Source organism: Neofelis nebulosa, chromosome 4, assembly GCF_028018385.1.
Source record: "Neofelis nebulosa isolate mNeoNeb1 chromosome 4, mNeoNeb1.pri, whole genome shotgun sequence".
NCBI classification, from domain to species: domain Eukaryota; kingdom Metazoa; phylum Chordata; class Mammalia; order Carnivora; family Felidae; genus Neofelis; species Neofelis nebulosa.
In genome coordinates, this window is record NC_080785.1 from 65,377,921 (window position 1) to 65,666,278 (window position 288,358).

General features: G+C 35.1%; 2 protein-coding genes, 2 long non-coding RNA genes and 1 pseudogene across 10 annotated transcripts; 1 reads left to right on the forward strand and 4 right to left on the reverse strand.

Annotated features, from left to right (window-relative positions):
• Positions 1-9,850: 9,850 nt before the first annotated feature.
• On the reverse strand, positions 9,851-224,650 carry PHF14 (PHD finger protein 14). Of its 6 annotated transcripts, XR_009260448.1 has the most exons (19): positions 224,167-224,648; positions 223,564-223,674; positions 215,112-215,908; positions 208,101-208,245; positions 187,011-187,170; positions 181,458-181,569; positions 178,144-178,281; positions 173,533-173,679; positions 172,627-172,897; positions 171,963-172,069; positions 170,740-170,835; positions 168,801-168,904; positions 166,626-166,757; positions 152,265-152,433; positions 124,357-124,407; positions 124,104-124,225; positions 71,113-71,230; positions 45,323-45,404; positions 9,851-10,052 (listed from the first exon to the last, which is right to left on the reverse strand). XR_009260448.1 is itself a non-coding variant. In XM_058724983.1 (18 exons), coding segments are annotated over exons 1-18 (2,856 nt in total). In that variant the 5' UTR covers positions 224,168-224,648; the 3' UTR covers positions 9,851-9,977. The 6 variants fall into 6 exon arrangements, 5 of the variants coding, with proteins under 5 accessions (XP_058580966.1, XP_058580968.1, XP_058580967.1 ...); XM_058724983.1 differs by lacking the exon at positions 45,323-45,404; XM_058724984.1 differs by lacking the exons at positions 9,851-10,052; positions 45,323-45,404 and adding an exon at positions 51,217-51,255.
• On the reverse strand, positions 107,743-110,901 carry LOC131509353 (uncharacterized). Its single transcript, XR_009260449.1, has 2 exons — positions 109,280-110,901; positions 107,743-109,011 (listed from the first exon to the last, which is right to left on the reverse strand). It is a non-coding gene; the product is annotated as an uncharacterized LOC131509353 (long non-coding RNA).
• Positions 224,651-227,027: 2,377 nt separating the features above from the next.
• On the reverse strand, positions 227,028-227,915 carry LOC131508415 (small ribosomal subunit protein uS3-like; annotated as a pseudogene).
• Positions 227,916-233,803: 5,888 nt separating this feature from the next.
• LOC131509355 (uncharacterized) lies at positions 233,804-257,496 on the reverse strand. 2 transcript variants are annotated; one of them, XR_009260451.1, is made up of 3 exons: positions 257,380-257,496; positions 250,140-250,246; positions 233,804-234,398 (listed from the first exon to the last, which is right to left on the reverse strand). It is a non-coding gene; the product is annotated as an uncharacterized LOC131509355 (long non-coding RNA). The 2 variants fall into 2 exon arrangements; XR_009260450.1 differs by lacking the exon at positions 233,804-234,398 and adding an exon at positions 249,056-249,280.
• A 291-nt stretch (positions 257,497-257,787) lies between these two features.
• On the forward strand, positions 257,788-263,996 carry NDUFA4 (NDUFA4 mitochondrial complex associated). Its single transcript, XM_058724988.1, has 4 exons — positions 257,788-257,951; positions 259,049-259,137; positions 260,014-260,074; positions 263,780-263,996. The coding sequence occupies exons 1-4, from the start codon at positions 257,910-257,912 to the stop codon at positions 263,834-263,836; spliced, it is 249 nt and encodes an 82-aa protein (XP_058580971.1). The 5' UTR covers positions 257,788-257,909; the 3' UTR covers positions 263,837-263,996.
• The last annotated feature ends 24,362 nt before the right edge of the window (positions 263,997-288,358 follow it).

Sequence of the window (288,358 nt, forward strand, 5' to 3'; positions counted from 1 at the left end):
GCCCCTCCCCTCATTCTCTCTCTCTCTCTCTCTCTCTCTCTCTCTCTCAAAAATAAACATTAAAAAAATTACAGTGTACAATTAAATTTCTTTTAGTATATCCCATTATTGATTTTTAAAATGTGTGTTATATATATAATAAAATTTGCCATTTTATTTTTTATACATTTTTTAAATATCTTATTTTTAAGTAATCTACACACCTAACATGGGGCTCAAACTCACAACCCCAATGGCTTAGTATGTTGAGCATCTGACTCTTGATTTTGACTCAGGTCATGATCCCAGCATCATGGGATCGAGCCCAGCACTGGGCTCCACACTCAGTGTGGAGCCTGCTTGAGATTCTGTCTCTTTGTCCCTTTGCCCCCCTCTCCTGCTCATGTGTGTGCTCTCTTTCTAAAATAAATAAAAATAAAAATAAATCAAAATAAAACCCCACAATGCTAAGATCAAGAGTCACATGCTCTACCAACTGGGCCAGCCAGGTACACCCACACTTTGCTATTTTAAAGTGTATAATTCAGTGTCATTAATTACATTCACATTGTTGTACAGCCATCACCATGGTTTCCTTATCCCTATTTGATTTCAATAAATGTCCAATTCTGCAGAACTAAATCCAAGCACATTAGGAAAGTCCCAAAACCTTTCATAAGAATACCTCATCATATCTTCCTAGATGCAGCTCCTATCACTTCCTGCCCTGTCTTCTCTTGGATCCAGACAGCCTGAATCATCTTTAACCTTTGAAAATTCATTATCTTCGCATATTCCTATTAAATCTCTCTGAAACATCATTCCCACTACTACTTCTGATAAAGTCCCATGCCCTCCCACTACTACTTCAGATAAAGCCAGACTGAAGTATTATTTTTATGGAATATTTTTCCACTTCTGGGCTTCTTTATCTGCTCCCCTCTGTGAACTCTGGCACACTTTATCAACCTCTGTTGGGACACTTAACCATGACAATTTTTTATGTCTCCTCCACCAGATTCCCTCTGTCTCTGTCTCTGTCTCTCTCTCTCGCTCCCTCTCTTATGGTGAAGCTGCAGTATGAACATAAAAATCCATGAGGCTGTCTTGAAGAACTGGTAAAAAGAGTCACAGACGATATGAGTGAGAAGTAAACTTTTGTTGGTTTAAGGCACTGAGATTTCAGGGACTATTTGTTTCCACAGCAAAGCCCAGTCTACCCTGACTAATACACCCATGAGGAATTCATTCATCATATTCACCAGCAGTTCTCTTGTAATATAACTAAATGGAGAATGTGGAACTCCATGGTGGGAAAGAGGTCCTGGGTTTGAGGGCAAGTAGGAGAGCTTGATTTTAGAGGAGTCTAGGCAAGTTACAAGTTTAAAGGAAAGGTCTTGAGCAGAAATGGTTCCCCTGGGAAGATAGACTTGGGCTACTGGGTTGAAGGAAGAAGGAACTCACATACTGGTTGTATCTAAGGGGACTGAAAGCAAACAGCCTATTAAAACCTTTTACATAGACTGCTCCCGACTTCTAGAATTAGACATAACCAAATGTAAAATTTCAAATCCCAAATAAATACTTGGCAGAAAGATACAGTGTAAAAAAGAGAGAAAGAATCTTAACCCTGAACAGATGTTCCATTTGTTAATTTGATTTTTACTAACAAGATACATTTTTGAAGGCACTGCTGAATGTACCAGTTTTGTCCCTTGTTAGTATAATCAGAAACATGTCTTGGTTCAACAGTGCTCTGGAGGTTGAAACGTGTTCTCCTTTATGATTTGCAACTCTGATTAGTTCTATTTTTCTGCCTACGCCACAAAAATGCAAATGTGAATTGAGATTCAGTGTAATTTCTGCTTCTTACATCATCACCATTTAAAAAAATTCAGACCAAATAGATATCTTCCTTTGAATCTCACTAAATATGTGGCCTGAGGTGCACAAGGCAGAATATAGTTTTCCAATCGTCCATAATCATATGAACCTACTGTCTCACATTATTAAAAAACAAAACAAAATGGACACCTGTCATAGAGAAACATGTATGAATAAACATACCAATCAGAAGTAAATTGTTGAAAGGAGAAGAGTATATGTTAAGGAAGTATTATAATCTAGGATCTGCTTTAAAATCAATAGACAAAAGATGGGGCACCTGGGTGGCTCAGTCGGTTAAGTGTCCAACTTTGGCTCAGGTCTTGAAGTCACAGTTTGTGAGTTTGAGCCCCGTGTGGGTCTCTGTGCTGACAGCTCAGAGCCTGGAACCTACTTGGGATTCTGTGTCTCCTTCTCACTCTGTCCCTCCCCCACTCGTGCTCTGTTTCTCTCTTTTAAAAATAAATAAAAACATTAAAAAAATTAAAATCATCAGACAAAAGAGAGATAAAGAGGAAAAATATGTATATCAAGCAAGCATTGCAAAATCTCAAGAAGTATTGAATCTCAGTTATGAGTAGATAGGGATTTATGGTACCCTTGTCTCCACTTTTGTGTATGTCTGATATTGCTGATGATAATAATAGAGGGATCATAAACTTACAGATAAAATACCTTCAAACATTTGGACAAATTGAAGGACACAACGTACAGAATTAGGTTCCTCAATCACAGAATTACATTGTGTTATATAAAAAATAATAAGGATAGGGGCGCCTGGGTGGCGCAGTCGGTTAAGCGTCCGACTTCAGCCAGGTCACGATCTCGCGGTCCGTGAGTTCGAGCCCCGCGTCAGGCTCTGGGCTGATGGCTCGGAGCCTGGAGCCTGTTTCCAATTCTGTGTCTCCCTCTCTCTCTGCCCCTCCCCCGTTCATGCTCTGTCTCTCTCTGTCCCAAAAATAAAAATTAAAAAACGTTGAAAAAAAATTAAAAAAAAAATAATAATAAAAAAAAATAAGGATATTTTGCAAACAATAGGCTTGATTCTTTCTTCAGAGCTCTTTCACATATGTCATTTTCACCATGGAGCATAGAATGGCAGATTTCTGCAGTGATTATTACCTCTTTTGATGCTGTTTAATAAGCTGCCTTTGTCACTGCCCTGAAATCTGAATACCCTGAAAGGGTTCATCTGTCGTTAAAAGCAACAATGATCTTGCCTCACCTTTGGAATTAGACTCACTGTTAAAAATGATAGTTGGAACTGGCATGCATGAGGGAAATCCACATTTTCATCTCCTTATGTATCAACAAGGAAGATAATCATCTTCAAACTTATACATACAACATCTGATTTAATTGTCTATTGTTTTCTAGAAACTGTATCTATTGTTTGTGGCTTGAAATATGTATTTGAAAATGGTGATTTTTTTTTTTTTCTCTGTTGACAGTATCAATAAAGGTAGAGTATATCTTAATGTCTGGAGAGATATTTAGCATGCTGTAGGTGTAAATGAAAGACATAAACTAAGAGACAAAAGCTAACCTTTCAAACATTAATGTGATGTTGGCTGTGTTATTATGAGCCTAATGATATCAAGTGCACACAAGAACACATAGGTGTCATGCTGGGAAACCAATGATCTAGCTTTCATCTTGACTGCAGGCAAAGAATATCTCATTAAAGCTATAAATTTCATGAGTCTGTTCCCAAATTTAAAACCTTTAAGGAAAATGGCTTTCATGGTTCAACAGTTTTAAAGGGTTGTACTTACTTGGCTTCGTAACAAGGAAATTAATAGTTTTTCTAAAACAAATCAGAATTATGCCATAGTTGCATGTGTTTTCATGCTGTTGCCGTTAGCACTTAACTTCCTCTCTAGATAACAAAACCACGGACTTCACATTGAATTCGCCACAGGGAGGCATTTATTACCTGCTCTGTTTGTTCAGGATAGTCTGGGATGGGGATGAAATTTGCTCATTCATGGCAATGTAAAAATTGTTTTGTGGAGGTAATGTGAAATGGAGTAGGTTTCTAATCAACCTTCACTATTCAGAGTGAATCTTACTTAGTCTACTATCAGGAGGAGTTAAGTTGTTCCAGTCCCACGCAGTGTTGGCAACCAACCAATCCAAATGCATGCAGGCCTCAGGGACCCAAGGCTTTGAGAAATGTCAGTGCGATTAACTGAACCTATTTCTTCTTTCTCAATGGACTTTTAAAATAAATGTTAGGTAGCCATGTGAGAGATGCATTTGTAAGAAACATACTCCCGTTTTTTGTTTTATATACTTTTAACTTAAAGAATAATCATTTGTCCTATCCGAGAAAAACATGACAACTTGTAACGGATGTAGGAGAGTATAAACGTGTGAAATGCCTCTAGTGGTTAAGGCTTAAAGGAAAGACATTAGTGATTTACACACAGGATATACAAAACAAAATGAGCAGTAAGAATGTAATTATCATTTTCAAAAAAGTGTTGGAGAGGCAAAACTACCTAGACTCACCTCATTTCATCTGGATGATCAGAAAGTTACAAATGAAAACTAGTATACCCTGAAAAGAGCATATCCTGTTTGGTATGTGTGGAAATAAAACTCAAAGTTCATAGACACTTGAAACTCAAAGCAGTTCATTTACACTTACAGTTGGAGCACCTGGGTGCACATCTGGGTTCTCCCCTCACTCAAGCTTTCTAGTCCCAAGGGGAAAGGATAGACTTTATCCAGAAGATACAGTGATTTAAAAATTTTAGATTGTGTATAAATATACTTTGAACTGCAAAGGTCATTCAAAACAAATCATTAAAAGCGAACATGCAGTCATTAAAAAGCTTTAGCTACATTAAATGTTTTCAAATAAGGCATTCTACTGTTTTTTGAATGCTGAATTTTTTGTATGTTGTTTAATTTCTTTTTAAATTTTCATCAGCATCTTTTGTAGGTAGTGATTACTGCTAACCTTCACACACTGATGTTACAAATCTGCACAATACATGCAATTTCCCAAAAAGAAAATCGATTTTGTGAATCATACCCCACAGCTTAGTGTGACAAATAGTTTTTGAAAATAATAACCATTATGAAATATAATTTTTACTTAAAAAGAAAAAAATGCCTCCAGTTTCTGGCTTATTATGAATATTATGAATAAGATTATTTAAAATATTCATGTAACAAATGTAATTCATGTAACTACATGTAATCCATGTAATTTACATGTAATGACATGTAATTCATGTAAATAAAACTGTGGGCATATATTTTCATTTCTCTCATGTAAAACTCTGTAGTGGAGTGACTGGGTCATATTAAGAGTATGTTTACCCTCATCCAAAACTTCCAAAATCTTTCAAAATGTACCATTTTATATTTGCACTGATAATCAGGAAGACACAATGACAGTTTCTTTAGCTGTCAGCCTCGTTCCATGGCTACATCGTTACTTTTTCAGTAGGCTTGTAAATGGCCATCCTGCAGGGATGGAGCTATGAATGGACACAGCATTAGTGTGCACTCCTGAGAGGAGATTTGGTTACCATTGCTGAATGCCTGACTTGCCAAGAGTAGCAGCCTGTCCTCAACTGCTTATGCGATGCATTCTATAGCTGCATGACAATTACCACAAATTTAGCAGCTTACGACAACGCATGTTTATTATTTCACAGTTTCTGTGGAATGTGCGTCTGAAGTAAATGGGTTAGTTGAGTCCTTTGTATAAGTTCCAGTTGCTTCACCAGCATTTCATTATCAGACTTTATAGCCCAGGTCTGTCCAGTGGAAATACAGTGGGAACCACATAGATAGCTATGTTACAAAAGTGAAAATTGTTGAAGTTTATTTTAATAATATATTTAGCCAAATCCATTTAAATATATTATCATTTCAGCATGCAGTCACAATAAAATTAATGAGATACTTTATTCTTCTTTCATACTAAGTCACCCAAATCTAGCATGTATTCTTAGAGCACAACTTAGTTCAGACTGGTCATATTCCAAGTGCTTAATAGCCACATGTGGCTAGTGGTTGCTGTATTGGACAACATAGAGATCTTTTAGTGGATATGCAGTGGTAATTGTGGTTTTAGTTTGCATTTTCTCGATAACAATGATTCTGAGCATGTTTTCATGTACTCCTTGGCCATTTGTATATCTTCTTCTGTATAATAGCTCTTCAAATGTCCAGCACCAGGTGAATGGATCTACAAATTGTGGTATACCATACAATGAAAAAGTACTCAGCAATAAAAAGGAAGAAAACTACTGATTCATGCAATAATCTGGACGACTCTCAAAATATTATGCTGAGTGAAGATAGCCAGACACAAAAGAATACATATGACATGACTCCACTTGTCTGAAACTTTAGAACAGGCAAACGAGTCAAGAAAGAAAGCAGATTGGTAGTTATAATAGGGGTGCATGAATTACTGCAGAACTGCATGAGAAAGCTTTTTAGAGTGAAGGAAATGTTTTATATCGTGATTAGAGTGGTGATTATGGGATGTAAAACTTATTGAACTGCATATCTATTATATGTAAACTATACTCAATACAATTGATTTAAAGAGTAAAATCAGTACATGTTAGTACCTGCTATGTACTTTCCAGGCCCAGTGCAGAGTAAAACTGTGGGGGCCCTTATTTTAAAAGTATTAAGAATTTCAAGACCGTGACAGCAGAGGGAGTTTGTCTGTTATTGAATTCCCGGTAATACACAGTGCATGGCATATACAGAAAGTTCCAGTAAAGTTCTATGGGATGAAATTTTAGAACTGGGGCATCTTAGTGCTCAGCAATTTCCACTTGAGAACAGCTTCACACCTCTTCCTACTTCTGCTGTTTATTTCATAGATCTGAGGAAAGAGTAGAATTCTGAATACAGTTTAAAAAATAATGCTGGTCATAAGTATGATAGAGAAAAGTACTGATTAAAGTTGCTTTATTTTTAAATTTTCTAAAGATGTGAAGAAATATAGCCCAATCACTAACATGAAGAGTACAATTCAGTTGAGCAGGTGGAGATTATACAGGCATTTTGTCTTTTAAATATTCTCTATTGTTGGTCACAGGTTGACTTACAGTGGCAGTGTTACATCTGAGTCAGGAAATGAGCTGAGTAATGGGAATATATAAGAGAGAAAATGGGTACATATAATTTTGCAGTGGTCTGTCTTCTTTAGAAATCAATTTTTAGGTCGTATTCAAATGATTAACATTTCTATTATTTTCTTCCACTCATGTTTTGGAGCAGGTGGAATACTAGTTATATATAATCCCTACTGTCACAGACAGTTTCACTGGGACTTGGCTCTAGTGCTTCTCAACAACTAGAATAGTTATTCACGGAGAGAGGCACTTGGACTTACTTAAATGTGTTACAGACTGAATGTGGCCCCTCAACCCCTCATATTCGTATGTTGAAGCCCTAACCCCTCAGTAATGGCTACCTTTGGAGTGAGGAACTAATTAAGGTTAGATTAGGTCATAGGGTTAGATTCCTGATGGTAGGATTAGTGTTCTCTTAAGAAGAGACCAGAGAGCTTGCCTGCTCTCTTGCCTCACATGCGCCCCAAGGAAAGACCGTGTGAGGATGCAGTGAGTCCACGACCTGTAAGCCAGGAATATCCCTCACCAGAAACTAAAACTGGGGGCTTCCAGCCTCCAGAACTGAAAACAGATCAATTTCTGTTATTTAAGCTACCCAGCCTGGGGTCTTTTGTTATGGCAGCCTGAGCTAATACAAAATGTAATACTCTACAAAATATTAAAAAAATATAAAATATGCATAATCTGACTCAAACAAAGTGACCAATTTAATGAGTTACATAATATGGGTAACCTATTTGGGTTACAACGGGATTTATAGGTATGTCTTGATGGCATGAATGTATGGACCCTAAAAAGTGGAGAAATTCATACGGCAAATTATCCCTAAAGAAAATTCACTGTGATTCTACTTTATCACTCGCTGTCCTAAACCAAGGAGTGTGTTTTTTTGAAAAAAAATTTTTTTTAAAAAGGGCAACTGGGGTTTTAAATAGTCAAAGGTATCACTTAAATATTTCTATTTAAAATGCCCATCCAGCGGCTCAGGGTCACTGTGCCTCTCATATTACTCAGTAACTTCTTTTAGAAATGAAACTAATTAAGAGACCAGATGGCAGTGCACTCACAATGTACCGAAGGAAAAAAGGCCAGAAAGTTACTGAAAAACCATAGAGAAGCAGTAAGCTGCTCTTATACTTCTTTCATCATAACTTAATCTACAAAAGATAAAGCAGGATTCTTGTGTTTTGGAGCAGGTGAAATGGTAGTTAAAATTGTTTCACTTATTTCACTGAAGCCAAAGTCTTCAAACTAAATTAAGCATGGCTAAGAAGGTGGGGAAGAGGAATAACTAAAGAAGTAGCAGGTGATGAATGAGGTGCTAATAAGCAAGACTGTACATTTTAGGGGAAGATAGTGGATGGAAAGAGGTACGGTATTAACAGGTGTTTCCACAGTAATTACATGTGATATTCTTGAGTGAGACTGCTTGGGTTTGAAGTGTTGCTCTGCCAGTTACAAGCTACATAACGTTTGTTACCTATTTCCTCTTATTTCCCGTCTAAACCTCGGATTGATCACTGGAAAATGGGAAAAAATAACAGTAACCATCTTATGTCTTAACAGGGATGGTTAGTGGCATAATGTACACTAAGCATTTAGTATAGTACCTGCAACATCAAAATAAATGCTATGAATCATGTATTATTGCTTCTTTTTAAAAGTGACACTAGTAGTGTAATTCCAATCTATGTGAATAGGGTATTTTGAAATACACTGATGTCTCACTCAAAAACAGAAAAAAATGGGGGGAAATGTCAAATTAATTTGTATAGTTGCTTGTTGCAAAGGCCTGCTTTAGACTCTAACCTGCCTTCTCAGCCATTTGCCTCAAAATCTTTGTTCCAAAATTCATCCAAGGACTCTAGTATATGGGATAGAGCTGTTTTCCTGATACCCACGGTTACGTTACTTGAGGCTATGTATCAGTGAATTTAATGTCTTGCCTGCTTGTAGTTTTTCCCATTTCGGCTCACTGTATCATAACTGTCAGCATGTCCCACTGCCACACCTTTATTGAACTTGTCAGATGCATGTGGTCAAACTGTGGCTCCAGGGCAAGTACGCAGATTCCACTCTCACAGGGAAGAACTTGTATGCTGACATTCTCTTACAAGCCTTCCCAAGTTATGCTTCTCTTTTTAAAAAAACTCTGCCTTAAATCCTCAAAGACATCTGCTAAAAACATCTGACTCTGCAAACAGCAAGTCGATTCATTGTTCCTGCTATAGTTGGTAAATGATAGCTAAAAAATCAGAACCAGGGGAAGTAAAATGGCTGGTTATGAAAATCCTGATAAAGATAGGTACCAAAGGAATTTTAGAAAATTCTAAGCTAAAGAAATACAGATGGGAAAGTGTTCTTGAAATATCCAGGAAAGTGTGCAGGGCACAGCAAATAGTAGGTCCTTAGTATTTTGTGAAGTAAAAGTCATGGTACTACTTCGGCTGCAGAGAATGTTAAATTATTTCTTTTTAACCCTTACTTGCCATGCTAGAGTAGTATGTCATACATGAGTTGATGAAATCCCAAAATGATATTTCACCTGGTGGCACTGTTTGGTTTTAAGTGTTTTCACATGCATGTGTTTGCTGTTGATTTTTGAACCATGGTGTCTTTTCTTTATATTCATAATTGGAATTCTGTTAATGCCCCTGAAGAAGACAATAGAGCCCAGTAAGGGGAAAAATGACTGTGAGAGATTTTTTGTTGAGGTCATTCAGATGTATTAATACTTAACAGATTATAGGTTACGGATTAGAGAAAATTCTGTCTCCATTCTCAGATTTCATTTTAGTATTTTTAGAAGGTCCTTTATTAAAAGTTTAAATTGCTTTAGAAAACATATAGATTCCAAGAACAAGGTCCTATTTCATTTTCAATGACTTTATTGAGAACATTTTGCAAATTAGATTTTACAATTTAACATTTTACAATTAGAAATTTTATCTGCTACTACATAAATGGCAAACTTTTCAAAACACTACAGAAAATCCTTTATTTCTTTGGATTCTTCTGTTCCATGCTGAGCTCCTGAGATAAATTTTTTCTTTCAGCTTCATTTTCATCTTCCTGCGAAATAAATTTTAGAAAACATTAAAATATAAACTTTAGGGCATTTTATCAGCTATAATTAATACATTTTAATTCTATTTCTCTGAAGAATTAACTGCTGTGATTGTGGCAATCCTAGAAAAGAGGCTAGAAACAAAACGGTAAAATTATGTAACATTCAAATATTTATAGTGGGTGCTCATTTGCACTACACGTGGACTAAACTTTTCTGTATGTTCTTAAAAGCAACTTATTTTATTAATGACCTCAAATTACTTTTGAAAACACCTGCCCATAAAAAGTATCCATTTTAGGGGGGTGAATCAGGTATTTTTACTTCACTGTTTGATAAAAGTAAATTTAACTTCTGAGACACTTTATGTGCTCCATCCAGCATGGCATTTTTGTCTCCTCTAACGTGCTTTCTTGACAGGCCTGCCAATTTTCCAATTACTTGCACCACCATATGTTATCTGAAGATCAGTCAGCTCTAAAATAGGAAACATGGGCATGTCAGTCTATCGAATGCTTACAGTCTTCTACAGTTTCAATTCTAAGTGTGGCTTCATAATTCATAGCAGGGTCCTGTGGAACACGGTGAATAAATGAAGTGACTTCGTAATGTCTGTCTCCATAGGAATGAAGTGCATCTTGTGTTCAATATTAAATGGCGACCTCCAAAGTATAAATAATGAGAGTCTGGAAAAATATTTCACCTTACAATCTGTAACCCATTTCATCATCTATGTTCCTTCAACAATGCCAGGTACAAAGCAGTCTTGCTTTCCTAATGTTTCTAATAATTATCAAGTGAGAACTTTCATTTTTATTAACTGAAATTAAAAAGCATTGTCTACTGAGTTAAGCATAGGTAGGAATTTCTTAAGTATCTCTAGACAACAGTAATATTATCAGTGTCACCAAATACATCACTCTTTATCTCAGAATCTTATAAAACCAAATTCAATCATTGTTGAGCTCTTAGTAAACTGACTTTATTAAATAAATGAAATTCAAGTATAATTTTTTTTCCCATGAAAAACCACATCCTTGCCTATAAATATTAAGGTGGAGAAGGCTTCCTTTATATACTTTGTCTCTAGGTTCGACAGCATCTGTGAGTTAGACTTTGTCAACATTAGAAAAGTAGAGAAATTACCAATATTATAAACCAATCTGAATCATTTATAAATATGTTGCATACAAGGGATGGGGCTTTGAATGTCATTTTGGCAATGTAGTTTTAATATAGTGTTCAAACCATAATAGTCACTGTATGTTGTTTTAATTTTTTTTTCCCAATTTATCTCTACTGAACAGAGATACTATGTTTGATTGACTCTTGAACAGGTATTTTCCACTTTTGGGCAAGAGTTTCTAGAGATTACATTTTGATTAGATCTTAACAGAAGCAAATTTTGCTCTATGCTTTCCGCTGTCTTCTTCATGTGAGACACTGACAGAAGGTGTTAATTTAGCAGGTAAAGGTGGCAAGACATTTTTTGCTAGGTAGCACTGAATTTATGTATTTAAACAGATTTTTTTCAATAAATATAGTACAGTTCTATACATGTATTTTCTCTTCCGTCTGATTTTCTCAACATCTTCTCTTTTCTAACTTACTTTATTATAAGAATACAGTATATAATATACATAACAAAATATGTGTTAATTAACTATGTTATCAGTAAGGCTTTTCTGGTCAATGATAAGCTCTATTGGTTAATCTGGGGGTAGTCAAAAGTCACATGCAGTTGTTGGAACACCTAGCCCTCTCATGTTATTCAAAGGTCAACCATAGTTTATAAATGCATGTCTCTTCTAATATTGCCTCCTGCTCAGGACAGGTGAAGAATTGTTCCACATTGTTCTTTATGCTGAGGACATGTCTTACATGATCTTGCCTTTATGTGCCTTTAAACCGTTTCCATAGGTAACAAGATCCTATCTCCTTTTTCCTAGGTACAAAGATAACTGTGATTTGGATGAAGAAAAGGATTATGAAGGGGAGGAAAAGGCATTTAACCCTAACTGCTAAAGTATAACACACTGTAATTGCTATAGTAGAACATCACCAAAATAATGAAAATAGCAATAAAAGCTTTTATTTATTTTTTTACTTAGAGAGAGGGGGGGGGGACAGGGGAGAGGGGCAGAGGAAGAGAGAGAATCTTAAGCAAGCTCCATGCTCAGCACGGAGCCTGACATGGGGCTCAATCTCATGGGATCATGAGATTAGCCAAAATCAAGAGTCACATGCTCAACCAACTGAGCCACCCAAGCATTCCAACAGGTTTTATCATTATAAATAAAAACAGTAGATTTAGACACAATAAACCTCCATAAAGGATTTTAGAGGTTGGTTTATTTTTGTTTGTTTGTTTACAAGTGCTAATTTGTGTAAGAACTTTATAAGCAATTCAAGATTAATAAAAGCATTGAAATAGCTCAGGCAGCAAATCAAATATCATTGACTAATGATTGCATAATGAATGAAACTGCAAATATAGAAGCTTCTTACCAAAAAGTATTTCTTCACTACTGAATATTAATGGCAGTAAAAAATTTCTTCTGATAAATGGCATGTTTTTGTTTACTCTTTGCTGAGTTAAGACATCTGTTTGTTTCCCAGCAAAAGAAGACCCTTACTACACGGATCATTTTCTTAGTGACAGTCCTGACAATTTTGACATTTGTTTCACAAAGTGTTCTGAAACAGCCAGCAAGAAAATGTACCCTTTGGGGCCACTGGAAAGTGTAGACAGGTTTACCTCTTAACACTGAAGCTTGCTAAATCATACTCCAGAAAACATGTTGATTGTAACCACCCTGCAGATCTGCTAGTTACATGTGGAATTTCAATACCCACTCACATAACAACAACCCATAATGCCAAATGACTGACGACGGTTCTTTAGCCTTCTTGCTCTTTTTACACTGACAGCATTGTTGTAGTAATGAGAATGAGAATGTCTAGGCATACACGGTCCGTGGGATTACGGTCTAATGCTCCTGGTGGTAACATAAGACTGAGGGAGTTATTCTAACAGAGAACAGCAAAAACATTCTTACCTAAACTAAGTATTCTAACAGTAAAAACACTGCCATTCTTACCTAAACTAAATCTCTCTTACCAATGAATAAAACTTGCAAGGTTTTGTTTAAATGCTATTAAAGCTTCCACTATCAATTGGAACAGAGGCACCCTCAATTTTCCTTATTTACAAAACTGTCTTAGTTTTCATAATAGTTCAAAGAATTGATGCCAATTAATAAAACCAATCCATCCTGCTTTTTCTTTCTCTTCGGAGATAACCAACTCCAAAAAAAGGGCAGTTATTTTAGCAGCTAGAATTTCTACTGCTCAGGTAATATTTGGACTCAAATTAGTCTATTAACCCTATAGACAGCCAAATTGTAAGTGATTTCTCTTTAAGTAGTATTATACAAAGGGACAACTTTCCCCATTGTTTGTTTTTATCTTTAAAGAAGAATGTATAAATACTTTATAATGCAGATACCTGTCAAATACCACCATACCCAAGTGATTAAGGTTAATATCACCAGTAATACTTATTCACAGTAATTAACCCTTCGCTATGATGCACTAAAAAGGGCACATCAGGTCTGTGGTATCCTTCCTAATAATGCATAATTTCAATCTAATCATGAGAAATCATCAGATAAACATTATATAAAATAATTAAACAGTAGTCTTCAAAACTGTCAAGGTCATCAAAGACCATACAAAGTTTGGACTGTCACAGATGGGAGAAGACTAAGGGAACATGATGATTAAAAACTGATGGGATCCTGGACCACGAAAAGGGTATTAGTGGGAAAACTGGCAAAATTTAAATATGGTCTATGCAGTAGTTAATAGTATTGTCTTGATGTTAATTCCTGGTTTCAGTTATCTACTTTAGTTATAAAAATCGATAACACTTCAGCAAGCTGGATAAAGGGCAAATGGGAATTACCTGTACTATTTTTGCATTTTTCTTAAATCTAAAATTATTTCAAAAAGCAATTTAATAAATGGTGACTCAATGAAAGGTTTTCTGCATTCAAAGTAAGTATCACGTATATATATTTTATGTGGAAAAAAATTCAAGGCACCTATAGATGCTCACATTGAAAATACACAGCCAAAACAGTTTGCTTTCCATTGTTCTACTTAAAATTCCTTTCGTAAGTATCTCAAATGTTCATAATGGTGATGTTCTTAATTTTTATTTCCTTGTTTATGCTTTCATATATTTTCTTTTCTACTTATGGATTACTTTTACCAACAGAAAACATAAGATTTTTTTAAAATAAATCCCTTTATAATCTCACCCTTTGAACTATTTCCAGAAATAAGCATAGTGGAGGTCAATGTTTACAAAGAGAATTTCAGTTGTTTTCACTTTACTGAATTTCTTACTTATAGCAGACAGATACATGGTAGTACAGCAGTAAAATGAAGTGAGGAGGTGCAGCTAAGCACTAACTTAACCTATTTCTATTTTCTTGTATTATCTTTAGATTTTAAATATTCCTTTGGCTAATCCGAGAGTTATTGTAGTTGGATTCAAATTAATAGTCAAAATTATCTTTATGCTTTAACAATGGTCTTTTTAAAAATGTTAGTGAATATATATGTGTATATATATTTATGGCTTTTGACAAAAAAAAGATATACACTTAATCTGTTATATTAGTTATAGAATAGGTATCAAAAAGCAATATATACTCTTCCAATCTATGGTCAAAAACTGCTGTCTTTTATTTACTTAAAGTATGTTCCAGATATAATTCTCAACAGCATTTAAGATTATGCTTTTAATACAGAAAATGTGCTGGTGCTGCACAATGAAGAAAAAATTTATCTTAATAACTGGAAAAATACTGATGATAATGAAAATGTTTTAGGCAAAATGAGCACGCTGCATGCTTCAGACTAAAATTAATTAGAGTTTTTAATGTTTTACAATTCCACCATAATTCTTTAAATGGTGCATTTCCTTCATAGTAATAAACACTTGGATCATTAAGTAAAGTGCAAGATGTGTGTGATGTGCTACATTTAACAACCTTTGGCTCTTTTTTCTGTACTTCTGCATTCAGTTTTCCAATGCACTGAATAAGCAACTGAAGACCACAATTAAATTTCCTGACTTTGCATATTTGAGATTCTTATTTCATTTAATACAAAAGGTAATTAATCTACCATTTTATAACTGAATCCAACTTTAGTGGGCCATGATAGATACTGAAATGAACTTACAAGAAATGCTTAATTAAATATAGTGTAAAAAGCTAAGATGGTTTTTTTTTTTCCTTATGACAGAAGTTGCATATTTAATTAGAAAGTCTAGGGCTATATTATACAATTAAAGTAACTGGGGAGGTTCTTAGTAAACCTAGCTCAAATACTTACGTCTTGTAAGTAAATTTCTACCTTTTTTTCTACTTAGTGGTTCAGAAAAGAAATAACCAAGGAAATTTCCCTTAATTTAATATTATAAAATCATATCCTTTATTTTAATAGCAAGTAAAACAGATAAAAGGGCAGAAATGAATATCCGATTTCATGTATGAGAATACATGAACAATTCTGTTTCATTTGTTAAGCAATCACTTATCTCCGATTTGTGATTGTGGAACAAATTTAATGGACTAGGTTTGCTTTTCTGAGTCTTTAGTTCCTCTTGTCATGTTTTACTTTGTGGTGGCTTTTGGTAGCATGGAAATGGGGAAGTTAGAAATAAAACACTGGGTTTTCCAGTGTTTCCCAGAGCCAGAAAGACCCTCAGGACTAGCACAACCATCTGGAGAGGGTATATTTATATTAAAGGAAATGAAGATCAGTGAGTGAAAGGTGAGAGTCAGGCAAAATAGCTAGCAGAAAGGAAAGAAAGGAAATGAATGACGGATGGTAAGTGTGAGCGAGAGTAGGCTCTTAATGAACATAAACCCTATTCTATAAGTTTATATCCTTATATCTTCCCATAAACATGAATAAAAAGCACAATTTCTGTAACATTAATTTTTAGATATTTCAGGTACGTTTAAGATATGAACCTTCTAGGGCTAAAAATACCACTATCCTCTTCATATGGAGCTTATGGTCTTAAAGATTAGAAAAAATCTTCTTATAGAAGTCTAATATCTGAGAAATAAGCATAGAAGTATATGCTAGATTCTGCATGAGATGCCCCTACCTTGATAACTCACCTTCATTTGTAACATTTTTGCTTTAAAAGATATTTACTTGGTTTGAAGTATTCAGTTTTGTAAGTTGGTATGCAGTCAGCACTGATTACAGAAAAACAAAACAAAAATATCTCAAATTCTTTAATGGTCCAACATAAATATATTTTCAAGTGAGGATAGCAAAAGTTTTATATGTTTTTTCATGTAGTACCTTATTTATGTTTTTATTTACTTATTAATTTTAATTAAGCATGGTTGACATAATGTTATATTAGTTTCAGGTGTACAACATGCTGATTGACAACTATATATATATTACTCAGTGCTCACCACAGTAAGTATAGTTCCCATCTGTCACCATACAAAGTTACTAAAATATGGACTATATTCCCTATTCAGTACTTTTCATCCCCATGACTTATTTTATAACTAACTGAAACTTTGTATCTCTTTGTCCCCTTCACCTATGTTTCCATTCCCCACACCCCTCCCCTCTGGCACTTATGTTTATTCTATTCAGGAGTGTTTCTGCTTCACTGTTTTTAGTTCCACATATAAGTGATATCATACTGTATTTGTCTTTGTCTTACTTTACTCAGCATAATATTCTCTAGGTCCATCTATGCTGTTACATATTCTACCGTAATTTCTTTATCCACCACAATTTCTTTATGCGTTCAGCTACCCACCGACAGATTGCTTCCAAATCTTGGCTATGATAAATAATGCTGCAATAAACATAGGAGTACATGTATCTTTTGAATTACTATTGTTTTTTTCTTTGAGTAAATACCCACAAGTAAAATTACTGTGTTGTATGGTTTTTCTATTTTTAACTTTTGGAGGAAACTCCATGCTGTTTTCCATAGTGGCTGCACCAATTTACATTCCCACCAACAGTGTTTTAGGGTTCCTTTTTCTCCACATCCTTGCCAAATCTTGCTATTTCTTGTCTTTTTTTCCCCACTAGGTTATTTAGTTTTGAGAAGGAGTGCAGGTGGGGTAGTGGCAGAGAGAGAAGGAGATAGAGAATCCCAAACAGGCTCTGTGTTGTCAGCGCTAAGCCCAGCAAGAGGCTTGATCTCACGAATCATGAGATCATGACCTGAGCTGAAATCAAGAGTTGGTTGCTTAACCGAATGGGCCACCTAGGCACCCCATTTCTTGTCTTTTTGATACTAAGTGGTCTTTGTGGTTTTGATTTGCATTTCCCTGACGATCAGTGATGTTGAACATCTTTTCATGTATCTGTTGGCCATCTGTATACCTTCTTTGAAAAAAATGTCTCTTCAGATCCTCTGCCCATTTCTTTTTTTTTTTTTATTATATTTATCATTTTATTTTTTAATTTACATCCAAATTAGTTAGCAAATAATGCAACAATTATTTCAGGAGTAGGTTCCTTAGCCCCTTACCCATTTAGCCCATCCCTCCTCCCACAACCCCTCCGGTAACCCTCAGTTTGTTCTCCATATTTATGAGTCTCTTCTGTTTTGTCCCCCTCCCTGTTTTTATATTATTTTTGTTTCCCTTCCCTTGTGTTCATCTGTTTTGTCTCTTAAAGTCCTCATATGAGTGAAGTCATATGATTTTTGTCTTTCTCTGACTAATTTCACTTAGCATAATACCCTCTAGTTCCACCCATGTAGTTGCAAATGGCAAGATTTTTTTTTGATTGCCGAGTAATACTCCATTGTGTATACAAGCCACATCTTCTTTATCCATTCATCCATCAATGGACATTTGTGCTCTTTCCATACTTTGGCTATTGTTGATAGTGTTGCTATAAACATGGGGGTGCATGGGTCCCTTCGAAACAGCACACCTGTATCCCTTGGATAAATACCTAGTAGTGCAATTGCTGGGCCGTAGGGTAGTTTGATTTTTAATTTTTTGAGGAACCTCCAGACTTTTTTCCAGAGTGGTTGCACCAGCTTGCATTCCCACCAACAGTGTAAAAGAGATCCTCTTTCTCTGTATCCTCGCCAACATCTGTTGTTGCCTGAGTTGTTAATGTTAGCCATCCTGACAGGTGTAAGGTGGTATTTCATGGTGGTTTTGATTTTTATTTCCCTGATGATGAGTGATGTTGAGCATTTCTTCATGTGTCTGTTTGCCATCTGGATGTCTTCTTTGGAGAAGTGTCTATTCATGTCTTTTGCCCATTTCTTCACTAGATTATTTGTTTTTGGGGTGTTGAATTTGATAAGTTCTGTATAGATTTTGGATACTAACCCTTTATCTGATATGTCATTTGCAAAGATCTTCTCCCATTCTGTCAGTTGCCTTTTGGTTTTGCTGATCGTTTCCTTTGCTGTGCAGAAGCTTTTAATTTTGATGAGGTCCCAGTAGTTCATTTTTGCTTTTGTTTCCCTTGCTACTGGAGATGTGTTGAGTAAGAAGTTGCCGCCACCAAGATCAAAGAGGTTTTTGCCTGCTTTCTCCTCAAGGATTTTGATGGCTTCCTCTCTTACATTTACGTCTTTCATCCATTTTGAGCTTATTTTTGGGTATGGTGTAAGAAAGTGGTCCAGGTTCATTCTTCTGCATGTCACTGTCCAGTTTTCCCAGCACCTCTTGCTGAAGACTGTCTTTATTCCACTGAATATTCTTTCATGCTTTGTCAAAGGTTAGTTGGCCATATGTTTCTGGGTCCATTTCTGGGTTCTCTATTCTGTTCCATTGATCTAAGTGTCTGTTCTTGTGCCAGCACCATACTGTCTTGATGATTACAGCTTTGTAGTGTAGCTTGAGGTCTCGGATTGTGATGCCTCCTGCTTTGGTTTTCGTTTTCAAGATTGCTTTGGCTATTCGGGGTCTTTTCTGGTTCCGTACACATTTTAGAATTGTTTATTCTAGCTCTGTGAAGAATACTGGTGTTATTTTAATGGGTATTGCATTGAATAGGTAGATTGCTTTGGATAGTATCGACATTTTAACAATATTTGTTCTTCCTATCCAGGAGCATGGAATCTCTTTCCATTTTTTTGTGTCTTCTTCAATTTCTTTCATAAGCTTTCTATAGTTTTCAGTGTATAGCTTTTTCACCTCTTTGGTTAGATTTATTCCTAGGTATTTTATAGTTTTTGGTGCAATTGTAAAGGAGATCAATTGCTTGATTTCTCTGTTGCTTCATTGTTGGTGTATAGGAATGCAACTGATTTCTGTGCATTGATTTTATATCCTGCAACTTTGCTGAATTCATGAATCAGTTCTAGCATTTTTTTAGTGGAATCTTTTGGGTTTTCCATGTAGAATATCACGTCATCTGTGAAGAGTGAAAGTCTGACCTCCTCCTGGCTGATTTGGATGCTTTTCTTTCTTTGTGTTGTCTGACTGCAGAGGCTAATTAAGACTTCCAATACTATGTTGAATAACAGTGGCGAGAGTGTACATCCCTCTCCTGTTCCTGACCTTAGGGGGAAAGCTCTCAGTTTTTCCCCATTGAGGATGATATTAGCGTTGGGTTGTTCATATATGGCTTTTATAATCTCAAGGTATGATCCTTCTATCCCTCCCTTCTTGAAGGTTTTTATCAAGAAAGGATGCTGTCTTTTGTCAAATGCTTTCTCTGCATCTATTGATAGGATCATATGGTTCTTGTCCTTTTCTTGCATTGATGTGATGAATCACGTTGAGTGTGGATATTGAACCTGTCCTGCATCCCAGGTGTAAATCCCACTTGGTCGTGGTAAATAATTTTTTCAATGTATTGTTGAATCTGGCTGGCTAATATCTTGTTGAGGATTTTTGCATTCATGTTCATCAGGGAAATTGGTCTATAGTTCTCCTTTTTCATGGGGTCTCTGTCTGGTTTTGGAATCAAGGTAATGCTGACCTCATAGAAAGAGTTTGGAACTTTTCCTTCCATTTCTATATTTTGGAACAGCTTTAAGAGAACAGGTGTTAACTCTTCCTTAAATGTTTGGTAGAATTTCCCCTGGAAAGCCATCTGGCTCCGGACTTTTGTTTTTTGGCAGATTTTTGATTACTAATTTGATTTCTTTACTGGTTATGGGTCTGTTCAAATTTTCTGTTTCTTCCTGTTTCAGTTTTGGAAGTGTGTATGTTTCTAGGAATTTGTCCATGTCTTCTAGATTGTCCATTTTATTGGTGTATAGTTGTTCATAATATCCTCTTATTATTGTTTTTGTTTCTGCTGTGTTGATTGTAATCTCTCCTCTTTCATTCTTGATTTTATTTTTTTATCGGTTTTTTTTTTTTTTTTTGAGACAGGGAGAGACAGAGCATGAACAGGGGAGGGTCAGAGAGAGGGAGACACAGAATTTGAAACAGGCTCCAGGCTCTGAGCTGTCAGCACAGAGCCCGACGCGGGGTTCCAACTCACGGACCGCGAGATCAGGACCTGAGCCGAAGTCGGCCACTTAACCGACTGAGCCACCCAGGCGCCCCTTGTTCTTGATTTTATTATGTGGGTCCTTTCCTTTTTTTGATCAAAGTGGCTAGTTGTTTATCAATTTTGTTAATTCTTTCAAAGAACCAGCTTCTGGTTTCATTGATCTGTTCTACTGTTTTTTGTTATTGTTGTTGTTTTGATAGCATTAATTTCTGCTCTAATCTTTATTACTTCCTGTCTTCTGCTGATTTTTGGTTTTATTTGCTTTTATTTTCCAGCTCTTTAAGGGGTAAGGTTAAGTTGTGTATCTGAGGTCTTTGTTCCTTCTTTAGGAAGGCCTAGATTGCTATAGACTTTCATCTTATGACCGCCTTTGCTGCGTCCCAGAGGTTTTGGGCTGTGGTGTTATTTTCATTGGTTTCCATGTACTTTTTAATTTCCTCTTTAACTTCTTGGTTAGCCCATTAATTCTTTAGTAGGATGTTCTTCAGTCTCCAAGTATTTGTTACCTTCCCAAATTTTTTCTTGTGGTTGATTTTGAGTTTCATAGCGTTGTGGTCTGAAAATATGCACAGTATGATCTCGATCTTTTTGTAGTTGTTGAGGGCTGATTTGTGTCCCAGTATGTGGCCTATTGTGGAGAACATTCCATGTGCACTGGAGAAGAATGTGTGTACTGCTGCTTTAGGATGAAATGTTCTGAATATATCTGTTAAGTCCATCTGGTCCAGTGTGTCATTCAAAGCCATTGTTTCCTTGTTGATTTTTTGACTACATGATCTGTCCATTGCTGTGAGCAGGGTGTTGAAGTCTGGTATTACTATCGATGAGTTTCTTTATGTTTGTGATTAATTGATTTATATGTTGGGTGCTTCCACAATTGGTGCATAAATGTTTACAAATGTTAGGTCTTCTTGATGGATAGACCCCTGAATTATGATATAATGCCCTTCTCCATCTCTTGATACAGTCTTTATTTTAAAGTCTTGATTGTCTGATACAAGTATGGCTACTCTGGCTTTCTTTTGTTGACCATTAGCATGATAGATGGTTCTCTATCCCCTTACTTTCAATCTGAAGGTGTCTTTAGGTCTAAAGTGGGTCTCTTGTAAACAACATATAGATGGATCTTGTTTTCTTATCCATTCTGCTACCCTATGTCTTTTGATTGGAGCATTGAGTCCATTGACGTTTAGAGTGAGTACTGAAAGAGGAATTTCTTGCCATTACATTGCTTGTAGAGTTGGAGTTTCTGGTGGTGTTCTTTGGTTCTTTCTAAACTTTGTTGCTTTTGGCCTTTCTCTCCTCTCTCTCTCTTTCTTTTTATTTTCATCTTTTCTCCCCTCACAGAGTCCCCCTTAAAATTTCTTGCAGGGCTGGTTTAGTGGTCACAAACTCCTTTAATTTTTGTTTGTCTGGGAAACTTTTTATCTCTCTTTCTGTTTTGAATGACAGCCTTGCTGGGTAGAGAATTCTTGGCCGCATATTTTTCTGATTCAGCACATTGAATATATCCTGCCACTCCTTTCTGACCTGCCAAGTTTTTGTGGATAGCTCTGCTGGGAACCTGATCTGTCTTCCCTTGTAGGTTAAGGACTTTTTTTCCCTTGCTGCTTTCATGATTCTTTCCTTGCCTGAGTATTTTGTGAATTTGACTATGATATGCCTTGTTTGATGGTCATTTTTTTGTTGAATTTAATGGGAGTCCTCTATGCTTCCTGGATTTTGATGTCTGTGTCTTTCCCCTGGTTAGGAAAGTTTTCCGCTATGATTGGCTCATATAACCCTTCTACCCCTATTTCTCCCTCTTCTGGGACCCATATGATTCTGATGTTGTTCCTTTTTAATGAGTCACAAATCATCTACTATTCACTAAATGTAACATTTCAAAAATCTCAAATGTGCTAATATTTAGAGACAGTACATATAAACTTCTACTTTCCCTACAGACACTCAAGGAGAAGAAATATTTCTAAATTTATGCTGTTTTATTTTTTTACCCTAAATATACACATACAGGTTTAAATTCCCAGGGATTTAAAAAAATTCTACCAAATTAAAATGAAGTAAAAATAAGGTCTAAAAATGTCTGAAATATGCAAGATCTGAGATAGGGCGATCACCAAAGTATAGTACTCAAAAGACTTCCAAGTTGGATTTCAAAAATCAGAGATTGGCTCATTAAAGTTTTCAGATATATATACACTGTTTACTATGACTAGAATTTATTGAGCAATAACAGTTATAAAAGCTGGAAAATACTTGTATGTAGCATATTTATTTATTCATTAACATAAGCAATAACCATGATATTGGGATTGGCCACTAGAAGACTGCCATCTTTTTCTTAAATTTTTTTTAACATTTATTCATTTTTGAGATACAGAGAGAGAGAGAGGGAGACACAGAATCTGAAGAAGGCTCCAGGCTCTGAGCTATCAGCACAGAGCCTGACAGACAGCAAAACATTACCTGAGCTGAGGTCAGATGCTTAACCAGTTGAGCCACCCAGGCACCCCAAGAGTGCCATCGTTAGTAGGATGTGACAACATTTTGTTTATACTTCAAAATACAACAAGGAGTTTGATGCAGCACAGATTAAAAAGACACTATATATTTTAAGAGAAAAAAAATTTTTTTTTTACTTAGTAAGGCCCTAAGGTTAATTTTTACCAAAATTAACTTCTATACTGCCGTTAGAAAAATCATAATCTTTGGCCATTTTAACTGAAACCACAATTTTAAAAAAAAGAGAAAGATAAAATACATTTTATATTTCCTTTGCTGAGTTTTGATATTCTAAATAAAGGATAGTTATAGCTCATGTGTCAAATTACTGTCAAAGAAACAAACAGAATTTACATAAATGGTAATGGTACATTCAACCTTAATATTACTTTAGAGAATGGGTAGAAGACACTCAACAAGTAAAAAATACCATAAACTCCCTTAATGAAAATTATATTAACTTTTTTTACATAACAACTTCACTGAATGAAACTTATCAAAGTGAAAACCAGAATTTGTATTAAGATAAAAAGCTGACAGAATATTTCAGTAATTAAAATTCTTCTATTGTTATGGTTTCTGAGGCCAGATAAACTGTAAATGTTTTAAACTGACAAATTGCAGACTAAGAAATAACTTCAAATATACGTAATAAAATATCTAGATAGATTTTCATTAGGAACTTATAAACTGTCTCAATTTAAGTTATTTTCAATATATAATGCCCTTTTTAAGCAGGAAGTTGTCAACGTATTTATCTCCAAAGCCACATCAAAATCAAAGAAGGACTTGAGGCTAATTTGCAAACAACTAGGATATGTATGGAACATCTCTTAACTCGCTTACAGTTCTCAGAGTAATTAAGTCACAGAATATTAAAGTTGAAAGATTCCTATCAGATCTTATCTAATCCTGCACATTATATATGAAAATACTGAGCACTAAATAGACAAAAATACGAAACCACTTTCTTTACTAGGTTATCTAGGGACATAAAACAACTCCCCAAACTGTCTTCCAAACTCAAATGATTTAAAACTATACTGCTAAAAGAAAAATGATAACTTTACAGTGGAGAAACCTGACAAACACTAACTTAACTTGACTGAGCATGGTTAACATAACTAGAAATACATATTGACATGCTATTTCCCCTCATATGATGTACTGAGAAGGGACATCACCTCTAGTCTGTGGTAGCCTCAATCTAAGCATGAGGAAATACCAGACAAACCCAAATTGAAGGATAGTCTATAAAATAAATGAATAATACTCTTCAAAAGTGTCAAGGTTTGAAAGGCAAGAAAAGGGTGATAATTGCCACCATCCAGAATACCCATGAATGGGGATTCTGGGCCAGAAAAAGGACATTAGTGACAAAACCGGTAAAATTCAAACAAATTCTATAGTTTACTTAGAAGTATTACAATATTAAGATTTGCGTTTGATCATTGTTCTGTGTTTATATAAGATGTTAACATAAGGAGAAGGTGGGTACTCTCCATAAAATTTTTGCAACTCTTAAAATCTAAACTTGTCTCAACACAAAAAGTAAAAACAGACAAGCAAATAAAAAAATCTTTGTTAGGATGATTTAGAAATAAATATGCTTTGGTTTTAAATACTATAAAGTTTCTCACCAAAGTAGTATGCAGAGGTAATCAGAGTTATACATAAAGAGGTTTTGGCATTTCCATAATATGAACAACTCATTACAGACTCTATAAAGTAGTGCCTTTAGTAAAAAAATGCTAGTAAAATCATACATTCAGTGATGTTTCACACGTGAAGTTCACTGTCATGTTTTTCTGATTCATGAAGTTTAACAACCATTAGAACAATATTCAACTGTAATACAGTAAAATATATGATTTGTTTTTATTATTTCATTTGGTCGTATTTTGGGTAGTAGATGTTCTTATTAATACTAACATGTTATTTTCATACCTTTAATCAGTGCCTTCAAAAATTATGTCTGACTGTTATCTAGAGGAAAAGAGGTATTCTTGCTTAACAAAGAAAATTTCTCCAAAGAAGTTACCATTTGACCTAAGACTGACTTAATAGGGTACAGATGTCAAACCAAAGCAAAAATGTTAGTAAGTCAAAACCTAAAGATCAATCAATTGATCTATTCATTTTTGGTAACCCAATGACAGACCTGATTGTATTGATCAAATAATCTTTACATTTTAGAAGAGTCTGGAATATAGTTTGTTCATTGACTCATATTAAACATTATCTTACAGAGAGGGAGGCAAACCATAAGAGACTCTTAAACACAGAGAACAGACAGGGTTGCTGGAGGAGGGGGTGGGAGTGGGGAATGGACTGGATGGGTGATGGGCACTGAGGAGGGCATTTGTTGGGATGAGCACTGGGTGTGTATGTAAGTGATGAATCATTGGGTTCTACCCCCCACAATCAAAACTACACTGTATATTAACTAACTTCAGTTTAATAAACCTAAAACAAAAACATTATCTTATAAAGATGGTTTTAACTCTTGAAGTAAATTATATTCCTAGAATAAATTCTCTTCCTAGAATCTTCTTCCCTTTTTACTCTTACAAAAATTTAATGAGGGGGGCCTGGGTGGCTCAGTTGGTTGAGTGTCCGACTCTTGATTTTGGCTTAGGAAGTGATCTTATCGTTCTTAGGAATGAACTCCATGTCAGGCTCTCTGCTGTCATACAGCCTGCTTGGGATTCTCTCTCTCCTTCTCTCTCTGTCCCTACCTTGCTTGTATGTGTGCACGTGTACTCTGTCTCAAAATAAACAAATAAACGTAAAAAAATTTAATGAACAGTGACTGTGAGTTGGACATTAGGCAAGGTATTGGAAATAACAAAGATGGATAAAAGTTCTTGCTGCCTAGAGCAGTCCATGTTCCAATTTGATAGACAGGCATGCATATAATTACAATGCAATGGAGAAAGTACATCAGGCATATAAATGTGAAGAGAAGAAAACTGACCATGATAATACATAGAAGAGTTTGCCTTTTTTTAATGATTAATATTCTAGAGAGGTGGGCTATGTCATCAAAATAACAAACCTTTCCTCATGCCCAAAGATTAGTATTGTGAATCTTTAAAACAAATACTTCTCACTGTAACTTACACTATCCTTGTATTAAGGTAAATTCAACATCAAGGGCATCTTTCAGAAATAAAACTATGTTTAGAAAGTGAATCTTAAAAACTTTACTCCCAAGTGAACAGATTAAGTTGCCTCAAATATCTCTATTTCAAGTTGAATACTATTTTCCCCAGAGTGAACCCATTAGTCTTCATAGTTTTATTGAAAATTAACAGCTCATTAGATGTCCAGTAACACATCTTCTATGGCACATTAATTTTTCATGGATTAAAAACTGATTTTGCTTCAAGAAAAATTAAAAATATTATTTTAGAAAATTCCACACACAAAAATGCTCTAACAGTGGTTTTTCACAATCAGTGTCAAAAATAACAGCCACATTTCCATATCTAGAACTTGTAGATTACTGCTTAGCCACTGTTTTGCTTTTTTTAAGAAAAAGATTTCTAGACAAATGGCACCTTTTACTCTGATTTTGTATGCTTAGTTTACTTCTGTCATAAAGGTGTCAGTCAGTGAGGAGTCCTCTGAATTTATGCACAGAACTTGCTATTCCTCAGCACTCAGATTGTTCTCCATAACATGTATTACAATGAAAGGATCATTTACTTATTTACATATCATGTGTCTTCTTTCACTAGGCTGTAAGCTCCATGATAGAAGATTTTTCCCTGTCTTGCTTATTACCACAGTATCCTAAGGAATTAGTACTATTCCTATCCTACTTTGGCTTCTTAATGAATATTTCTTGACTACATGAATAAATTTACTACTATACAGATGCACAGGAAACAAATAAATAATACTTTTGACTTTTTGTATACATATCAAATACCAAGTATTTACATACATTATATGTAATCTTCACAAATGCCAGGAAAGAATAAGTATTTTTAATATTTTCATTCCCATTTCTCATTGAGAAAATTGAGGATTGGAGACATTAAGGAACGGCTCTTAGTCACACACTTAAAAATATGACAACCTAGGATTCAAATTCAGCTCTGACTCCAAAGAGTCCTCTTTCCATATACCAAAGGGACAATTACAATTGCCTGTGATCAATACATTTTAAAAGCATCCCATACATTCTGAAAAATAACTCAATTTTGCTCACTGGCTACTGACCACATTAATTATTCAGTTTAACAAAAAGATTCTAAGTCTATCTCACAGAAGTGACTGAAAAACAACCTTTAAATCCAAAACAGTTCTACAATTCTGCTCCCTAAAGATAATCTGTAGAAATCTTGATAAATATACTGATTGCCTTTTCACTTTTTCAAATATTATGATAGTATTTAGGATTTATTGTATGATATTTCCTAAATCTCATGAGGAAATAGAAATAGTTGAGGACAAAAAGGGTATTGGTAAAATGTCACAAGAATCAATTTTTGAGCAACACACAATTCTGCACTACTTTGGGATGACTGCTCTTATGTCTTCAAATAAACTCATGTAAAGATAATTTATTATCAAGGTCCATGGCTTTCCCAATTTTTTACTAATTACTAACACAAAAGCTTACTTTTTGAGAAAATAAAAATAGCCTCTATTTGTAAGAAGAATCATAAGCCTCTAGAGGTAGGACTCCTCTGGGCTCTTGGGAATGCTGAGAGTTCAAACTCAAGGGTCTCAAAAGAAAATCTGAGTACAATATTAAATTGACTCTGACAAAACCCAATGATTAATGAAAAATGAAGTTATACAGTTGAAAATATAAAAATGACAAAAGTTAATGATCTCATAGCCACATTATGTGGCAGTCATACTGTTCAATCAAAAATCCATTAAACATTTAAAAGTTCTAATTTTCATAATACAGATGGTTCAGTCATTACCCAGGGAATTTAAATTTATAATTATCCGTTGCAATGAGAGGGTTTTTAAAGAATTATTTTATTTTGCTTATTTTAAAATTACTGTATTTTATCACAGACAGAAAATACATAAATAGAATGCAGCTCCTTTTTTTTCCCATTTTCTTTTAAAATAGAAAATAAAGTATATGGTCTGTAATTCACCACAGATTGAAATGTTTTATTGATAAATTCAATTTCAAAAGAATTGTAAAACAGGAATATAACTGAGTAATAGTAGGCATTTGAAACTGTGACACCATTGTGTCCCATCTGACTGTAGGTAGCCTGAAGCAGGGCTTTATTCTGCTGATACAAAGGTAGTAAACCCCAAAATTAATTTGTGTTACATGTTTCACATCACAAGCAGCACAATAATATGTAATATTATGTTGACTTCTGAAAAGCCATATGGAAAACTTGGTAACATTGTTTTTTTAGAAAAATTGTAGGCTTCTAATATACAAAATAAATCTACATGACTTATTTAAACTAAGCTTTACTTAAAATAAAAAGTTAATGATGTGTTTCCTTCTTTCTTTCCTTTAGTTTTTCATTCAGTAATTATTTAATGAATACCTATTACGTGCAATATGTTTAGGGTAGAGAGGACAGCAAACACAGCTGATCCCGGTGATCAGGAAATTTATACACTTGAAAGGTAAAGTGTCTTCAATTCAGACCTATGTTCTTTATACCAGACACCTCCAGGTTTCTTCAGGGTATCAAATTATTTTTGTTATAAATGTTGCAAACGTAACAGTAATCATAACCGTAACTTATAACACTTAACCTTTCAGTATTCCTTCTCCATCCTTTTCCCCTTTCTTTCCAATACATTGAGTTGGATATTACTTATTCCCTGGTATGTTTTTATATTTTAACATTTTATATGAATGGCATCATATTATATATCTTCTACAGTTTGCAGTTTCTTTTCTTTTTTTTAATTTTATTTAAACCCAAGTTTGTTAACATATAGTGTAATAATGGTTTCAGGAGTAGAATTTAGGGATTTGTCACTTACATATAACACCCAGTGCTCAACACAAGTGCCCTCCTTAATACCCATCGCCCATTTAGCCCATCCCCCACACACACCCCCCCGCCCCAGCAACCCTTAGTTTGTTCTCTATATTAAGACTCTTATGGTTTGCCTCCCTGCAGTTTGTTTTCAACATTACATTTTATCAATTTATTTACATTAAACTTTCTTAATATAAATGTTTTTAACTCAAACACTAACTTCATACACTTGAAACATTCCAACTAAGGTCAAGGTGATAACACGCATACCACTATTATTTAATCTTGTTTTGGAGATATTAGCCAACACTATTAGACCAGAGAAAGACAAAGTATAAAGTTGTAAAAGAGGAAGTAAAACCAACCGTATTTGTGTATACCTAGAAATGTCCAGGGAATCAACTGAAACACCCTTACAAACAATAAGAGAATACAGTGAGGACCTCTATTGATAATATGAGGAAAATCAACAATAGGTTAAAAAAAACCCAACAGATTATTCAAGACAACTCTAAATTCTATATCTGCGTTCTTCTAGTTACATCCCTAAATTTCGAGAGGAGAGTGATCAAAACAAGAAAACTGTCCACTATGTGTATTTCCAAGAGGAAATCGATACATAAGCAAGTCACATTTAGAGATAAATCAGGTATGGAGATAAGTTACAACAGATTTCTATGTTTTTTTTTTTTTTCAGAGCACTCTTCTCTACTAAGAGCTGTTAAGATTTTAGAGATAGGAGGTACCTTAGAGGATGGATCATTTGATCTATTCTTTTTTATAATGCTGATAGAAAAGCCATTCTTAGAGTACATAACTGACTTCCCCAGGGTCCCATAGCTAATTAATAGTAAAGTTGGATTCAGAATTCATGTCTCCTAGGTTGCTGTCTGGAACTGTCTTTCATGACGGATTAATATTGACTGTAATGAAGCAATATGATTTTAAATCAATTGTTGGCAAAAATAGAGATTATACAAAAACACAACAAAAAATGTTGGTGACATTGTGTGTGTGTGTGTGTGTGTGTGTGTGTACACGTAATCCATGGGTTGAATTTATCTTACACTGAAAAACAAGTATGTGATGTTCTTCCCCAAAACATCTACATGAGTACATGTCTAGGCTTTGTTGTCAGACAAACCTATTTGAATCCTGCTTTGGAACTTACTGTTGATGTGACCTTGGGAAAGGCACATGACCTCTTAGTTTTGGCTTCCTTATCTGTAAAATGTAAAAAAATAAAAACCTAGCCTCAAAACCTAACCAGAACAAAAATTATAAGTTTTGTAGGGGGGCCTGGGTGGCTCAGTTAATTAAGCATCCAACTCTTGGTTTTGGCTCAGGTCATGATCTCACAGGTTCATAAGTTTGAGCCCCACATTGGGCTCAGTGCTGACAGAGCAGAGCCTGCTTGGGATTCTCTCTCTATCCCCCTCCCCTGCTTGTGCTCTCTCAAAATAAATAAATACTTAAAAAGGGTAAGTTTTGCTTTCTTTTCTATCTACAATCCTAATTTTTCAATACAAATGATAATTGTTAAGAATTAAATTTACAATATAGAATGTTTTCTATTTGTTGGTTATCTACGAATATGTATCTATTATGTGCCAGCTTCTGTTCTAGGAGATGGAGAAACAGCATTACTGTCCTCATGGATCTTAAATTCCAACAGGGAAAGACATAATAATCTGCTAACAAGTTTCAAATTTTGATGTAGCAGAAAGAACACAGGAAAGGGATACAAACTGTGGGAGCACACCTTTTCTTAGACAAAGTAATCAGGAAAATACCTCTACTAAAGAGGTGACATTCAGGCTGAGACCTGAATGATATGAAGGAGCCACTCATATACTCATCTGTGAGAAGATGATGTCCAGACCTACAGAAGACGGGCAAGGACTTTAGAGTACAAATGAGTTCAGCATGCACATGCACCAGAAAAGTCAGCATATTTGGCACGATATTAAATGTTAGGTACAACTATGTGGGCCATATTGGATATTCTGTTTGCAATGAGAAGCCATTGGAGGGTTTAAAATTTTAAGTAATATGATTTGATTTTGAATTCGATGCTTGTTTTGGTTGCAATTTAGAGAAAATAGAGGATAGGTAAGAATGAAAATAGGAACATAGGGCAAAAGGCTACTGCAATAGTCCGTATCAGGAATGAGAGTGTCTTAAAGTATTGTAGTAGTAGTAGGAGTAGAAAGTATAATATGGTTCAGAGTATGTTATAGTTTAGAGTAAGGGCAGGCTGATAGGTAGATATGGAAATCAACAACAACAACAAAAAAGTAATTAGGGATGATTCCTCTGTTGTTGGCACCCAAAAATGGATAAGTTGGTAAAGACTATGGGAGACATAGTTGTGATGGGAGTGATGAAGAATGAGGAAATAAGAATTCTATTTTGGCAGTATTGAGCTTAAGACAGTCTTTAGATATTCAATGCCAATGTCAGCAAATATTTGGGCAGATGAATTTAGATCTTGGAAGAAGAATTAAGGGCTGGTATTAGAAGTTTTGAAGTCCTCAACGTATAGTTATTATAAGACTATTTGCAATCATCTAGGGAACAATACGTAAATAGAGAAGAAAAAGGCCCCAAGGACTAATAAGCCATGTTAATACAACTTAGGTAGAGGTGAAGAATTTAGCTAACAGGACTGAGGAGTTGCCAGTTTTGTATGAAGAAAATTAGGGGACAATATGGGCCACAGAAACCAAGATAAGAACATTTTCAAGAAAGAGGAAATGGCCAATTGATTGCCAAAAGATATTAAGAAGTCAGATAAGATTCAAGCAGAGGCATGACTACTTTGACAAGAAAGACACTGTAAGTGACCTTACAAGAATCATTTCAGTAGAATGGTAGAGATCAAAGCCCAGTTGAAATAATTTAAAGAGGGGCCAGGACATGTCATTTTGCATTTCATCCTTCTTGTTTAATTTTAAGACTGGAGCTATAGCAGCAATCTTTGAACCATGGTAGAAAGACCAAAAGACTCATGGTAAAATTACTCCTGATAGCTTGGGCTTCTAGCAATACTATTTCTGGGCTTTTAGTCAAGCATTATATTTTATATCTTCCATATATTAATCAAACCTTTCCTGCAGCATAAAAATCTACCTCCTCTATAAACAATATATGGTATATATATCTCTGTCCTGGTCCCCTAGACTTTCAGCTTGAATAAGAAACAAAAAACAAAAACAAAAACAAAAACTGCAGCACTGGTTTGCAGAGTCCACTGCATTTACTGTCCATAAGAACATCTTTCACCATCTCCTTTTAAGTCTGTATGTCCTAGTCTCAAAATGACCATATGAAGCTGAATATATGTATGAAAGGGAAACTTTCACAAAGCAGAGATCTAGAACTCCTTTAAAAAAATATGCATATATGTTGCTTTATACACCCAACCATAAACAGTCATTTCAGAATGATTTTCTCAACTTCAGTTTAGTGTTCTGAGAATTGACACTACATGACTGTAATCAGGAGGTAGTAACTGGAGAAAGGATGAGGTCAAAGTTAGGGTCTCTGAAAGACTGGGAGATATTAAAACATGTTTGTCAAAGAAAATTTAAACAAATGAAGAAATTCTTTTTCAAGGAACTAAAATATTTTCTATCTGATATTTCTCTGGCATTAGTGTCTCAAATGAAGTTTTTGATTATAACAAAATTTTCTTTCAAAATTAATTTTATAATATTTAAATAAATATAGGAATCCTCATGTTTTCATTATAAAGCACTAGAAACTGTCATAAAACATACTGTCCTAAGTCTAGATTTTCCAATAAAACATTTTAAGATAATAGAATTAATTTAATACAGTTAATTAATGATGAAGAATTTAGGCTCAACATATTCAAGAGCTTATTTGCCACTATTAAAATTTTTAAATATGAAATATGATTTTATATTTTCCTAAATTTGCTAATATAACCAGTTTAAAATATGGTAATGTAAAACATACAGAATAGAATAAAAATAGAAAACCAAAAACTTAAAAGGTTTATAACATTATATGACAATAATTTACTGTTTTTAATCAAATAGGATTATAGTACTGTTCATATATCTAATACATGTTATTTTTCAAATTCATTAGCATATTTCATAATGGTAAAAACAAAGCATGTAATTATTAGAAAAACTGTCTTTAAATAGTTTGATTAAATTAAGTATATTGCTATAAAATATTATTGCAAAATTGATATGTAACTGTGCTAATTGCTTTAAGACAATAGCAGTGTTAAAGCTGGATGAAATACTTCCATAAATTATAACAAGTGAATCAGCAACTTTATATTATCATAAAAATAATTTGGAAATGCTAAATTCTTTTCTGCCCATAATGAAATTGCCTAAGAGACATTTTGGAGATTTGCTCATTTTCAGTCTATTTAAGTTTATAGCAGTGATAATGATACCATAGTGGTTCTTAAAATAATGTGAATTTTTCAGATATGAAGGTTTATGCACACAAGAACTTTTATTTTCTTCTAGATCCTCAGTGAAACAGCCAGTGGAAATTTTAAAATATAAGAGAGGGAGAGAAAGAGGGAAAGAAGAAGTGAGAACATATACCTACAGAGAGAGAGCGAGAGAGAGTAGAGAGAGGGAGAGGGAGAGAGGGAAAGAACAAGTGAGAACATACGCCTATTATGATACTGGCATCACAGAACACTCCTACCACATTCTAAAAATATCAAGAATATTTGCTGGGACCCAACAAACCAGGTTAGTTCTCTTGCTACTGGCTTTAACAGTACCTTCAGTTATTTTTCCATAGCTTCCTTCTCATTTGTCTATATTCTCTGATAGACTATAAGCAAGCATCAAGAAGACAGGAGCTGTATCCTGTCATGGATGCCATGGTACTAAGCAACTATTATGGGGCCTTATACTTATAAAATGCTCAGTAAATATTTGTTAAATGAAGGCAAGATAAAAAGGTAGAAAGAGATACACTAATATCCTAACAGTGGTTACCTGAGAGGTAGGTTAGGAGTTTTGTTTTCTTTATTCTTTTTTTTTTTTTTTGCATTTTTTGAATGATCTTAGTAAACATATATTACTTGTATAAGAATATAATAATACATTTAAAAATGCAGCTATTAATCTGTCACTTAATTCCTTACTAAACATACCACAGATAAACAGTAATATGAAAAAAGTAGTAATTAAAATGATGCATAGTTATTTATAAAAAATTATGCTAAATGAAGCTTATGTATTTTATTTATTTACAAATTACTGTAGTATACCATCTTCAAAAATTAATTAAGGGCATATTAATTAGTATAGAGACTATTGTTCAATAAAATTTTATTTTTCATTGTTGGAGAAGTGAAGAAATGTAAAGTAAATCTGGATTCTCAAAGCCTGTCAAATATTTCTAACATACGTAAAGTCTGTTACTAACAGACTTACGTTATAGAAGTAATTATGTATAGAAGTATACATACGTATACTTCTAATTTTTTAAAAAGTTTATTTGAGAGAGAGCGAGCAAACGAACAGGGCAGAGAGAGAGGGAATCCCAAGCAGGCTCTTCCCTGTCAGCGAAGAGACCCATGTGGAGCTTGAATCTGTGAACTGTGAGGTCACGACCTGAGCTGAAATTAAGAGTTGGAGCCCAACACCCTGAGCGACCCAGGTGCCCCTATTTCTAATTTTTAAGTAATGCAACCAAGTAGTGTATAGCTTGTTCCTATCCTAGACAAATACTTAACTACAAAAAGATGAAGCAGTAAATTACAGGGCTACATTTTGTATGAGCAGAAAATACTAGATTTTTCAAACTGGTAACTTTTATGACATTAGCCAACTAGCCATTAAATCATTAATGTCATTTTAATACTGTATGTTTATATAGGATAATGATTTGACTTTGAGAACTTAAAGTATTGTGCTATTAACATAAGAACTACTTTTTTTTTTGCATTGTTTTTTGGTGGTTTTGTATAGTGAACATGTGACTAAAAGAAAATCTTACTATTTTTCTCCCTATCAAACATAGTAAGATTTTCTTTAAGCTAGATTTGTGATAATGATAGGTTAAACTTGTCATACTATTTTTAATAAAATACAGCATCCTTACTTTAATATATGGAAGATACATTTTCAAGAAGGAAAATGCTGATGTTATCTTGGTTATAAGCTGGCTGCTGAAATGATTTAGATAGTTTTCTCTTCCATACAGTATCAGTGTAAGGCCTTTCTTTTCAATGAGTTATAGTGGATAGTTCAAACCTATTTTATGTGTATCTCTCAGTTCAGAAAAATGGGAAAACATAAATATTTACTCTATATAGACAGAAAAGACACAAGATATAGATAAAAAATGATCCATTATAGAGCAGTGAATAATTACAATGTGTATCACTGTAAGAATGGAAAAGGGCGTCAAGTATTTCCACCAGCTTTAAATTTGAGGATATTTAAGGTTACTGAGAAAATTTTAAATCTGTAATTTTGTGTGTTTGGGATATGTGTTTTTGGTTCACAAATCTACACTGATAATAAATTTAACATTGTTGTCTATAGCACACTTAGCCAAAAAGAGTAAAACTTTGGCTTTAATTGAAACGCATTTCTAAAAAAACATGCCTAAAAAATCCTAATATAAAAATAAAAAATAATAATCAGTGGTGCTTGTTTTAAGTAAATTCTTCCTTTTACCTCTGATATTTAGATATTTCAAAGGTAGCTACGTAAGTTTTTGTGGACAAAAAATTCTCATAGTTTGATAATTTAAGGAAAATATGCTATTTTTTTTCTTTCATGATGCAGTATTTTTTAAATTTTGGAAGACTACACAGTAAGGAGAAGGAAGTATCAATTAGGAACAGCAATATCACTAATAAAGCGATCAGTATAAAATTGATAGGTACTAGAAACAGTTTCAAACTACATTTAAAAATGAGACACAAAAATACCTGTTATCAGTCACATACTACATTGATGCAAAATGCTGTTAATTTCAAATAAAATCTGTACACAGATTAAACCTTTTTGTAGGAACCATATATCCAATTAAGCTCTTGATGATCAAGACTATTATATACCACAATGCAAGAAAAAATTTTAAATAAGTTATTTTATATCAAAATGGGAAAATATTTGTCTACATATGCCAAACAATAAGCCCAATTAGATAATCATGGAAATGATACAATATTTGGGAAATATATAGACACTGTAAGAGATTTAGTCACAAATGTACACAATGGAACACTGAATATCAGTACTATATATGGCAAAGACCAATGGACTTGGAGACATAAAGTCTAAAGTCCTGAGCTGGGCCCTGCTATTTATTATGGGTCTTTTTTTTTAATATTTATTTATTATTTTTGAGAGAGAGAGAGAGAGAGAGAGAGAGAGACAAGGGGGCACATAGAGGATCAAAAGCTGGCTCTGTGCTGACAGCACAGAGCCTGACACTGGGCTTGAACTCAAGAACTACGAGATCATGACCTGAGCCCAAGTTGGATATTCAACTGACTGAGCCACTCCACCTGCCCCAATTACGGGTCTCTGACAATTCATTCACAAATCTTCTTGGAACTCCAGATTCTTAAATACAGAGATAACCTTGAGGGGGATGAGGTCTAAGAACATTTGAGCAGTTGATCTGCAAAGTGAATTCTAGATTTAAATTCAAAGATTCACCTATTCTAAATGAATAAGAAGTATATTATGAATAGAACTCCTCATGAAACTGCTATTTTCCTCAAATAACCTTGAGGAACCATTTCTTTCCCTGGGTAAATGCTTTATAATTCTAACCAACTAAATTTTTAAGGCAGACATTACTTATTTGGAGCACATTTATAGTATCTATTGACCTGCTACTAGCAATAATTCAGTATCATATGAAATGTAAGAATAATAGCTTAAATTAAAACTTGAGATGCTTCAAAAATATAGTATTCATGTGATCCTTTGTTGAAAATATGAAATAGTACTATGCTGTAATTCTATATTAATCCAGAAAAAAAGAGCCTATAACCAGATTTATATATGATACCATTGTTCTCAAAGAATCTTTTTGACAGTAACAATTATATAAAAAGCTACTGTAAGTTTTTTGGCATTCTATCCTTTGAGTTATGAAAAATCAAACATGAAACAAAATAGCTTGGCTATGCTCACCAATCAGGATAAACATAAGATTAGCAACAAAAGTATTAACTATATATCATCATGATTATTATTACTATAATTGTATTAGTACATTACATCATATCCTATGGAAAATTTTACTCAACTCCCATCAATTCTAGAAACACTTACTATACCTTTTGTATACCTACTATAGCTTTTTGTATTAATAATTATCACGATGATGTGTATTACCATTTATAGAGGATTTAATGGGCCAAGAATTGTGCTATGCATGCTACATAGGCTATTCTCTGATCTTCAAAACAAGCTTATACAGTATTATCTTTAAGTTATCAATGATGACATTGAAACTCAGAAGGGTTAAGGAATTTTCCCAGAGCATCACAACTACCAAATGGAGGAGGAGATATTCAAATCCAGGTATGACTGCCATAAACCTGATGTTCCTCAGGCATGTTTCACTTAATTTCAATCTTACAGAAATAGACATATAAAGAAAGAGGTTACCTTACGGATAATAAAGATAACACAAAACATACTGGCTTTTGACATTGACATGAAAAGACTGACCATACATCAAAGATGTTTCCCAGGAATTAAACATTTCTTCCTTTTATTTTTTTTTTTATTTTTTTTTAGGAATTAAACATTTCTTAATGTCAGTAAGTAGTTGGGAACAATTTCAGATAAGGCCAAACTTTGCAACCTACTGCCATTCTATTGGCATGAAGCCAATCATTAAATCATAAAGGATAGAAATTTCAATCCTAAAACTCTTTCAAATCCTATCATTTGAAGCTTTTTGCCTGAACTTCTAGTTTCTTTAAATATTTCTATGTAAGATATTCTGCAGTTTATCATATGGTGAGAAAAAAATTTATAAATTTATAGCTCATCACTGCTGAACAATGAGAACATGAAAGCTTTAAAGAAATGTTATACAAAATTTGGATTGTAAGTAAAATCTTACTTCCACCTAGCTTATATTTGCTTCACCTGTATTCATATGCCTAGACATGTAACAAAAAAATACTGACCTATGTATCAGTCCAAATGTGCTAGAACAGCAAGCATGTTCTAGTCTACACAAAATATGGATTTAGTGACTTCTGAACAATTTGGCTTTAACAGTAAAATTTAATAGAAAAGAATAAGATAGGGTATATCATATATAATAAGGACAAGAAAGGCAAGTTTTGACTGTCGAGTGTATACATACATAGAGGGTGTGTGTACAAAGGGTCTTGGAAAAGGCTCTGCAAGGGCTCAGTGTGTAGGGATATGTGTAGAATGTGTCAGAATGCCTGTAAGGATGTATATAGGGGTATAAAAAGGTTGGTGTACAGAGACATGTGCAGAATCACATATAAAAAATGTGTGTAGGGACTTACACAGGGATTTGTGTAGAATAATATGTAGAAATGGGTAAAGACTTGTGGCTCTGCAAATAACTGGCATCAGAAGCCAGCTCATCCCCACACTCTGACAGGAATCCAGAAGTCAATGCCTTATTATATGAACTTGATTATAATGATGTCTTAGTACATTATTTATAAGAGTACATCATATCCTATGGAAAATTTTACTTAACTCTCATCAATTCTAAGAACATTTACTATATTTTGTATTCCTACTATAACTTTTGGTACCTTAAAAGATACACCAAAAGTTACTATTCGACTTTTTCATTTTTTGTAATTTATTTTTCATTTCTTTCAGAAACAAAGCTAAATGCTTGGTATACTCCATACATTTGCCTTTTAACATTTTATATCACTTATACTTTAGGGTTAATGTAAAATACATTCTTCATTTAAACATAATAAAACTTTGTAAAATGCTTTATTTCAAATTAAAGGCTGATGATTTCTGTTTGTCTACTTTCCTCTCAATATGAAGTTCATAAGAATGGACAATTAGTTAACTTGATCATGCTTTTACCTAGGTCAATACATAAAGCTACTCAAATAGAGAACAGAGTTTCTAAAATGAATCTTCCTATATGCAAATGCTACTAAGTCGTGTTAATACCCTCCAAATGTTAGAAGAACCAAGTATACATTGAAATAAACACAATGACTCTGAAGGTTAAATATAGATAAATGTCTTATTTTTAATAACAGACAATATACAAATTAAATGTTTTCTCTTAATAGGTCACTTGTAAATAAATCTGTAAATTTTTAAATTAGTTCTGTGCTAGGCATAATTTTTGCTTAAAATTACTTTGAAACCAACTTCTTTTTATTGTTAAATTTCAGTGGGACTAGAAGAACATATCTAAAAAGCAGTCTGCTTATAAAACAAAATGTTCTTACATAAATGTTGTAAATATGAAAATAGTTGTTTTTTGTGTTTTTTTTTTTTTTTTTTTTTGCAGGCAGTTCTAGTCCCTGAGATTTCTGTGGTGAGAATATCTCCAAAGTCTTTGTTTTAATAGATTGTAAGAACTCATACAGGGAAAAAATAAAATATTTGCTCTAAAAAGAACATCCTTCTAGAGCTATAAAAATGAGAAAAATATAACAACCATATGTTTCCATTTGGTTACATTATTTGGGTTTCAAAATCACCTGTTACAAAGGCTCCAAATTCACTTAAAAATTTGGAATGCTATTTTTAAAAATAAATTTGTATATTATATGGTTGAAGTCAAGGAGTTTTAAAATTTAGTGACTTTGAACCAAGTAAGAATGGAGGTAAATAAATAAAAAAGAAATATGTCTTCAAGCCATACACAATAACAATAAAAAATATACAATTCTCAGTCTTAGTGTGCTTGTCTCCTAGAATCTGTTTTGCTGAAAATAATTATTGGAAATATAGACATGAGGTAAGTTTTAGAAATTAAAATATTATTAGTGTAAAATATATATGATTTATATGGTAAAACGTTTGTCATTGTTGTACTTCATTCTGCCAAGTATTTGCTTGCTTGGCTCCATGAAACAATAGTATCATATACCTTGGACTTTATTTTTATTTTTTAATTTTTTCATATACCTGGGACTTTTAAAGGAGAGTAATAGGTCTTTAGTCTTTCAATTTACATGCCTGTTTCCCAATGAGATAGAATTACTCAGAGGAAGAATTCTATTTGGCTACCATTTTTAAGTAATTATTAGACAAAATGTCTTACTCGTTTTTAAATCTTCATAGTATAGTAGTGGCCAGGGTAAAGGCATTAATGTGTGTGAATAAGTAGACTCATAAATCAAACCCTAGAATTATAGAAGACAAAAATATGCATACAAACCACAAGGGCCACAGTAAAACAAAGGTCAGATCATTTGAAAGACTTCAAATAGTAACACACAAAAAATGTTACAAAGGAATCCTACTGAAACTTAGATTTATTAAGACTTATGTTTCACTCTCTACATGGATATTTACAATTCTGTCTCCAACAATCACAAAGTGATCTAGTACTTTATGGATATTTAAGGATTATGATCTCAAAATATGTTTCAAATAAAACTGATTATAATGACTGATGTCACAAATAGATCTATTTACTTCTTAATTTAGCAACATACACCGTGTGTAGGTCACAAAACTGACTTTATGAAAAAATAATTTTTTTTAAATATTTATTTATTTTGAGAGAGAGAGAGAGAGAGAGAGAGAGAGAGAGAGAGAGGGAGGGAGGGAGGGAGGGAGAGACAGCGCAGGGAAGGGCAGAGACAGAGAATCCCAAGCAAGCTCCTATGCTGTCAGCACAGAGCCCCATGCTAGGCTCTGTCTCGTTAACTGTGACATCATGACCTAAGCCGAGATCCGTAGTCTGACACTTAGGGGTGCCTCGGTGGCTCAGCTGGTTAAGTGTCAGACTCTGGATTTCAGCTCAGGTCATGATCTTGCCCCACGTCTGTCCAGCTCCATGCTGAGCCATGGAACCTGCTTGGGATTCTGTCTTTCTCCCTCTCTCTATGCCTCCCCTCTTGCTTGCTCTCAAAATAAGTAAGTAAACATTAAAAAAAAAAAACTTTATTAAAAAAAAAGGTTTGACACTTAACCAACTGGAACACTCAGCTACCCCTTAATGCTAATTATGGAATATTAAGGAAAAGAGCAATGTAAAAGTTGTTTATGCTAGTGTTTCTCAACCCTTTTTTATTAGCATCCCCCAAAGAGTTTTCTTAGAAATTTTTTCGTAAGTAGGGGCGCCTGGGTGGCTCAGTCGGTTAAGTATCTGACTTCGGCTCAGGTCAAGATCTCATGGTCTGCGAGTTTGAGTCCCATGTTGGGCTCTGTGCTGTCAGTTCAGAGCCTAGAGCCTGCATCAGATTCTGTGTCTCCCTCTCTCTCTGCCCCTCCCCCCTCTTTGTCCCTCCCCCACTCATGCTATGTCTGTCTCTCAAAAAATGAATAAATGTTAAAAAAAATTTTTTTAAGAAATTTTTTTCATAAGTGCCTCCCATGAAATTTTAATGCCACAGATATATTGTATATCTGTGTATGTGCTGTTTGTATAGCTGTACTTTATATAATAAAAAGGAGTTAAGCTTTATGCTTAAAAAGAGCTTAACTCTTTATCTAAGGTTATGAATAAATATAAATTTTTATAAATTTATAATTTAACAAATTTAAAATTAAAAGCTATTAATATGTAACTTAACTGTGTAACTACAATTGCTGAGTAATCTTAATTTATATAAATTAGGTCAAAATAATCCAATTAAAAAATGGGCAGAGGACCTGATTAGACATTTTTCCGAAGAAGACTTAACAGATGACCAACAGATTCATGAAAGATTCTCAACATCACTGATCATTAGAGAAATGCAAATCAAAATCACAATGAGATATCACCTTATACCTGTCAGAATGGTTAAAATCAAAAAGACAAGTGTTGACAAAGATAAGGAGAAAATTGAATCCTAGTGTGCTGTTGGTATGAATGTAAATTGGTATAGTCACTGTGGAAAACAGTTTGGAAGTTCCTCAAAAAACTAAAACCAGAATTTTTAAATTTACCCAAAGAAAATAAAAACACTAATAAACTATGTTTACTGCAGCATTATTTACAATAGCCAAGATATGGAAGCAACTTAGGTGTCCATCCACAGATGAATGGATATGGAAGATGTGATATGCACACATACCCAAAATGGAATTTTACTAGCAATAAAAGAGGAGGAGATCTTGCCATTTGCAACAACAGGGATAGAGCAGAGAGTACAATGCTAAGTGAAATAAGTCAGACCTAGAAAGACAAATACCATATAATTTCACTCATGTGGAATCTAAAAAACACAAATGAATAAACAAGAAGCAGAACCAGACCTATAAATACTGAAAAAAACTGATGGTTGCCAGAGGGGAGGAGAATTGGGGGATGAGCAAAATGGGCAAAAGGGAGTAAGAGATACAGGCTTCCTCTGTAATGTATAAATTACAGGAATAAAAGGCACAGCATAAGGAATACTGTCAATGATACTGTTATAGAATTGTGTGGTGCCAGAGGCAGCTACACCTATGGTGAACAACATGTAAACTATACTGTTGTCCAATCATGATGTACACCTGAAACTAATGTACCACTGTGTGTCTACTATACTTAAATCATAAAGTAACATTACAAAATTTAAAAATTATGTCGTTACATGTAACATAAACATGTAAGAATAACAGTGCAAAACTTAAATCATTCAAACTATTACATTTCTAGTAAAAGTAACTGAAAAATTAAGTAAGTCTTAAAATTTTAGTGAACTTTAGGTTTTGCTTGATAAGAGAAAATAGCTGCTAAATAATCATTCATATATTGTCAGTATTTTCTAATTTCAGGAACTGAAATAATTAATGATGGATTAAATAATGTTTATAATAGTAAATAATAAATCTTTTTATTCTTAAAGCCTAAGTTATAAACAGCATCCACAAGATGGTCAATAACAGCCAGCAGGCAAATGTGAAATAACTTCAAGATAAAGCAATTGATGAAATGTCATATGATCACAACCATTTGTTTGTCACTGTTTTATAGCACTGATCATTATACATTTTTGTGTATTCTTCGTGATCTCAATGATAGTACTTCTTGTGCGACACCCAAGAAAACCGGAGACAAATTAAATACTAAAAATAAGATTTTATCAGAAAAGGTTCAGCGATAGAGGTCACAAACCCTCTTTGGTTTTTATTCCTGTGAGAACCAATTTTTGTCCCTTGGAGCAACTCTGCCCTCAGAATGCATGGCATATGTTACGTTATGTTAAGATCTTTAAAAATACACATAGAAAAAAATAACAATGCTAGCAATGGCTATTCCCTAACTGGTTTCTATTTTCATATTTATATATTATTCCGTAATAAGCATGTACCTCTCTGTAATTTTCAAAAGAGTAATTAAATAATTATGGCCATGCTTACTATGGGCATAATTAGATTAACCACAATCTTTTTTGTCTTAATACCTCACAAAATAGCTAGACAAGTTGCACTGGAGAAATTACAGGGGCGCCTGAGTAGCTTAGTTAGTTGAGCTTACAACTTCAGCTAAGGTCCTGATCTCGTGGTTCCGTGGGATCCAGCCCTGCGCTGGACTCTGTGCTGTTAGTACAGAACCTGCTTGGGATTTTCTGTCTGCCTCTCTCTGCCCATTCCCTGTGTGCTGCTACTCACGATCTCTTTCTCTCAAAATAAACAAACATTAAAAAAAAAATTACAGAATATGAAAATACGGTCTCATATATGTAAATTATGTTTATATATGTTTATTGATATTTTTAGCTGAGATATCCAAAACATTTGCAATGGACTAAGTTGATACACGGGGTTAAGGATGGTAAATGCCCTTCTCAGTTTCAACATTTTCTAGGATCCTATAATAATAGCGTATGGCAAAAAATATGCCCATCCTCCAATGTCTTTTTTTTTTTTTTAACACAAAAAAGCTGTAACTGATGTGGGGAACAAAGGCAGAGAAATGTAGATAAAATTAAGTTTTGATATAACGTGCAGCCCACTGACAAATACTTGAGGCCGGCAGAGTGTAACACTCCTCCAGGAACTTGCAACTGTCTTAATGTTAATGCTTTACTAGAGGCAAAAACAACTTTAGCGTGACAGTAGCTGGGCCTCCAAGGTTCTGAGACTCTTCTTTAGCGTATGAAAGTCATTTCGGAAATGTCCCTTACCTTCACCTCCCCCAACACCCAAGTATATAATCAGTCACTCCTCACAATCCCAGGGCAGCTCTTTCTGCCACTGGTCCTGTCCTGGTGCTTTAATAAAACCGCCTTTTCACACGGAAGACATCTCAATTCTTTCTTGGCTGTGGGCTCTGAACCTCAACACTTCAAACCACATCAATAACTATGTAAAGGATTTAAATATAAAAAAGGAAAATGTAATCCATTTTTTATTCATGAATGCTGACTTGAAATTTCTGAAAATTTGGTTTCATTCAGAGTATAGAATACTTTACTATGGTAGTTATGTTATTTGTGGGTCAAAAAGGATAAATACACTCCAATAGATAAAAACAGCCCACAAAGGCAAAAAGCCTACTGATTTTTTCAGCCCAAATAAAACTGAAGAGTTCTAACTCCTTTCCCCTTGCATCTTGAAAAAGACTGAATTAAATGCTAACAGACACAACTATTCAGCAGCAGCACTGCCAACGTGGCATGATTTGGCACGGTGGAAGTCAGAGCAGCTGCTAACTGCACCCAGCCTCGCCAACCTTAATACATATGTGATGAAAAATGAAGGACTTTAAAATACAAGAAATGCAAATAGAACTGATTTTACAAAGACAGGACAAGAATTTAGGTCTGAAATGAGATGATGAAAAATTTAAACTGTTGTCAACAATGCTAACCTATGTGAAGCAAAGCTTACCAATTATTTCTGCCATTCCCCTCCCACCTCTGTTTTTTAATTCCAGTTGACTTTAATAAGACAAGTCTGAATGTATCATAAGTTAATTCTTTATCAGTTTTCATATATCATCCTTTACCTTGGTTGGCCAGCTAAAAATTATGCAAGCTATAAATTAGCTTTAAACAAGCTCTGAATCAGGTTTGAACTGGTTTTCGAATTAAAGAGCCTTCAGTATATTACAAGGTGCTGTCATTTTATTACCTCAATCAATTCTGTGTGGCCTGAGGTGGAAGGAAATGAATGCTGTCTTCATTTGCAATGGGTTTATCTCTTACAGCAGGCTCTGGAAACACAACCACAGCAATGAATTGAAAGCTAAAGTTACATTTGACATTAGCAGTGCAGGCAGCTGCTCCTTAACAAAGTTGGAGTTGCAATGGGAAAAAAAAAAAAAAGCCATTTCTTTACCATGAAAAATACACAAAAAAATTAACCCTTGCTTAAAATTAAATTTTTAAGGAGTATTTAAAAAAATATAGTTCTATTAAAATAATTTTAGATGATCCTCAAATGAAAAAAGTGAAAACAATGGACGTGTTCTCAGTGTTTTGTAAGTAATAGACATAAAATACATATACAGTTCATCTTCTTTTTTTTTTTTTAAGGCAGGGAGAGTGGTAGGAGAGGCAGAGAGAATCCCAAGCAGAATCCACGCTCAACACAGAGCTGGAAAGGGGGCTTGGTCCCATGATCATGAGATCATGACCCCAGCCAAAGTCAAGAGTCAATGCTCAACCAACTGACCCACCCAGGCGCCCTTTCATCTTTATCTTATTAAAACCATTTCATTTCTTTTTCTTGTGAACATTCAACTGAATGGAAAAGTGAATTAGATACTGGTCAGGCTCATCGACACTATAACCAAACTCTAAAACACAGATAAAATAGCCCCGCACCAAAGCTCCAATGAGTAAGTATTATTTATTATGGTCTCCATTTTAAAATGAAGAAATGAGGCAGAGATTAAGTCATTCACCGAAGTTTACCCAGTTACCTAGATTGTATGATTTTGAGTGTATTCCTGAAGGAGACTATTTGACTAAGATTATAGGAACCCTGAGAACACTGAAGAGACTACTTTCTCAGGAAATATTGTACCAGAAGAAGTAATGAGGGGCACTGATGACAGAAGGAATAAAACCAAGTTTATAGGCCTTAGGAGGGTATGTCAAGTAAAGAAAGAGGTGGGTTCCAGTGCCTGCAAAGATAAAAGGATATTATGTGTAAGTATGCTTAGAACACACATATATATGCAAGAAGACTTTTATTCTTTTGACAAAGTTATTTTAAAAAAGAGACTTATAGGGGCGCCTGGGTGGCTCAGTCAGTTAAGCATCTGCCTTTGGCTCAGGGCATGATCTCACAGTTTGTGGGTTTGAGCCCTGCATCAGGCTCTCTGCTGTCAGCACAGAGCTTGCTTTGGATCCTCTGTCTCCCTCTGTCTCTGCCATATATATAAGGGTCTATTTCTGGACTGTCGATTGTGTTGCACAGATCTATATGTCTGCTCTTTTGCTAATATTACATTGTCTTCTTTAAAAAAAATATACCACATTATCTTGATTACTGTTGCTTTAGAATAAGTCTTGAAGTCACAGAGTTTCAGTACTCCAGCTATGCTCTTCTCATATATGTTATATGATTCCAACTATATGACATGTGGAACAGGCAAAACTATGGAAACAGGAAAAAGATCTGTGGTTGCCAGAGGTTTGAGGGAAGGGATGGAGGGGTAAATAGGTGGAGCACAAGAGATTGTTTTGGACAGTCTATTCTGAATGATCCTGTACAGGTGGATATATGTTATCATAAATTTTTCAAAACCTATGAAATATACAATACAGTGAATCCTAATATAAATTGTGGACTTCAAATAGTGCCTCATTAATTGTAACAAAATGTACCGCAGTAATGCAAGATGTTAATACGAGAACAAGAATGAGGGGGCATATGGAAACTCTCTATACTTGCCACTCAGTTCCTGTAAGCTTAAAACTGCCCCTGCTCAAATTTTTATTAAAAAAGGTTTTTTTTAAACATTAGCTAACTATGACTACACTTTTCAAACTTTTATGCAGTTACCCCCATAGAAACTATACACACATTTTTTTTCTCCATGGATTCCCCTATGTTGCTTCAAATACCAGAAAGGCCTTTTAAGTATGGTAGCATATAGCAGCATTATACTTCTTTGGTTTGGTTTTTCTTTTTTTTTTAATTTATTTATTTATTTAGAGAGAGAGAGACAGTGCGAATGGGGGTGGGGAAGAAAGAAAGGAAGAGAGAGAATCCCAAGCAAGCTCCAGATGCTGCCAGAAGGGTCTGTGAACTCATGAAACCACAAGATCATGACCTGAGACAAAACCAAGAGTTGGACACTTTACCGACTGAGCCACCCAGGTGCCATCTTTTTTTAAAAAGTTTATTTATTTTGAGAGAGAGAGGGAGGGAGGGAGGGTGAAAGAAAGAGAAAGAACAAGTTTGGGGGGCGGGCAGAGAGAGGGAGAATCCCAACCAGGCTCTGCACTGTCAGCACAGAGTCTGATGCAGGGGGCTTGAACTCATGAACCATGAGATTATGACCTGAGCCAAAATCAAGAGTCAGATGCTTAACCAACTGACCCACCTAGGAGCGCCCAACTTCCCTGGCATCTTAAAAGTAGGTTTAACTATGTAATTTATGAAATGTAAGCTGGAGTGATATGTGTGTAAGTTTCCAAACATAATTTTAAAAAGCCATTCTGCAATTTGCCATATTTCCTGCTACAGTACCAAGGACTACCTATGTTGAAATAAAACTGCCTTCAGTTTCGGTCCCCAAGTTACTAGGATGTGCAGCATCACTCTGCCAATCTGTATTGATATGTTATTTTGCATGAGAATTCAACTTGTGTTAATCCAGTAAAATTTTGAGATTTTTGGGTTTGTGTTGCATAACTTAGCCTATCCTCACTTACATTCCTATCAAATGCTACCTAGTTTTCATAATTACATTCAAATGATGTATTATCCACCCAAAGGGCCAGATTCATGCCTTATTATCTTAGTATATGTCAAGTACCTAGTGCAGTATGTGGCATACCTTTGAATACAATACAGATTTCATTCAATAACATAAGGTTACTCTTGCAGACATATTGGTAGGGCTATGATGAGAAAGAAAATACCTTTATAAATAAGACTGTTTCTTCTCAATTTATGTACAAAAAATATGAAATATAGCTATTTTTTAAGATTAATTTTACCCTCTTAGACAATGCCAGTGTTCTTCGTTCTGGAGAAGACAATTTCTTTTTAATTTAAAACTGTATCTCTACTTCAAAGAAATTTACTATAATCAACAGGTACTTGTAGATATTAGCAGAAATGCTGAGTGAACTAGACAGGGATAGAAACTATTCTGAGAAAAGATATTATTTTAAAGTTGCTGAACAGATATTTTCTTATGTCTTTTACTCTTGGCCTTTTATACATATTTGGGTCATGGCTGGCAGAAATTTACATTTTCAGACAGCGTTTGTTGTTTCAACAAATAGCCTTGGGCATGTAAGGCAAAAAAATAGAATCTGAACTATTTCCATTGTCATTCAACAAAATAAAAGTTTAGAAAGTAATTTTAGTAACAACTAATAGGAAATAAGCTAGCAGTGAAGGACCACTAGAAACAATTTTAATTTATCTTAGAAAAAATTATGTGTAACTTTGAAACTCCCAGTCTTCAAGAAAGTATGAAAGAAATATTCTGTCCCATTCGCATTTGTAATCTAGCTCATAAAAAGAACCTCCACATAAAAAGATGAATAAGAATGCAAAGAAACCTCTACTGAATGCCAAATGAATAGTCTAGCAAAGAAATGAAAAAGAAATCAGTCTGGTACTAAAGACTGTAGAGAAACTAGGACTTAAGCTGAAAGAGAGCTATCTGTAGTATTAGTGTGGAGGCAGATTACAGATAGCCTTGAAGTCAAGGTTAAACCCTGATGTCTGCCCTACAGTATGGACAATGGAGAACTCCTTCCTTGAGTTTTTTATCCTGGAAGGACAAGTGAAAAATAATCTTTCAAAAAGACTGATTTGGAAAAAGTGTGTATAATGGCTTACTGAGAATAGAAAACCAGATTTTGAAGGGAAGGATGATTTTTGGAAGAACAAAAACAAACATTTTTTTTTTCTTCTGAGACAGGAAATAAGAGACTGAGGTAGAGAGTAATGAAAATTGAATTAGGAAAAGTATGAAAGACTATTTCTCAAGTTGAGAAGGGAGAAGATGGGGATACAGGCCCTTTTCCTCAGTGAAGTTAAGAGATAGAGTCCTCTTGAAAAAATGAGGATGCTGGGAATGAAACAGACTTGAGATATGTGGCAAAGATTTGAAATAGCTGCCACAAGAAATCTGATAAGGAGCTCACAAAAGACAGCAATGAGATGTGGTTTAATGTAGGAGGCATAAATTTGTAGTGAATCTAGATTCCCAAGTTCTTCCAGTTATTTCTGGCCAGAACAAAAAAACAGTTAAGATGAAACAATACAATGGATCCAGAGGGGCTCCTGGGTGCCTCAGTCAAGTATCTTACTTCGGCTCAGGTCATGATCTCACAGTTCAGGGATTTGAGCTCTGTACTGGGCTCTGCACTGACACTGCGGATCCTGCTAAGCATTTTCTCTCCCTCTCTCTCTGTCCCTCTCCCGGCTCACTCACTCTCTCTCTCTTTCAAAATAAACTTAAAACCAAAACAAAACAGAACAATGGATTCAGAGAGAGCTGGGGAATTATAATAGAGGGCTCTAATGTTTTTTTCTAAAGTATACATTAAATGCCAAAAAACAGGTTTCATTTATATATATATATATATATATATATATATATATATATATATATATATATATATATTTATTTTTGAGAGAGTGCAAGCTGGGGAGGGATAGAGAGGAGGGACAGAGGATCTGAAGCAGGCTCTGAACTGACAGCAGTGAGCCCGATGTGGGGCTTTAACTCATAAACCGTGAGATCATGACCTGAGCTGAAGTCAGATGCTCAACCAACTGAACCACCCACATGCCCCTCAAAAATTGTTTTATTTTTTTTTTTTTCAACATTTTTTTTTTTTTTTTTTTAAATTTATTTTTGGGACAGAGAGAGACAGAGCATGAACGGGGGAGGGGCAGAGAGAGAGGGAGACACAGAATCGGAAACAGGCTCCAGGCTCCGAGCCATCAGCCCAGAGCCTGACGCGGGGCTCGAACTCACGGACCGCGAGATTGTGACCTGGCTGAAGTCGGACGCTTAACCGACTGCGCCACCCAGGCGCCCCTCAAAAATTGTTTTAAAAAGAGAGGGATAAAATCAAAAGGAAGAGGAGGGCCTAGGGACCTTGAAGAGCTGAGGAACTGGTAGAGAGTATGTGAAGAAGTGACAAAAACTAAAAAAAAAAAAAACAAAAAACCTTGATTTGAGTCATGGTGACAGGATATTTGACATACTTACATTAAAGGATTCATGGCTTGGGTGAAATCTGCTCTCTCTGTATATCATAAATGGTCTGAAATTTCATTTTTTAAAGATATGCACTGATAAAATACTTCAGAAAATATTTACTTCAAAGCCTTACACACAAAAAAATTGGTCTGACAATTCATTAGAGAAGCCTGAAGACAGTAAAGGTGAGATAAGAAAGAAAGGATTTCTTTAGAAGAGATGTTTTAAAGGGAGTCCCTCTATGAGAGGAATTTTCTGAAAAGTACTCTGAGCGTTTCCCCCTACAAGTCTGAGGGTCACAGAGACTGAGTGGTGATCCGCGTCTGTCTAGCTGTAGTGGCAGAGCAGCAAAAAAAAAAAAAAATCAGGGCCACAGATGGAATGACTGTCTTTCTGAGCTTACAGAGCAAGAGTGTGTATGTGCTTATCTTAGGAATAATGATGAGATGTGAAAGAGAGAAGACTCTGGTTATCTAGAAAGGGATCTAGCTAGAGAGGACAGCCTATTGGGAATGAGGTGATACCAAGCAAAGAAGAGACAAAAGGAACTTCAGTTCTGAAAATGAGTTGTAAGAAACACACAGGAGAAGGCATCCATCTCTTACTCACATAAGGAACTGCAGGTAGGCAAGTCCTAACAATGAGAAATCACCAAAACCTAGAAAAGAAAGCAGCAAAGAGTCGAAGTTCAGAATGGCCCCCATCAAACTCTAGATTTTCTAGGTTGAAGCAGGCCTGAGCTGGTGAGAGGAGAAGTTTTAACTGGTTGAGAGAATGAAGCCTTGACATTAAACTAGACTAGATTTACACACACACACACACACACACACACACACACACACACAAATAATCCCTTAAGGAGACTGGAAACACCATGAGATATGCCCTGGAGTCACTGGAGAAAAGAAGATTCAGCGGAGCTTGTTTAAAGGCACTAGGAAGAAAGAATTAAGTTGCTTTCTGTTTGTATCTGGTGTTAAATTCAAGAACAAAATCTATTTATATCTGAATAAAAATGAAAGACTACTATTTTACAAATAGGAATCCGAATAGTCCTTTAACGTGGAAAACAGATAAGATCACTTCTATTGTCTTTTACACTCTTCATTTAAAATTAGTTTGAATACTGGTATCAATTTCAGACTGCAGGATTTTTTTTTCTCAAATTGCTATGGTGAGTAAAAACTACTAATATTAATTTAAAAAGCAACTAACCATATTTGACCCTATAAGATTACTATCCTAGAGAAGGTTTTTTTGTTTGTTTGTTTGTTTGTTTTACTGATAAAGGACCACGAACACTTAGAGTATTGATTACACCTCAGGGAAAACTGAGGAGGGGAGAAAGAGTAGGAAAAAAAGAAAAAATTGGGGGATTTTGGAACAGCTAAATCATAAAATTTATTTCACTGCAAAAATTAGATTCTTGAGTAGTAGACTTGGGAGCACTCAAAAAGAAATGGAGAATAAAATGGTACTTAATGTAGTCATGCTGCAAACAGGTTAAAACTGCTACACTGTCACTAGATGTCAGAGAGAAAAGGTAGACAAGTGTCTAAATCATAGGGCACTTCGCCTTCTTGTAAAAGAGCAGAATGTTTTCTGAAAATATCTATTTCATTCACAATCCTAAAATGACTTCCAGTGGGGACAAATTAATAACTGATAACTAAATTTAATGAGTAGATACTAGAATAAATTTTAAATTGAGTTATTAAGTAATGATTTTGTTATTGTTGTTGAAACTGCCGCATTAACATAAGGAAATAATGCTGAAATACCTTATATTCATGAATTGCTTTAAGTTACCTATCTGTGCTTTGGAAACTGATTCACAGGTATCTGGTCATCTAAACCTAGAAATCTGATTCTAGAAATAGAATTCACACAATACTATAATGCATAGTCTTTGAAAGTTGAGAAAATAGTCTAGTCCCTCAGGAACACAAAAGTGAACTAATAAAAATGAAGTGATGCAGCCTGAACTTTTCAAAGTGATTCTTAAAAATTGTAACCTCTATATGCATACTTTAAAGAGTTTTCAAGCCAGTGAACCAGATAATCATTTGTAGCCATTATTGAAGGTACATTTAACAAAAAACCATCTTAACTTCAATGAAGATATAACACTACAACATAAACCTTTAAGAAACCTTCAGAGAAAACATTAAAATAGATTGCATCTTAGGTGACCAGAGTTTAAATTTAGCATATGAATATAGTTCAGAGGAAAAAAAGAGAACAATATATTAAAGCTAAAAAAACTTGTAGAACTGAAATCACTTCAGAACCAAGAGGGCTATGGGAGGTCACAGGTAGAAAATGGTAGAACAACATAGTTACACATATGGATCTTTATCTGAGGGGGATATCTTTATCTGAGGAGGGGGACATTTTTTAACTTCAATTATAGGTTAGGTGACAATTTTCTATTCTCTGGATGAAAAACAAAAAAAATAGCAAAAGAATTAACCCAAATGAATCTAAATCATATTATAATTAGGATCTGATCCACTTACAGGTATTCTTTTTGAATAAGAGTTTTTTCTGTAAAAGAATGCTGATATTAAAAAATATATATACAAAATCTTTCAATTTGTACACAAAGTGGCTGACACTGAACAAATCAGAATATTCTTAGACTATCTTCGCAAAGAAACTAAACGTGGCTGGTTTTAGTTTCTTTTCACAGTACAGATTTTCAAATTTCACAATTCATGATAAACATTAAGATATAATATTTGATGCAGAAAAAGCATTTGACAAAATACAACATCCTTTCTTGATAAAAACCCTCAAGAAAGTAGGGATAGAAGGATTATACCTCAAGATTATAAAAGCCATTTATGAAAGATCCACCACTAATATCCTCAACAGGGAAAAACTGAGAGGTTTCCCCCTAAGGTCAAGAACACGACAGGGATGTCCACTATCATCACTGTTATTCAACATAGTACTGGAAGTCCCAGCCTCAGCATTCAGACAAACAACACAAAGAAATAAAAGGCATCCAAATCAGCAAGGAGGAAGTCAAACTCACACTTTGTAGAAGACATGATTATCTATGTGGAAAACCCAAAAGACTCCAGAAAACAACTCCTAGAACTGATCCATGAATTCAGCAAAGTCACAGGATATAAAATCAATATACAGAAATCAGCTGCATTTCTATACACCAATAATGAAGCAGCAGAAAGAGAAATCAAGGAATCGCTCCCATTTACAATTGCACCAAAAATCATAAAATAACTAGGAATAAACCTAGCCAAAGAGGTGAAAAATCTGTACACTGAATGAAAACTATAGAAAGCTTATGAAAGAAAATGAAGACATAAAAAAATGGAAAAACATTCCATGCTCACGGATTGGAGAACAAATACTGTTAAAATGTCTATACTACCTAAAGCAATCTACACACTCAATGCAATCCAAATAACACCAGCATTCTTCACAGAGCTAGAACAAACAATCCTAAAATCTATATAAAATGACAAAAAACCTCAAACTGACAAAGCAATCCTGAAATAGAAAACCAAAGCTGGAGGCATCACAATCCCAGACTTTAGCCCATATTACAGAGCTGTAATCATCAAGACAGTATGGAACTGGTATAAGAACAGACACATAGATCAATGGAACAGAATAGAGAACCCAGAAATGGACCCACAGGTATATAGCCAACTCATTTTTGACAAAGCAGGAAAGAATATCCAATGGAAAAAAGACAGTCTCTTCATCAAATGGTGTTGGGAAAACTGGACAGCAACATTCAGATGAGTGAATCTGGACCACTCTCTTACATCATACACAAAAATAAACTCAAAATGGATGAAAGACCTAAATGTAAGACAGGAAGCTAACAAAATCCTAGAGGAGAAAACAGGCAACAAACCCTGTGACCTTGGCCACAACATCTTCTTACCTGATGTGTCTCTAGAGGCAAGGGAAACATAAGCAAAAATGAACTATTGGGACTTCATTAAGATAAAAAGCTTCTGCACAGTGAAGGAAACAATCAGCAAAACTAAAACACAACTGACAGAATCGGAGAAAATATTTGCAAATGACATCAGATTAAGGGTTAGTCCAAAACTATAAAGAACTTATCAAACTCAACACCCAAAAAACAAATAATCCAGTGAAGAAATGGACAGAAGACATGAATAGACATTTTTCCAAAGAAGTCATCCTGATGGCTAACAGACACACATCATCAAGGAAAAGATGCTCAACATCACTCATCATCAGGAAAATACAAATGAAAACCACCATTAGATACCACCTCACACCTGTCAGAATGGCTAAAATTAACAACTCAGGCAACAACAGACGTTGGCGAACATGTGGAGAAAGAGGAAACCTCTTGCACCACTGTAGAGAATGCAAACTGCTGCGGCCACTCTGGAAAATAGTATGGCGGTTCCTCAAAAGACTGAAAATAGAACTATCCTATGACCCAGCAATTGCACTACTAGGTATTTATCCAAGGGTTACAGGAGTGCTGTTTCAAAGGGGCACATGTACCCCAATGTTTATAGCAGCACTATTGACAATAGCCAAGGTATGGAAAGAGCCCAAATGTCTATTGACCAACGAATGGATAAAGATGTGGTATACATATACAATGGAATATTACTGGCAATCAAAAAGAATGAAATCTTGCCATTTGCAACAATGTGGATGGAACTAGAGTCATCAGAGAAAGACAAATATATGACTTCACTCGTGGAATTTATGATACAAAACAGATGAATATAAGGAAAGGGAAGCAAAAATAACATAAAAACAGAGAGGGAGACAAATTATAAGAGACTCTTAAATACAGAGAACAAACTGATGGTTGCTGGTGGGGTGTTGGGTCGGGGGATGGGCTAAATGGGTGAGGGGCATTAAGGAGACACTTTTGGGATGAGCACTGGGTATTATATGTAAGTGATGAATCACTGAATTCTATTCCTGAAATCATTATTATACTATATGTTAACTAAGTTGGATATAAATTTACAAAAATAAAAAAGAATTCAGCCAAAAAATATATAAAATAAATAAATTAATTTAAAAAAAGATATAATATTTGACTCAGGAAAAATATAGTATTTAATGCCTAATAAAAAATTCACTTTTAGATCCCTTTCCCTCACCTCCTTCCAAGCACAACAGATTAGATTCTGCTGGGTCTACATATATCATCCATATTATCAAGTAGTAGCTCCCCTAACACAGATACTCATTTCATTGAATTATGAAGGGCCTTGAGAAGTTATGGTCTGTCTTCTACACCTTACGGTAGGACCATCTTTAATTAATCTGTTTTAAGAATTACCTCTAGGCTTTATTCCCCTTTTCACTAGAAAGACCCAAACAGATCCCACTTAATAAAGGTATTTTTCATTTTCCTATTACTAGTGGTGATTATTTATAATAGAAAAATTATCTGAGTTTCTACACTATGAAAATCTACAGTGGCCTCAGGACAAAATCCAATTTGAGGATCTCATGCAACAAGGAATAAAAAATACCTACTTCAGCATATATGAAAGGAAGTTTCTAAAACACAGCCTCCAGAATCAGGCAGATCTGGGTTTGAATCACGGTTATACCCACTGCATACATAATCCTTAACTTCTCTGAATCCTAATTTTTTCCCCACAGAAAGGGAGATAAAAACAGTAACTACCTTAAAGACTGTGGTGAGAATTAAATGAGATTATACATTTTAAGTACTTAAATAATGCTAGGTACAAAGAGGTCCTCAATGAATATTAACTGCTATTATTATTTCTAAAATGATACACTTTTATTTTGAAAATGTTCATATTTTTTGACCCAGCAATTAAACCAACAGTATATCTATGCAAGGAAATGCACAGTACTTAAAAACTTAAAAGTCTGGTTAGAGAAAAATATCTAAAATGTAGAAAATGGTCACATACACAATTGCATAATTTGCCATTATATGACAAAATGTATAATATGAATGCAATTTTTAATGGATAGGTTGTAGTACGATATACTACTGAAACATGAGCAGAAATGTAATGCCTATAGGTATTATAATAGAAGTAATTTTAAATATTTTCTTTGTTTTTTAAAATTTTCCAAATATTCTACAATGATCATGTATTACATTTATAAGAAATTTAAAAAATGCATAATATGTGTAATTTCTTTTCTGACTCCAATTTTCTCCAGAAAAGCTGACTCACAGGAAAAAAAAATAAGAAAGATAAGCATACATTTTTTAAAGATTTTATATAAAGGATGTTTGTTTTTATTACATTAAAAACTGCTAGTTTGAATTATTACTCTCTGGCATTAGAGTTAAACAAAACTCAAAGTATGACAACTCAATTATAGCATATTTAGTCATATGTCCAGAACAATATTTCACTTGGAGATCAAGTTGATATGTACTCTGCTACTTAAACACTAAACTTACAGTAATTTTTTAAATGTTTTCCCTGACTTTATTGAGATATAACTGATATGTAACATTGTGTAAGTTTAAGGTGTGCAGTGTATTGACTTGATATACATATATTGCAAAATGATTACTACTATTGTGTTAGTTAACACCTCCATCACATCAAATAATTACCATCTTTTTTTTTTTTTGTGGTGAGAATGCCTAAATCTACTTTTTTAGTAACTTCAAAGTGTATTCTTAACTCTGATTACCATGCTGTTCATTAGATCATCAGAACTTTTTCTGCATTCAAAGTCATTACACCATTTTATATACCCACCCAAAACTCACTTGTTCATTCTTCCTGTTAGAAGTTGCTACTGTAAGATTTTTTTAGCTTTTCCTCAGGAGACCACTAGATAGTGGCAACAGAAAACTAAAAGTTATTGGTGAATTTATCACATTATGTCTTTAATTATTATACAAAGGATATTATTTTTATTCTTTAAAATGTTTATTTTTTTTTTGATGGGGGAAGGGAGACAGGTGAAATATGACCTGAATTGAAATCAAGTTGGATGCTTAACCTACTGAGCCACCCAGATACCCCTCAAAGGATAATATTTTAAAAGTCAGAAAGTCTCCCTTGATGAACATCAACTCATTAAAAGTAGATAGATCATTAAATCCTAAATGCCATGTTTTCCTGTAGCAAAATTGGGTGTGGTACTTAGCTTTGGGTATGGATGCTGTCACCTGCAAAGTAAGAAAAGACAGTGAAAAGAAGCCTATCAAAAAACCCAAAAGATATGGTCTGCTAAGAAGGGAGAAAACCCAGAGAAAATAAGTTCACTGAAAGGCAAGGAAGGAGTCTGCAAAAAAGGAGCAAGTTACCAATAGTATCAATTGCTGCAAAGAAGCAGAAAAAAAGATGAAGCAGAGTAACTGAGGAAGATTCTCGATGGGGGAAAACTGAATTTATAGCTCAGGGAAGATACCTATGATGTTGCTGTGCAGTTCCAGAACTCATAAAGAAGAAAGGGAATATGGTATATTAGTAACCCAGGAATGCTACTGTACTGAACCTGAATCAGGTATCATCAATCTACCTTGATCCTGCCTCGGGCGGGGCAGGGGGGTTGAAAGATAGTCCTATTATGAACAGTAAAGTGTGTAGGTATGATAAGTGAATATTTCAAGTAGAAACAAAACTATGTGTAAGAAATTTAAAAGAAATGAGGGTCAAAAGCAGTGGTTCTTAAACTTTAATTATCACCTGTGGTGCTTATAAAAATGCTAATTCTTGAGTAGCATTCCAGAAATACTGAGTTAGTAGGTCTGTATGAGGCCTTCCAAACTGCAAATTAAACAGTACTTTAGAAGATCCTGGTGCAGGTGGTTTGTAGGCTTTGAGGAAAAATCATTAACATTTGGGCAATGTGAGTTGACAAGTGATGAAAATGTCAAATTATGATGTAAATCAGAAAACTGAAAATTTTTTTTTGTAAAGTAAAAGAAGTAATAAAGTGATGTTCACCTAACCTATTAAAATTAGTTAAGGGTGGTTCTGGGGTCCTGTCAAAATAAGAAGTGAAGCTAATAATTTAATATGGAGCAGGACTGGACTAGGCTGGGGCCTGTGGGAGGATAGTGTGGACCACAGTCTTATAATTTGCTTTACTTAGCATTTTACCAATGGAAAAGAAGTTAAAAACAGCATATGTGATAGTCCCAAAAAGAGATAGCCAGTTTTTAAAGTAACATGAAGATAAACAGAGAAATTTATATGCTATGGCTAAATAAATATATGTTATTAATAGTTTCTTCTACTGGAAATCAGGGAAGTGGGTAGCAGAGAGGGGAAGAAATATGGGTTGTAAAGCAGGGCTCTGAAGAAGTTACATGTATAAATCACTACCCTTTGACTCATACATGTAAAGCACATATTTGAGATCTACTTTTCCAAACGAAATGCATTACTAGCATCTGAGAGTAAGTATAAATTTCCTTACTTAAGAAAGAGGCTTTCTCTTGGCATAAATGCTGTAAGACATATTGAAGGCATATAATCATGTTATGAAATTCCAAATATGTTTACACAGTATGCTCTAAAAGTTAATAACCTGAATTTCCAGACTCCACAAAGAATGTGAAAATGCTAGCCCAGAACCTCTCACATTTCCATCCTTTGGAAGTTTTCAAACATTTATATGGTAAAAGAATGTGCTGCTGATATATATGCCTGTTCTCTAAAAGTCATTTGTTAGGCTTGATGAAACCTTTCATTATCAAAAACTGTATACACTTTGACAAGGTAGACTCATAAATTATCTTACACCTGTCTTCAATGATTTGTTACTTTTAAATTTTATTTTATTTACTTTTTATTTTCATTTCATTTTCAGGTTTATAGTTTTCATGACCTTCACAAGGAAATAATACCCCTCTCCAGTCTATGAGAAATTTCTTGGGTATTTCTTTACCTATTAAAAAGTATATCTTTAGTTAAAAACAAGTTTCCATTTATGTCTTTTTCTATATGTAGAAACATATATCAGTTATGTCTTTTTCTATTGTTCAATACTTGGTAGAGCCAACGTTTTAAATATGACAGTAAACTGCTACTTTTTAAATATCAGCCTTCTACTTACAAAGTAAAATAAATACATTAATGTATGATCTGTTCAATTCATAGAGGACTTTAATTCTATATTTAATGCGAAATAGTCATTACCATCAATATTAAAGAAAAAACTATTTGTTAATGATACACAATAGATTTAGAAAAAAATACCTTATGGAATACTATAGTATATAATTTTAAAAGTTTAGAGAGCCACAAGTGCCTTAGTTTAAAAACCAGATTAATTATAAAGATAACTTTCCATTACCTCTTAACCCTAGCAAGAAATTAAAGCAAATGGACTTTTCTTTGTGAATGAAAATGTTAGACATGACCTTACTCTGTTTCATGTGAAAGGGACAAGAAAGATTTTTACCTGGTGTGTGAAGACAAAAAGTAAAACACAGAAAACTGCTCTTCAGATTACTTTTTAAAAACATTTTCTACATTTGAAAATCAGGACATTAGCACCAATTTTGAATTTTTCCCTGTGTAATTAAAATGCTCACTTAATTTTTTTGAAGTTTATTTTTATTTATTTTGAGAGAAAGTGAACATGTTTGCACAAGTGGTAGAGGGGCACAGAGAAAAGAGGGAGAGGCAGAATCCCAAGCAGGCTCCACACTGTCAGCATGGAGCCCAATGCAGGACCCAATCCCACGAACCATGAGATCACGAACTGAGCCAAAACCAAGAGTTGGAAGTTCAGCTGACTGAGCCACCCAAGTGCTGCTAAAATGCTTGTGTATTTTTAAGAATTAGAAGGGATGTCATTTACTGAGTATCTCCAATATTCCAAGTATTGCCATTAAGCCTTTCACAAATAAGCAACCTGAAGCTCACTGAACTGAAACAACTTACTAAATTTCACAAGCATTGTAGGGGCACCTGGGTGGTTCAGTTGGTTGAGCATCTGACTTTGGCTCAAGTCATGATCTCATGGTTTGTGAATTCGACTCCCACATTGGGCTCGCTGGTGTCAGGGCAGAGCCCACTTTGGATCCTCTGTCCCCCTCTCTCTCTGCCCTTCCCCTGCATGCGCTCTCTCAAAAATAAATAAACATTAAGAAAAGAACTATAAATTGCACAAGCATTGTAAATAATTAATATCTGAACCCAGTTTGTTTCTTTTCAGAATTCATAAAGCTCTTTATTCTACAATGTATTGTGTACTTTCACTTTCTGTATACCTTAAATAACTCTATTTTGTTACTCAACAATGCCTCAGATTATAAGAAACCCCATAAATTTAATAGCAAATTTTTAAGAAAAAATATTATTACTTAAAAAATATAAACTGCTTACAGACACCCTAATTTCAGAAATGTCAAAAAATGAACATGTTAAAATGTAAGAAACATGGCATAACATACATTGACTATGCCTCCAACCCCTAATATCTTATCAATCTTGGTAAAGATTCTATCAGAATGTCTAGATTAGAATTCTTAAATATATTTGATTTCAGAACTCAATTCCATTAACTTTCAGAGTTTATTCTTTTGTTTTTCTTAGCCTAGATCTGAAGAAGTCTGTCTTAGTTGTAGGTAAAGGGTACTACCTACACCACAATATGTAGCTTAGAAAGATTACTTTTTAATAGATAATTCTATACAATGATGAAATAATTAAAATAAATATTTAATAAATTACAATATGAGATCTCACTCTGTGTTTTGAAGCTAGGAGTTAAGCCTTCCCCATTATTTCCTTTAGCTTCACAAGTCTGAGAACGGGCTAGCCTTTTTCTTTTTTAAAAAAAATTTTTTTTTCCACGTTTTTATTTATTTTTGGGACAGAGAGAGACAGAGCATGAACGGGGGAGGGACAGAGAGAGAGGGAGACACAGAATCGGAAACAGGCTCCAGGCTCTGAGCCATCAGCCCAGAGCCTGACGCGGGGCTCGAACTCATGGACCGTGAGATCGTGACCTGGCTGAAGTCGGACGCTTAACCGACTGCGCCACCCAGGCGCCCCGGGCTAGCCTTTTTCAACTAGGACCATCTCTTTAGAGCAAACAGTATCTCTCACCCTCAAATCATCTATAAATACTGGAATAACAAGTTTACATAACTAATGTATTCTACATTCTTTCTTAATTATTACATTATATATAATCCAAATTTAATAATGCTGGGTTAATAGGTAAAAATATTATTAACTTTTTAAAATCTGTAATGAAAATCCTTCAGTCTACCAGATTTTTTGTAGGTCACTTTTCCCTCCAACATAATATAAAAGTAAAAAAAAAACTATTTTAAAACTAAAGGATAGTATAAAGTTGGTGAGTTTTGAAAGGCATTCCCATGTATGGCACCCTACTGTACTTTGATTAATTATCTCTCAGTTATGAGTTAGTTTCTTATCACATATGGTATTCCACAGCATGCTATGCAAACGCATCAGGCCCACATGCCATCTAAATTAGAAAGTGGCTTGGTTTTTCCAGTTTGTAGTAAATGTAACTTAAAAAGTGATTTAGTGTTTCAATTTTGAAAATTATCAATATGAAAGAATTGTCTAGTTTTAGAAGTCCCAGTCATTTTTTTTCTGTGAATATGAAGTTCAAATACATACACGTGTATGTCATAAACACTAACACACTGTACCTGGAGGAGAGAAATCATATGTACAAAAAGATTCTTAAGGAATACCTGACCATGACATATTGAAGTATACCAATACACTTAACATGTATTACATAGTCCCCATGGAAATTACTACAGAACTAAACAGATCAGTATAGATTCCAATTCTATTATGAAGAATAACCATAAACAGTCTTTGTTTGGCTAAAATTATTACTTGATAAAATATTACCTAGGAATAGGTTTCAGAAAATGTCTAGGACAATCAAAGAACCTTTTTAAGCAAGCAATAATGACAAAAAATAAGTTCAGTTTGTCCATAAATGTTCAGTTTAAAAAAATACACTCTACTTTTTAAAAAAAACAGGGGCGCCTGGGTGGCGCAGTCGGTTAAGCGTCCGACTTCAGCCAGGTCACGATCTCACGGTCCGTGAGTTCGAGCCCCGCGTCAGGCTCTGGGCTGATGGCTCGGAGCCTGGAGCCTGTTTCCGATTCTGTGTCTCCCTCTCTCTCTGCCCCTCCCCCGTTCATGCTCTGTCTCTCTCTGTCCCGAAAATAAAATAAAAAACGTTGGAAAAAAAATTTAAAAAAAAAAATAAAAAAAAAAAATAAAAAAAAAAATAAAAAAAACATAGTATCATCTATAATTAGTAAAATTCTTAATGGCTATTACTTCTTACTGAATTCATACATCATTGTTACTAGTCTCAAAGTACAATACTCAGAAACTAAGGGCTTAAATAAGATATTTATACAAACGATTTTGCGGAAAATGCTAGAGTTCAGGCATATAATAGAGTTCAGGCAATACCTTGAACATAACCCAGATGTAAAGCAGAAGATAACTGGAAGATTGTGGGTTTTATCCCCCACACTAGCAAAGAGGTAATCTAAAGTTTAATATGTAACTACAGCTATCATCAAGGATAACCACACGAGTTTTAATTCTCATACTTTTAGTAAGTCTACAAACCACCAGATTTGTTCTATGGGATTCCACTGTAAGAAACTATATAAACAACTTTTCTCCAAACTTTTACATACCTGTATCAGTAAAAAAGCCAATCAGAATTCAGTAAACCTTGCTAAAGCACACTGTTGTGAGTTCTAATGCTTGTCACACAAATGCTAGAATACTGAATTAAAACAGTTAGGTGTTATGTTTTACGTAAAATGACTTCTTTGTCAACCATGCTAAATTCAGAAACTTAAAATTTAACCTAGTAAAATCCAAGAGGTCAAATGAATAGCAAAATATTTTAAAAATATTTGTTTTTAACGGGTCGCTTGTATACTTCAAATTTAAAAGACCTTTAACACCCAACATGGGGCTCAAACTCACAACCCCAAGATCAAGAGTTGCATGCTCCACCTTCTGAGCCAGCAGGTGCCCCTTAATTTTATATTTTTCATAAATTGTCATTATACATAAAATCAGACATTCACTTTCCAATATTACCAGGTTCAATTACATGTGCTAATTTAATGTACTGTGGCAAGATACTCCTTGGAAAGATTGTCTTGTTCAGTTCTTAAAGGGGCAAGATTCACACTTAGTGTTTTATTTGAAAGTGAATAGTTACCTATGCAGTTTTTACTCAACTATATCAGTTATAGAATTCTAGTTGCTTAATGCAGAAAATTGGAAAATAAAGATGAAAAAAAAAATCATACTCTCCCTACTCAGGGATTTCTAATACAAATGATTATCAAAAAGTACCACTTGCCTCAGCAGACATGCATAGCATTTGTAGTTCCAGAAAATTTTTCATAGGGATTTAGATGACATTTCTCTACATATGAATTCAATTTATTATTGCTCTACACTATATAGATCAAGTAAGAGTGAACCAAATGGAGTTCTCCAAGCTGAGACAGTTAATCTGGTAGTAGTCAGATAATGACCTGTCATGTATACTCCATGGCTTTTCACCAAACAGAGCTGAAATAAGGATGAAAAGCTAAAATTGTAACTGGCACAGCCACTGTAAAATATATGATGTATATGACTTGAATGAAGCACTCTTAAAAAATATTTATATATGTTCATTTAACCATGTCAAAATAAATGATCTTCATTTTGGGTGTGTTAACAGAAGTTGTTGAGATCTATATTAAGTGCACTCTAGGAAAAGACTGAATAGTGAATTGTGCCCTATATTTTAAAAAACTTAAAAATTAAAAAAAATACATTAAAAAAAAAAAACCTGTGCCCTATATCTAAAAAAAGTACTTAATCTACCTTGGATTTTATACATAAGTATACAACATAATTTTAAAGTAGTCTGTTGACATTTCACTTGGGTTTTGGGCATTGTGTATATTTGTTTTAAAGTTCTAAAAAAGTTAATTTTTAGGTGAGAATCTTTCTTAATAACTGAAGACTTCATAAAACACATAAAACAGATTCTTATTCTTGACTGCTCATTAAAATAATTTAGGGAGCTTGTAAAAAATATAGACGTCCACCCTCATTCCCTCTCTCACTTCTTCCTGAACAATTCAGTCTAAAGCCCATTAGGTTATAGTAAGCAAAATAGGTGTCCATGTTGGGTGGCAGTGGAGGGTGATGAGAGATTAGTTTTGTATCAGGGGACTAATTATATAAGAATATTTAAGAATAATGGGAACTAGTTTTCTGTCAGGGAGTTAGAAATATAGAAAGGGAGAAAACTGGAATGGTTTCCAGTATCTATAAAGGCAGAAACGGGTATGTGTACATATACATCTAGTCCTTCACTCTGTCTAGAAGAACTAGGAGGAATGACACTGCAGTAACAATGAGCACATCTAGTACCCACATCTTGGTTTCTAAATACTACTCTCCACTGAAAGGAACTGGAGCTCCTTGGAGAAATGGCCGGTTCTAGGACTAGGGAAAGGGAAAGTACAGTTGAGTCTGGAATATCTTTAGTAAGGAAATACTTAAAGATTGCTGGGATCATGTCAAAAGCACATAGATGCCAAGCTGAAGTGAGAGAAGGCAGTCTGAAGTGGCTTCCATTAGCCAAAACTGGGACAATTTGAAGATCAAAATAAATAATAACCAATATAATCCACTGAATAAAACAGAAAATGAAAGTCTGATGAGGATAATTTGGATAATATGGATATTTGCATAGTCTCAAGGTTAGACAAATTAATGAATTAATTAGAAAAGGGAAGAGAATGGGAGAGACTTGCAGACAGCTCCTTAGTCAAGTGATTACCATCTATGGTTCATATTGAAGTCATGTATCACCTGAAAGAATGCATACTGCATCACATCTGTGGCATTTCTTATCAAAGATGCATAAAATGAATCTAACTATAAAAAAGATTTAAAAAATACAAAGTAAGACATTCTACAAAATAACTGCCCTGTAATCTTCAAAAGTGACAAAGTCATGAAAATCAAGGAAAGAATAAGGGACTGTGCAGACTAAAGAAACATGAAAAATAAATTCAACAATGATTCTGTACTAGATCCTTTTGCTATAAAGGAAATTTCTAAGACAAATGGCAAGACTTGAATACTGAGGATTAGATGGTAATAACATTAATTTTCTGTTTTTGTTGGTTATATTTGGGGCATGAAAGAGGATGAAAAAACACAAATGCACTACATTTGTAGTGTCTGAAAGATTTTAGTACCAGTATAGAAGTATGGTCTCCAGGCATTTTTGTTGATGTGCCCCCATACTAAAAATATTTTAAATATGTATCAAAATATATTTGTGTGAAGTTAGATCATGTTCCACAGTATTAATATATTATTTACATTATAAAGCACAGACATACAAATTAAAATGGGATGTTATACAGAATTAAGTTGACTTAATTAGACATCTTGTCTATCTCTTAGGGTACAAACACTTCATTTTGGAGGCCACTAGTAAAGAGAAGTGGTAAAAGAGAAAAATATGGTAGACCTATTTAGATAGTTTCCAAAATAGGAGAAACTGAAAGAATGAGGAAAAAGTGAGGCACTGAATCAACACAGGAACAATGGAGGAAAGGAACAAAGAGCACACTGGGGAAACATTTAAGGAAGAAAACTTCTCTTAGAGGACTCAGAGAATGATTTTCTGTAAGGCACAAGGATGGGTAAGGCTTGAAGATGATTCCAGGTATTTAGGTTGGGTGAACAAATGGAACAGAGAGGGAGGAAAACTAAGAGAGAGGTGAAGAGGATGATTAAGAACATGGGGCCCCTGGGTGGCTCAGTCAGTTAAGTGTCTGACTTAGGCTTAGGTCATGATCTCATGGTTCATGAGTTTGAGCCCCACATTGGGCTGTGTGCTGACAGCTCAGAGCCAAGAGCCTGTTTTGGATTCCAACCCCCCCCCCCCTCCCCCGGCTCTCACTGTCTCTCAAAAATAAATAATCATTGAAAAAAATTTAAAAAAGAACAAAACGCATTATTTTTCCAGGCATATAATACTCATTAACATTAGTATTATGGCAACATAGTAAAAAGCAGGGGAAAAAAATTCCTAAGGCATGGTGATAGGTAGCAATGAACTAGCTGCACTGAATATAAACTTAATACACTGGCTGGATAGCTGCTGCCTTAGTCAAATGTCTTTGAAGCACAGCCTATGGGAGAAGATATGTTTTGTGCATATGTGTTTCCATGTGTTTGTATATGTGTAGATTTGTGTTTCCGTGTGTACACACATATATGTATATATCTGTGTCCACGTAGTCATTTTACATGAAACCTAAAGTGAACTTAAGTAGGTTTATAATAGGTTGATAAGTCAGAGAAAGTCTTATCATGCCATATTTCATGGGTTCAGGTAGAATAAACATTCATTCTATATACAAATATTGAATGGTTATCTTGTCATACCTGAAAATGATATTAAATTATGTGTCAATTATTTCTCAATTTAAAAAAAGTCATTCTACTTTTAGGTAAATTGTAATTAAATCAATATTATTGAAACTACACTTAGGTGTATTTTATCATGTGCTAAAACTTAAAATTATGGATTATGTTATGGTTAATCTTCTTAGACTTGAGCAGAATTTCCATAAAAGTAATAGGCAGGATTTGTGACAGAAGATTTTTGCCCTCACAAAGCCCATACGATAAACCTATTACTTAAGAGACAAAGTCACGTATAAATATATTATGCTGCTGAGAATATACATGGCATTATTTTTGTTTCCTCTGCTACACAAAATTTGGAGACAACGTTAAGAGTTAATGTTTAAAGTGCAATGTATTTTCAAGCACGTATTCAACTATATACCCTCACCTTGTATTTATCTAAAATTCTAAGCAAAATAAATAACTTACTTGGGAGTCAAATTTTTAGAATAAAAGTTAAGACTCCTTGGACTTAATAATCCTGACTACCACAGAGAAAGGAAGCTGGATATACATTTTATAGCTGTAAGAATTTTATACTTCACTCCCCCTCCCCCCGTAAATTTATTAGCAACTGATTCACTTTCCTTCTCCTGGCAGCAACTATTTTTATCTTAGTTTTCATATCATTAAAATATATGAACATGGCAAATACACACAGTATTACCTAACAAATAATAGTCCACTAAATGTAATAGAGGAAAATCAAGGACAAGCAAAGTATATTAATTTCCACTGTAGGTTTCTTTTAGGCCCTACAATGATACTAATTTTGACAGATACACTAGTTTTGACTCAGATATTAATAACATACTGATTTCTTTCTTTTTTTTTTTTTTTTTTTAATGTTTTTTTTTTTTTTTTTTTTTTTTTTTTTTTTTTGGGACAGAGAGAGAGACAGAGCATGAACGGGGGAGGGGCAGAGAGAGAGGGAGACACAGAATCGGAAACAGGCTCCAGGCTCCGAGCCATCAGCCCAGAGCCCGACGCGGGGCTCGAACTCACGGAACGCGAGATCGTGACCTGGCTGAAGTCGGACGCTTAACCGACTGCGCCACCCAGGCGCCCCAACATACTGATTTCTAAATTTAACAGCTTCTGCAGCAATTCACTGAATTATAAAACATGATATTATCTATCAATGCTTTCTTTGGACCCAAACTAGCCAATATCTTTCTAAGAAAAATGTAAACAAATTTACTACCTGCTAGTTAGGAATGAACATCTTCAACAGTGAACAAATCAGAATGGATGCAACAACAAATATTAATTAAGTTTCCAGCTTAACTATTACATTAAATTTAATTTTTTATTGGAAAAAAAGCATAACTATACAATAGTCATGTTGATATGACAAAAATACAAATCTACTTCACTGCTGTAAACCTTATAAAGTAAAATGCTATGACATTCCAAAGATTAGACACTATATTTGGACGAAATTTTGATCATGTTGGTTGTTTATTATCTCGTATTCAATCAGAGGTCAGAATACAGAAAATATATTGCAAGTTTTCTAACAATGTGCCTTCTTAATAGATTTCCATTCAGAGTAGAAGACCTATTGTCTCATAAAGAGGGAAAACAAAAACAAAAATAAAAATATCTTATCCTTCTCAATGGCTACTGGCATCCTACTGCGTTAAGAAATATATGATAGGGGCATCTGGGTGGCTCAGTGGGTTAAGCATCTGATTTTGGTTCAGGTCATGATCTCAAGGCTCATGAGTTCGAGCCCCACATTGGGCTCGCTGCAGTCGCTGCTTCAGATCCTCTGTCTCCCTCTCTCTGCCTCTACCTGGCTCGCACTCTCCCTCTATCTCTCAAAAATAAACAAACATTAAAAATGTTTTTTAAAAGATTAAAAAAAAGAAATGTAAGATATACTCCTAACATATATATAAATAGGCCCCCTTTAATTTTCAGTATTCATTAATGTAGTTACTATATAACTTTAAGCCATTCCTTAAGCACTGTATACAATGCTACACATTTATAGTAGTACAGAACCTTTTTAAAAGAATGTACACAAAAAGGTGTATTTTTAAAGGGCAATAAATATTTTTTTAAAAGATCCTTTCCTTATTTGCTTGTTGAGAGTAGAGGAAACCCCAAACAAAAAATGTATTAGAAAAATCATATTATGGAGTGCCTGGGTGGCTCAGTGGGTTGAGCACCGACTTTTGATTTTGGCTCAGGTCATAATCTCACATGGGATCATACCCCGTATTGGGCTCTGTGCTGGAAGCACAGAGCTGCTTGGAATTCTCTCTCTCCCTCCCCTCTCCTTGGCTACTCCCCTGCTCAAATGCTCTCCCTCTCTCTCTCAAAATAAACTTAAAAAAGAAAAAAATCTTATACCACAAACAGTCCCGTAAGACAACACTCTATAATCTACAGTATAATCACTATTTTTTTCCATTTAAACACAATTTCTGTACAGCATTTTTAAATTATGCAATATAACTTTTGCTATTAAATATAATACCTCTTAAATCTGGGTCTTAATAAAATGCCTGGAAAATAATTCTTGATGTTGTATAGTTTAAAATCTTGAGCAAAAAAGCTTGATTATTACTAATAAAATGCAGAGTATATTCCACTTCAATAATCATTATGCTAATATATAAATTTTGTAATAAATTTGGTTTAAAAATGCTTTAAATAGCTTTTTTTTCTATAATAAAATGTTTTTCTGTAGCTTTTCACAAATCACTTTTTATAGATGGTGTCTGTGGTAACCTGGAACAAATAATTTTAACTGAAAAAAATACATTTTATTTTTGTTTTTATTTTTACTACAGCTTGTACGTTATTAAAGGTAAAACTGCAAAAATTATACAGATATCCATTATGCCTTTAGGATTACTCATGATTTTGGTATGTTCTGAAAATAGTGGCTTTTTATCATTTGGAGGATCTCAAATTAAAAGTGGATCATTTATTAATGAATTAGTAGACTGAATCCACATACCACGCTCTGTGGCCATTATCAAGGTTCTTAAACATTTGAAATTAGAATCTAAAGGCAACAATTTGGCCAAAAAATATGTATATGTACAGAAATATATATTTGATTCCACAATCAAAAAGGAATTTAGTATTAATTTTAATTGACTCTAGGAGAGACAAATGCATTTAAGTGGCATTTAAGAAAGATGGCTTCATATCCATATTACAATAGATAGCTAATTTCCACTGTCTACTTACGGAAGAACAATCCGCAGCTGATCAAAATGTCTTATTTCAAATATATTCAATATTTTTGTCAAACGAGTCAAAGTATCGGAGTCTATTCACTCACTTTAAAGAAACAATAATCTTAAACTGCAGATTACCACAAATTAAGGTTATAATATTGATATTCAAAAGATATAATTTCAATTTTTGGAGATAAACTACTAAACAACCTTATTGTCCTTTCTAATTATGTAAAAACTAGTTTTGTCAAAGAACAGACTTTTCTTTCCCCCACCCCATGATCATCTGTTTTGTTACTTAAATTCCATCTGTAAGTGAAATCATATGGTATTTGTCTTTCTCTGACTTATTTCACTTAGTTTTCAAACAGCCGTTATTAAAAATTAATTCACAATATACTTAATGAGTTATCTACAAAATAAAATTGGATTTTATTGGTTATTCTGTTGACTCATATTTATACACATTAATATATATTTGTCAAAACAAATTTCTCATGACTCAAGCCAGAATTACCCTGCCATTCCCTAGGTGTGGTAAATAAGCGCAGGGTGACTTTCTTTGGTGACTAGAACACTATTTAATATATTACAGTAACATAGAAAATACACAAAATTTACAGCTAAAACATTTCAGAAGATATTTATATAACTTAGTAGAGCTGTTTATTCCACAATTTAAGGGCAATAAAATCACCATGGCTAAATAGTCTTGAAGTACATTAGATTAAAATGTTGGTTATTCATAATTCTAATTCTCTTCAAAATCAGGAAGCTGATGGTATGATATGGCTATCAAAATGAAGTGAAACACTTTTTCTTATGGACTTTTCTCCTTACCTTAGAAGATGAAGAATCACACTCCTGACATATCCACCCATAGCCTGTTTGTTTAGGAGACTTTTTCAAAGGGGGATCCAAACAGCCAAAATGGTAGCACAGTCTGCATTCATCACACCTGTAGGGTAAAGAGATTTATGGTGTATCTAAATAATATTAAAAACTATCTTTTACAAAGACAAATGGCAAATTACCATACATTTCAACACTGTTAATTCTTCCCTTAGTTCACAAGATTATTAAATTAATGTCTATGACAAAGACAATCTAAAGCTGAAATCTATGTTTAAGGAGAAAACAAAATACAACAATAAAATTAAACAAAATAAATATCATTCAGAACACTTTGATAGCAGAAATGTTGAGAGCATATGAATGAATGTGTATAGCCAAATGTGTTCATAACACAATTTCAATTTTAAACATCAAGAATTAATCAATTATCCATTAGTTAAAAAACATTTAAGATGTATATAATTCTAGATTATAAATTTAATCTAATACATTGTGATTACTTAAAAAAACTTAAGCTGTAATCAATTCTATACAATGTACCTTATCACTCTTTCTCCAAGTGAAAGTAGATTGTAAATACACTTTCTAATGTTTATAGCATGTTAACACAATCTAGCAAATAAAAATCATTCTAAGAATTTGGTATTATTTTCTCAAATACAAAATATTCTCAAAATTACCTGTCACTCTCTCTCAGTGCATTTGGTTTTTCAGAGTACCTCCTAGTACATCCTTAAGCTTATCAACAAATATTTTGATACTGTCTTTGCCACCCTATAATGTGCAAAATCTAAGAAAACTATCATACCTATTCTTCGTTTCAGACAATCTCATCCTGCTGACAATGAAGAAAGATCTGCATTATTTCATTGTTTTGTACAATAAAATTTGCATCAGTTGGAATAACAAGACCAAAATTTAACAACAAACAACAAAGATGTATACATCTAATAGAAAGGATTTTGTCCTCATTTTCTCTGTGTTCTTTTAAGTTAAAAAAAATACTTTTCTTCAGTCTGTCAGATTCTCTTTATTTACTGTCTCTCTTACTAATTTACAACTTAAAATGTTGAGAAATCCAAATACAAAACCACGAAGAAATTTTTATAAAGCATGTGTTACTCAATAAATTGAAAAATCACTATTCAATAACCTTTATTATAAAAAAGGGGGGAAAGAACTATTGTTAGAAACAACACACCAAGAAAAACCATTGATTTTTAAAAACCATCAGAATAAAGGGGCGTATAAATCACATTTAGGTAAAAATTTCAAATCACGTTACAAAATCCAATGTCCCAAAGACCCATTTTGGAGATCAAGTTTCAGAAAGTTAGCAACTTAGTTAAGTTACTCAGGTATAAAAAAGTTTAAAACATAATATGTTGTAAGTTTACCCATTTTTCCTCTAAACTTTCTCCTTATGAACCATTTACATTTATGCAGTTTTCCAAAACCCTGATTTTAGACTCAAGACACGGACTCGAAAAGAATGATTTACCATGATAATTCTAATTACATGAAAAATGAAATCAAATAGGAATAACAGTACTTTATATACTATGCCAATATTATAAATAAACCAAAAACACATTTAAAGGCAGTCAAAGTATTCAAATACCTGTTGTTCTGGCATTAAGAAAAAATAACAGAATATATAGCGAACATCAAATTTAACATAAAGAAACTAAATGGCAAGCCCACACAATTTTATGTTCTTTCTTGTCAATATTACCTACTTATTTATGTTCTTTCTTGTCAATATTAACTACTTATTTACCTTTAAGTAGTTAAAACTTCAATTATATTATGTATAGTTACAGGAACCTTCAGAATATGAGCACTTCTGAATTTATGACAAAGTTGAGACTTCTAGATAGCTGAGGCCATATTCCTTCAAACATGAAAACTAGTGTTTCTACCATTTTGATGGAACATTTAAAAAGAATCACATTCTTTACTTCAGCAAGAAAATAAATATAATTTACTTTATCTTTGTCCTATCAGGGTCATGAATACAAGTAACACATGCTGCTAAGTGTTTAACTGTGTTTGGAGTACTATCTGCTGTTCTATTTGAATTCTTGTATTCAACTTTCATAGGTTTTCAGGGTATTAATTTGCTTGAAAAGTGTCAGCTACTGCTTTCTGATATTGTAACTATTTGTCTAAGCATTTTCCTAACAATAATTTGTTGTGGATTTAGAAAACAGATCTTTAACCTTAGTAAGACTATGCAAATGGACAATAAAAAGACATGAAAATGAGAACTTCTGAGTTAAGTACACGGACTCAATTTCAGTTTACTATATAGTCTTTTTTGCTTCACTTTAGGTTTTGGTAAATGTTCCTTAGAGTTCAGACTGCCAATATTCTGGGCTCTTGATAGGTGGAGAGTTATGGTATTACTGTTTTCCTAGTTCATATCAAATTATAACCTAATTATTGCATATTTACTTTAAAACTCTGTGTCATAACTTCAAATTATGATTTCTGTTGTATAAGTCACATCAAACACCATGATGAATATAAAGGTATATCTTAATTCGTTGTTTTGTAAATAATTTGTTTATATCACCTGCATAGATGAAGGGGATTCTTATTGTTACCTATGTATTTCCAGCTAATAACTTTAAGAATAAGTTTGCTACATTGATACAGTTCCAATTTATAGCTAATTCCAATTAACTGTAAAATCAGGTTATCAGCTCAAGAATAAATGCACTGGGAAAACAAAGGTTGTATATGCTAGATTTGTTAGACAATAATGTTGAAGTATATGCCATTTGGAAATGACCTAATTCTACTGATTACTTCATTAGTAATACCTTTTAGAATGACTTACTCTCCCTGTGGAACTCTAATGTATTTGTGATGGGTCTCAGAGGAAAGGCAGAATTTGCTTGTCAGAATTAGGGGGTGATATGGAAGTTCTTTCAAGTTATAGCTCATTCACCAGTAAATAAAAACTGTAATCCCAAGAATAAATAGCAAAAAAGAGTAGTTAATACACTTAGGAACTGCTAAAATCCAGGAGAAAAAAACACAAAGAGAAATAAATCAATCCTGAAATCAATAGCTCTGTTAATAAATATGCAAATAAAAGTTCTTTCTACAAATGACTGAAATTATTTCCATGTGGAAAAAGTATGGTTGTTTTTACATTAGAATATTGAGGACATCCATAGATTTATGTGCTGGTAACAAAAATATCCTGAATGATACAAGTAAACTTGAACAGAATGTGTACGAATTAATATATCAGAGACAAATGTAAGAGATACCACTAAGAATCCTAGAAACCAAAGAATAACGTAGATGGTAAAAATAGTGGATTACTTATTTCATGCACATACAAACACCACTATGAAAACTCTGGCATATTTTGTCAGCCAATAAATTCTAGCTATATTACAAATTCAGATCTTTTTTAAAAACTGAAAATCAGAAACTCCTAAGGGTATGCAACCATTCTTCTACCTAAAAGCTGAAATAAAGTTGAAGTAGTTTTTGATCAAATTGTTATTTATAGTTTCTACTTCTATTTCTTACATATACCTGGAAACATAATTGCAGCACATAATATATACGTATTTCATTTATCAGAAAGAATAGTGAATGCAATGTTTTAAAATCTTTTCCAAGAGCAGTCATTGACCCACAAAAGCATAGTGATATGACACAATATACTTTATTATGGAACACAAATGTCTATATAAAAAAAAAACATTATAATATACCAATAGCACACATACTGTATAGAAAGGCAATATCTTAAAATATTAAAAGAGAATATTAAACTAACCTTTAAAGAAACACTATGAATTCCTTTTAATAAAATACAAACTGGATGCTTAAAGAAGTATCCTTTAAACATCTAATAAATATTATACACATTGACACTACAGGGCATTCTAAAATTACAATTTTGATGAGAAAAAGTGAATCCAATTTATAAGATGAAAGGAAACCTGATTGTTTAATTATATTATTTAATACAAATATTAAATACAACTTCCTAGGTATCAGATTCATAAAGGACACAGATGTGTAAATAAAGCAGCTAAATATATGTGGTCTTTTACACATTTAACAAAATGCAGTGACGAAATAAACATAGTTCTGTATGAATTTAAAATACTTACTTAGCATATGGTTAATTATAGCACCCTAGACAAAGAAAAGGAAGAAAAGGACTTATGTTCATATGTCCTCTGATCCATACAAGTCATGTGTTTACCTAGTTACTGAGAATATGGATACAAGTAAAAAGAAACAACGGATTTATTTCTGCCTGTGCCAACAGAAAGGCTAAAAGCCAGTATTCCAAAGGATTTCTTTAACTATCTTAATTTCCAATTGATAATTTCACTAGGAGAATATGTTAAATAACTGTTTTTAAACTAACTAAAACAATTAAGTGTGCCTCCTATAATTTATAGCCAGAGGATAAGCTAAACTTCAGAAGAGAAATCTGTAACATGGGACTTGAAAAGGGATGTACATTTTTTGTGATCAAGTTGACCCATATTCACAGCTATTTTGTTATGTCAAGGAACGTTTTATTTAGATCCATGTCTATCATATAGCGTAGAATACTGACCCTAAAAATATATACCATTACATCTGTTCACTTAAAAAGAAAACAGACTAAATACTGAGAGAATTGATGGGTTGGGTTTCCTTACTTTTCATCATTTCTGTGTAAAAATTCTATACAAGAAAGATCCAAAGAACTGATCTTTTAATACTAACATTACTTAAATCTCACTAGCAGCTTAACACGCCCACATAAATCTATTAACAGATTGATAGATTCTTTCATTGAATAGTGGCCAATTATTTCAATTACCCATTTTAACAGATGGAGAAGAAGCAGGATTGTGGCCCATGAGTTAAATCACTTTTAAAATAATACAAGCTTGGACAAAATTCTCCATTCTTCCAATATCAGAATAACATTTCCTATCAATAAAGGTATATTTTATTCCTTATGTATTTTACAACAAACTTAGTGCAAACCACCTACATGAGCATTTTCCAAACAAAATAATTAGAAAATGTATTTTATATCATTCTGCAAATAGAAGACTAATGTAGAGATCTTCAACATATTTTCACTAGTGCCACTATAGACTTCTATTTTTATCACAGGCAATAATGACTGAATGAGTGGTAAGAAAGACAAAAATATTCTTTACACATGGAAGTATATTAACTGGAAAAAAATCTGGATAATTATTGAAATCCAAATTCACATTTAATGATAGCTTAAATAATGAGATCAATTCAGTTAGCTACATCTGCAGCAGCCAGGTTATAAGATTCAAAGTGAAACAAAAAAATAAAAATGAAACATAAAGAATTCTTAGAAAAATACACAATTAAGGTCAAGTACCTCCTCACAGCATGAGAGAATGATTAGACATTTCCATACCTGAAACACGTCTGCTTTGTTCTTTAATAAACTGATCTCCATCTGCTCATGCCCTTGGAAATTTTTCAGCAGTACAACCTGCTGTGCTCAAGCCCCACATAACTTTGTACTTCCCTGTTCATAATTAACTAATTATGCTCTAATCAATAGTGTAGATCCTGATTTTACAATGTAAATCAGATAAATGAGATAATAGCTGGGGGTCAATCTCATTTTATTTACAAAGCCCAGCGTGAACATCCAATTTCATTATATCTTATGTACCTGAACAGCAGTGAATCTTATCAGCAGGACTGCAGAAGTCTTAGAGTGAGCACTGGGAGAAAGAGGCCTACGTTTTTTAAAGTATTGGCAAACCATGTCCATCTCAGAAATATTTTTAATCACAATCCTTAACATTATGTATATTTACAAAGTGCCGACTCAGATAAGTAGGAAAAAATTGATCTCCATATGCCATGCAACCCCAAAGCTGAGTCTCTTAAACAAGTTTCACTTGTCAAAAACAATTTTAGAAAATAATTTTTTTTTAAATGTTACATTCCACTCTGCTATACAGAGTCCTTCTACATTCCTTGAATAAATTTTGGTGAAATATTCATAAAATATTCTCATGTTGTGAATCAAGTACAACAGTGGTAAGTTTTGTCAAAAAAGGAACATTGTTTAAAAAAAGTGGTCTCATTAAGTTAGGATATAAAAACAAGGAAATAAGATAATGGTAATAAATGATCATTATTTATTAGTCAGCAATCTATTTTTAATGCCGTAAATGTATAGTCAGAAAAATACCAAGAAATACATGAATAATGATGGCACAGAAGTGAGACATAAATCATTTCTAAACTTAAGATGGATAAAGGTTAAGGCTAAACTTTTTTTCATGTTCAAACATAACCCTAATATCAAATCTTTTTTTAACAAATGAATCAGTGAATTATGGACAAAGGCTATGTTTTTTGATTCACTTCTGTAATCTAAAGTACTGATTTCCCCATAATTAAAATTAAAAATTAAAAACATAAAAATTAAAAAAAATTGTTTTACTGAATTTATAAAAATAAAGACATTGTATGTATTGTAGATGAAACTCCCACAAACTCTTTTATCTAGAAACAGGTATTTCTGAAATTTTAAGGGCCCTTTTATGTACATTTAACTCCATCCTCAATCAATCAAGGACAACCACAACACATTGATTCTTTTAAAAACCATTACATACAAATGGTTCTCAAAGTGGTGTCCCTGGCCAGCAGCATCACTCAGGAACTTGTTAAAAATGCAAATTTTCAGGCCTCATCCCAGACCCCCTGACTCAGAAACTGTAGGGAGACAGGAGGAGGGAGTAAAGTTGAAGAAGAGGACAATAGGTAGGTGGAATAGCACAACAATCTGTGTTTTATCAAATCTTTCGTGGGATTCTAATATACTATAAAGTTTGAGAACCACCACTATATACTACTATGTCATTCTTCTTGTATTTCAGAGTCCTTTAATTCCCCTCCTGATATTTTAGTATTTTTTTTCATTTCCCTATTACGTGACAAATAACCATAATTTACCTGGCATGCAAATTTTTCGTCTGTGAAATACACACCATTTAGTGCATATTTTCTTAAAGACACATTAATATCTTCTTTGCAGAGCAACTGGGCCAATCATGGAAAAGAGTTTTAAAACTGTGGAAAAATGAGAGCACTTAGGAGATTATTAGGAAAGTATGTTTTATTCTACTCCCTTTAAAAGTTCTCTTACTCTAAATACATGTTTGCAGGACCTTATGAATTAATGAGATTTGTATTTGTGAAGTGTGACAAAGATTTTAGGGCTAGCACCAAATATGGAATAGCATATCCACCACTGGAGACTGCAAGATGGAGAATGATGATAATGTAGTATCATAATTAGAACCAAAGTGGAAAGGATTTTGATCAATAATAGTAACACCAAAACCACAAGGCTTAATGATTTCTCAAAAACCCAAAATAAAATGACCACTAGTAATTTCTCAGCATATAACAAAGCAGGGCCAGGAAGATTAACATATTCTTTTAAGGAAATGGCAATCTGACATTTTCTTATAATCAGCTGCAGGTCAGCAATAGTAATAATTACCAACTTTTTCTTAAGCTTATGTAGAAATAAATAATGAGTCTTTCGTTATTCCTAAAAAAAAAAAAAAAAAAGCCAACTGGTTTTGCTACAGGCTATTAATATTTTTCCTCCAATATTAAAAGATCTTTTGATAAGTTAATCTCAGTTTATACATACTTTATATACATATTACTTTTATTAAACATCTTATCCATAATATGGTTCCTTACTATAACTATAGATAACTACCATACAGCAACTTTATACTTACACTTGCTTTTGATTATTTATAACACTGCCTACTCTATTCCTAAAGTTTAAACTATTTTTAATTGCCACTATACCTGAAAAGATGTCCAAAACCACAATTATAAATCAGAAAATTCCAAGAGACATGTTGAGAATTACATGTATATGTACATTTCAATTTCAGCAAAGAGTCTCTTCTAAATCAGTTCAAGATGGAGTGATGGAATATTCAACGTATGTCTGTCGTTGATTTAAAACTGGATCATTAAAACTTGAAGATCAAATTTTAATTCTGTAAATCTCTGGAAAAATACAGATGTTGATGAAGATCTTTCAGCTGGCAAGCTGTATAGTCATTAAGCTTTGTATCTCCCTCCTTATTTCATAACCTCTTATTTAAGGTTGAGAAAAATAAAATTATACTGAACACAGAAAGTTTGTATTAAATCAATAGACTGAATAAATTTGGGTATTACTAAAAAATACCTAGAGATCAACACAGATATATTTTACTAATGAGGTTAAAATCTGAAGTTGTAATAGTTTCATGCTAATAATATTAGTGCTTTCACACTAGGATTAATGAGCCAAAACTAGAATGGCATAAGCTTTCACAAGTCTTTCACTTTTGCTGAATAATATAAATAGAAATAACCTTTAATATGAGTCTATAGTTGTTTCCCAATGTTAACATTTCATATATGAATATATGTATTAAGCTGGATTAAACAGGATAGCAGACTAGTGGAATGCATTGTCTTTCTTGTTACTGGTATTGTTCAACAACAACAGTGAGTAGTAGCACATTGCATTTAAGTCCCACAGGCTTCCATAGCTCTTCAGTAAGTCCAAACACCACATGTCATCATTTGCCAAAGAAGCAAGAAGGAAAGACATCACTTAATAAGACAATTCTGACAAGACATTATCTACTATTTTTCAACAATGCACATATCAAATATTTCTGATTAGTGCAAGGAAAAAAAAAGTAGAAAAAGAAAAAAATAGAAAAAAATCCACACAGGCAAATTAACTGCCTTGTCAGTCCAAGCAACAAACCAATCAATTACATTCTATCCAAACCTGACAAGCAAAGGCAACTTTTTGCAGTGATAAGCTTATGGGAAGGACAAGATAGCTGTTCTCCTTTACTTTATGTACTCTATTGAGAGTGTTATCCACATTTTTAAAATCACACTTATAAAAGAGGTTTCCAGGATTGCCTCCGAGGATGAGCTGTGGCAGAGTTGGGTCTCATGAAGGGTATCTACACAGTAAAGTGATAAGAAAAGAATATTAACATTTAAAGATCATAGCAGCTCTGTACTATGTCTTATGAAACATACTAACAATACCACAGTAGATTCAAATAACATATGATCTGGTCCAAAGAGACAGATACCCTAAATGCCATGATCTTGTATAGGTTCTTCCTAGTTAAAATGAAATAATTTTATCATTTGAAACATTGAGTTGCCTCCTCTTGTATTATTGTTATTATCAGTTTTAGTTGTCAAAATAAATCTATCTTACTAAAACAAAAAAGAAAATATAAAAATGTTGGAGGGTTTATATTTACATAAGCAAACATGTATTTGATCAATAAATATTTTGAAAAATTGCAATCTGCTGTATTTTCTTCAACTATGGCAATTTAACATAGTTAAACTATGCTGAATGCTTGAGAAACTATCCTGAATGCATACTGTATGCAACTGTGTTGAAAACAAGCACACCTAATAACTACAGGCTGGTTCTACTCAACTATAGAATCTCAGAGAGGAAATTTTCAAACGATTCTTATCCCCTGTGCCTACACTGCCTTCCTTTGTTAAAGACTATATTAGAAATGTTTGGTTACAATTGTAAAGAGTATATCCCTAACTAGCTCTTTTAGTGGAATGTGCAACAAAAATGGCAGAAAATACACCTCACTGTAAAGACCTGGTAGATTATGAATGTACTAATTTTAGCCAAAATTTCAAAACTTATTTCCATTTATTTCTCAAAATTTTCTCTAGTGTTTCTTGTATTTACTTCACTATCAACTTGTATTCATTTGCTACCTTGGTGCCTTTATTTTCTGGAGAAATTTTAGGTGCTTAGTGATTAGAAGAACTTTTTTTTTTTACTGTGATAATCATAAAAATTTATTTATTTCTTTCAGATACCCATGTAGCTGAGATGAAACTGCCAAAGTAGTCACACATTATAGAGAAACTTCATTTTAATATATAACTACTAGAAAGATGTGTTTAATGCTTCTAAGTTCCATTGAGAAAAAGAAAGTGAAAAGTGGCACAATCACAGACACATACAGCACTACTGAGAAGAGCTACCATGCCAAGCTGAATAATTTCCAAAGAAAGCAAAAACAAAACTGTACAAGAAAAAAAAAGAATGTGAAACACAGTTTTCAGAGAAACATACTTCTTGACATATGAGAAATAAACAGAGTTGAATTCCCTTGTTGAGTCACAGGGAAACAGAGAGGGAAGGCTGAATTCCCTTGTTGGATAGTCACATGTGTTAACTTTTCTCTGTGCTTCAGTCTCTAAGTGAAGAGCTTTAAGCAGATTCTGAATGTGATATTGAGAACTGCTTTGACTGCAAGCTAAGAACTATGAGATAAGCATAATGCAAGAGGAAGCAACCACATCATTTACCACAGAAGTATAATTAAATCTTAATTCCAAGTGTAAATGATGGAGACTAGCAGACAACCCAAAAGATATGTTGTACTTAACTCTGATAGGAATTTGAACATAAATACATTAGATATCATGGAAATCTGCTTTAAACCCCAATTAAATCTAAGCTGAAATTTAACTTAGAAAAAAACTAAGAGGCTATTGCTAATATTTCTCTATCCTAAAATTTCACTTAATATTCCAAATCTCCCTTACAGACAGAGTAAGCAGTGTGACTTGTTTTGGCTACTATCTTCCAAGGACAAAAGACTGACTATGTGGTCTTCTACATCAGAGATCAAGTTGTGGCTTTGTATTTATTCCACATGTATCTAGTAAGCTTACCTATAAATTAAGGTAGGAAAAAAAAAAGAATTAAGCATTTTTAAAGGGCTTCCCTGATGCATGCATCAACAGTCAGTACCTTGAAGAGTTGGAACTGCCTGCCAGGAAGCATCTACTTCTGACCCAACAAAGTCAACTATGCTAAAGTAGTGTCATCTGGAGAGAAGTATACCTCATGATTAGAGCATAAGCTACAGAGTCAAGACTACCCCAATTCTACCACTTTTTAGTTGTGTCATCATAGACAAGTAATTCTTAGTCCTCACTCAAAAAATATGGATAAAATCTGCATCTATTCTTGGAATTGCTCTGAGGAATACATGAGATAAAATATGGAAAGCACTAACTAGCACAGTGGTCCATAAAAAGCACTCTGTAAATCTCAGCAACTAATATGAAGAGCAGATTTATCAAGCAGTATAACAGTATTTACTGGAAGGGAAAAAAACTGTATTTTAATACATAATTTATATAATTGCAGTATGTAACTGGAATAATTTCTATTTCATTATGCTTAGTGCTCTGTACCTCAGTTTCCTAATTTCCAAAGTGGAAATGTGAATACCTCATAGGACTACTGTAAAAACTGAATGAGATGATACATTTAGAGAGCAAAGAATAGAGACTGGGACATAGTAAGCATCTAACATGAACATTAAATCCTAGCCATACAGAATTTAAAATAACATTTTTCTAGGTTCAGCTACAAATGTTAAAAATATTAGAGTCACGGGGCGCCTGTGTATTTCAGTCGGTTAAGTATCCAACTCTTGATTTCAGCTCAGGTCATGATATTATGGTTTGGGACTTCAAGCCTCGCATCAGGCCTGGGATTTCTCTCTCTCTACCCCCCTCTCCCTGCCCCTCCCCCAGGCACGCGCGCTCTCTCTCTCTCTCTCTCTCTCTCACAAATAAACTTAAAAAAATCTTTAAAACATTTTTAAAAATGAGATTCCTATACATTATTACATTGATATAAAAATCTACCAACTCCAAAATTTATACCCAGTGTTATTTTCAAATTCATTATATTATGTTTATTTCATATGTCCGAAACTATACAAAATCAATACAAATCAAAACCTTGTTACAGAAGGAACAGATGAAAACAGGATGTTTGATTAATAAAAAAAAATGAGAAAATATAGATGGTTTCTAATACTAGAACTTGGATTATGCTTGTTTTGTATGACTCCAAGGACTGAAATTATTAAGGAGAGACACGTCAGTTCACTTGAAGAGAGAAACTACAAATGGTCAGACCTGCCTCAAGAGAAAATGGGTTACTAGGGGTGTCTGGGTGGCTCAGTCGATTAAGCACCCAAGCTGACAGCTCAGAGTCTGGAACCTGCTTCAGATTCTGTGTCTTCCTCTCTCTCTGCACTCCCTTACTCGCACTCTGTCTCTCTCTCTCTCAAAAATAAATAAACATTAAAAAATTAAAAAAAAAAAAGAAAGAGGAAATGGGTTACTTACACAATTCTATCTGGGGCAGAAGGTCTCTCCCTGTCACTTAGTACTGAGTGATACTAGGCAGATGATTTAAGTGGTGGATGGATGGCGGGATTAAAACTTTGAGACCTTTTTCAGGACTGTACAGTATTTGTTTTGGAATCTCTTCAAGTTATGTAAGTTACAAAATTTGAGAAAAAATAAAGTTGATGCTTTACATATAAGAAAATGACTTCAGAGGTAACTTAAGTCGAGTCATGCATCTAGCTAATAGCACAGCTGTGGCTAGAGTCCCAGTCTTCCCAAATAATTGAATACGTAACAGATAATCTCTTCTGGATTACTTAAAATATTAACACATTGCCATGGAAAATAATAAAACATTTCAAAAACAAATTTTACTGACAAACAGATGAGTGAATGAGAAATATTTCATTGCTATATATACTTGAAATTATGATGTTTGCTACTCTAAAATTGCTTACTCCAGAAATACCACACTTCACTATGTAATTAATATATATCATGTTCAGGCTTTTGTTTTCTTTAAATACAATTACTCGTCTACAATGTACTTAATTTTAAAAGAAAAATAAAATTAAAAAATTCAAACACTGATAACATATAACATAAAAATATTTATGAACATACAAAATTATTTAAGGGTTTAGTGTTTTAATTAATATAGATTTAAAAGTCAAAGAATGTCATATTAAATACTGAATGTGCAAGGCATGTTAGCCATTCCACACATCTAACAACATCACCAAATGAGTATACATTTTCTTTTTAATGTAAATTTTATCAGAATACACCTTAACAAGAAAAATTCAGTGGCAGCTGGATTACCTTCATTATCCAAATAGGAGTACTGTGAAAACTAAACATCGCTTCTCAAATTTTACTAGTAGAAAAGCATTCTTAAAGTAACTAAAGGATACCTGGGTGGCTCAGTCAGTTAAGCATCCGACTCTTGGTATCAGCTCAGGTGATCTCATGGTCCTGGGATGGCATGGGCCTGCTGGGGAATCTCTCTCTCTCTCTCTCTCTGCCCTGCCCCCATGCTTGTTCTCTCTTTCTCTCTCTCTCAAAATAAATAAATAAATATTTTTAAAAAACAACTAACTGGGGTGCCTGAATGGCTCAGCTGGTTAAGCATCCAACGCTTGATTGTGGCTCAGGTCATGATCTCACGGCTTGTGGATGGGAGCCCCATGTTGGGCCATCGCTGAGTGTGGAACCTGCTTAAGATTCTCTCCCTTTCCCTCTACCCCTCCCCAGCTCCCACTCTTGCTCTCTCTTAACAATAAATAAACTTAAAAAAATAATAAAGTGTTCTTCACCAGATCCAGTTTATTTTCCAATTTCCTCTTTAGGTTCCTTTTATAATGTACTACACAGCAACATTTTATATTCAAAAACATTAACTTAAATCACTGATCACTGCTTTTTAAAAAGCCAGGTCTAAGACAAAAAGGCAACATTCTTGGTGGTAGGGATAGCCAAGTAACTTCTAAGAACAGTGATATAAAACATTCAATTTTAAATTTTAGACTTGTGCCATAAGACATCTCTCTTACCCTAAATTTGTTCAGTAAATGTTCATGACAGCCTTGGAATAATGCATTTGGAGAATAATGTAAAGGCAGGGTCTAGTGGAGAATAAAGAAGCAGGAGAATGCATGGCCTACTCTGAATATTAGGGAGGATACTGGTAGGCTTTCTACAATGACTGCAGCTCATGATTAAGCCATTTTATTGGGCAAGAGAAAGACCCAGAAGTTTGGAGAACTGAGATATATTAAAGCTACAGAATGCAGTTAAACAGTGGCAATAAAAATGAGTAAAGCCAGGGAGCCTGGGTGGCTCAGTCGGTTAAGTGTCCTACTTCGGCTCAAATCATGATCTCACAGTTCGTGAGTTCTGGCCCCACAGCGTGGAGCCTGCTAAGGATCCTGTCTCCGACTCTCCCTGCCTCTCCCATACTCGCACTCTCTTGCTCTCTCTCAAAAATAAATAAACATTTAAAAAAATAAAAAGTTGAATCAAAACAAACAGAGTGGAATCCATGGATGTCTCACCAGAAGAACCACAGAAAGAAGGCAAGAGAAAACACTGAAGAAGCTAAGGTGTACAGAATAATGTGATAGAGAGCAATGAAACAGATGTTGAGAAAGATCTGAAAGAAGCCACAAAAATGAAAAAGGGAGGGAATGGATATCAAGAAATATTTTGAAGGAAAATTGTTCCCAATTTATTCTGATATTTGTAGTTTTCAAATAATATACCACAGCTATATTTAAAAACTTTTTTTGGAACAAAATCATTATAATTCTATGAATAAAAGTAAATTCACTAAGATGCTATGAGTTCATAGGAGTTTAAACTCTTCTTTTCGAAATTTTTTATGTATATTTTTATAACAAACAAAACTTAAAATATACATGTTTCCACTTACCGGTCTTTAATTTTTTTTAATAATAAGACTTTATTTTTCAAACAGTTTTAGGAAAACTGAGTAGGCATACAAAGATTCACATATACTCCCTACACACACACACACACACACACACACACACACGCAGGCACGCACAAACACACATGCTTTAAATTTAAATGTTAAAGTTTGCATTTTCACATAACGGGCACTTTTGATAGCTCAGGGGTAAGGAAAAATGAAAAAGAAGAATGCCAGATAGAAACAGAGGAAGAAACAGACATGTGAAAATTTGGGAATGTGCACACTTCCTTGATTTTTATTCAGTGTAATGCTATTGGACAAGTCTCTTGAGTTAGACACAACAGAGATAAATATGAACTTTGAGAATCTGAAGGGAAGAGACTTTCAGATGAGGAATGAGCTAGCCTTAACTGCCTCTAGCATTCAGTGTATATTTTAAGATTCTTACATTAATTGTGAAGTAGTAAAATAATATTTGAAAAGCGTGAGTGATACATTAAGGATATATATTATAAACACTAGGGCAAATATTAATTCTTAAAACAGGGCCTAAATAAGACAACAATGGAGATAAAATGAATTTATAAAAAATACTCAATGCGAAAGTAAGCAGAAGGAGAGAATAAAAAATAGCAAGGACTAGATGAAATAAACAGAAAATACAAAGATGGCAGATTTAAATCCAACCATATCAATAATTATATTAACTCTAAGCAATGTAACCTAGTTAAAAGGCTAAGATTGTCAAACTGGATAAAACAGTAAGTTCCAACTATATGCTGTCTACCAGAAGTCCAATCCATTTTTTTTATTTATATTTTTGAGTTTATTTATTTTGAGAGAGAGAGAGAATGAATCAGCAGGGGAGGGGAAGAGTGAGAGGGATAGAGACACTCCCAAGTAGGCTCTGCACTGCACAAACAGTGCAGAGCCCAAAGTGGGGCTTCAGCTCACAAACGGTGAGATCATGACCTGAGCTGAAATCAAAAGACACACAACCAAGTGAGCCAACCAGGCGCCCCAAAATCTAATCGACTTCAAATACAGTTGTGTGTATGGGTGTCTACATATGTATGGAATACATATCTCCATGTATCTAAAAATATATAAAATAATTAATTATAAATATAAAGCTATTTTAAGCATAAAGATATAGATAGAAGTAAAGAGGAATAAAAGATACATCATGTAAACAGTAATCAAAATCTTATCAGAGTGCTAATATCAGACTAAGTAAGCTTCAGAATAAGAATGTTACCAGAGATTAAAAGGGACACTACATTGATAAAGAGACGAATTTGTCAAGAAGAAATAATGTATAAAGCAAATACTAATAGAACTGAAAGGTGATACACATAAATCTACCATTACAGTCAGAGACTTTAATACTCTTAGTAATTAATAGTACAAGTAGGTAGAAAATAAATATTTATAAAACACCTGAACAGGGGCATGTAAGTGGCTCAGTCAGTTAACTGCCTGACTTTGGCTCAGGTCATGATCTCACCATTCATGAGTTCAAGCCTCACGTCAGGCTCTCTGCGGTCAGCTCAGAGCCTGGAGACTGCTTCGGATTCTGCGTTTCCCTCTCTCTCTGTCTCTCCCCCACTCTCTCTCAAAAATAAAAACATTAAAAAAAATTAGGGGCACCTGGGTGGCTCAGTCAGTTGAGCATCCGACTTTAGCTCAGGTCATGATCTCATAGCTCATGAGTTCGAGCCCCACAGAAGGCTCTGTGCTGACAGCTTGGAGCCTAAAGTCTGCTTCAGATTCTGTGACTCTCTCCCTGCCTCTAACCCACTTGCATTCTGTCTCTCTTTCAAAAATAAACATTAAAAATGTTTTTAAAAATTAAAAAAAAACACCTGAACAATAAATATATTGACCTATTTTTATAGGACATCCCGTTCAACAAGTGATGCATATACATTCTTTTCAAGTGCACACAGAGTAAGACAGACCATATTCTGGGACATAAAATAAACTTCAATGAATTTGAAAGAACTGAAATCATAAAAAAAATGCTTTTTATAATAGTGTTTTGGCCAAGAGAACTGCCCTTCCTCTCTTAAGGCTCCAAAAGTCAATGATCAGGTTCAGCTAGGAGAGAATGGAGCTCTTGATCTTATGAGGTCCCTACATAAACACAGCTCTAGTATAAAGACTTGAAAAAGGCCAACTCATTTGGGTTTGGATCAATAAATATGGGAGCATATGCAAAAAAAGGCCAGGGATATTTAAACTCTGAGGTATCATGCCTATGTTGTTCACCTCTGAGTTCCGTAACTAAGTCCAGCATCTGGTGCAAAGGGTCATAGAATAATTATCTGCTAAATGAATACTTTTCTAAAAATTTCCCCAAAGACTTGGAACTTAATATAATGAAAGGGTAAATCCAAGGGCTAGAGAGAGAACTGGCATAGGTACTGTTAGGTAGCTTATACCTGTGAACCTTTGTAAAACCACAGATGCCCACACTTCAACCCCATAGATTTATACTACGGATTTAGACTCTCCAAGAGGTTTTTTTTTTCCTTTTTGCCTGTTTGTTTGGTAATTCCTTCCAAAGGTGATTTGCATCCCCAGCAAGCTTAGAACCACGATCTTAGGGCTTCAGCTAAAAGGGCTTCTGGTATAAAGCAGTGGTTCTCAAAGTATGCCCAAACTATCAGAATCAGCATTAATTGAGAACTTGTTATAAATAAATACACATTTTGAGGCATGTTCCCAGAACATCTAAAACAAAATTCTGTGGCTTAATAATCCTGTCAAGTAGTATGAATGTATCCTAAGAATTAAGCACCTCTCCTTAAAGTAGAGCAAATGGAGCTGGTATGAAGGAAACACACACAAAAAAAGAGGTATGGAAAGAAAGCTAAAGATAATAATAATAAAGAAGGTAGGAGACAAATTACAAATATTTCACAACTTAAGATGGACTAGCTAACATTCAACTAAGCAAAGATAAGTTTTATTTACATGGAAATATTTTGATCACTAAAATAAATCTTTTAAAAATCCCACAGAGAACTATACTACCTCATCTTGAGGATCTCTCCTACTTGGTAAACTTCTCTGGACTAAGTCTGTGGCCCGGCTCAACCAAGGACACCTATATCCAATTCTTTCAGTTCCTCCATTCTTTCCCCACTTCCCCCTGCCTTTTTTTTTTTTTTTTTCAGTTCCTCCATTCTTATAGAACATGATTTCCTACTAGTCCTTCAGTATCCATTCAGAAACACAGTCATTTACAAAAAAGTAAAGGTAGTAAAATTAGGACTGGATACCTGAGTTGTACAGAACAAATCTGTAACAGTTATGAAATCTATTTCCAGAGTCTGATTCCCCTCTATATTTATAACCCCATAACTTTAAATGCATTCCGGAAATTTCTAAAGCAACACTCCTAAAAAGAAACCTCATAATCCCAGATGATACCATTCATCTATTGTATGTCTCCAAAAATTAATATGGCCACTCATCTTTCTGTTACTAGCATCACCATTCTTTTCAATTAGTTATCTTAGTCAGTTTGGTTTAACATTCTGTTTTCTTCCTTGCCTCCCTGTTTTGGTTAATAGTGTTTTAACGTCTAGTGTGAAGTTAGGTCTCCTGAATCTTTCTAATCCTTCAATTTTTCCATCACTCATGGTTCCTAGCACCCAAACCTGTCTACCTCCAGTTGCACATTCCTTCATCACATATCAATCTTCTAAAGTACTATATACTCTCTATTATAATCTCTTGCCTTCAATGAATCCCCATTAGGACTCTTAAAATCTTTAGTTTGAATCTAAGGCCACACCTACCTTAAACCTACATTATACCTTATTCCAATGATCTCACATGCGATCAGGTGTCTTTATTCATGTTCATTCATTCTCTTGAAGGATTTGCTAGTTCTCATCTTAATCTCCTGAAACCTGCTCATAATTCAAAACCCAGCTCAAATGACACCTTGGTTTATATGAAGATTTCTCCCTTATCCTCTTAGGAATATTCCCATGATCCTCTAAGTTCTTATGTTTCTTATATATCCTCCGTTTAACAATTTGATGGATGAAAAAATGGATTTTAGCATCCTTAGTAAATATGAAACAGACCAGAAAATAAATCTGAGACTGAACACAGGACTCTTATTTTAAAAAGGAATGAAGAAAAAAAAAAAGATTTCATAATTTATTTACAAATGAAAGCTTCAAAAGAACAGTCAAGGAAATCTTTGGTCACTGTGCTCAATGCTCTACATGAAACTCAACTTTCCTTTTAAAAAATATCTACATTTACAGGCCATGTCACAACAAGGCCCTTGATATAACTAGGCAATTATTTGGTTCCTTGATAAATGACATGAATGAGTACCTGACAAGAGAAATTTGGATCTGGAAGATTTCAGTCACTTAAAAGGAAAGTTACTGATGGATGTAATTTCACTTGGATGTGACTGAATCCCACTGACTTAGTCTTTCCTAGGCCTATCTTCCTTGTGCAGCTGTCTGTGTCTATTATATGGAGTGTCTAACAGTTTCTTTCAAAGCAGAATTTCTCCTCCATTTGCTATTATTTGGAGAGAAGGTACTTAAAGAGTTACTTTCATATAGTTCAATCTATCAGTTCTCAAGTGCTCAAAATGGCTGCCTATTCATGAACTAAATCACAGTTAGGATCCTCGGCTTCATGTATTCTTTATACTAAAAGATCACATACACACCCAGAATGCATAAACAATTTTACACTAAGTCACATTATGTGGCCACATTTTTAATAGTATAGTGACAAGGTAATACTCAATCATCCTAACTTTTTCTACTCTTTACCCATAATGTTTTCCTCAAACTTGCCTAAATATTTTAGGAATACATACATACATTAAGTACCTCATTAAAAAAAATAATACTGTTTCTAAGGTCCTAAATATCACATTTTAAGAAACCATGGAGTATTCAGATAATTAGTTCAAAGAAAACCATGAAAAATTAAACAACTGATACAGTATCCATGAAAGGAAAGCTGAAGAAACCAGGTAATTCACTTCTTTTTTATCTTCTAAATTTCTTCCTCTCTCATTCACCAAAGGACTAACATTAAGGCTACAATAAAAAAACAACAAAACAACAAACAAAACCCTATGGTTAAAAAGCAGCCTAATTCTTGTCTGGGACAGAATTAAATATAATAATAACCAACTTGATAAAATGAAAGAGTTACTGTTTTGGAGACAGATAATAAATTCTGGAATGGATAGGTTAATTTTCAGAAAATAATATGTTTAAGAGAATAAAGGTCACAAGAACCTTTTAAAAAAATATACAGACCTTTGAAGAGAAAAATCTAAATTTAACAGTAAATAAATCTTTTGAAAATTCTGGTTAAGTCATTTCACTTACTTGTGTTTTAGTTTCTAATTCTAGTTCTACTAATGAAGCTAGTGTAAAGCAAAATTTTAGTTGATAAAAATAATTCAAGATGAAGACAACTCCAAAATGAAATGTAATTCTTTAGAGTACTTCAGGTCAAGCAATGACCTACAAAGGGAGCAATGTTATATTATATACATGTATAGGTCTATGCTATATATTTTTTATATAAGTTATTTTAATTATTTATCAACACACAAAGAGCCTTAATGAGACTGAAAAATGTGTCCACAGATGATGTGACTAGTATCAATAAATCACACACTGTTACCAAAAATTGTTTTTAGGGACTTAAGAGAGTCAAATGTCAGAACAAGAAAGTCTAGGAAATTTATTAAGTGAACAATTTTATATATGGGATATACTACTACTACTAAAATGGGTGCAGAATTCAAGATGTAACTGCGATGATTAAATCTCAAGAAATGTATCAAGGACTGGTTCCTAATTAAACTGAAGTGATAAGACTAAATGAATGTCACATAAACTTGCTACCATCATAGAAGGGAAAAGTGGAACCTAATGACACATGGTGACATGACACTGCAAAAGGTTTAATATTTCAGTATTTAAATAATGAAGTTAATCCAAAAGCAGCTGTGTTCTCCAAAATGACAACTAAAATGATGAATAGTCAAAACACTAGGATAAAAGTGTTTAACAGTACACACATTTCATTAAAAGAAGAAACTGGTGACATTGTAAAGCCACAAGTGTGCACTATAACAGACTTTTTTTTTAAAAAAAAAGAGTGGAATTATTTTAAAAACTTAACATAGAACCTATAGAAACAGTATGATAGTGAACACTGAAGTCAAGAGGTGTGGGTTCTAAGCCTAACCCACACTAACCACGTGGTTTTTTACAAACCATCCACCATTCAAAAAATTATTGAAAGATTATAGCATGCCAAGTTTTATCTTTGCTTGTGAGACAGAAATACAAATAAAGCTTTTTCATTAACTTCACAGTCTGATAAGGGGGGTCAAGTGAACAAAACTATAAGACTCAAGAGAGATTCAATACAGGATGTCAAGTATTTTCACAGAGGCCTACATAAGCTGCTAATGTAGTAAGAAACAATCTTTAAGAAGGAGGAGAGTAAAAGATTAACAAAGGATTAAAGCAAATGTTAAAAGGTAAATTGGAACTTATCAGGCAGAGAATATGTGGAAAAAAATTTGAGGCAGAAGAAAAGTACAGAGTAATTTTTAAAAACAGTATGTCAGGAGGTGCCTGGGTGCCTCAGTTAGCTGAGCATCCAACTCTTTGATTCTGGCTTAGGTCATGATCCTACAGTTTGTGAATTCAAGCTCCACATTAAGCTCTGAGCCATCAGTGCAGAGCCTGCTTGGGATCCTCTCTCTCTCTCTCCCTCTCTCTCTGCCGTTTCTATTCTCCCCCCCCCCCCCAAATAAATAAAATTTACAAAATAATAATATCAAAAGCACAGTATATCAGAATAGCCACATAGCTTGTTATGACTGTAGTAAAGGGCACTTGTGAATAAGTGACAGGGGTCTAGACAGTTTGCTGGAGATGCTCTGAAAAGAATTAAGCAAATAGATAACATTAAATTATGTGATATAGAATGAGAGCTGTGGATGCATTAACTGGAGAAAAAGGAAGCGATAAGGAGGAAGAAATGTTAGAAAGTTATCTGCAAAAGCTCACACATGACAAGAGAAAAGCCAAAATGAGGCAGTAGAAGTAAAGATGAAAAATAAAGGAAGATATATAAGGTACAGATTGCTATGGAGATGTGACTGGCTATGCCAGTCAGAAACTAAGTAGAGACTATAGGTAGAATTAAAAATTTCAAATATTCCTAATTAAAAATAGAAATACCAGATTATACACATAGTAAGTTCACTACTGGATATATACCTGAAGAAAATGAAAACACTAATTCAAAAAGATCTATGCACCCCTATGTTTATTAAAGCATTATTATAATAGCCAAGTATGGAAGCAACTCAAGTGTCCACTGGTAGATGAATGGATGTGGTTCATATACACAATGGAGTATTACTCAGTCATACAAAAGGATGAGATCTTGTCATCTGCCACAACATGGACAAACCTAGAGGGCATTCTGCCAAGTGAAATATGACAGAGAAAGACACTGTGATTTCACTTCTATGTGGAATCTAAAACACAAAACAAATGAATAAACAAACAGAAGTAGAAACTACCTCTTAAATATGGAGAACAAACTGATGGTTGCCAAAAGGGTGGGGAATGGAGGATGGATAAAATGGGTGAAGGAGAGTGGAGACACAGGCTTCCACTTATGGAATAAACCAGTCATGGGGATAAAAGGTACAGTGTAGGGAATATGATCAATGATACTGTAATAGCATTGTTTGCTGACAGATGGTAGTAGCTATGTCTGTGGTGAGCACAGCATAATGTATAGATTTGTCCAATCACCATGATGTACACTTGAAACTAATGCAACACCATGTGTCAACTATAATTCAATTAGAAAAAAAAAGAACATGAAAAAATTTTTCAGAGAATTCAGCATTAACAGGAAAACCAAAGATATATGAAAGATGAGATCACCAGGGACTATGCAGAATAAAAAAAAAAAAAAAAAGGATATTGGACAGAATAGTAAAGAACTGTAACATAAGCATGGAAGGCAGAAGGACAGAAGTCTATAAAAGGACTGTCTGGGGAGATAGAAAACCTAGGAGAATGCCATGTCTTGAAAGCCGAGGAAAGTAGTCACTGAGAAGATAAAGAAGTAGGAAATAATCTGAGTCAAGGAGGATGGGTTCGAGGGCACTGGCAGAAATATTACCTTCAGAAGGAAAAGGGAGCATCTTTTCTAGTATACTGTTATTAAAAGAGGAGAGAGAAGGGTGATGGAAGAGATGCATAAATTTATAGGTTAGTTATAGGTTACGTATCAGAAAGTTTGTGTATTTCTGTCTGATAGTTTGTTTTCTATGTGAAGCAGGAGATGAGGTCATTGATTAAACATGAAATAAGAAGGAAAGAGTATTAAGATGAGGTACATAAGGAGAATGGAAATAGGTGCTGCCAGCAATGAATGGTCAAGCTGACCAGGAAAATATGCAAGGGCTGCCAGACAATGCTGAGGGCCTAATTTATAATGATTAGGTATGTTAAAAAATATATACACTTACACACAAATGAATAAATTGTTTATACCTCAGTAAACATATCTGTTCACTCTATTTAGTATTTTGTTCCTTAATTAAAACTATGTGTACAAAAACTTATTTAGCCTATCTTTAGTCTTTTTTGAGGAGGAATTTTGTGGTTATTTGCCCTACGAAATAGTAACTTCTGAGCAAAGCCAGGTTTTTGATATTTTATTAGCTTTTTTGTATGTGTGGTCAAATAGGGCTCTATTTTAACATTAAATTCATGTAATTAACTTATTTAAAATTTTATAAAAAATTTTCAATGTTTTATTCATAATCCTACCATACTAAAAAATACCATGCTCATTTTTCCCTTTCCAATCTCTAGCTATCTGTATGTAAAATTTAGTGGTATATACTCATGTTCTAAGATAGATTTCTTCATTCCTATGTAATTATAATCTATAAAAGATATATAATATTTTGGTTACCCTGATTTGCTTCAGTTTATCATCCATATCCTATACCATGTTTAACCTGTTTTTATTTGGAGATATGTGTGTTTGGGGGGGGTGATAATTCTCCTAATAAAAATGTTCTTTTATCCTGCTGCTTTTCTTTGTGTACTTCTTTGTGATAATTTCTAAGGTGAAAGATTATTATGATGAAATATAAAAATATGTATGTAATTAACACAGTCTAAGCAGTGAAAGAATTTTTTTCCTTAAAATAAAACAGTAGAATTACATATTAAATATACTTAATTTATAAAAGGTATTTTTTTAAATGCCAGAAAAATAAAAAAATACTATGTTATTTGCATCAGTTGATAGTGTCTGGTATTTGACAATTTGTAAAATATAAAGAAATAACTGCACAGGTAAACACTCTTTAGAAACCAACCATTGGAGTGAAGTAAAAGAATATGGTACTATATCAAAGTACCTACAAACAAACAAACCTAGAAAAAAAGAGAGAAAAAAAAAAAAAAGATAAAGCAGCGCAGTGCTTTCTATTGCTATGGAATTACTCCAGGAAGCCAAATTAAAGTTCTCAACCTGTTAACAAATTTCTTTAAGATTAGAGTAAAAAGCAGACCCAGACTATTACACATTACAAAACAAATTATAACCTTATTTCTTATATTCTAAAATTGGATTAAGATATAATCAGACCTAACTTTAGCTGACTCTACACTATCCAAACAGTCAAAATTAGCAAAAACTAATAGTAACACCTATTTTCAGATTAGAGATGATTCAGATTACAGTGAAATAGGTACTATCCTTAGAAACACAACAGGAATATTAAGGATAATAAAATTCATTTAAGAATTTTAAAATACACTTTCATAGAAGAGCAATATAGCCATGACAAAAAATTAACCAAATTAGTACACAAATTATAGTAAAATAAATGACAACAAAAACTACGATCCCAATCTAAACAAGGCTTCAGTTTTGTATATAAAAATAACTAAGCCAAGTTCCCACAATCTGTCACTCTTAAAATATTAAATAAAAGCCAGACTTTAATTAAAACTATCCATTGTTATTCTCTAAAAATGTATAAAGAACATACTATGTGATAAGCATTGAGTTTGTGATTGGGAATATTAAAACTAATTTGCTTTAAATTTTTAGATCTAGTACTTATACAATGAGAATCATGGGTTGACCAAGACATAGAAACTAAATTTAGAAAGAGAAGGACTAAACAAGTGAGAAATACTCATTCCAGAGAAAAACGGGAGGTCATATTAGGAAAGAGAATATATCATAAAAGGAAGATGGCATTAAAGTAACAGGCAAGTTTTAGAAAGGAGAAATAGCCTGCAATGTTTTGAATACATGTCATCTGGAGCTGTGAATACAGAAATGTAGCTAGAAATATTAAGGTCAGGTTTGAAAGACTTTATATGCCACGTTATACACTTGATTTACCTTGCAAGAAATGGAAAGTTTCTGTACAAATTTAAGTGCAACATGAACAAATTCATCAGACAACTGGATAAAGACTAGAAACATCCAGACTAATGAAGGTGCTTGTTACCACAACAGACCAGGATAGGGTTGATGAAGGTATACAATCACTATATATTTACATTCACTTAACCCTCACAGTAATTCTGTGGGATAGAAATGACTGGTATTCACAGTTTACAAGAAACTATGGCACAGTGATTATAAAACCAACTCAAAGTCATAAGTCATGAGTATAGGCGGAGAACTTTTGAACCCAAAAAACTTGGTACCAAAATTCAACCATCTTAACCACTATTTTGCTACTGAGAACTAGAGTAAAACACTGCATAATAAAAACGAGAAGTTTTAAGAAGAAAGGTTGGTCACTAATGTTATGTTGAAAAGAGACCAAATGCAATAAGTACTTAAAAACTTTAAAAGCCATTAAATTTAGCAATTCACGTTCACCAGTGACTTCTTCAACAGAAAGGATAATTTCTGCCTTAGGAATCAATCACCAAACATATTCAACTTACTCCAGGTCCAAAACACTTTATAAGAGATTATAGCATTAATGAGTACCATCAACATGCTTTAAAATTTAATTTTAATTAAAAAAATATTAAATAGATTTTATTTTCATTTAGAATAGAGTCTGAAAGCTAACAAATTATGTTTTTAAATCAACAGAAGAATATGGCATTCTACAAAAGAAAACATTTTTATATTAGGCTTATGACAAAACGTAAAGTAAAAAATCATTCTTAAAGAGCACAGTATTTCAGCAGATCTTTAAAAATATTTTGAGCAAATCTGTACATATATCATCTAAAAGGCAAAGAAAAATAATATGCAGTGCCTAAGTAATGTATGATGTATTAGCTGTCTATTTCATAAAAACATGTCACTTTAGGTTTTTTGGTTTTTTTTTGTTTTTTTTTTTTTTTTTTTTTATTTTTGGGACAGAGAGAGACAGAGCATGAACGGGGGAGGGGCAGAGAGAGAGGGAGACACAGAATCAGAAACAGGCTCCAGGCTCCGAGCCATCAGCCCAGAGCCTGACGCGGGGCTCAAACTCACGCACCGGGAGATCATGACCTGGCTGAAGTTGGACGCTTAACCGACTGCGCCACCCAGGCGCCCCTAGGTTTTTTTTTTTTTTTCAGACATAAATATCACAATATACACAAACAAAATTTTTGATTTGGCAAAAAGTACCATTAGCAAACAAAATGCATACATACAAATAAACAACAAAAAAAAAAAACCTGAAAGAAAGTATTTGCAACTTACACAAAGACATGTGATAAACTCAGTTTTTAAAAAGGGAAAACATGGGGTGCCTCGGTGGCTCAGTTGGTTAAACGTCCAACTCTTGATTTCGGCTCAGGTTATGATCTCAGGGTTGTGACATCAAGCCCTATGTTTGGGCTCCACACTTGGCATGGAGACTGCTTAAGATTCTCTTTCTCTCCTTTACAGTGCAGAAGCTTTTTATGGAGATAAAATGTTTTTTGATGGAGATAAAAAGCTTCTGCACTGCAAAGAAAACAATCAACAAAACTAAAAGGCAACCAATGGAATGGGAAAAGATATCTGCAAATGACATATCAGACAAATGGCTAGTATCCAAAATCTATAAAGAACTCACCAAACTCCACACCTGAAAAACAAATAATCCTGTGAAGAAATGGGCAGAAGACATGAATAGACACTTTCAAAAGAAGACATCCAGATGGCCAACAGGCACATGAAAAGATGCTCAGGCTAACCAAGAAGTTAAAGAGGAAATTAAAAAGTATATGGAAGTCAATGAAAAGAACACCACAACCCAAAACCTCTGGGATGCAGCAAAGGCAGTCATAAGAGGAAAGTATATAGCAATCCAGGCCTTCCTAAAGAAGGAAGAAAGATCTCAGATATACAACCTAACCTTACGCCTTAAGGAGCTGGAAAAAGAACAGCAAGTAAGACCCAAAACCAGCAGAAGACAGGTAATAACAAAGATTAGAGCAGAAATTAATGCTATTGAAAGCAAAAAAAACAGTAGAACAGATCAGCGACACCAGAAGCTGGTTAGTGAAATAATTAACAAAATTGATAAACAACTAGCCAGTTTGATCAAAAAGAAAAAGGAAAGGACCCAAATAAAAATCAAGAATGAAAGAGAAGAGATCAAAACCAACACAGCAAAAATAAAAACAATAAAAATAAAAAAATGAGCAATTATATGCCAATAAAATGGGCAATCTGGAAGAAATGGACAAATTCCTAGAAACATATACACTACCAAAACTGAAACAGGAAGAAACAGAAAATTTGAACAGACCCATAACCAGTAAGGAAGAGTTAACACTTATTCTCTTGAAGGTGTTCCAAAAAATAGAAATGGAAAGAAAACTTCCAAACTCTTTCTATGAAGCCAGCATTACCTTGATTCCAAAACCAGAGACCCCACTAAAAAGGAGACCTATAGACCAATTTCCCTGATGAACATGGATGCAAATATCCCCAACAAGATATTAGCCAACCACATCCAACAATACATTAAAAAAATTATTCACCACGACCAAGTGGGATTTATACCTGGGATGCAGGGCTGGCTCAATATCCATAAAATAATTAACGTGATTCATCACACCACTAAAAGAACGAACCATATGATCATCTCAATAGATGCAGAGAAAGCATTTGACAAAATACAGCATCCTTTCTTGATAAAAACCCTCAAGAAAGTAGGGCTAGAAGGAGCATACCTCAAGATCATAAAAGCCATATATGAACAACCCAACGCTAATATCCTCCTCAATGGGGAAAAACTGAGAGCTTTCCCCCTAAGGTAAGGAACAGGACAGGGATGTCCACTCTTGCCACTGTTATTCAACATAGTATTGGAAGTCTTAGCCTCTGCAATCAGACAACACAAAGAAAGAAAAGGCATCCAAATCGGCCAGGAGGAGGTCAAACTTTCACTCTTCACAGATGACCTGATACTCTATATGGAAAACCCAAAAGATTCCACCAAAAAACTGCTAGAACTGACTCATGAATTCAGCAAAGTTGCAGGATATAAAATCAACACACAGAAATCGCTTGCATTCCTATACACCAACAATGAAGCAACAGAAAGAGAAATCAAGGAATCGATCCCATTTACAGTTGCAGAAAAAACCATAAAATACCTAGGAATAAATATAATCAAACACGTGAAAAATCTATACACTGAAAACTATAAAAAGCTTATGAAAGAAATTGAAGGAGACAAAAAAAAAAAGGAAAAAGATTCCATGTTCCTGGATAGGAAGAACAAATATTGTTAAAATGTTGATACTACCCAAAGCAATCTACATATTCAATGCAATCCCTATCAAAATAACACCAGCATTCTTCACAGAGCTTGAACAAATAATCCTAAAATTTGTATGGAAACAAAAGACCCCAAATAGCCAAAGCGATCTTGAAAAAGAAAACCAAAGCAGGAGGCATCATAAACCCAGACTTCAAGCTATACTACAAAACTGCCATCATCAAGACAGTCTGGTACTGGCACAAAAACAGACACTCAGATCAATAGAACAGATTAGAGAACCCTGAAATGGACCCACAAACGTATGGCCAACTAATCTTTGACAAAGCAGGAAAGAACATCCAATGGAATAAAGACAGTCTCTTCAGCAAGTGGTGCTGGGAAAACTGGACAGTGGCATGCAGAAGAATGAACCTGGACCACTTTCTTACACTATACACAAAAATAAAATCAAAATGGATGAAAGACCTCAATGTAAGAGGAAGCCATCAAAATCCTTGAGGAGAAAGCAGGCAAAAACCTCTTTGATCTTGGCCACAGCAACTTCTTACTCAACACGTCTCCGGAGGCAAGGGAAACCAAAGCAAAAATGAACTATTGGGACCTCATCAAAATAAAAAGCTTCTGCACAGCTAAGGAAACAATCAGCAAAACCAAAAGGCAACAGACAGAATGGGAGAAGATATTTGCAAATGACCTATCAGATAAAGGGTTAGTATCCAAAATCGACAAAGAACTTATCAAACTCAACACCCAAAAAACAAATAATTTAGTGAAGAAATGGGCAAAAGACATGAATAGACACCTCTCCAAAGAAGACATCCAGAAGGCCAACTGACACATGAAAAAATGCTCAACATCACTCATCATCAGGGAAATAAAAATCAAAACCACAATGAGATACCACCTTACACCTGTCAGAATGGCTAACATTAACAACTCAGGCAACAACAGATGTTGGTGAGGATGTGGAGAAAGAGGATCTCTTTTGCATTGTTGGTGAGAATGCAAGCTGGTGCAGCCACTCTGGAAAACAGGATGGAGGTTCCTCAAAGAACTAAAAATAAAACTACCCTTCGGCCCAGCAATTGAACTACTAGGCATTTATCCAAGGGATACAGGTGTGCTGTTTCGGAGGGACACAAGCACCCCCATGTTTACAGCAACACTATTAACAATAGCCAAAGTATGGAAAGAGCACAAATGTCCATCGATGGATGGATGGATGGATGGATAAAGAAGATGTGGTATATACATACAATGGAGTATTACTCGGCAATCAAAAAGAATGAAATCTTGACATTTTCAACTACATGGGTGGAACTGGAGGGTATTATGCTAAGTGAAATTAGAGAAAGACAAAAAATAATATGACTTCACTCATATGAGGACTTTAAGAGACAAACCAGATGAACACAAGGGAAGGGAAACAAAAGTAATATAAAAACAGGGAGGGGAACAAAACAGAAGAGACTCATAAATATGAAGAACTGAGGGTTATGGGAGGGCTTGTGGGAGGGGGGATGGGCTAAATGGGTAAGGGGTACTAATGAATCTACTCCTGAAATCATTGTTGCATTATACACTAATTAATTTGGATGTAAATTTTAAAAAATAAAAAAATAAAATTAAAAAAAAAAAGATGTTCAGTGTCACTCCTCATCAGGGAAATACAAATCAAAACCACACTGAGATACCACCTCATGCCAGTCAGAGTGGCTAAAATGAACAAATTAGGAGACTATAGATGCTGTAGAGGATGTGGAGAAATGGGAACCCTCTTGCACTGTTGGTGGGAATGCAAACTGGTACAGCCACTCCGGAAAACGGTGTGGAAGTTCCTCAAAAAATTAAAAATAGATCTACCCTATGACCCCATCATAGCACTGCTAGGAATTTACCCAAGGGATACAGGGTGCTGATGCATGGGGGGGCATGTACCCCAATGTTTATAGCAGCACTTTCAACAATAGCCAGTTATGGAAAGAGCCTAAATATCCATCACCTGAGGAAAGGATAAAGAAAATGTGGTTTATATATACAATGGAATACTAGTTGGCAATGAGAAAGAGTGAAATCTGGCCATTTGCAGCAACGTGGATGGAACTGGAGGGTATTATGCTAAGTGAAATAAGTCATACAGAGAAAAACAGATACCGTATGTTTTCACTCATATGTGGATCCTGAGAAACTGAACAAAAGACCAGGGGGGAGGGGAAGGGGGGAAAAATAAGTTACATAGAGGGAAGAAGGCAAACCATAAGAGACTCTTAAAAACTGAGAATAAACTGAGGGTTGATGGGCGGTGTGGGGAGAGGGGAAAGTGGGTAATGGGCATTGAGGCAGGCACCTGTTGGGATGAGCACTGGGTGCTGTATGGAAACCAATTTGACAATAAATTATATTGAAAAAAAAAAAAATCCTTTTTCTCTCTGCCCCCATCCCCCAACTGTGGCATATGCACATGTTCTCTCTCTCCCAAAAAATAAAAATAAAAATAAAAAAGGACAGAACATCAATAAATAAAGAGGCATATGGAAAGAGAACACATGGATGAGAAAACCCAGATGGCTAATGGCTAATCAGTGTGATAAATTTTCAGTCCCATAGGCAGTCACAACATACAACCAAATGCCGATTTCTATCAACTGGATTGTTAAAAATCTGTGTGATCATATTCTCATATATTTGTGTCTACTGGATAATGAAGTAATTGTATCTATAAAATGTAAAGTACACACACACATCATATACATATATACATACATATATATACATACACACATACTTAATAAACATATTCTTTGGTCTAGCAAACTCACTTTGAACAGAGATCAAATAGAAAAAAAATACCATCAATAGGGAACTATTATAATAAATCAAGGCACATCCACATTATATTTTTTAATTTTTTAAAATGTTTTATTATTTATTTTTGACAGAGACAGCATGATGGGGGAAAGGGAGAGAGAAGGAGACACAGATTCTGATTCAGGCTTCAGACTCTGAGCTGTGAGCACGGTGGCAGGGGGGATTGAACCCATGAACAGTGAGATTATGACCTAAACTGATGTCGGGCGCTGAAAGGACTGAGCCACCTTGGCGCCCCTGAATCCACATTATATTTTGTAGCTATATAAAGTCTGGTTTAGTTCTAGATTTATTGAAAAAAGTTTTTTGGTGTTCTTAAATTTAAAAAAAAAAGCAAGTTTCAGAGTAAAGCCTACCATAACTGTAAAAGGAAGAGAGAAGCTAGAGGGGGTGAGGAGGTTAGTCAATGGGTTTTGAATATTTTGTTTGCACACAGATGAAGTATAAATGATCATACACTAAACTTAATATATTACACCTAAGGAGTGGGGTTTAGAGTAAGTAAGAAGTAAATAACATTTCTCTCTGTATTTGTTATCTACATGATTACAAACAATATACACTGCTTCAGTACTTAAAAAATCAATTCAATAAGTTGAATGTGTCCTAATCCAGTATCCAATTAATTCTCTTAAAATAAAAAGCTATCTGAATATGCCAAAGCATTTGTTTTACTAATGGTTTTATTTATTTTTTCCAAGGTATGTGTGTATACATATATTTGTTCTCTTTATGAACATTTTGTAGTTTAATAGATTTTTAGTCGTAATGCTGTACTATAAGTTTTATAATTGTTATTTTAACTACATTTGTAGCAAAGAGTAATAGTTTGAAAACAGTGTTATAGAAAATGTCCTTATATATCTTATTTATGTAATATGACATTCCGAAAAAACAACCACACATTGTGCTGTTCCAGGTCAATTAATTTCCCATAGATCTCTGCTTGAACTACCTACTGCCATAAAAGGACTTTCCATCTTCTGGCTATGGCCACAGTCTCTCTTCTCCTATGGAATGCCTTGTTCCTTTCTTCTTTACTTGCTTAAACCTACCCAGCCTTGTTCCTTTCTTCTTTACTTGCTTAAACCTACCCAGCCTTTTACAGTCCCATTGGTTTTACTGGCTACCACTCATTTTTGACAATTATCTCATTGGGTAATCTTATACTGAGATTTCCCATTATGTAAAATTTGGGGGAAAACATTATTTTTGTATGACAAACTTCTGTGGCTTTCTGGTCATGATGGTATGGGTGGGGTGGGAAAGAGAGAGAGAGATGGGGGGAGGGTAAGGGATTGGTGGGAGGGGGAGGAACTGAGGAGGATATGGGGGGGGTGAGGGACAGGGAGGGGAGGGAGGGAGGGAGGGAGGGAGGGAGGGAGGGAGGGAGGGAGGGAGGGAGAAAGAAAAAGAAAAGTACTTGTTCAGTAGGGCATACTTGAAATGTATCACTAACAAAACCCTTAAGTCATTTTTAGTTAAAAGCATGGGGATATATATCTATCCTGATGTGTTCTTTTAATCTTACACTTATTAGCAAAAAAATAAGGTAAAATGAAGATAAAGAATTGATGAACTCCATGTAAACTCTACCATTTTGAGACATTTGGAAGAAAAAGCAGCAGAGTTAACATTTGTTAGAAAACTTATCTTCATTTACAAGGCTCAAAGAGAGCAATGAGTCTCCTACTGAGCTACTCATTCATGTAAAAGTCAACAATTGGAAACACACTGACTGAGAAATTTCACATTAAATTCCCATTCCTTTAATAGATACTGCACTTTTTATGAATACTCCTATAATCCCAGGAGTAGGGGCAACCAAAGTAATGTTTGATCAAACACTATTTGATGCATTTTTTAAAACAGAGATACTAAGAAATGGTAATGTGCAAAACAGATTCTCAAGTTTTTGTTTGTTTGTTTTTAAATAATTGTGTGATTAGGCCCATACCCAGACAGCCACATCAACAGTAAAACCAAAAATCCATGCTGCAAAAGTCTTACAAACTATATTTTGGTAAGTCACTTTCTCTTTCTTGGCATGTTTCATAGATGCAAATAAGCTTTGTACTAGTTTTATGTGGACCAACTTTATAACTTAATTCCCAACAGAAATGTATCTTCTCAAAGTTAACAGGTATTGATCTTTTAAACCACTTAGTCTATCCACACTTTGTTCCCCTGTATGATCAGCTCTACTAATATACATCCAAAGTGATAATACAAAGGACACTTTCTGGGTTACATGTAATAAGCGAGATGTATGCATTTATTAAGTAAAGCTTTCCTGATTTACTGACAGGTCATATATGTTTAAGGGTTACTAGGAAGAAAAAAGAAGAGGAAGAGCACAATGAGAAAAGAAATTAACTTTAAAGAATAAATAAGCCATCCTTTTGCAGATATGATAGAACTAAATGATTTGTATATCACAGTTTACATACAATGTAAAGAGGGAAAAGCCATGCTCCTAAAATCTTTTTTTAATTTATTTTGAAAACAGACTTCTATAATAGAATTCAGTGCTTGGTCACCCTTCCCCTACATTTCTGTCCTAACTGGTTTCTTTTAATGAAAAAAAGGAGTCAGCAAAACAAAATGCCACCATTAAATCATTTTGCAACATTTTGCGTCAAAAATGTAATGGGAAATGCACACATCAAGAGAAAGGTTACTGTTCTTCCAGAACATCTTTTCACTTGGTTCATGGCTCATCCTTCTACATAACTGTGCAGGCACTACTGATGGTTTTCTCTCTCAGTTTAATGTGGCATTTGAAGGATTATGGCATTTTCAGGAAACCACACTGCAGTGATTTTAGTGGTTATCTGGCTGAAAGTGATACAGTGATTTAGAATAACTGTGCTGTTTATGTACAATGGTAAAAGTCAGCTACCAAGTCATCTCACAATGTCAACTTAATTCTTGATTGTATTTTTTCTTAATAATACCTGAGGTCAGTCTAAAAAGTGAGACCAGAATTAGAGGAAGCTTCTTTAAAGGGGAGCTTGCTGTATATAGATATATTTAGGTTTAAATCCCATTAAGTATATTGCAGTAGGAAGAGCTAATTCAGAAATTGATAATCCTAGTTCATTCCAGTTGAGAAAAAGTATAATTTGCTCCTTGAAACTGTTCACAAAAAGGATTAAAATGAATTAAGAATTAAAAGAAAAATTTTAATTAAAATGAAATTATATAACATACCTGTAAAACAATTAAGAGATACAAAGTTAGAGTAAATATGAAACCTGCTACATTTACCTAGACAACATGTCATTAAAAAAAATGTTTATTTGTTTACTGTTTATTTTTAAATGTTTATAACATTTATTGTTAAATGTTTATTTTAATGTTTATTTTAAATGTTAAATGTTTATAACTTTTATTGTTAAATGTTTATTTTGAGAGAGGAAGAGCAGGGGAGGAGCAGAGAGAAAGGGAGAGAGACGGGGGGGGGAGAGGGAGAGAGAGGGAGAGAGAGGGAGAGAGAGGGAGAGGGAGAGGGAGAGAGAGAGAGAGAGAGAGAGAGAGAGAGAGAGAGAGAGAGAGAATCCCAAGCAGGCTCCCTGCTGCCAGCGCAGAGCCCAAAGTGGGACTCAAACTCATGAACCATGAGATCATGAGCTAAGCTGAAACTAAGAGTCAGACACTTAACCAACTGAGCCAGGTGCCCCAATAACATGTCATTTTTATCCATAATGTAATTTAGCCTACTTAAAAGTTCAACCTAGAATATTTTACCTTAGAAAATTAGTAAGAAAAAAGCTTCCAGATTAAAAGAAAACATTTCTACTATAAGCCATTTCTCACAAACCTGAAAACTGAAAAGTATCTGCTTTATAATAACTCACATATTTTGGTAGGCAACTATCTATACAATGTATAACTCAATTTAAAATCAGAAAAATATTACAGGCTAATAATACAATTAAAAATACCACTGTTGGCGAAAGTTTTATGCTGTAAATTATTCAGAATTCCATACACCCAAATAACTTTAATTTCTGAATTTTGTCTTCATTGCTACACTATCATAAAATCACAGAATGAAAATTAAAGGGGATTTTCAAACTGATCTAGTACACCACTCATTTTATGAATGAGACAACTAGTTCCCAAAGAAGTTATCTTCATTCCTGATGGTGACACAGCCTCTTGCTGGCAAAGCCTTACCTCAGATTCTAACCTCTCAATTTTAGCTCTATGCCCTCCCTACCATTTTTCCTGGCTGATTAATTAAGTTTTCAAGTGAGGCTCACTTTTTGAGTCTATTAAATTAAATATTAAATGTACTACCGCTCTCAAAAAGAGAGATTTTCTTCTGTTAATAAGCAGAAAAATTATCATCCTTACTTTCCTTATTAACAGTCTCTCCATATATGTCAACACTATTAACTGGAATATTAAAGTTATACTAATGACGCACATTACAGAGAATGTGTGAATAAGATGAATGAGGGAAAAGGAAGTTTAATAGTTTCCCTTTCTGTCCTTAATAGTAAAACAGAAATGTATAATCATTTCTGTTCAAATAGCCTACAGCTAACTAAAATACACGTGCACATGCATGTATACACACATTTTAAAATATGAGCAAGATTTCCCTACAGTTATGTAATTCTTAAGTTGTATATTTCTTAGATTTAAGTCTAAGTTTCATGTATCCTGAGGTAAGACTCAAATTCTCAACTAAAAAAAAAAAATTAACATTTATTTCATGAATATTCTAAAATGATAATGTCTTATTTGTTAAGCTAACTAAATTTCAAAGGACCACAATCTTTGTCTATTATCTTGTATTCCACTATTTACATGATCCCTCCTCTCCAAATAACCCTCAGATAACAATCAAGAGGCCTATAATATGTAACATGTATCTGTTCTACAAATACAATTGACAAGATGCAAAGATACTATGCTTGTAATTTTTTCCTCTTTTCTTTTTTTGCACAACTGGTGGTTAATACAAATACACCTCTCTTAAAATTTCACATCATTGTGCTGTATATTCAGAAATTTCCTTAATCTACAATTGCAGCATAGCATTGATGTGTGTTGTTCTTTAAGACAAGACAAAGGGGGTTCAAAAGCATTTAGTAAATAGATGACCACAGTTAAAATTACCAATAATCAAAAAGTAAACACATAGATGGCATCACAGATTTTAACAAACAGCAACCTTCATTTAATATATATGGCATTAAAGTTGTATGTATTTTAATATATTTTATATGTACATACACAACATAAATATTATGTGAACATATTATAGTCATATACCTTTTAGATATTAACATTTCTTAAAATATCTGAAAAGAATGTAATCTTGCCCCCTAAAAATGTGAAGGTATATTTCTTTAAAAACAAACATCACAGAGACAAACATCGTCAAAGGTTAGATCCATTATTAGTGCTATGATCCTCATTCAGTATAAAACATAAATAAAGAACAATTCAATAACATCTAAAATTAAAAAGGAAAAAGTAGTACATTTTAAGAAATCTTCATATCAAAGAAACTCAAATAGCATGGTTAGAAGAATGAAGATTATAGCACTGAAGTCTCAAAGAATATCATGTAAACTATAAAATAAACACAATATCAAATCATCCTAAAGGGCTGTCACCATTTAGCCTACAACAAATACATTTATCAAAGGCAAGTTTCATCTAACCAGGGAGCTGAAATGCAAATTATGCTAAGAATATATAGGGTTAACAGTAAAGACGCTAGAGCCTGACAGCCTGAATCTGAATATCAGCTCCAATACTTTCTACTGTATGCAACTTCTGGGAATTTACTTAAGTCCTCTATATCATGGTTTCCTCTTCAATTCAATGGAGATAATAATACTCCTTAGCTCATAGGATGAGCATTAAATGATTAAATATGTATGGTACCTGGTACATAAGTGTCTTATTACAGTTGTTGTTGTTGTTGTTGGCATATGCAGAACATTTACAATTCCCTAACCATTTAGCCAACCCCTATATTTGCATTGATCTCATTTAATCCTCCAACAACCTAAGGGGTAAGCACTATTGATTATTGCTATTTTACAGGTAAGGAAACTAAGGCACAAGAAAGATAAGGGCAGTGCTAACTCACAGAAACAGGTTTCAAACTCAACTGAGTAGCTATAAATCCTCAAACTAATCATGTTACATAATACTGTCTCCCGATATGAGATAATAAAATTTAATAAAATTTAGGCTTTTTACATAAATCTAGTGGGCTTCTTTTAAAAATATCCAATGTTTAAAAATATCGAGGGGCACCTGGGTGGCTAAGTCAATTAACTGTCTGACTTCAGCTCAGGTCATGATCTCGTGGTTTGGGAGTTTGAGCCCTACATCGGGCTCCTGCACTGACAGTGTGGAGCCTGCTTGGAATTCTCTGCCTCCCTCTCTCTCTCTGCCCTTGTCCTGCTACCTCTCTCTCTCAAAATAAATAAACTTTAAAAAAAAACTTAAAAGGGGGCGCATGGGTGGCTCAGTCGGTTAAGCGTCCGACTTCAGCCCAGGTCACGATCTCACGGTCTGTGAGTCCGTGAGTTCGAGCCCCACGTCGGGCTCTGGGCTGATGGCTCAGAGCCTGGAGCCTGCTTCCGATTCTGTGTCTCCCTCTCTCTCTGCCCCTCCCCCGTTCATGCTCTGTCTCTGTCTCAAAAATAAATAAACGTTAAAAAAAAAAAAAAAAAAAAAGAATGAAGTTTAAAAAAAAAACAAAAAAAAACTTAAAAGAAAATATTGAGTTGAAGAGGAAATAAAATGGGATGTTTTCACATTTCAAGACCCCTTTTAGTATATCTAATTAGAAGTTCCTCTGCTAAAAAAAAAAAAAAATATCCAATCACACTTGGGACCATCACAATAGGTATTAGGACCACTTGCAATGTGATCTTACAGTAGGAAAGAAGCAACTCAGCCCTGAATACAGCATTGCCAAGTGGGAATTTATGGCCAAGGAAAAGGGTGGGGGTTAGTGGGTGGAAAATTACTAAGGGAAACATCAAAGATAAGGAGAAATTCTGGCTAAACCAAGCCAAGAGGACTGTTGCTGAAGATAGCCCAGGTGATCAGACATTACCTGGGGGAAAGTGGAAGGTGAGGAACCAGAGCAGATATCTAGGATGATCAGATATCAAGGGCAGGGGATTCTAGCTGAGGTGACTTAGCAGGATAAACAATCTAACACCTATAAGAGCTAGAAAAAGAACAAAGCCCAAAGCCAAAAGAAGGAAGGAAATAATAAAGATTAGAGCAGAAATAAATGAAATAGAGACCAAAAGAACATAACAGATAAATGAAACCAGAAGCTGTTTCTTTGAAAAGATCAACTACATCACAGAAACAAGGGGATTATAAGAGAATATTATGAAAAATTATATGCCAACAAATTCAATAACCTAGAAGAAATGGATAAATTCCTAGAAACATAATCTTCCAAAACTGAATCAGGAAGAAATAAAAAATTTGAACAAATCGATTACTAGCAATGAAATTGAATCACTAATAAAAAAAACAAAAACAAAAAAAACTCCCAACAAGCTAAAGTACAGGACCAGATAGCTTCACAGGTGAATTCTAACAAACATTTAAAGAACAGGTAATATTTACTCTTCTCAAACTATTCCAAAAATATAGAGGAGGAAGAAAAACTTCCAAATTCATTCTATGAGGCCAGTATTAATACCAAAACCAGAAAAAGACAACAACAACAAAAAACTATAGGCCATATCTGTGATGATATAAAAATCATCAACTAAATATTAGCAAACAGAATTCAACAATACATTTAAAAAAATCAATCATCAGGATAAAGTGGGATTAATTTCAGGAATAAAAGGATGGTTCAATATTTTCAAATCAATGTGATAGATCACATGAACAAGAAAAAAGGATAAAAAACATGAGCATCGCAAAGATGCAGAAAAGGCATTTGACAAGGTACAACACATATCCATGACAAAAACCCTCAATAAAGCAGGTTTAGAGGAAACATATCTCAGTATAATAAAGGCCATGATATGAAAAACTCAGAGCCAACATCATACTAAGTGGTGAAAACCTGACAGCTTTTTCTCTAAGATCAGGAACAGAACAAGAATGTCTACTCTTGCCACTTCTTCAACATAGTACTGGAAGTTCTACTCACAGTAATCAAACAACAACAACAAAAGAAATAAAAAGCATCCAAATTGGTAAGGAAAAAGTAAAACTTGCACTGTTTGCAGAAAGACTCAACCAAAAAACTACTAGAACTGACAAATGATTTCAGTAAACTCATAAGATACAAAATTAATACGCAAAAATCAGTTGAATTTCTTTACACTAATAATGAAGTAGCAGAAAGATAAATTAAGAAATAATCCCATTTACAATTGCACCTCGGAATTGTAAATAATAGGAATATCTAGGATATAAAATAATAATAAAATAATAAAGTCCCTAGGAATAAACTTAACCAAGGAGGTATATAAAACATCAATGATCCACAAAACAATCAATGTGACTCATCACATCAATAAAAGAAAGGACAAGAACCACATGATCCTTTCAATAGATGCAGAGAAAGCATTTGACCAAATACAGCACCCTTTCTTGATAAAAACCCTCAAGAAAGTAGGGATAGAAGGATCATGCCTTGAGATCATAAAAGCCATATACGAAAGACCCAACGCTAACATCATCCTCAATGCGGAAAAACGGAGAGCTTTCCCCCTAAGGTCAGGAAAAAGACAGGGATGTCCACTCACACCACTGTTACTCAACACAGTATTGGAAGTCTTAGCTTCAACAATCAGACAACACAAAGAAATAAAAAGCATCCAAATGAGCCAGGAGGAGGTCAAACTTGAACTTTTTGCAGATGACAAGATACTCTATATGGAAAACCCAAAAGATTCCACAAAAAAACTGCTAGAACTGACTCATGAATTCAGCAAAGTTGCAGGATATAAAATCAACGCACAGAAATCGCGTGCATTCCTATAAAACAACAATGAAGCGACAAAGAGAAATCAAGGAATCGATCCCATTTACAGTTGCACAAAAAAAAAAAAAAATACCTAGGAATAAATATAACCAAAGACGTGAAAAATCTATACACTTAAAACTATAGAAAGCTTATGAAAGAAACAGAAGAAGACACAAAAAAATGGAAAAAGATTCCATGCTCCTGGATAGGAAGAACAAATATTGTTAAAATGTCGATACTATCTAAAGCACTCTACCTATTCAATGTAATCCCTATCAAAATAACACCAGCATTCTTCACAGAGCTAGAACAAACAATTCTAAAATGTGTACGGAACCAGAAAAGACCCTGAATAGCCAAAGCGATCTTGAAAAAGAAAACCCAAGCTGTAGGCATCACAATCCCGGACTTCAAGCTATACTACAAAGCTGTAACCATCAAGGCAGTACGGTACTGGTACAAGAACAGACACTCAGGTCAATGGAACAGAATAGAGAACCCTGAAATGGACCCACAAACGTATGGCCAACTAATCTTTGACAAAGCAGGAAAGAATATCCAATGGAATAAAGACAGTCTCTTCAGCAAGTGGTGCTGGGAAAACGACATCAACATGAAGAATGAACCCGGACCACTTTCTTACACTATACACAAAAATAAACTCAAAAATGGATTAAAGACCTAAATGTAAGAGAGGAAGCCATCAAAATCCTTGAGGAGAAAGCAGGCAAAAACCTCTTTGATCTTGGCCACAGCAACTTCTTACTCAACACGTCGCCAGAGGCAAGGGAAACAGAAGCAAAAATGAACTATTGGGACCTCATCAAAATAAAAAGCTTCTGCACAGTGAAGGAAACAATCAGCAAAACTAAAAGGCAACCAACGGAATGGGAGAAGATATTTGCAAATGACATATCAGATAAAGGGGTAGTATCCAAAATCTATAAAGAACTTATCAAACTCAACACCCAAAAAACAAATAATCCAGTGAAAAATGGGCAAAAGACATGAATACACATTTTTCCAAAGAAGACATGCAGAAGGCAAACAGACACATGAAAAAATGCTCAACATCACTCATCATCAGGGAAATGCAAATCAAAACCACAAAGAGATACCACCTCACACTACTCAGAATGGCTAAAATAAACTCAGGCAACAAGAGATGTTGGCGAGGATGCGGAGAAAAGGGATCTCTTTTGCACTGCTGGTGGGAATGCAAACTGGTGCAGTCACTCTGGAAGACAGTATGGAGGTTCCTCAAAAATTTAAAAATAGGACTACCCTACGGTCCAGCAATCGCACTACTAGGTATTTATCCAAGGGATACAGGTATGCTGTTTTGAAGGGGCACATGCACCCCAATGTTTATAGGAGCACTATCAACTAAGCCAATGTATGGAAGGAGCCCAAATGTCCATCAATGGATGAATGGATAAAGAAGTTTTAGGGGCGCCTGGGTGGCGCAGTCGGTTAAGCGTCCGACTTCAGCCAGGTCACGATCTCGCGGTCCGTGAGTTTGAGCCCCGCGTCAGGCTCTGGGCTGATGGCTCGGAGCCTGGAGCCTGTTTCCGATTCTGTGTCTCCCTCTCTCTGCACCTCCCCTGTTCATGCTCTGTCTCTCTCTGTCCCAAAAATAAATAAAAAACGTTGAAAAAAAATTAAAAAAAAAAAAAAGAAGTTTTATACATATATATATATATATATATACACACACACACACACACACATATACATATATATGTGTGTGTGTGTGTATACGTATATATACGTGTATATATATGTGTGTGTGTGTGTATATATACATACACACACACATACACATATACACACACACAATGGCATATTATTCAACAATCAAAAAGAATGAAATCTTGCCATTTGCAACTACATGGGTGGAACTAGAGGGTACTATGCTAAGCAAAATTAGTCAGAGAAAGACAACTATCATATGACTTCACTCATATGAGGACTTTAAGATCCACAACAGATGAACACAAGGGAAGGGAAGCAAAAATAATATAAAACCAGGGAGGGGGACAAAACATCAGAGACTCTTAAAATATGGAGAACAAACAGAAGGTTACTGGAGGGGTTGTGGGAGGGGGAATGAGCTAAATGGGTAAGGAGCATTAAGGAATCTACCCCTGAAATCAACGATGCAGTATATGCTATAATAACTTGGATGTAAATGAAAAAAAATTTTAAATAAAAAAAAATAAAAACAAATGAATGAAAAGTAATTAATGGAAAAAAAATCCATGAAAGAAATTGAAGATGACACAAATGAAAAGATATTCCATGCCCATGAATTGGAAGAACCAACATTATTTAAATGTTCATAAAGCAATCTACCCAAAACAATCTACAGATTTAATGCAATCACTATCAAAATACCAACATTTGTCACAGGACTAGAACAAACAATCCTAAAATTTGTATGGAACCACAAAAGACCCTGAAGAGCCAAAGCAATCCTGAGACAGAAAAACAAAGCTGGGAGTACCACAATTCCAGATTACAAATTATACCACAAAGCTGTAATCATAACAATATAGTACTGGCACAAAAACAGACACATAGATCGATGGAACAGAATAGAGAACAGATATAAACCCAACCATAACTGGGTAGTTAAACCACAACAAAAAGAGATGAGAATATATAATGGAGAAAAGATAGGCTTTTCAACAAATGGTGCTGGGAAAAACTGGACAGCTACGTATAAAACAAAACTGAAAACTAGACCATTTTCTTACACTATGCACAAAAATAAACTTAATATGGGGGCGCCTGGGTGGCGCAGTCGGTTAAGCGTCCGACTTCAGCCAGGTCACGATCTCGTGGTCCGTGAGTTCGAGCCCCGCGTCAGGCTCTGGGCTGATGGCTCGGAGCCTGGAGCCTGTTTCCGATTCTGTGTCTCCCTCTCTCTCTGCCCCTCCCCCGTTCATGCTCTGTCTCTCTCTGTCCCAAAAAAAAAAAAAAAAAAAAAAAAAAAAAGTTGAACAAAAAAAAAATAAATAAACTTAATATGGATTAAAGAGCTAAATATGAGACCTGAAACCATAAAACTCCTAGATAAAAACATTGGGAGTAGTTTCTTTTACGTCAGCCTTAGCAACATTTTTCTGGGTATGTCTCCTCAGGCAAGAGAAACAAAAGCAAAATTTAACTACTTGGGACTGCACCAAAAAAAAAAAAAAGGGCTTTTCTTCAGTAAAGGAAACTATCAACAAAAGCATAAGGCAACCTATGGATAGGAGAAGATATTTGCAAATAATACATCTGATAAGGGGTCAATATCTAAACTATATAAAGAACTTATAAAAGTTAACACACCAAAAAAATCCAATCAAAAAATGGGCACAAGACATCAACAGACATTTCTCCAAAGAATACATCCACGTGACTGACAGACACATGAAAAGATGTTCAACATCACTCATCATCAGCAAAATGCTAATGAAAACTACAATGAGGGGTGCCTGGGTGGCTCAGTCAGTTAAGCATCCGACTTTGGCTTGGGTCATGATCTCGCGGTTAGTGAGTTCAAGCCCCATGTCGGGCTCTGTGCTGACAGCTCAGAGTCTGGATCTTGCTTTGAATTCTGTGTGTGTGTGTCTCTCTCTCTGCCCTTCCCCCATTCATGCTCTGTCTCTCTGTGTCTCTCAAAAATGAATGTTTAAAAAATAATTAAAAAAAAAACTACAATGAGGTGTCACCTCACACCTGTCAGAAAGGCTAAAATCAAAAACCAAGGAAACAAGTGTTACAAGAATGTAGAAGAAAAGGAATCCTCTTGCCCTGTTGGTGGGAATGTAAACTGGTGCAGCCACCCTGGAAAACAATATGGAGGTTCCTCAAAAAATTAAAAACAATATTATCCAATAATTCCACCACTGAGTATTTACCCAAAGAAAACAAAAACATGAATTCAAAGATATATCCTCCCCTATATTTATGGCAGCATCATTTGCAATAGACAAGATGTGGAAGCAAGTTAAGTATTTAAGTGTCCACTGACAAATGAATGGATAAAGAAGAGATGGTGTGTGGGGCGCCTGGGTGGCGCAGTCGGTTAAGCGTCCGACTTCAGCCAGGTCACGATCTCGCGGTCCGTGAGTTCGAGCCCCGCGTCAGGCTCTGGGCCGATGGCTCGGAGCCTGGAGCCTGTTTCCGATTCTGTGTCTCCCTCTCTCTCTGCCCCTCCCCCGTTCATGCTCTGTCTCTCTCTCTGTCCCAAAAATAAATAAAAAACGTTGAAAAAAAAAATTTTAAAAAAAAAAAAAAAAAGAAGAGATGGTGTGTATGTGTGTGCACATACACTGGATTAGTACTCAGCCATAAAAAAGAATGAGATCTTGACATTTGGAACAAACTGGATGGAGCCAGAGGATACTGTGTTAAGTGAAATAAGTTAGAGAAAGACAAGTGGAGTACGATTTCATTCATGCATGGAGTTTAAGAAACAAAACAAATGATGAGACAAAGAAAAAAGGGCAAATAAAAAAGCAGATTCTTAAATATAGAGAACAAACTGGTGGCTGCCAAAGGGGAGGTGGGTGGAGGGATAAGTGAAACAGATAAAGAGGATTAACAGTATACTTACTGTGATGAACACTGAGTAATTTATAGAATTGTTAAATCATTATATTACACAGCTGAAACTAATATAATAACACTATATGCTAATTATACTTCAATAAAAAAATTAAACAAAAAAAACCACAACAGGATTAAAACAGCATTAAAATGAAGAGATCTTGGAGGCCAGAAATTCAGGACAATACCTGAAATTGAGTGAAAAGGTGAGATTAACTGAGAGGTAAAAATTATTTGTATGAGAAAAACATTACAAAAATAAAAACTAATGTTAAAGATTAAAAAATAAAAGTGACTTAGCAGAGTTCTTGCTAAACCTGTGTTTTACAAAGAAGTGCACAGATGAGCCTAGGAGGAGGTTCAGGAGACTGACTAAAGCTTGGATCAGAAAAAGAATCTTTGTTGCCTTTAGGAAAAAAAATTTTAAAAAAAATCTGTAACAAGAAATATGTATAATGGTAATATTAAGATGAAAAGAGCAGGACAGGAAAGTAAATAGGCTATGAGGAACTGGTAGGGAAATGTTGGCAGAGGTTGCCTAAGGCTGAAGGTGGAAACTAGGTTTGACAGTAAACAGGCATAGAAGTTTTTGAGGTGATGGAAATATTGTAAAACTGGATTTTAGTGATAGCAAATCACTTAACAAATGTAGTAAAAGTCATTATTATGCTCTACACTTATAATGGCTGATTTTGCAGTTCGAACACTGGATCTCAGTATATTTATTTTTTAAAAAGAAAAGAAGTATTTGCTATTTATCAATGAAAGATGGAGTTGTGAATTAAATTACTTTCCCCTCCTATTTAGGTAAATGAGACACCACAACATGAAAACAGCTTTCACTCTAAGAGATTTTTTTTTTTTTTTTGAGACTGAAGAAAACATAATTACATTCTACATACAGAGTAGCCTAGAGAGAAATGTTACTGACAGAATGTGTTTCCATGGAGGGCTTGTGAGAGAATGTAAACAAATAAGCAGTATGGACTTGGGGACTTGGAATATCATATAATTTTTGATTATCGGAGCTAGTGTGTTAGACCTCAGATATGATATAGCCTAAATTCTTCCCCTAAAATAAGAAGACAGAGATCCACAGAGATTAACTGACTTGCCTATCAACATCCCTATATATCAATATATATCAGAATAATACAAATTAAAATCACAGTGGGATTCCTTCACATACCCATTAGAAACAGCTGATATCAAATAAAAATTAACATATAATTCATATGAAATTCTACAAGAGGAAAAGAAAAAGTAACATAAGTTTGAAAAATAGAAAAGTAGGTGCCTTTGGAAAGAATGACTGACTGGAAAACAGCACAATTTTTGGAAGTGATGAAAATGTTCCAGATCGTGTTAGAAATGGGGGGGTTATAGGAGTACATGCTTTTGTTAAAAGTCATCAATTTATTCACTTAACATTTATGCATTCCATTGTATGTAACAGACCATACACACACACACACACACACACACACACACACACACACACACACACGAACTTACTAAATTCACATATCGTAGTTGTTTGGGTTAGCAATTATGGAACATTTTCCTATATATTCTAAACTCAAGCAAACAGAGAACTAACGGACATGACACTTTTAAATAAATTTTAATATGGACACAATATTTCCGTGAAACTGTTTAAGCTTGTTTGATCATTTCATTATTACTTCAGAATTCACAATTTTAGGGACATTAAATTGTTGTTTGTCTATGTAGTTGACATAGTCTAGATTTTAAAACACTGAAACAAAACATGTATGATTAAGTTTCTATTTAGGTAGAGCCACTTTTTTAACTTTTAATTTTCTGTTGTCTACATTCAAATTCAAAAAATATCTACTTTTAAAAATATATCATAAAGGATAATATATTTTAAAACTTTAAATAATTGCAATATATATGCTCCCTTTTTTCCTACTTATCTTTGATAATAAAGGAAAGAAAAACATCTTTGTTAATCAATAATCAGACTGAATTCTTTATACATTCTAGTATTATTCATGTATTAACTATTTGCATTCTTATAGAGTTTTATGTGTAGTATTAAGCTTATCCAATTAAGTAGCTTTTTAAAAGTTAACACAATTAAACCACCATGTTTTCAAGAATAATAAATTAAGCTTTCATTACTAAAGATGATCTCATAAAGCAATACCTTTGTAAAAGATTTCAAAAGTTAAAATCAACTGTGTACTAAACAAAATGGAGATTAGTATTTCTCAAAATAAAGACGTAATTATGTTAAACACTCCAGAAAGTGACAAAAATAGGTGTTCTAATTTTACTGAATTTTAATCTTGCTTCAGTATTAGATATTATTCACTAATCATATCAGAATTTCCTTCAAAAGCAACTGTTTCTATAATCGTTATTAAAATTATATATAAAAATAAAAGAACAGTTAAATATCTAAGAAAATAAAGGTTCAGAGTTCATAATTATGTTCCTTGTTTACATTTAATTCCTAAAGCTTCATCAGTCTGGATTTAGAATGCCAGACTTTCTTCTCTTTTGATGTGAACCCTGTTAAAGGAGTTAGGCAGCATTATTTCTTCAAGCCAAGAGTACAGGAAGTCCATATGTCTTCTGAGAAATCTTTGTATGCTGCTCTTTGTCTTTTATATTAAATCTAACATAACAATTAGTCAGATTTAATATCCTGGCAATGATTCCATAATACAACTTCCTATGAAGTGTGTCAGCCACTAACCATCATGGTTGGTGAGGGTGGGGGTTGGTGTTCAGTAACTTGGAGCGAGAACATAAAGGTTTATGAGGGTAAGTGAAACAGAGACTATGCCTTCAAGATGGTTATACTTTCAAGAGTGAAAAGCCAAGTTAAATATATACCAGAGAGAGTAACAGCCAAACTTGAAGAAAGCGGTATAACACAAAGGCTGTCAGCTGTCAGGGTGACACGAGAGGATACATTTTACCACATATAACTGAAATAAATATTAAAATCCAAGTTTTAGAAATAGTCCTTTAGAATACAGTAATTCAATGGTACTAACCACTGACTCAGGAATACAAAACAAGTAAAACAAAAACCTAAAACTTATCCTTGTAATTGCTGATAGAGGCAAAGAATAAAAACAGAAGTTTGTACAGAAATGTCTTTGTACAGGAATGTCTGTTTTTAATACATTTGAAATTAGAAGACACAAATCATTTTAAAACTTGTAGTTGTTTCTAAGTTTTAATTCATAAGTATCCAAATAATATATATTTACACCATCACTTACAATCATGAAACTCCTACATGAGTATGCAAATTTTATCATTAAGAATTATTATGTGATAAATTGCACAAGAAATAATAAACAAGTATGTAATCAAAATAAAATAATACATGCTATTTGTTTTAAGAAATCTATCAGCTGTAATCTCAACTGTTCTTAAAAAATAACACCAGGTTTCATTTTTTTAAGTAATTTAAAACAATCCATTTTCAGCAAACCGATGTCCCATGAATATAGTAACTGAAGTTGTAACTAATCTTAGCTTTACTCTCCAGTCTAATAAAATCTCTACGAGAAAACACCTTCTCAACTATGACACAGGCAATCTAATAAGCCTCCATCTATGTTAGAACAAAACAGGTAATTTAAAAGCATCTGAGTAATCAAAGACTAATATTTGAAATACAAATCTGATAAATATAAATTCTTGTTGGTGTTCCAACAGCTTATGATACAATTAAATTTAGTTTCGGGGGGAACACTCAGAATCCAGATGTTTAAAATGGGAACTAAATAAAAGTGCTAATAATATTGTTAAGAGACCAAACAAACATCCTCATCTCATAACTAAAATGGTTAAATATCTATGTAATTTGCCATATACTCAAGGAGAATATAGTAATAAGCGTTTAATAGTGTGGACATAGCTATAAAAGTGAAATAGCTTCATAGATCATTTCCTACACTCAATGTGTCTGAGTAACAGCAACAATATGAGATAAAATTAAAGATGCTATTCAAGGCGACAATGGATTCTAGGGTTCTTAGTTTTAGAAACCTTTTTCCTCTCTCCTATCTCCCATTAAGTAATAAAATGTGTCACACTGAGTTTGCACAGTTAAAGTAAAATTTGAGGTCTAAAAATTTGGTCTTATTCTTAATTTGATAGTTTAATGAAGACTTAAAGAAAGGCCCACCTATATCTAAAAATCTATCTTTTGCAAGTCAAATATGATCAAGAAGAGGGATCACTTCATTTCTATTATTACACTGATGCATCAACTAACTAATCTCAAGTCTGTAGTTCCTATCTCCTTCCCTAATACACAGAAACAAATAATCCCCTATTCTTTAATGACATAAAAGCAATCCTCCTTTATTAAGGCTTTTAAATATTTTCACCAAATACTTCTATTTAATGACGAATTTGTTCTAGGAATAAATTGTAACAGTATACATTTTTTAAATTAATTCAGCAAAGAATAATCAGTCATTAGTTATTATGAAGTAGTCATTCATTTACCAAGCATTTACTGAGTATTAAATGTGCCAGAAATGTGGAAACAAAAACAAATACTAGATCACTGCGTGGGCCATAACTACCTAGAACAAAGAACATCCATTACAAAGAGATAAATGCCTAAAAAGACTTCACAATTTCAAAACAGAATTTCATTTTGGTCTTAGCCCTCAGTAGCATAAAAAAAAAAAATACATTTTAATTGGAAACTTCCCACATAATTTTTAATTAAATGTTAAAAGCAAATGCCAAAAAGGAAGTAGTATTTTTAAAAAATTTGTAAGATACTATAAACCATCCTTCTCTTTAAGACTTTGATCATTTTCAGATTCTTCATGTCTAGTGCAAATAGTTCAGTCTAATTATTTTAGAGAACATGTTTCAACAAATTCAAGTTTTCTGTCCCCCATATTCTAGAAATAATTAGATACAAAAACAGGACGTGCACATTTTCTGAAAAGCAAAAAATAAGCATGTATTATTACCGCAACATATTTACCAACTGGAACCCTTATTTCAGAGCCCGCATATATGTATCCTTTGTATTACTAAATAATACCACTATCCTACTATTTTATATGGAAAAAATAGGATCACTCAGTAGTTATTTATATAAGTCCCTAATGGAAAAGAGTATAATTTTGATCATGTACAATAGAGGGAAAAAACTGAGACACAGAAATGGTAAATTACTTGTCAAAGACCTGAGAAAAACTTAGAGGCAAACTGAAAATAACAGTTGGAAACTAATATTACAGTTAACTGATTAACTGAACTCAATTTCCAATGATATTAAAAAATTCCACATGTAAATTCACATATACACATATACAATAACTGAAAAAGCAAGAAAATAATTAGGAAAGAATTTTTTATATAGCCTGAATTACATAGAGAAGTGTGGTTTCAAAATCAAAGCTGCTAAACAGCAGGTTCTAGTGAGTCATATACATTAGTTCAAAGGAACTTGAGAAAATATATTCAGCAAAAGACTATTAAATTACCACCCAAGAAGTTTAATTTTATAAGAGAACCTAACAGACATAATAAGTTTAATGTATCTCTGACTAAGCACTGAAATATATCTTTGGGAAAAATAAAGTTTCATTTAAAATGTCTTAAAATTAAAGTTAAAAAATAGCATGTGTACACAATATTTAATATGCAACTTAATCATAAAAGTGTGAACCTTTGTGGGAATGATTTGCAAACAATAATGGTGCCAATTACAAAATAAAAGAGATGTTAAGGGAAATGGCAGATAATAGCTTATACGATTATCTTTTTAAAAAACACATGAAATTCTACATAAAATAAAATTCTTCTTTAACTCAAGAGCAACAGTGCTTAAATTGAATATGTATTTCTTTTTTACAGAAGATTCACATTATAACCATAAAACATTTTATGGCACTGCTTTATATCCAGTTTATTTTGTCCTCAAAAACATTACTATATAATATTTATAAAACATTTAATTCCCTCTTCATTACCTCTTTAAAACCTTTGCAGAAAAACTGTGATGTTATCTTCTTAACAAGGCAAAATCAAGGAAGAAGACTTTGTATATTCATTATTTCTAGAGTAACAAAAATATCTTTACCTTCCAGGAGACTTTCCACCAAATTCCAGACTCTGGCAAGTTATAATAATGCAATTAGGAAAGGAAATTTTATAGGCGAAACTAATTAAATAAGTGATAGGAAAGCCTAATACTATTTTAAAAATTTCAGCTATAAATGAAGGAAGATGGTGCCTACTTTTTTTTATGACAACTATGATATGATGTGTTGGACTTGCTCTTGCTATAAAGTGGTTTTTAAACTAAAAATTAAACATATAGCCTAGGTTCTTTCAAACACATGACCAAGCAAATAAAATAAATAGACACCTGTAAAAATGTATAGGTCCTACAGCAAAAATGTCATGAATCAACTATCTTGAAAAAAATAAATAAGAGGGTTGATATTGACATAGGTTCAAATAATTAAAAACAGAATAACCAGCTCTTTATGTTTTAAACTATTGTTTCAAATTGATTATATCCCACAATACAACCCTCAACCCCAAGAGGAATTCCTCTAGACTGAATTTTTATTCATTATATAAGACTGTTTTATGGGATTTTTTTCCTTTTATTTATTTTTACAGTTTTATGCACTCCATCATGTTATGCTTATGCTTGGGATTTCTTTATTCACATAAATCAGAAAATTATATTGTGGTCAGAATTATTCATGTGTATCTTCTGATACAGGAACTACTCTACCCTAAATTTAAATGAGTTTCATCTTCAGGAGAGTGCTCATGACATCTTACATGTACTACTTCAAAAATTACTGACCAAATATGATAGACCTTCTTAACTTTGTTGAAGCACTTTGCATTTCTTCACTGGAATTTTTATTTTCTCCTTATCTTCTTTAATGATAGAATAAAAAAAAAAACTCATAAAATTTAAAACTGCATGTTTTTGAGGAATGAAAACAAACAGAAATTTGATTTTTAATGACAAATGACAGCATTTTGGAAGCAAATACTTAAAATCATTTAATAGGACTAATATATGTTTCAACACCTTTTTCTTTTTGAAACACTTAATTTCTATGCCCTCAGTTAATTTCATAGTGTTTTATCAAAAAACAATTTTTAAAAGAAATCAGAAAGGGTTCCCTTAACATACCAAAAGACTCTTTGTTACTGTACTTTGAAAGAATGATACCTCTTTTAAATGAGGTTTCCTTTCATGCCACCTACTCCTCCATCTCACCTAGGGTTTTAAATAAATTTCTTCATCTCAACAAAAGAAACAAAAGGTTAAAATTAACAGTCTCTGCCCCCTCAGGAATAGCCACTGTGCAACATCAGCTGAGATTCCTGATTAGCATTATGTCTGATACAAAAAAAAAAGTACCAAATCAAAACAAAGAAACAAAGAAGAAAACAAAACAAAAAACAAAATCTACCTAGGCCATCTTTTCACTTTTCTTTATTTCATAAGAGAGAAGCATTTAACACATTCATTTTGATAAATGGTAAGGAAGTGCTAATGAAGCTCTTGTCAATAAACAAGTGTTGGTCTTAACATTATTACTAATAAATTTCAACTTTTATAATATGTAACAACTTAGTAATTTTGCTATTTTATGAGATAAAGTAATAATCTTAGTATTAAGTGTTTAAATCAAATTGTTTTTGTGGCCTCTATATACAGAGCACTGTCAAGTGCTCTTGTCAAGAGAAAATTGTTTCTTGTGTTCAAAATCCAGATTTTGAACTCTTAATTACATCTCAATCCAGAAAATAACCATGTGTGGCAGGTTAGTAAGAGAATGAAATGTTTCTGAACTACAGTTTCCACTAAATAAGATTTTAAGAAAGCCCTATACTGTGATTTTTCCCCCATTATATCTGTGATGAGAAAATGATGAAGATGGAACCTTAATGCCCTGAAGACAAAGTCTCAGCATCCCATTTACCTGACAAGATTTTCATTGTCTCCAGTTCCCTTGCAAGTTGCACATTCAGTTCGCAAATCTTCAGCCTTAGGCTTCTTTTGTAACACAGACTGCCTTTGCCTTCTCTCTCTAGGAATTCTTTCCTGCCATACAAGAGAAAACAAAACAAAACAAAACATAAAACAAAATCTGGGTATAAGGAAAAAAGAAATAATTTAAGCAAGAAAGTTTTTCAAAGTTTAGACTGTGTAAAAAATGCTTAACTTATTCCAACCTCATGTTTTTCTTCCTCAGGAATGAAGCTTCGCTTTCGTCCTCTGGTTCTCTAAGAAAAAAAAGATGCCACAGAAATATCTAATGTTTAATTAATAATAATAAAAAAATTCTGTTAAATGTTACTGCTTAAGTTAAGGACTTGGAAAATTAGTATTTCTAATTAATACTGTATTCCTCTAGCAATATTTTGTTAACAATTTATCTATGAGAGATAAAAACATAACAAATTAAATGTACTTTACAAGTTCTTTACTTTTAAATTACACAACTTTCTGATAGGAAAAGTAAGTTCTCCAAAATCAGAATGATTTTTTTCAACACTTTATACATGTCACACAATTATGATTTATCTAGAGCATTTCAATTTTCGTAACTTATATGCTTCTATAGCTGAAATGCTACACCTGGACTCCTCCTACTTCTAGTATTCTCATGTGTGTACATACATGTTTGTATAATATAAAGAATTTCTAACTGTCATAAAAAAAGTGGGAGTAAAAGATCTCAGATGTCCCCAAATCCTAGGTGAAATAAAACATGGTATAAATTACTTACTTTAAACGAATTTAGTTGAAAGTTTACATCAATTATTTCACAACATATTTACTATTACAAAGATGACCTCTACATGTTCAAAAATAATATATGGAGTGCCTGGGTGGCTCAGTCGGTTAAGTGTCTGACTTTGGCTCAGGTCATGATCTCACAGGTCATGAGTTCAAGCCCATTATCGGGCTCTATGCCGCCAGCTCAGCGCCTGGAGCCGGCTTCAGAATCTGTGTCTGTCTCTCTGCTCCTTCCCTGCTCACACTCTCTCTCAAAAATAAACATTAAAAAATTTTTTAATAAAAAAAGTAATATAAATACAATGGTATTTGCAGCCAATATGTTAAAAATCTTTATTCACATAGGACAGCCTCCTGTAGATGTGTAATCCCCATGTTCAGACCACAGCTCTTTAGAGAGACTAAAAGAGAATGGAGGCACCATTCCCACAAATTATTTTGCCTGACTGTTGAGATCAAGGAACATTCCCAAATTAGAACAGGTACCAATAATTCTAAACAGAAATGATGTCCAATACATTGATGTCTTCCTAAATTACTCTCATTTCAATTCTTCATAAAACTGAGTCCACTGTCATTTAATAACATTGCCAATTGCATACTGTTTAATCTACCCCTAGATAACCAAGCGTTGACTAAATTAGTCATTCAAAGGAAGTAAATTTATAAACTATATGTACTGCTAATCAGAATGTTCTAATTACATTATGGAATAAAGACTATATCCAGGAAAAGGCTTTAAATGCAGGCCCTACACATTAAGGAGGGCACTTGCTGCCATGAACACTGGGTGTTGTATGTAAGTGATGAATCATTAAATTCTATTCTGAATTCTATTCTGAAACTAGTATTAGGCTATATGTTAACCAACTTGGATTTAAATAAAATTTAAAAAAAAAGAAAAAGGAAAACACAAAAATATATTTTCTCCACACATATACACAAAAAAAGAAAAAAAATCTTTGAAGTTACTGACTGAATTTACTGCCAGAGTCAATGAATTATTCACCTTTGTAACTCTGGTACACAGGAAGCAAAGTATCTGGTACTAAGTAAGCACTAAATAAACAGTGGTTGAATAATGCATGGATAAAAAAATTTAAGATAGATAAAATAATTAAGAGTAGGACCTACATATATTCATTCTTACTTCCAAAAAACAGTACTGAGCCTTGCTCCTCAAAATATCAGTCATGGCCCATAAATGCTGGCATCCCCTGGGAGCTTGCCAGAAAAGTAGAAGCTCATGCTCACTTCAACATACTGAATTAGAGTCTGCCCTTTAACAAGATCCGCAAGCAAATTATACACACATTAAAGTTTGAGAACATCAGTATGAAGAGTCCTTTTTTTTTTTATTTATTTATTTATTTATTTATTTATTTATTTATTTATTTTTTTAATATATGAAATTTACTGTCAAATTGGTTTCCATACAACACCCAGTGCTCATCCCAAAAGGTGCCCTCCTCAATACCCATCACCCACCCTGCCCTCCCTCCCACCCCCCATCAACCCTCAGTTTGTTCTCAGTTTTTAACAGTCTCTTATGCTTTGGCTCTCTCCCACTCTAACCTCTTTTTTTTTTTTTTTTTCCCTTCCCCTCCCCCATGGGTTTCTGTTACGTTTCTCAGGATCCACATAAGAGTGAAACCATATGGTATCTGTCTTTCTCTGTATGGCTTATTTCACTTAGCATCACACTCTCCAGTTCCATCCACGTTGCTACAAAAGGCCATATTTCATTCTTTCTCATTGCCACGTAGTATTCCATTGTGTATATAAACCACAATTTCTTTATCCATTCATCAGTTGATGGACATTTAGGCTCTTTCCATAATTTGGCGATTGTTGAGAGTGCTGCTATAAACATTGGGGTACAAGTGCCCCTATGCATCAGTACTCCTGTATCCCTTGGATAAATTCCTAGCAGTGCTATTGCTGGGTCATAGGGTAGGTCTATTTTTAATTTTTTGAGGAACCTCCACACTGCTTTCCAGAGCGGCTGCACCAATTTGCATTCCCACCAACAGTGCAAGAGGGTTCCCGTCTCTCCACATCCTCTCCAGCATCTATAGTCTCCTGATTTCTTCATTTTGGCCACTCTGACTGGCGTGAGGTGGTATCTGAGTGTGGTTTTGATTTGTATTTCCCTGATGAGGAGCGACGTTGAACATCTTTTCATGTGCCTGTTGGCCATCCGGATGTCTTCTTTAGAGAAGTGTCTATTCATGTTTTCTGCCCATTTCTTCACTGGGTTATTTGTTTTTCGGGTGTGGAGTTTGATGAGCTCTTTATAGATTTTGGATACTAGCCCTTTGTCCGATGTGTCATTTGCAAATATCTTTTCCCATTCCGTTGGTTGCCTTTTAGTTTTGTTGGTTGTTTCCTTTGCTGTGCAGAAGCTTTTTATCTTCATAAGGTCCCAGTAATTCACTTTTGCTTTTAATTCCCTTGCCTTTGGGGATGTGCCGAGTAAGAGATTGCTACGGCTGAGGTCAGAGAGGTCTTTTCCTGCTTTCTCCTCTAAGGTTTTGATGGTTTCCTGTCTCACATTCAGGTCCTTTATCCATTTTGAGTTTATTTTTGTGAATGGTGTGAGAAAGTGGTCTAGTTTCAACCTTCTGCATGTTGCTGTCCAGTTCTCCCAGCACCATTTGTTAAAGAGACTGTCTTTTTTCCATTGGATGTTCTTTCCTGCTTTGTCAAAAATGAGTTGGCCATACGTTTGTGGGTCTAGTTCTGGGGTTTCTATTCGATTCCATTGGTCTATGTGTCTGTTTTTATGCCAATACCATGCTGTCTTGATGATGACAGCTTTGTAGTAGAGGCTAAAGTCTGGGATTGTGATGCCTCCTGCTTTGGTCTTCTTCAAAATTACTTTGGCTATTCGGGGCCTTTTGTGGTTCCATATGAATTTTAGGATTGCTTGTTCTAGTTTCGAGAAGAATGCTGGTGCAATTTTGATTGGGATTGCATTGAATGTGTAGATAGCTTTGGGTAGTATTGACATTTTGACAATATTTATTCTTCCAATCCATGAGCAGGGAATGTCTTTCCATTTCTTTATATCTTCTTCAATTACCTGCATAAGCTTTCTATAGTTTTCAGCATACAGATCTTTTACATCTTTGGTTAGATTTATTCCTAGGTATTTTATGCTTCTTGGTGCAATTGTGAATGGGATCAGTTTCTTTATTTGTCTTTCTGTTGCTTCATTGTTAGTGTATAAGAATGCAACTGATTTCTGTACATTGATTTTGTATCCGGCAACTTTGCTGAATTCATGTATCAGTTCTAGCAGACTTTTGGTGGAGTCTATCGGATTTTCCATGTATAATATCATGTCATCTGCAAAAAGCGAAAGCTTGACTTCATCTTTGCCAATTTGGATGCCTTTGATTTCCTTTTGTTGTCTGATTGCTGATGCTAGAACTTCCAGCACTATATTAAACAGCAGCGGTGAGAGTGGGCATCCCTGTCGTGTTCCTGATCTCAGGGAAAAAGCTCTCAGTTTTTCCCCATTGAGGATGATGTTAGCTGTGGGCTTTTCATAAATGGCTTTTATGATCTTTAAGTATGTTCCTTCTATCCCGACTTTCTCAAGGGTTTTTATTAAGAAAGGGTGCTGGATTTTGTCAAAGGCCTTTTCTGCATCGATTGACAGGATCATATGGTTCTTCTCTTTTTTTTTGTTAATGTGATGTATCACGTTGATCGATTTGCGAATGTTGAACCAGCCCTGCATCCCAGGAATGAATCCCACTTGATCATGGTGAATAATTCTTTTTATATGCTGTTGAATTCGATTTGCTAGTATCTTATTGAGAATTTTTGCATCCATATTCATCAGGGATATTGGCCTGTAGTTCTCTTTTTTTACTGGGTCTCTGTCTGGTTTAGGAATCAAAGTAATACTGGCTTCATAGAATGAGTCTGGAAGTTTTCCTTCCCTTTCTATTTCTTGGAATAGCTTGAGAAGGATAGGTATTATCTCTGCTTTAAACGTCTGGTAGAACTCCCCTGGGAAGCCATCTGGTCCTGGACTCTTATTTGTTGGGAGATTTTTGATAACCGATTCAATTTCTTCGCTGGTTATGGGTCTGTTCAAGCTTTCTATTTCCTCCTGATTGAGTTTTGGAAGAGTGTGGGTGTTTAGTAATTAGAGTCCTTAATACTGACACTTATCCAGGTTTCACCTATAACCTTGAAGCTAGCTCTTTACATATTCATCTTTCCTTTCTGTGACATTCCTGTTCTTTATGCTTTAATTTCTGTCCTCTGACACAATTCATTACAAAACTGGTAAAAGCCCTGTCCTATTCATCTTTCTTGATTTAATTAAAAATAATACAACATGTACTACATTAAAGCTCAATAAATTTGTTTTAATCAAATAAGTGGGTACATTGAAACTCATAATTATACTAGATAATACAAATGATAAAACAACTGACAAAAAGGATAAATTACTGTTCCCTTCTCTACTGATCTATTTTTAATTTGCATAATTTATGCAATAAGGTCATTTCAATAAGGTGATCCAAATAACCAATATCAAAGGGGAAATATTGAAATTACTCATTTGAGTCCCATAACATCTAAGAATCCCCAAAAGGCCTTCACACATTCCCCTATTTTTCTTCATTCAACTCATCTTTAGGTAATGAAGTAGCAATTCAGTTTGTTTCTTTATCTAGTAGTAAACTGCTACCAGTAATTGGGGTTCTTTTTTTGCATAGAAGTCAACTACTACCAGGTTTTTAAATTATCTAACCATTGAATTAATTTTTGAAATATATATGTGAATGTCCTAAGTTCATGTTTGCAATTCTTTTGAAGATATACAATAATTTAACATTTCTGATTAATACTTTAAATCCTTAAACCTCTCATATGATTGCATCAATTGCAAGTTTTTCATACCCACACTGTAATTAATATCATAAGGCATAAAGCCAAGAGGTGATACCATCACACAATGGCATAGTTGTATTTCTCAATAAATTTCTTATTTAACCATGTATATGTCTTATGAAAGTGCTATTTTTTTCAAGTTTATTTAATTGTTTTGAGAGAGAGAGAGAGAGAGAGCATGAGAGAGAGGGAGAGACAGAATCCCAAGCAGGCTCCACACTTCCAGCGCAGCGCCCGATGCAGGGCTCGATCCCACGAACCATGAGATCATGACCTAAGCAGGAATCAAGAGTCAGATTCCACCCAGGCTATTTTTTTAAAGTGCTATTTTTTAAAATGTTTATTTACTTATTTCTGATGGGGGGGGGGGAGAAAGAAAGAGAGAGGGAGTGCACACACGCACATGTGTGCATTAAGTCGGGGGTGGGCATAGAGAGAGGGAAACACAGAATCCAAAGCAGGCTCCATGTTCCAAGCTGTCAGCACAGAGCCAGACGAGGGGCTAGAACTCAGGAACAATGAGATCATGACCTGAGTTGAAGTCAAATGCTTAATGGACTGAGACACCCAAGGCACTGCAAAGTGCTATTTTTAAAATGAATATATTTATAATTACCCAAAAGAGTCATTTTAAATTAAGTATACTTATTACCAAATGGTAATCTTTGATGTATTCCTGTGGTAATTTTAAATAACAAAACACAAGTAACATAAAAAATTTCCAGCCAGGAAAAAAAAAGAAGTGTTATAAACAAGATGAAATTACAGCATCTTAGAGCTCTGAAAAAGCAGTCCAAAGAAGTGACTTGATGATTACACAGCTGATAACTGACAAAGGCAAACTTCAAACTCAGGTAGATCAACTCTTAATTCAGTAATTTTTCTTGCATGGCAATCCAAGGTTAATAGTATAATCCCAAGTAGAAATGAGTAAAATTATTACAAGAAAGCAAATCTCTTATTTCCACTTGAATACTTAAATAAATTATAACAGTGTGATGCCTAAAGGAAAAATTCTTGTATTTTGAAACAAGTAGAAACTTCCTTCCGATGAAGAGGAGACTTCATTACCTTAAAATGACACTATAATCTACCCAACTTGGCATTCTATACAGTACAATGACTAATAGAATCCAGTACCAAAGTAAAGTACAGCAATCTTCTTTTTTTGGCATTTATCACACCAGTAATATTAAAAAAAAAATTAATCCAAACACAGTTTTTTGCAATACCAAATCCTCCAACTAGGGAAATACTGGAAATTGTTTTTTGCCCCCTAGGTTTTTTTTTAAATATTTATTTATTTTGAGGGAGATAACGCATGCATGTACACATGGGATAGGAGCAGATAGAGAGGGAAAGAGTTTTCTTTTCCTAGTTTTAATGAAGTGGCAGCCACTGTAATAATGACAATTCATAACTGCCTACAATCGCAACAGATAAGGTATCTTAAACATGGTGTCCCTGAAAGAATCAGAAAATGTAAGGGTAAGAGTTAAAAAGGGAGAAATGATGCAAAAAGGAATAACAAAAACATGTTTAACTCATGCAACAAATTTCAATTATCCAAAAGCTTGCTCTATCTTAGATATATAGAAATATTCATAACTGGGTGGTCATTTCATGATATATATACATTGAGGCTGATGTTATGTTAGAAGCATAATAATAATAATAATAATAATAATAATATGCAGGGTGAAAACAGCATGTGGAAGAAGGAAGAATTTTATTTAAAAAGTATATGCTTTAGAACTTAACACAGATACATTATCTAGAATTCCCAATGATAGAGGGTTCAATTGCAAATTTTTCTTTCTTTGAACCTCACTCCAAATCTTGACATATTTCTGGTTTTTTTCTGTGTTGTTATTTTGTTAGAATTTTATTATTGCCTAGGGAACAATGACAATCTGAGTTGCATAGATCACATCTACCTAGCTCTTTATCTGCCTCTGGTACATTTTTTCATTTTTTTTTAAATGTTTATTAATTTTGAGAGAGAGAGAGAGAGAGAGAGAGAGAGAGAGAGAGAGAGAGAGCGAGCACGAGCACAAGCAGGGGAGGAGCAGAGAGAGAGGGAGACACAGAATCTGAAACAAGCTCCAGGCTCTGAGCTGACAGCACAGAACGTGACGCAGGGCTCAAACTCACAAACCGTGAGATCATGACCTGAGCTGAAGCTGGACGCTCAAGTAACTGAGCCACCCAGGCGCCCCAGTACATTGAAAACAGAAGGTGATAAAATATCCACAAAGAGAGTGTGCCATGGTATTACAGACAATGTATCTAAGTTAAAAAGGAATAAAGTATTTTTACCTACCAAGCATCATTTTAATAGTTTATTCATCCAAAAGATATAATTAAATGTTTCAGTAATTTCACTAACATTTGGACTAGAAAACATGCAACAAATTTTAATTAATTCTTTAGCACTGGGGTTATTTTAATTTACAATGAAGCTACATTCATGATGATTTTCACAAGGTTAGAATGATTCATTTGACAAATGAACTAAATTTCAAACTAACAGACAGTACCTCAACATCTTTGATATCACTAAGATGGGTTTCACATATTCATTTGTGTGTTTTCTCTAAATTTAACATGTATCTTTTTTTCACAATTAATAAACTTAGCTATATGTGGTTAGAAGAAACATAAGGAATGCCTCCCTGTGTAATTTCTACATAAAAAGAGAAAATGGTTATTCGTGAACAAAATTCTAAATTCAATGTTAATTAGGACAATCAGGTCAAACCTTGAAAACCTGTTAAGCTAAAATTCGGATTTATGCTGAGGAATCAATGCCAGCAACTGTGTGGCAGTTGTACAAAATCGTTCAATATAATTTTTTTTAATTTTTCAAAATAAATTTATGTAACAAAATTCCTTAAAAAATAAGTATATGTTTTCCAGTCATAAAACAATATATTGAAAACAATTACTTATTAAAGCTCATATGATATTCAAAATAAAATAAAAACTATATACGTATCAACAAGCACCATCTGTTTCTACTGGCTACTGGCACATAACAGATGGAATGGTGATCACCAAAAGTGAGTTTTCCCCCTTCTTGTCAGTTGGCTATGGAGTTTATTTTAATCTAATTTAATTTTAATAGGGTTAGGAAAATATGTAGAATGAAACTATGACTGATTTTTCTTAACACTATAAATTAAAATAACCACACGCCTAATTAAAAGTAGAAAACAAATTATACATTGTACAAATTAATAAATAAGGATCTATAAAATCATTCTCGTGAATGGTGGTATATTCAAAATAAGTAAACTCCTGAAGCTCTGACTATTCTTTGTTGTTATTCTACATTCCAGGAAGTAAATAAAAATTACAGATTTCCAACAGGCAAAAAAAAAAAAAAGCACAGCATGAGTCTTTGGGCTCTGAATAGATTATCTGAGCTAAGGATACCCATAGTAGATCCCTTCCAAGTAAGCCAAAGTGAGTTACATACAGTCAGTTCAACACAAAACTTTCTGCCAGGGTTTTTTCTAAGGATCTTTAACAAACAGAGGCTATACAATCTGTTTAGTACTTCAGAGGTCACTTTAAGTCTAATAAGAGACTCAATCTCTGATATCTAAAGCCTCAATACATAACCCTTTATTTCCAGAACTGTAATAATTTAATTTAAAAAGTATAAAGATGACAAGTAAGTTAAGACACAATGCACAGTAATCTTTAGTCATTTCAATAAGGCTGAGTCCACATGTTTCTGTTTCCACTTAAATTAGCATCAAGAATTACACACACACACACACACACACACACACACAGATATAAACAGACAAAAAAACATATTCTGGTTTTTCAAATTCTTAGGATATAGGTTCTAACGTTGTTAAATAGGCTACTATTTTGCATGTGTAAAATTAGTTTAAAAACAAATGTAATGAAAGAACACTCTAGGATATTTGATTATCTCTCGAATGAAGAATGCCACTTGAAACAGGCTATTGACTTCAGACTTTAAGTTAGATGGAAAACAGTTTAACCAGGTGCTTAAGTTTTTTTTTTTTTTTTTTTTCAAAATAATGATCTATAACAAAAGGTGCCCCCTGAAAAACAATATGCTTTTAGTCAAAGTTGCTAAAAAGTACTTGGACTTTTTAATGAATTTATTTTCCAAAAAAGGAGATCTATAAAACAAAATAAAATGTATGAGATAGGAAAAAAGATGAGACAACTTCAAAGAGAGTAGAAAATGATGCATGTGTGTAAAAGACTATGAGAAGATAGGTCCCAATAAGTCCTTTGGCACTTGTATAAAAAGATGAAAAGTCACTAGATAATATAAAGTATAGAGAAAATGAAAAGAAAATCTGAACGCTTTCAAGTTACATTAAAGTTATAAGAAAATATGCCAAAAAAGTACAAACATCAATTTTAAACTAACTTCAAAAGGGACATAGGTAAGCTAATTTATATTTTCTTCAAAAGCAATTACCTTGCCTAAAAGCAAATGAAAAGTTTCCACATAAAAAAATAATGCAGAGAAAATGTCTACATAACAAGGTACTTACACAAAAGTAGCCCAGGCAGCCTTTGAGTAATTACATAGTTTCACCAATGAAATACAATTAATATATAAGGAGAAACGGACTAATTCCCTTCTAACCAACAAAGGACTAGAAAAAAAAAGACTCTTCCAAAGTACACTAGCTTCAGGTGCATAGCTATTTTGAAAGATGGAAAAAATTCATTTGTGAAATACTCTGTAAGTACCCGGTGTGAACCAAACCCTGTAGAAGTAGATAATACACCTAAAGTGGTTGCCAGGACAGCTCCTATTCTCTTGGGATTTCAGGTCCACTAGTCTACAGATCTTGCTCAGATCTTTCAAAATCTCAACTATAATCAAAATTGTTCCTGAATTTAGAGTAAGTACTTTTTAATACAGTTAATATAATATAAAACTCTACATTCACCTTAAAGATGGGTATAGGAAAAAAAAAAAAAAAAAAAAAAGATGGGTTAAAAAAATGCCTAACAACAAAAAATTCTCAAAAAAAAAAAAAAATGTAACTGGCAACTCTCAGGCAGGAATGGAAAAGGAAAGAATTCATTCAGACTGGCAAAAGGATGAAAAATATCAAGGATGGTAGCAAAAGCATTACCAAAATGATTAAACATAGTATCCAACTAAGATATTGGAATTTTAAGTGAAGGCAAGAGGTATGTGGGTAACTCGGACACTGTATAATTGTGACAAAAAAATGGCTATTGGACTAGGAATGTTAAAAAGGACCCATGACATAGTGAGGTCAAAGGAATTAGGATTTAATCATGATTATTTCACATACATCTTAAAATTAAAATCCAGTATTATTTCATATAATCCCATCTCTGTACCCATTTGGAAAACTCTTCATAAATATCCCTGATAGTCATATAGCTTCAACTATACCCAAGAACAAGGAAGCACGTTTTCATAGTAAGATAATTCTAATTGTTGTTGGTACCAGTTTTACTGTCTGAACTTATCCTAGCATTCAAGTAACAAAAGTTTAAATATTTAAAAATAAGTTGCCAGATCTCTATTATATAAAGGGTCTCTGTCCATTTATTAAACTAATAACATAAAAACAAACTTAATTACAATTGTGATAAGGACAGCAAAAGAAAACAGTGCTATGGGAATAATCTTCAATTATTCCTCAGAGTATCCTTCTGGAATTTGACTATAATATCACATTGGATTTTGCTTTCTTAGCTCATATGAACTAAAATTAGGGATGAGGGCAATAATAGATTATTTAAAGCTGTACAACAGATGTGTAATCTCAGTCATTTTTCATTTGCTTAAGAGTCCAACTAGAAACATCATTTTAGCCATGTTACATAGCACAGATAAAAGAGAGGGAAAAGGTGCTGCATCATTCTTTTCTTTTTAAAATATCATCAGTGTCATTAGCCAGCAAAGAATGCAAATCAAAACCATGAGATACCACTTCACGTCCACTAGGATGACTATATAAGGACACAAATAAATGTTGTTAAGTATGTTTAAAAAAAAAAAAAAAAAAAAAAGGTCCTCATACACTGCTGGTGAGAACAGAAAATAGTATGGCCAGTTTAAAAGCAGTTTCTCAAATGTTCAAATCAGAGTTATCCTAGGACCCAGCAATTCCATTCCTAGCAATACAACTAAGATAAGTGAAATCTCATGCTCACAACAAGGCCTGTATGTGAATATTCATAGCAGTATGATTTATAACAGCCAAAAAGTGAAAAACAAAACAAACCCACATATATCCATCAAGTAACAGATGAATAGATAAATTTAAAAATCCAGTATATCCATATAATGGAATATTACACAAAAATCGTAAGAAATGAAGTATCATACATACCATAACATGAGTAAGTCCTAAAATATTATGGTAGGTGAAAAAAATGCTGTCATAAAACACCACATATTATTCCCTTTATAAGGAATGTCCAAAATAGGTAAATATACAGTGACAGAAAGTAGATTAGGAGTTGCCCAGGGCGTGTGGCTAGGAGAATGGAGAATATCGTCACTGGTAATAGGTATAGGAATTTTGGTGGGAATGGGAGTGCGGGGAGGAGTAGAGCAATAAAAACGTTCTAAAATTAGGGGCGCCTGGGTGGCTCAGTCAGTTCAGTGTCTGACTTCAGCCCAGGTCATGATCTCGCAGTTCACAAGTTCGAGCCTCGCGTTGGGCTCTGTGCTGACAGCTCAGAGCCTGGAGCCTGCTTTGGATTCTGTGTCTCCCTCTCTCTCTGCCCCTCCCCAGCTTGCTCGCTCTCTCTCTCTCTCTCTCAAAAATAAATATAAACATTAAAAAAAAAAAGTTCTAAAATTAATTGTGGTAATGGCTGGACAATTCCATGAATTTACCAAAAACCACTAAATTACAACATTAAATGAATGAATTGTATGGTATGTGAATTATAGCTCAATAAAAGTTATAAAAAAAATCAGCCATAAGTTGATCATTTTTAATTGTAGCAAACTTTAAAGAATAATGAACCAATTTTCCATTACTGCTTAAATGATTTTATATTTAACTTACATCTAAATAAAGCAAAAATGCCTTTCAAAATCATTTCAATAGCCATCAATGTTGAAAAAACTAATTAAGCACTACAAAATTCATCTACTGACTCTACATCATTTACTCCTTTTAAGTAGTTATGTGATTTAGACTGGGATCACATGGATAACCCTGGTTTATCTTCCTATCTCCAGATCCATAACTAAATTTAATCATACCTGCAAAGTTCCTTTGCTATGTAAGGGAACATATTTACAAGGTCTGAGGATTAGGACGTGGACATTTTTGGAGGGCCATTATTCCACTTACCACACTAGAAATCAAATGTATACACAAACACATTTATTAAAGCTATCATCCTATAGATGGAGATGAGGCATTAACAATGACTATTTGAAAAAAATACAAGTAACACTTAAAAAACAAAAACCTGAAGTAAGTAACAATCACAGAAACTATACAGATAAGAAATAAAATGCTACTTTGGTTTAAAATTCAGCAACATAAAGGTATAAGGGATTTCACTCCCTCCCTATGCTGTGAAGAGATTACTCCTCTCCCACCAGACACAGGGGGCATATCCTCTGGAGAAAAAAAACTAAACAGACTCAGGACAATGGATTATCAGGCACAGAGAAGCGCACAGTGAGACAGCAAAACAGAAACCAGAAGGTTTAAATGGAATTCTGTTTCTGAACTGTGAGACCTTTAGCCCTTTTTTCCTTACCTGTCCAGGAGTCTGGCAGTTAAAATTATACCTACCAGTTAAGAGATAAGAGAATAGTTCTACTGAACTGATGTAGAAAACATCTACAGATACTGACATTTAAGGTGTTCTCAAAGAATACGTCCCCAGATCATAAAATCACAGCTATAGGGAAAACGGCTTAAATTTAATTACTATATATATATATATACACACACACACACACACACATATATGGACATCAAAGGATCCCCAGGCATCTGAAAGCATCAACATGAAAGAGACAAACACAAACAGAAATAAGGATCCCAGAGGAAACAAAGACAATGAAGGATACAAAAGAAAACTGAAAAGTAATTACAATAAATATTCCTAAAGAGATAAAAGAAGTTTTTGCCATCATGAAATAAGAACATCTGTTATTAAAAGAAAAAGGAACAATGAAGGTACATACACATCCCAAATCAGAAATTTAGTAAAACAGTTGGAATATAAAGTTGAGAAAATCTCCCAGAAATTTAAAAGAAAAAAAGAAAGAAATGAATATTATGATTAAAAAAAAAAAAAAAATCAGAGATCCAATCTAGGAGCACTAAAATACAATTAGTGGAAGTTCCAGAAAAAGAAAATAGAAAAAGAGAAGGATAAAAATTACCAAAGAAATAATAAAAATTCATTTCTCAGAACTAAAATACATGAGTATTTTAAACAGAAAGGGTTCAGTGAGCTCCCAGAAATGAATAAAAATATACCATACCAAAGAAGATACTGAATCATACCACTGAATACAATGGAAAAAGATAAAAAAGCCGGGGAGATACAAGACAGGGGGGGAAAAAAAGAGTTACAAAAGCAGAAAGCAATACTTATAGCCAGGAGTCAGTCAAGTGATACCTTTTTTTTTTTTTTTTAAATGTAGGGGCGCCTGGGTGGCTCAGTTGGTTAAGCGTCCGACTTCAGCTAAGGTCGCGATCTCGCGGTCCGTGAGTTCGAGCCCCGCATCGGGCTCTGGGCTGATGGCTCAGAGCCTGGAGCCTGCTAACGATTCTGTGTCTCCCTCTCTCTCTGCCCCTCCCCCGTTCATGCTCTGTCTTTCTCTGTCTCAAAAATAAATAAACGTTAAAAAAAAATTTTTTTTTTAAAAATGTAATATTTTATGCACAGCCATATTACTATTGAAGTGTAGTTTTTTTTTTAATTTTCAAGTATGTAAGATCTCAAAAATTTACTTCTCACTAACCTTTACTAAGTTATTGAAGAAGTTGCCCCATCAAAATAAGGGAATAAATAGAAAAAAAAAGTTTTTTTAATGCAAACAACAAAATATTCTACCTATGGGAGGTTAAAAGGAAGTCCCATGATGATGAAACAAAGTCCAAGGATGACACTGAAAAACAAACTCAGATGAGAGCTGGAGGAGAAAGGGCTCCAGAGGAAAAATCCAAGATTTTTTTTTTATTTGATATGGCTGACCAAATAATGCGCATATTGTGCATTAGAAATATTTTGGGCGCCTGGGTGGCTCAGTCAGATGAGCATCCAACTTCGGCTTTGGTCATGATCTCACAGATTGTGGGTTAGAACCCCGTGTTGGGCTCTGTGCTGACAGTTTGCTCAGAGCCTGGAGCCTGCTTCAGATTATGTGTCTCCCTCTCTCTCTGCCCATCCCCCCATCACTCTGTGTCTCTGTCTCTCAAAAATAAATAAATGTTAAAAAAAAAAAGGATTTTACAAAGAAGTGGAAGATTGTAGCAAGAGTTGCTTTTAGATTCAAAGAAACTAAATAAATTGAAAAACAATGGAAGGCAAAGGAAGTCATTTTTAAAACTCTATTCATGCCTTCCTTTAAAAATAAACTAAATGAATGAGAATCCTTAAAATTTAATTCATCAGTGGGATAGTCAGTGTATTGTTTCCTTCAGTGTCTGCCTCACCCTGCCTACTCAGCCTTATAACAGCAATAGGGTAAAAAGTGTTCATAAAGTGAGAAAGCATGTTTCTATTATTGTTAAACAATATTTTATCTTTGGGATGTTACTATCATAAAGAAGTCAGTATAAAATTGGCTAGGTAAAACAATCAAATGTCACTTTGAAAATAGAGCAAAAGGAAAATTTCAAAAACATAAAATCTTGGAAGCAAGTCAACAGACACATCTCATGGCCCATTTGTTGAAAAGTGTCTCCTGGAAGCATTCATAAAGACAACCAATAATTATAATAAAGGTAATTTCCAGAAAGGGAAAATAAAAAAAATTAACAATAACTATGGTCTTTAAAAATACAACAACTTTTATTACATGTCATGAAGCCTAATTACAAAGTACTACCTTCCCTAGATTCTTTGAATATCAATGTACTTTAACTCTCTAATCAATTAAACAGTGTTAAGGATAAAATAATAAATGCAAATGTGAATTTTAGTTGTAGAAAAGACTGCAGATTATTTAACATATTTTATAAATGAGGATACTGAGTACAACAAGGTATAAATTGAAGTACTTCTCCAAGGCCACACAAAGGGTTATTGGTGGAGTATGAACTACAATTCAAATCTACTATGTGCTAGTCCAGGTACTTTCCACCCCACATTATGCTATCTTACAGGTTTTGATGTTATCTAAAACACTCAAGAATTTGATTTTTATACCATCTTCTACTTTTTTTTTTTAATGTTTATTTATTTTTGAGAGAGAGAAAAAGAGACAGACGGAGGAGCAGAGAGAGAGGGTCACAGAGGATCTGAAGCAGGCTCTGCGTTGACAGCAATGACACTTAACAGACCAAGCCCCCCAGGCACCCCTACCATCCTCTACTTTTTAAAGGGGATGATGCTACCAAAAAAAAAAAAAAAGTCTAGAGAGGAAAATATGATTATATTTTAAATGGATAGTTACTTTCTAAAGCATAATTATAAGTCATATCCATAAACAAGGTATTTCTAATTGAATAAACAGAGGAGCTATTTAAATTTTAAAAACTCTTAAATCAATCAATACATCAGAATTTCCTTAGCACAGAAATAATTAGAAGAGAAATGAAGTTTCCTAAAAAAAAATCTGTACCTATTTATCTAAAAAAATAAAATAGTGGATATATTAACATTTTTGCTGAAAATGTGCAACACTCATTAATAATTAATAATCTTAAGTGATAAATGAATCTGTATTAAAACTAAATTATTAGGATTTGATCTAATTAACTTCTCTAAAATTTTGTCCAGTTCGTAATGCAAGAGGCTTTTGCTATCAAATTGGCTATTATAAAAACATGTTGTGGGGTGTCTGGTTGGCTCAGTCATTGACCTTGGAACTCTTGATTTCAGCTCAGGTCATGATCTCATGATCTCACAGACCATGGGATCAAGCTCCATGTCACTGTGGAGCCCACTTGGGATTCTCTCTCTCCCTCCCTCCCCTCTGCTCCTTCCCGCCTCACACTCAGGCTCTCTCTCTCAAAATAAATAAATAAACATGTAAAAAACAAAAACAAAACATATTGTAAGAAAGACAGCTATAGGTATAATGATACCTAAATTTTTACACTAAATTCCCTGTATTCCCTAGTTAAATTACATTTATTTCAGGGCCACCTTTTTATCAGTATACCTCCTTGATGTAATAGACCATGTCTTCATTTTGGTGTTCTACTCAGGATTTGTTGGCAAGTGCCTTACATTAGTAGTTGCTCAAGAGATACATGTTGAAAAAAAATTAACCTGGTCATTGTTCATTAGTAGGACTAGGAACCACAAATAAAGACTAGAGAGTATGGAAAGACCTGGATTCCCACACAGCCAATTTTTATTGCTTAAGACGGAGAACTATTAAACTCTGAAGTAAATATGACTAAAGCACTCACAAAAAAAGATAACTACTTACAGCTTTGACTATTACAAAGGAAATACAACATAAATTTGAGTTCCTATATATTATAAGCAAAAGTTTATCTTGAAATACTGTCTTCTCTTTACTGGACTCTGAAGGTTTACAGAAGAGGACAACATAGCTAAAGATCAAATAACTGAGGTTAGAGATTGTGTTGCATCCATCAGAAGTTACAATCTACCCTCTAAGCGATATGAGATAAAGCTGAAAATGAACAAATCAAAGTAGATGAAAGAACTACAGAATTACTGGGATCTCAAAGGTGTGAAAAACAAAATGATTAACTCTTAAAACTAGAATACTATAAAATCATAAAACACACTATATGATACTAGATAGTGAATGAATCACAGATCAGTAAAACAGCAACTACAAAGTCAATAGGATTACAAAGTTGTTTTGGCTCAATGACAAACAACCTTGAAAGGCAGAAGAAAGAAGATATTACCTGAAACTAGTGGAAAGGAGGTACTGTAATAAAAATTCATAGTTGAAAGATTAAAACCACATAATATTTAAGAAATTCATTTTTTTTTCACCAAATACAGGAATCAAAGAAAAACACTATATGTGAAGTATCAGCATTTTACGTTTAAAAGTGGGCTAGGTATACAAATTAATTCACTGTCCTATAAGAAGGTTTTCATGCAGGAGAAGAAAAGCATTCTCCCAGTACAAAAGAAGCTAAATTATATTATGAAATGAGATTCCAGTCCCAGAGACTAAATATTTTCATTCCTATAATGAAACATACATTAAAAAATTCCCAATTATTATTACTGGCTATCAATGCAGCAGTGAAAACTACTAGTTTTCTCCAGATTGTATAATTAGACATGTGAAAGTTACTATTTTATAAAGTAATATTACCCTATGTACTGAATATATATATTAAAAGCATAGGCTCAACCCTAAAAAACTGCATAAAAGCAGACTTCTGAAATAGACACTGGCAACAGATGGTACAAATTGTAGGAATTCTACAGAAAAGAATTGCTTAATGTAATTTAAATAAAAGGAGCTCTCTGCTGAAATCTTTGTGAAAAGCCCTTTACACATTTGTGTAGCTTCTATAAATAGAAGAACAGTGGAAGAAACTCACTGGGTTAACAGAGGCTGACCTAACATCTATCACAAGAAACTTTTTTTAAGGTTCTCTACTTCACCCATGTTCCTTCCTTTTAATTAACTAAAAAGAAAAAAAAAAAAGAGGGAGAAAAGAGAAAGAAAAAAGGAAAGAAAAAACCTGTGACTAAAAACCTGTGACATAAATGAATGGCAAACATTGTGAGGGCTCAGCTGGACATTCAGCAAGTCAGGGAAGCAGTTAACCCTCTCTCTATTTTAAAACACTGCTGAGTCTGTAAAAATTCCAGGTTCAACTTCTTTGACCTACACTGAAGTTATCCTTTTGGTATTTATAATTCTTTAAGTCACTGTATTTATGCTGTTAGTGATTATTTTAATCATCTTATCAAGAACTTATTGCATGCTCTGCACAATGCTCAGAGCTGGAAGAAAACAGATGAAATATTATCAGTCTTCAAAGAGCAAAGAAAAGGGAGTGAGGGTAAAGGAGTCTGGAAATGTCACTTTTTAGATCACCTAACACTGCCAAGTACTACATTAGGCACTTTTAAAAACTGCAGTTGGTTAGTACGCTAGATTGTCTTTGGTTAATCTGACACACACCTCCATCACCACCACCATCACCTTACTCTGTTTAAGGCTGGAAACCACATTTCCCATAGTCTTCCCCCACACGCTTCTGTCTATGGTTCCATGTTAGTGACCACAGATTTGAAACATTTAAGTGAAGACCATTTTACTCAGGAGGTCATGGGAGTCAAATGCCTGGCTTTTTCACATGCTGTGCAGCCATATATTCCTTTCCATTTGCTCCCAAGTCATAGTCCTGGCAGGCTTTGCAGACTTCCCCACAAATCCTCATTTTTCACCTACCCAACAGTATTCTTAGGGCTAAGATCTTCACTGTCAAAGTCTCTGACCTGGTGTCAGCAACTACAGGACTCGGAGCTTCAAGATAAATATTTCATTGACAATTTCTCTGATGTTTGACAGAACTCCTCTGACCAGTGGTGACAGATTTCTTGACATCTACAGCCCCAGATATACCAGCAGTGGTATAACCCCCTAATTCCCCACAGAGTGAATTTCGTTTTCTTGATCAAACCCTTAGTCACTAAGCTGCTGAAATCATGAGAAGCCTGTGATTCTGGCCTTAGGACAAGTGCCAGGAACAATCCTACCCAGAAAGGCAGCACAATGAGTACTTAAAAATATGGGCTCAGGAGCTATCTGATTCCCGGCTCTATCATTTAGAAGCTGTATGTCCTTCTGCAAGTTACTTGACATCTTTGCCTCAGTTTCTAAATTGTAAAATGGCAATGACATTAGTAACTACTTCGTTAGTACAGTAATTACAATTAATATAAAATACAAAGTAAATCACAAGTAATGGGTAAATAAAAAAATGCTTTTCAACGCTTCTCATTCTGATTTTCTAAAACCAGATCATTCTTCTTTTACTTATTAATACTTTAATAGTTCCATGTTACTTTAACTATGCCCAGATTACTTTTCCGTATGACTCACTGATCACCCTTTCCTTTTTTTGACAGATACACCAAAAGAAATGTCAGAAAATCAAAGTTCAAGATATGTACCCTTGTAATAAAGGCAAATTCAAGGCCTGTGAATTAGACTGGGGGAGGGTAATGTTGGGAGGAAAATCAAAGGAGACTTTATAATTTTGAATTTCTTTTAACAAAAAGTATTAACATATTACTTTCACAGCTAACATTCAATTTAAAAATAATTCTAACATTCAGAATAAATGTTTAAAAATAATGATACCCTAACAATACAAGATAACATGAAAATATCAATCAGAGAAAATGTCTATGTTTGTATAGAAGTATTCTCTGAAAATGTAATATGATTTCATTCTTACACTTAAAAATAGCTCTTTTAACCCATCATTTTTAAACACCAAATTTCTAGTGCTATCATTTTTTTCAAGTAACTTTTCTGGATAATCTTTTAACATCTTTGGATAGAAAAATAAATTAGCAAAGTAACAGTGACACTGGGACTACATACATCTATATATATATATGTTTTAAGTTTATTTATTTATTTTGAGAGAAAGAGAGTACAAGCAGGGGAGGGACAGACAGAGAAAATCCCAAGCAGGCTCTGCACCAGCAGCACAGAGTCCGATGCTGGGCTCAAACTCATGAACCATGAGATCATGACCTGAGCTGAAACCAAGAGGCGGAGACTTAACTGAATGAGCCACCTAGGTGCCCCAAAAAGCATCTGTATCTTATTGAGATACAGATCTTATTTGAGATCTACTGTCTCAAAATATGCTGTATTCGTTCATATTTCTATAAATCTTTATTAAGGAAATCAGAGTAGAATGAAATGAAAAATGACTTTCCTCAGGATCTAAATAATAAAAATATATTAAGCCTTGCCAAAGTGGTCTATTACCCATTGCACTCTCTGGCTGTGATAAATGGAAACTTCCTGTCAGCAGTAAAGAGTGGATGCCATTCTTCTAATAGCAGCCTTGTTCAGCACAAAGCAGGCAGTGGAGCACAAAAATTGAGTCCATGGGCCCATCTCTCTTAACACTGATCAACCAAATGAACAAATCCAAAAGATATCTGTTGCTTAATCAAAAAAGCTAAGATGCAATAAACCAAATGTTTTAGGTGGATTTGGAGTATCTAGTTAGGCAAAAAGACCATTGTGTACTTCTTTATCTTCACTGCCAATATCAAAGTATATACTTTTTTTCTACAGCAAGTTTCATAGTATTTACAATTAAGAGCAGACCAACACAGAAGAGCAAAATAAACATATACTGGCAGCCAATATATACACATGCTGCCAGTGTACTTAGAGATTTGCTGCTTCTAATTTTTTCTTTTTTTTTTAATATCAATTTCCTCAAGGTAGAATAACCTTCAAACAGTTTATTAACTTCTATACTATTGCACTGTGATTAAGCACAGTGATGCCAATGCTCATATAAGCCTGGGGGGCGTGGAATTCACACTCAGCTCAAAGTGCAAAGAAGTGCTGAATCTCATATTTTTTTAGTTAACTTATTCTTGAGAGATAGAGCATGTGTGCATGTGAGCAAGAGCAGGGGAGGAGCAGAGGGAGAGTGAGAAAATCCTGCACTGATAGTTCAGAGGCTGACAGGGGGCTCAAACTCACGAACCATGAGTTCATGACCTGAGACAAAATCAAGAGTTGGACGCTTAACTGACACTCCAGTGCCCCCGAATCTCATATCTAATGTGAATAAGCTCAGGTACACAAATTAGTAATTGGATATATGCCTGCCTTAGAGCACCATATTTCCAATGACACTACCAAAAGCCAAATGTTTGACGACTCCATTTGTACCTCAACTAAACCTCTAAATCTCTTCTACAAACCTTAAAAGAAAAAACACAGGTTCTTAATTCAAACTATCTGAGTTCAAGTCTTATTCTGCTTACTATCTATAAGATCACAGGTAGGTTACTCAAGCTTTCTGTGTCTCAGTTTTATTTTGAGTGAAATAGGTGTTATAATAGTCAAATACGAACTTATTTTTTATAAGAGGGAGTAGGCTGGAGAATTAGTACAGTGTCTGCATATGAGGCATACTCAATAAATGTTAGGTTTTACTACTAAACAATCTTACATAAAGGTAAACTAATCCCTCATGTCCTCTTCTGATTTACTGTCCTTTGCAAAAAGTAATGAAGTAAAATATCCAATGGTCAAATAGTAGGAAGAAATAAAAAATAATAAACTGGTTGGGTTTACTGGCATTATGGCTAAACAGAAGTTAATAGTAGCAACATACAAGAATTTGCTCAAATACGCCAACATGTTCCCTTCTTTCCTTCTTTTGCTCCTTTACTACCACAAGAATGTTACTTTTAAATATAAAGATATAAAGTATACAAAGTGAGAAAGTAATAGCAGAGGTAAGAAAAGTTGTTCATCAAAAAAGGACTTCAATCTATGGCAGCCATGATCCTGTATGCATATATGTCTATGTATATACATACACACACACACACACACACACACACATATATATATATACACACATACATACACACAAATACATATGTGTTTGTTTGTTTGTTTGTTTTAATTTGAGAGAGAAAGAGCATGAGAGGAGGGAGAGGGGCAGAGGGAGAGAGAGAAATTTAGGCAGGCTCCATGCTCAGTGCAGAGGCTGACATGGGGCTCAATCCCACAACTCTGCAATCATGACCTGAGCTAAAATCAAGAGTTGGACGCTTAACCGACCAAGCCACCCAGGCGCCCCTCATTTTATACTTTTGATGGTTCTTGGACAACTCTACAGAGACAGTCCTTCAAAAAAAATAAAAAATTAAAGTGCTGTATGCCTAATTATAAAGACTGAATTTTTAAAAACAAAATTACTCTAACCGAATATTAATTCACATATCCCACAGAAAAGACTTTTGAAACTAGAAAATTCACTTTTACTAGCATGAAATAATCCAAACTATTTTTCTAAAAATTATGCTAGCACTATAGCCCAAGGGAACATATGCTTAACAGAAATGGTAGAAAGTTGTAGAACAAATCAAAGTTGTAAAACAAATGATCATTTTAATAGTTTTATTAAGTGATACGTTATTTTGAAATGAGAAATTAAGGCCTAGGATATATGTCATGAATTCCCTATGTCACAAAGGTAAATCTTCCTCAAAATTTTGATAGAGTAATATGACTACTGTGAAATGAAGTACACTTTGATCAATAATGGCAGGAAAAATTAAAACTAACAAAAGAAATATTTTTTTTTAATTTTTTTAATGTTTATTTATTTTTGAGAGAGAGAGAGACAGAGACAAGCACAAGCAGGGGAGGGTCAGAGAGAGAGGGAGAGACAGAATCCAAAGCAGGCTCCAGGCTACGAGCTGCCAGCAAAGAGCCTGATGCGGGTCTCCAATTCATGAATCACTAATCACAACCTGAGTAGAAGTCAGACACTTAACTGACTGAACCACTCAGGCATCCCCTCAATAGATTTTGTTACTGAGAACCTTATGCATATTATATCTAGTTTTATAGATGGGGCAGCAAAGGCCCAGGTATCTTAATCAAAATCACACAATCTAGTTAATAGGATGAGGAGGGAGGAAGAAGAAAATGGACATAAGTTGATGTTAATATGTCCCAGACATCATGATCGGTACTTTATGTAAATTATCTAATTTAATTTTCAAAGCAACTGTAATAGGCTGAATACTGGTCTCCACAATATCCATATCCTAATCCTCGGAACTTGTAAATGATACTTGATAACAAAAAGAGACTTTGTATATGTAATTTAGCCAAGGATTTTGAGATGAATTCAGGTGGGCCTGAATCACAGAGGTTCTTATAAGAGGGAAATAGAAGATCAGAGAGGAAGCATATGTGAGTTTGGAAATGAGGTAAAAGTGGCGTGAGAAGAGGCTTGAGCCAAGGAATATAGGTGGCCTCTAGAAGCTAGAAAAGGCAAGGAAATGGATAATCCCTAACAACCTCTAAAAGACCAGTCCTGTCAACACCTTGACTTTAGCCTAATAAAACTGACTGGAGACTTCTGGCCTCTAGAACTGTAAGATAATACATCTGTGTTATTTTAAGCCACCAAAATCATGGTAATTGTTATAGCACCTATAGGAAATTCATACAGCAGCCCAGCTGGGGAACTCAGGTAAGGATTAGGTAATTTGTTCAATATCACAATACCTCTGTAATAGGAAGTTCAATATGGGGCACCTGGGTGGCTAATAAGTGTAGTAATACATGTACCAAAATAAAAAGTATAAGTAGAAAAATACTAGGAACAAGAATTGAAAAATTAAAAGGAGAGATAAATCAGTTATTTACTGTGAAAGATACTTGGTTATACATACAAATGAGCTGGCAGTTAGATACCTAGATTCCCATAATTAACAGTGTGCTAAGAAAAGAAAGTAAGCTGCCTCATTTTTAACCATACCGTCTAATTAAAATGTTAATATATCTCTGAAACAGAACTGATAGGATAAAAAGTTAAAGTAACAATAGGAACTCAGCCTAAATGGTAAGATCAAAATCAAGATGACTGAATCACTCTCCTCTGCATCTCTCATTCTTACATTCCTCGATCAGGTACTTGACCAATAGAATAACCTCATCAAAGATTTTCTGAATTGCTGTATGGATTAATCGGGGGGGAAGGAAGGGAAGAAGGAAGCAAAAAATAAGAGTAATAATGATAAACATTATCCAGATAGTTATTTTCTAACTTCAGTCTGCATAAGAATAAAACCTAAAAAGTCTGCTTAAACCAACCCCTAATTCTAAGTTATTAGTTCTTGGATGAGTCCAAAACCTACATTCCAACAAACACCCCACAGATGACCTTTATGCAAGTAATTCGTGGCCTCTAGAACATCATTTCCAAAGCTGGTACCACTCAGCACTATATGATACAATAAAAAATGGTCTTGAAAAAAGTGCTCTTTGATAAAATAGGTTAGGAAAAAGTTAAAGTAATCATTATTCTAAACAGTAGTGTTACTCAGACCTTGAGTATACATTTGAATTCCCCCAAGAAAGAAAGTAATCATACTGTATTTCCTAAAATTACTGGCCATAGAATCCTTTCTTGTGTTTTACCCACACACATCTACAAGAAGACTAAGACTTTTACACAAGAAAACAAGAGACAAATAATACAGTAAAAGGAATTGGAATAAATTAGAAAATTCAAAAGCTTCCTTATAATTCCAGGCTGTAAGAACAAGTAAACTAAAAGAAAATATGATCCTCTTTTATCTGAAATAATACTAAACTATGGACACAAAAATATCACTATAATATGTACAAAATTTCCGTCTCTGGTTAAAGACGATAACACCGGTCCTAAAGATTTCTTTAAACAGTAAAGAAAACGATGTTTCATAAAAGGATAATCTTTGCAAACAGAGACACATGCTTTACTCGAATATCTTAATAGCCACATTGAAGTTATTGGCATTGAAGTTACAGAAAATGTATTAGAAATGAGCAGGCTTAGGGCGCCTGGGTGGCTCTGTCGGTTAAGTATCTGACTTCGGCTCAGGTAATGATCTCACAGTTTGTGGGTTTGGGCCCTGTGTCGGGCTCTGTGCTGATAGCTCAGAGCCTGGAGCCTCCTTCAGATTCTGTGTCTCCCTCTCTCTCTACCTCTGCCCCACTCGTGCTCTCTCTCTTTAAAAAAAATAAACATTAAAAAAATTTTTAAAAAGAAAGAATGAAAGAAAGAGAAAGAAAGGAAGAAGGAAGGAAGGAAGAAGTGAGCAGGCTTGAAGGAAAATTCTCTCTAGTTCATTTGTAAACAAAATGTATTTGTGAGGCCAAAAAAAAATTGTTTTAAACTAATGGGAATTATAAATAAAACAATTTCAAGTTGATTAATTTAGAGCATTGAAAAACAACTATTTAAATTATCTGGGAGACAATTTCCACATCTGTTTCCTCAATTTCAAATAAGCTCATAACACAAACTGAAATATTCGAAGTAACTTCTCTTATGATTAGATTAAATGTGTTATTACAGATTAAAGAAAATTAAAGAAATTAAAGAAAGCTGTTACTTTAAGGAAAAAAGAAAAAACTCTCTACAACTAAACAGGTAACAAAACAAAGGATGACAACTAACCCTAAAAATAGCTACATCTTGGGATGCCTCAGCTCAGGTCTTGATCTCAGGGTCGTGAGCTCAAGCCCGGCCACTAGACTCTGTGCTGGGCATAAAGCCTACTTAAAAAAAAAAAAAAGAAAAAAAAAATCTACATCTCCTTCAGGAGGAGGCAGATTTTTCAAAAGTGTCTGCCTTGGTCCAGAGTAAGAAAGTAAAAAATGTCTCCCCAGGAATTCATAACTGCAAGCCAGCCTTCACTGGATTGGGGCAGAAATTGACACTATTTATATAATGGAAAAAGACACACACACCAAACTTATTTAAAATGGTCTTAGGGGGCGCCTGGGTGGCTCAGTCGGTTGAGCGTCCGACTTCAGCTCAGGTCACGATCTCACAGTCCGTGGGTTCGGGCCCCACGTCGGGCTCTGGGCTGATGGCTCAGAGCCTGGAGCCTGCTTCCGATTCTGTGTCTCCCTCTCTCTCTGCCCCTCCCCCATTCATGCTCTGTCTCTCTCTGTCTCAAAAATAAATAAAAAACGTTATAAAAAAAAAATTAAAAAAAAATAAAATAAAATGGTCTTAGGTTAGGGGTGCATGGGTGGCTCAGTCAGTTAAGCAGCTGACTCTTGATTTTGGCTCAGGTCATGATCTCAGAGTTCATGAGATTGAGCCCCATGATGGGCTCTGCACTGACAGCATGGAGCATACTTGGGATTTTCTCTCTCCTATCTCTCTGCCCCTCTCCCCACTAACTCTCTTTCTCTCTCTTAAAATAAATAATAAACAATCATTTAAAAATAAATAAAATAATAAAATGGTCTTAGGTTAGTACACCTCACCGGCACCTGGTAATAACAAATATAAATACTTTCTGGAAGGAATTGTTTAAACTCTAACCTCAAAAATTTTGTGATGAGAAATAGACTAACAACCTCATAGAAAAATCGGAGAAGACTTGCATTTACATTTCCTAATAGATAAAATACATAGATACTCAAAGTCATTAGTATTGAGACAAATACAAAATAAAATGATATGCTATTTTACATGTATTGCATTGGAAAGCATTAAAATATTGCCCAAAATAAGTTTAGGGAACAATAGTAAGATTATTCATTGCTATGAATATAAACTGGTTTAAAACACAGTGGAATTAACTAGCAAAACTGAAGACGCACATATCCGATAACTAAGCAAATGAACACCTTGGTATATATCCTAACTCCTTGTTAGCATGCTGCAGGAGACATTTACAAACATATTCAAAACAGAGTTGTTTACAAAAGAAAAAAGATGGAAACAAAACTGCCAATCTAAAGAACAAAACATATGATCTATTGTTTTAATAAAAAATACTACACATTAGTAAAAATAAATGAACTGTAACTACACAGATCAGTATTTATGAATCACATCAACAAAATTTGGTTAGGGGCACCTGGGAGGCTCAGTTGGTTGAGCATCTGACTCTTGATTTCTGCTCGGGTCATGAGCTCATGGTTCGTTAGTTCAAGCCCCTCATTGGGCTCTGTGCTGACAGCGCAGAGCCTGCTTCAGATTCTTTCTCCCCCTCTCTCTCTTCCTCTCCCCTGCTCAAGCTCTCTCTCTCAAAATAATAAACTTAAAAACAAAAAAAAACTGGTCAAATTAACAAATACCAAAAGGAAAAGCCTGACTCCATTCATACAAAATTTTAAAACTGCAAAACTATGTATTATTTACAAATACACACATTTGGAAAGTCATTACTAAAAAAAAAAAAGAAAAGAATGAGAAATATAAAGTTGAGGAAGGAGGTGATCTCTGTGCTAGCCAGGTAAGAATGAAATTACCAAGGGATTCACAGGGGACATCAGGCTTTGTTACTGTTTATTTTTGAAGCAGGTCAGTGGATTCAGTGGGTATTCATTATTATTATGCTTTAAGTTGAATATATAAAGCATAAATTCTCAGTTATGTATGGTATATTTCATAATGTAAAACAACAAACTGGCCTCAGAATTTTGCCCTCAGAAGTTTGTGATGATTATGATAAACAGGGAAAAAATTACCGTATTTCTTATTGGAATCTTCTTGGGTTCTGGGGGCATGTCCTGTGGAACAAATTTCACTGGTTCCTTAATCTGCCTTCTTGATCGTTTGGTACCATCTGGTAAGGTTTCCATGGCCATGTCTGCTTCCATGTCACTGCTCCCTGCCTGGTCACATTCTGAACATTGCCTATATAAAGAAAAAAATGTAAGTTCATACGTTTATTTTTATCTTCTAGTGTTAGCTATGGTTTCTATTAATACAAAATTCAGGTAGATGTGAAGAATATATGAAACTATATACGAGTATGTGTGACCACAGGGTATACAATGACTACATACAGAGAGGTACATACACTCCTATAAGAATGTCAATAGTAAATGTATAAAGCAATTCCATGTACTCTGTAAGTATCATAAGAACACATGCAATAATGCTACATGTTTAAGTAAACCCATGTAAGAGATTTCAGCACTGGTGGCACAATCCAAAGCAACAGAAATGTGTCTCTCCACCTAGAAAAAAACTGCACTGGCAGATTTTGTTTAATACAATTATTTTAGAACTCTGGATTCTACTGAAGGCTTGTAAATTCCAGGGAAAGGCTAGCACAGGTAAATCACCATTAATTTCTGTTAATTTCATTTCTCAGCAGTCAACACTACCCAACCTCCAACCAAGTCACATGGCAGGCAGTTGTGCACATATTCCTGCAGTGGCTTACATACAGTAAGAACCAGGATAGCCAAAACAAACCATGTCCTCCAAATATTGGGAATCCATACTCTGATTGGGAATTACTGCTTCTGATCACAGAAGTACAAAGAGGTAGGTGTGTGGTAAGGGCCCTCCCTAAAGAATGTAGTGGAGGCTTCTCAGAACAAAGGAAGGCAATGTGACCCAATCAACTCCTATACAGGTATGTATAGCTCTGACACGACTCTGTAACTTGAAATGTGTCCAATCAGACTATCTGTGTCACCATATATGGGAGACAAAGAAGTAGAAGTTGCATAAAAGGCTATACCCTGCTGCACTCGGGACTCAGCCTTTTTGGGATCTTAACCCGCTGAGTCCAGGTGGCACAAATAAAGCTGCTTCCTAGAAAGAGGAACCTCAGAGTTCTGTTTCTCTGTGTAAGAACCCTGCTATATGTGACCCCCCACTTGGCCTGAAATGACTTCCAGTACTTAAAAGACCATTGTCATTTATTTCCACCTTCATTTTTCTCTTTGTCCTCTTTTGGGAGCCAGACATTAAAGATATAGACATTCAAAACATAAGTGCATATACAAGAAAAATTAGAAAGTGGCCACCCTTGCCCAGGGAAAGGCTTAGAAAACATATGAGAAGACTGCAAGTTTATACCTCAGTCTGATCCTTAGCACAGAGATAGCACACTATAATAAAAACAACAAATGAACAAAAACAGTAATAAAGCAGCTAATGCTGGGAATGGAGAAAATCTCATTTCTGAAGTTATTACATTATTAAACTCAAATGTCCAGTTTTTGACAAAAACCCCACAAGAAATAGGAAAAGGAAAGTATGGTCCATTAAAAGAGAAAAAAAATTTAACAGAAACTGTCCCAGAAAACCTGATGGCAGATCTACAAGACAAAGAATTATTCTTTAAATGTTCAATTAACTAACAGAGATTGTGGGAAAAGACAAGAAACAATTTATTAACAAAACAGAAATATCAATAAAGAGACAGAAAGCCTAAAAATAAATGAAAAAGAAATTCTGTAGATGAAAAGTATAATAACTGAAATGGAAAATTTACTAAAAGGATTACAAGGGTAGATTTCCAGGGGCACATAGATGGCACAGATAGTTAAGAGTCTGACTTTTGATTCCAGCTCAGGTCGTGAGAATGAGACCTGCATTGGGCTCCTTATGGACAGCACAGAGCCTGCTTGGGATTCTCTCTCCCTCTCTCTCGGCCCCTCCCCTGTTTACATGTTCTCTCTCTCAAAATAAATAAACTTTACTTAAAAAAAAAAAAAAGGCAGATTTCCAACTACACAACCTATCCTCACACCTAAAGGAGCTAGAAAACAGCAAATAAAGCCTAAAGTCAGCAGAAGGGAGATAATAAAGATTAGAGCAGAAATAAAATATATAAAAACAAACAAACAAAACAGTAGAAAAGATCAACAAAACCAAAAGCTGGTTCTCTGAAAGAGTTAACAAAATTGATAAACCCCTACCCAGACTTATCAAAAAGAGAAAGGACTCAAATAGATAAAATCACAAATGAAAGAGGAAAGATCACAACCAACACCAAAGAAATACAAATGATCATAAGAGAATACCATGAAAAATTACATTTTAACAAAACAGGCAATCTGGAAGAAATGGAAAAATTCCTAGAAATTCACAAACTACCAAAACTAAAGCAGAAAGAATAGAAATTTGAATAGGCCCATAACCAGCAAAGAAATTGAATCAGTAATCAAAAATCTCCCAACAAACAAGATTCCTAGGCCAGATGGCTTCCCAGGGAAATTCTACCAAATATTTTTTTTTTTATTGTTTATTTATTTTTGACATAGAGAGAGACAGAGCATGAGCAAGGGAGGGGCAGAGAGAGATAGACACACAGAATCTGAAGCAGGTTCCAAGCTCTGAGCTGTCAGCACAGAGCTCGATGCAGGGCTCAAACTCACAGACTGTGAGATCATGATCTGAGCCGAAGTCGGATGCTCAACCGACTGAGCCACCCAGGCGCCCCTCTACCAAACATTTAAAGCATGGTTAATACCTATTCTTCTCAAACTGTTCTAAAAAATAGAAATAGAAGGGTAACTTCCAAACTCAATCTATGAGGCCAGCATTACTTCGATTCCCAAACTGGACAAAGACCCCGCTAAAAAGAATTACAGGCCAATATCCCTGATGAACATGAATGTATTAGCAAATCAAAATCAACAGTACATGAAAAGAATTATTCACCATGATCAAGTGGGATTTATTCCTGGGCTGCTGGGGTGGTTCAATATCCACAAATTAATCACTGTGATACACCACATTAATAAAAGGAAGGATGAAAACTATAAGATCCTGTCAATAGATGCAGAAAAAGCATCTGACAAAATAAAGCATCCATTCTTAATAAAAACGTCCATAAAGTTTGGATAAATGGAACATACCTCAACACGATAAAAGCCATATACAAAAGACCCATAGCTAATATCATCCTCAATGGGGAAAAACTGAGAACCTTTCTCCTACAGTCAGAAATAAGACACAGATGTCCACTCTCACCATTACTATTTAACACAGTATTGGAAGTCTTAGCCTCAGCAATCAGACAACAAAAAGAAAATGTATCCGGGGCGCCTGGGTGGCGCAGTCGGTTAAGCGTCCGACTTCAGCCAGGTCACGATCTCGCGGTCAGTGAGTTCGAGCCCCGCGTCAGGCTCTGGGCTGATGGCTCAGAGCCTGGAGCCTGTTTCCGATTCTGTCTCCCTCTCTCTCTGCCCCTCCCCCGTTCATGCTCTGTCTCTCTCTGTCCCAAAAATAAATAAAACACGTTGAAAAAAAAATTTTTAAAAAAAAAAAAAAGAAAATGTATCCAAATCAGCAAGAAAGAAGTCAAAATTCACTCTTCACAGACAACATGACACTCTATGGAGAAAACCCAAAAGATTCTACCAAAACATTGCTATAACCAACACATGAATTCAGCAACATCTCAGGATATAAAATCAATGTGCAGATATCTGTTGCATTTCTGTATGCCAATAATGATGCAGCAGGAAAAAAAAAAAAAAATCAAGGAATCGATCCCATTTGCAATTGCACCAGACACAATAAGATACCTAGGAATAAATTAACAAGGTAAAAGATTTATACTCTGAAAATTATAGAACAATTTTAAAATAAATTGAAGAGGACACAAAGAAATGGAAAAGCATTTCATGTTCATGAACTAGAAGAAAAAGCATTGTTAAAATGTCTACACTACCCAAAGTAATCTACACATTTAATGCAATTCCTATCAAACTACCACCAGCATTTTTCACAGAGCTAGAGCAAACAATCTTAAAATCTGTATGAAACCAAAAAAGACCCCAAAGAGTCAAAGCAATCCTGAAAAAGAAAATTAAAACTGGAGGCATCACGAATCCAGATTTCAAGCTGTATTACAAAGCTATTGCAAAGACAGTATAGTACTAGCACAAAAACAGACACAGATCAATGGAACAGAACAGAAAACCCAGAAATGGACCCACAACTACATGGTCAACTAATCTTTGACAAAGCAGGAAAGAATATGCAATGGAAAAAAAGACAGTCTCTACAACAAATGGTGTTGGGAAAACTGGACCATTTTCTTACACCATACACAAAAATAAATTCAAAATGAATTTATGAAAGACCTAAATGTGAGATAGGAAACCACCAAAATCCTAGAGAAGAACACCAGCAGAAACCTCTTCAGCCTCAGCTGTAGCAACTTCTTACTAGACATGTCGCCAAAGGCAAGCAAAACATAAGCAAAAATGACCTCATCAAGAGAAAAAGCTTCTGCACAGTGAAGGAAACAATCAGCAAACCTAAAAGGCAACTGACGGAATGGGAGAAGATACTTGCAAATGTCATATCAGGTAAAGGGTTAGGATCCAAAATCTGTAAATAACTCATCAAACTCAACACCCAAAAAACAAATAATCCAGTGAAGAAATGGACAGAAGACATGCATAGTCATTTTTCCAAAGAAGACATCCAGATGGCTAACAGACACTTGAAAAGATGCTCAACATCACTCATCATCAGGGAAATACAAATCAAAACCACAGTGTGATATCACCTTACACCTGTAAGAATGGCTAAAATTAACAACACAATAAACAACAGGTGGTGGGGAGGATGCAGAGAAAGGGGAACCCTCTTGCACTGCTGGCGGGAATACAAACTGGTGCAGCCACCAGTGTGGGATACAAAAATACAGATTCGAAGGGGTACATGCACCTGAATGTTTATATCAGCATTTATCAACAATTGCCAAACTATGCAGAGAGCCCAAATGTCTATCAATTGATGAGTGGATAAAGATGCGGTGTGTGTGTATACACACAAACATATATGGAATATATACACATATAAGGGAATATTATATATATGTGTATACACACACGCACACACACACACACACATATATATATATATACAATGAAATATTAGCCATCAAAAAGAATGAAATCTTGCCATTTGCAATGACATGAAGCTAGAATATATTATGCTCAGTGAAATAAGTCACCCAGGGAAAGACAAATACCATATGATTTCACTCAGGTGTGGAATTGAGAAACAAAACAGATGAACATGTCGGAAGGGGTGGGGGAGAGAAGAGATGGAAACAAACCACAAGAGACTCTTGATAGATAACAAACTGGGTTGACAGAAGGAGGTGAGTGGGAGATAGGCTAGATGGGTGATGGATACTAAGTCAGGAACTTGCAATGAGCACTGGGTGTTGTATGTAAGTGATGACTCACTGAATTCTACTCCTGAAACCAATATGGCACAGTATGTTAGTTAACTAAAATTTAAATTTTCAAAAAATGGAAAAAAATAAAATAAAAATGAAAAAAAAAATAGAAGGACAGACTTGAGCAGCAAACTTGAAAGAAAGAACAATGGAAATTACAAAGTCTGAGGAACAAAAAGGAAAAAAAAAACTTGAAGAAAAGCAAACAGATCTTAAGAGGCATGTGGGACATCAACAAATGGACCAACATCTGCACTGTGGAAGGCTCAGAAGGAGAAAAAGGACAGGGAGAATATCTGAATAATGACTGAAAACTTCACAAAGTTTGATGAAAGATGTTAATATAAACATCCAAGAAGCTCAGAAAATACCAAGGAAGATAAACTCAAAGAATCCCACACCAAGACATATTATAATCAGTATTTCCAAAGAAAAAGACCCAAAGAAAATCTTGAAAGTATAAAGACAGAAATTCAGAATCATCACATATAAAGGAACCTCAGTAAGATTATAAGCAGATCTCTCATCAGAAATTTTGGAGGCCAGAAGGCAGTGGATTAATATATTCAAAATGCTAAAAGAAAAAAGAAAAAAAAAAAAAACCCTGTCAACCAAGAATCCTATGTCCAGCAAAACTGTCCTTCAAAAGAGTGAGAGAAATTAAGACAGTCCTAGACAAACGAAAGCTGGGGGAGTTTGATATCACCAGACCTGTCCTACAAGAAATGCTCAAGAGAGCCCTGCAGAGTAAAAAGAAAAAGAAAAAAGAAAACAAAAAAGGACACTAGACAGCAACTCAGAGCTATTATGGAAAAATAAAGATCTCAATAAAGGTTAATGCATGATCAATTATAAAAGCTGGTATTATAACAATAGTTTGTAATTTCACTTTTTACATAATGTAAGAGATGAATACATTAAAAAAATTAATACCCTAAAAGCTAACATTATACCTGTTTTTGAAGTCCATGTGCATGTTAAAGAAGGATTTAAATTAGATATACAAATATACACAAATGACCAACAAGCACAGGAAAAGGAGCTAAACATTACTAATCATTACGGAAATGAAAATCAAAACTATAATGAGATACCACCTCACATCCAATAGGATGGCTATTATCAAAACAGAAATATTAAGTGCTAGCAAGGATATAGAGAAATTGGAACACTTATACACTGCTGATGGTACTGCTGCTGATGGTATATCTGCTTTGGAAAGCAGTATGGTGGTTCCTCAAAAAATTAAAAGTAGAATTACCATATAATCCAGTCTCAAAGAGACATCTGTACACCCATGTTCATAGAAGCATTATTCACAATAGCTGTAGGAGTAACCCTAGTAACTACTGATAAATGGATAAGGAAAATGTGGTACAGATATCATGGACTACCATTCAGCTTTAACAACAAAGAGCATTCTGCAATATGCTACAGTATCGATGAACTTGAAGACCTTACTCTAACTGAAATAAGCTAATCACAATGAAAAATACTGTATGATTTCCACTTACATGAGGTAATTATGACAGTAGTTAAAATCACAGAAACTGAAAGTAGAATGGTGCTTGGCAGGGACTGGAGGTGAGGGAGGAATAGGGAGCTACTGTTTAATATGTAGACTTTTAATTTTTACACTTAGAAATGATTAAGATGGTAAGTTTCATGTTATATGTATTTTGCTACACTAAAATATAATTAACCCTGAAACTTCAGTCTATATCAGTGCTGTTCAGTAGAACTTTATATGATGTTAGAATTCTCTATAACTGCACTATCCAGTACAATAGCCACTAGACATATATAGCTACTGGGTACTTGTATGTGGCTAATGTGACTGAGGATCTGATTTTTTTAATTTTAATTTTAATCAATTTAAATTCAAGTTGTTACATGTAGCTAGTGGCTAACATTTGGACACTTGGACAGCAAGTCTACAAAATGGTGAAAATCTTGATATTCCCCATTATAAAAACCCATTTAAAAACATGTAAGAAGCTGTTAAAAGTAAAATCGTTTTCAAATATTTTCTTCAAATTTAAAAGAATGATCAGGAAGTATTTCTTTCAAAGTCTAATTTATGGTTATCTTTATAAATATGGTTATAAGATAAAATTATGTTTGATATTTAGTTTATGTATCAGTACTCTTGGTTTATATCAATATCCTCAGTTTACACCAATACCTCTGAATGCATCTTAGATTTCTCTTACCAAGTATTTTCGAAGATTTCTTGCCATGTGAAGTCAAAATTCACACCTTTCGCTCATTAATAAAGTAAACATTACCAAACTAATATTTATTTTTTATAAGTAACAGCTTTAAACTTTGAACTCCAGTAAGAGTTAAATGCAATATACCATGTGTTATGAAGACATATACATTAATTGCCAAAATACAAATTTATATTGAAGGCATTGATTTTAGTATCTAAAAGTTCCCATTTAAACAAAATTGTCAAGCAACATTTTAACACTAAAAAAGTTGACCAATAAGGAAAAAACAAGGAAATAATTTATCATGTGTTACTTAAAAATTTTTATGTCTATTCCAAGCACTTTATTCCTTGAATTCACAGATTACCATCAAAATTAAAATACAAATAAAATGTAATACACTAAATTGTTCCTGTTTTGTCCCTCTTGAAAGATTAAAAGGTCAAAGACTGGTATGAGAACTAAACACCTAAACATATCTCCTAACTGAAATAATTAATGTATTTTGAAATAATCTATTGGCAGTCCTAAATTGTGAAAACCCCACAAACGTTAAATACCATTAGTAAATAGTAACAAATACAACAAACATTAAAACAGAAATGCCTATAGAAAGATATCAAGTTATATCACAGAAAAGGGCCAGTTCCTTGTATTTACAGATTATAACCTTAAGTGATCATTTCTACCAGTTGATGTGAAATGTAGTCAAATTTTCTCAGACAGTTCCAAATGATTTTTAATATACATGAATTTCTGGGATATAGAAACAAGTCCCTTTTTTAGGACAAATCATTGTTGTTGTTTTTTTAATTGAGTTTTTTTCCCTTTTGTTTCTCATTTTGCAACTATAACCCTTGTCAGAACATTCTCTAACTTCTCATGGTCATTTCTCATCCTCACCAAAAGTAATACATTTAAGTAACAAAAAAACTTGCATTAGAGCCTTCTGACAGTAGTACCATTATTCCCTGAACTCCACAAAACATTGAACAACACAGAAAATCAAAACAAAATGTAACCACCAATGAATAAATTTATCTATTTCTTTTCAAAACAACTGACACGATAGTTACAGTACAGAGTCACATAGATGGACACACTACTTGATATTTTTCCAATAATGTATTAAATACTAAAAAGTCTCTTTTATGTATCCTTTAAGATATGAAAAAGCATATTTGCCACAGTAATCAGTACAAAAGGTCCTAAGAAATAATAATCTAGGATAAAGCCAAGGCCTGTCCAATTCAATGTTATTAAGTATTATTTGGGGGTAAAGTCATAATTATCTTTCATAATGTCAAAACACATACCTGGCTTCTTGTAATAACCCACTAAGCTGCTATCCTATATACTTAATCCTCTGTATTTTTACTTAATATATTCTACCAAGGGTTAGAGAATCCTGTAATTTATAATTCCCATGCAAAATATTAAAAATAATCTTAGGTAATCAAATATTGAATTAATTAAAAAGGAATTTTAAAGTAATAAAAGTTCATGTCAGAAATTTATAGAAAAGAACAACCTTCATAATGAAATGAAATGCCAAGAGATTTTCTCATTTGCTGTATCTTCTTCATCTCCTACACCATACATTGCAACTTATGTTCAGAAGGGGGGTTAAAAATTTTTAACTACCAAAGAAAAAATATTTCATTCATTAACGCTAAGACAAGGAAGAAGACTAATTCAATTTATAGAAAAAGTTATTTGCATACATCAGAGAAAAAAGGATTTTATGAGTCCTTAAATGTAATAAATGCAATGATACTTTATTCCTCAAATATTATACATAATTCATGTTTTGCCTTTTTTTTTTTTTTTTTTGCCTTTACAACTTACTTCCTTCGGTCTTCAAAGATTCCATACCACAATTTGTTTCTTCCCTCATCTCTAAGCCTTTTCCCATATTTTCTCCTCTTTTTAGAGGAAAATTTTCACTGGTGCCTAAACCATGATGAGCTATCACATCAACTCTGTTAGCACAACTGTCATCAAAAAGATAAGAAATAATAAGTGTGGAAAAAAGGGGACGCTCAGACATTGTTAGCAGGGAAGTATACTGGTGCAGACACTATGAAAAATAGTATGGAGGTTCTTCAAAAAATTAAAAATAGAATGCCTATATGATCCAGCAAGTCCACTTCTCAGTATACAGCCAAGGGAAAATCACTACCTTGAAAAATATCTATATTCCAATGTTCACGTATCATTATTTATAATAGCAAAAATATGGAAACACCCTGTGTCTATTGATGAGTGAATGGATAAAATAAACTGTGGGAGATATATATATATATATATAATGGAATATTATTCAGCCATAAAAAAGAAGAAAATCCTAGCCATTCGCAACAGCATATACGGACCTTGAGGGAATTATGCTAAGTAAGTCAAAAACAAGTATTGTATGATCTCCCTTATATATGGAGTATTTTTTTTAAACTCCATATTTATGAGTTTTTTAAACTCATAAATAAAGAATACAGATTGGTGGTTGCCAGAGGCCAAGAGGTGGGTGCTAAAGGGGTAAAGGTGGTCAAAAGGTATAAAATCCCAATTAAAACATAAATAAGTCCTGGAGATGTAACATACAACATGATGACTAGAGTTATTAATACTGTATTGTGTATTTTAAAGTTACCAAGAGAGTAGATCTTAAAAGTCCTTATCATAAAGACAAAAAAAAAAAAAAAGTCACTATGTATAGGAATGGATGCTAACTAAACTTACTGTGGTAATCATTTCACAATATGTACACCTAAAACTAATCCATTATTTTATGTCAATTATCTCTCAATAAAAAAGGAAAAGAGTTAATGGAAGAAAGGGAGGATAAATTATGAAAAATAGGGGAAGAAACCTTCCGTAAATTCTTCACTGAAGGGTTTGTGCTATAGATTTTCTTTTATCTTAAGAGAATAAACAAAAGTATATCCAAAGAATAAAAGGATATAATAAATATTACTCAATTATCTAATTGTCAAATAATACCCTTCAGAATATTCCTTTTTATTTTGAGAAAGAGAGAGTGAATGAGGGTGGGGGCAGGGGAGGAGCAGAGAGGGAGGGGAAGAGAGGGAGAGGGAGGGAGGGAGGGAGAGAGAGAGAGACAGAGAGAGAATCCCATGGGCCAGCATGGAGCCCAACACAGGCCTCAAACTCAGAAACCATGAGACCATGACCTGAACTTAAACTAAGAGACAAACACTTAACCAATTGCTACCGAGGCGCCCCCAGAATATTCTTTAATTAGAAAAAGACAAATTCTGATCAGGTGGGTGGTGGAAACATAGATTACTCTAAAATTAAAAGAATTACTTATTTGAGCTATTCTACTAAATCAAACCCTTACTAATTTATACAGTATTACGCTTGTCTTAGAAGAATGTAAGGCAGTATACAAGATCATATATTTAAAAAGAAACATACCAAGATAACATAAACTCAAAGCAAGACAAAATAGATTTCTAACACTAGAAGTAAATCCAAACAGTATACTTTCACTAGTCTATCACCTGCAAAATTCCCCATCCACCAAGCACTCTTCATCTGATTTGTCCACCCCTAATCCAACCTTAGAAGTTCCTGGGTTTCTGTCCTCTCCTGCTCCTGGACAGCTGAGCATCACTGGAGAAAAAGCAATTAACCAAACTTACTAAACTAAATCACTGAAAATTCCTGTTCAGTATATACTATATATATATACAAACACATACACATATACACATATATATATACATACATATGCATATATATATATACATATATATATATGTATATATATGGCCTCAGCAGGTCATTTATCTATTTTTTTTCCCACAGTAACTGTTGGAAACTATCTCCTGTCTTCTTAAGTTCCCATCATCACCCCATGTCCTTTACCTCTCCACAGACTACTTCTATTTCACTGAAAAGTCAGAGCCTGTCTAATGTGAACTTATTCAACTTCCCTACTCTCCACCAATAATTACTTCTGCATCTTTATCCATTTCTTCTTTCCTGTTACATGTCTTAAATCAGTCCAGCATAACCAATCAACTACTGTGGTGTGGACCAAACAGAAAGCATCTAGATCTCAAACTAGTATCTTCCAAAAGCAGTGCTGATACTGGGAGGAGAGAAAAGCTAAGACAGCAGGTGCTTAGTCTATCATGCCGAACACAGTATTTGAGAAGGAAAGATTGCATAGTAATTCTAGCTAGCAGTGAACATAAAGGGGTATACCAGAAAGGGAGTTACCAAGTGCACACAGCATAAAGACAGCAAAAGCAGTGATTAGTGACATTCAGAAATGTGTACCAGTAGGCTTTGTAGAAATTTAAGCCAGTAACAGGCCCAGTCATGAGATAAAGGTCCAGGAACCCTTTCCCTAAGAGGAAAGGACCTTTCTAGAACCTCTTTTCCTAAGAAAAAGACTGAGAAGAACTAAACAGAAACAAAGCAGGAGTTAGGATTAGTGGTGTGTTAGTAAATATCTAACACCTAGCTCTCTATGGAAAAAAAGTGGTAATTGGTAGCATTTGCCAATTTCTGCAGTACAAATACTCCTAACCATAGCCAATTTCCAAATACCAACAAGGCATCAGAGAATGCAGAATGGGGAAAAGATGCATAGTAGCACACAATTACAGTTTTTCTACCACACATATACAATAGACTTAGGTAAAGAGCATAGGTAATAATAAAATATTTAGGAAGTGAAACTGTTTTAATGTTTATTATCTTTCATATAGCTTCAAAAATAAACTGAAAATGTTAAAAAGAAAAAAGTGCCTCTCACATTTGAGATATACTAAAGAAAAATATAATTCTATAAAATTTACTCCAAAACTAATACACTCAATTAATTGCTAAGCAAAACTAAGTTGATTACAGAGGCCAAAGGAAATCGGATAACTGGAAACTAGAAGATATTGAAGACTTCACTTTGTTCCAATATTAGCTTCTACTTTTACTTTAAAACACTGCAACCAATGCATAGGACCCTAAGTAGTTTTAGGTCTTTTGGGGAGAACTTTCACTAAAACATCCAAGGCAACCAATGCATTTTCATCTGAAGTTCTTCCAGAAACTTACACACTGGAAACCAGAACTCTGCAAGCAGAGCAATATTAGAAAAATTCATGGGGCGCCTGGGTGGCGCAGTCGGTTAAGCGTCCGACTTCAGCCAGGTCACGATCTCGCGGTCCGTGAGTTCGAGCCCCGCGTCAGGCTCTGGGCTGATGGCTCGGAGCCTGGAGCCTGTTTCCGATTCTGTGTCTCCCTCTCTCTGCCCCTCCCCCGTTCATGCTCTGTCTCTCTCTGTCCCAAAAATAAATAAAAAATGTTGAAAAAAAAAAATTTAAAAAAAAAAAAAAAAAAGAAAAATTCATAATCTCATTTAAGTAGAGAACTGCATCTCTCCATATCAAAGCACCCTGGCCCTGGAGACTACCAAAGTGGCTTTCAATTTATAAACACCCACCTAGGATGCTTATTACCACTGCTGGCATTCTAATAAGCTACAGCATTGTCTTAGTAAACTCTGGTTTCAAAAGCACATATCAAAAAGTATATACATAAACTCCACTATACTCAAAAAGGGCAGACTAGTAGGACTCTCTCAAGACAACCTGATAAAAGAACACTATGAAAAAGCAATCCTGTGAAAATGGTGAAACGATAGAAGCTTCCTAATAAAATAAACAGAGATTGCTTTATGAGATGAAACAATGAAGTCAAAAAACATGCTTAATGTGTTTCACAAACACATGACTTTTTATAGATTATCATTTAAGAACCTGGGGTTTACTCTTTTCTAAAAGTAGAAAGGTAATTTGTCTAAACAGAATACTGATGTTTATTCCAAAGTTTTCCATGTCCTATATTTTTCCTATATAGAATTGGCCTATTAAAATTTGAGCATATCTCTCTCCCTTGAACTAGAATTAAGGAAAGGATACAATTCATCATACATAAGCTTTTATAAAACATCTGTAGTTATGCAATATACCTAAGTTAAAAAAAAAAAAAAAACCTTAGAAATGTATGTCAAATGTTTCTAGATTTGCAAAGAATGGTTAAACTTAAACAGAACTAGCATAAATGACAAATACAAGTAAAGCCTTGGGTGAAACTAATTAAATTACAAATAAAAGCATGAATATGGAGGCAAGTTCCTGATAAATTCATTCAATTTCAAAACAAAAAGCATTAGAGAAATTCTTATAATAAAGAGAATTAAAACACCTGAGACAGAATTTATGCCTTAACTATTGATAAGATATCACAACAGCCTCAATTAACTTAAAATTCATTTCTCAAAAAAACTATTACAGATTTATTCATATAATATTATAAATATTTATGTCTGAAGTGTTCTCACCACAAAATAGAAAATGGGAACTAATGTGAAGTGACAGATATGTTAATTCGTCTGATGCTAGTGATTATTTTACAATGTGTAAGTATATCAAATCATTAAATCATTAAGTTGTATATCTTAAATATAATTTTTAATTGTCATTCATACTTCAACAAAGTTGGAAAAACATTAAAATATCAATTAAAAATGTGCTAAAAACTTCATTATGAAATAAGACATAACACTTCATCTTATACTACTGAAACAGAGAGCAAACCAGTTCTACCATTAAAATCTCTTTCATTTTACTTACCAGTAACTGTTTTTGGTCTTCCTTGGCATCCTTGTAAGAGGGGGATCCAGACACCCAAGGTGGTAATGGAGTTTACAGGTATCACACAATAAAAGAAGATGCTGATCATGGTTCTTCTTACAAATTCCACAACTTTGAATAAAGGCAGCAAATAAACGATTAGAATAATAATTATTTTAGTGAAACAGCTATTTATTGCACATTTTTTTTAATTTTAAAATTTCACCTTGGGATTAATGTTTCTTCTGTTAAAATCAAGTGTTTTTTTTCTTCAAACATGCCTCTTTGTAACATCAATAATTATTAGTTGTAAATATTTGACTATAGAAAAATAGCTGGATCTAGTATAATTCTTATTCTGGAGTCAAACTTTTCAGAGAGAGGCATTTTTAGACAGTATTCTCAGGATGCCTGGCTGGCTCAGTTGGTTAAGTGTCTGACTCTTGATTTCAACTCTGGTCATGATCTCACAGTTTGTGAGATCAAGCCCTGCATCGGGCTCTGGGATGACAGCACAGAGCTTGCTTGGGATTCACTGTCTCCCTCTCTCTGCCCTTCTCCTGCTTGCTCTAAGTAAATAAAAAAACTTAAAAAAAAAAAAAAAAAAAGAAGAAGATAGTATTCTCAACATCACAGCTACCTCAATTTAGTTATCACTTAAAACATTTATTAGCTCAACTTTTCTCTAGAAACATAACTATTGAACAAAAAAATTTTACAATTTTCTACTTCTCTCAAACTACAGAAGTTAATTTACAAACAAAATTGTTTATTTTAACATTAATTATAAGCCTTTCAATGAATCTTCAACATGTAAATAAGCTACATTTCTTTTTTTTTTTTTTTAATTTTTTTTTCAATGTTTTTTATTTATTTTTGGGACAGAGAGAGACAGAGCATGAACGGGGGAGGGGCAGAGAGAGAGGGAGACACAGAAGCGGAAACAGGCTCCAGGCTCTGAGCCATCAGCCCAGAGCCTGACGCGGGGCTCGAACTCACGGACCGCGAGATCGTGACCTGGCTGAAGTCGGACGCTTAACCGAATGCGCCACCCAGGCGCCCCAATAAGCTACATTTCTAAATAAGTCTCTTCAAAATCAGACTTTGAGTCTTAAAAGTACACCAATTGATATTTTTGTGAGGAATGGGGAATTTTGCATTGTTGTTACTGTTATTTGGATTTTTGTTTCTTTTCAAGGAATCCAACTTTTCTTGTGCAAAACATCAACTTAACTACTCCTGAGAGCACAGGCACCATGACTGGAATATCTCTGTTTTTTTATATTGGGAACATAAAGTGTGAAGAAAAAGTTGTTGAGAATCTCTAACAGCTACCCATCCATGTAAGAAATAAAAATGATTTTTGAAGTTTTAAATTATCCTAGAGAAAAAGGGTCACATACACGCAACAACAACAACCAGTACTTGGTTCTCAATGCTACTCAAGTGAAAAAGGAAAATCATTTACAATACATTCTGAAACAAAAATGAACTGTACTGACAAGTGAGAAGCACTGTGATATGCATGGTGGTTCCAAACGAACCAATTTTGTTTGGAAAAGCTAGATTGAGCCAAGAAGTCTTGGCTATGCAAAATTACGATAGAGACAAAAAAGTAAATAACAAAAGCACTTCTAGAAATAAAATTATTACAACTGAGCATATAAAAAAATATAGACAGATTCAAATCTAGAACTTATCTTCATTATCCACCACTGTACAAAGGCAGTAATTCAGATTGTATATGATACCCATCACTACCTAAAAACACATGCAAAGCTCTAAAACTCATTAAAGTAAAATAAAATATAAATGCCCATTAAATAATAGATTATTTTAATTATTTAAGAAAATGATCATCTACATTATTTAAAGTCACTTTCCAATTCCCCCAAGACAATGGATTGTTCATTTCCATGCAACTTTTGGACATATATCTCCACTTATTTAAAGGATACAAGTCATTAATCTTATCATTAAAAGAGGAGCAAAAATCTCTTCTCTCATTCAACCTAAACCATCTGTGATAAAGGTATTGATAAAATGAATTTCAAATGCATTTAACATAAATTCTAATACGGACATAATCCATTCACAAATATTTGAAGCATCTTGTTACTAAAAGTATGAGTTTAAAAACACACAATATTAATCTGTTATCATTTTATTACTTGCCTATAAAGTACTGCAGGAAGAATAGAAGTCTTTTGTGTGCCTCCTTCTTTTTTACTGGGTTTTCTCTCCTTGGGTGCCCGCAAAATTGCCGGTATGTTCAACTTCTATTGATTTGAACAAATGCAGTTTATTTTGTTTTAAAGAAAAAATATAAAGCAACATTCTCCTCTATTTGCCACTCAAGTCAACTAAATATGCTAGAATTGTGAGGGAGAAATGTCTTACCAGCTATTACACCAGCAAAAAGAATTAAAATGAGTTTCTGTCTCACAGTTACTCTCATTAAAAATCTATAATTACATACTCTCATCCCTTTTCAGTGAAACACTAAAACATTATGAAAATTAAACTTCTACTTTAGCTTTAAAAAGTGAAAGACAAGGACAAGCATTTAAGAGCTTTAAAAAACCACACACAATACACTTGACAAAAAGAATATTGAAGCCGTTTATTTTCCTCAACATCCCAGCTACACGGTGCTCCATAGGTTAATTAGAAAAATTATCTTATTGGACCAAACTCTCCATAAAGTGAATGAGATTCTTTTTGGGTTTCTACTAATCTGTAGTATGCTGGCTTCTGAGACAGCAACCATCTATCAAAGTCATTTCTCGGTGGCCTGGTGGGCCGACATCTGTTCAACCAACTGGAAAAAAGTGTCATGCGAGTGGTACAAATGAATTCTACTTCTTCTGTGTATTTTACATTTGCACAAGGAAATTTGTGAACTTCTGTTAAAAGTAATTTAATAAATGACAATGCTCTTTTATGGTACATAATGCTTTACACTAAATAGAAGATTCTTATGAGACAATCTTGCAAATCAAGCCAAAACATAATGCTAGCTTGGCAAATAAATAATAGTCTTGCACTCAACATTAACTTCTCTAAATATAAAACATAAAGCACCATAATCTTCCCCAAATCCATCAACAACCTATCAATAGGAAGAAAGGTCAATTCTCCATAGGTGACTGCTCCTTCTCACCTCTTAAATTATGTTATTCATTGTAATATAAGCCGCATACATCCTGTTCACAAAAGAAGGATCTTGAAAGCTAGCAGAGCATAACACATACCAATATGTATTATTTTCTAAAATATTAAGTCTACACAAATTGTATGATAAATTGACCCTTTGTAAACTTCTGAAACAAGTACAATGAAAAATATCTCTTCTTTGATAAACTCCTTCACAAATAAGACTACTTTCACAGTAACACAGGGAGTCTCCATCTCCTTCTAAAATATAACAGATTATTTGAATGAATTCTTAATTTATGAATTATACACAGTACTAAAAAAAGCATTCAAAGAAATCTATTTGGCAATGATTCTTCTTTTTTAACACCAAGAACTTTAATAGGCTAGATATGCTCAAGGATAATGTAAATTTTTTCATTACTACAATGATATCTACTTAACGGGAAAAACCACACTTTAGACTCTCAAGTTTCAAAACCCATCTCTTACATAGCTCAAAACCAGATTAACATAAAAACGAATCTCTTCAGTTTGCCTTTTAAATTTTATGTCAAAAAAAAAAAAAAAGGTGGGGGAGAGGGGACTAAATATAACATAAGAACAAGATAGAAAAAAATGTGGCAAGGACTCTAAAACTGCTAAATTACACATAAGAAGAATGTGGTAGGAGCAAATTCATGCTTCACATCTTAGCTTCACCACAAATGACAATCAGAGCAAATGAAAAAGTTCTGCAAACAAGATAGCTGTTAAAACAAGCAAATTAAGCTACAGGTTCTCAGTAGGCAGCTTCCAATTCTCTAGATATATTTCAGGCATTATCATTATCCCAGAGGATTAGTTGGCCCTAATCAAACAGAATTTTTTAGTTAGGAAAGTTGTATCAGAAGTCTGATCTCTGAAAATAATATAGAGAATGAGAACAGAAGGAGATAGCAATTGGAAAGAAACTAACCTGCCCTGTGATTCTGCCTAGTAAGGCCCATATTCCTTGCCCTTCGCTTCGAAGTTTTCCATTCAGGTTTTGTAGTTCTTCTAAAGATTCACACAGCTACAACATAAATAATGAAAATTAGTATGCCCATAAAATATGTAGTAATCCATGGGAAAATTTAAATAATTTATCAACAAGTGTCCAAGAATATCTATACTTATAGTCCATATTTTTTATAGTCCATATTTTTAATATATTTAAGCCACAGTACCGAGAGATGAGGCTATCCAATTACTTAATCAGCAACACTAATAAAATGTAAGCATTTTGTTTTATATTAGCATTTTTACTGACAATAATAATACCTATATTTATCATTCGGTTACAGTTTTCTAGATATTTCATACACATTCTGCTAATTAATCCTCAAAAGTCTACCAAGATGCATTTCCACCATTTTCCCAATAAGAAAATTAAGGATTATATGGTGTCTGTGACTTGGCCAAGATCATAGAACTAGCAAGAATCCCCAGATCTTCTGAATCTAATCCCAGTACTCTTTTCACTACAGATGCTGATATTGGAAACTTACCTCTTATTAATGTTTTATCACTTAAAATAACATGACAGTAAGTCAATATAGGTTTTATATGCTCATGTGACTTATTACCTAACATTTTGGCCACACCTTGCTTTTACATTCTTTTGATCTCCCTCATCATTACAATGAAGAGGCAGAATGGAAATTTAGATTGGTAGGTATTTTTCTTAAATCAAAAGTAACATTACAAATTCAAGACAAAAGCAATAATTTAAAAGTAAGTTTCATTGTTTTCTACAAACTTAGAAAGTGAGGCTCTACAGTATACTAGTTAGAAAGAAGGAGTCAGGCTGGCCTCAAACCCCAACTCTATGACTTGACTATCTATGTGAGTCTGGGCAAATTACTTCACCTCTTTAGGATTCAATTTTCTCCTCTGAAAATGGGAGCAATAATTACAACTCACATTATAAAACAGAAATGAAAATTAAATGAGTTAATATATGTAACATGCTCAAGATTGTACCTGGCACATAGGAGGTGCTTAGTGTTAGTGCTGATAATACATTCAATAAGAGTAGGAATTGTAGGGAAAGGTCTAAAGATTCCAGAAAATTTTCAAAATGGGACATACACAGAAAGCTCTAATATCGCAAATGACATCAACAACAGATCATATTATGTTGTTTTGTAGCCGACTTACCTTATTATATTCCACATGGAGTTTTTCCTGTTCATTCTCTAATTTATCCTTTATATTCTTTTGTTCAGCCATATTTTCCTGAATTTGAATCATGCGCATATTTCTCTCTATTTAAATTAAATATCCAATTTTACTTATTAGAAAATAAAAGCTGATGTATAAAACACACAAAGGAAGAAGCTAGCCATAAAGATGATCATATGGATAATCCTACATTGTTTGCAACATTTTTAACCCTATTTACAAATACATGAACTCAGCATTTTACAACAACCCACAACTTAATAGAAAAATAAACATGCTTTTGGGGCGCCTGGGTGGCTCAGTCAGTTAAGTGTCCCACTTTGGCTCAGGTCATGATCTCACAGGTTGTGAGTTCGAGCCCTGCATCAGGCTCTGTGGGGCTCCAGCTCAAAGCCTGGAGCCTGCTTCAGATTCTGTGTCTCCCTCTCTCTCTGCCCCTCCCCTGCTCACGTTCTGTCTCTCTTTCAAAAATAAATAAATGTCAAAAACAATTTTTTAAATAAATAAATAAACATGCTTTTTACTTAATATATGTAATGTAGTATGGCTAATAGACTTCTAAAAACTGACAGTGTATCAAATACTTCCAATAGCAAATTGTTCTCACTGAAAATGTGAATGTATCAGTGTGTATACTGACCAAAGTAATAATTCACAAAATCAGCAGTGAGAGCAGGTTGTTTATGCTTTCTCCTTCCATCCACACTAGAACTAGTATCTGAATTGTCCACTGGGAAGATATCTGTACTGATTCCCATTAGCTCTGCTTTCCGCATCAGTTTACGAATGGCTGAAGCACTGCTAGTGAGTGGTCTGGGCAATTTTTCCCTTGGAACCCAGGCCTGGGGTCTGGTGGATCGAGCTAGTTCTGCTTTGGCACGATATTGCTGAAGCCGGGCATTGATTCTTGCCTATAAAAGAAAAGCATATACATTTTAAAAGATATTAAAATGTAACATATTCCTTATGATTTCTACTTGTATGTTTAGGATAGTAAAGACAACCAGAATTTCCTGTATCAAGGCAAATTGTATCTATCCACAGTTCTTAAGATAATATTCTTGGATTACAATAAAAGGTCTACCCCAGTAACGAATCCAGGTCCTAGTCTATGATCCGAGTTGTCAGAAACTAATTTGACTGAACTGAAGTTCCTTTTCTCAATACCTGCAAAAGTCTATAAATTCACTTAATTTACATAGAAATACATTTTAAAAGATGGGCAAACGGATCAAATCTTTTACATAAGCAAACACTAAAACAGACTGAAAAAAAGATATGGTCAACATACTGCATTGATAGAATAACTTCTCTAAGCCACATTTTTCAATGTATTTGGAAACGTGCTTTATAAAAGGCTTCTCAGTTGACTAAGGAGTAACATATTCAGCTACAAACTACACTCACTACCTTAATGACAATCTACTTCCTAGGTAACTAACCAAACTTCATAATTACATTTCACATGTCATTGGCACACACACATGAGATGTGAAATCCATAACCTTGAAAGAAAAAAACATGAGTTTTGGCATGAATCCCATACCTGTGCTTCTGGTGACAGTTGCTTCTCCCTTTCTTGCAAAGACATTTTACAATAGGATTGTAGAGCCAAGTAGTTTTTTCTCTTCCATTTTCTGTCTAACCTATCTGCATGTTGCTTACAATAAGCAAAAAATGGATCTGCTATATCCTATACCAAAAAAAAAAAACAAAAAACAAAAAAAAAACAAAAAAACAGAAGGGAGGAGTGAATATTTTCACTTCAAAGGGTCATAAACAACCTAACACAAGAGATAATATTTGCTTTTTGAAGATTCTCCTATGTTGTTGGTTATTTCTAAAATAAATTACAAAAGTAACTTTTATACACAATGATAAAAATTGCTGCTTTTGAAACTTAATCCTGTATATCAACTTCAAATTAACAACTATTTTTTTCTTTAAAGGGCCTTGTAGATTTAAAAACACTGAAATAAAATCTTAGGTATTGTATTTAGTTAAACTTGTGTACCTAAAAAAATAAGCAAGCACTGTTTAAAACAAATAGAATTTTCATAATCGTAGGTAAAAGCCATCATTAAATATTAAAGTTATGTATACATAGATTAATATTACAAAAAATACATCCAGAAAATACAGGACTAGCCAACACAGATAAGTGGAACATTTTTAACTAGCTAGCAATGCATGGCCAGATTCTACCCAAGACAAAAATGGATTAAGAAGGCCAGACTTCTTTTTACTTCTATTTACTGTCAATTGAACACATTAGGTATCACCTTTAACTCTTTATACAACTTTAAAACCTCAAACAGAAAACATAGCTCTCTCATAGCCATCTCTCAGGATACTAACCTAAAGGGTCTATTTTTATTCAAAAAGAGTAGAGTACCAAAAAAAAATTTATTCTATCAAAAACAAAAATAACTTGTAAATATTTAGCCAAAACAAGTAATCTGCATTGTGATTGCCAAAAAAATAACTGGGAGTTCATTCTTTAGGTCTGTCCCAAGGAGAAGAAATAAAGATAAGCTCTCCATATATAGTTTTTATCCAAGTTATGTTAGAAGGGTCTCTTAGTAAGGTGAGATTTTACAACCCAAAGAGAAATGATGACACTAAAAAAAAGAAACAAATGAGAAAGAACAGAAAGGAATATAATAACAAGAACAATAAATATGAGGTATCCTTAACATAAAAAAAGTGTATGAGGCAATTCTGTAGTGTGATATCCACAAATGTCACAATATAGTACGGTGGATAACATCACAGAATTTAGAAGTACAAAAAGCCCGGACACAATTTGAGCCACTGAAATTTAATGCATGAATGATTTCAGTCCATTAAGTCAAAGGTTATGGGAAAAAAAAAAAATCAATAAAAATCTATACTCTATTTCCATTGTTTCAATGAGAACTTTCTACATGGTAACAGGGTGCGAACAATACCAAAATTATACTTTATCACAGAAGAAACTACCATATGGTTTACATGAAATATAAGTAACTTTAGGGGAAACTATATGGTGTGAAACAAATTTCTGTCAGCATAACTGAATCTGTGCTATTGTTCGATTTTAATAATAAATACATTATATCATAACATGGTTTGAATATTCTAAATAATTTGGGATTCTCACAAAGCAGATCAGAAAGAATAGAAACTTTCGGGCACCTGGGTGGCTCAGTCAATTGAGCGTCCAACTCTCGATTTGGACTTAGGTCACAATCCCAGAGATGTGGGATTGTACTCCATGTTGGCCTCTGTGCTGACAGCATGGAGCCTACTTGGGATTCTCTCTCTCCCTTTGCCCCTCTCCCCCACTTGCCGCTACCCTCTCTCTCTCTAAAAGAAAGAAAAGGGGGGGGGAAGGAGGGGAGGGAGGGAGGGAGGGAAAGAGAAAGAAAAAGAAAAGAATAGAAACTTTAAATGGATCCTCACCACTGAGATAAAAAGTACTGTCAGAAGGCTACAAAAAGTCATTAGAATATAGTAAGGTATATGATGTCACTAGATGAAACTAGGGTACTTACTCTCTTTTTCCACCTTGCTTTTACTGCCTATATAAAACAGCCATTAAGAAGAAATCCCACTTAACAAACCAATCTGTAAAAGGGGTGGGGGGGGGGGAGCTTTCTCGAATGTCATAAAATTGAAACAGAAGATATGCCCACAAACAGTAGATTTGTTTTACTTTAAAATTTGTCTTTTAATTAAATATGCTATTATATTACATGAATCTTAGTCTACAGAAGTATAATAGCCAAGAACTTCCTTTAACAGAATGATTACTGCCAAGAGCAAATCATATTGATACTGATTCTTGGGTTTTAAAACACTGTTCAGAAATCTTTATAATTTTCCAATTCTATAAGTGTTTATAAGAAGACACCAGAAACACATGTAAATATATTTAAATCATTCCCCACAAAAAAGTACACCTAACAAGGAAGCAAATGTGGAGAAAAGTCACATTTTGTTATTCTAGCATCCAGAATTCCTACCTAATCAATCAAGGGAGGCAGCAAGGCAAAGGAAAAGCCTCAGGTCCTGTTTCTACATCCTGATTTATTTCAATTTCCCCTGTAAATTTCCCCAGATGAGATTAGAGACAGAGACATGCAGACCACAGATGCAAACTATTTATTTAATGTAATATTGTGTTTCGTTTGTTTCATTTCCATGTACATGCCTTTAGATACAGGGATGTATGCTCTAAATCACTATAGACCCCCTTACATTCCACTGTCCCATCATGTGGCTACTTTACACATTTTTGTTAGCCACTGTCTACCCTCCCCCCAAAATGTTGAATGGCAACTATACAAAGGAACCCAAACTGCCATAGTATGACAGGTAAAGCTCTCAATAAGTTCTAAAAGAAATGGCTATAAAGGAGTCTTCCTGATTGCAAAGCTCAAAGTTTTCCGTAAGTACAGTAATACCCTACCCTACAGACTCCATGATCCGGGTATTCACTTGGGATTTATCTCATCTTCTAAGTCTTACTTGTACTGCCCCTCTGCACTGCTGCCCACCATCTTAGAGTGTAGTCAATACTAATTCACGTAACCTTATTATATAATTAATTATGCTTCTATGTCTTCCTAAGAGCTGTAAAAATGCTCAAAATTTATCCAGTACCCTTCATCAATTAAAGTACAATTCATAAGAATCAAAGCCTGGTACAAAAACACGTATCCAACACATAACTGCTATAGAATTCATTTATTCATAAAATATATCCCTCGGGGCTCTTGGGTGGCTCAGTCAGTTAAGCATCCGACTTCAGCTCAGGTCATGATCTCACGGTTTGTGAGTTCGAGTCCTGCACCAGGCTCTGTGCTGACAACTCAGAGCCTGGAGTTTGCTTTGGATTCTGTGTCTCCCTCTCTCTCTTCCCTTCCCCTGCTTGTGCTCTCTCTCTCTCAAACATGAATAAACATTAAAAAAATGTAAAAAAATATATACACCTCAAAATCTGCTCAACAAATTTTCATTACATTATCTTTTTTAGTTGTTTCTTGTCTACAAAATAAATGGGAAAAGATAAAGACTCAATATAAATATACATATATATTTTTATGTAACACTGAAAATTTATCCAGTAAAAGAAGGAACACAACCAAAGGTTTATAGGTATACCACAGATCCACCATGAACAGATAATAAGAATTACCAAGCAAATACTCAAATACCTATCTAACACAAGAACTTAAAGAAATCAACAAAACTCAGTCTCAGGACTCCTTAACAGTCTTCAAAATTATTGAAGACCTCAAAGAGACCTATGTGAGTTATTTTATAGATAGTCCCCATTAGAAATTAAAAAACAAAATTTTAAAACATCTATTCATTTTAAAATAACAATAATCCATTACATGTTAAGATAAATAACACTTTTATTAAAAATACTATAATTTACATATACACAAACTCAGTGAGAAGGGTGGCACTGTTTTACATTTTCAAATCTCTTTAATGTCTAGATAGCTCACTTTATTAAAGATGGCTGGATTCTCAAAACTATTTCCACATTCAGTATGTTATATTGTTATACATCATATAATCTCTGAAAATCTCCACTATTGCTCATGAGATAATTAAGAGTAAAAAATGTATATACGGTTTTCATATTGTTACAAAGATAGTTTCAACCTCACAAACCTCTTGAAAGAAGATTAAGGAGTCCCCAAAATGTGCTTTGAAAAAAAACTGTCTAATCTAAAGCTAATAAACCTGGAAGGAAAATTGTAAGATTAAAAACACTTGTAAAGAGATAGAAATACAGATATTGAAGAAAGGGTAATGATTTTATTTAAAGAAACAGAGCAACGTTATCCAAACATAATTTCAGATCCTCCTATAAAAAATGCTGACATATTAATGCTTTAAAACAACTTGGATTATGTTTCATTTTACCTGTCAGATCTCGCTATAAAAAGTTTAACATGTTTTCCAAATGTCTAACTAGCTTTAAGACTGAAAAACTCATATATTGTTTACTCTTGAAATTTTAGACCAGTGATCTAAGCAAAGACTTTAAAAATACGCTTGTTAATTTCTTCTATCATGCACACCTATTGTAGGACATAATAGAGTTATGAGACATCTTATGAACATATTCACCAATGATGGTTTTAAATAAACCTACCTCTTCTGCTGCTGCCTCTGAAAGCAGACCTTCCTTCTGGGCACAGGTCACATGGAAATAGGCTCTGCACATCCCTGCATCACAGCTAATGCAAACTCCAGTTCTAGCAAAACGAGGGTCTTCACAGAAGCTACATTCCTAAAATGGAATAACAGGAAAACTCTCAGAATAAAAATATCTCTAAAACAAGACTGCATTCTCATACAAAGCGTCCATAAAATACAAATAATGAATCAATAGCATATCAATAAAACAATAACTGTGGGCAAGAAAAGAGTTTATATGAAAAAATTCTGTCTAGAATTCTAATGAACCAAAATTCCACTGATACAATAATGATGACACTAATAATAATAATAATAATAATAATAATAAGGATTTACTATGTGCTAGCCACTATTCTAAACACTTTACATATATTAACATATGTAGCCATTTGATCCACTATTCCACACTAACATATGAAAGATGTATTACCTCCATTTTACACATGAGAAAACTGAAGACAGGTTAAGAAATCTGCTCAGAATAACACAAAAAAATAATTGTCAAGTCAGTCTTCAAACCAGAGTAATCTAAAAGTCATCGTTCTTAACCATGAAGCTATAATGACTTGAACAACATAATACTGCTTGGAAAATGAAAGAAAATAAGTAAGAAGCCAGAGAAATTTGCCAAAAAAAAAATCTAGGTACTGGAACCAAAGAAATCATTTTTAAAATATCTTTAAGAAAATTAAAAAGTAATCTTATGTAAACAATCTGACGAAATTGGTTGTGATACACAATGTAGCCAACTAGTTAAATCTTTTCTGAATACAAAGGGAAGAACTGTAAAACTGCAAGTTTCAACAAATGAAATTACCCCCAATCCTCCCCAAATTTATTTTTTTATCCTTTTCACTATCTATACCACAGAGAGAGAGAAAGAAATCTAGTCTTAAAATATAAACTACTCTAATGATAGGAATCTTCGTTTAAAAAAAAAACCTGCTAAACTGTGACAGATTGCCAGTAGACACTTAAAGAAGAACTGTTTAGTAAATATATTCTAAGTAAATTAAATATAAGGGAAACATATATAGAGGAAAATTAAAAGTTTCAGTAGACACTAAAAATATCATTTTAATACTGTAACAGTAAGTAACTACCTAGGAGGTAGACAGCACCCAACTGATACATCAGCAATGAATGAAAACAGCAAGAATAGGAATCTGGGTATAGATGTGAAAATATACCCAAATCCTGACACTCTACTGCTTGGTTAAGGTTTTTTTTTTTTTTTTTTTCTAGTAACAGTAGGAGGCATATGGTAGGATGTATCAGCAAATAGTAATGTAAACATGAGACCAAAAAAGAGAAAAAGAATGAGACAGAAGGAGAGAAGATGGAAGAGAGAGAAATGGAGAAATTAAATTATTTCAATAATGTCAACAGCACAAACAGATCCAAAGTGCTTAAGAAGTTCCCAAACTAATTTAATGTAATATGATGAAGTTGAAGGGATTTCAGAGTGAATACAAGAAAAAATTTCCTAACAAAAAGTCTTATAAAGACTATAGAACAATCTAACAAAGAAATGGGAATCTTCTTCAATTGCCTGAATCATTTAAAATGCTAGGAGAACTATGCTAAGCAACTGAGAACACAGGGGAGAAAGTAACCAGGATTAGGAAATGGATAGATAATGTGGTCTAGAAGAACTGTCCCAGTTATAATTCACATCACTGACTGTACCAATAAGCTAGAGAACACATAATTTTTTTACTCTACTTTCTAATCATACTTCAAAACAAAAGAAGGTGATAATGAAAAATCAGCTGACGATTATATATTTAATGATTCTCTATTTCAGTTCAGAGGTCATTGCCGGTTTCAGTTATATGAAGTAATATCTGGTTCTTGTTTTTTTTCATTGCTTCTAGATTTGTAATTATGATAATAATGTGTGCCTAATGAAAATTACTTAAGCCAGTCCCTTCTAGGCTCTGTGCTCGTGAATTCTGAAGCTGATCTCAAAAAGCAATAACTTTCACTTCCAATAATGGTGGACTAGGTAATACTAGGTAGGTATTAATCCTGCTAGAAACTAGAAAATGTGAACAAATTATTATTTTTTTTTTTTAACTATAGCTTAAGGCATTAGAAAGATAACAAGATAGTACAGAATTACCTGAGGACCAGGAAAGTAAGTTCACTGCTTGGGCCTGCTTTTCTCCCTGGGGTCTTTAACTAATTCTGGAGAAAAAAGCTGCATTCAATAGAAATTACCCAAACTAAAGCACAAGAGTAGACTGGAGTGAGGCTGGAGGGTGAGGGATGGGGGCTGTGGTTAGAGCCTGAGGAGAATATTCTACATATAGCAGCAGAAGCTGTCAAATTTTTGAATTTTCACCATCAGAATTTTCCAAAAACCTTTAAGTTTCCCACCCACCTTAATGTATTACTGACACTATCACAGTCTTCCTTCCCAATTTCCCAAGGGACAGTAATGGAAGAGAATGTATCAGTGCCTAATTGGTTCTAGTATTCCAGGGATGTCTATAATAATTATATAACTAAGTTTAAATTAATAAGTGTATTTTTTGTTTGTTGTTTTTATTTTTTGAGAGACAGAGAGAGACAGAGTGTGAGTAGGGGAGGGGCAGAGAGAGAGAGGGAGACACAGAATCCGAAGCTCGAGGTTCTGAACTGTCAGCACAGAGCCTGACTCAGAGCTCGAACTCACGGAAGGTGAGATCATGACCTGAGCCAAAGCCAGATGCTTGACCGACTGAGCCACCCAGATGCCCCAGTAAGTGTATTTTTATCACTTATAATCCTAAAGCTCAATCAATAAAAACCAATTTATAAATTATTGAGGCTGAGAATGATTTGCAAGGCAGGCTATGCAGTCATTTAAAAAAAAAAAAAAAAAAGTCCTTGAAACCTGAGTAAAATAATAGGTGTCCCTTTTCCTCTTTTCATAATTTTGGTAAATTTCACTTCAAAAATAAAGTCAGAAATTAGGTTTGTATTTGATCTTACTGATCTGAGAACTCATGTGTACGAGGGAGTATACTAAATACCACAAAAATAGAAGTAGTATCAATTATCATTTTACCCCATAGGTAACTCTAAATTAAGAATACATGGAAGAATTTATAAATTACTGGCTTTCTGGGAAAATTACTAACAATAATAAATGATTTAGTGCTAAATGTTCTACAAATAGTATCATTACTAATAAGCATTTCTGCAGTGAACAATGATATCAGTAAAAAGTCATATAAACAAATTTTTCTCTTTTAGACAATCAAAAACACTTTGCCTCACCTTGGCACCATATTTGGAATAGTTCATTTCTGTCAGTGTTACTGGTCGTAATTTGTCAATATCTCCAAAGGCTACTCCAGGAACATACAGGGCACAGACAATATGAACCCATCTATAAGGAGAGAAAAATATGATTTTGCTATCAAACTTTCATAAAATGCCCACAAGGAAAAAAAACATAAAACACGTGTGTGCCATCACAAGTAACTACTGAAAGAATTCTATGGTCAGACCTTCACAATCTCCCACAACTGAAGAATATGGAATAAGCACAACTCAAGAAGCACTACTTTTCTAGCAGCTTAGCCCAAGCTAAGAATTAACAATTATAATTGCCTTTCACTTAAATTCACTGCACTTTGCACTTACCTGTTATTCTTAAATATTTGCACAAAACCACTATACAAATGAAACGTCATTTTCTTACTCATGGGAAGATTCACATTCATTATTTTAAGCTGAGAAGGATCCTAATTTAAGAACTGTGAAGTACTTCTGTAGTAAGTAAAATTGCTCCTTCTTGTTACTTTTTTCTAAAAGCTGTTGGAGAGGCCATCAGAACAATTTAAAATTTGAGTGCGGGGGGGGGGGGGGGGGGGCGCCTGGGTGACTCAGTCAGTTAAGAGTCCGACTCTTGATTCTGACTCAAGTCATGATCTCATGGTTTTGGAGTTCAAACCCCACATCAGACTCTGTGCTGGCAGCAGGGAGCCTGCTTGGGATCCTTTCTTGCCCTTTCTCTCTGCCTCTCCCCTGCTCGTGTGCTCTCTCTCTCTCTCTCAAAATAAATAAACTTTAAAAAAATAAATAAAACAATTTTTGGTGGTCATCCTTTCTTTCTTCCCAGGTTAAAACTGATTGCTAGAAGACTGTAGAGAACAGTTATATAATATAAGGAAGTCCTATCTCATTCAACTAATCTGCTCACCATTCAACCTTTGTACTTAAACTTACATGCCCCACATACATTTTTTTTAAGTCTGAATGATGCTGCAACACTAAACAAAGAATGCTCAAAGTTTTAGTACATGAAAAAGTTGCAGTACACAGAATGGGGAGTTGATTCTAATTCTTTTTTAAAAGCTGCACTAAAAATGCATTTAGGAACCCTTTGTCTACTTACAACCATACAATATATGGGATCAATGGTTTTAAAATTTTAAACAGATCTATATCACTTCTTTAAGAAAGAAGGTAAAAATGAGATGGCAAATCTGTCTTCACCTTGTGACTATATTAACAATAAATTCTGCTTTATCACAGTTTGAGAGGCTATCATTGCCACATGGTTGTGTTTTGTGACACACTGTAAGTTTTAAAAGAAGATGACTAAGAATCATTTTATAGAGGTCCTGGGGAAAATAGTTATGAATCTTTAAAAATTATCTTTTTTATTGAGAAGAAATTCCAAGATTTTGAGATTTTCTTGATAGACTGTTTTAATTCAACCTCCCAAATGCATCCCGCGGAGTTCAATATAAAGATACACATCTTCAACAAGCAGCTGCTTTCTCAATTTAATTTGCACAGTTTTTTCATGCTCCACTGGTGTATTAAATGCCACTGTACTCTGCAGGAGTTTATCCTTGATAAACCCAACAGCTGGCTGCTTGCTTCCTACTGACCTTCTGAAAATGTTTTAGTACAAGCCATGCAAGTACTACAGATTTAAACTGCCATTTCAGTGTGATTGGCACACAAGTGTATCATTTCCCCAAATCACTCATGTGAGGATGCCAACTTGGGTCTTTATTAAAACACCTATCAAACACCTGAGACAATTTCCATCCTTTGTAATACCTGTTGTAAATATTTTTTTGTTCATTTGTTTAACCGCACAAACTTTAGAACTCTATAATTAATACAAATTGAAAAATCAAAAAGAATAGTCTTCTTTGTTACTTTAACATCCATTTTGCTTGGAGCTATGATGACAGATGTTGATTGGGGAAAGGAATAAAAAACAAGCACCACATAAAGCCACGAAAAAACAGAGAGTCAAAATTGTCATAGCATAGAAACTATTAATAAATTCTTTTTAAATTCACATATTTTAATAAAGAAAACTAACCAGATACTTATCAAAGGCTCACTCAGAATGCGAACGATTTTATTTTTAAAATATCTGATTTTTGAGACAGCGCAAGTGGGGGAGGGGCAGAGGGACAGAGGATTCAAAGTGCTGCTGACAGCAGTGAGCCTGATATACGGCTCGCACTCAGGAATCTAACTGTGAGATCATGACCTGAGCCAAAGTCAGACACTCAACCGACTGAGCCACCCAGGCACCCCAGAATGGGAACTATTTTAATCAATCAAATTTGATTTTGAAACACGTGTTTGTAGTGCTTTTACAATACGCAAAATAAATCCACTTTCATTGTCATTTTCATTCCATTTATTCACTCATTAATCAATTACTAAGTCACTGCTAGAAACAGAGCACCACAGAGGCAGTTTAGAAGTTACAATTATGTAATGTGAAGTGCTTTCAGTATAGTGTTATGCATGCTATCTCTAAGTTATTAGAGTCTATTATATCCCATAATCAGACCACTTAGAGTAAAATACTCTTCCTAAGGAATGGAATAAAAATTTAATGACAAAAATGTACTCATGGTTTTCTTACATTAGATCACATCATTTCCTATGTAGAACTTGCAGCTCCCATCAGAAACAAAGGGTGAAAAAAAGCCCATGTGATAGAAGTCAATTTCAAAACTTCTTTCATTCTTTCCATATATTGTTCTTTCTTTCCTCCCATTTTCCATTTGAAACTAGAATACTATATGGCTTTGATCAAATCTTCTTGGCTATTTTTTTGCCTTGAATCAAAGCATATCAAGCTTCAACAGTATCCATCAAACTGTATCAAGACCTATAATTTCCACCATAGCCTACAGGTAAGTGTGGGTATCAATGCAAATAAAATGTTCAAATACTACAATGGAACTTTTGCCAGGCCATACCATCAAGGTAGTGTCTACATAGGTAAGACCCATAGCAGTCAGTGCAAATATTTCTCAGTAAATCTAATTAAAGAGGCCTATCTTTTCTCCATACAGAAAAAACTTTACAAGCTATTTTGTGGATTATAATAGCATGACAAGACAAGTACTTTATAGTTTTCCAATAGAACTTTCAAATTATGAACAAGAAAAGAGGTAAAACAAATTCTCTTCCCTAAAAGCAAACTGTTTTCCAAAGTTGCCCTACTTATTCACCACAATTTATCACCAAAAATTTCAACTCTTGGAACGAAATAGTTACCACAAGTAATTTATGCAGCTGGTACTCTATGATTACCTTAAGAAAGTAGAACAATATTGGTAGTAATAAAGCACTAGTAGCAGCAGTGGAAGCAGGAGTAGAAATAAGGAGACATTTATTAACCACTTATGTTCCAGAAACTGTACTGTTTATAGGAATCACCTCATTTAATTCTCTCAAAAGGGCTAAGGAAATGGAGGTTTAAAAAGGCTTTATCACATGTCTATAATCACAGTTGGTAAGGAAAGACCAGAATCCAAATATAGGCAGTCCAACTTGAAAGCACATACTTCTAATGCTGTAAACTCCCTAATTCTGGTCCAAGTCAGTGCAAATGTGAAATAATGCCCATGTCAATGATACAGACTAAAGATTTTATCTTCTTGGATGGGCAATAAGGAAGAAGAGGTAAGATTTTTAGCCATTTTTCCCAGACATCAACACCCAGGTTTCTCCAAGATTCCATGGTAGATTCTATGTTGTCCCAACAATCTTATACGGCCACATTTCTCACGGGCTTCCACTAACTCAGTTTGAAAAATAAGAAAACTATTTTTTACTTTACTAAAGTAATATGTATTAAATTTTAAAGGCTATCCTTTATTTTGGGATAAAATGTATATCCTATCCTTTTCAACATTAAAATATGGCAAACCATTCTGAAAATCTGTATAGGTTATCTTGTTCCCATCCGAATATTAAACATGTTTTTAAAAAAATGTTGAAATAACATTATGTCACAAAATAAAAAACAATATATTTTAGTACTCCTCTTATATTGGGGAAGGGGGGATAGGCAGTGATCCATAAAATAAAATTTTAATCATCTATTCCAGATGGTAGTCTCTCGGGCAAAAACCAAAATCATGGGAAATATCAACACTATTATGACAACAATCTCTCAAATTTAATAATAAAGATGAGTGTGAACATAGTGAAAAGAACATAGGTCTTTGTGCTAGTTATCAATTTACTGCCTCTCACCTCCAAGTCCACCTGTAAATATCTGCTAAATATTAAACAATGGACAAAATCCCTTTAGCATTTCTCCTTCACAGTGAGCATGATATTCTCCACCTGTAAATATCTGCTAAATATGAAACAATGGACAAAATCCCTTTAGCATTTCTCCTTCACAGTTAGCATGATATTAAGCTGTCTTAGGAGAAGTTGTAGACAGCACTGCAGGAGGAAGTTATTTCTCACCAGGGATGAAGAAGGACATCTGCCAGTGCTCTGCCTCAGCCACATACACCTACTCTCTGTGACCTCACAGGCCAAGACTGGAGACAATTTTTCTGTGGCTCTTTTAACACAGACACCACACACTACAGACATCCCACCATTGCCCCAGCTCCCTCTGCAACCTGTGCCTAGACACCCACTTGCCAAGAACTAAAGACCAGTTCTGGCCCAAGCAAACCAGCAGATATCTCTGCCCTCTAGTAGGTTGCAACTACACCTTCTCCAACAAAGTCTGAACCCCAGTCTGTGGTGGGGTCTTCCAAGTCGGTCACTCCCTGGTTACTCTCCCTCGGCCTTAGGATATCCTTTAGAGTTCTTTTATATTATAATTACTTTTCTTTTTAATTTTTAAAAATGTTTTTATTTACTTTTGAAAGAGAGAGACAGAGTGAGAGCAGGGGAGGGACAGAGAGAGACGGAGACACAGAATCCGAAGCAGGCTCCAGGCTCTGAGCTGTCAGCACAGACAGAGCCCGATGCAGGGCTCGAACTCACGAACCATAAGATACTGAACTGAGCTGAAGTCAGACACAACCAACTGAGCCACCCAGGCGCCTCTATCATAGTTACTCTTTATCATAGCTTAATAATTCTGTAAATTAAACTTTCCCTTTTAAAATCACTGTATGGGTTCTGTCTCCTGATATACTCATTAAGTCAGATAGATATGGGTTCAAATTTGACTGTTCATCAGCCTGTGGCCTTGATCAAATTAAAATTACTTAATGATCTGAGCCTCCAGTACTATACCTATAACATGGAAAACTTTAGCCCCTATCTCATCATAGAGTCATTACTGGGATTAAATACAACTATGGGCATAAAAGCAAATACAGATAATCAATAAATGGCCTTTTCTCCTCCTTCCCCTGATGTGTAGCCTACTACCCATTTACTCTATGCCAAAAAAAAAAAATATATATATATATATATATATAAAGACACAATCAAATCTAAGTGTGTAACTGAAAAAATTATAAATAGAAGAAGACACATTACAAAGCAGACACATTAACCCATCAGAATTATGACAACAACCTTCCAGCATCTGTCTCCTTGAAAATTCCATCCTGATTGGGACATAGTTCACAGCTAGGGGAAACACCACATTTACAGGCATCACAAAACCAAGGTTCGGTGGAATTTTCAGAAGCTGAACTCATAATTGAGTCACTCTCTCCGTCAACTCCATAGCAACCTAAAAAAAAAAAAAAAAAAAGGTATGATTAAATAATTTATAAAATCACAAAACAAAAAGTGGAAAAAATTCTGAAAAACTAATGGTTTATAAAAATGATATTAAAGTCAAAACACATAAGTGAAATTTTATAAAAATACTTTTCACCTACCATAGTATGCACAAGGAAACAACCTTTTGAAAGAGTTTTAGATCTACTGAAAAAGCACTACGGAAGTATAAAAATACACAGTTCTTTAAAAAAAATTTTAATTTACAAAATTACATAAAAATAGAAGTTTTCATTAAAAAGAAATCAGATTACATCTAGGAACTATTGATTAACAAATATTTATTGTGCTCCCTTTGTAATGGACACTTAAATTTATATAAGATCATGTTCATGCAAAACAAACATACAATCAAAGAAGCCTCTAATGTAACTTTGGAGATGCCAGTTAAAACAAAAACCCATATAACCATAAATACAAAGTATTAATAAAAGGAAAATAAGACAGAAACCCACACAGACATAAATTAAGGCTATAGAACAATTTGAATAGCTCGGACTAGAGTCAGACAAGCTGGGTTCCATTCATAGCTGAGCCAACTTCTAGCTCTAGAAGATAGTTGATCTTTTTTAAGCACTTACAATTCTATCTTCTGTAAAAATTTATTCATAACTCAAATTAATGAAAACAAGAAATTACTCTTTTTCTGTTTAACTTAATAATCTGAGAGAAGTTAAATTATTTAAGCAGAAAATGTGATAAAAATTTTTAAAGATCCTCATAAGCATACCAAACAAACAAGATTAGTTAACATAGGTCTCTACATTTTATATTAGGTCAAGTTATACTTCAACTATCTTTCAATTATTAAAAGCAAAAAGTTTATCAATGCAAATATACATGCCTGCAATTATAAATTATATTTAAAGTTACTATGTGGGTTACTTGCTTCAGCAGCACATATACTAAAGTTACTATGTGGGCTTCTAGATCTGGCTAAACTTTTTATAAAATCAAAAAGATCACACTTTTTTTTTTTTTTTCAACGTTTTTTTTTTTTTTTTTTTTTTTTATTTATTTTTTTTATTTATTTTTGGGACAGAGAGAGACAGAGCATGAACGGGGGAGGGGCAGAGAGAGAGGGAGACACAGAATCGGAAACAGGCTCCAGGCTCCGAGCCATCGGCCCAGAGCCTGACGCGGGGCTCGAACTCACGGACCGCGAGATCGTGACCTGGCTGAAGTCGGACGCTTAACCGACTGCGCCACCCAGGCGCCCCAAGATCACTCTTAATATTGAACTTAAAAAGAGTAGATTAGAGGGGCATCTGGGTGGCTCAGTCAGTTAAGCATCTGACTTCAGCTCAGGTCATGATCTCACGGTTTGTGAATTCGAGCCCTATATCAGACTCTCTGCTGTCAGCACAGGTCCCACTTCAGATCCTCTATCTCTGCCCCACAAGTGGGGAAGGGGCAGAACAAAAAAACATTAAAATAATGTTTAAAAAAATAAGCAGTAAAATAAACATTAAGAACAAAAATAGTAGATTAGATGTCAAACCTGTAAGCCAACAGGAAATTCAGGCACAACACCACTGTTAACATTTTGGTTAAGATCAGGTTCTCATTAAAATTCCTATAACTCAATTTTATCAATGAACTCTGTATTGATCAGGCTGTTATTGCCTAACAAACCAACCAAACTCACTAGAAAGCGATGTCACGGGGTGCCTGGGTGGCTCAGTTGGTTAAGTTGTCTGACTTTGGCTCAGGTCATGATCTCACAGTTCGTGAGTTCAAGCCCCGCATAAGGCTCTGTGCTGACAGCTCAGAGCCTGGAGCTGGCTTCAGATTCTACATCTCCCTCTTTCTCTGCCCCTCCCCTGCTTGCGCGGTCTCTCTCTCTCTCTTTCAAAAATAAGTAAAAAGAAAGAAAGAAAGAAAGAAAGAAAGAAAGAAAGAAAGAAAGAAAGAAAGAAAGAAAGAAAGAGAGAGATGTCACATCCATTGTCATGAATAATTCTTTCTCAGTATAAAAATACCAAGAAGATGTATTGGCATGAACAGAGTACTGATAAATATGGAATCCAATGAAGGGCAACTGAAAAGTTAAGAGATAATTTCACCCAGACTATAAAAAGCCATTCAACCTCTTGATGATTTATAATAAAGAGCACTGGTGACTACAATAGTCATGACTCCTAAATAGTTTTCTTTTCCCTAAATGATACCTGACACAACACTTCATGTTATCTAATTTCTCTTCTTCTAGAAAGAAAGACACTATGCTTATGATAAAATATCCTTAAGAGAAAAAAAATTAATGCACAAATGGTAATAAATTACAACTTCATTCTAGGCCTGATGTATGCCCTGGTCATCTTTAAGCTTGGGTATTTCTCCAATCTCCTAAGACACATTTATTACCTCTTCTAGATAGGTTGCTTCTATACAGATAGCCAAATTATCAACCACTCAAAGATCTCTAGCCAGGTTTATTCTAAGAAGGTAGTCTAAGTGCCAAATTTTAAGGGGCATCCAAAGTGACCTCCAATAAACTAAAAAAACAAAAAACAAACAAAAACAAAAACATACACACAACAAAACAAAACAAAACCACTATGAGAAGCATATATACGCAATGATCGTCTGTCAAAAGACTCAAGACTTAGCACACAGGTAAGTTTATATGCATGCAGTGTAAGATGTGATTATCTGACCTGGTTACACACTAAATAGACAATAGGAGCCTAAACTAGAGAGTATTTTCTCACAAATACCAAAGATAGCCAATTAAAATAAATAAATAACTATATAAATACTGAATTAAATCACCCAGAAAGAACTATACACAAATAGAAAATAATTTCATCTACTCCTGAAACCAATACTGCACTGTATTTAATATTTAAATTTTAAAAAGGAAAAAATATGGATATAAAAAGAAAATAATTTACTAGATGTCATTAATTTACTAGATGTCATTAATAAGTCAATAGTCATATGTCAGTATTTTACACAATGCTAAAAACTGAATATAGATTATAATTAAAATAGGCTGGTAGGCAGAAAACTAAAAAGTTGGTTTACAACTCTGACTTATATAAGCTGCCTCAAGCAGATGCCATAATTGTCACCTTTATGCTATTCAAAGGCATAAAGGCAGAACCTTATGGTTCCTTAACCATAAGGTTAATCATGTTAACCAGGAACCTTAACATGATCTGAAAATTGTGCAAAAGAATGCCAAAGAAAAGATTTCTAAGGACCCAGACTACAGTACATAAGATTAGCCAAGAAATAAAAACTCATTTAAATTTAATATCATTAAATTGTGGTTGGTAATAATCATCTTCACTTCTGTTTAGATATACATTTTTTAGATGGCAAACCCTAAAATGAAAAGGAAATATAATTTTCTTCTTGAGAGCAGTTATTATTGACTGTCACCAATAAAATAAAATTTTTCAATAAAGGCAACAGTAAACAAAATATTGTATTCAAAGCAAACTCAAAAACAAAAAATAATCTGCTTTTTCAAAGGGTTATACAATACTACAAGGAAAGAATCTATTTTCTTTATAAAATAATGTTCCTTTGAAGTAAATTCTTTCATCTGTATTCACACAAAGTAGGCAATTACCAAAATAACAAAGCCCCCAAGGGGCTATCTATTTTATTCATTTCATTCACCAAAATCAAGGTAAATCACAGAAAATTTCTGTGATTAGAACACAGAAAATTTCAATTCTATTTTTTAAAGAATATTCTACACACATAACAAAAATTTGCACAGAGATTAAGCCACCTACTTACTAACAACCTCAAGAATGATTTTTGAAGGATTCTCCTTGGCAATTCCTGTTCCGTAACCTAGAAGATTGGTACTATGTAAGTTCAAACATCAACCAGCAGGTGCGTATTTCTTCTTCAGCTTCAATAAGATTGTGAGATTTATAGAGTTCTTCACCTGCCACTTTTCCAGTATTTCTCTGCCATGCCTATTGGGTTTACTGACCAAAGTTCTAACATGTTATGTCCACTCTAATCCAGTTTAATTAATGACTAAATCCATTTTTTAGAAGTTTATTTATTTTGAGAAAGAGAGAGGGGGGTAGGGGGAACGCATGTAGGTGTGCGCACACAAACAGGGCAGGGGCAGAGAGAAAATCCCAAGGCAGGGCTTCAATCTCAGGAACCATGAGATCATGACCTGAGCCACAGAAATCAAGAGTCAGATACTTAACTAAGCCACCCAGGTGCCCCAATGACTAAACACATTTTAAGATCTTTTTCTTTCTTCTATACAAAACAGAATAGAAACTACCATAAAACATGTAATTCTACCTATGTAATTCTACCTATGTAATTCTGAGTAGAAGATGCAAAAGTGCAGAGAATTTTTTTCACTAGGGTAAACACTTAAAATTAATAGACATATAAAACCTATTTCATATAGTTTTTTCATGTTTTCAAATGTTTGGACATTCAGAATTTGAAAACATGTTTCTATGGCCATCTAATTAGGATCAACCTCTGAGCAACACATGAAACCTACACAAATTGTATTTAAGGAAAACTAATATAAATGTGTCTACAATTGTTCTGATTTATACAAGGGTATGGATAATCCAGTGGATTTTTTTTCCATTCAACTTTTCCCAGGGGAGCAGAAGACCTGCAGTCTTCCAACTTCCAACTATATAACTTTGGATAAACCACATCTCTGAGACTGAGTTAAACTGATCTGCAATATGTATTCAATAATATCTCTCCTAATTATCTCTCAGTATGGAAAGAAAAAAAATAGGAACCCAAAAGTTGTCATTTAAAATTTTAAAACATTTTTTCCGTTCTTAACATCCTATCACTAAGACCTCAGATTTTTATTAAAAGAAAAAAAAATTTTAAGTAATACTATTATTTGAGAAAAGATGTGTGATACCTATGACAAAACATAAAAGAACCACAGTTCTTGCTGACTTATAAAGTTCAAGTGGTTATAACTTGAACATACTTTACCACCCAATAAACATTCACAAGATATATTTTTGCATATACTAAGAAATACAAATGGTCTAGGGCTAGTTAAAAGACAACAGACTGAAAATGAACAGGGGGAAAATATCTCTTAGTAGACCGTATCTCATTTAATGCATCAGCTAAGCCTAAGGTAACTGCTGCCAAGTGCATTACCTAATACTCTATCACATACTATATGACACATATGTGACAGTTTTCTTCACACACAGTACAATCAGTGTATCAGGATAACTGACATTACACTCAGGGGTACCCTACTATTACAAGTCAGTTATAAGAGCTTGTCACAAAGGTGTATATACTAAATGACAAGTTGGAACTCTTCGATTTCAAAAAGAAAAGAGCTTCATCTATATTTGGATGAAGAGAGTACTCTGAAAAGTAATCAGACAGTTATACATTTTATAAGCAATATTTCAAGTACTGTCTTATAGCAAAATCTCGACTTAAACACTTCTCTTAATTATGCTTAAGAATAAGTATATTAAAAAGACGAAAAATAAAAAGAGGAAAAATTAGAAGAAAAGATAAAGGAACTATACCAAAACACTAACCTATGGTTGTCTGGATATTAGGACTATTAGAAATGTTTCTTCTCTCTGTTCTACATTTTATTTACTATCTGTGTATTATATCAGGATGGACAGTTTTCTCAAAAATGAAACATTCAGGAAATTTCTGTTTAAACCATGAGATGTTTAAGAAAAAAAAAAATCCATGGCTGAATTATAATATAGAAGTTTGTCACTTAGGCACCTGAATTTAAAACAAACAAAAAACCCAGCAAAACTAGCTTTCCATTATACTTCAGAAAATTTCCCTTTCCCTGGATTAATTTTATATAAAAATTCATTCTGGAACTTAAAAAGTATTACAGAGAGATTTATAGCTATAACTGTATAAAAATGAACATTCTAACACTGAAAAATACCACAAAGTTAACAAGCACAGGAAAGGGTGGAAAAAATATTTACAAGAATCAAAAATATTAGCAACACATACAAGACAAAGGATTAACATTAAAACAAATTCCAGTAAATCAACGAGAAAAAGACAAGTAGAACCTATTAAGAAATGACAAAGGAAATGTACAGCAAGTAACAGAAAATAAAATGCGAATGACAAGATACCAAACCTCACTCGTAATAAGGTGAGCGCATATTTTAATAAAATGAGAGTCTCCAAAAGATTAAAATAAAATTTACTAATATGTAGTGTTATCAAGTAGTTTGTACACTATTGTTAAGAATATAAATAAGTACAGTTTTTGAAGGTCATTCTGGCAATTCTTTTTAAAAGTTAAAACATACTTATCTGTTTTGTTTGTTTACATTTATTTATTTTTCAGAGACAGAGACAGAGCACAAGTGGGGGAGAGGCAGAGAGAGAAGGAGACACAGAATCCAAAGCAGGCTCCAGGCTCTGAGCTCTCAGCACAGAGCCCAACGTGGGGCTTGAACTCACAAACCACGAGATCATGACCTGAGCCGAAGTCGGATGCTTAACTGACTGAGCCACCCAGGAGCCCCAAAACATACTTATCTTTTGATTCAACAATTTCACTTCTAGGAATCTATCCCACAGAAATTATTACATGAATATGTATGACACATACTTGTTAGTACTAACTATAAGTAAAAAACTAGACACAAAAAGAAAAATAAAGACATCGTTGAACAGTTCTATAACTACGTACATTAAAAAGAATAATGTATCCATATGTACTCACATGAAAAGAATCTCAATATTAACAGATTAACAAATAAGTGAAATAAGACAAGTCACAGGGGAAAAAAAGTCCACGGTATTTGTACCATTTATTTAGATAGAGACAGAGCCAAGCAAATGCATAAGTGATATGTGTATTCACATATATACACTGGAGCCTGAGTGAAGGGATTCCCACTGGTCAAATCTAGACAATTTAACCATCAGAAAGAACAATCTGGTAATAGACGATGAGAACATAGTAATACTGAAAAGGAAAAATGGGAGAAGAAATTCTCTACAAAACAAATGCTGCCTAATAAACGCAGAGGAATGACAAAATTAAAAACCCCACCTTGCAGCTACATACATAATAAATGATTCTGGCAAGAACTCATATGCCACTATGCAAAAGATTACTGGAGAAAAGGATATTAATAGTCTCCAACTTGTTATGCCACAGATTACTCATTAATTACCAAAAGAAAAACAAATGGTTTTAAAATGGAGAGTTCTAGTTGACATCACCTTAACTACCATCAAATTGGCATCATAGTTCTTTTCATGTGGTGGTAAACATCATCAACATAGTATTCTTACCAAAAAATGTTTAAACTGAATCTAATCATGAGGGGAAAAAAACCAAAAAAAACAAAAAAAGACAAATCCAGGTTGAGGGAAATTCTACAAGTTATTCTAAAAAATGGCTTAGATTCTTCAACACATGGTCATGAATGACTCTAAAATGTGTTTTAGATTAAAAGAGACTAAGACACAAAAAGCAACGCATAAACATGAATGGATCTTGGATGGGGAGTAGGACAGTACCACAGTGGTAACAGAGGTATAGAGGTCACAAGAAGAGTTTGCATATTACTGGCCATTAAATTAAAAAAAAAGAAATTTAACGTTTATTTATTTTTGAGAGAGACAGAGCATGAGCGGGGGAAGGGGCAGAGAGAGGGAGAATCCAATCCAAAGAGGCTCCAGGCTCTGAGCTGTCAGCACAGAGCCTGACATGGGGCTCAAACTCATTAACTGGAGATCATGACCTGAGCTGAAGTCAGATGCTTAACCAACGGAGCCACCCCGGTACCCCCTCATTAAATTTTTTTTTAATGTGTTTACCTATATGCACATGAGAAAGCAAGAAAAGTCTGGAAGAATACACGCCAAAGTTTTAAGTATGTTTATCTCTATGTGGTATGGAAGATGTTCATTTATACTGATATGTTCTACAATGAAAATGTATTTATGTAATATAACAAAGTTAAATGAATAGCACCTGTAGGGGAGTTAGACTACCAGAGAGGGATTGGTGTGAATACAGACCAAATTAATTAGTGATTTCCTATGCAAAGAGAAGCAAAATTCAGATGAAGAACAGTAGTTCACTGTTTTTACTTTATGTACTTCTATGTTTGCAATTTCTGTACACATTTATATGTTACTTATATTTAATAAGAAATATTTTAATAAAAATAATTTTTCAAATCTCCTAGTAACATAAGACAGTAACACTCATTTAACACCTCTACATTTAGGTTGTATTTATAGAACATAAGGAATCTGGGTAGAGGGTAGAGCATATGTGAAAGCCCCCTAATATTGGAAAGGCAAGTCATTCAAATTGGCAGGTTATGGAATCTAAAAGAGTCCTGCTGTGAGTGTGAACTTTATTCTAATGGGACAAAATGATTTTAAACGGAATAATATGAACAGATAGGCATTTCCGAAAAATTAGCCCTGAAGACAGTAGGAGAGCTGGAGCAAGAAGAGGCACATCTGTTTAGAAGTTAACACCCTAGCTCCCATCTGCCTCGAGTCTCAACCTTCTACTGGCTTAGACACCATTATTTTTTGTTTTCAGAGTTTCGTTATCTCTTCCTCTCTATGCTTGCTCCCAACCATTTCTATAAATAAATAAAAAGCCTAAATTTCTAAAAATCTCTTGGTGAGTCTGTTACCTGCCTTATATGAGAAAGTGTATTTTATTCTACAATGCCCTGGCTCCTTGCCATGACCTACACCTGCAGCTATAGTAAACTCCAGCATGACATCCAACTATGCATTCTCCTTCTCTCTCAAATTTTACTTCCTTCTAAACCAATATCATTCAAAGGATGATCGTCCCCACCTCCTGCAGGAGAATCCTGAGGTTACCTTTTAAAACTGTAGATAATAGAGGCCCACCCCAGGCCTATTATATCAGAGTCTCTAGGAGTAGAAACCAGAAATCTGTTTTAAACAAGCACCTCAGGTGATTCTTTTCCACAATGAAATCTGAGACCACTGGAAAGAACATCAGATAAATAGATTATCTCTATTCTAAAAAGCATTAATATGTATTTTGTACACCACCCAAATATCAGTCACAACCACAGGAGAAACAGAAAACATATAGGAGATTTAGAATCTGACTACATAAAAAACACAGGTACTTGTTAGCAAGATATTTTCAGATTCCAATCCTTATATAGGTAAAATGGCTTCAATCATTCAAGACTCTATCTCCAAACAACATATTATCCCTAATTCATGTAGCTGGCAACAAATAGAACAAAAAGTATTTGCCATGATTCTTTACCACAGGATAAACAACCACAAATTCATCAAGGTTTTACTTCACATTTTCTTTAAAAAAAAATAAATAAAAAAGAGGGGTGCCTGGATGGCTCAGTTGGTTGAGCTCAGTCCAACTTCAGCTCAGGTCACGATCTCACAGCTCATGAGTCTGATCCCCTGCGCCAAGGCTCTGTGCTGGTCGCACATAGCCTAGAGCCTACTTCAGATTCTGTGTCTCCCTCTCTCTCTGCCCCTCCCCTGCTGTGTCTGTCTGTCTCTCTCTCTCTCTCAAAAATAAATAAACGTTAAAAGAATTTTTAAATAATAAAAACTATATGTACATAAAATATCTCTAAATTGTATAACACTCATTTCTAAAAATAAACAAGGTTAATGATTGTCCTAAAAACATTTTTCACAAGAAATATAACTTGTCTATATGAATACAAAGTAATCTCTGCTTTGATGAGCTTATTTTAATGAAAAGTAGCATAATGCTGAAAAGCAAGGAGCCATGTAAAACTGATTTCTAAATGCAAAGAAAAATTTGCATTAACAGTCCATAAATGAATTTAATAGTATAAAATGTGGTAAAATTCATAAATACCTTAAAATTTCATAAAAATAAAAAGCAATAAGCTAAATGCAATATATTCAGAAATATATACTTTAGTGCAAGGATCAGCAGCCTATCCTTTGCATATCAAAATGATAGGATGCAACAGGAGTTACTCAAATAAGAGAGCTGAAAGCTATAAAGAAAGAGGGAAGGAGAAGGGACAAAAGCAGGGAAGGAGAGTGTTTCGGTCTACAGAACCAACAGTTCCAGCCAAGGAGATACCTAACTAGGTGTTTCACCTGATAGCCCCTTGCTAGGTGTGTCTCACCTGACTGCTCCTCAGTGCTGAGGACCTGCACCGAAGCCTCCTGAAGTAACCTTAAAGTTACCCTTCGCTCACTGTTATACTAAAATCTCCTCCTATGGGCGGAGCTTTCTGCCATTTTTTGAACACATGATGTATGCACTAGCGTCGACATGTTAAGCATGTACAATTGAAACAGAAGCACCTATGTAAGTTCCCTACAGTACTCCCTAATACGCTAAATAAAAGCTTCCTGTACTAACCCCATGGGAGACAGTACTTAGAGAGCTACCTTCCTGTTTCCTTACTTGTAACAATAACAATGCTTTCAACCCTTCCTTGGGTTGTGTTCAATTTGATGCACCCCAAGCAACAAACCTCTTGAGTTCAGTTACAAAAAGAACACATGCAACTGACTCACAACTCACAAAGATTTACCAATAAGGTATGTTGCACTCAATACACCCATAGCACAGAATCTATAATTCATTTATAAAACTGTATTCTTCACTCTTATTTTACATGTTTTCTTTCCTCTATTATATATAAACAGCAGAGACTATATCTGGTACATCCTCTAGTTTCCTAGCACAAAGTCTTAACATTTAAATATTTATAGAATCGGGGCACCTGGGTGTCTCAGTAGGTTAAGCGTCTGACTTCAGCTCAGGTCATGATCTCACAGTTCTTGAGTTTGAGCCCCACGTTGGGCTCTGTGCTGACAGCTCAGAGCCTGGAGCCTGCTTCAGGGATTCTGTGCCTCCCTCTCTTTCTGCCTCTCCCCTGCTCAAGCTCTGTCTCTCTCTGTCCTCAAAAATAAATAAACATTAAAAAAATTTTTTTAAATTAAAAAAATATTTACAGAATATTTAATATTTAAATAAGTTTATTTAAATGGTAGTTAATGTTTACATCAACACCATAGAGAAAGCTGTGCTCACCAAATCTCTCCCTTCAATCCTCTCTAGGTGGCAAAAAAAAGCAATACTAGAGAGACAGAAATGTTGATGGGACCTATGACTCAAAGACAGCAACAGGGAAGTCTAGTACTGGGGAAGTGGGGGTACACAAAAGAGTACTTTCAATACTTTCAGTGGTGTATGTACATAATAGATATTGCTACAGTCAACAGAAAGCAGGTCCTGGAGGGACTCATGCATTAAAGCCCTTTGTCTCTCTTAGTCCTTAGTAGAGAGAACTGGTAGGATGCCAAGTGATTCCATTAACCCTTTCCCCTGTTGACTTGTGGTTAAGTTTCTACCTTTGTTAGTCTGGGAACCTGATAAAGAGTAGAGTATCAATTGTGTTACTTGGAAATATTGCTTATGGTAAAAATGACTCTCCTTGGCAGACTGCACCTGAACTGAAAGTAACAATAAATGGGGGCGATGGGTGGGGGGAGGCGTATGCATAGCCCAAAGAAGATGGCTCCCAGATGATTATTTGCTTGCTATAGGGACTATTACAAAGACTCACAAAAAATGAAGACCTTGGAGGCAACCTGGGATTGCGTTCTTTTAGCCTTCTCAATAAACTGGTGCTAAATATGCCCAAAGGGTAGCCCTGAAAATTTTAAAGTTTAGATACCCTGGTAATCATTGCAGAGCTACTTCTCTGTATTATCAATGGAACTAATGTTTTCATGTGTATATGAAACATCCCGGGATCTTGTCAAAATACAGATTCTAATTTAGAAGGGACCTGTGATTCTGCATTTCTAACAAGCTCCCAGGTTACACAGATGCTACTGCTTAATGCTGTGGATCCATGAACCATACTTTGAGTAGCAAAGCTTTAAAAAACTACTGAAATAGGTAAGAGTGACATTTTAATTTAAATACTAGGAGTTGCAGAACATTTTTAAAACTTATTAACTTTAAATACAGCAAGAATTGTTATACAGGGAGAAAGACCTTGAAAATGAAAATAATTCAGCAGTCATGAAAGTTCCTATTAGGATAAGTGAAGAACTGACACTTCTAAGAGGCTGCTAACTCCATTTCAGGGGAAGACAAAATTAAAATGGAATAAGAACATGGTACACCTAGAAAGAGACAAAAAAACAAAAAAATCTAAATTATCTGGATCAAGTCACAAGTCATGACTTATTTTTTCAACTCAGGGTCTAATTAACATGGGCTAGCAACAGTGTAATGACCCAAAAAGGGTCCAGAAGATATATGTTGACCAAGATGAATATTATTAGACTGAGAATTATCATCATTACTCCTTCCTAGAAGATAAAATCAAACCAAAGATTATTAAGCAAGGTTTTTGTTTTATTTTTATTTTTCTATTAGTAGACTCCACTGATGTAAAACTAGTGATGATGAAAAATTCTTCATAGCTCTATTAATCAATATAATTTATTTCTAATACTACCTAAGTATTACCAAAAATAACTTAAACGGAGACTGAGGAGTATATCCATATCAAAACAACCCTTTCTCAAACATACTACTCAATACTACCTGGTAAAGGAATTTTTTAGACTAGACAAACACAAATAACCTATAGGAAATCAACTTAAAAAGGATCAAAGTATAGGGGTGCCTGGGTGACTTGGTCAAGCATCCAACTTTGGCTCAGGTCATGATCTCACAATTTGTGGGTTCAAGTGCCGCATCAGGCTCTGTGCTGACAGCTCAGAGCCTGCAGCCTGCTTCAGATTCTGTCTCCCTGTCACTCTGTCCTTCCCCCGCTCACACACTCTCTCTAAAAAATAAACATTAAGGGGCGCCTGGGTGGCGCAGTCGGTTAAGCGTCCGACTTCAGCCAGGTCACGATCTCGCGGTCCGTGAGTTCGAGCCCCGCGTCAGGCTCTGGGCTGATGGCTCGGAGCCTGGAGCCTGTTTCCGAGTCTGTGTCTCCCTCTCTCTCTGCCCCTCCCCCGTTCATGCTCTGTCTCTCTCTGTCCAAAAATAAATAAAAAAAAAAAAAAAAAAAAAACGTTGAAAAAAAAAAAAATAAACATTAAAAAAAAAAGAGCTATACTCTTAAAAAAAAAAAAAAAAGGACCCAAGTACCATGTTTGATATGTTTACTGACAAACACCCTATAAGAATTGTATTAGAATATATTAACCATCACTTTAATTCATGTCTACGAAAAATACATTAATGTTTAATCACACTTGTCCCCTGAGCCAAAACATAACGTAAAATTACCAAAACTAGAAATGTTTCAAGCTATTAGTTCTAACTCTAGTAAGAAAGCAAGGGGGAAAAAAAAAAGAGGGAATAATATAATCACAATTATACAACACAATCTCCAACATTAACAAAGGAAATGGGAAATTACACTAGAGGGGAAAAGTTGTAACATAATTAAAAAAAAAAAAAACCTCTCAAGAATTATGTTTTACCTATGATTTATAATTTGCACCTTAACATTGAATTTATCTGAAGTTCACAAAATTCACAAAACTACCAACAAAGCAATAATACCACAACATATTCACCTAAAGAGGTAGAAAATTATTCAATTTCCCCATTTATTGTCTTTCTTATTTATTCTACATATTAGCTACCTCTCAAAACACTTACAAAGCTTCACACTCAAGAGCATTAATTTCCCTTTCCTGTCTTCTCTTTTTCCTTCTTCCATAACAAAAATAGGTCACCAATTCTAATGACTCAGTCTTAGAAGAAAAACGAGCAATCATTAGCAAATACTTAAGAACATTTGGAACTTGAACTGCCATTAGAGATGGTTAAATGAATTATGCAGGAAAATATGCTACATGACTTTACAGACACAACTTGCTTTGACCTAAATGGAATTACCACTCAGCTTGATCATCTTTGTCTGCCTTGTCTCAGAAAGAGTTTTTGGCTATTTTTAAAACATCAGAACTACCTTAAAATAAGGTACATTTGACATAAAAGAGGCTATTCAACCTAAAGGACAGGTCCCATTATGAACCTTTAATACAACTCTAAGCATGTCAAGGGTACTAATGGGGTGCCCTTCCAGAAATCTACATTTGTTTGCACAATGAATCTACTGGGTAAGAACTCATACTAAGAATCCAAGGTGCATTAAGTCTGAATCAAAGACAACAGAACATAGAGGTAGTACATAGTACTGGTCCCCAGTGGACTCAGGCTTGAGTCCCAAAGGCAGGAGCTTTAGAAGAGTAATTGCTTTACTATTATAGCTGTGCAACCTTGAGACCACAAGGCCTCAGCAGTCTGTGCACCCGCACCAAGAGACAGCACCCTCAAAACAGATGGGGAACTATATACATTCAAATACCTCCAGAGAAAAAGCAACTGACAAAAATGAGTAAGTGATCTGGGAAAGGATTATGGTGAGACAAACTAGGCTTCACCAGCAGGAGGCAATCCTATTCAACTCTAGCAGACTGTTGCCCTCAGAGGAAATACTGCTGCCAGCACTTTAAGAGAAGTTTGAAATCCAAAATGTGTGAAATAAATATCCCAGTTTTTCAATGTTAGGAACCAATTCAATTTCTTAAAACCACTGTGCTAGCCTTAGAAAATATATCCATGGTCAAACCGATGACCTATGAAGTAGAGATAGTGCTTTCGGCATGGTGAGAAATCAACAACATTAACAGGAGTGGTCATGCCTGCATCACACATCAGCAATGAGATTTATGGATATAAGCAGTGGTAACATATTTGTGATCAACAGTGGTGATGAATACAACAAACACATCAGCCGCACAGCAGCTGCTTTTGATAGTCACCTATTCTGCACCTGCTCCAAGGAATCTGAACATACTGGGAGGGGGAAAAAAAAAAAAAGGAAGAAAACAAAACAGACATACACACAACCATGTTGAACTAGTCTGTTTATATTCATTACCACTAATCACAAGTGGTCCTTTATAGCTTTCTGGCAATAAAATATACACGTAATACACATACAAACACACACACACACACACACACTTTATAGCTTTCTGGCAATAAAATATACAGGTAATACATACACATACATATACACACACACACACAAACATATAGTATTATGTAAACATTTCCCTAGTCCATTTCATTCTTCCAAATAACTATTTTATACCAACCTCTCTTCCCAAATCTCCCACACCTCCCTCACCTCTACTCTTCTGCTAATGACTTTGCTTCCCATTTCACTGAGAAAACAAGAAGCATTCTAAAAATAAGTTCCACAGCTCTAACCACCACATCTAACAACCTACGTAATCTGTATCCATATATCGTCTCCCTCCAGTTACTCTGGCTACTCATATTTACTCAGTCTCTCCACTTGGTGTTGGATCCTATCCCCTCTAGCCTTATACTCAAAAACCTTGCTCCAGCAACTCCTTCCTTTTCTCTCCTTAAATGATCATCAACTCTCCTTTTCCACTGGTCACTTCCATGTTAGTGTAGCACACTAACATATTATATAATCTCTGCATCTGTGGTACACAGCCTCTAGGATGGTCCCAATGATCAGTGCCCTTTATATTAACAATTTTAGAAGGTGCCCTCCTACATTTAAAGTTAACTAGGGCTGGTCTGCTGAACAATATGTAGAAATTATAGTATTTATTTCTTTTTTTTTTTTTTTTTCTCAACGTTTTTTATTTATTTTTTTGGGACAGGGAGAGACATAGCATGAACGGGGGAGGGGCAGAGAGAGAGGGAGACACAGAATCGGAAACAGGCTCCAGGCTCTGAGCCATCAGCCCAGAGCCTGACGCGGGGCTCGAACTCACGATCGTGACCTGGCTGAAGTCGGACGCTTAACCGACTGCGCCACCCAGGCGCCCCCTTATTTCTAAAATTAGGTTACAAAAGACACTAACTCTCTCATACAATTGCTTCTATCTCTTTCTCTCTGATCACTCATTCTTAAGAAAAATGTCCTGTCATGAGGATACTCAGGCCCACACAGTGAAGAACTGAGGTCTCCATCCAAGAGCCACCAGAGAATGGAAGCCTACCAAAAACTAGTTAAACAAGCTTAGAAGCAGATCCTCCAGCCTCAGTCAAGCTTTGAAATGGCTAAAGCCTAGGCCAACAGCTTTGACTACAACTTAATGAGAGACCCTAAACCGGAATCACCCAACTAACCACGCCCAGATTCTTGACCATTAGAAACTGTGTGAAGTAAAAAATGTTTGTCGTTTTAAACTGATATATTGTGGGATAATTTGTTACAAAATACATAACTAACACATCATCTAAAATAAGAAGAAACAAACCCTCCCTCAAACTCCATAACCCTTTTAGCAAAGATCCCATCTTGCTGCTTCTCTTTATATAAAAAGTAATCATAGGAATTGCATTTAATCACTTTCCTTCTTCTATCCCCACTTGAACTCTCTTGAATCAAGATAACCACTGATGCTCATGTGACTAAATTCAATGGTAAACTCTTGATTACCATGCTGTTTTTGTTCTGCTTGAGAATATTCATTTCTGCTACAGAAAAACAAAATGAGATATAAACTTACATGTACAAAGTAAAGCATGTGCATACACACTGACAGAAAAGGACAAAAAGACCAAGAAACATTTAACATTCTTGAGGCACCTAGTTACTAAGTATAGAGAAGACAAAGAAGAATCAGGATATACTAAATACACATGAGACATGAACACAATATACATGAGGCCTTAGTATGGCCACCGGTCAGTGACACCATTCTGACTCCATGTGTCCACAGCCTAAAAACACAAAGCCCATGGCTATTTTGTAGGTTAACTGCAGAACTAAAGCTATAACCAGGCATACTTGTCCCTGGATCTAAGAGAGTGTGACTTTGGCCCAGGGTACCATCTATGTGGGCTCTCGAGCTGAAAAGGCAGAGAGAGCCAGGACATACAATACAAACTCTGTGTACCGTAAGATTCAGGTGATCCTTCCACCAACTTGTACTCTATCATAAGTGTGTTAACTAATCACATTTTTTTCCCCTTGCTTCTCTTCATGTATTTTATATTTATTTAATAAACCACGTAAGGCGCAGTTGGGTGGCTCAGTCAGTTGAGCGTCTTGATTTCAGCTCAGGTCACAGTCTCATAATTAATGGGATCAAGCCCCATGTTGGGCTCTGTGCTGACAGCATGGAACCTGCTTGGGATTCCCACCCACCCCTGCCCCTTCCCCATTCATACACTCTCTCAAAATAAATAAGCTTCAAAGTAATAAATAAATAAGCTTCAAAGTAATAAATAAATAAATACATAAATAAATAAATAAACCAACCAACCATGTAATATAAGCATTTTGTCCATAAACCTTTTCTCCCACAACCTTTGAGGTGGCTTGTCTGGCAATATACTTGGGAGTCTACCATTGCATTAGGATAATTTGCCACAGGACATAGTCTTCATCTGACTCTAAAACCAGAATTTGATAGTTACTCACTTTCTCTGTTTGAAACATTTCCCTTACATAGCTTCTGTGACAGTACTCCTGGTTCTTCTCCTATCCCATTGGCCATGTCTTCCCCATCTCCTCTGAAGTGCTAGAACCACTTTACTACTCCCCAGATAGCATATCCAGTCTCACAGCTTTAAATAAGATCTACAGGCTGATGAGTCCCAAATTTTTATCTCTGGTCCCAACATCTTACCTAAACTCCAGACAGTTTAAAACCAAATTTTTACTATCTACCTCAAAACCGATTCCTCTCTTGCATCATCGCAATGGTCTCCCTGATTCCCAATTTAGACCCACTTCAGTCTACTCCCAACCCAATGATCAGAGTGATCCTTCCAAAACATAAATCAAATCATATTAATCCTCTGCCCAAAATTCACTTAGGTCTCCCCACATCCATCACAGTCAAATCTAAAATCTATGGGGTGCCTGGATGGCTCAATCGGTTAAGCATTAGACTTCGGCTCAAGTCACCATCTCACAGTTTGTGAGTTAAAGCCCGCATCAGGTGAGCATGAGCCCTGCACTGCATCAGCCCTGCTTCTCTCTCTCCATCTCTGTCCCTCTCTGCCCCTCATGGGATTCTTTCTCTCCCTCTCTCTGCCCCTTGCTCACTTGTGCGCGCACGCTCTCTCTCTCTCTCTCAAAATAAAAAAATAAACTGTAAACATTTAAAATAAAATAAAATAAAATAAAATAAAATAAAATAAAATAAAATAAAATAAAATAAGGAGCGCCTGGATGGCTCAGTCAGTTGAACGTCCAACTTTCGCTCAGGTCATGATCTCATGGTTCATGAGTTCGAGCACTTCATCGGGCTCTGTGCTGACAGCTCAAAGTCTGGACCCTGCTCCGGCTTCTCTGTCTCCCTCTCTCTCTCTGCTCCTCCCCTACTCACACCCTGTCTCAAGAATAAATAAATGTTAAAAAAAAATTTTTTTTAATAAAATAAAATTAAAAAATAAAATAAAATCTATGACCTGCAAGGCCTCACCTGGTTTAATTCCACCACTCGCAAGCTTGTTCACTTAGTTCCTGCCATTATATAAACACTCCAACCATGTTCCCTCTTCAAGATCTTTACACTTGCTACTGCTTCTTTCTAGGGCGCTCTTTTCCCAAATAGTTGCATGACTTGCTTCCTTACATCCATCAGGTCACTGCTCAAATATCACCTTATCAGAGAGGATTTTCCATTTCACCTTTTGTAAACGCAAACTTCCACCTGCCCGTTAACCACCCCCATCCACAGCATTTCCAATACTCCTTGTCCTGCTTTATTTTTGTCCATAGTCCAGACTACCACCTGATATATATTTATTTTTTAGTTCTTCATTGCCTGTCTCTCTTTCTAGACATTAAGCTTCAATGTTTATATTACATGCCTAAAACCTATAGAATGCAAGCATATAGAAGATAATAAACATTATTAAAAAAATAAGTGAATGAGTAATAGTAATAGGAAACATTTCCATAGTTGAGACTTGGCAGCAAGGAAGGGAAGCTTCATATGAAGGCAAGAGAACTGGCCACAGAAGCACAAACCCTGCAGGTCCCATAGGCCCAGACGAATACCAGAACTATTTGGGAGGAGGGCTGTAATATCAAAAGAGCAGGTAAAGGCAAGGCCACAGAAAAACTGCTCTGTGGTTGTCATGGCCCGATAGAAAAAAATCAGCTGACAAGACGAAATAACAACTTTACCACAGAGAAACTTGGAAGACACTGTCTCAACCAATTGATCAAAGTAACATCACCAATAACTGGAAAAATAAATATTCTATGCTTCTTAATATGATACAATGAGAACACAACTCCTGTGGCATTCTTGCCAAAAGCATGTCACCTGAATCTAACCATAAGAAAAGATAAAAAAAAAAATAGTATTAAGGACATTCTATAGAAGAACTGGCCTGTATTCTTCAAAAATGCCAATGGCAGGAAACACAAGGACTCAAAAATGTTCTAGATTAAAGATGACCAAATAGGCATAATGACTGAATGCAATGCATAATCCTAGATTTTATTTTGCTCTGACATTATTGGGATGACTGGCAAAATATGAATACCGTCAGTAGATTACATAGAGTTCAATCAATGCTGAGTTCCTGACTTTGATAATTACATGGTTATAATTATATGGTAAGAAAATGCTCTTGTTAAGAAGTACACACTGAGGTATTTAGGGGTAGAAGGGGACATTATCTCCACGGTTTATCCTCCTAGAGTTCAAAACAAAATTGCTACAGGACAGAAGATAAAATAGCAAAATATTACCATGTGGGAAATCTGAGTGAAGAATATATAGGAATTCTTTGTAGTACTCATAACTTTTCTGTAAGTCAGAAATTATGTCAAAATAAAAAAAAAATAAGTGAAAAAACAAATACATTAAAGAAAAAGGTTCAAAAATAAAATGGGAAAAAATATTCTCAATATATTATAGTTAGTCACTCTTAGCTCAAATCTTAAAAAATAATCTCTAGAGGTGCCTGGGGACTCTTGATCTCAGTTCAGGTCAGGACCTCACAGTTCTTGAGACTGAACCCTGCACTGGGCTCTGTGCTACAGTGGGGAGCCTGCTTGGCTGCTTGGGGTTCTCTCTTTCCCCCGCTCTCTGCCCCTCACCTGCTCGTGCTCTCGCCCTCTCTCTCTCAAAATAAATAAACTTAAAAAAAAAAAAAAAGACAATCTCTATAAATACTGGTTTAAAATTGAAAATTATAACCAGGAAAGAAGAAACTATGTATCACTAGACTTAGAATGTAACTTTTTATTTTTTTTTAATTTTTTTTTTAATTTTTTTTTGAGACAGAGAGAGACAGAGCATGAATGGGGGAGGCGCAGAGAGAGAGGGAGACACAGAATCGGAAGCAGACTCCATGCTCTGAGCAGTCAGCACAGAGCCCGACGCGGGGCTCGAACTCACGGACCACGAGATCATGACCTGAGCTGAAGTCGGACGCTTAACCAACTGAGCCACCCAGGCGTCCCAGAATGTTAAATAACATTCTCCCAGACTAACATACTAGACTTTTTCCTGTATTTAAACAGACTTTTTTTCTGTATCTAAATTTCATGTAAAAACTAGAAATAAATGCCATGAATGAAAATATTGTAACACTGACCTTCAAATAAATGTTATGATTTCCATATAATATTTCTATTTCAATCATTTAAAAACACATTTTTAAATTAACATAATCTGAAAAATAACACCCTCATACATTGAGGATTTGAGATGTCGCTTCAATTGAAACACCATGAAAGACTGTAGAAGAACTTTAGAACAGTACAAATGCAAAAGACCTGATTTTACTCATTTAAATTCAGTGTCAATTAGCTGTTTCGACAAGGAGACAAAACAAAACAAAATTACCTTCATGGACCGTAATGCCACAATTGTCACACTGAATTATTTCATCAGCATCCTCGCTATTATCTCCAAGACAAACACAGCAAATCAGAATGTGGTCCATTTTTTGAGAACTCCAGTTTTGACTCTTCTCAAGAATCAGCGAGTCCTAATATTAAAATATATCAGAAAAATCACGTTTAAATTAAAAGATAATTTCAATAAATAAAATTCCCACTTAAAGTTATTTTATGGATTTCTAAAATTATGCTGCATTCTCCATTCTTTTAGTAATTTCAAAGCATATTACACTTGAAAACCCATCTCTTTGTCAAATGACCCTCAAAGCACCCTCTAATTTTTCATTTTCTCTACAAGTCCCATATTCTCTCTCCTTTAAGAAATGAAAAAGCAAGCATGCAACTCTTCATCTGCTTTGCCATTCCAGATTATAGTCTGACCCCTTAAACTAGGAGAAAGGAAAAATTAACTCACATGTAATTATTAACCGTACAATGGGTTTAAAAAATATAACACAGTGTTCCTATACTTTGGAAGCTTATACTCTTACCTTAAGGGAGACAAGACACACATATGTTAAACAGGAAAAAAAATCAATTCAAGATAACATATAAGCAAATATGTATGTGATGGCATAGTTACAGACTCTACACTCCTTAACTGCTGAGGAATTCAGAAGTTCCAGGGTCATCAAATTACTGGATGACAGATCCAAGAGAGCCTGCATAGACATATCTGTGTATACAGAGACAGAAAACTATCTAAAAAGGATCCAGATTGTCTAGTTGCTAAAGAGTGAGAGTACTCTAGTAGGTTCGTGTCAAGAAAGATCTAGTGTAAACTAACAAAGATATGGAGCTAATTATAATATAAAAGGAGGAAGACATAATAAATATAAAGATAAAATTAAAGAAGAAGAGTTTACCTGTCTAATTTAAACTGCATTACAGATTTAAACTTTAAATGGTTAACAAGACAATGATTCTTATCATATATCACCAGATTGGACATTGTATAAGACAACACTTGAGTCTATGTATTTTAAAAACCTAACCATGTTTTTTCATATTCCTTTAAACCAATAACCACAGATAACATTCAGTCATCATTTCACAGCAATTGTAAATGACATTTGTATGATACTTCAATGTCACAATCAGTAACATTTTTTTTCAATTCTGTGTTATACATCTAAATTGCAACTGATCTTTAAAACAAATCAGAAATGAAGGAAAAGTCAACAAGGAGGCAGTGTCACTTCTCTTGAGAATCTTACTACTTTAAAATTGGGGGCACTTGTCGATTGAGCATCCAACTCCTGGTTTCTGCTCAGGTCACGACCTCATGGTTTCATGAGTTCAAACCCCACATCTCTGCTTGGGATGCTCTATCTCCTTGCTCGCTGCCTCTGCCCCTTACTCAAGCTCACTCTCTTTCCCTCTCTCTCTTTCTGTCTCAAAATAAATAAACTTAAGAAAACTGTGTATTTTGTTCCTCCTTGTTACAAAGCCAAAGCAGTTTGAGGGCTTTGGACATGAGTAGGAAATACTTCCTAAAAAGAAAACTCACGTTTTATAGTAGTTTGGTACATTGAAAAAAACAAAAATCTACCCAGATTCTCGCTCCATCAGCCACACTTCCAATGTAACAGCACTTGACTTAAAGCCCAATGTTCTTGGCTTTCATTCTCAGTTCCTACTTAATAACTGTTGAACCTCGAAGCTGTAGTTTTCTTATCTGTAAAGTGGTATCACAAAAATAATACCTACCTGATGAAATTGTTGTGAAAATTAGCAAGATAACTGTATGGCAACAATGTTCCCAAGACATACGAGGTACTCAATAAGTGTTCATTCTCATTCTCCTTTCCTATTTCTTATAGGTGGTTCAAGAACAGGAATATGAGCTGACCATTTATTACACTGAGGAAACTTCCTTGGAATCCCCCAAAATGTTGTAAGCTTCAGTGAGCACTGCTACTTTAAATATTTTCCTATGGTGTCCAAAAAAGACTTTTTCCCCAAAATACCACATCTAGGTTAAAAAAATCATAGACGAGAAAAAGATCTAGACAATAACCAGAAACCGGAGTTTGATGATTGACAGTATTGGTGCTGCCAATACTTCTCTGGTGGAATTACAACAACTAATGAGCCCTTGAAAAAAGGTTTACCCATGTGGGAAACAAGTAAATTAGCACTAATAGGTAGCTCTAATTCCATTATTTTCCTATTTTTCCATTTTGCTCAGAAAAAAAAAAAAAACAGTAAATGTTTCAATTGTGTATCTATACCAAATTCTCTCCACACATATTATCATTTAGAGGCAGAGAAATCAAAATTAACTGGTATTTCTGGCCCCCTGACCCCCATCATTTGAGACCCTTACCAGAAATGTATTGCAAAGAGAAGAGTAATGAAGGGGAACTGGAGCCCTACCAAATGATTGACAGATAATGCTTCAGTGGGAAAATCTAAGCAACACATTCTCTTCAAAAATTATGCTCCACGTTGTCGTTAATACATCAAACATGGGTTGAGAACACTTGTGATCAAATAAAAAGCAAATTTAGTATTAATTTTTATCGGCATACTTCTGAAGATGTGTATCATTTTTCAAGTTTCTGGACAAAATAGTTAGGCTCAAGTTTTTACCAAAAAATATATCTTTTGAAAATATGATTTTTACATAAAAATAGTAATTGGGAAGTAGGTTTGGAATGGCACAAGAGTATCACCTAGGATGTAACTTTAATATTATAGAATAATGGAATCTAATGGTAATTAAGAATGGGGCACTGTAGTAATAATTCAATGACTATTTATAGTAAATTATGTCATTTACCCTTGGGATTTAAAGTTTACACCTAAAATGGTAATACTGCCCAATGTTCTCGATGGGTTCTAAAATATGTTTAGTGTTCATTTATATATGTATTCCACATAGATGCTTATAAATAATATATACAAGATAAATTCTATCTAAGTTTTATGTGTTTAATATAAGGGAATTCCAGGGGCACCTGGGTGGCTCAGTCAGTTAAGCATCCGACTTTGGCTCAGGTCATGATCTCACGGTTTGTGGGTTTGAGTGCCGCGTCAGGCTCTGTGCTGATGGCTCAGAGCCTGGAGCCTGCTTCAGATTCTGTGTCTCCCTCTCTCTCTGCCCCTCCCCTGCTTGTGCTCTGTCTCTCAAAAATAAATAAATGTTAAAAAAAAAAATTTTTTAAGGGAATTCCAGCACACTTCATGTAAAACTAGAATTAATAGAATCTTGTTCTCAAGATGAGAAAAAAAAATAGTATACCAAAGAGTTTGAGCAATAGGTCTTCCCCTAAGTTTTTTAAGGAAGTTAAATCCTCAAGAATCTCAAATAAAATACAATATTACAAACTGTCTTTTTAGGTTTTAAAGCAGTTTGCTTTATATTGAAATGTGTAAAAAGGCACTTAATATTTAATAAGTCAGAAGCCCCAAACAGAAGAAGCTCTTTATAAATTTTGGCCAAATTTTTAATTACCAAAGTCAGATGACAATTGCCATTTCTTCACATCCATTTAACATCTAATCTAATCCATTTAACATAAGAGTATTTTATAAAAAGAAACCAAAAAACTTTCACCTGAAAATTTCTATTGAAATATGATATGATTTTCTATCAAATATTAATTCTCAACCAAAGCTCTCACTTCAAAGTCCTAAAAATGGGAACCATTCTCTGAAAATGCTACACACCCATCACCAAGATTTACTTCAGAAAACCAAAAAGCAACATAATATAAATTAATCTCAAAAGCATCAAGATAAAAGTCTGAAGAAGACATATAACCATATTCCAAGGGGATTATTTAAACCACGCCAAGTTCAAAAATGTCATAATGTTATAGGCAAAGGCAAGTGCCCGTATGTAAAATTGCAGGTTTACCAAATGCCCAGGTGTAAAACGTTAGTTCTCAAAGTGTGGTCTGTGGGATACTGTTTCATAGGGTCCAGAAGAGAAAGGTTATTTTCATAACAATACAAAAGTTATTTGCCTTTTTCACTTTCTCTCATGGTTATATAATGTAGTCTTCCAGAACTACATAACATGGGATAGGGTCATCAATCTGACAACTGGTGTGCTTCTGCATGTCTTATTTTTTGAAATTTCTGAGTTTTAATTTGAAATGGTAAATAACAAAATATATAACCTACATTGGGGTCCTCAATGATTTTCTAAGAGCATAAAGGGGTTCTGAGACAAAAAACAGTTTGAAAACCACTGTTCTAGAGTATTTCAAGGCCTATGGCAAAGGCATGTTAAGGCTTTTAGAGTCAATAGTAAGGGGCACAGGGGTGACTCAGTCAGTTAAGCACCCGACTCTTTGGTTTCAGCTCAGTCGTGATCTCATGTTTCATGAGATCAAGCCCCAGGTCAGGCTCTGTGCCCAGAGTGCAGAGTCTGCTCAGGATTCTCACTCTCCCTCTCTCTCTGCCCCTCTCTGTTCACACTCTCTCTCTCAAAATAAATAAATAAACATTAAAAAGAAGAGTCAGTAGTTATAAAAGGTCTCCAGCCCCCCCCCAATCAAATTCCCCTAAAAAAAACTTTAACATTATTAAAGTTTCTGGGCATCATTTACAGGATGTCCAACATCAATTCCCTACAAAAGTACTTAACATAGCAGCTAAGAAAGTTTGCTGCTTATAAACTAAATATATCTCTACTACAAAGTAGTATTTGAATACTTAAAATAAAAGCAGAGAAAAATTAAACTTCTGAATATAATCAAATATATATGTATTAACTAATAGATACTTGCCAAGGTATCACTACCTAAAATAACCAGGAAGATTGAGATACAAACAATGGCCATAGGCAAAGAATCACCTTTAGTCATTTTTACAAAATCAAGAGCACATAAACATGAAATTCAGAAATATAAAATAATAATCTCCATTGATTAGTTTTTATTAATTTTTTTTATCTAACTTGAGTAACATTTAAATAGAAATAGAATTATCAAAAATTACTGAAGAGTCTTGGGGAAAAATAGTCACCAAGCTTTCAGGTAGAATATTATCAAGGGAAAACTAACTTTCTATCAGTTCTTCTACATCTCTGCAGGGGGTAGAGCAAAAGGAAAATTAACATAAATTAACACAAGAGAAATTAATTTAGCTACTATAAGCAATTCTTGACAATTTTATTGAGGCACATTTCCAAGAAATACTCTGGAATCTCATTTCTTTGGGACTTAATCTAAATATATAAAGTCCCATTATTTAAAGTCTCTTCTGGTAGGAAAAAAAAAAAACCTAAAATAGTACATGTGGCCTTCCAATGTACCATAAAGGACAGTCTACAACCTCTTAAGCAATATGTTATATATTGCAGATTATTAACAAGTAGATAATGTATACATTCTATGTGGCAAATTTCTAAACATATGCTGGTATTTTCCACACTTACCATAAATCTAACTCTGCCTCTATCGTGAGCCAGCCTACTTTTGTGAACGTCAGACTAATAAAAATGAAGTAAGAAAGTGATGCTGCCAAAGGTAAACTTACTAACTTGAGAGAGACTGAGTACTAAATACTATAAAATAAACTGGGTAAAGCCTAAATCAAATCAAATCAAAAAATACACTGGATAAAGCCTAAATCAAATCTGAACAACTGAATTTTCCATATTTCTATTTCCCTAAATTGGCACTGGGAATATGGAACTGTTTGTGCTATAGCATTGTAAATATCATATTCCAAATGACAATTTTCCATTAACTAAATATAAGAATTAGGACAGCACTGGAGGCAGGCAACATTCTTCACATGAAAGTGGATAGCCTAGAAGTTTGCCAATGTTTATAATTTAAAATATAAACTATTTCATCACTACCAGCATATAACCCACTCAGAGCCTGTTACTTAGTATTCTGGTAAGAAAAATTACCAAGTTTTTAAATGGAACTTACTTAAAATAGGTAATCACTGCTACGAAAAACTTTTAAGTAGAAGTAATGTAAAAGAATAAAGTATACAAGGAAATTCTCCCTACCAGTTTACCCTATTTCAATGATATGAAGAAAAAAAAAAAAGTGCTTGCTAAAGAAGTGAATTTTCATGACAATAAACACATTAACAGAAATGACAGACTTAATTATAGTTCTACATGTTGATGTAACAGGTACATCTACATGTAAGACGACAACTCAATCTTTCTTTTGAAGAAAAACATATACATAAACACACAGACAAAGAGACATAGATGTGTTTGACTGAAGAGTCTTGAATGTTGCATCTTGGGCCCAATGGATAAACCTAACTTTCGGTAGTAGAACTTCAAGTGGAAGGAGTCATTACTGTAGTTTTATAACAGAAATGTTTGTTTTATGACAGGAATGTTTGATTTTTCTTTTTCATTTCTTTGCAGACAGAACTTATTCACTAAATATACGTATACATATACTCCCTACATCTAAAGCAAAGACTTGGTGACTATTCAGATGATGAGTGTTACAACTGGTAAAGGAAGTAACCTTAAAGTGAGTCTCTAAAAGTCTGAGGCAATCATTAAGCTGTTTGTTGTCCTACTCTAGAGTATTCTAGAAGTCTAAATTTTCATGTGGATACAGGATATAACTAAGTTGAAATAAAGGTGACCTTTGTTTCCATAATTCACTGAGCACCGTTCAGCAGTCCTATGAACAATGGGATGAGAGAATAGAAAGGGGAAAGGAAAACTACCATTTCCCTAGTCTATGGGTATAAAAATATTTCTCTAACTATATAGACTGCAAGCTCCTTGAGGACGGTGATTGTGAGCTCCTTGAGGACGGTGACAAATAGTAGATACTCAATAAAGGCTGGCTGACCAAATGAATAAATGTTACAGTTAAGGTGCTCATTCACTCCCACAGCTGTCTATAAATAGGATTTCAAGGAAGCTACTTAATATAACGAGCAGAATGGTTTAGAGAAGAATTCCCTTTTCCCCAGACAGACAGATATCATAAAAATTGGGTTGATCTACCTCATTACTCTTGCTTTGAGATAGTGTCAGGCTATCATTGGTCAGTTCCTCATCATCAGCACTGTTTCTGCTAAGAACTTTACTCTTCTTCTTCTTGCAACCCCCTTCACTGGCAGGGCTGCTGTGATCTTCATCATTGCCTTCATCATTATCATCCTCATCACTTCCACTTCCCTCATCTTCATCATCCTCATTGTCTCCATCACTTCCTTCTTTCTGAGATGCAGATCTTCCCTTTCTCTTTACTACAGTAGGTCGCCAATCATTGTCATCTTCACTGTCATAGTCATCCATATCATTCAGCTCTTCCATGGATACAAAATCCAAAAGCGGTCGATTTCGACGAAGGTTCCACTTTTTTGGCTCACTGACTTGTTCCTCTGTAGTGGTGGTTGTAGTGGGGACTGATGGAGATGTGTTAACAGCAGGAGGACTTGTGGCTGGTGTGGTAGAAGCAGCAGAAGCAGCCACATTATCAGATACTGTCGCTTTTTCTTTCTCCTCTCTTTCCTTCTCTTTCTCTTTTTCTTTCTCCTTCTCTTTTTCCTTGTCTTTCTCTTTCTCCTTTTTCTTTCTAGGTCTTTCTCCATTCTCTTCTTCCTCCTTCTTTTCCATTTTAATTAACTGTTTTTCTGAGGACAGTATTTCTTCCTCTGCAGAATTTTTAAGTTGTTCTTCTTTTACTTTAATATCTTCATTCAGTTCTTCTTCTAAAATATTTTCTTCAGAATCACTACAGGAACCTTCTCCACTGTCCTTTGAAGGATCTTCACTTCCATTACCACTCCCTTCAGAATCTGTTGAAAATATGAGAAAAAAAAACCACACATATGTATATACATACACACACACACACACAACGCTGACACAAATGAAACCACCAAAATTTGTGAGCAACTTGCAAAACAATATAAACAAAGTTAAGTCAAAGAATGGTAGACATTCCCAACCTGATTAAATAAATCAATGAAGTTAGTATAATGGTTTTAATTCAATATAGCACTAATGAAGATGAATATATGTAACTCTAAATTAAAACATGCTTTAAAAAGCAGAGCACTATTTTGTGTCATATAGCTCATGCTATATTTGGTACCCTAGAAACAGTTTTTTTCCCCTAAAAGTAAAGGTGTTTCTTTTTAAATTGGGCACTTAATTTTAACTTAATTATATAATACAGATCAAATTCTTCTTCTCTTCCATCTTCCTTTCATAAACTGTATGAACCTACAAGTGTTGAGTCACATTCAGAACAAGAAAAATCTGTCCCAAAAAACTTGGTTTCATTTATTTCACTCTTTACCCAGCAAAAATGAGCACAGGTATTTATGACCGTCAACATCCCTAACATATCAGTCAATTTTATGAGTACCAAGTTCACAGGTGAAAAGAGACAATAGCACTAGCACAGTTAATAGAAGTTGCAAGAGCTGTTATCAATTTTCCTGCTTATTAGGATACCTTTCCTATCAGTAAGAGCCACCTAAACTTTCGAAAATTCTAGGCAGTAACTACAATAGCCCCAGAATGAAAGAAATTAATAATTTTTTAAAAAGAGAATCTATCTTGGAAATGAGCAACCACAGTAGTCACTAGAAAGATAGGCTGAGAATATTAAAGAATTCATGCAGGACTTCAAGCTTTCTGGCAAGTTTCTTCCACTCCTGACGAGGGCAGGCCAGGCTGTCTTAGACCAACACTACCCAGTAACCTTCAAATCCTCTTTATACCTAATCAAATTAATAAAAATCTAAAATAAAGGAAAGGAGAAAAAAGGAAAGGAACAGGAAGAAATAAGAAACAACCAGTCATAATCAGGTCATGGTCAACACCATCAGTAAAATCTGTAGAGTGATAAATTTTTTGAGCATATAACCAAGAAAAGGGTAATAAAAATGGTGGAAAAAAGTCTATGTTTCCACACCATTTTAATTTCTGTTAACCAGCCTTAGCCACTATAATTAACTGGGCATTAAAAGAAAGAAAGTTGTAATTAGTATCAAGTATCTAAAATATCCTAGGAATACTTTACAAATGATTTAAAAAATCCTGCAAGTTAAATCACATAAAAAATAAAGACTAACATAGAATAGACACTGGCTGACCCTACAAAATAATTGTCAATCTCAAGATGACCATGCAGGAACCCAAGACTTATTCAAAACTGTTGCAGGTGGGGGGAGGAACCTCTCTAAATAATCTTACATAGAACACAATGGCAGTACCATGTAGGTAAACAATCCCTTAGGTGAAACTTTTGGAGCCAGATGTCTTTCAAAATTTTGACTTTTTTCAGATTTTAGAAGGGTAACATGGTGTATACACAATATATTACACTAAAATCTCCAGTGAGGTCTGTGGCACTATCCTATAATGAAACACATATCTGCATTAAAAAGTATGATAAGTACGATAAGGCAACACTACAAATAAACTATCAGTTCCAATTAGGTTTTACCATGAAACAAGTGTGTACCAAACTTAAGAAACATTTTTGGATTTGTGAGCTTCCTGAATTTCAAAAATAAAGAATATCACCCACAACTAGGTAACTTGTTTTCAGTCCAGCAGTTCTGCAAATTGTTAAGAAAATTGTGATTTTTTTTTTAACACCACTCATAATTAAACCCAACCTACCATGAAACACTACTTATGGTAAAATAATTTCTAGATATTTTTAAATAAAGATCTAATAAATAATAAGCAGAATTAACTAAACACTTCTAAGTCAAAAAAGAGTCTTTGTGCATACTGACTACAGAAAATTGGAACATCTTGCAAGCAATGCCATAATTAAGAGAGATGGCCCCCATTAACAGAGATACTTTTTATAAATACCTAAAAAGCATTCCTAATAATTTTTACCAATAAAAACAACAACAGTAAACAAAAGTAAGATTAACTGGGGCACAAACGTGGGTACCTAATCAAAACTGAGACCAATCTAGGGGCAGCTGGTTGGCTCAGTCGGTTAAGCATCTGACTTCAGCTCAGGTCAGGATCTCACCCTTCATGAGTTCAAGCCCCACGTTGGGCTCTGCACTGACAGCTCAGAGCCTGGAGCCTGCTTCAGATTCTGTGTCTTCCTCTCTCTCTGCCCCTCCCCTGCTCTCACTCTGTCTACCTCTGGTAGACAAATAAATATTAAAAATAATGTTTATAAATAAACATTAAAAAATTAAAAAAAAAAAAAAAAAGCTGAGACCAATCCAACTTTGTTATTGCTTGGTAAATTTTACAAAATGTTAAAAATTTTTATGATTTTGTTTTGGTTGTTGTTGTTCCCAATGCCAATCATTTATTTTTAAATGTATAGGGAAATTGATACTCTTTGATTCTCTTTTTGTTTTATAATCATGTCTGAATAGAAAGCAATTTGAAAAAAGATTTAAATGCTTTACATATGTTAACATATTATTAGATGAATCTGAAATTTTTCCACAAATCCAAAACCTAGTAGCTTACCCAACCCTTCATTCTCCAAATACAATACATTATTCATACTCCAACTGCAGGCATCAGGATTATATCAAATTTTATCTTTCTTTGATTTCTGAAAAATAACTTCTTCACATATGATTAGTCATCACTTCTTTTTGGTACATATGCACTTGAGGGATGGAGATAAACAATATTTAGTTACAAACATAGCTTGACAAAAATAACAATGAGAAAATCAGAGTCTTTGTCTATAATTATATTTTTGTAGGCTGCAAAGAAAAATTTCCTATTATTACAAATTCAAACAATGACTCTGTCAAGTTCCAAATCCATCACTCTTACATCTTTTTTTTTTAAAGGTAATAATAGACTAGAGAAATAAGTCAGATACATCACGTAAGTCAGATACTTAGCATTAGAAGCAATTCTAACTCTTCAATAAATTTATTTTTTTTTTTAGGAAAAAAGCTTTAAAATTGAAATCCCTCTTTTCTATTCAGTTAAGTAAAAAGTAACCTTTCTCAAATACACAACATAGCAAACTCTCTTGAAACAATAGCTATTTGACAGTTAAGCAATTTTTTACAGACACAGATTTTAAAAAACAACTTTCAAGAATTCTTTCACAATATTCAATGCTTAAGTTCTCCCCATGATAAATATTAAACAATAAAATTGGTATGATTTGACTCAGTTTTATTTTAGCTTTGCCATGTAAAGAATCATCTTTGTTCATCAACCTTAATTAACTATTCCCTTCATTGATCTAATGCAATAGCGATTAGCATTTATAAATATACACAATACAGAATAGACAGATCACCAGTCTACAGGTTATTCAGTTATCTCCTTGAAGCCATTTTTGACTAATCCTGTACATCCTTCTTAAAAAGTCAACTAGTCAACCAACACAACTCCTCTTCTATTCATTATCTGTGTCATTTAACATTTTTTGGGTAAATTTAGACCAGTGGTTCTCAAGTAAGAACAATTTGAATTCTGTCCCTCAGAGAACATTTTGCAAAGACTAGAGGCAATGGATGAATAGTCACCATGACAGACAGGGGTGCTCATGGCAGTGGAAGGAAGGAGATACTACAGGCATTTAGTAAGTAGAAAACAGATGCTGCTAAACATCCTACAATAAACATGACAAGCCTCCATTACAAAGAGTTATGTAACAAAAATGCTAATAGTGCCAAGATTGAGAAACCCTAGTCCAGCAATATAAAGCCTCAATTTAACCTCATTATATTTTCCCAAGCACATCTCTTTTATTCTTTTACTCAATCCAGATCCCCAATCCCCTGGACATTTTCCAGGCTCCACACTTCTAATATTTAAGGTTTCCCTCACCTAGGCTGCTTCTCCTTCAGTTTCTAGTTCAACTCATCTCCTCAATGAATTGTTCTAGATAAAGTAGTCCTATCTCCTTGACTTAAACTACACAAGTAATCAATCATGCCTTGCATTGTTATTTTACTAATTTAATTATTCTAATATCATCACTCTTCTTTGTGAAATCACCATAATATCCAGCAAAGTGCTTTTAAACAAAACTAAAGATCAATATACATATCTTGACCAATTAGCCTAAATTAGATTAAGTGCAAAATACTACCAAAGCAAAGTAGCAGCCTGACCCTTCAGGTAAATTATTTTCTGGCAACTTGTCCTAACTAAACTAACTATGGCCCAAGATCTAAAGTTAATCATCCTACCTTGGCCAGTGTGTTAGTGGAAACAACACTGCTATTTTGTTTTATTTAGAAGGAATACAAGCACTCATCTTCAAAAACATTCCACTTATACATCAGATTACTAAATGTAATCTCTCCTAACCCCAATCCTAGGATCAAGTCTCAAATATAACCAGTCTAACTAGGTTAAATGATAAAACTGCCAATAATCTAAAATGGTAATTTTATGTGGTTCAGTTTAACATGTCTACATATGGTTCTTCTGGTGGTTATCACCATAATTCTAATGTTTTAAAACTTATTAATTTTACAATTTATTTACTGACTGCCCTCAACCAAAAATGAGAAATTTAGCTCTAATGTGACTCTTGATCTTGGGGTCGTGAGTTTGAGCCCCATGTTGGATGTATAGATTACTTAAAAACAAAGTATTTAAAAAAAAGAAATTCAGCTCTAATTTCACATTAAAGAAAAAACAAAAGATGATCTATTTTCAGTTTGTACTTTTCTAAAGGACTTATGGCCATTAACATTACTTGCCAATCTTATTGGTAGGTCATTTTTTGATCAATATTTACCTTTTTGTATTTTATCACTGAGAACTACATGAATAAAATTATGTTTACCTGAAAAGGTATTGAATATAATCTTTCAGAATTGTCTATATTCTCAAAGCCAAACAGAAATATGAAGTTTTTTAGCCAGAATTTCTGAATTCAAAATGAAGAGCAAAAGAAATTGATGCACAGAATCCCATTAATAAAAATGGAGGCCAACCAATCTAATCATTTTAATATTAAGTTCTAAGGGAGTCAGTAGTTCATTCACCAAGTCATTTCTAGACATTGCTTTTAAAAGCTTTGACCAGACAGATGGTAAGCTATTTCTCCACCTCAGTTTCATCTACTCATACATAGGATTGGGATCCCACAACTCTAACACGACTGAAAACCAACGAAGAATCTATGTCTTATTTCTTGTAAGAGTTCAACTACCTCAGGCAAAGAAAGGATACAAACAGGAAACACTAGTAATCTAGAGTAAGCCACCACCTCAGCTATGGGGGACACGAATGCACCTTAACCAAAAATGGAAAATAAGATTCAATTGCTATTAACCACTTTAAACAAAATCATTTTCTACTATAATCTCCTTTACAATAGCATAAGAACTGCACAGGGGCCAAAGAAGTAAATCACAAATAGAACAGACTAGGTATGATACAAGAGGGAACAGAATGTGTATATATTTTTAGTGTTTTTAAGAGATTTTTAAAAAAATTATCAGCCTAACAACTCATCCTCCCGTTTTTCACACATAAGTGATAATTCCCATCAACTCTGATTAAGATTTACAAGATCAGGGGCGCCTGGGTGGCTCAGTCGGTTAGGCGGCCGACTTTGGTTCAGGTCATGATCTTGCGGTCCGTGAGTTCTAGCTCCGCATCGGGCTCTGTGCTGACAGCTCAGAGCCTGGAGCCTGCTTCATATTCTGTGTTTCCCTCTCTCTGACCCTCCCCTGTTCATGCTCTGTCTCTCCCTGTCTCAAAAATAAATAAAAATGTTAAAAAAAAAAAAAAAAAAAGATTTACAAGATCAGGAATCTATACTTAGCTTGATACCAAAAATTATCTTGAGAAAGTAGTTTGTATCATTAGATTGTTTTAACCTTTGTAAAGACAAGTGATAGTGATACCTGAAATGACTACATCTCAATAAAACAAAAAAACCTACCAAGTGAGGATTTATTGTCACAGAAACAATTATGGAACACTTAAAGATTTGGCTTTAGAGTTTTTTCATAATTGGTGTTCAAATAACTCATAACTTCTGAGACCCAACGGCTGTTGTCACAGTTAACAACCTTGACCAAAACTACACTCTAACCAAAAATATTCTTATCTACCAAGGTTCTCACCAAGAGAACATAAATAGTTTTGGATTTTACCTCCCGTCCCTTTTTTTCCCCTTCTTTGTAAGGACCAAACATCAGTGAATTGACTAAATGAGAAAGAAAGTAGCTGAGAAGCAAAGATTAAAAAGCAAGATAAACTTAACTTTTGATTGTTGGGAGTGACCTCAATTAGTCATAACATCCAGGTAGCTTCAGTTTAAAATCACATCTATTTACTTTTAGGATCAAAGCAGTGAAAAGATTATTAAATTTTGGAGTCAAAATATATCCATTATGGCCTAAGTGACCTCATGCAAGTTCTTTGAATTCAGGCCTGTTTTCTGTAAAATAGTATCTCCTTCATTAAGTTATTATAAAAGTTAAATGAGATTATGGAAATAAAATGTTCTCAGTAAATAACAATGCAAATTCTCCTTGCTGATGCTATTGAAAGTAATATCAGAAACACAACACAACCTAATTTCATCTCCTACCATCCCGAGCAGGAGAAAAAAGAAAAAGAAAAACCAGAGGAAAGGAGAGAGAAAGGACTAAGTATAGAAAGCTCTCCGGAAGAATATATTAAAAGTACTAAAGGAATGAAATTGAAAAGGCTTTAACTTCTCATTTTATTTAAATCTCCAATATAAGGGGACAGATTTAAAATAATTTTTATTGTTCGTGTGTATTAGTATTTTTCACATAAAATAAACACAATTTGTATGCATTTCTCAGATTCCTGCAATTAAAACTATATACATGAAGCACAATAAACAGAAGATACCATGGAAAACCATATTTTTCTGTTTTCCATTTAGTATGTGAATATATGACCTTTTTAAAAAGTTTACTGTTTTTAGAATCACAAAGTATAATGAGCAAACATGTATCTTTATACTTCAGAGTTGTTTGGAAGGCCCAATCCACAAGGTCCAACACCTACCACGAAGTACAACTTTTCACACTGGCTAATTTTATTCTGGTAAGGGAGCTAACAGACAAACAGCAAAACTCCCCTCAGAGGGTGTCAAGTGATTTGAAAAGAACCCTGCTCATGGGCTGTATATGGCTCACGATACTCCCAGGGTATTTATTGATTTCGCAATACTTCTCGATTTTTTTCCCCTCTATCCAAAAAATAAGCATAAATACATTTTTGAGTAAAGAGTAGAGAAAATGCTTTCGAATCAATGGAATAAGTTTTTTTCTGCCTGCTAATTATCTGAGTATCAACATAAACAGAAGCAACGGCAGGTTCTAGTAAAAGAACCTTAGGGAAATCACATGGACAAAATAAATGAAGTTTATGCGCTTTAACTTTAAATTGGCACTTAAATCAAAACCGATTTTTAATAGGCTCTGAAAATAAGCCCAATTCCAGGAAGCTGAGAAAAGGGAAGTGAGAAGGAAGCATTTACCTGAGGCATCTCCAACTTTAAAATCACTGTCATCTGAACTATCATAATCGAGAGCTTCTAGCAGAGAAGCTGCCAAAGGCTTCACCTGCCTCCTCTTGGAGCTGCGATCCACTGTTAAGAGAAAAGCATTACATCGTCATTAATAATCACACCAAGGACAGAAGACACCTGTGATGCTGAGGGAAGACACAGATGACCTCGTGCAGGGAATCTTTGTCTAATTCAGTTCTCAGCAAATGGTGTAAGAAGCCCGCGGTGGGTACGCGGGCTGGGGAGGGCTGGGCAGCAACACCTACAGCTCCAGCCTGGGGTACGGCAAAGGCGAACCCAGGCCGGCCAAAAGCGAAGCTGACCCTCTTGCACATTGTTATGTTTCTGCCACTTGTTCGTAATCCCTCACTTAGATATGGTAACAGTCAATACAAAGAAACCGCAAAGCCCAGGTAATAAAAGAAGCCTTGTTCATTCCCGTGTACGTGGAAGGTCCAAAAAAGGTCCAGTTTCCCGCAGGAATCTGCCACCCCCACCCTGCTCCCACAGGCCCTGACTTCTAGAAGGGCTGAAATGCACCTTTCTCCCGCCGGAGGCCTCCGACACACTTACTAAGGAATCCGTGAGGTGGTCGTTTGGAGGAGACCTAGGGAGAGGCTTCGAGAGCCCAGGCAGCGCCGAGGTCGGGACTGATACCGCGGCAACAAATCCGAAAGATGCTACTTAAAATCGGTGCAGCCACCGGACCCGGGCGCCTCTAGAGCGGCCCCGGTCCCCTCCCGCCCCCCACCCCGCCCCCTAGTCCTCGCCGAACCGGCCCCTGCAGCTCGCGCCCCTTCCCACGGCTCCCCTGTCAGAGGCGCCCTCAGGCCCCAGCAGCCCCGGGCAGTAAATTTCCTCCGTCAAAACTGTTAGAAAAAAAATAAAAGAAAAGAAAGAAAAACTTTATTAGCCTGCACCAGATGCAACAAAAGACCCAGAATTCGCAAAGTCCGAGGCCGTTTGCCTGAGACAATAGAGAAAGCAACGACCCGGATACAGCTCTGAAGAGAAGGAAGTGAAAATACACGGCAAAGCACGGCCCTAAAAGCAGCCACAGACGTGAACGCATGCGCCGAACTTGCCGCCGCTCTCCTTGCCTCTCTCTGTCTCTATCTCTCGCTCTCCCTCCCCAACCCCCCGCCCCGTGGGAGGAGGGGCCTAACAGAGCCGAGCAAGAACCGAGAGGAAACCGATACGAGCCGAGTAGTGACGAGAGGGAGCCGAGAGCCCTCCCGGACCCTGCGCGGCTCTTCCCACACAAATCCCTGAGGTTTCACCCCCAGCCCAAATCCTTGGGAGGCAATTTTTGTTTCTGGCTTTTGTCGTGTAAGGAGTTACTCAGAGTACACTGGACGTAAAAAGAGACGTTGCTAACTTAAGTTACTACTAAAGAAACGTAAATAATACCGAGAGCCACACTCTACCTACTGCTTCTGTAAATTGCATCGCTTTAAATATCTTGGAACTTGAGAAAATTTTATTTTCCCTAAGAGGGAAGTGAGGTGTGAGAATTGTATTAGACTTTGCTGCCTTGAAAATCACAAATGTAACAAGGGGGGAAAAGCATTGATTTAGTTATATTAATATTACAACGAGTGTACTGTGGACAGTTATTTTCACATAAATAGTTTAATTTTACTAAGAGAAAGAATACATCTAGCGGGAAATATTCCATTTCACAAGTATATCATGTATTACCTAGGGATGTGTGTCCATATGAACGTGACATAATGCCTTGAATCTGCCTAGGGAATTTATTTTTTGAGACGAATTTTTAAACCCATAAGAACAGCTCAACATGTACAAACGGATTTGGTATTTCTTCAACAGTTTCAAATGCCATATTACATACAGGTTAAATACTTTTTAAATGATACTAAAATGTTAGAATCTGAATAGTATTAATAATTTTCAAAGGTTATATATCAAGGGCAGAGAAAGATTTGGATGAAGTTAAATTCAGTTCATTAGTTTATTCCACACATAAACATGGAGTGGCTGTGTTTGTAACATGGGGAAGCAAATGTGTAGGAGTCAAATCATTAGTAGTGGAACTTACTCTTTAAAGAAACATGTTGAATTATTTTGTAAACTGGAATTGAATTTTATAATATTAAACTTGAAAAAAAAATTGTATTCACTATAAAGACGTGTAATTTATGGTATGATTACATAGGGGCTGGACCTTCTACAAGACAGTTGTCTTTTGTCTTCCAGAACTTAACTCCCTGTGTATGGTGAGAAAGGCTACCAGGGGAAAAGTACACATGCTAAAAGGAGAGAAAGCACTCAGGGAAGGCTTCCTGGAGTAAGTTATAGATCCAAACATAGCCTGAACTGGCCTGAGAAAGGGAGAAAAGGAGATGGAGGTGTTCCAGACCAAGGAAAAGTCAAACGCAAATGTGAGGGCTAGGAAAGCATGGCTAGTTAAATTTACCAAAAGCTGGACTACTTCTAATACCCCAGGACATTCCACCATAACAGTAGTTGTACAAATTGTATTGCAACCTCATCTTTCTGTGTTGCTCATCCCCGCTAAAAGTGGTAAACTTGTCCAATCTCTAAGAATCTCTTGTGCCCTGCCCCAAACTACCACGGCTATGTGCCCCCTCAAATGTTTCCACAGTGGCTTTACAAACTAAATTTGAAAATTTTAAAACCTACAAAGTAATCCCTCTTCCTTTTCAAGGATCATTTATGCACTTCCTTGTCTAAAATGGAAATTACCCTGCAGCCCTCTCAGCTGGAGGCCACTCAGCCTCCCACACTTCATTTTCTCCAGATCCAGAGGTAGCATTGTATCCTTCATATTCCCCATTGGCCTTCAGACCTGTTACTTCTCGAGTTAAAGCCTAGGAACTTAATTATTTATACCAGCTCTACTCTGGGAACTTAATTTCCATTCTACTTCAAACATCAACCATACGGAGGTGCCTGGATGGCTCAGTCAGTTAAGTGTCTGACTCTAGGTTTCAGCTCAGGTCATGTCTCAAGGTTCATGATATTGAGCCCTGCATCGGGCTCTATGCTGACAGCTTGGAGCCTGCTTAGGACTCTCTCTCTCTCTCTCTCGTCCCTCTCTCTCTCTCTCTGTCTCTCTCTTCCTCTCTCCCTCTCTCTCTGCCTCTCCCTCACTTGTAGTTGCATGCTTTGTAAATAAATAAATAAATAAATAAATAAATAAATAAATAAATAATGTTTATTTTATAATACGTTACTTTATAAAAAAATAAGGATTGTTTTAACTCTGAAGTTAGAAAACCAAACATTCCACTCTCTAACAACCTCCTAGATTCATTGGGAGGAATTATGCTGAATTATCTAAGAAGGGAAAGACACTCCAAAAGCTAGCATTCAAGTTTCTATAAGAGGAATTCCAAGAAATAGATTGTCGGGGTTTTTTTTTGGTTTTTTTTTTTCTTTTTCAAAGATTTTATTAAAGGTCTTTACAGAGCAAAATCCAGATTCCAGATCCACCTGCCAAGAAAACCTTGTTATGCTGTGGGTACTATCTGCAGCATGGCAGGCCTTTCTGGCCTCCCACCCTTTTGTTCTGAGACGCGGGTGGTAGGCAGTATCTCATCTTTGGGTTCTACAATGCTCACATGATCAGGCAGGGGCTCCTTAGGGCCAGCTTCTTAGGGCCAATCTCACCATCTGGGTCCCAAGGAATCATGAACTTCACTTTGATACCCAGTATACCCTGTCTGAGCAGCACATAGTACACAGCAGTGTCAATGTAGTAGTTAACAGGATCCCCACTGTGAATCATTAGGCCATCCACAAACATCATGGATTTAGCCCTATGTCCTTCAAGTGTCCCAGACACTACGACCTCACAGCCTTTGGCCCCAGTCTTCATGATGAACCACAGCACACCATAGCAGGCCCTCTGCACAGCAAGGCCTCCTAGTAATGTGTGAAGCAGTGACTGCCTGGACACTGGGACACAGATCTCTTGCGGCCTGACCTTTTCAGCATAAAGCTCTACACTGCCCTCAGGGAAATCAAACCTCTTCTGAACCAAAGGGGTCAATTCCCAGATCCACCAGCACTTCTCACCAGAAACACTCTGAGTCCTGATGGCCAAGGACAATGATTTCTGTCCTGGTTAATGTAACTCAGACCTCAACCCCAGAGTAGCCATGTTCAGCCAGCTCCTGAGTGAGAAACTCATTCAGTTCAGCTTTAAAGATGCCATCTGCCATAGACTTCCTCTTCTTGGAAATGTGCATCACCATCTTGCCACCGTGCACTGCTGATAGAAATAGATTTTCTGAATAAAAAATATAAACACATTCATATTTAATAAACAATGCTTAATTGCTCTCTAAAAACAGGCTGTAATATATATTACCACCAGGAGTGCATAAGAATTCTTTCCAAACCCCCTGACAATTGAGTATCAGCAATCTTTTTTTCAGTTTTTATTTTAGGTTTTTTTAAATGTTTTATTATTTATTTTTGAGAGAGAGAGAGAGAGACAGAGACAGAGCTTGAGGAGGGGAGGGCAGAAAGAAAGGGAGACACAAGATCTGAAGCAGGCTCCAGGCTCTGAGCTGTCAGCACAGAGCCCAAGATGGGGGCTCGAACTCATGAACTGTGAGATCATGACCTGAGCCAAAGTTGGAAGCTTAACCGACTGAGCCACCCAGGCACCCCTAACTTTTTATTTTTAAGTAATTTTAGATTTATGAAAGAATGCAACAATAATACTGAGTTTGTGTATACTTCTCATCCTGTTTCCACTAATGTCAACATCTTGCATCACCATGTTATATATCTATAAAACTAAGAAATTAACATTAGTACAATGTTATTAATTAAACTGCAAAATGTATTTGGATTTTACTAGCGTGGACTACTAATGTCCTCTTTTGTTCCAAGATCCCACCCAGAGGACCATACTACTTTATTTTTTAAGTTTATTTATTTATTTGGGAGTGGGAGCTTGAGCAGGGGAGGGGGCAGAGAGAGAGAGAAAGAGAGACAGAGAAGTCCAAGCAAGCTTCATGCTGTCAAGCACAGAGCCCAACTTGGGGCTACATCTCATGAACCATGAGATCATGACCTGAGCCAAAATCAAGAGTTGGATGCTTAACCAACTGAGCCACCCAGGTTCTCCACATTGCACTTAAATTAGCAATCTTTTTAACCTGTGCAACCCATGTGATAAAAGAAAAAAAAAAAGGACAAGGAAGAAAAGGAGAGAAACAGAGAAAGAAAAAAAATTTAAATAGCAAATTGCTTTTTGATTTGCATTAATAAATGTGAAAGAAACTGTTACTTGTTTTCCAATACCTATTAACCTTTCTTCAAAAATAAAAGCCCCAAATTTTGACCAGACACAAGTTTTTCAAGAATAGATACTACATTACCTAACTTTCTCAAAGTTATATGTGGTTACATAATTAAGTTCTGCCAATGGGATGCTAGCAGAAAAGGTATGTGCAACTTCCAGGAAATTACATGAAATAAATTATTTCTTCTTTTCATGTCTTCTTTTTTTTCTTGCCTAATTTTAGGGCTGAATAGAACCTCCAGTACACTGTTGAATAAAGGTAGTGAGGGTGTGGGGCACCTGGGTGGTTCAGTCAGTTAAGCGTCTAACTTCAGCTCAGGTCATGATCTCACGGTTCACGGGTTTGAGCCCTGCATCGGGCTCTGTGCTGACAACTCAGAGCCTGGAGCCTACTTCAGATTCTGTGTCTCCCTCTGTCTCTACCCCTCCCCTGCTCAGGCTCTGTCTGTCTCTCTCTCTCTCAAAAATAAACATCAAAAAAAATTTTTTTTAATTAGTGAGAGTGCACTTCTGTGTCTTGTTCTTGATCTTAGGAAGAAAGCTTTTAGTCTTTCACTATTGAGTCTGATGTTAGCTGTGGGTTTTCATAGATGCCCTTTATCACATGGAAGAACTTCTTTTCTGTTACTAGTTTACTGATTGTTTTCATTTTGAAAGAGTTTTGAGTTTTTTTAATGCTTTCTCTGTATCTATTGAAACGATCATGTGTTTTTGTACTTTTGTAATTTTATCAGTATGGCATAGTACATTGATTGATTTTCATATGTGGAACCAACCTTACATTACTGGCATAAATTCCATTTAGTCATGGTGTATATGTTACTGGATTCAGTTTTGCTAGTATTTTGTTGAGTATTTTTGTATTATGTTCACAAGGGATATTGCTTTGCTATTATTTTTTTGTACATAAAGAATCTTTATTGTTTATGAGCTGCTATATTAACATCTATAATATTTTTCTCTATGTCTTAAAGGCACACATTGTAAATTACTGTTGGCCTTAACTCTAACAAATTTGAATCTTCACATGATATGCCATCTTGTTAAAATACCTGTGTTACATAATCCATCATGTTTTTCGTTTTGTTCTATGTTCAATTCGAGATATTCATGCATTAGTATGCGTATTATAAGAATAATTCTTTCATAATAGTTACAATCACAGACAGCCTTAATGTAGCATTTTGTCAAAGCATATTCTTAATGTTCACAATGATCTTCAACTAATCAAGCTGAACATGACTGTATAAGTGCCATCAACAATAATTATATAGAGCAGATTTATATGTAAAAATGGTCCTTCAAACTACTCCTACAAAAGGTGGTGAAGTAAGCAGCAAAGTGTTATGTGACACTTTCTATATGAAAGAGGAACAAACAGGAAAACAAAAGACAGCAAACAGCAAATATGGAGACCTGAATTTCAGTCCAAGCTTTGCCACTGAATTTCTGTGTTACCTTTAAAAAGTCAACTTGATCTCTTTGAACTTCTAATTCTTTCTTTTTTTAATTATTTTTTTATTTTTTTAGTGTTTATTTTTGAGAGAGAGAGAGAGACACAGAGAGACAGAGAGCAAGGAAGGGAGGGGCAGAGAGAGAAAGGGAGGCACAGAGTCCGAAACAGGCTCCAGGCTCTGATCTGTCAGCACAGAGCCCAACGCAGGGCTCTCACTCACGAACAGTGAGATCATGACCTGGGCCAAAGTTGGATGCTTACTTGAATGAGCCACCCAGGAATGCCTCCGATTCTTTGTTTCTTTCTTTTTCTTTCTTTCTTTTCTTTCTTTCTTTCTTTCTTTCTTTCTTTCTTTCTTTCTTTCTTCTTTCTTTCTTTCTTTCTTTCTTTCTTTCTTTCTTTCTTATTAATTTATTTGAGAGAGAGACAGAGCACGAGCAGGGGAGAGGAGTAGAGGGAGAGAGAGAATCTTAAGCAGGCTCCACACTCAGCATGGAGCCCAATGCAGGGGGCTTGATCCCATGACCCTAGGATCATGACCTGAGCTGAAATCAAGAGTTAGGCACTCAAACAACTAAGCCCGCCAGGCACCCCAAGCCTCTGATTCTTCATTTAGAATCTGGAGATGATAATAATAACTACTCTAGTTAAATGGTGTTGAGAAGCTGATGACAAAGGACTCTATTTCCAAAATTACTGCAAAAAAATGGTAAAAAAATAAATAAATAAAAATCCAAGAACTAGGATGACATGTAATGCAAATAATGATGTAAAAGAAAAGGAAAATAAAAGTTGTAATTAAATATTAATAATTATTGACATTGAAATTGTGGAATTTAATACAAGTATTAAGCAAGAATAGGTAACCAGAAGAGTCATAATTCTAAAAGATTATAACCAAACCCAAGAGAATTGGTGGTAAAGAAATTGGTGTGTGGGGAGTGTAAAATAAGAAAAATGAAAACAAAAATTGAATTGTCTTATTTGGTTTGGAAGAGGTTATTGACCCTGATTGTTTTGTTAAGAAGCCAGGAAAATACAAAACTGTTTGTTATAAATCTAAGGATAATAGATCTGATTCACAAAAGGTAGTTGAACATGTGAATTGCCTTTGTACCCTCCCCAAATTTCACTGAAATCACAGAATAAACATAAAAATAGAAATAAGTCCATTAAACCATAGTATTGTTGTAAACCCAGGAGGAGTGTCACAAACTTTTGAGGGTTATCAAGGGATTTTGACAGTTATGGGAAGGTAGGCTCTGATTGCCAACAAAATTCACCAAACTAAGGAGCTAATAATTTTTCCCAGGTGAAAGAAAGGAGTTACTGAAGTGAGATTTTCCTTTAAAGTGTCTGTATAACCCTCAGATGAGAGATAATGAGGCCTTTGAAGAGGGCTAAGACTTGGACAACCGGTTGGATAATTCACTAAATGGAAAAAACCACACAACGATCCTGTTTCCAGAGAAGCTGAAAACAATGTTTCTCTCCAGAATAAAAGTTCAAGTTCAGTTCTATTAAGCAGGAAGTCTGACTCCAGAAATTTTAAGAATGGGTACCAGGTTTATAAGAGAAAGAAAGATAGTGAGTCCACTATCAACTGCCAAAAGAAATGGAAAAATTTAGCATTATAAACTACTAATAAACCATAAAGGACAGCCTACTCATTCACATGCACCTTCCCTGTACCACCAAACTTCTTCCCACCCACTATAATCATAAGAGCAAAGACATCTATAAACAGAACTTGTATCCATTATCTATTTTCCAGGTGAACAGGGCTTCTTATTTAGGCAAGGTATATAAATTCTGGCTACCAATACCATGCAATCTATGTATACAGACATATGAGCAAACAAGATTAATTAAATATTAAAGTATTTAAGTATAAAAGTATTATACTTAAAAAAGTATAAGTATTAAAATATAAAATATTAATTAAATATTAAATCTAACATGAGAGGAACTTTTAACAACCTTTAAAACAATTCTGTAATTCAGAAATATCAGGGCTCCTACATACATTATGAGATTTAGAAGGTAAAAGGGAGGCAGAGGCCATCTTCTGTTAGCTGTAGAAGCACCAAAACAAGCTCCATTCACATTCTGGCAGAATCTACTCACCAGCTTCAAAGGGATAAACTTACAGTGGAGCAGCAGTTCTGGAAAAAGGTTAGTGGCAATAATTGCACTCATTTTCTCACTTCTACATCACAGCTACAATTGTATGACCTTCGAACTAAAAGTCTCATTGGATCCCTGACTTTCATTCTTCCAGGCTTTCAAATGATTTTGTATGCACCAAATTTCGTTTCAGAGTAACATACCTAGACTGGTTTCTATTTCCTCTACTAAAATCTTAAGATGTTCAGAAAAGAAAGAAATAAAACCTCAAAATGGGAATCTAAGGTTTATTATTTGATGTGGTGTGGGTCAAAAGACAGTGATAATTTTTTAAAAATGTGTATTTACTTATTTTGAGAGACAGAGAAAGCACATGCATATGACCGTGGGACGGGCAGAGTGAGAATGTGTGATAGGGAGAGACTGAATCCCAAGCCAACTCTGCACAGTCAGTGCAAAGCTCAATGTGGGGCTTGATCCCACGACCCTATCATGACCTGAGCCAAAATCAAGAGTGGACACTTAACTGAGTCACCCAGGCACCCCAACAGTGATGATTTTATTACCAGTGGAAAATAAGACATCAGTATTCCCAGGCATGCATGGTAAAAGAGTTACTTATATTACCACATGTAATCACATGGAATAAGGTGCCAGTTGAAGGCCAGCGTTTGGTAAAAAGTATTTGTTATGATAGAATGCTAAGATGTAAATAAGAAATACTGAGCTGGGTTGTAGCCAGAAGAAGCCAGAAGCTAGCTGTCATTTATGATCCCAGAAAGCCCATGGATCATTTTATTTTGCCATAATTAATATTTTCAGAGATATTCAAGAGAAAGCAATATTGATGAAGAAAAGATTGTGCTTAAATTTCTGAACTTCAGGAGAATTCTTAATGTTCTCATAGAGAAAGGAGAGAATATAGACAAAGGAATAGGAATCAGATTCAAATCAGAATTCCCAACTGCAACTTTGAAGGTCTGGGAAATTCTAAGATCATTTTATGTTTTGTAAAAGGGTTCATTGATAATCATTCTTTTCAAACATACTGACCACAGGATTTTCTTTAAGAATTTAGGCAGCATGGATCTACTATAGTATTACATGAATAAAAACTTTCTACATATTTAATGAATACATAATAGTAAAAATATTTTAAGTTAATTTTCACAGATAGTATGTAGGCACAGTAAAAAAATTTTAAATGCACAAAAGAGTACCATGAAAATAAACTATCAGCTTATCTTTGTACCCTAGCCAGTCAGTCATCTTTCTAGATATAACAAGATTACCTTTTTTAAAAAAGGCACTTAGCTCAGGGCTGAGTTTTTATAACAGCTTTATTGAGATATAATTCACACCCCATAAAACTCACCCTTTCTGGTGTAAAATTCAGCAATTTTTAGCATATTCAAAAGTTGTACAACCATCCACCACTATATAATTCTAGAACATTTACATTACTCCACAAAGAAACCTCATACCCAATAGTAGTTACTCCTCATTTCCCCTATTCCTAGTCTTCACAATCACCAATTTACTTTATGTCTCTATGGATTTACCTATTCTAGGTATTTCATATAAATGGAATAAAAAATGTGTTATCTCATGTGTCTGGATTATTTTATCAAGCAGTGTTTTCATGGTTCATTCACATAGTAACATAGCTTTTTTTTAAAACTCACATGACACCAGGAGTTAAGATGGCAGAGAAGTAAGGGAACCACAATTTCCCTCCTCCCTCAAACACAGCTGTATTGAGGTCAGAACACTTGGAACGTCCGGGAATGCAGGCTGCGGAGTGGCAGAAAAATCTCCACAGGTGGAAAGAGACAGCTTGGCAGGACAGAGGTGTGTGTTCGTGAATTGGGAGAGATAAAACTGGTGGTTCTGGGCACGGACGGGAGGGGACCCCGTCTGTGGAGAGACAAGAGGAAGAGAAAGAGAAGCTGTGGAACTGTAGTATTTTATTTGGACAAGAGAAAAAACTCTTCAGACCATGGACTAGGGAACAAAAAATATGGAGAGAGCCAGTTTCTACTTTGCAAACAGCCTTAGGAGATAAAGATCGGAGTTTTCAGGGGTGTGCAATTTTCTGTGGACTGGAGTGGGCCATGTGCAGGTGCCCGCGGTGGGGAAGGGGACCCAGCACAGGTATGCCGTGGTGATCTCAGGGGCACCCTGGGAGAAAACAGTCCCCTCCCTTGAGTACTGTGGGAAAAGGGTATACTCCAAGGACAAAAGACTCTCTAAGCACCAGCCAGAGGCCCTTTGTCATCTGGGCAGAGTGGCAATACCCCAGAACCAGGTCATGGAGCAGAATCCTTTAAGACATCAGGTTTTGAATCCTAGCCCAGTGCCGAAGAGGCACGGGAGACTGTGGAACAGGGCAAGCTGCCTGCTGGCACTACACTGTGAGTGCTACCTGAACAGCGTGGTTTGAGACACCAGGTCTGGGGAGGAGAGATTGAGGTGTCACCATTTTTCTCCCTGTCACAAACATGGTGGGGTTTCAGGGAACAGGACAGCAGCCCTCAGTGGAGGTGGGACACACTTACACCAAACCATGCCCCTCCATGCCTGGTAACTGCTTATCTATGGAGTGAGACTGACACTGACTGAACCAAACAGCCTCTCAGACCAGCACAGCCTCTAGTTCCAGGCACCAACAGACAACTGCCCTGTGGTTTTGTATGGTTTCTTCAAGGAACAAATCAAAGCACACCTGGTAGAAGGTCCAAAAAATCCACCACTGTGGGGAATAAGTTTAGGAATTCCCAAGCTTGCACCAATGGGTTAACAGGGGTAGAGCAGAAAGCAGCCACAGGGCTAAAGTGCCCCCAGCATAGAACAAAGCAAAGAGCACGAAACTGCTTCCACAGGACAAAAGCATCTGAGAATAGGTAAACAGAACACAGAGCAGAAGCGCCCCCAGCAGAGCTGAAAGGTAAACAGTGAGAAAGACCTCCAAAGCAGGGTGAAATTGCCTGGAGCTAATTAAAAAAAAAAACAAAAAGTGCCTTGTTGACCCTGAGGCAGCATGCTCTATCCATCTTATCTAAGTTAAGATAAACAGACACAGCACCTGGTGCCTGCTGTAAACAGCCATCTGCTCAGCACCAGAATTTTGTTTTGTATTGACCCAAACCCCTAACACCACATATCTTAGAAAACCCCTTTCTCTCACAAACATGAGTTAATGATCACCGTTTTATTGTCTCTTTCTGCACATCCATCATGTTTGAAAGCCTTCTGATCCTAATAAATACAGAGCAAGGACACTTACGCAGGGCTCTTGTCTCCTCCTGGACATTAGCCTCTCTCGTATTCAATTCTGCATCTGCTCTCTTGTTGGACAAGAGAGAACTCCAAACTCAAAGTCTGCAACACACCACTATGAGCAGTGGGATAGAACAGCTAAAGACGCAACAACAGAGTGCATGCAACACACTCCAAAAGTACTTCCTGAAGTGCCAGGCCCTGGACAGTGTATGATCTCTTTTTAATATAGTAGTACTTACAGGTGCAGGACACATAACAAGCTATTAAAACACATAAAAGACATAAACCTAGCCGAAATGATGAAATGGAAGAATTCTCCTCAAAAAAAATTCCAGGAAGAAATGACAGCCAGAGAATTGCTCAAAAAAGATATAAGCAATATATCTGAACAAGAATTTAGAATAATAGTCATAAGACAAAATCTGTGCTTGAAAAAAGCATAGAAGACAGCAGAGAACCTATTGCTGCAGAGAACAAGGACCTAACAAACAGTCACGAATTCAGAAATGTTGTAAGTGAGGTGCAAAATAAACTAGATGCAGTGACAGCAAGGATAGAAGAAGCAGAGGAGACAATAGGTGAAATAGAAGATAAAATTATGGGAAATGATGAAGCAGAAAAAAAAGAGGGAAAAGAAATTACTAGACAATGAGGAGAGAATTAGAGACCAAAGTGATTCAATGAAACAAAATAATATCCATATCAAAGGAGTTCCAGAAGAAGAAGAAGAAGAAGGAGAGAAAGCGGCAGAAAGTTTATCTGAACAAATTATAGCTGAGAACTTCCCTAACCTGGGGAAGGAAACAGATATCCAAGTCCAGGAGGCATAGAGAACTCCCTTCAAAATCAATAAAAACAAGTTGACGCCATGACATATCATAGGGGAACTGGCAAAATACAAAGATAAAGAGAATTCTGAAAGCAACTAGGGACAAACAGGCCATAAACTACAAGGTTAGATACATAAGGGTAGTAGCAGACCTGTCCACTGAAATTTGGCAGGCCAGAAGAGAGTGGCAGGAAATATTCAATGTGCTGAATAGGAAAATTATGCAGCCAAGAATCCTTTATCCAGCAAGGCTGTCATTCAGAATAGAAGGATAGATAAAGGCTATCCCAGACAAACAAAAACTAAAGGAGTTCATGACCACCAAACCATCCCTACAGAAGATCCTAAGAGGGACTCCGTGAGTGGAAAGCAGCAAAGACTACAAAGGACCAGAGACATCACTACAAGCATGAAACCTACAGATAACACAAGACACTAAATCCATATCTTTCAATAATCACTCTGAATGTAAACAGATTAAATGCCCCAATCAAAAGATATAGAGTATCAGAATGGACTGAAAAAAAAAAAAAAGATCCATCTATATTCTGCCTATGAGAGACTCATTTTATACCTGAGGACACCTGCAGATTGAAAGTGAGGGGATGGAGAACCATCTATCATGCTACTGGATGTCAAAAGAAAGCCAGAGTAGCCATACTTATATCAGACAAACTAGATTCCAGAACAAAACTGTAACAAGAGATGAAGAAGGGCATTATATCATAATTAAGGGGTCTATCCATCAAGAAGAGGTAATGATTGTAAGTGTGTATGCCCCCAATGGAAATACCCCAAAATATAAGTCAATTAATAACAAACATAAATAAATGTATAGATAATAGTACAGTGATTATAGGGGATTTAATACTTCATTTAAACAATGGATAGGAGTTCCGGAAGATGGCGGCGTAGGAGGACGCTGGGCTCACCGCGCGTCCTGCTGATCACTTAGATTCCACCTACACCTGCCTAAAGAACCCAGAAAACCGCCAGAGGATTAGCAGAATGGAGTCTCCGGAGCCAAGCGCCGACGAGAGGCCCACGGAAGAGGGTAGGAAGGGCGGCGAGGTGGTGCGCGCTCCACGGACTGGCGGGAGGGAGCCGGGGCGGAGGGGCGGCTCGCCGGCCAAGCAGAGCCCCCGAATCTGGCTGGCAAAAGCGGAGGGGCCTGACGGACTGTGTTCCCACAGCAAGCGCGACTTAGCGTCTGGGAGGTCATAAGTTAACAGCTCTGCTCAGAAAGCGGGAAGGCTGGAGGACAAAGGGAGGGAGAGCTGCTGAGCCCCCGGACGGACGGCAGAGCTCAGCTTGGCGGGGAACAAAGGCGCTCGCCAGCGCCATCTCCCCCGCCCATCCCCCAGCCAAAATCCCAAAGAGAACCAGTTCCTGCCAGGGAACTTGCTCGCTCCGCGCAAACACCCAACGCTGTGCTTCTGCGGAGCCAAACCTCCGGCAGTGGATCTGACTCCCTCCTGCTGCCACAGGGCCCCTCCTGAAGTGGATCACCTAAGGAGAAGGGAGCTAAGCCTGCCCCTCCCGCCCCCGTGCACCTTGCCTACCCACCCCAGCTAATACGCCAGATCCCCAGCACCACAAGCCTGGCAGTGTGCAAGTAGACCAGACGGGCCACACCACCCCACAGTGAATCCCGCCCCTAGGAGAGGGGAAGAGAAGGCACACACCAGTCTGACTGTGGCCCCAGCGGTGGGCTGGGGGCAGACACCAGGTCGGACTGCGGCCCCGCCCACCAACTCCAGTTATACACCACAGCACGGGGGAAGTGCCCTGCAGGTCCTCACCGCTCCAGGGACTATCCAAAATGACCAAACGGAAGAATTCCCCTCAGAAGAATCTCCAGGAAATAACAACAGCTAATGAACTGATCAAAAAGGATTTAAATAATATAACAGAAAGTGAATTTAGAATAATAGTCATAAAATTAATCGCTGGGCTTGAAAACAGTATACAGGACAGCAGAGAATCTCTTGCTACAGAGATCAAGGGACTAAGGAACAGTCACGAGGAGCTGAAAAACGCTTTAAACGAAATGCAAAACAAAATGGAAACCACCACGGCTCGGATTGAAGAGGCAGAGGAGAGAATAGGTGAACTAGAAGATAAAGTTATGGAGAAAGAGGAAGCTGAAAGAAAGAGAGATAAAAAAATCCAGGAGTATGAGGGGAAAATTAGAGAACTAAGTGATACACTAAAAAGAAATAATATACACATAATTGGTATCCCAGAGGAGGAAGAGAGAGGGAAAGGTGCTGAAGGGGTACTTGAAGAAATAATAGTTAAGAACTTCCCTGAACTGGGGAAGGAAAAAGGCATTGAAATCCAAGAGGCACAGAGAACTCCCTTCAGACGTAACTTGAATCGATCTTCTGCACGACATATCATAGTGAAACTGGCAAAATACAAGGATAAAGAGAAAATTCTGAAAGCAGCAAGGGATAAACGTGCCCTCACATATAAAGGGAGACCTATAAGACTCGTGACTGATCTCTCCTTTGAAACTTGGCAGGCCAGAAAGGCTTGGCACGATATCTTCAGTGTGCTAAACAGAAAAAATATGCAGCCGAGAATCCTTTATCCAGCAAGTCTGTCATTTAGAATAGAAGGAGAGATAAAGGTCTTCCCAAACAAACAAAAACTGAAGGAATTTGTCACCACGAAACCAGCCCTACAAGAGATCCTAAGGGGGATCCTGTGAGACAAAGTACCAGAGTCATCACTACAAGCATAAAACATACAGACATCACAATGACTCTAAACCCGTATCTTTCTATAATAACACTGAATGTAAATGGATTAAATGCGCCAACCAAAAGACATAGGGTATCAGAATGGATAAAAAAACAAGACCCATCTATTTGCTGTCTACAAGAGACTCATTTTAGATCTGAGGACACCTTTAGATTGAGAGTGAGGGGATGGAGAACTATTTATCATGCTACTGGAAGCCAAAAGAAAGCTGGAGTAGCCATACTTATATCAGACAAACTAGACTTTAAATTAAAGGCTGTAACAAGAGATGAAGAAGGGCATTATATAATAATTACAGGGTCTATCCATCAGGAAGAGCTAACAATTATAAATGTCTATGCGCCAAATACCGGAGCCCCCAGATATATAAAACAGTTACTCATAAACATAAGCAACCTTATTGATAAGAATGTGGTCATTGCAGGGGACTTTAACACCCCACTTACAGAAATGGATAGATCATCTAGACACACAGTCAATAAAGAAACAAGGGCCCTGAATGATACATTGGATCAGATGGACTTGACAGATATATTTAGAACTCTGCATCCCAAAGCAACAGAATATACTTTCTTCTCGAGTGCACATGGAACATTCTCCAAGATAGATCATATACTGGGTCACAAAACAGCCCTTCATAAGTTTACAAGAATTGAAATTATACCATGCATACTTTCAGACCACAATGCTATGAAGCTTGAAATCAACCACAGGAAAAAGTCTGGAAAACCTCCAAAAGCATGGAGGTTAAAGAACACCCTACTAACGAATGAGTGGGTCAACCAGGCAATTAGAGAAGAAATTAAAAAATATATGGAAACAAACGAAAATGAAAATACAACAATCCAAACGCTTTGGGACGCAGCGAAGGCAGTCCTGAGAGGAAAATACATTGCAATTCAGGCCTATCTCAAGAAACAAGAAAAATCCCAAATACAAAATCTAACAGCACACCTAAAGGAAATAGAAGCAGAACAGCAAAGGCAGCCTAAACCCAGCAGAAGAAGAGAAATAATAAAGATCAGAGCAGAAATAAACAATATAGAATCTAAAAAAACTGTAGAGCAGATCAACGAAACCAAGAGTTGGTTTTTTGAAAAAATAACAAAATTGACAAACCTCTAGCCAGGCTTCTCAAAAAGAAAAGGGAGATGACCCAAATAGATAAAATCATGAATGAAAATGGAATTATTACAACCAATCCCTCAGAGATACAAACAATTATCAGGGAATACTATGAAAAATTATATGCCAACAAATTGGACAACCTTGAAGAAATGGACAAATTCCTAAACACCCACACTCTTCCAAAACTCAATCAGGAGGAAATAGAAAGCTTGAACAGACCCATAACCAGCGAAAAAATTGAATCAGTTATCAAAAATCTCCCAACAAATAAGAGTCCAGGACCAGATGGCTTCCCAGGGGAGTTCTACCAGACGTTTAAAGCAGAGATAATACCTATCCTTCTCAAGCTATTCCAAGAAATAGAAAGGGAAGGAAAACTTCCAGACTCATTCTATGAAGCCAGTATTACTTTGATTCCTAAACCAGACAGAGACCCAGTAAAAAAAGAGAACTACAGGCCAATATCCCTGATGAATATGGATGCAAAAATTCTCAATAAGATACTAGCAAATCGAATTCAACAGCATATAAAAAGAATTATTCACCATGATCAAGTGGGATTCATTCTTGGGATGCAGGGCTGGTTCAACATTCGCAAATCGATCAACGTGATACATCACATTAACAAAAAAAAAGAGAAGAACCATATGATCCTGTCAATCGATGCAGAAAAGGCCTTTGACAAAATCCAGCACCCTTTCTTAATAAAAACCCTTGAGAAAGTCGGGATAGAAGGAACATACTTAAAGATCATAAAAGCCATTTATGAAAAGCCCACAGCTAACATCATCCTCAACGGGGAAAAACTGAGAGCTTTTTCCCTGAGATCAGGAACACGACAGGGATGCCCACTCTCACCGCTGTTGTTTAATATAGTGCTGGAAGTTCTAGCATCAGCAATCAGACAACAAAAGGAAATCAAAGGCATCAAAATTGGCAAAGATGAAGTCAAGCTTTCGCTTTTTGCAGATGACATGATATTATACATGGAAAATCCGATAGACTCCACCAAAAGTCTGCTAGAACTGATACATGAATTCAGCAAAGTTGCAGGATACAAAATCAATGTACAGAAATCAGTTGCATTCTTATACACTAACAATGAAGCAACAGAAAGACAAATAAAGAAACTGATCCCATTCACAATTGCACCAAGAAGCATAAAATACCTAGGAATAAATCTAACCAAAGATGTAAAAGATCTGTATGCTGAAAACTATAGAAAGCTTATGCAGGTAATTGAAGAAGATATAAAGAAATGGAAAGACATTCCCTGCTCATGGATTGGAAGAATAAATATTGTCAAAATGTCAATACTACCCAAAGCTATCTACACATTCAATGCAATCCCAATCAAAATTGCACCAGCATTCTTCTCGAAACTAGAACAAGCAATCCTAAAATTCATATGGAACCACAAAAGGCCCCGAATAGCCAAAGTAATTTTGAAGAAGAAGACCAAAGCAGGAGGCATCACAATTCCAGACTTTAGCCTCTACTACAAAGCTGTCATCATCAAGACAGCATGGTATTGGCATAAAAACAGACACATAGACCAATGGAATAGAATAGAAACCCCAGAACTAGACCCACAAACGTATGGCCAACTCATCTTTGACAAAGCAGGAAAGAACATCCAATGGAAAAAAGACAGTCTCTTTAACAAATGGTGCTGGGAGAACTGGACAGCAACATGCAGAAGGTTGAAACTAGACCACTTTCTCACACCATTCACAAAAATAAACTCAAAATGGATAAAGGACCTGAATGTGAGACAGGAAACCATCAAAACCTTAGAGGAGAAAGCAGGAAAAGACCTCTCTGACCTCAGCCGTAGCAATCTCTTACTCGGCACATCCCCAAAGGCAAGGGAATTAAAAGCAAAAGTGAATTACTGGGACCTTATGAAGATAAAAAGCTTCTGCACAGCAAAGGAAACAACCAACAAAACTAAAAGGCAACCAAAGGAATGGGAAAAGATATTTGCAAATGACACATCGGACAAAGGGCTAGTATCCAAAGTCTATAAAGAGCTCATCAAACTCCACACCCGAAAAACAAATAACCCAGTGAAGAAATGGGCAGAAAACATGAATAGACACTTCTCTAAAGAAGACATCCGGATGGCCAACAGGCACATGAAAAGATGTTCAACGTCGCTCCTCATCAGGGAAATAGAAATCAAAACCACACTCAGATACCACTTCACGCCAGTCAGAGTGGCCAAAATGAAGAAATCAGGAGACTATAGATGCTGGAGAGGATGTGGAGAAACGGGAACCCTCTTGCACTGTTGGTGGGAATGCAAATTGGTGCAGCCGCTCTGGAAAGCAGTGTGGAGGTTCCTCAGAAAATTAAAAATAGACCTACCCTATGACCCAGCAATAGCACTGCTAGGAATTTATCCAAGGGATACAGGAGTACTGATGCATAGGGGCACTTGTACCCCAATGTTTATAGCAGCACTCTCAACAATAGCCAAATTATGGAAAGAGCCTAAATGTCCATCAACTGATGAATGGATAAAGAAATTGTGGTTTATATACACAATGGAATACTACGTGGCAATGAGAAAAAATGAAATATGGCGTTTTGTAGCAGCGTGGATGGAACTGGAGAGTGTGATGCTAAGTGAAATAAGCCATACAGAGAAAGACAGATACCATATGGTTTCACTCTTATGTGGATCCTGAGAAACGTAACAGAAACCCATGGGGGAGGGGAAGGGGAAAAAAAAAAAAAAGAGGTTAGAGTGGGAGAGAGCCAAAGCATAAGAGACTGTTAAAAACTGAGAACAAACTGAGGGTTGATGGGGGGTGGGAGGGAGGGCAGGGTGGGTGATGGGTATTGAGGAGGGCACCTTTTGGGATGAGCACTGGGTGTTTTATGGAAACCAATTTGACAGTAAATTTCATATATTAAAAAATAAAAAATAAATAAAATAAAAAAAAATAAATAAACAATGGATAGATAATCTAGGCAGAAAATCAATAAGGAAACAATGGCTCTGAATGACACATTGGACCAGATGGACTTAGCAGATATATTCAGAACTTTTCATCCAAAAGCAGCAGAATACACATTCTTCTTGAGTGCACATGGAACATTCTCCAAAATAGATCAAATACTGGGTCACAAAACATCCCTCAACAAACATAAAAGGATTGTGGGGTGGGCTAAATGGGCAAGGGTCATTAAGGAAGACACTCGTTGGGACGAGTAATGGGAGTTATATGTAGGGGATGAATCACTGGATTCCAGACCTGAAATCATTATTGCACTATATGCTAACTAACTTGGATGTAAATTTAAAAAACACACAAATATAAAAGGATTGAGATCATACCATGCATATTTTCAGATCACAATGCTATGAAACTTGAAATCAACTACAAGAAAAAATTTGGAAAGCCCAAATACATAAAGGTTAAACAACATCTGTTAAAGAATGAATGGGTGAGCCAGGAAATTAAAGAAGAAATTAAAAAATATATGGAAACAAATGAAAATGAAAACACGACAATCCAAACCCCATAGGATGCTGCAAAGGCAGACATAAGAGGAAAATACATCGCTATCCGGGCCTATCTCAAGAAGCAAGAAAGGTCTCAAATACAGAACCTAACCTCATATTTAAAGGAACTAGAAAAGCAGTAGAAAAAAAAAAAAGCCAGCAGAAGAACAAAAATAATAAAGATTAGAGCATAAAGATTGTTTATTTAAACAATATAGAATCCAAAAAACAAAAACATAAACCCAGTAGAACAGATCAATGAATCTAAGAGCTAATTTTTTTGAAAAAGAATAAACAAAATTGATAACCCCCTAGCCAGTCTTCTCAAAAAAGAGAGAGAGAGAGAGAGAGAGAGAGGACCCAGATAGATAAAATAATGAATGAAAGATCAGAGATCATAACCAACACCACCAAAATAAAACATTTATTAGAGAATACTATGAAAAGTTTTATGCCAACAAACTGAACAATCTGGAAGAAATGGACATATTCCTAGACACCCACACACTACTAAACCTCAAAAGGGAAAAAATAGAAAATTTGAACAGATAACCAGCGAAGAACTTGAATCAGTTATCAAAAATCTCCCAAAAAATAAGAGTCCTGGGCCAGATGGCTTCCCAGGGGAATTCTACCAGACATTTAAAACAGAGTTAATACCTATTATTCTCAAGCTATTCCAAAAAATAGAAACAGAAGGAAAGTTTCCAGACTCATTCTATGAAGCCAGCATTACCTTGATTCCCAAACCAAAGACCCCACTAAAAAGGAGAATTACAGGCCAATATCCCTGATGAACATGGCTGCAAAAATTCTCAACAAGATACTAGCAAATCAAATGCAACAGTATATTAAAAGAATTATTCACCATGATCAAGTGGGATTCATTCCTGGGCTGTGGAGCTGGCTCAATATTCGCAAATCAATCGTGATATATCACATAATAGAAGAAAGGATAAGAACCATATGATTCTGTCACTGCTGACAAAATACAGCATCCTTTCTTGATAAAAATCCTCAAGAAAGTTGGGATAGAAGGAACACACCTTAACATCATAAAAGCCATATATGAAAGACCCATCCCTAATGTCATCCTCAATGGGAAAAAAACTGAGAGCTTTCCCCCTGAGATCAGGAACACGACAGGGATGTCCACTCTCACCACTGTTGTTTAACAGTGTTGGAAGTCCTAGGCCCCAGAAATCAGACAACAAAATGAAATAAAAGGCATCCAAATTTGCAAAGAAGTCAAATTTTCACTTTTTGCTGACATGATATTCCACACGAAAAACCTGAACGACTCCACCAAAGACTGCTAGAACTGATAACATGAATTCAGCAAAGTTGCAGGATATAAAATCAATGTACAGAAACTGGTTGCATTTTCCACAAAGACATGGAAAAAAATTCATGCTCATAGATCGGAAGAACAAATATTGTTAAAATATTGATACTACACAAAGAAATCTATGCATTCAATGCAATCCCAATCAAAATAGCACCAGCATTCCTCACAGAGCTAGAACAAACAATCCTAAAATATGTATGGAGCCACAAAAGACTCCGAATAGCCAAAGTAATGTTGAAAAAGAAAACCAAAGCTGGAGGCATCACAATTCCGGACCTTAGCCTGTACTACAAAGCTGTAGTCATCAAGACACTACGGTATTGCCATAAAAACAGACACTCAGATCAATGCAATAGAATAGAGAACCCAGAAATGGACCCACAAATATATGGCCAAATAATCTTCAACAAAGCAGCAAAGAGTATCCAATGGAATAAAGACATCTCTTCAGCAAATGGGATTGGGAAAACTGGACAGCAATATTCAGAAGAATGAACCCAGACCACTTTCTTACATCACACATAAAAATAAACTCAAAATGGATGAAAGACCTAAGTGTGAGATAGGAAGCCATCAAAACTCTAGAGGAGAAAAAAAGCAACCTCTTTGACTTTGGCCTCAGCAACTTCTTACCTGACATATCTCTGAAGGCAAGGGAAACAAAAGCAAAAATGAACTATTGAGACCCCATCAAGATAAAAAGCTTCTGCACAGCAAAGGAAACAATCAACAAAACTAAAAGGGAACCAACAGAATTGGAGAAGATATTTGCAAATGACATATCATATAAAAGGTTAATATCAACAATCTATAAAGAATTTACCAAACTCAGCACCCAAAAACCAAATAATCCAGTGAAGAAATGGGCAGAAGACATGAATAGACAGTTTTCCAAAAAAGACATCCAGATGGCAAACAGACACATGAAAAGATGCTGAAAGGGGCGCCTGGGTGGCTCAGTTGGTCGAGCATCTGACTTCAGCTCAGGTCATGATCTCACAGTTGATGGGTTCGAGCCCTGCGTCGGGCTCTGTGCTGAAAGCTCAGAGCCTGGAGCCTGCTTCAGATTCTGTGTCTTCCTCTCTCTCTGCCTCTCCTCTGCTCATTCTCTGTCTCTCAAAAATAAATAAAAATGTTTAAGAAAAGAAAAAGAAAAGATGCTGAACATCACTCATCACCAGGGAAATACAAGTCAAAACCACAATGAGATACCACCTCACACCTGTCAGAATGGCAAAAAATTAACAACTCAGGAAACAAAAGATATTGGTGAGGGTGCAGAAGAATTGGGAACCCTCTTGTACTGTTGGTTGGAATGCGAATTGCCACTCTGGAAAACAGTATGGAAGTTCCTCAAAAAATTAAAGATAGAACTACCCAGCAAGTGCACTACTAGGTATTTATCCAAAGGATACAGGAGTGCTGTTTCAAAGGGGCACACGCACCCCAATGTTTATAGCAGCACTATCAACAATAGCCAAATTATGGAAAGAGCCCTGATGTCCATCAACTGATGAACGGATAAAGAATATGTAGTATATATATGCCTTGGAATACTACTTGGCAATGACAAAGAATTCAAATCTTGCCATTTGCAACAACATGGATAGAACAAGAGGGTATTATGCTAAGTGAAATAAGTCAGAGAAAGACAGATATCATATGTTTTCACTCATATATGGGATTTGAGAAACTTAACAGAAGACCACAGAGGAAGGGAAGGAAAAATAAGTTACAAACAGAGAGGGAGGCAAACCATAAAAGACTTTTAAATACAGTGAACAAACTGAGGGATGATGGGGGTGGGGGTTTGGGGCCATGGGGAAAATGAGTGATGGGCATTGAGGAGGTATGAGCACTGGGTATTATATGTAAGTGATGAATCACTGGGTTCTACTCCTGAAGCCAAGACTATATTCCATGTTAGCTAACTTGACAATAAATTATTAAAAAAAAAAAAAACTAACATGATACTATGAAATGTTATCAGTATTTGTTTTGTATGAAGATAAAATTGAGAGGTGAGTACTTCAATATTTGCTATAATAGCTATTTATTAGACATATCTGTTAGACAAGCTAATGTATTTAATTATTTTTCAGTGCATATGAATGGCAGTCTTAGGAGCTGTGTTTCACAAGGGGCAAGTCCCAAGAAAGCAGAGCAGATGGGCAAAGACAGCATCAGTGAAGCAACATCATAAAATGTACAATACTGGATGTTAGAGAGACAAATAAGGTTAGTTAGAGACAGGTTTCATGTCATCAACTCAAAAGGTGGAGAAGCTTTCAAACAAACAAAAATGCATAAATACCTTCTGTTCTTTTTTAATCCATCAGATCTTTAAGTAACAAATCATAAGAAAATTCCCTAACGTTGTTTCTAAATCTATACAATTCATTTTAAAAAAATTAATGGAAAATATAACAGAGAAAAGTGAAAAATAAATAAAGATCAAAGGATCATCAAGAAGCAAAAGCCTTTCTAAACACCATGCCAAGACCAAAGAAGTCTCTCTTGAGCCCCCTCAATTCATACTGCCTACTTCCTATAAAGTTAGTCATTATCCTGAGTCTAATACTGTTTTTATATTTTACATAAATGGACTCACACAGTATGTTTTGTTTTATTTCTGGTTTCTTTGACTAATATTTTTTTTGTGTGTGAGAATCATTTATGTTGTGTCTATTTGTAGTTCATTTGCAGTGTGGAAGCACATGCTTGAATGTACTACATTTACTTATTCATTTGCCCTTGAAAAATATTTTTGCTCTTTCCAGTTCAAGGTTATTCTAAATAATTATTCTATATGCATTCTTTTTTATGTCTCTTGGTGCACATAAGCACACATCACTGTTGGGTTATCTCAGAGTGAAATTACTGTATCACATAGTATTCAAATATTCAACTTTAGTACAAAAAGGCAAGCAGATTTTCAAAATGTAGCACCAATTTATACTCTCATCAGCAATGTATTTAGGTCTGGTTTTCTTTTCTTCTATATGGTACTTAAAGAGAGTCTTGACTCTTTAGTTTGATATCTTATATAAGATTTGAAACAGTCTTTGTTATTATACCTCCAATTTTTTCCCCCTAATCTCCTAGTCATCTTTAGGACTTCGATTTCATGGATCTTGGATGCTCTCTATGGAGTATATGTCTTGCACTATCTCCATTTTGCTTAACAGTTCTTTTTTATTCTTTTCCTCTTGTGTTTTACTATAAGTATCTAGGACAAACAAGGCTGTACCTTCAACACTTTACTTGGCAGTCTCCTCAGCTAAATATCCAAATTCATCATTGACAAGTTCTACTTTATATCCAACAAGGATCATCTTTCTTCCAATGTCCAATAACATGTTCCTCATTTCTCTGTTACCAGAAACACCTTTAATATACATATTTCTACCAATATTCTGTTTGTATTCTCTAAGATGACAGAAGCCTTCTCTACCATGCTCCTCACTTCCATTTGAACCCTCATCAGAATTGCCTTTGATGTCCATATTTCTGTCAACTGTGTCTTCAAGGCAATCTAGGATTTTTCTATCATGCGCTTCAAAATTCTTTTAGCCTCTACCCATACCCAATTCCAAAGGCATTTCTTCTTTTTTTAGGTATTTGTTACAGAGGCAACTCACTTCTGGTACCAAAATCTGTCTTAGTTTTCAAAGTTTACCATAAAAATAATTAAAATTAGTGGCTTAAAACAGTAGGAATTTATTTTCTCACTGTTCTGGGGGTCAGAAATCTGAAATCACGAGGTTGACAGGGGCACACTTCCTCCAAAAACTCTAGGAGAGATTCTTTCCCTGCGTCTCCCAGTTCCTAGTGGCTCCTGGTGTTCCTGGGCTTGCGGTAGCATAACTCCAATCTCTGTCTCTGTCTTCACATGGACTTCTTTGTGTGTCTGTGTCTTCCCTTCTTTTCTTAAAAAAAAAAATTAGTCATTGGATTTAGGGCCTATCCTAATCAAGTCTGACCTTAACTAATTACATCTGCAATGACCCTAAGTCCAAATAAGTTCATATTCTGAGGTTTCAGGTGTTCATGAATTTTCAGTGGACTTTATTCAATGCTCCACACTAATGTCTTTGAAAAGAAAAAAGATAGTCTGGATTGTTTGAATAACCTAGTCTGCCAATCTTGGAGGTGAAAGTCTATGAACAGTTTCTAAATTAATTAATTTTAACTCATAATATTTCACTAGAGCCCCACATTTTGAGAGATCTTATAGTTCTTGGATAAAACTGTTGTAATTAGACTGGCTGGGATTAAAGAAAACATGGATGGACTATTCTTATTAAGTTTTATTATGAGGTTAATGCTTGATTTGAAATGTGAATTTGGAAGGTTCCTTTTCCAAAGTTATGGTTCAAATTTAATAGCATAGAAATTATCTACACCTTGAAGGTTTGCTAGCTATTATGGACTGAATGTTTGTATGCTCCCCCCAGTTTATATTTTGAAGCCCTACCCTCCGATGTGATAGTATTTGGAGATGGGGGCTTTGAGAGGTAATTAGGTTTAGATGAGATCATGAGGGTGGAGCCCCAATGGCAGGATTAGTGTCCTTATAAGAAAAAAAGAGGCCAGAGCTTGCTCACTCTCTCTGCAAAGTGAGGATGGCCTCCATCTGCAAGCCGGAAAAAGCATTCTCACTAGGGACCAAATCTGTTGGCACCTTAATTTTGGACTGGTGAATGCTTTTATATTTATAGATGTTATTAAAGACCAACAAAAGTAGTTTGCTTTCTGTAGATGAGTAACACACCTTGACTGTCTTACCTTATGGATACATCAACTCTGCAGCCCTATTACAGGTACTTGATCATCTCTTTATTCCACAGAAATTTATGTTGGGCAAATACATGGATGGTATCATGCTGATTGGGCTGAGTAAGAAAGAAGTAACTAGTTAGGACATAGGTAAGATAATTATATGCCAGATATGTTGGGAAGTGAATCTGACCAAAAATCAGGTTTCTGCCACCTTAGTAAAATTTCTAGGTTCCAGTGGTCTGGGTCTGGGACATGTCAAAATAGCCTTTTTTTAATGTTTATTTTATTATTTTTTTTAACGTTTATTTATTTTTGAGACAGAGATAGAGCATGAACGGAGGAGGGGCAGAGAGAGAGGGAGATACAGAATCTGAAGCAGGCTCCAGACCCTGAGCTGTCAGCACAGAGCCCAATGCGGGGCTTGAACTCACAAACATGAGGTCATGACCTGAGCCGAAGTTGGATGCTTAACCGACTGAGCCACCCAGGTGCCCTGAGATAGCTCTTTCAAAGAGAAGAACAGATTACTGCATTTGGTTCCTTTTATCACAAAGATGATTTCTACTATGTGTGCCTCTTTGGATCCTGGAGTCAACATTTACCTCATCTGTGTGCTACTCTGATCCATTTACTGAGCAACTTGAAAAGTTGCTAGTTTTGGGCAGGGTCCTGCAACAGGTCTGGGCTCCTCACGAATTGTTCTTCAACTAAGATGGATAACTTAGTAGATCTGTTGGTGCTTGAAGCAAATTACCATGCTACCTCAGTTACCCATCATGAACTGGGTCTTATCTGATCAACAAAGCTATCAGATTGAATACGCACAGTAGCATTTCATCATCAAATGGAAACCACCACCAGATGGATTTGAGCAGGTCCTGAATATGTAAATTGCATATCCATGTTCTATACTCCCCTCTCAACCTGAACCTATGGTATGTAGCATTCCCTATGACCAATTAACTAAGGCTTACTTGAGCCTAGTTTACAGATGGCTCTGTATAAAATGCTATCAACATTCCAAAGTAGTGAGTTGTTATCACCTTAGTCCCACTCTGAATTGATCTTAAAGCACAGTGGTGAAAGATAATACAGCATGGTTTTCTTACTATTTTCCCTAGTTATCTACTAGTAAAATTATGACTTACCTGCAATTTACCTGCAACAAGTTACTCTGAAACTGGTTTTACTGATCTAGAAGTCATGATTTCAAGGGAAGAAAGCTCTATTACTCTAGTAGCTTGGGTGGTTGATTTTGATTAGCAAGGGTTAATTGGGATAAGTCAGCTCAATGAGAGCAAGGAGGAGTATGTCTGGAATGCATGAGATTCCCCTAGGGCATTGCCTTACTATTCCTTTTCTTGTCAAATTCCTCCTTCAGTTTCCATATTCTTGAACTAGGTTTATATCTAATCCTGTGACAAAGGGCTCTAGAAACAGGGTCCCTATGTCCTCATGGGTTCCACCCATCCCCACAGGTTCTAATGTATCTTTGCTTCTACACTTCATGTTCCTCCTCTCCTGCCTCCCCTGTTGATTTCAGACTACAGTAAGACACTGTATGATGTCTTATTGCTTATAATAAATTCCTTATTATATATGTGTATTTCCTAGAAGTTCTGTTTCTCTGGCTAAACCCTGACTGACTTGATCTAACTTTTCTGTCCTGACTCCCCTCTCCTGACCTGGTCCTGATTTTGTTCACATTCTCTAGGGTTTTAGCATTGACGCTTTTTTCTTGTTACACTTTCCTTCATACACATTATTCATGGACAAGCTCATCAGTTCCTAATAACTCACTTATATCTCCTTTCCTTTTGAAGTTTACCTTTAGACCAAACCGCTCTCTTGAGCTGAAGAGAGATGTTTCTGCCAGCCTTCAGAGTATCTCTAGTTGGATATTTCATAGGCATCCTAAACTTAACATTTCCAAAGATGAATGTATATTCTTGATCTTGGTTAGGACACTATATACCCAGTAACCTAAGTCATCTATCAGTGTCTACTATAGCACATATCATAGAGCTTTGTAATAATTATACCCCTAGCTCCACTAGACTTGAAGATGCTGAAGGACAGCAGTGTTCTTCTTATCCTAACCACTCAGCATGAGGAACAATACATACTGGGCACTTAATACATGTTTAATAAATGAATAAATCGTGGGGACCCTGGGTGGCTCAGTAGGTTAAGCATTGACTGTTTATTTTGTCTCAGGTCACGATCTCACAGTTCATGGGTTTGAGACCTGCGTGGGGCTTTGTGCTGACTGTGCAGAGCCTGCTTGGGATTCTTTCTCTCCCTCTCTCTCTGCACCTCCCCTGCTTGTGCATGTGCATGCTCTCTCTCTCAAGATAAATAAACATTGAAAAAAATGAATGAATAAATGGATTCATAGAGAAGATAGAAATTTCAGAGAGATAATAAATAAAAACACAGAAGAATACAACATAGCTATTCTAAATAATTTCTAGTGTGAAGATCTAAGTGTATGGTATAATTTTCCAAAAATTTTAAATATGCAGTTTTCCTAAAATATTATTTAACCATAAGGTTTCAGTAAAAATACATACCAGTTTTAAACTGTTCAAGTTTCTTTACTTTTTAGTATTCATTGAATTTTGTACATAAAGTTCTTCAGGTATTTAATTTAAACTAATGACAGTATGTGAAGCTATGAGATTCATAACAGTGGAAGTAAACTTTCATAAACCAAAATGTTTTCATTTTTCTAATAGAAATTTTATAATTAAATACAGCTTATGCTAAGTAACCATAATACTAGTGGAAGAACATATTTATTTTTAGATTAAGGATAGCTACAAAATCTTCATTACCAAGAGAAGGTATAATTTGTATTTGTGTTATCAGAAAAACAACCACAGTTGTCAACTTATCTGGTAGAAAAATAATTAAATGCCTAAATGCAAGCAGAGTAAAAAAATATAAGATTCTGCCTTCAATTTGCATTAATATAATCATATTCCACGGCTCACTTACCAAATTATTCCTCTCTAAAGAAGCTATTTCTTTACTGTCACACATTAATAACAACACACAATCACTATACCTTCCAGAATTTTCTAGGCTCGAATTTTCAGAGAAACTAGGCAAGAAAAATAACTTTTTGGAGGGTGCTAATGATATACTGCTTAGACTTTTTTAGAGCTATTCACAGTATAACTTACATTTAATTTAGACAACTAGTATTTATACTTTTTTGTATTTTAAAATTATTCACAAAACTAAATCAAAGTCAGAGTCTTTAATCTACAGGTGATGGTTCTTTTAGCATTATTTAGACTACTTTTATTTGATTCCAACCAACTCCATCCACCAGTGCCCATAGTCACAAATTTTTTTAGTCATACCTCCTTCTTTTTCTAAACTTAATTTCAGTCACCTTGATCCTGTCAGGCTTTAGTGAGAGAGCTACACCCTTATCTCTTTGTCCAGACCTTCAAATTGTTCAGTTGAGAGGATATACTGAGACACTTTAATTTATTGAGATGTTTTAATAAGAGTGTGATGGCTATACTCCTGATTGGGTCATTATCTTGAGATTTTAATTGATCTTTTTGGCTAAACATTAGTCTCTTATACAGGTAGAGATAATATCAGCTATATCCTCTACCTCTACAAGTCTCTAGATTTCTAGATGCTCCATTCCTTGTCACTGCAGCTTGCAAACCCACCGATTATTTTCTGAGCCCATCTCTTTATTGTACTTGCTTGTAAACTGTTGCCAATAGTACCTGGCACATGTGGCTAACATATCCTTTGCCTGCCATTTCACTGAAATCCGAGTTTATGAGGGTCATTAACTGCCTTCCAATTGAGAACAATTTCATCAAATGTTCTAGCACTGTATAACTTAAATTGCCATACTTCCAGTCTCTGGTAACATTTACCTTGTTACCTGTTGCTGTCACCTGAATCCAATGCCACATATTTTAGGATTTTTATTATATTACTATATATAGTATAGTATATATAATATATATATATATATATATATATATATATATATACTCACTTTCAGTGCCACCTCATTTTCAGCGCCAAATTCTTTATTAGAGTAGGTTAAGTCAGGCTGCAGTAAAAAAACTACTCTCAAATCTAGTGACTTGCAGCCATAAAGTCTTATTTCTTATTCTCAATATATGTTCATTTTATGTCGGCAATGTCTCTGCTCCAAGTAATTTTCACTTGATCTTAGCCAAAAGGCCGAGAAGTGATCTGCTCCAAGTAATTTTCACCCTAACACCTGAGCTTCTATCTAGAACACTGTAGATCTTGTGGCAGAGAGAAAAGAAAGAACATGGCAGATTTCGGCTCTTAAAGCTTCTGCTTGTGCATGACACAGCTTACATGTTATGCATTCCATTTGCTAATAAAGGAAGTCATCCTATCAAGCGTGACACTGAGGCAAGTGAGTGATACCTCTTCCAGGGAGAGGCAACAGGTATTTGCATAGAATAAAATCTACCACACATACCAAAACTACTTCTAAAGCTAAAATGTATTTTTATAATATGTATCCTCCACTATGGATTCTTTTCCTTGATTGTCTCTTCTATTCTTCCAATCCCTGATTAAAATATAGGCCACAGACTCTTTCCTCTAACTTTAATATGCATAATTCAAACTTTTATACTTTGACATTCTGGTTAATATTTAATGAAATTTATATTTTGCAACCTTGCTTTGTTAAAATTTCCAAAGGCATCACTTGTCTACCTATATTTTTGTTACCTCTAAAACTGGATTAATGACAAAAAAGTGAGTCACAAGATTTTACTTTCTTATTAACAGCGGTATTCATGTATACCTATTTATTTATTATCACTTATCATTAAAAATAAAATATTGCAAGAAGAAATTTTCCTCCTTCCAATTCTTTGCTGAAAGCCCACCTACACTTATTGCTGTTTAGTTTCTGTGTTTACTTTTAAATATTTTCCATGATTTTTGTGCCGATTTTTAAAAATATAGCCACATTCCTCACCACAGTCTATAAAGTCAATGTGAGAGTCCTTTACAACCTCTCTCATCTCATTTTCTTTTCTCCTTTTATATGGATCAGCCACATTGGCCTTGGGTTTTGTTTTGTTTTTTAATCTCAAAACCATTGCCTTTGACAATTGGAACATTCTTCACCCATATCATCACCAGGTTACCTCCTTATTTAAGTTTCAGCTCAGATTTTACCTCTTCAGAGGGACCTCCCTTGTCTTTTCTCACTAAAGTAACATTCTTTCCTCCAGTCCTGCATGTCTTTCTCCCTTATCTTATATTTTAAAATATAAGTAAAATACTATAATATATAAGTATAAATATACTTTTTATATAATTTAATATTTATATTATATATATTTAAGTAGGCTCCATGCAACATGGGGTTTGAATTCATACTTAATATTATATATACTTAATATCTTATATAATTTAGTATTTATATAATAAATAAATAAATATATATAAGTAGGCTCCATGTAACATGGGGCTTGAATTAACACTTAATATGAATTCATACTTTTTATATACATACTTAATATGAATTCATACTTAGTATTATATACACTTAATATTTTATACAACATATATTATATAAATATATATATTTATATAATATATATATACTTAAGTAGGCTCCATGCAACGTGGGGCTTGAATTCATGACCCTAGGATCAAGACCTGAGCTGGGATCGAGAGTTAGATGCTCAACCAACTGAACCATGTAAGTGCCCCTCTTATTACTATATTTTATTGGTTTATCACTATCTAAAATTATCTTAATTGTATGGTTTTTCTTTCCAACTTCCATGTAATCTCCTTTAGGACAAAACAATGTTCTCATTCAGTGCTTTCTCCCAGATTAGAAAACTGCCTGGTGCTGAGTAGGTACTTATTATAAGATTTACTGAATGAATGGACGAAACAGCAGTCTTCCTAAGCTTCCTAACCTATCATCTTAATCACAATTTATCTTTTTTCTTGTCCACCTTGTTGGCCTTATTTCCTCTACCCAACATTGCATGTTGGAATTCCTCAGCTCCATGTCCTTTGTCCCCTTTGTTACCTGCTACTTCGCTCCCTAAGCAATCTCATTCAGTCATATGGTGTCATTTCCCATGAATAAACTGAGCCCTAAATATATTTGTGTAGTCTAGATCACTTTTCTGCCCTACAGAAATCTACTTGTATTTTACATAAATACTTATCCATCATTCTCTATTGTTTCTCAATAACTCTATTGACACTATTGTTTCTCAATAACTGGCATCAACATCCAAACAGCTGGTCAAAACTGAACTTCTGAAATTATCCTGAGCTGCTTCTCCCCATTTCCCCATATTCAACCAATCACCAAGTTCTGTTGGTGCTACCTCTTAAATATCTCTAGAATCCTTTCTTCATCATATTTCCCACACCGGTCAAAGCTACTATTATCTCACAAGGACTACTACAGTGGCCCTGGACCAGTCCCTCCCCTTTCATGCTATCTCCTCTAATCCATTCTTCATAGACAAAGCAATCATTGAAAACTAAAGCAACTTTTTTTTTTTTTTTTTTTTGCATAACTTTCTAATGGTCTCAGCATAAAACCCTTAATGTACTGGTGCAGCAGATCTGATTCCCACCTTGCTCTCCCTCTTCAAGTTCCTACCACGCCACACCTCCTACGCTTCCTCAGAGTATTTCAAGTTTCAGGCTGTCACACTTATCACTATTTTGTACAGCGGCATTATCCGTTTTCACGTGTGTTTGCTTCTCTTTAAGCCTGACGTTGCTTTTTCAGAGAAACCCTTTCCTAGTCTTTCTTCCCAGTCCCAAACACTTCTGATTTGATTCTTTAAACTACGCAGGAGATTGGAAAGGGTTCACACTGTCCCCAGAGACCCCTGACTTTCAGATGTAAAAAAACCCAAAAACCAAAAACCAAAAAAGAACACACACAACAGATAAATGAAAATTGTGTTAGAGTACTGGAAAAACTATGTGTAGTTTTAGTGGTAGTTTCCACGACCACTGAAAACATTTTAAAAATTAATTTCGAGTCTAGGGAGAATGTACAGTGGCATGGCACCTAACATTAAATCGAGGGCCAGGACCTGGGGATCTAGAGATTACGTTGACAGGACTATTGCCATCTTTAAGCCATTTACTAGCTCTAAACTTCTGCCCGTAAGCGACAATCTAAGACAGGAAGCAGCTGCAGTCTTTTTAAACCGCAGTCGCTGACCTTAGCAGCAAGAGACTCGACCTGCCCTCCCAGCGCCTGACACCCAGCAGCCACAGGCGCCGCTCAGCTCCCTCAGCGCCCGTCAGGACCCGCAGGCGCGCGCCAAGCACGCGCGCCCCAAGGGCCTCAACGCGCGGACCCAAGAAGACCCCGCCCACCCCATGTCTCAACGAGTGTTTTCCCGAGAAAGTGCCTGTTTAGTCAATCAAAGTGTTCTAGTTTCGACGCAAAATTTTACCGGCTAGAAGCATATATACGACAGGAACGAGACTGTTGCGCTTGAGACTGGAACGCTAAGGGTCTTTCCAGGTCAGTGCGGATGCTTGAGGTGCTGGATCAAAGCAGGCACTGTTAAGGACAGCTGCATCCGGGCGCTCTTGCCGCAAGCTGTCCTCCGAGCCAGGGGTCCTTAGGTAGGAGGTTCTGGGTGACTTTGGACGTCCGTTCATGCTTGGTGTAGGGAGTGCTTAGTGCCAGGCCTTGCAGTTTTGATCTTTTCTTCTCCCGGAGTCGAGGCCTCTGCTGCAGCCATGTTACGCCAGATCTTCGGTCAGGCCAAGAAGCATCCGAGCGTAAGTTCGTGACCCGTTTTGCAGTGTTTTTACTTGTCCATCCTGTGTCCAGCTGCGACTGCCTCAGTTACCTGGGGACTTCCTCATTCACAATCATTAACCGTTTTTCGGGGCTGGACCTTGGCTCACTTGTGATATTCTCCTAGTTGTCCCAAGCCCTTGAGTTCTGACCTTCCACGCCATGCAGAGGGGTTTGGGCTGGCAGGCGGAAGGTGAGGGATACCTTGGAGGAAAATAAGCCAGTGAATGTTGGAACAGTCGGGTGGTTGCACCTTCTTGTAAGTTGGTCCTACCCCGGGGTAGTGGTGCGTCGTGTGGGTTAGAGATCAGCAGGTCAGGATTCCTGTTTGTTATGCTGTCTCTTAAAGACCTTTTACGGCAGTGCACCACCAGGCCTTGTAGCAAATACAAATGTCTGTAGTCTTGGACTTCTCAGTTTGCTTGACGTCTTGAGATTTGGGGGGAGCTTGGTAGCGCAGAGGTGAATCAGAGTTGTTCTTTTTTGTGTAATTTTTCCGCAGCACATCAACGTGCTTTGGTCCTAAAACCCAGTTTCTCAGTCTTTATTTTAAACCCATTACCTAACTATAAATTAAGCATGGTGGTAATATGTCTTCAGAGATTTATGCCTGTAACCGATGTTTGTCATAGGTATGTTTATATTTGGTCTATTTATTTCACAGAACTTATGTTTTTCATAACCCCTATATCAAGGCAGGCCAAGAAGTTGTTTTACAAGCCTCGAGATAAAGGAAGCTGGGAAATTGAATGAGAACGTGTATAAATATTAAGAGAGGTGGAGAAGACTTGACATATGTTCCTGGAAATTTAAAAATTTGAATCTAATTTTTTTCCACATTAAACCAGAACCCTCTTCACGTCTTTTGGAAATTACATTTCTTTCTTTTGAACACAGTTAAAAGAAATCGTACCTCAATTTAAGGTCTACCTTGATTAAAATTTTAAAACAAGGTAGAAAAATACCAGTTTGAGACCTGAGAATCATTGTGTAGGAATTAACTCTAGCCTTTCTTTTATCAGTATCTAGGTATTTGAAGCTGGCCATTAATTCTTGCCTATTTTGTGTTTGGTTCTAGTTGATCCCCCTCTTCATATTTATTGGAGCGGGAGGTACTGGAGCAGCACTATATGTCTTGCGCCTGGCATTGTTCAATCCAGATGTCAGGTAAGTGCTTAAAAACGTTTAGTGGAACTTTGATGGTTTATTAAGCTGGTTTGGGAGCCACAGTCTTTAGGGAGGCAAAATCAAGTAGTAGAAAGAGTCTGTTTTATAGGCTTCTATAGGAAGTTCAAATCCTGTTGTCATTTTCTTTTCCTGGGTCATAAAATTGTCTAAATGTCTTTGAATCTCATTTTTGTCATCCGTAGAGTAAACTGCTAATTATTTGGAGAATTCTTGTGAGAATTGAGATAACTATTTTTATAAAAAACTTAATCAGAGTTGCTGATGCATGTAAATGTTTTTTGTCTGCTTTTCCTCAATAAGGAATGTTTCCTTTTGAAGTTAAAGAACCAACATGCAACAAAAAGATTGATGTATTGTTATTCTGTACTTTTCTATATATCACTTCTTTAGGGAAAGCCAAATGAATTTTCTTTACAGTTTTTAATGTTTTTATTTATTTTTGAGAGAGAATGAGCAGAAGAGGGAGCAGAGAGAGAGAGAGGCAGAATGAGAAGCAGGTTCCAGGCTCTGAGCTGTCAGCACAAAGCTGGATGCCGTGCTTGAACCTACAAACCACGAGATCATGACCTGAGCTGAAGTCAGCGCTTAGGCATCCCAAAAACCAAGTTTAAAGTTTCCTGTGAGAGGGATAGGGACAAATACACTGCCCAGGAGGCTCTCTGTTCAACTCTTTTTTCTAATTAACTACATGGGATTGCTAAATAGAGTCTATCTCTGTTTCAACTCTACTGAAAACCACATCATACTCAATCTAATAGAAAATGAGATCTATTCAAAATATTAGCTCCTTAGGAAATAGAAAACTATTTTAAATAGTGTTTTATTACTATAGTAGTTAATAATTGTTTCTTTTAGTTGGGATAGGAAGAATAACCCAGAACCCTGGAACAAATTGGGTCCCAACGATCAATACAAGGTAAGCTATAAAATTGTTTCAGAATTTCTAGGAAGTATATTTTAATACGTTTTCTCATGTAGTAGTGTTTTTCTTTTGAAATTGGATATACATGTAAAATTCCATTATAATGAACTTTGAGGAAGTGCTAGATTGTTTTGTGAAATTAAAATGGCACGTTTCCCTAGCAGATATTTTTTTCTAAGGATTTTTTTATTCACAGACCTTAGACTCTGGATGTGAAGTTAAGATAATGTTTTCATTCTACTGATTTTATGGGTAAAAGAGGTGATAGAGCTATCACATACCATTTTCTTAGGTCTTGAATAGTCTAGTGCAGTGTTTTCAAACTTAAATGTACATGGGTCTCAACTGGAGAGGTGGTTAAAACACATACTCAGCTCCACGCCCAGAGATTCTTACTTAGTTGGTCTGTTGTGGACACTAAGAATTTGCATTTCTAACAAGGTTTCAGGTGATGCTGATGCTGCTGGTCCATGGACCACATTTTGAGTAGCACTATTCCAGTGGATGGTTTGGTTGGCTGTTTTTTCTTGTTGGTATGGTTGAAATATTTCAGGTGAGGGTAATTAGGAAAAAATGAAATTGGTTGAAACTTAAATTTTACCATGAATCTTCTAACTAAACTTTTAACGTCTTTCTGAAAAGTAATTTCTGGAACTACTCTTTCACAGAATGAGTTCATTGACTGAGACTTTATTTATTCTGTTGAGATATTGGCATATAAAATTATGTAAGCTTAAAGTATACAAGGTGTTGGTTTGATAAATTTTATATTGCAATATGATTACTATAGTAGCATTAGCTACTACTTTTATCATGTCACATAATTACTATTGTGTGTGTGTGTGTGTGTGTGTGTAGAACAATTAAGACCTAGTCTCTTAGCAGCTTTGAAGTTTATAATGCAATATTGTTGACTATAATTCCTGCGTTGTGTATTCGATCTCTAGGATTTATTTACTAGTTGCAAGTTTGTACTCTTAAACAACCTCTCCCAATTCCCCCATCCCTGGCTCCTGGTAACCACCATTCTACTACTTTTACATGTGTAGCTTTTTTAGATTCCACACGTAAATGATATATCATGCCTTATTTATCTTTCCCTGGTGACTTATCTTACTTAGTATAATGCTCTTAAGGTCCATCTGTGTTGCCACAAATCTGAGACCATTTATTCTCTAAATATAAGTAAGCTTCCTTATGTGTCAAAATTTTGCGTACAAAGACTAACTCTGGAAATGTTAAAACCAAGGGCAGCTTTATTAGGGTATAATTCAAATTCCATACAACTTAACTATTTAAAGTGTATAATTCACCACATGCACTTTCCTTGGTCCTTCTACCAAATTGTGTATTAGAGGCTCTGGGTAGGTGTAGTTCAAAAAGCTCTTCAAGTGATTATGATAATGAAGGCAAATTACCAGTGCCCTGGAACATGATAACACATGTCAGTATAAGGACATGTGAGTTGGAAATGGAATGTTGCTGCAACAAAAATCTAATTTGTTTGGCATGAATGGGCTGAGTAGCCATGACACTTATTTCAAGTCTGGAAAGATGAATCATTATGTAATGGCAAAATATTTGATAAAGTATAACCTGCTGTAACTTGGAAGGTAGACTGTGTCTAAAGAAGTTTGTTATAGAAAAAGATTTTGGAAAATAGGATGTTAGTAGACTGGTTGTATTTGCCAAGAGATGAACTTGTAGAAGAATTGGGCAATTTGCAAGCAGAAATAAAAGGGAACAAAGTCCAGAAAATAAGCCCAGAGTGAATGAAGCCTGCTACTGCTTCTGAACGCAAACAGTGAAGTAAACTAGATTATTTTCTTTATCATTCACTACTCACCTAAGAAAATTGGGGTTTGAGTTTTTTTGTGGGGTTTTGTTTTTTTTTTTTGCCTATTAACATCAGGTTTAGCCTCATGACTGGAAAATCATCAGTGAGGGGACATGATATCTCCCATCTCTGAACCAGTGTGTGGTTCCCCCATTGTTCTTTGTCATCTGACCTGAGACCAAAATGGACATGTAAGAGTTATTCATTCAGCCCAGAATTGCAATGAAGAGAACATGAAGCAGTCAGCTTACAGATGGCATATAATGCGAGTGAAACGTAAACCTTTGTTGTTGTAAACCACTAAGTTTTGGGGGTTATTTGTTGCTCCTTTGCAAATCTAGCCAAATGTAGACAAGAGGACTAAAATAGGATTTAATCATTAAAGACCCAGCAACACTTCTCACTTGATTAAATGCCCCAAGCCATGATCAGAATATGTTGTGCCTTCCCAGTTATTGTTCCAGAGACCTTCAAGGTAGCCACCATTAAATGGAGAAAAGGAATGGGGACATGGAGGCTGAAAACTAAAACAGTTTTGAAAATTAACTCGTTACTTCAACAGAGAATTTTGATGCTGACACATGGAAGCAAAAAGAAGCAAATACGTCAGAAGCCTAATAGTTTTGAGAAAATTGGCAAAGATATTATGACCTTTCCACGTTGCATGAGTATAGGGGTTTGATCCTGCTTCTCATTCACTGGGGAGTCCTATAACTTGATCTTCAATTGCGTCTTTCGTAAAGTAAGAATGAGTAAGGCCGTGATAGTTAAAGTAAACATAAAGCATTGTGCCCGGTGTCTGGCATCCATTAGAAGAACCCAATCAGTGTTTATTTTCTTTATGTATAGCTTGTAGTTCTTTTATAGTATTATTTCTAATTTTGTCAACAATGTTAAGGATAGCACACAATTTGTTTCTTTTAAAAAAATCTCCTTTAGATTCAGTTGCTTCATAAGAATACTGTCAGAACAAAGATTATTGCCCTGGGTTATTTGCATTTAGCTGTCTATACAACTTTGTGTATATCTCAAGGATAAGCTTTACAACCTGAGAGTTTTTCTTTTTTAAAAAACTTAAGTAAAATAAGAATTTTTCAGTTAGAGATCAAGAAGTTAGGGTATGTTTGGAAAAATAAAGAAAAGGGTTTGAAGAAATAATAGATACAAATTTATGAGCTGTTTAAAAACCCTGAAGAAACTGTTGATGATTCTGCACTTTTAGTTCTTTTGGAGTTAAATAATGTGGTCTCCAAGTAATTATAACACAACCTCGTCAGTGTTCTCTAGCACAGGAATGAGTAAACCCAAGATTATAGCCTTATTTGAGCTTATGTTTATATCCTAATGTTTTCTCAGTAGACACTCTAGAGATGTTTAAAATACAAATCATTTAAAAAAAAAAGTTATTGGAGAGGCAGTTTTTTTCTAAAGCAATCATAGATTTTATTCCTAAATTTAATTTCAGTTGAATATAAGGAAATTTTTGGAAATTACAGGCTTCCAAATATGTATTATTTAAGTACAATATGGTTTTGAAGCAAAAATACAGGATTATTTAAGAACTTTCGTGCCAGAAGTGGTCAGATGGTCAGATTTTGGTGCAATCTGGCTTAAGAAATTAAGGGAACATACTAACACTGTTCTTTTGAGGTAGATTGAATATTTTTACCTTACCAAAATCCTTAAAGGACTGGAATTTCAGTGTCTTTCTTTGGATGACTTTTATATTGTTAAATATCTGTAATAAAAATTCATGTCTGTAATTGTTGTTACTATAGAAAGCTGAATAAAAATAATTCTAAAACTTCTGTACCATCTGTGTATTTGATAGATTATCTAAAATATCTTTTTTCTTTTCCAAGTTCTACTCAGTGAATGTAGATTACAGCAAACTGAAGAAAGAAGGTCCAGACTTCTAAATGAAATGTTTCACTATAAAGCTGCTTAGAATGAAGGTCTTCCAGAAGCCATCCGCACAATTTTCCACTTATCCAGGAAATATTTCCCCTCCGAATGCACGAAGTCATGTTGATGTATTGTGTTGGGGTTTACACTGACTAATAAATATCTGAAACTTGATATGTGTCACTTTTTAATACTGAAAATCTGCTTTCAACTTTATAACTAGGGTATAGGAAATAAACTTAGAATTTAAGGAATTTCTTGAGTTTCCATCTGTTTATAATTTGAAAAGAAGACCTTAAACTGTTCAAACACTTTTTACTTTTTGTATAGGCCCTTGGTAACTTCACTAGAGTATATTTAACAACTGAAAGTGGATATTATGCAAAGGTATATTGGGAAGAGTATTCAAGTGTCTTTGGCATTGGCAAAGTGGAAATATCTGGATTGATGTTACTGACAGATGTCTAAGTATGTGCAGTTGTTAATGATTTTTACCATGGCAGTCTTTATGGTGAAGATTTTCAAGTTTATCAGAAATTGTACTTGGGTCTGAGCTAGTGGCCATTTTGTTTTTGCTGTGCTAGCGTAATCACACAACAGACTGCCTTGTCAGTTCCTTATCTTCATGAGATCACCAAACAAAGTTGCATTTAAATACTGATGTCTTGTGTTAGCATTTATGTATATTTGATGAGTTGCAGTTTTCAGAATTTGCAAATGCTTCCGGTAGACCCTTGAAAAAAAAGGGAGCCAAACAAAATTATTGAATTTCACTTCTTTGAAGTTTATTAACTCAGCCTGATCAGGTTTTACCCTTATCACTTCAGTAAAAATGCTTCTTTTAAGGTTATCCGATGACCTCCATGTTTCTAAATTCAAAAGTCAATTATTAGTAATCACTTTGACCTAACATTTAATAGCTGACATAACTCTTCCTTGAAACATTCTCATCCTGTAGTCTCTAGAACAATATACTTTGTTTTCCTCTATGTCATTGGCTTCTCTACTCGGTTTCTTAGTGGTACACTTTCATCTTTGTGACCTTTAATATGGGAATGCTCCAAAGGAAAAACACTTAGGACCTTTTCCCTATCTGTAATCTTCATCCAGTCTCATTTTCAAATACAATGCTGTGGATGTCCAAGGTAATTTTTCAGCCCAGATGTTTTTCCATGTGTATGTGTATGTTTGTGTATGTATATGTATGTGTATGTATATGTATATACACATACATGTATTCTATATGGATATACCTATATATTCACTCAACTTCTCCATGTGGATGTCTAATAGGCATTTTAAATTTAACATGTCAGTTCTGAATTTGTGAACCTCTCAGACTCCACATCTACAATCTTCAGCATAACTCTTTAATCATATCAGTTTATAGGAACACCATTCTTATAGTTGAGGCCAGAATCCTTGGAGTCTTAACTTTTTTGAATACTCTAATATATCATTAAGTCATGTTTGTTCTACCTTCAAAATATACCCAGAATTTCACTGTTTTCAATAATTCCTCCCCTATCACCCTGATCCTAAGCCGTTGTCAGCTAATTTCAATTACTAAAATAACATCTCAACTAGTTTCCCTCTCTAGTTCTCAACACAGCAGCCTAAGTGATCTTTAATATGTAAGTCAGAATATGACAATCCTTTGCTCAAAGCCCCCCAACATTTTCCCATTTTATTCAAACACTAGATATTTCAATCTGACTCCTCTTTCTGTTGTTCTCTACATTACTCACACACCTCCACCAAATGGATTTCTTTGATCTTCATATCATGCATATTCTTGGCACAGGGATCTGACCTCCTCTGGTTTAGAATTATCTTCCCCAAATATTGGCAAGGCTTGCTGTCTCACTTTTTCTAGTCTTTCTCTAGTGCTACAATGAACCCTTCTCTGTCCAAAATTTGCACCCTGCTTCCACCCTCATCACTTTGTATCTCTTCCTATATTTATGACCATCTAAATATGTAATTGGCTTACTTATTTTGTTTGAAATCTCTCCCCTCACTAAAATTTAAGCTCCATCAGGACAAGTGTTTTTGTCCATTTTGTTATATCCATAACACCTTATGGTGGCACTTAGCACATAGTTGGTGTTCAATAAATACTTGGTAAATGGATACATAAAGGGTCAGTTGATTAAGCATCCAGAACAGAGTGTCTAGTCTTAAGTGGACACAAGTGACTCAATGGAGGCAGAGAATCAGAATTCTCTGATGGCAAAACACCTTTTAACAAAAGCGCTCTGAACCGTGCTCCCTCATCACCCCCAGTTTATAATTTTTTTTTTCCCCAGTTGATAATTTTTAATAGGTTTTTAAAATTTCCAACTGGAGCATTATGCTTGTACTAAAACAGCATCTCCTATTCTGGAATCTGAAGGTTATTTTCTTTCACAACACTGCAATCAAGATATCAAGATGAAGAAAGGAAAAGAAGTACAGGCACAAAAAAACCCAAATAGAGCCTTTTTTTTTTTTTTAATTTATTTATTTTTTCCAACGTTTTTTATTTATTTTTGGGACAGAGAGAGACAGAGCATGAAAGGGGGAGGGGCAGAGAGAGAGGGAGACACAGAATCGGAAACAGGCTCCAGGCTCCGAGCCATCAGCCCAGAGCCTGACGCGGGGCTCGAACCCACAGACCGCGAGATCGTGACCTGGCTGAAGTCGGACGCTTAACCGACTGCGCCACCCAGGCGCCCCGATCCTTTTTTTATTAAAAAAAAAAAAAAAAAAGTCCTTGAGTCCCCGATACCATAGTCATCATTACCAAAACTATCCATTTTTTCTTTCTAATTATAAAAGCACAGTTAAAATAATTCATAGAAAATATATATCTAAGGCTTTTTTTTTTCATGGTGTAGAGAATACGTTAGATGCTATTTGTAACTGCTTTCTCAAAAATGATCAAGTGTGGCATTCAGAATCCCATTTTGACAAATAACAGTTACTGCTCAGTAAAACAAACCATATACACTAATTTGAAGTTTAAATTTCAAATCAAATAATGGAAAACATTTATTATATATATAAATTATATGTACATTTACTACACTTCAACATTTCCCATTGTAAGTTTGTCCCTTTCTTCTGGGGTGGTTGGTAGAATTCATTTTTGGAGGGAATCTCTACTTCCCTTGGTTATGCAAAAGGTAATGAAAAAAACAAGAGAGGGTTATAAGAGGGCATTTTATAACAGAACGAAACTAATAACAGTAATAGACATTTTTCAGCTAGACACCACACTAAGCTCCTTACATGTATTCATTTATTACTAGTTACAACATTGTATGGCAGACTTATTACTCCTCCCCCACCTTTTTTTTTTTTTTTTTTTTGACAAATTAGGAAACGAAAGCATAAAAATATGCCCAAGGTCAAACATGATTAGGAAGTGATGGAGCCAGGATTTGAATCCACAGAATTTGATTTCAGAATTCATTCTCAGAACCCTCTAGAACTGTGTTATAGGGTTGTCTTCAGATTTAAATAAGATATTATATGGAAGAGGCATAGTATATTTCCTAGCAGAATAAACATTACTTATTAGCTATTGTAATTATAAACCCTGGAGTTTATTTCTTCCTTTCCTTCCATCAGAAACTTTAATGTGAAACTTCTTAAAAGCCATGTTATATAAAACTTAAAGAAAAATACTATTTAGTAAAAGCTTATCCCGTTACTACCAATCTGATCAGATGATCCTGTATTGTAAATATCTTTGATTTCAACATCTGAACAAGGTGGACTACCTTTTGTACCAGAGCTTTAAGACTTAAGAAATGGTGTGATTTATGTCTTTCACTAAGTTTGCTAAAGCAGTGCCTACCCACATAGCGTGCCATGATAATGTTCCACCCTCTCTGGTTTGCATTATGACTCAGTGAATTAAAATCTTGATATACAGGTCATCTCTTCTAGGTTGAAGATGATACTGAGTTACTTCATGCCCGATACTGAAAGGATTCTTTGATGATATGTGAATGGCAAATAGCATCTGGAAAAAATCCTTAAGCCTTGCTGTTGTGTGTGTGTGTGTGTGTGTGTGTGTGTGTGTGTGTTTAAATCTTAAAAGGCAACAGCTTATGTACTTTATAATATTGTTTTCCTGTTTGTTCCTAACCAGAAAGGAGCTAATGCTGCATAAGATTTTTAGACTCCATATTAATTCATACTAAGTGAAGATACTTTGCGAACTTAATTTGTTTTAAACTGTTCAAAGAGTAATTTATCCTTCCCATTTATCTAGTGTATTTAAACTTCTTAAGTTACAAAGCAACTTTGTTAGATTTCTGTAAATCGCTTTAATCCTGTAATTCTTATAAGGATTTTGTCTGATGTTCCCTCATGATTACTTGTAGCAATGGTGTGCTGGTAAGTGCCTAACAATCAGCTCTCTGGGACAAAGAATCCTGATTTTTAGCAATTTTCGCTGGTTCCTGTTACTGGCAGATTAATGCCTTTCCCCTCAAAGTAATCCACGTCCTAATGCCTGGAACCTAAGGATGTGTTAAATTACATGGCAAAGGAAAAGTAAGTTTGCAAATGAAATTGATATTGCTAATCAACTGACTTTAAAATAGGGATGTTTATCTTGGATTATCCAGGACTCTGTATAATCAGAAGAGTCCTTAAAAGTAGAAGAGGGAGGCTGAAGAAGAAAGTCATAGGGAAGTGTGACTACAAAATAACAATCAAAGAAATGCAATGTTCCTGGCTTTACAAATGGAAAAAGGGGCCATAAGCCCAGGAATGTAGGAGGCCGCTAGAATCTGAAAAATCTGAGGATACGGATTTTCTTAGAGAATCCAGAAAGAAATTCAGCCCAATGAGACCTATGACAGACTTCTAACCTACATAACTAAAATATTAAATTTGTGTTGTTTTAAACCATTGAATCCATGGTAATTTGTTGTAACAATAATAGAAAAATAATACACCCACCATGGCAGGGTTCAAGGTACCATGTTGGTGTTACTGATCACAGGTTGGGAAAAGATGAGAACATTCAGCTCTTAGGAACCAATGTGAACTGGTTCCCACACACCACTGAATGGATTCAAATAGAAGTTTTGTTCATTTTCTTCTTATATTTTATGGTAGAATAATAAACTAGAAAAAAGTGACTAATAGAAATACTATCATTAAGCCATTTCCTAGTACTTACTCTTTCTCTGGCTTTTTGGCAGCTGGAAGGTAGCTGCAATGTAGGAAGTGAGCAATTGGGGAGGGGAAAGGATATGGGACAGGATCATCATACTGAATAACTCCTGAGATGGCCTTTTCATGTGGACTATGGTACAAATGACATCCCATGGAGTTGAGCAAAATTAAGTCTCTAAAATGGTTTTAGATTTTTACACAAATATGAAAACTGTTATTCTTTGATCAAGTGGTTTTTTTTTTTTTTAATTTTTGAGGAGATACTAGGGTTTTTTTTTATTTTTTTAATTAAAATTTTTGAATCATGTAGGAAAAAGAGTATGGGATTTGGAGTAATATATAACTTGAGTTTAGTTCCTGTCTAGCCAAAAGACCAAAAAGAAATGCAAGAGAGCAAAACACTGTAACAGAAATGAAGAATGCCTTTGATGGTCTCTATATAGACTGGATATGGTTGAGAAAAAAAATCTCTGAGCAAAGGAATATATCAATAGAATCCTTAAAAACTGAAAAACAAGACTGGAAAAAATTAACAACATCCAAGGACTGTGGGACGACTATCAAAGGTGTAACACACATATAATGGAAACATAAGAAGGAGAAGAAGGAAAGGGACAAAGGAATATCTTAAACAATAATGATTGACAGTTTGCTAAAATTAAGGTCAGAAAGCAGACCACAGATCCAAGAAACTTGAGAACACCAAGCAGATAAATTCCAAAACAGAACAAAATAACAACAACAAAAAAAAACTTACTATTTTCTTACTATAGAAAATCATATTTAAAGAAAAAAATCCTGAAAGAGAAACAAATAAATATGTTAAAAAAGGAGAGTAGAGGGATTCACATAGAATGCTCAGTGAAAACCACAAAAGGCAAAAAAAGAGTAAGAGACAAAAATGGGAACAAAGAACAAAGGCAGCAAACAGAGAACAGTGGCAAATATGTAATACATTATTCCAATTATATCAATAATCACCTTGAATGACAATGATCTGTATGTACAAATTAAAGAGATTGTTGGAGTGGATCAAAAAACAAGATCTGGCTATGTGTTGTCTATAGAAGGACATACAGATTAAAAGTAAATGGATGGATAAAAGCACACCATGCTAACACTAATCAAAAGAGAACAGGAGTAGCTATAATAACTTCAGAAAGAGTAGATATCAAAGCAAAGAAGGTTATCAGGGATAAAGAGGAGTGTTACATAATGATAAAGGGGTCAAATCTACAAGAAGACATAATAATCCTTCATGTGTATGCACCTAACAATAGAGTGTCAAACTATATGAGGCAAAAAGTGATAGAACTTCAAGGAGATATAGATGAATCATCGTAGTTGGAGACTTCAACACCCCTCTGTCAGATATGGACAGGTCCAGAAAGCAGAAAATCAGTAAGGATATAGTTGAACTCAATAACAGTATCAATCAATGGAATATAATTGACATCTGCATAATACTTCATCCAGCAACAGCAGAATACACATATTTTTCAAGCTTACACAGAACATGCAACAAGACAGACCACATTTTATAACATAGAACACACCTTAACAAATTTAAAAGAATAGAAATCATGCACTGTCTGCACCAAGACCACAATGAAACTAGAAATTAGTAACAGAAAATTAGAAAATACCCAAATAAATGGAGACTAAACAATACACTTTTTCTTCTATTTTTTAAAGTTTATTTACTTATTTTGAGAGAGAAAGAACATAAGTGAGGGAGGGAGAGAATCCCAAGCAAGCCCCACACTGCCAGCCCAGAGTCCAACATGGGGCTTGATCTCAATTGTGAGATCATGATTTGAGCCAAGATCATAAGCTGGTCACTTAACTGATTGAGCCACCCAATTGCCCCTAAACAATACATTTCTAAATAACATATGGGTGAAAGAAGAAATCTCAACAAAATTTAAAAATATTTTCAACTAATGAAACTGAAAATACAGTGAATCAACATTTTTGGGATGTCGTGAAAGCAGTATTAAGGGAAATTTATACCACTGAATGAACATACTAGAAAAGAAGAAATATTTTAATAATCTAAATGTCCACCTTAGGAAATTAGAAAAAGAAGAGAAAATTAAATCCTAAGTAAGCAGTAGTAAAAAGAATAATAAGAATTTGAACAGAAGTCAGTGATAATGAAAACAGGAAATCAATGAAACCAAAAGCTGTTTCTTTGAAAAGATCAATAAAATTGAGAAGCCTCTAGCCAAGGCAGCTGAAAAAAAAAAAAAAAAAAAAAAAAAAGAGAGAGAAGACACAAATTAGTAACATCAGAAATGAAAGAGGGACCATTACGACATATCTCAGAGACTTTAAAAGGATATAAAAGAATACTATGAGCAATCCATGAATTTGATAATTTAGATGAAATAGACCAGTTACTTGAGCAATGCAGTTTGTCAAAACTCATATGGGAAGAAATAGACAATCCTAATAGGCCTATATCAATAAAAGAAATTGAGGGGCGCCTGGGTGGCGCAGTCGGTTAGGCGTCCGACTTCAGCCAGGTCACGATCTCGCGGTCCGTGAGTTCGAGCCCCGCGTCAGGCTCTGGGCTGATGGCTCGGAGCCTGGAGCCTGTTTCTGATTCTGTGTCTCCCTCTCTCTCTGCCCCTCCCCCGTTCATGCTCTGTCTCTCTCTGTCCCAAAAATAAATAAAAAATGTTAAAAATAAAAAAAAAAAAAATAAATAAAAAAAAAAAAAAATAAAAAAAAAAAAAAAAAAAAAAAAAAAAAAGAAATTGAGTCAATAATGAAAAACCATCAAAAGCAGAAAGCACCAGACCTAAATGTTTAATGGTGGTGGATTTCACCATTTAGGGAAGAATTATACCAATTCTCCACACTGTCTTTCAGAGGATAGAAACAGAGGGAATAGTTCCTGACTCCTGTGAGACCAGAATTACCCTAATAGCAAAACCAGAAAAAAGACATTACAAGATAACTACAGAGCAATATTTCTCATGAACTTAGGTATAAAAATCTTCAAAAAATATTAGCAAAATGAATGCAACAATGCATAAAATAATTATACCAAGTGGGATTTATCCCAAGTATGCAAGTCTGGAGCAACATTTGAAAATCAGTTAATGTAATCCACACAATCACATCAAGAGGCTAGTAAAGAAAAATTGCAAGGGTGCCTGGGTAGGTCAGTTGGTTAAGTTGTCCGACTGCGGCTCAGGTCAAGCATGATCTCAAGGTTTGTGGGTTCAAACCCCACATCAGGCGCTGTGCTGACAGCTCAGAGTCTGGAGCTTGTTTCATATTCTGTGTATCCTTCTCTCTCTGCCCCTCCCCTGCTCACGCTCTGTTTTTCTCTCAAAACTAAATAAACGTTAAACAAAAAAAAGAAAAATTGCATAACTCTATCAATAGAGGCAGAAAAAGTATTTGACAAAACCCCTTGGTAAAAACTTCATGATAAACTCTAAGTTTCTAGGCTACAGGGAAATTCCCTCAACTTGATAAAATTTGTTGTAAAAATCCTGTAGCTAACATCACACTTAACAATGAGAAAACTTTCCTGTTAAGATCAGGAACAAGGCAAGGATGGCTTCTTACCACTCATTTTCAACATCACTCTGGAAGTCCTAGCTAAAGCAGTAAGACAGGGTGCCTGGGTGGTTCATTCAATTAAGTGTCCAACTCGGTTTCACCTCAGGTCATGATCTCACTATCTGTGAGTTCAAGCCCCACTTTGGGCTCTGTGCCATTGCTGCAGAGCCTGCTTGAGAGTCTCTGTCTCCTCTCTCTTTCTGCCCTTCCGTTGCTTGCATGCTGTCTCTCTTTTAAAATAAGTAAATAAACTTTAAACCAATAAGATGATAAAAGGAAAGTAACTTATAACAATTGGGAAGGAAGAAATAAATATATTGTCTTTGTTCACAGATGACATGATCACCTATGTAGGAAATCTGAAAGAATCTACCAAAAAAGTCTGGAACTGATAAATGACTATAGCAAGGTTGTAGGATACAAGGTTAATATACAAAGGTCAATCATTTGGGGTACCTGGCTTACTCAGTCAAAAAAGCATATGACTCTTAATTTTGGGCTTACAAATTTGAGTCCCACACTGGGTGCAGAGATTACTAAAAAAAGTAAGTAAACATAAAGCATTAAAAAAGTCAATAAGTTTCCTGTATACCAGCAATAAACAAATGGAATTCAAAATTAAAAACACAACACCATTTACATCAACATCCAAAACAAGAGAAATGGTTAGATATAAATCTGAAAATATATATATAAGATTTATATGAGAAAGTCTATAAATACTGATGAAAGAAATAAAATAACTAAATAAATGACGAGATGTTCCATGTTCATGGATAGGAAAACAATAATTTCAAGATGCCAGTTGTTCCCAACTTGATCTATAGATTCAATATAGATCCAATTCTTGGTAGGTTATTTTGTCTATATCAACAAAAGGATTCTAAATTTTATATGGAGAAGCAAAAGATTCAGAATGGCCAACACGATATTGAAGGAGAACAAAGTTGGAAGACTGACAATACCCAACTTCAAGACTTACTACAAAGCTACAGTAATCAAGGCAATGTTGGTACTGGCAAAAGAATAGACAAATAGATTAATGGAACAGTATAGAGAGCCCAGAAAAGATGGTTCAACTTTGGAAAACAGTTTGGTGGGTTTCTTACAAAACTAAACATGATCTTTGGTATTTACCCAAAGGAGTTGAAAATATGTGCCCTACACAAAAACTGAACATGAATCTTTATAGCAGCTTTATTCATAATTGCCAAAACTTGGAAGCAACCAAAATGTCGTTTAGTAGGTGAATAGATAAATAAACTATTACATCTAGGCAGTTGAATATTATTCAGCACTAGAAAGAAATGATATATCAATCCATGAAAAGACAGGAAGAGCCTTAAATACGTATTACTAAATGAAAGACGCCAACATGAAAAGGCTATATATACACTCTATGATTCTGACTGTGTGACATTCTGGAAAAAGCAAAACTATGGAGACAGCTAAAAGTTCAGTGGTTGCCAGGGGTTGGTCATGGTGGTTGTGGAGAGGAAGGGATGGATAAGTGGGGCACGGAGGATTTTTAAGGCCCTGAAAATACTCTGACTGATACTATACTGATAGATACTTGTCATTATACGTTTTTCCAATTCCATAGAATGAACACCACCAGGAATGAACCATAATGTAAACTATGGACTTTGGATGGTTGGGATGAGTCAGTGTAGGTTTATCAGTGTTACAAATTGTGACGCTCTGGTCAGGGATGTTGATAGTGGAGGAGTTTATGCATGTGTAAGGACAGTGGGTATTTGGGAAATCTCTGTAACTTCCCTTTAATTTTGCTGTGAACCTAAAGCTACTCTTTAAAAAGAGAGAGAGAGAGAGAGAGAGAGAGAGAGAGAGAGAGAGAGAGAGAAAGAGAGAGAGAAGAAAGGAAGGTTAAAAAAAAAAAATCCAGAATGTGACTTTCGGCCTAGATTCTTATCCTCCTTGGACCTCTCATAATACATGGCCATGAATTTAATATTTATGATGGCTACCCAAACTATGTATAAATCTACTTCCCCATTTCACACATTGTGAATGCAACACTGAGATTTTCTGTATATTTTTTGAGATTTTCTGTAAATTTTCTGAGATTTTCTGTTCCATGGGAACAGCATCTGTGCTTGTTTTGCTCATCATTATATTCCCAAGGCCTGACTGTGTCCCTACTTAATAGGCCCACAAGTATTCATTGCTTGGGCATATAGAACATAATGTGATTGCAGAGGCTTTTGATTTATAGACATTTTCTCAGTGACTGTATAACTTAATTTGTAGACAGTAGTTGAATTTTGAATGAATGTTTAGAAGCAAAAGCTCAAGTGCTTATAGGTTATTAAAATGAAAATAAAATACATTAAAGTGTGTGTGTGTGTTTTTTTATATAAGCCTGAAGGGATCACATATAAAACAGCAATGAAATAGTGGTTGAGAAAACCCTAATTACTGACAGTTGTTTACTATGTAGACACCTTATATGACATTTCTAGATGGAAGGTATTAATTTGAATTACTCTAGAAAAATCATGTATGTAGGCATTTGTAGTTTATCATTATAATATAGTGATATGCTCCCCCCTCCTTTTACTAGAATCCCACAGTGCCTAACAGTCATGAATAAATTATAGACTTGTTTTTCATGTTGAAGCAAAATGACTATGAACATTAAATGTCCTCTTCTTTTAGTTTCTGTACTCCAGGCAAATAAAACAAAAGACCTAGTGTATAATGAGAGTAAAGTACTCCATGGAGGAACAGAACTAGATGCTTGTTATTAATTTTCAGGTCCATAAACAAACAAAAAGGTCATATTACTGGTCAATATTTGTACAAAAATAATTTTAATTTTAGTTTTGAACTTGAATTTAAAATAAGTGTAATTTTTTAATTCAAGTAAGTGTTGGCAGAAGAAATGAGTATGATATTTGCTGGCATATAAACATGTAGACTTGATTATAGATCGTAAACAATTGCAAGAAATACAGTGCTATTTATTTATTAGAATGCAGTGAGAATTAGTTCAGTGGAAAGAAAACAGAAAGACATTTTAGCTAATTTATATTGCTTCTTAAGAGCACAAACCTAATGAAATATTGTGTTAGGAAAGAAATGCTTAGAAAGCAAAGCACATGGAGAAACATTGAATAATCAGACTGCGAGGGATAAAAAAATAAAGCTTCAGGAATTAAGGGATTAATTTTGCTTTTGCTTCTGTAATGGATAGTGAGGGGAGACCAGGGAGCTCATGTTTGAATGTGCAAGGCTATTTGCTTGGGTTATCTTACTTATTATCCTCCCACCAATCCTACTGGGTGCATTATTTTATTTATTTTCATATAGGAGAAATGAAGTTCAGAGGGATTGGTTGAATAAGTGATTTTAGAGTCATACTACTAGCTTATAAGAACAGGTATTTGAATCCAAATCTACAAAGCTCCAAGATCTATTTTCTTTCTACTATCCCATACTTCTTCTCTGGTAAATTATTCCTACTTGTTCAACTATGCCTGTCAGGACAGCATGTGAAAAGTGTCAGTAATTTTGAGTACTAAAGCCATTTGCAAAATGATCTTGCTTTACAAAACTACAAACCTGGTGGGAGTGGCTTAATCTTGCCTTTACTATAACTTGCTCTTTTCGTTGCCTTTGGGCTATTTGTATTCCTGTTTACACAGATGAAGAAATGAGTATTGCAATTATTAAGTAAATTACCTATGGTTACATAGACACAAATTGCTGAAATGGGATTTGAACCCAAGCAGGGTAACTCCAGAGTGCACATGCTTAACCACTGTGCTAAAATGTTGGGCTTCATGGAGAAGAAAATATAATCCTTCCTCCCTGCTTTAAGTTTCAGTATCTTCTGGTGATTTATACTGTTTATGGAAAAATGGCTGGGGATAAAGGGATGCGTGGGAGGGGAGTGCAGAGGGAAGGGAACTCAAATGCAGTTAATTACTCTGGCGATTATTTTATGGTTTATACCTGCTCTTGGTGTATGTTGGGGGAGGCAGGAAAAAAAGATATATTTAGACAGTGATAAATAGGGATATAAGGTATAAGGTTTATAGCATAAGGTGTGTAAGCTAAGAGTAAGAGATAAGACTGAAAATGTGTGTTGAGGACAGATCAAGAAAGGAAGAAAAGATTGAATTTTGTATGGTAGTTGAGGAACACTTGATAGACACAATCATTATGATAGAGATTACCTTTAAGAGATTAGTCTGGTATATTTTGTATATGGTGAGTTGGAGAGACAAGACCCTTTTTTTAATGTTTATTTATTTCTGTGTGTGTGTGTGTGTGTGTGTGTGTGTGTGTGTGTGAGCCGGGCGGGGGGGGGGGTGGGGGGGCGGGCGCAGAGAGAGAGGGAGACAGAATCCTAAGCAGCCTCCAGGCTCTGAGCTGTCAGCACAGAGCTGCAAGTGGGGCTCAAACTCGTGAACCACGAGATCATGACCTGAGCAGAAGTTAGATGCTTAACTGACTTGGCCACCCAGGCACCCTGAGAAGACCTTCAAATTAGAATGTCCATCTGAAAGGCTGTTTGAAAAATAATATATGCTACATGTATTCATTAAGGAAATATTGTTAGAACAGTTAAATCTCCCTGTCTTAGCTGGGCTACATTAACAAAATGCTATAGACTGGGTGGCTTAAACAATAGAAATTTATTTTCTCACAGTTTTAAAAGCTGATAGTCCAAGATTAAGGTACCTACATGGCTCAGTTTCTGGTGAGAACACTCTTCTTAGTTTGTAGCCTTCTCTCTATGTCATCACATAATGGAGAGAGAGTGAGAGTGAAAGAGAGAGTGCAAACTCTCAGGTGTCTATTTTTTATGAGGACATTAATGCCATCATGAGGGTCTTACCCTCATGACTTCATCTATCCCTACTTATCTCCCAAAAGCCCCATTTCAAATGCCATTACATTGGTATTTGGGGCTTCAACATTTGAGGGAACATAAGCATTCAGTCCATAACACTCCAAATCTTCATGGCTTAACACAATAGGATTTAGTGAAGTCCAACACAGGCATTCCTTGGCAGGAAGGTTTCAATATGGTTCATATTCTGGAATCTTCCTCTGTGTGATTCTACCCTTTTATAGCACCTTGGAGTCCTCTGCATTTATTTGGCAGATGGGTAAAGAGAATAGAAGATCATACATGGGAAGTTTTATACAACATGCTTGCAAGTGGTTCATATCACCGCAGTTACACTCCTTATACAATAACTCCTTCATATATCAATAGCTAACTGTAAGGGAGACAGACTGGAGAATGTACTTCAGCTGCATCAGTCAAGATAGGTTAGGTTTTGCTATTGTAAAAAGCAACACCCAAAACTTCATTAACTTCAGTACCAAAAATTTATTCTTCACTCAGACCATTTTCAAAACAGGTCAATGAGGGAACTCTGCTTTTCAAAATCACTCTGCACCCTAAGCTACTGAGGACCTTATTTCCTAGGCTACTCTTTTGATCACTAAGAATTTGGCTGATTTGCTTCTCTCAAGTAAAGTGGCTACCTCCTAATTTGTATCTAGATATGGAACTAACCTCAAAGTTGAGATTGATTCCTGGGTGATACATAATAGTTTTTACTTCAGGGAATAATGTGTAGTAATTTCTAAATTAAGTCAAGGTATTGCTCCTCTTGATTCAGAGACTTGAGAACTATAAGACAAACTATATATCCCACATATTCAATATATAGTGGTAGAATAGGCACAAGATAATCACAATAAACATTCCCATTCAGAAAGAGGAAGAATGGGCCAAAGGTCTCTGGCCTATTAGAATTCTGAAATCCCTGTATGTTATAAGGATCCCCAACCCTAAGGATAAACAATATCTTTGATTGGGTCAGTTCTATTTTCTAGGAGGTGCCCCCCAGTCCATTGTTCTCTGTGGCTCTCAGGCCTTGCTTTTTGAAGATTCTTCCGTTCCATTATTCCTCTCAGTTTCACCTTAAGTGAGCATTGTAGAGTATGTCCTCCTTGGAGGCTAAGTCGCTTTTATTCAACCTGCTTTCTGTCCAAGGGAGTTTGGAAGCCAAGGGTCATTCTAAGTCTTCAATTGTCAAAGATATTTCTAGTATAATCTTGTGATTTTTTAAAAAGTTTTTTTATTTATTTTGAGAGAGTGAGAGAGCATGAGCAGGGAAGGGGTAGAGAGAAAGGGAGAGAAAGAATCCCAAGCAGGCTCCATGCTGTCTCACGAATTGTGAGATCATGACCTGAGCCAAAATCAAGAGACAGACACTTCACTAACTGTCTGAGCCACCCAGATACCCCATAGACATGATTTTTTTGAAAGAAAAAAGTTCTTGTACTTAATAGGCATTTAATATGATTCATTACTTTTATGTGCCAGTGACACATCCATAGTTCTTTTCTAGACATACATGGTTTTACTAACCTTTCTTTCTCATCCCCATCTGCTCTATTATTAATATCACTCTCATCATTTTCCCCTGGTATCTCAGCTTAATTGGGGTACCTTGGTTTTATCAGACTTCAGTGGCAGAACACATCATTGGTTTATTTTCCCTGGGCCATTTTGACCAAAAAAACACATAATGAGAATTTATTCACAAACCTTAGGTTTATTCTCTGTTCGAAGGCTGTTTTACTTGGTCTTTCTTGCTCAGAGGTCTACTCTGCTTTATCTTTAACTATTTGGCCTCGAGGAGTTACCTCTTCCAACCCTACAAGTCACCAACATTCAGGTATTCTTTCTAAACCTTACATTCTTGCTTGTTACTAGCCAATTCATTTCATGACCTCATTTTCTTATAATATCTCATGGAAGGTAGACAACACCAATTAAAACATGCTACTAAACTTCTCTTTCTAACCTTTTCCCTTATGGCCACAAGTTCATTAGGTGTATAATCTTCCATTTAAGTTATTCCAGTTGTCAGGTCTATCAAATGCTTTGGCATGGCGTAGTATTGACAAATCATATTTTCACCTTCTGAAAAGAGTTTCCTGTTGTCTAAACACATTTGTTAGGTTTTGTTGTTATGGCAGCACCTGACTGGTAAGTACTAATTTCCGCATTTTTTCAGGATAGGGCAGATATAGAATAAAGAACTCCCAAATCTCAGAAACTTACTAAGCTAAAATTTATTTTTCTTTCATCCTACATTCCTGATGTGGGTTGGATGAAATGTTCTGTTCATAAAGGACATTATGGAATCAAGGCTAGTTAGAGGTTTCATCTAAAAACCACTTTCTTACAAAAGCATAGGGTGACCAAGCCATTCTAGTTTGTCAAGATCTTTCCTAGATATAGCACTGAAAACCCTGTTTCCCATGAATGCTCATTAGTCCCAGTCAAACCAGGCCTAAGACTATTTCAATCTTCAATCTCCAAGTCCTATGTCCCAGGAACCCTCTCAGTTTTGGGCAAATTGGGATGATTGATCCCCCCGTGTAATCCCTGAAGCAGTGGGAAGGAAATGTTACTCTTAAGGCATAAGACCAGTAATGACTCCTGTTAGTTCTCCTTCCTCCCATTGGCCAATGCAAGCCAGATGTTATTGCCTAAAATCAAAGTGGGCAGAGGAGAACAACCTATCCTGTGTATGTAAAGCAGAAATACTTAGTGAACAGAACAAAGAACTATCGCACTAGCTTTGTGCTTAAAAAGAAGACAAAATAGTTTGATAAGCAGCTGGTTAGACTGCAGACTATAAAACAAATTGTGGTGGCTTAAGACACTAAAATTTATGAAAACTGCACAAATAAAAGCAATATAAAATGGCAAAAGCAAGTATTTATTTTATTAAAAAAAATTAATGTTTTTTTTAAATTTTATTTTTGAAAGAGAGAGAGACACAGACACACAGAGCATGGGCAGGGGAGGGGCAGAAAGAGAGGGAGACACAGGATCCAAAGCAAGCCCCAGGCTCTGAGTTGTCAGCACAGAGCCTGGTGCAGGGCTCGAACTCACAAACTGTGAGATCATGATCTGAGCTTAAGTTGGAGCTCAACCAACTGAGCCACCCAGGTGTCCCATTATTTTATTTTATTTTAGTGTTTATTTCTTTTTGAGAGAGAGAGAGTGTGATTTGGGGAAGGGCAGAGAGAGAGGGAGACAGAGGTTCCAAAGCAGTCTCTATGCTGACAGCAGAGGGCCCAAAGCTGGGCTCAAACCCACGAACCTTGAGAGCATGACCTGAGCCAAAGTCAGACCCTTAATCTACTCTGCCACCCAGGCGCCCCAAAAACAGGTATTTAGAAAGTGGTCCAGAAAATCAGATCTGAAGGATAACAGGATCTGCTTTGGAACTATAAATCTGAACCTGGTTTTAGTTAGTATATGTACATGTACATATGATGGTGAAGATAATACATGTCGAATTTTATGATCAGTTACACTCTGAGGGTAAAATTTTGGAGAATATACAGGCAATGAATGCAGATCAGCCACTTGTAGAAATTTCTGTTTCTGAGCTCAGCAGATGTGAAAATGAACTTTAAGGATTTCCAAGTCTCTTAGTTACTAAAGCATAGGTTCAGAATAGTAGGCAATCATTTATTCATGTATTAATTTATTCAGCAAATATTTATTGAGACAAACACAGAGACAGGGACTAAGAATACAGACATATAACTCCCTTCCTCTTATTGGGGGAGATAGATAAATATGTTAGTTATAGATTGTGATAAGTACTTTGAGGAAATGAACAAGATGATTAGATGGAGAACAAAAAGAAAAGGCAAAGAAGAGGTAGGAAGCATTTTGAATCAAGTTGTAAGGGAACTTCTCTGTGAGCATATCATATAATAGAAACCTGAAGCATAGGCATGAGATGGCCAAGGGACAAGCTGTTGGAATAGCTTTACAGTCACAAGTGTATTAACAAGTGCAAAGGCATTGAGCCTTGAAAGAAGAGCCACATGAAACATACATAGGTAGAGTGTAGTCATTGGAAAACTGGTACAAAAAGATGTGAGGAAGGAGGTGGGAACCAGGCTAGAGTAAAGGAACTGGATTTTATTCTGATAATAGAAAGATTTTTATTCAGTAAGTGATGTGATCTGTTTTTGTTTGTTTCTTTGTTTTACAAAGAACAGTCTGATTGCTGTTTAGAGAATGGATGGAAGAGGTCAAGAGTAAAGGCAAGGAGACTAATTAGGAGCCACTTTTAACAATCTTTATAAGTTAAAATTACCTTTGGATTAGGGTGGTGGCAGTGGGGATGGAGAGAAGAGGATGGATTTTAGATCTAATGTGGAACCAGCAGCAATAGGACTTGATGGATGTAAGATGAGAAAGAGAAGGATTAAGAATGATTCTTTAGTTTTTGGCTTGAGCAACTTAATGAGTGGATGTACCCTTTACCAACCTATGGATAACTTAGGAAGAAACAAGTTCTATGGGAAAAATCAAGATTTCTGCTTGGACCAGCAGTTTGATACATGTGTTGGATATCCAAGTGGGTGTATCCCGTAAGCACTTGGATATGTGGGTCTGGAGACCTGGAGAGAAGGCATTTATGAGACATTAGCATATCAATGGTATTTAAAGGTAGTGTAGTGGTTAAGAATGCATAGGGAATAGCAGATAGATACAGAAAAGAAAAAGGTCCTGGACAGATCTGGAAGAATTCCAACATTTAGCGATTTTGTAGAGAGGGAGGAGCAGAAAAGGAGACTGAGATGATGCAGCTCAGAGAGACATGGTGTAGTGTAATGGACACCAAATGAGGAGACTGTTTCAAGAAGGAAGGTGCTGGTGGTGAATTGTACTATTGCTGAAAAGTTCAATAAGAAAAGGACAGAAAATAGTCACCACATTTGGCAACATGCAGATGTCACATGAGCAATCTCTATGGAATAAGTTGAAGAATGAGTGGAAAATGAAGAAATGGAGACAGTGAGTATAGATAACGATCTCCAGGCATACACTAATCATATTAAATATAAACAGCTGTATCATAATTAAGTGACAACTTAATATACTAAATGGAAAATTTACCAGTTCATAATTATATTACTTATCTGTAGATGGAAATTAATTTATAGATAGTGAGCATAGAACCCTACAAAAGGGAGACCAAAGTCCAGTAATCAAGTGGTGAATTCAACAGGCTCAAACGGAGAGTGACAATGAACCTAGAGAGAGGAACTGTTTTCATTATCACAGAGCTGACTTGGTTAAGAGCAAGGAGAATTCTTCAGATTTCATCATTGTCTGAACAAAAATTTCCTCAAGACTTTTTCTCTTCACGTTGCTTTCTTACCTACCAGACAATCTTCTCACTAATAATTCATTGTCCCCAAATAACTTAATACTAGAGAGAAGGGAAAGAGAAACAGAGAGGAGCTTTGATGGAAGTATACAGATGAAGGGATTTATTTTGGAGATAAGAGGTTTTTCTTTTTTCCTAAGAGTCAAGTAGAGAAGATAGTATGTAATCAGACGCAGCAAAGTATGTAGTAAGTAGCCAAGTTATTTCTCTACAGTGGTGTACTAGTCAGCTCAGGCTGCCCTAAGAGAGTACTACAGACTGGGTGGTTTAAACAGAGACATTTATTTTTTACAGTTCTGGAGGTTGGAAACCCACGATCAAGGTGCTGGCAAATTCAGTTTCTGGTAAGAACTCTTTTCCCGCCTTGCTGATGGCTACCTTCTTCCTCACATGACTTTCCTTCTGTGTGTGTGATGTCTCTTCCTCTTCTTATAAGGGAGTAAGTCTTGTTTGATTAGGACTACACCCTTATGATCTCATTTAACCTTAATTACCTCCCTAAAGGCCCAATCTCCAAATATGGTTGCTTTGGGGGTTCAAGTTTCAACATACGAGTTTTGTGGGAGGACATGATTCAGTCCATGACAGTTAGCTTTACTCTTCTGAAAAAAAGAGGGCGAATTCCCTTTGACATTTATAAGCAATGTATACTCATTTATTATAGTTTGAATATGTTCTCAAGCAAGACGTGGCAGGCTGGGAGTGGGACTTTGTATAAATACCAGGAATTAAACAGAATTGCGAAATGGAGTAGTAGACATAAACAAGAGTGTTTGGGAGGGTGGGGGCAGAGATGAAGAACAGACAATATTGTTTTTGTTTTTGTTTTGTTATTCTCAAGTTAGTTAACATACATAGTCTTGGCTTCATGAGTGGAATCCAGTGATTCATCACTTACATATAACACCAGTTCTCATCCCAACAAGTGCCCTCCTTAATGCCCACCACCCGTTTTTCCCACCCCCATCAATTCTGTTTTTTCTCTATATTTAAGAGTCTCTTTTGGTTTGCCTCTCTTTCTGTTTTTATCTTAAGAACAAACTGTTGCTAATGAGGGCTTCCTCAAAATGGGTGGCCATTGGATTTAAACTAATACTTTCCTAACTTTCTCCAAGTCCTGGCAGGAAAATGATATGCAAACAACAATTTTTGTGGCATTTGGAGTTATTTATATGGGTCTTAGTAGAAAAGTTATGTATTGCTTATTTTATTTTTTAGTAGTATATAGTTTAATAAGAATAATGAATAGCAAATAATATGGAAGATACTATTATTGAATTTGTATATAATTCTAAATAAAATCTTTTAAAAATTTTAATGAAAAACCTGAGTTTTCTGAGCATATCATTTTTAATATCAGGATGTTTTTTGCCTTAGAATGGCCATATGCAATTACTGATCAAAATTATTATGTTATGATCTGTTTAAATTCTTAATAGTTATTATTGATGAGAAACATTATTCACATAAGTGTATTAAAAATTAAAACAAATTCTTTAGAATAATTTAATTTTATAGGAATTGCAATCAGTATTTTAAATGTGTAAATGTTAAATGTAGTACTTTTTTGAGATAGTGAAGCAAGATTTCAGATCCAAACTTTTTCAGACTAAGTGTTCATTTTATTTGTTTTTAAGTATTTTTTATTATTATTATTATTATTATTATTATTATTATTATTTTGAGAGAGAGACAACATGAGGGGCAGAGAGAGAGGGAGACATAGAATCCTAAACAGGTTCCAGGCTTGGAGCTGTAAGCACAGAGCCCAACCAAAGCTCGATCCCATGAATTGCGGGATCATGACTTGAGCTGCAATCAGATGCTTAACTGATTGAGCCATCCAGGTGTCCCCAGACTAAGTGTTCAAATGTATATGCATTATTAGGGGAATCATCCTGTAGCTAACTTGGTGGCCACCGAAAGGGCAGTTTAACCAAGAGTATTACTTATACTGATGGATTTGGGGATATAGTCTCCAACTGTGACTGTTGGATCTGCTGCCTGACTTTACCCCAATATTCTGGAGAATGGGCTGTACTACTTTGATGCCTGAAACACAAACTCCTCCAACAGCTTCCTGGTTCATTTGTGGGGAATGGGCAGTGGCTGACTGCTGAACCAGATTTTGAGGATGTCTAGGTGATAGAAAAAATCCGTGTTCATGCTCATCATTGTATGATAGAATAAGACACACCAAAGGATACTCAAACATTTTTTTTGAGGGCAGCACTTGGGCTGCCCCCTGAGAAGCCCCAGAGGAGTTTGCTTTATGCCAGAGGCTACCAGGTGGGGCTATGGTTGATCCAGGCAAAACTGTGCCTCTCTAAGGTTGAAGAGAGTTATCACTTCAGGGAGCTCTGCTCAAGTTTTGCAAAGAAGCAAGTAAAATCAGAAGAGGGATAATAGTCTCAAGGAACTAAGGGAAATTATAATAAGGAAAAAAGAGAAGGTTCATTTATACAGAACTTAAATTCTAAAAACTATTTTTTCTGAAAGCTCTTTGTATCCTTTTTTCCTCTTTTTTGTATAACATATAAAAAACCCTAAATGCCATATTTATTTAGACCAATGGATCATCCAGCTCTATCTATGTATGTATACTGGAACCAAGAAATATTTTATGGGAGAATATAATTCTCTTCCAGGAAGTAATAAAACCACATTTGCTAACTTTCCTTTTTTTAATGTTTACTTATTTTGAGAGAGAGAGAGAGAGAGAGAAGAGAATGAGTCGGGGGAGGGGCAGAGAGAGGGAAAGAAAGAATTCCAAGCAGTGTAGAACCCCACATGGGGCTCAAGCTCATGAACTGTGAGATCATGACCTGAACCAAAATCAAGAGTCAGACGCTTAACTGACTGAGCCACCCAGACACCCCAAATTTACTAATTTTTATTAACACTCTGTTGTTAATAAGTCATCTGTACATTTGTGTCAATCTTCTTGAATATACTGTAACATTTTTCCAGTAATAGAATTTTTTAAAATAGCTTTATTGTGATAGGTTTCATACACCATACAACTCACCCCTTTAAAGTGTACAACTCAAGGTTTTTCGTGTGTTTACATACATGTACAACATCACCACACTCAATTTTAGAACATTTTCATCACCTCAAAAAGATTTTAGGGGACAAACTCTGTTTCTCACCATTAATTATGATGTTAGCTGTGGCCTTTATTGGTCATATGTAGCCTTTATTATGTTGAGGTATGTTCCCTTTAAACCTACTTTGTTTAGGGTTTTTATCATGAATGAATGTTGCACTTGGTACTTTGTCAAATGCTTTTTCTGCATCTATTGAAATGATAAGATGATTTTTATCTTTTCTCTTATTGAGGTGATCTGCCTCATTCATTGATTTGTGAATATTGAACCACTCTTGCATCCCAGGAATAAATTCCATTTGGTTGTCATAAATAACTTGTTTAATGTATTGTTGGATTCAGTTTGGTAATATTTTGTTGAGAATTTTTGTATCTATACTCATCAGAGATTTTGGCCTGCAGTTCTCTCTCTCTCTCTCTCTCTCTTTTGCAGTGTCTTAATATGGTTTTGTTATCAGGGTAATAATGTTGGCCTCATAGAATGAATTTGGAAGTTTTACTTCCTCTTCTATCTTTTGGAATAGTTTGAGAAGTATAGGTGTTAACTTTTCTTTAAATATTTGGTAGAATTAATTTGTGAAGCCGTCTGGTCCTCAACTTTTGTTTGTTGAGAGTTTTTTGATTACTGATTCAGTTTCATTGCCAGTATTCTCTTTGTGCAAATTTCCAATTTCTTCCTGATTTAGTTTTGGGAGATTATAAATTTCTAAGAATGTATCCATTTCTTCTAGGTTGTCTAATTTGTTGGCAGAAGATTTTTCATAATATTCTTTTATAATTCTGTTATATTTCTGTGGTCCTAGTTGTTATTTCTCCTCTTTCATTTTTGACTTTATTTGAATTCTCTGTCTCTCTCGCGCGCTTTTACAAAATATTTTGGATGAGTCTGGCTAAAGATTTATCATTTTTGTTGATCTTTTCAAAGTGCCGGCTCTTGGTTTCACTGATGTGTTCCTTTTTTTTGTTTTTTTAAATTTCTATTTCATTTATTTCTATTCTTTCTTATTTCCTTCCTTTTACTGGTTTGGGGTTTTGTTTTTCTTTTCCCAGCTTCTCTAGCTGTAATATTTAGGTTGTTTATTTGAGACTTTTCTTGCTTCTTGAAGTAGGCTTGTATAGCTATAAACTTCCCTCTTAGAACAGCTTTTGCTGTATCCCAAGTATTTTGGGCCATTGTGTTTTCATTTTCATTTGTCTCCATGTATTTTTTGGTTTCCTCTTTGATATCTTAGTTGACCCATTCGTAGTTTAGTAGCACGTCATTTAACCTCCATGTATTTGTGTTTTTTTTCCCACAAATGTCAGACCAGGCATTTTCCAGAGATGCAGTAGCACCAAACTGCAGGAAAATGAAAGGGTGGGGACATGTGTTGCCAGCAAATTTCATGCTGGCTGGAGGGAACCTCCAGCTGCCAGGGAACCAAGGCAAGCCAGGTCAGAGGGGATAGATCAGCAGAAGCATGTGAGGGCAGGATGGCAGTGTAAGCAAAGTTTGCACAAGTCTGCTGTGGGAGAGGACCTGGGACTGGGGCCTGCCTAGAGGGGGTGGGGGTGTGTCTACAGGAGAAAGCAGGGGAACAAGTATTGACAGCAGGTGACCATCTAGGCTGGGGATGGGGGAGGGAAATGCATTTGCCAGCTCCTTTGTTTCTAGAGAAGTCTCCAGATGATCCCTGATCCTACAACATGCACTCTTAGATTAGTAAACATATCTCACTCCTGTATACTCTAGGCATTTTTCAAATTGCTGCTTCTATGTTGTATCTCCATGGGGCTGTTTGTTTTGCTGTCTCTTCAAGGGTGGCGACTCACTTTCCTCTCATCCTTCCAGGAGCCTGCTGACTTTTAAAATTCTATGTTTTAAGCCCCAGTGATTGTAAGAATTCATGAAATTTGATCCTTCTGGATTTCAAAACCAAATGTTATGGTGTTTTGTCTTCCCCACGTAGGCTCCCTGGTTTGAGATTTTGTTCTTTTCTCTCTCTGCCCCTGCAGTGTCTCTCCCTTCTGTGGACAGTTTTGTGGGTCCATTTAGCTCCTGACTGCATCTCTCCTTTTCCTACCCTCCTTAATGTGGCCTCTTGTCTACATTTAGCTGTGGAGAGTTTGTTCTTCCACCTTTCAGGTTGATTTCCGGGTTATTTATACCATTGTGGCTGTTATCTAGTTGTATCTGTGGGATGAAGTGACTTAGGGTCCTCCCACATCACCATCAACCCTGAAAAACCTGATCCTTACTAAATTTATTACTACAGTGTAATCAAGTCTATATTATAGAAAATTGGTACCAGAAGTAGGGGCTGTCATAATACATAAGTTTAAAATATGTGACGTTGTCTTGGGAATTTGAAGATAATCTTCAAAAAAATGGTTAATGGAGGGGTGCCTGGGTGGTCAGTCATTTGAAG

Coding starts and splice junctions, on each gene's coding strand:
- NDUFA4 (XM_058724988.1), top strand. CDS start 257,910: ATGTTACGCCAGATCTTCGGTCAGGCCAAGAAGCATCCGAGC. Junction 259,138..260,013: donor TTGTTCAATCCAGATGTCAG/GTAAGTGCTTAA, acceptor TGTTTCTTTTAG/TTGGGATAGGAAGAATAACC. Junction 260,075..263,779: donor GTCCCAACGATCAATACAAG/GTAAGCTATAAA, acceptor TTCTTTTCCAAG/TTCTACTCAGTGAATGTAGA.
- PHF14 (XM_058724983.1), bottom strand. Junction 173,680..178,143: donor CAGAGGCAGCAGCAGAAGAG/GTAGGTTTATTT, acceptor TTTTTGGTATAG/GATATAGCAGATCCATTTTT. Junction 166,758..168,800: donor CTTCCTGCAGTACTTTATAG/GCAAGTAATAAA, acceptor CTTTATTCAAAG/TTGTGGAATTTGTAAGAAGA.